The sequence below is a fragment of the Synchytrium microbalum genome (assembly GCF_006535985.1).
Source record: "Synchytrium microbalum strain JEL517 chromosome Unknown SmJEL517_scf0011, whole genome shotgun sequence".
Taxonomy (NCBI): domain Eukaryota; kingdom Fungi; phylum Chytridiomycota; class Chytridiomycetes; order Synchytriales; family Synchytriaceae; genus Synchytrium; species Synchytrium microbalum.
Window position 1 is genome coordinate 241987 of NW_022158360.1, and position 277971 is coordinate 519957.

The window sequence follows — 277971 nt, forward strand, 5'->3', positions numbered from 1 at the left end:
ACTATATATATATTGTGATCGTCTATTAGATTTTGATAGCTGCTATACCCTGTGCCTTCGCCTCAACCGAAAATCAACAATCGAGTTACAATTAGTTGCAAAGGACGCAAATAGCTTGTTGCGGACACCTGCATCAGTTCCTTTCAATTTCAACACAAATACTGTCGATTTAAACGCAAGGAATTGGTATTAATGCTATATATGAATAAGACCCATCGTTGTTTTCCAATGTCGGAGTATGAATCGTGGAGTGTCGGAAATTGGAATGCCCACTCTCATTTCAACCACCGCCAGTTTAGCATTTGAAGGAGATACACGGACATGTCTTGCAAGTTCATCGCTTTGACTATTGCGCTTGCTGTGTCTGTTGTTGTAGCAGACCCAATTGCATCGTGTACAAAGACGTACGTTTGACAGTTTTCTGCTCCATTATTGGATGAACCAGGTTTTTTTTGTGAGCGATGCTCCATAAAACACAAATTAAATTACATTGATAATTAGGTATACTGTGTCGATTGGTGACTCTTGTTATGCTGTCAGTATTCGTTAGATGAAACCTCCGCTTGTTGTTGCAGGATTCAGTGGGCAGGACTAGCACTAACAAATGATGATTTTGTTTTATAACAGATTGCTCAAAATGAAGGTCTTGCGGACTATCACGTACTGGAAGCACTTAACAATGCGGGTAATGCTTTGCATCCTTTGATTCCCAAATTTCCCAATGTGGACTCGCCTTTGAAACACCAACATGATGCGATGTGCCAATTTTTTAAACTCATCAATTCGATATTCAAACATTATTCTTTTTGTGTTAGGCACTGCATTGAACTGTGACGCCGACTATATCTACCCTGCACAAGTACTTTGCATTTCCACAACACCTCAATCTTCAACAACCAGTGTATCCATTGATGGTGCTTGTGGTGGGAATGTAGCTTGTCCTGCTGGTCTTTGTTGCTCTCAAGTAAGTTGCGAAGAACCTTCAACACGTTATGACTGTTTGCTGATTGATACTTGTTAACAATCCCTCTCTAACAACTCTAGTACGGATGGTGTGGAGCTTCAGCAGATTACTGTGGTGCCGGATGTCAATCCGGAGCATGTGGGTCTACAGGAAACGTACAAGCTGGTCGCTGTGGTGTTTCCGATGGTATTCAATTTGCGACCTCATGTGGTGATCCAACCTATCCTTGTTGTTCACAAGTAAGCAGTTGCTTTCGGTTACTTTTTAATACTTCCTACGTGAACTGACTATTACAAATGAAAACAGTATTCCTGGTGTGGATTTACTGACGCGTATGTTCTGTTTCTATCGCAAACCAGTTACATGCTACGATACCTTATTGACTCGTTCCGTTGTATGCTCTAGACATTGTGGTGTCGGATGCCAGACTGGGTTTGGGACATGTGGAACTACTGCTAATGCTCCTGCTGCCAGTGTCGCTCCTAGTGCTGCTCCCGCTGCCGTAAGTTCGAAACAAGCTTCAAAGTCCTTGACAGAAGTATTGACGTGTCAATTAACATGTCCTTCCATTAAATGAAGAGCAATATGGCATCTGCTACACCAACTACCACGACTCCACCTGCTGCTGCAACAACTGTTGCTGCAGTATCAGCACCTGGATTCGTAGATGCAAGTTTAAACCGTTGTTACACGGAAGGATATGGATGTAAGTATAGCTTGAACATCCGGCAACACACCGATTACATTCAAAAACACATTTTTTGATATCAAGGTCCACCGTCTCTATCCAATTACAGCCTGGTCCCAGCAAATTCAAGTTTCAATGAATCGACATCGACCATAACTTGCACATACAATGACGGCACTGTATGTCCAGCTGGCAACGGCTGTCCCAACTGGTATCGGATTTGTGTAGACGAAACGAATGGAGGCCAGCCATCCTGTTGTACTACCGTTGATTTGGGTGGAACTGCGCTCAATGTTACTGCGTCATTCGCATCCTCAGATTACACATTCACGACTTGCTATTATGGGGATAATTTGTGCTTGTACAGTTTGGATTCTCAGGGGTATGACTCGGCGAATAATTTGTGGCCTCTGCATAATGCTACTTTGAATCTGGCTTCTTGCCCTCATGGCATTTTTAATTGTAATTCGTAAAAGGATATTGAGGATGGCGGTGTAGAGACTGAGGATACATTTGGTCGAGGTTTAAACATGACTTACAAGCAGGTTAATGGTTGAAGAAATAATAATATTTGGGGGTGGAAACTTGAAAGATTTAATGGGCTTTGGAAGCAGAGCTGAAACTTTGATTTTACTTTGGGCGTAAAGAGAGACACCAATACTAATAAACGACTCTTGACCATCGACATGTCTTGCAAGATATTGAAATGATTTGCTTTTATATTGCTACACGGTCGTGCAGGATCGACGCTTGGTGGCCGGTTGATGAGGCTCGACGTTTTAGTCAACCTTAAGGCACGGATGCCGTTGACGGCTTGTACAGGAACAAGTCGTTCGTTTGTGATAGCAGCGAGGGAATGGTGTAATTAATTGGAAGATGTGACGTTGACTTCCTCCCAAACAAGAGGGAACAGAATTTCAGACATCCTGTCGTTCGTGAGAGCCAACGATACCAACTTGTTTGGGGTCTGATTGTAAGCCACGATATCCCTCCGTATATCTTGCAATCTTCAACACCAGCTCTACTGGTAGCCTTCCAACGATGTCTTTGCCATCAAAAACACAATCATCGAGCTAGATGCAGGGACGCAAATAGCGTGCTGCAGCCATATGGGTCGTTCCAAGCCAATTTAAGAGTAAAGAAGTGCTATAAATGCTGTTAATTAAAGAAAACATTCAGAACCCTGCTATAGAAATTTGTTGCTCAGCGAGACTCTCTGCTGAGAGCTTTTCTTCAACTATGAATATTTCGCGACATGTATGTGTACCTTGAGAAACGGGACAAAGCTTCACCACCGCGTACATACACGAAATCGTAGATTTCACTGCCTCTCTTCCATGACTCTTTTTGTTCGTTGAGCTTTCTGTCGCAGACTCGCACGTTTCGCTTCGAGCAATCTGATTGGTCAATCCATTCAAGCCTTCCAAAAAGGAAAAAATCTCCAAACTCTTACTACAAGCTAAATAGGAGCAGAGAAATAGTTCTCGATTGTTTTATCGTTCCTGAGTAAGAGTAATCAGCTCGTGGTTAAGTCAAAGAAGGCTTCGAAACAGCCGAACGTCCTCCGCATTGGAAAAACGCACTAGTAAGTCAAAGTTCCTGTCACCCAAGTTTTTTTTTCTTGTTTCGATTGAAGAATAGGCACTTTCATTGCCAAACTATATCGATTTTGAATATGAAAATCCGCTGCATGTTGTGTATGGTCTTATGATGTCTCGTCAAACTGCATCTCTTCTCTTTCCACACGTGTGAACTTGGTTGGTGTCTTGCTGATAGAAAATTTGATATCATAGGTCATTCAAGCTTCAGTTGGAGCTTCGACTTTTATCTAGCTAGTAGCTGATCGCTTAGGGTACACCGCTACTAACACCCAAACCAAAGGTGGTTTCACCACACTCTAGATGGCAGCAACCTCCCACCAATCAACTGGAATAGCTCAACAATCGCAACAAACGGACGTAAAGACTTCTATAAACGAGGTGGATTATGAGGTCGGGTTGACTGACGCTTCTGAAATCACTCCGCCGTCACCAAACGTAAACCACTCATCCTCTGCTTCTTCTGCTGGCTCTACTGTCTCTTCTTTATCTGACGATATAGCTCCTGCTACGCCACCTACCATGAAACCATACGCCAACGGTAAAGATGCTGTCACTCAACGACCGAGACCAACCGCAGGTGTTAGACAAGTCAGGCCAGCAGATGTATTCATATCGCCACCATCTAGACCAGTGCCCTCACAACAAATGTATAGTCCAACTTTCTTTGATCCATATGCTCAGCAGCAACAGCACCAAGGTCAACAACAGCCAACCATGTACTACGATGTCAACCAACAGCAACAGATTGTAGACAGTCCATATATCGGCCCCTTCTATTACTATATGCCAGAACTAGCCCAACACAGCTCGCAATCCTCAGTACAAACCATGCCATCACCCTCAACAAACTCAAACCTCAATATGTCACCATTCGCATTCTACTCACCCGAACGACCATACGTAGATTCAATACCGTCTCTCGTTATGCCTGCACCATCCTTCCCAACTCCAGCCAGACCAAATAATACTAGTAATAGACCAGTACTGATATCACCTCATATGTCACCAGTAATGTCACCTAATATGAGCCCTCACATGTCACCGATAATAGTGCCAAACAATATGAATCAGTTTCAGAATCAGCAGTCTCCGAGAATGAATCCTGGATTCATGATGAATCAGATGATGGGTCCTCCTAGATCACCATTGAGGAATATAGCTCCACATATGTCGCCACAGATGAATCAAATGGGACCAGCGGGATTGAATACTAATGTCTATGTCCGTGGTCTAGATCCTACCATGACTGATGACAAGTTTTATGAGATTGTCAAAGAGTAAGTCCTTTACGGTAGTCATCGCAAGCTTCTTCTGTTGTTGCCTCACACGCAAAATTGTCAACGGATTTTTCTAATGCTTCAAATCCAAATCAAACAGATTTGGTTCTATAGTAAGTGCAAAAGCTATCGTGCACCTGCAAACCGGTGAATGTAAAGGTTTTGGATTTGTCATGTATGAACGTGAATCAGAGGCTCGGGCTGCCATGAATGGATTGGAGGCAAATGGATATCAAGTGTCGTTTGCAAGAGTGGGACCAAGGTTGGATTCGGTATGTAAACTCGCTGGGGAATTTTTGTTTGTGATTGTGCAAAAATACGAGATCGTACTAAAAGTCGTGATGTTTCCGTAGGACAACTTCAATGTCAGGATGTCTGATTTACAAGATCCTGGATCAACAAATGTGTACATTTCAAACTTGCCAGTGGAATACACTGAAACAGTACGTACCAGCTTGTGTCTGAAAGACATGAACCAGCGTTTTGGATTCCAGTTTTTTGCCTTCATTTAATCAAAATTGGATATACATTAACCAAAACAGGAATACCTCTAGAACCTCATTGAACTCATAAAACCTCAAGTAGTCCTATCAGCTAAAGTCCTACGAGAAGCAAACGGAAAATCCCGTGGAGTTGGGTTTGCCAGGCTGGAATCTCGTGAAAGCGCAGTTAATGTCATAACACGATTCAACGACCAAACAATTCCTGGAACGGATATCGCATTACAGGTCCGATTCGCCGACAGTGAAGCTCAAAAGAGACTCAAGACTATACAGGCGAAGAATCGAAAAATTGTACGGAAGCCCCAGTAGTGGATTGAATTTTTTGCCTTGTCGTCTCACACCCTTCATATACGATAGGGACCAGGCATGCCGCTCCAAATGTCTCCAGTACCATACGGCAGTGTACCATATGGCGCCATATATGCTGGTAATCCCATGCCACACGGCATGATATTCCCATCTGGTGCTGGAAGTGTTGATTCTGCTTCGGACTTAGTGGATGATATGGGTCGACTGCAAGTGAATGAGGTTGAGGATGAGGAAGAAGTTCGGCTGGATGAATATCATGAGGAGGGTGATGGTGGTGCTGTTGAGCAGGAGCGGGTCGAGGCAAGCGAAGCAGATTTTTTTGGGGTTTACTTAACTGAGCCTAACACTCATTTTCATATAGCCATTACGTCCATCTGATTTACTCGCTGTTACATCAAATGAAGAGCAACAGCCAGAACCAAGCTCAACTTGAGGAATGGGAATGTGGGTGTTGAGATTTTTGGCAGTGAGTTTTGTTGTCTCTGTTTGTGAGTCTTGAATGGAAAATACCTCAAAAAGAAGCGGGGGGAATATAGAGAAGAGAAGAAGAAATTTGATGAAGGAAACCTGAAAATGTAATTGCTGCCTTTTTGTGTGTCCGACTGTAATGATATAAAATCAACGGCAGAGTCACCCCTCAATCTGTTGTGTGAATTCCGACTGTTTTTTGGCAAACCATGTTCTCACTATACGGCTCCCTACACGAACGCTACCTATCCAACCTGAATCGCGACGATAAAAAATGGATCAACCCTTCCGTGCACGGCGTCCTCTGCATCCAAGGCAATTCACCAACGCGCACATCTTTTGATTCATCAGACTCGATAAATGGCACACCAGAGGCAATCGATACGCCACAAGAAGAATCCCGAGCCATCCCATCCCTAGCTGGCCTCTCCCTGCAATCCTCATACGCTTCCAACATTGGCGAAGAGACACGCAACGATGTGCGTCAGTTAGACACGCAGATTCGAAATCTGGCGTCAGAGAGATATAATAACGGGCACGAGAGTACGAGACTTGCTTCTATGACGACGTATGATACGTTGAATAGGTATAGAAGGGAGTGATCGGTACGCAAACAATCGTATTATTGGACTTACACTTGTTTTTTTTTTGCAGAGACCATCTATTAACACACCGAGGAAACATCCCACATGTGCATGATCGTGAAATCAGATTCGGGATACGAAATGATAATTTCGGACATGCTAGGCTACCGAGAGATGCGACGTGGGCTGTACCGAGTGAGACTAATTTAGAAGAGTTACGGAGACAGGAGAAGAGGTTGCTGATTGAGTTGTGGGCGCAACAATGGGTATGAGAGTCTTTCTATCGAATGCGAAAAACATCCCTCAGAAATTGATGATATACGCTTTCTTTCTTTGGTAACAGGAAAGCTGTCGACCTCCTCAGACGAAATGGTATGAAATGGCTAGTTCGCAGTTCAGTGATGAGCTGAGGAGGAATCGGTCGATGCTTTGTGATCCTGGTAGGCTGGATTTGATCGATTGTCTCTGGCTATGGAATGTGCTAATAAATGTTTTTTGCGTGTGTATTAGTGTATCGCCAACGAGAATCTGAAACCAGATCCAAAATCTTGGACATGCATCGAACATTGCAAGCAGAGACAAATCTGTTTCCACAGTAGAATTAGTTATATTTACTTAGTTAGGAGTCACTATAGTCTACTTAGAGAAGAAAAGAATTGCTTCAGTTCGATCTTGTATGTTGTTAGTCCAATCTCTAGTCAATATCACAGTCTGAACCTTGGATCTACATGACTTCTCTAAACATACAACAGTATGGATCAGCAAGACCAGATCTACTATCTTGGATTTGCATCAAGCACTTCAAACGGCAGGGACTGCGTATCCATAGTGAAATTAGTTGTATTTAGTTCATGAGTAAATTAAAATAGTTAAAGTACTAGGGAGAAACTAAAACGATTAATGACAGCCGAACTATGCATGTTCCATCTTCGCAGTCTCACCCGCATCAGGGTCTGAATCTAAAATTTAACTTGTTGCTTCCAACATCTTTTGTCTTGTTCGAATACTCTTCTCGTTCGTCCTCAGACATGGAAGCCCATTTCTTCGCACGTCGATGATTCACCCATTGGTAGTGGTAGTGTTTGAAAAGTACCAGAAGGCTAGTGGGCAAAAAAGGGAAACATAAACCTTCTTAACAGTTTTCAGCACTATGTCAGCAACTTACTTACATGGCAAGTAATGTAGTCCCAACAAAGATCGAGTTCCCACGCTTGAATCTGGGTGCATCGTCATCTCTATACACTTGAGATGCAGCAACTTGTCCAAATGAGACAGCAGATATGAGCATACTCGTGGCGATGGATCGTCTAGTGGAGTCATGTGAAGCAATGAGGCAAAAAATCATGCATGCAGGGACATAGAATTACGGCACTGATGTTAAAACTCACTTGTTCATGGGATTCATGTTATTAGCCAGCCACGATACGTGTAACGGATGGAAGGACGGCCCTGCACAAAAACAGGGAAGTATTCTTCAGGTGACTTTCACAGCTGAATGAAACACTGCAAGACATACATGATAACGTGAAGATCAAAGCAGCATACAGTGGCCATTTAGAGTCAGGTAGCAGTACCAACAATACCAACCCAACAGCTTGCCATACAAGAGCAAACACTGAATGATACGCTCGTTCATTCAGTTTGTCCGATGATCTAGTCACTGTCACCATAGCGATAACGCCAAATATGCTAGCTGGGACTGTTAAGAGGTTGGCGTATACCTGATGAGGGGAAGAGCAAAAAAGTAGTAGGCAACCGTATCTTATGACTTTGAAGCTCAAGATCACGTACAGTATCAAACCCAAGCGACTTGATTACATATGATGAGAACAGTCCAATTTGTGGAGAAGGCATCTGAGAAAAGATGCCAATGAAGACGTGTATCCAGATATTCAAATCTGAGAGTGACTCTTCGATATCTTGTCGAGTAAACGAGTCTCGCGACTTAGCAGCCTTTGTTGGGTCATCTAGTATAACTCTCGTTACTGATATTTGCGCTTCCCGTTCGGTAAAGAGGGGGTTGCGGCGAAGAAAACTTGTTGTTTTGGTTGGGTTGGTTGGAATCACGAAACTGAAGACACGAAAACATTAGAATGCATAAAACGAAGGAAAATAGGGATGACGCAAGAGAAAGGAGGCACCCTCACAAGCAAACCAGCCCCAGAATGATGGTAGCAGCACCATCAATGATAAACATCCATGACCAGCCAGGAAGACCACCAATTCCCCTCATTCTCAGTATAGCAAATCCCAGGAATCCAGTGCAGATGTTGGCAATACCATAAACTGCATATAGCCATGATAGCCTCGTAGCGAATTCACCCTTCTTGTAGTATGTGTTCAGATACATGATTGCGGCTGGTAAGAAGACACATTCTGCGACGCCCAGGAGAGCTCTTGTTATCAGGTATTGCGTTCGGCTAAAAAACATTGAATGATCGAATTAAGGTCGAAGTGCAAACCGCTTTCTGCTCGACTAGCTACCCACTTGGATATAAAAGCCTGAGAAACCGTGACAATCCCCCAGCATATACACGAAACAGGTATCGTGATACTCGGACCAAATAGCCGCGTCAGCGAGTTCAGTGGCACTTGAGCGCAAGAGTATGCGAGAACAAACACTGCTGTTCCCAGATTGAAATCATTGACGCTCATGTTCGTGTCTCCTGTTATGTTGTCACTAAAGTCAAATGCGTGAGGCCCACGGATTTATTTTTTTGTCCAGCGAGAACTACCTCAAAGCAGAAGCAATATTCCCTCGATCCACTTGAAGAACAAAGAAGATGAACCCCATTAGAATTAGTATACTCCTATCCACTTTCTTGACGATCCTATAAAAGTGCAGCCAAAATATGTCAGGTTCAGCCAATGATCTCCCGTAATATGCTTCATCAAACACAGAGCTACACGATCCGGCCTCCCATTCTCTGAATTCTCTCAAAATGGATTCAAGATCCCTCTAATCCCTTTGTTCCAAAATCCTGTGATGCCCTCACTAGCAATTGACAAACTCATGGATTCAAATGCTACATACATCTTTTCTTCATCCTCACTCCAGACCAGATCTTTGCGAAAGCCAGGTACAGATCTACAATTACATCCGTTAGAAGAAGGTTCTTTGCAGTACACTGATATGAAAACGATCCAAACATACTCGTCGTCAACATTTTCCGTTCCAGTGATAATCGTGGCATCCTTCGTCACGACATCAATAGCGCGATCATCCTTGCTCGATGCTCGTGGCCTGAACAAGGTCTTAGCGAACCGCTTGACGTGAGAGTCCATCCTACGACCAACTTGATGTTTTGTAAAAAGCGCGACAACAGGAAAGCTGAGAAAACCTTGTATCGGTCGCCCCTCAAAGCGGTATGAGATATGGTTTTTGAGGGTATTTTGAATGGAATGTCTGGAAATTGTTTGAAGCAACACGCTTTGCACCGCTCAATTCTTCACACTTAAGTTTGTAGTGACGCTGATAAAGTGATCCTTGGATTTAGAACCTAACTTACTAGCATCGATTCTTATCGTAAAGCACTCAAGTTGCATATCGCAGGCCGCTGATCTATCTAGAGCTCTTTTGGTCTAGAAAGTAATCAACATCAACCATGGCAGCGATGTCCGTCATGAGGCCACTACTGGTCGCAGTAGCACTAGCTGGCTCACCACTGTTACTAAATATCCTATATTTTCATCTTTTATCCCCTTTAAAACATGTACCAACACCACTGACGGTGAAATTGCTTCCAGCATACCGTTTTCTCTTGACACTTTTTGGAGGCTCGATCGAACACACTACCACTACCTGGCATCAAAAGTACGGAGGTCTCATTGCTTTAGGAAGGGATACGATATCTGTTGCGTCGCCTGAGCTGATTAGGCAGTGTGGTAAAGTACTTAGTGTTGTAACGACTTTTTTTGTTACCATAAAATTCATATCCAATTTCTCTATATTTTAGGGGTAGCTCAAAACGAGCTCCCGAAATCCCACATCTACAAATTCTTTCACTTTGGGTTTGCACTAGGTGTCAAGTCAGCCATGTTTACAATCCTCGATAAGAATGAACATCGACGAGTTCGCCGTATCTTGTCGCATGGATTTAGTGTCAAGTATCTTGCCGGATTGGAGCCTACCATGCATGAGATTGCGAATCGTTTGTTCAGAAAGTATGCGGATGGATGTGCTGCTAGTAGTAGTGGCGTGCTGGAAACTAATATTTGGAGTGATTGTAATCTGGTTGCGCTGGATGTTGTTGGTAAGTTCTTTAGAATATGTGCATTAAGAAATGCCTTTATACGGAAAACATTTTTGTAATTTGTTTTCGCAATAGGAGCAACAACATTTGATGACTTTCACATGATTGAAAAGGGTCATAATCCTCTTGTAGATGATATTAAGGCTCTATCGAGAGTATGTTTGGATGTCACAGATCTGAACATCAGCTTAATCTAATGGACTTCCTTTTTGTATAGGTCGGAACATACCTCTCAGCATACCCTACCTTTTTGCATCCTTGGATTCCAGAGATTCAAAGAGGAACCGAAAGTGCAAAGAGCGTGTTCACTTTCATGCAAAATCTGATTGCCAAAAGGCGAAAGTCTGAAAAGAGGATCGACTTGTTGCAAGTCATGTTAGATGTTTCTGAAAGTGATGCTGGTAAACTTGAGGTACGGTTGATGCCAAAAGAAAAATACTTGGGTCTGACATTGAATCGGTTCTCGATCCAGGATGAAGAAGTTATCGCTAATGCCGTGGACCTATTACTGGCTGGGTCTGATACAACGTCGTCGGTATGCGATGATTGTCGTCAAAGCAAAACCTTTTCTGATTCACTTGTTGTTGTAGACTATGAGTTTCTTCATAATCAACATGATACGGCATCCCAAACACCTTCAACTCGTTCTAGCTGAGATCGATGCTGCACCACTTGGAGCCAACGGGCATATATCTGCAGATCACATTAGAAATCAGATGCCATATTTCAATGGTAAGTACCTTGCAAATCGAACTACTTTGAAAACCGCATGCATATGGTATCTCTTCCTCGTTGTTTTAGCTGCCCTATACGAAACAATGCGCCTCTTCCCAATATCAGAAAGCCTGCCTCGAGTATCGACCACCGAAATGGTTCTATCAGGCTACACAATCCCAGAGGGCACGACCATCATGCTCAACATGCACGCATCCCATTTGGATCCACATCGATGGGAAACACCACAGACATTCAACCCAGCACGATTCATGCCTGGTGGACCAGCAGGCACTATATCAGATACGCAGTTCGTCGATGGGTATTGGCCGTTTGGAGTTGGTTCTCGGAACTGTATCGCAAGGAACTTTAGTTTGCTGGAGTTACGGCTTGTGCTGGCGAATCTGTTTTTGAAGTTTAGGATTGAAGAGGTGAAGACTGGCGGGGTCGAGCAGAGTTTGGAAGTCAAGTATGAGGGGACGATTGCACTCGTTTCTGAATGTTTTAAGGTTGCAGTGTCGCCAAGGGTGTAACTGGTGCTGAAATTTCTGTATGATCAAATTAACTTGATGTGTATTTGAATGTAAATCTGGGGTTCGATTGATGTCGTGTGACTCCTAACTATAGCGATTACGAGATCAGCGCTCCTGCAACAGAAGTTTTGGTTGGCGGTAGATCTTTTACAGATCAGTGCTGTTTTCACAGCTCATTCTCATTAACAGAAGGATCTGACTGATTCCTTTCCTTTTCTTTCTCCATTTTCTCCAAGGTTGCATCAGATCGAAACTCAAAGCTCGATTTGTGTGTTTGACAGGTTAGATGACACCAGAAACAACCGAAGCGCAGGCTCTACCACTTTTAAAACGCGTCAATATCAAGCTCATGTATTCACATTGACGTGAATTTGTTCAAGAGGTCCCTGTTGCAACTGTCAGCACCTTCCCACCATCAGAGCACATTATGTCAAAAATATCACGTCGAGATGGAGCTGTCAAAGTTCAGTGCATGTCAAATTATATCCTCGCGAAGAAAAGCATTTTTCTCCACAGGCTGTAATCAGTGAAAAAAAGAAACTCCCAGTCTCACAACCATCCAAACTCCAAAAATTGCAAACTTTAACAACTCTGAATCTAACAGAACAAGGCCTCTAGTAAGCAACAAGGCAGCATACCAAGCCTATTATATTGAATCTAATACTAAATAAAGCTACTTTTTCCTTTAGACTTGATACCAAAACGATTCAAAAAGCAATCAAGAATGGCTAAAGACGCTCACAAAGATCCAATCGAAACCACGTAAGTTGCATTGCAGCAAGCAGCATATTATCTTGAATTCAAAACTAAGTTGCTCTTTAATGATCACTTAGGGTGGATGGAGCTCCCGTCCACAAGGCCTACCCACTTCCATCCACAGACGTCTATGAAAAGATTCCGCATGCTGGAATTCCACGTGCCAATCTCGCTCGTAAGTGCTCTCGATCCAATATCTTGTCCACGAGAACATTGAAGTCTACGACACTTTCGTTGAGTAGATCCAACATTTCACTCATATGATTTTTGCACATGTCAATTAAAGTTTAAGAACCAGTTTTTTTTACTGATTTGCATACAATATTACGATAGCTTCTGCTGAGCACCCGAATGGATCTTCAGACATACACCACAAGAACTACTCTGTACTTCAACAACACATTGCCTTCTTTGATCCGTAAGTGAGGTTTTTGATTTTGTTGGGTTTGTGCGGGATTGAGGTTATCGATCGCACACGTGCGGTGTAATCCAAATCAGTTTATACGATCGAGGGAATGCATCGTGGAACTTATCTCGATGTTGAACTCTTCGGACATGTCAGCATGTTGACATGTGTTAGTTTGTATGATAACCTTGTAGAAGAAAAAACATTCTCTACCGGATTTTTACAGTACTTCATATACTCTTACTCACTCCAACACCATTTCCATCCACTTTTTCATAAAGAGACAATGATGGAGTCGTATACCCTTGGAACACATACTCTGGATTTCGAAGAATGGGCTTCGTGATGTCATACTCCTTCTTGGCTATGCTCTTCATTCACTTGAATATGGCTTACCCTACTCAAAGTAAGCCACACCATCATCAATACCATGATCCGTTTTTTTGTCCGAGAACTAACATGTCAATACACGTCACCTAGCATCTTGGATTCCAAACCCAGCGCTACCTATCTTCATTGCCAATATTCACAAAGTGAAACATGGAAGTGACACTGACATTTACGGTATGCTAAAAAAGCACATCCATCAAATCATTTGATGCTTCAAGCCAGTCGGCCATCAAAAATTGCTTCTCACACACCACTCTCTTCTATCAAATTAGACTCTGAAGGCCGATTCCGACCAGACCAATTCGAAGAATTGTTCTCTCGATTTGGTAAAACTCGCAAAGATGCATTGACTGCTACTGAAGTTCGTATGATGTTGTCTCACCAACGTCGTCCTTGGGATATCTTTGGCTGGATTGCATGCTTCCTCGAGTACGTCAAAAATAGGTTGGAGGAAGTTGTGACCTGATGTCAAATTAACCGCCTAATCAATCGTTTTAGGTACTTCACCTTGTGGCTATTGTGTGGTGAAGGTTCTGGTTTTGGGTCTGACAGCTACGTAAGTGGAATTCCATGATACAAAGAAGTGTCGATGATTCGTATCATCATTTTGGTTATATTTTGGCTGCTTTGATTTTGCCCTTCCAAGTTTCACGCCATCGAACAAACCCAACTCCCGTCATCCGAAAATCTTTGAAATCTGACTTTACGATTTCTTTTCACCACAGATTACAAAGGAAAACATCCGACGACAATATGACGGCACCCTCTTCTTCCAAATGGAAGCCAAAGAAAACGCACGCAAGCAACAAAAGGTTGAACGTTCCGAAAAGGCCAAGAAAGCTACCACCAACAGTAAATGCCCTGCTATTCAAAATTGTTTTCGTTTTCGGTATAGCTTCAACAGCTGATTTATCCCATCTTTTCTTTAGCTGCCCATAAAAAAGTGGTCGAACCTGTTCAACATATGGTTGGCAAGGAAGAATAGCTCCATCAAACAGTTTGGATGGAACAAATCAAGAGGTATCAAAAGTCGTGTATTATGAATGCAAAGAATTTAAGGAGGGATGTATAAGAAAAGATGTATAACAACAAAGTATAGGGAAAGTGGGTTTTGCACAAATTTATATAAACTAGGAAGATGATGTTTCTTCTCTATTGCTCAAAAGAAATTGTGTTTGGACTAAGCGCAAGACCTATCGCTCAAGCCGAAGATGGCCTTTCTTTGCAACACCTTTCAGGTATTCTCAGAGCAGTCAGTCGATATGGTAAGTTCGGAGAGAAGTCCCGGTCGTCAGATCAATGCAAAGACGATCAATGCAAAGACGTCACATAAACGGTCTGGAATGTTGATCCAGCATACACGATTGTCGTAGGAATATGGTATACTTTCAGTCCATTCGTCAAGTAGCGAACTCCAGATCTTGTTTTGTAGTGATGCGTGATGATGCTGACCTACCAAAGAGTTGAAAGAAGGAGTAAGTAGTGAATTGGATGCGGAAAATTACAAATTAAATAACAATAATTGTACATTACTTTATGACCATGTTTGATCAATCGTTGTGATAAATGATACAGGTGAGCTTCGAGACCTCCAACGGAAGGGTAGAAAAAGTCTGAAACAAAGCAGCATTCGACCTTGATACCCGTGTAATTCCTTTTTTCATTCTCTTGTTGAAGTCTCTTAGACGTCCTAACATCGCCTACGACACTCGATCTGGAGAAACCAATGAAGACGGACCGCAGCTACTCAAGAGGCATCTCTGATGTTATTTTAAGTCGTCCGTATACGAATACAGCCCGTGCTTCCTGCTTTAAGACGCTGCTGGAAGACTTTCCAGTTTTTGTTTTTTATCACATGTTTTAGAATATATACGATACATCCATTTCAGGCTTCCTCATCAAGCCAAACGAAGTTCTAGCTGGATCATTTATCTTGTTTATTTGATTGTCACTGGACTTGCTTGCGAACGACATCAACCACCTCAGTTTTTTGCCGCTGTTTTGATTTACAACGAGAATTGGGACCTCTCACGGTCAGAGAGTATACTATTGCTGTACTTGATCTAAAATCCCAACTCAACCATGTCCAGTCGGCATGGTTACAATCAACACCATTCAGCTCATTCAGCACTCCAAACCATTCACCAACAAAGTTTCATGGGCCTACTAAATGGATGGTCGCTTGTATATTACAACAATGAAAATTTGCTGTCCAATGCATACCATACTGGCCCTTTGATGAGGCTCGACTAAATCAGGGTCCTCAACTTATTTTGGTAAACCAGAATTCGCGCAAGGAAAGGCAAACGGACCAGTCGACCTTGATATAAGATGTTACATTCATACGAGGCGATCCTCAAGCCAACGATCCTCAAACAGCCATTCTTACACGTGTCTTTTCATTTTGCGTCCAAAAAAGCCCTGATCACAATTCAAGAGGCTGAGTTAGTTTTACTTCACACGAAGAAGAAGTATTGGAGAATCTGTTTCAGCAGTTATGGACCGTGTAAGGGATATTCTGAGACCTCCTGTCTCCTATGCATCAAACATCTGGACAAACCATCATCGCGAAATCTCTCGTGCAGCAATCGCTGTTTCTGGAAGCCTGTTGGCATATTGGACATGGTAGCGCTACAAAGCTATCATTCTCATTCACTGAAATTTCTGACAATTTCCATTTTTTAGGTATCGAATTTTTCGTGCAAAATCTAATCCAACTGTGCCTTCAGATACGATCTATCCCATCATTGGCACGTTCTTTTGAATTACAGCCACTTACAACGAACATGAGCACGCATCATTTACAACATTCTTTGCAATCAGGAAACCTCCCGATGGTTGCTAAATACGCAGGACGAACGGATCTGTGCCACATCGATCAATACAAACGACACGGTCCATTATTCAAAATCGATTATGGATTTGGGTACCACATTGTTACCATCGCCGACCCAGATGTTTTTCGTGAAATGATCATGAATGAGGCAGTATTTCCAAAGTGGAGCACTCTGGCGGTGATGACTAAAGGCATTATGGATAAAGGAGTGTTGCCTCGTCTTGGTCAAGACCATAACCGTACTCGCAAGATTCTTCAGCCGGCATTCGGTCCAACTCATCTTCATCAGGTCAGTTCAACATCACTCATTTCAGTTAGAGTTGAGCTTAACCTTCTGCCACTCCCAAACATACAGGTTGTTGATGCTGTTATTGAGATCATGGATGAAATCACTGAACAATGGAAGGATGCTGCAAAATCAGACGAGTCTGTGGACGTCCAGGTTTACTTTAATCGTCTTGCTGGCGACGTCATGTAAGACTCCTTCTGTAGACTCGAAGAAGCCGCAATCTTAGACCTGCTTCTCACAACTCGCACTAGTGGCACAGTTGGATTCGGGCATCACTTGAGCATGGTCAAGAGTTTGAAGAAGGGAGCAGACATGACTAGTGAACAATCTGCAGTTCTGGAATCTTTGATCCAGTTCGCAGACTTTTTCGGGAAAGTGAGTTTGCCTATACATGTGATTGGAAATTTTGTTACGTTTTGCAGTATTTCTGACTATTTGACGTTGACCGTAGAGGATATTTACAAGCCCTCATATGTGGGACTCGATGGGTCTGTCGACTAAAGTTGGAGTCGAACTCACCGATCCTGTTTATGCTTATCTGGCAAAAGTCATCAAACACAAGGAAGACCTCGTTCGTAACTCAAAAGCTGGTGAAGTCTCGAAAGCTTTAGATACCATGACAGATCAGGAGAAATGGAATGCTACAATTCATTGGGACATTATTGACCGTCTTCTTGCTGCCAATGAGCACGCTCATGCTTCTGAAAGGTCGGATCGTTTTGTCTTTGATTGGATATACTCCAACCATCTCCAACCATTTATAGATTCACGCCTGAAGAGATAGCACATAACGTGTTCAACATGTTTTGGGGCGGTGTTGATACTTCAGCAAATCAACTGACAATCACCCTCAAACTCTTGGCTGAGAGTCCCGGCTGTATAAAGAAGCTGCAGGAAGAGGTGGACTCAGTATTGGGACGTACTGGATTACCAAACCGTGACAATCTTCCTCAAATGAAGTAAGACCCTGTATAATAAACAAACCGTGTCTTGAGGTTGAACATGCTGATTTTAAGTTTCACATTTGTCAGATATCTGGATGCTGTTATAAAGGAATCTCTCAGAATCATGCCGACCGCTGCAGGTATGGCCCGACAAACAACACAAGATATAGTAATACGTGGACACAAAATCTCTGCTGGAACGTTGATTCAAGCCAACCCGATCTGTCTGGCATTGGACGACAAGTATTATGAGCGTGCTACCGAGTTTTACCCAGAAAGATGGTTGAAACCTGGTTATCAACCTCCACCATATACCTTTCTCGTCTTTGGGGGAGGTCCTTCCAACTGTATCGGTCAAAAGCTGGCTGGTATCGAGATGAGAAGTGTTCTCGCACTAGTGGTTCAAAGGTATGATCTTGAAAATACCCATTAATTATTGTCATTGCTCATAAAAGAGCGTTGGTAGGTTTGAATTTACGCTTGATGCAGATTTCGAGCCTGTGTTTGTAACCGGTATTGCCAGTGGTTTCAAGGGTGGTCTCAAAGTTTTTGTAAAGCCCAGAAATTAGGGTTGTAGCTGGTCAAATCTCAAAATATGAGTGATCTATAGGAAACCTAAATTCACAGTCCATGCGAGGTTATAACCAGTATAAAAGACGCTTTGAGATTCGCGGGCTGTCGAGTGTTGATCCAAAACCGACACAACGCGAAAGAGCACAATTAGTTGCACAGGCAGATTTTGACCAACGAAGGTCTCTTTAACTAAAAACTTTATAACAATTTGCAGGATGTTTTGCAGACTATACAGACAAACTTAATCGGTACTAAACAAAATAACAACAGGTAGCAGTTTCTCTATATCAACATATTAAGCTTTGCCAAGGAGCTTATTGACGTCATCTTTACTCAACAGGCCACGAGTCAACGACCCCAAACTTCCCAGCTTATGGCGTCTTGCAGAGATATACCGTTTCAAGCTCCAGGACAAGACACAACAGTGCAATACGTGTTGTCAATTGCAGGACTACCAAAAGAATCTGTAAGTGGTGCTTTCTGATTCGGGTAGCGAAAGGCAATGAAGACTTTCTCAACGAGGTCCTCGAGGCCTACTTTACCAATCTGCGTAACAAAACACTGGACTGGGAATCGGACAGTCCATATGGCAGATTGGGAAGGATACAGACTTATACGACATTTACCTCAGCAAATGTCATAAATGCCTCGAACTTCAAATGGTGTGATCAACATCAGAAAGCAAGTGTATGCCCAGAAATGTCAAATGCCCAATAACGAGCGAGTGCGAAATGCACCGAGGCCAGTGTAACGAGTGTCATGTTACAGCAAGAAGAGTCAAGAGACAAAGGTAGGAATAGTATTGTAATTCATTGTAAACTCCAGGAAAATAAAGATCCAGCGTAATTCCGACCTTAGATCAAATTAGCGTATGCAGGATTTACGTTGAGCTGTGTTAAGCAACATGGTCCTACCAGATCCCTACATTTTAAATGCAATTCTATATACAGTCTGCCTTATGCATCTGGATATTGTTGGACATTTTACCTGTAATTCTTGTTTGACGACAGAAGAAACATATCGCAACGATGAGCGACACTGTAGTGCTCTGGATACAGCTCTTTCAGCGTAATTCTGACAGGGCAAAGGACCAATCTGCTGCACTTGAGGAGTTGGGACGTGCAGCCAAAGTCAAAGTGAACACGTTCACTGTGACTGACATCGATGACTCTGCATATATCTCATCAATCATGAAGACTTCAAGAAGTCATTGGATGGCATCGAAGCACATCAATTATATGTATATATGGATGCAGAATGCAAAACGCCACTTGGAGCCGACACATCACTGAATGCCATCACAACATCTGCCAAATCTCCATTGAGAGTGGTGAGGCCCGCTCTACCTGTTAGTAGGATATCTTTTACTACGGAAAGACCTGGTGAGCTCCTCTCTGACTAGTTCTGTCGATACTTGAATGTCACATGTTTGACTCAATATTCATCTTTCGTTCGTCATGCAATCAGCCTTCTCGCTTTCTGGTCTGAGACAGAGTGTTCTTACTCGATATACTGGGCCCTTGGAGACCGATAGCATTGTATCATTCCTGAAAAGCTCTCCCACCGAATCCATTCCTATTAGACAATGGTTGGGAGATTCAGCAGACCTGGAGCTACTGAACTATGTCAAGGTCGATAAGACTGCTCCAGAACCATGGCTGCATATATGGTCGAACGTTGTACGCCCATTGGACATGCCTGCTAATGGCAGCGAGGGCCTATGTACGTCGAGATTTGTCATGTTCTGCAGCGCTCATTAAAGCTTACAGACGTCCGTGTCATTAGACCATTCTCTCTGGGACTGTATTCTGTTGCGCCCTTTGTTGTACTTCTGTGAACTGTCGGAACTGGTAGTAGAGTATAATCGAGACACAGTTGGTGCGTCTTCAGCTGCTCTTGGCCTTAAACGGCCTGACGTCTGTGTATGGTTCAACGGTGGATTGGTTTACAAGAGTGAAGAAAAGAAAACTGGTCTCTTCGGGCTAGGCAATCCTAGTTATGAACTTCTTGAGACAGCTACGAACTGGTCGGTCGTAACTTGTGTAACTACCCATGTACTTGTGTACTGCTACAAAAGGAAAGCTTATGCAGTGAGTGTACGCTTCGATTTGGAGTGGCACCCTTGATAATCCCACTTTTCCATATTTCCAGGTTTTTCTCCTTGGATAAGACAAAGGCCCTCAAAGTTGTTAGTCCACTTCTCAATCTGCAGTCTCCTATCAGTCGCATCAGAGCAGCTGTATTCATGATGAATTATTCTCGAGTTCTTCAAGCCTACGAGAAGGACCAAGGCCCAGGATTACCACTAAGTATTTTCAAACCAGATGTGAAAGTTTTATCACAAGAAATGGGAATTGTAAGTTTTTACGGTTTGGTACAGAAGTCGTCAGTTTAACCACTATTCCTGCGGTCCTCAGATTCGCACGCTGATTCTCTATGATGATAAAATTGAAAAGAAGATTGAGAACTTTGCTGGTTACATTTACTCGGATTTCGAAGTAAGCCCACTACTTTAAGACTCCACTTTCATGAAGAATACTCATTGTCGTTTCACTAGACTTTAAAAGAGCTCTATGCTACAGCTGCACAGACACCATACATCATACACTCATGCGCTGGGCCCTCAATGCGATCCAATACCTATCGGGTCGTATTGAAGCCACTTGGATATCGTTCACCGCCGTCAAATGCTTTGGAGTTACAAAGCTGTTTGAGGTGTATCTTGGAAGGATTACGTATTTTACACCGGGCTGCTCTTGTGCACAGAGATTGTGAGTAATGATCAATATTTATTGCATTTAAAGGGTAGATTGATACTGACTGGGTCTCTGTGGGTTAGTGAGGTGGGAAAATGTGATCAGAACTCATGGAATGACATGGGTCATCATAGACCTGGAAAATGGTGGTCGAGCAGACACAATCCCACTGTTTGCTTTGCGTCATTGGAATGATCAGGCTGTTGGGAACGTGATGGACGAGCGTGGAAAATACTGTCCGAAACACGATATTCAATCGGTTGGATCCATGATTGACCAGTTACGGCAGTACATCCCAACAGCATATACATCCTTAATCACTGGGCTCTTAGAGGGTCAAACTGCTGAAACATTGCTAAGACATAAGTTTTTCATTGCAACTGTATAAATTGTATTTACTGCATAGTGTCAGCTATGAATCTTGCGTATTATTGTTTCCTATTGCCATAAAGTAAAACGATTTTGTCAGTGATAATGTCACTCGTGACATTGTCTTGGAGATTAAGCTATTTGCCACTATTCACATGCTGGAATGCATTGCAGTGATGGCTTAGTTGAAAGAGTTACCCAAGGCTCTCTCCAGTTTGCATGGGATCATTGCTGGGGCCAGGTAAGCTCCCTTGATAGCCATTACTACGTGTAAGCCTCAAGAATCTGTTTACATTAGCAACGTCTGGACCCTCTGGAGGTGGATTTGTTGAAAGATGCTCGTTCGCCTTAGTCAGGTCTATCATACTGCATGGAGACGAATGCTCAGCAAGCATATCTCGCTGCCCTTGCGGGTTGCCCACAAGAAAGCCGGCTATACAAGCATTACTACCATGATGTACAAAACGGGGTTTGAATGCCACGGTCATCGTGGAATGAAGTTAGACAACGGACCGTGCTTTTTAATTTTGGAGCATCGAGAGGCTGTGAACGCAGCTGCTTACTCGCCTGATGGGACGCTCATGGCAACGGCGAGTGGCAATTTAGATCAGTCACTTCCGTTGTATTTTCTCCTGATGGCACGACATCGCATCTGGATATGGTCACAAAACTGTGCGATTGTGGCGATGTCCAGCCAGGCCTAACTGGACATCCCACAGCCGAATCGAATGATCCGACGACGCCGTGGCCATGATCTTTCCCAGTATATCCAGCGTATCCGGGTGATACGCGACACAATTGACAGCGCCAGTATGCCCTTGCAAGACCATAAAGCAGGGACTCCAGTCCAAATCCATGCCTCGAATGAATTTCGGTAGACCCAAGACTTTGGAGACACTGTTGTAATACTGCCGATACATCAAACTTTCCTGGGGACGACCAGCCAGGGCCGATCGATACACATGCAAAGCCCATCGTTCAGTAGGAATTCTAAAATACTGAATCTATCAAGTCACTTCTCCCAAGATTTTGACGTGGAACTCTTGGTCGCCGGGAAGCCAACCAGCGAGTTGTTTCGGTGCCGTCAGTGCGACATTCAACTTGCCCACAAGTGACAGTACTTCCACCCAGCTCAGCAGTTTCAACTGGCAGAATTCTCCTACAGACTTCACTATCTCAGCACCACCTCCCGCGACGACAAGGGTCGCCATAACTTCGGCACTATATGCCCCTTCTCCAGGTACTTTCTCAGTCACCACCTTGGCAAACTCGGGAATGTCATTGTTCATCGCATTGACAGCACCCGGTACGCCCAACATATCGAAATGCAGTTTGTCCGAGGTCAATACCGCCAAACGTTTCGTAGCCAGTATTCCGTCCATGACCTTTGTGTCTACAGTCAAACCTGGTTAATTTCACATGGGCAGGAAAAGAGGAAAAGTGTGCATGCACACTTGTTTGGGAGAGGCACTGAACACCCCACCCCAAGGTTTGAGGAACTGGGTTTGTAAAAGATAGAAATAAAAGAGGATATCATGACTTTATTTATTTAATCAATGAGACCACCGCGAATCGTGCGTCAAATGTTTTGTATGTCACGATCTTTGTCTTGTCCCCTGAAGCGGATCCTGCCAGTGCATTGTATAAGTTTGCTGAAGATCAGCGCTTTTCAAAGAAACAATCAGCTGTGTCTCGTGGTCAAGGTCAAGGTCGTCGTGCTGAGGTTTTGATTCGGTAAGCTTTGCTGTTCATTTCACCTTCTGACTTTCTCCATGATCGTATTATTACTTCAAACTTTCGAAGGCTGGACAAGACGCTAATAGTCTTATGACTTTTGGTATTGATTTGGTGTATCTCTTGAGCTTTAACTACGATCTTGGTAGAGCAAACCAATGTGAGGAAAACAATTCAAACAGATAAGAAGATGCTGATGAAAAAAGTATATATGCAGCAGCCTGTACATTCACCAGAGGAAGTATCTGTCTTATAAAATTCATCTGAAGGTTAAAATATTCCCGCAAGACTTCGATCTAAAGAGTTTGGAGTAGTTGCGGCACTTGGAAAGTTATTATCTTTAGAGTCATTGAGCAAGGTATTTAAGCTATCTCATTCTCTGGATTTATGGTAATAAGGAGACGTAAACCAAAGGGAATTGCAGTCATAGGTGCAGGTCTCTCCCGGTATGTGTCTTCCTTTCCTTCACAGAATCATGTTTCTTTGAATTGACCATTATTGTTATAATTTGGCAAGAACTGGGACTCTCTCAATGAAGGAGGCTCTTAAACTTCAGGGGTTTGGCAAATTGTAAGTATGTTAGTATTTCTGCAGTTGTTGGATTGGTATTTGGATCATCAAATAGTCATCATCCATTCTACGACCTTTGTTGGAATGCACAGATATGACATATCGATAAGCTTAAATCTCCAAAAAATAATCACTTAAATGGATTGAGCTGACACGTCAAGCTCTGTAATCTCTCTCAGGAGGCTCTTCAACATCCTTCAGATGCAAAGTTTTTCTCAAAAGCATTTTGTGGGGAAAAGGAAGATTGGCACGACTTTTTCCAAGGACGCGGATATTATTCTACACTAGGCAAGACAGATTATCAATTTAAGCTAACATTCAAGTCGTTTTATGTAGTGTCAACGTATCGCTTTTTTTACCTATAGATTACCCCACGTCTCAATACTTTGAACAACTTATGGAAGGTATTCAATAGCAGTATTTCCAACTTCATGCTTTCAAGTCGCTCTTATTGCATTCTCAATTATAGCTTATCCTCAAGCCAAAGTGATACTTACTATCCAGTATTCAGAGTATTTTGTAGTGTTGACGATAGCATGAAGCTGAATACCTTCGAGAAATGGATTTTATATCGGATTACAATTACTAGTGTGTTTGCGCTCACCCAATCTTGTGTGTTTTATTTCTAGTTTGCTTTTAAAACTAGTAACTATGTACATATATGCATTTCAACCCTTCAAATACTGATACTTTTAAAGACTTCATGACTTAAGATAATCGAAGCGAGGGTGTTCTTGGAAACACGTGGGTCGTCAGGGCAATACTCTACCAAATTGATCATTTCCTGAATAATTCCCTGCATTTGTGGATCCGCTCCAACAAATTCCATAGTACGTAAGGTCTGCATCAACATCCATATATCACAGCCATAAGTGTAAGACATTTCGTGTTTGCCAAGCTTTACTTGTGGCACATGTATGCTTCTAAATCCTGGTGGTAGCGGCCCAGGCTTTCCGCAATGCTCCAAATCAATCAATATAAACCTGTTCTCCACCTGAATCATATTGTCCAAGCGAATATCTCGATGAACAATACCAGCAGAATGAAGAGCCTTTTGATGGTGCGTCTTAATTATCCATATTACTGAATTGAATTGAAACGAATTCCTACCTCCAAACCTTTCAAGATACAGTAGCAAAGCTTGCGACCAGTATGCGGTTCAGGAATATTCCTAATGTTGGTGCCAATTGGAGCCAGATGGAAACTGTATGAGACATAGGTAACAACCTCCTTGATGCACTTGATTAGATACGGAGAGTCGACTGAATGAGCGAGTCTTAAATCCTGTTGGAGCGAACTTAGGGTGGTCGTCGCTTAAAGTGAAGCAAGTGAGAATCTTACATCGATTGTAGCGTTCTCCCAAGGAATACGAATCGTTTTTATCATAAAAGCATTATGAAATAGTAAAGTAGTCTAAGCAATTTAAGGGTTGTTAGCACTCGTTACACAGGTTCTTTCTCTGATTCCTCACGTTCATGCCACGTTCGTATTCTTTAGCTAATGACCATTTCGGGCTAAATCCAACAGCTTGATTGAGTAACATCAAACCACGAATCAGGCGAAAAACATTGACTACAGAGCATAAAGCGTCCAAGCGACCGGTTGATGTTGTCAAATTGAATTCAGGTAATAAAATAGATCTGGCCCCATTTGCGTTGATACTATATAATCTTGAATGGGAAATGTCCTTAAGTAAAGAATCAAGCCAAAGAAGAGCGACCTTACAATCGAACCTCAATTTCCGAAAATCAGCTGCATAAGCGAAGCATGTTTTCACATTTCCATAAAAGATGGCACTGAGAGGTTCCTTCATCTTATTCAAGTCCAGTTCTGCCTTGGCAATATTGGTGTCTACCTTCTCTTCACCAAAGACCATAAGTAGATTGTCAAAGTATATTATAGAATCTGGTCTGAAGGAGCCAGTGCTTTGCAAAGGTTGGACATTGCGGCCAATCTCGACAGAAATATTGACGGTTTGTGCAAACAGTTGAAGTGGATTACATATTATAGAATCCCATAGTGAAATTCCTGTTGAAATGAAATATGAGGGGCAAAGTCTTTGTGTGCGATGAAGGCTCATACCTGACATCTCGCCAAGACCAAGTCGCTGTCCTCTCAAGACTAGCATTACGACAATTGCTACGTCTCTTAAAGCAACAGAAGAGTTTGTAGGAATTTGGACAAACTGATTCTTCAGACCAATCAAATCACCAGGCAGTAAGAGTTCGGTGATGGGAACGAGTATTGGTAGTGGAGCAGGAAGTTTGCTTTGCAGGTGTTGCTCAATAATTTGAGTAGGAAGATCACCAGAAAACAACTGTACAGGCTGAAGAAGTTTATCTAATAGTGATGTCCAAAAGCCAGAATCTAAAAATGAAATTGACGCTATTTCTGCGGGGGAGAATCAATTAACCTGTGTTTAAATACCTTGACTAAGAGTGGAAGGCTGCAATCCGGGGCCTACTCCAGTTCGTCTTGGTCTCACCACTCTCAATGGAGATTTGGCAGATGTTGTGATGGCATGCAGTGATGTGTCGGCCTCAAGTGGCATTTTGCATTCTGCATCCATATATACATATAATTGACTTGATTTAATACCATCCAACAGAGTATCGAAGTCTTCATGATTGATGAGATATTTGCAGAGTCCATCGATATCAGTCATAGTGAACGTGTTCACATTGACTTTGGCTGCACGTCCCAAGTCCTCAAGTGCAGCAGATTGCTCGCTTGCCCTGTCAGAATTACGCTGAAAGAGCTGTATCCAGAGCACTACAGTGTCGCTCATCGTTGCGATATGTTTCTTCTGTCGTCAAACAAGAATAACAGGTAAAATGTCCAACTATACATCATGTTAAATAGGCAGATGCGTAAGCCGACTGTATATAGAATTGCATTTAAAATGTAGGGATCTGGTAAGACCATGTTGCTTAACACAGCTCAACGTAAATGCTGCATATGCTAATCTGATCTAAGGTCGGAATTACGCTGGATCTTTATTTTCCTAGAGTTTACAATGGATTACTAAACTATACCTACTCTTGTCTCTTGACTCTTCTTGCTGTAATATGACACTCGTTACAATGGCCTGTCACATGACACTCGTTAAAATGGCATCGGTGCACTTCCCACTCGGTTGGTTTATGGCATTCGACAAGACAGGACAATAGGTAGTGCTCGTAACCTCAAATATGCCTGTTGTATCCTTGTCCTGTCGTACCAAGACCGAATCGCTATACGACAATCTGAAGAATTATGCTCTAGAGCCATTAGGAGCTACGATAATAGAACTAGTTTTTGTTGTTACTGCTGGTGTGGTAGCACGAATGGGGTACTTGGACTCTGTCAAACGTCATGAGTAGTTGCAAGAAAACTTCATCGCGGACGACGCCCCCCACTGTCTTCAGCATCAGAACAATACCACGAGAGACCAGATGCAAATCCTGTACTATATTTTCCTGTCAACGAACTTCGAAATCATTTATTACCAATAGTCTACAGTGAACCTCCCAGTAAAGGTGTAGAAGGACATACGAATTGGGCTTCAGCTGATGACGCATCTCGCGAACGTATAAGGTGGAAGTCAGTGAGCTTATATCTCGTATTGGGATGGTACTTATCAGTAAAGATGTATAAGGACTTACGCAATGGCGTTTAGATGATGACGTATCACGAGAACAACTATTGAAGGCAGTTACTAAAGTTGTAGCACATAATACCAATGTCCGAGAAACTATTATGGAAGTTGACGGTGAAATGCATTGTATATGGCAATGGATTGGAAATGTTTTCGGTTCACCACATCGATCATCTAGCATAGGAGATTTGGCGAATATGGTTGGTACAGCTAGTGGATTTGGTAGTGGATTTGGTGCTGGTGGAAGTGTTGGAGGAGCAAGTGGCAGCAGCGTTGGTCAAGACCAATTTGTCAAGGCAGGTCAAGAAGCTGGTTAAATCACACCGTAATTTGTATTCGTCGTTTGTTGACTTCTCTTTGTAAAGTCTTGAAAATATGAAACTTCTATCTTTTTATTAAAGCAAAATAGAGCACACGCACATCATCGACTTTTTCTTTTTTGAAGTGCTGACGAAGTGAAGTGCTGGTTAAACAGTTCTGATATAGTAAAGCACCATCCAATATCTCCAATAGCTTCAAAAGCATCCATTCCACTTCTCGCTTCATATCACCATTATAGAATTACAATGTTGACACCTTTATGGCTTCAATGACTTTTTAGGCAAACACTCGCAAGATTTCAGTCTCGTCTCTAGAAGGCAAAAAAGAAGATTTGACATTGAGTGACAGTCACTGCAGCCTTCACGATTCAAAACAACCTCAGATACTGTCTCCTGTGAAGATGTCAAGCTGTGTTTCTCAGGTAACCGTAGCATTAGTACGCCTTAGAGAATGTCGTTCCGCCAAGTCCATTGCGATTGTGAACGCCTCACTTGTACATTTTCAGAGCAGTCTGTCGATATATTGAATCTGAATCTTGTGGTCAGCCCCTAAGAAAAAAAAACAACACGAGTTATCGATAAATTGCGTACCTAAACTGAGAAAAGTTTCTAGCAAGTACACTTGAATGGCGTTCAACCAACCTTGACAACAGCAGACAAGTCTCCAATAACATGTACTAGATCGAGACCCTTTCCGGATTGATCTTGTCCAAATCTATGATAGAGTGACGGAGAAATTTAGAATCAGCACTCCTTGGGTATCTTTCGTTGAAACCAAGTTCGAAGCATCAACCAGCAACAACAAGCAAACTCACTGGCATACGCCTAACGCACGACACTCAATATCAAACATCCGCCTATAATCTTCTCAGTATACCTTGGCAGCGGCGCACCACTGTATGTACAACCGGTATCCTTGCTAACAACCCCAAAAGCAGCGTCTCACATCTCCTCCACAATCTCCGAAGAGCAGCTTGACCATCGGTGCTCATCGTGACGTTTTGTTTCGGCCACGATTGAATCTAGAGTTTTGGCCAAGGACCAAAGGGTCCAGAGGCAATCCAGCGCATAGAGCTTTGATGGTTATCAATTGAACCTTTTTGGGGTATTTCGCAGTAACCAATTTTGGAGAATTGTGATGAGCCAAAAATTGGTTGGCAATTTGGTTTGCAAGGTTTTTAACCACAATCACACCTTGTCTTCACGCCACTTGATAGTATTTGCGTCATATCATCCACTACGGCACGTATCACCATTCCAATTCCCATTCTATGGTATGGAAAAAGGAGTGCAATGAGCACCAAGATGATCAACACTAGCATCCCTTCAAGTCCAATCTCTTACTGAAATTTCTTTCAGCAAGCATCTTTGTCTGATGACTAAGCGGAAATCAATACGATGATCACCAGATACTTTCAGCTAACGATTGTTTGTCATTGAATCAGTCAACGTTGAATTGCGGTATTGCAAGTGCCTCCTTGTTTTGCACCACATACCTGCACCAGCATACCTCTCGACTTTCCCTCCACACCTCCTCCTCGCATATGCTAGCGCAGTGGACGTCTTTCCAGTTGCAGGAGGCCTACAAGGCGAGTCAATCCGTTCGGTAACAGTGGTAACACCATCATACAGTCCTCCGCAACGAGACAAAAAAACAACACATGGAAGTCTGGCAGAAGATCATGTGCTGTATAATGATCCGTTACACTCCAATATCAGTCCAGACAAGTATTCCAAGATGACCCAAAAAGCGATTTTCGTACAACCAGCCTAAGGCTTCAACACCAGACAACCACGGCTTACAAACCTTTGATACTACAACAAACACGGAATCCTTTCTATATCCTTCAGCACCGGTGCGTCAGTACACTGTTTCTACTGACTCTGTAACAAAGCTTCAGTAACATGCAAGCTTCAACCATCTATGATGATGGGACGATTTCAGCCACAATGACTTGTACGGTATCTTCGTTTTTTTTACCATAGAAAATGCTAGCAGATGTCTCTTCACTAAGGCACAAAAAACAACCGGAAAACAGGAGCATGGCGACAAATGCACCGAAACTTCGACATGCTGACATTAACAAAAGCCTCAAACATCTTTTTTACATAGTATTTCTCTTCTCCTACATACAAATCTCCCCCACTCTACAAACCACCTTTCTCTCAAAAGCAGCACTTTCTTATGTCACCATAGCATTAGCAGCCTTCACAGAATGTCGCTCCGCCAAGTCCATTGCAATCTTGAATGCACCAATAAGTCCACCCATTTGGATCTTTTCCGAGCAGCCTGTTGATATGTTGAATCTACAGAAGCAAACGGTGGTGGTCAGAGCAATCCCAAAAAACTGGCTGCGGCTCGTATGCATGCGCACTCAATCTCAGCAAACTTTTCCAGCAAGTACACACGACTAGGAGGTGGTAAGTCAATCTTGATGACAAGAGCAGACAAGTCTCCAATAATGTCTGCAAGAGCGAGTCCCTTTTCAAGTTTGATCCTGTCTAGATCTACGATAGTATGGAAAAAAATGTATTAGCTGCAGGCTTTTGATTCCTTCACCACCAAGCTCAACAAACACACTCACTCGCATAAACCTCGCTATACTCTGTATCAAACATCCACCCCATAATCCTCTCAATATCTTTCGGCAGCGGCGCACCAGTACACGTATACACCGTATCCTCACTGACAACCCCGAAAGCAGCATGTGTAGCCTGCAACACATTCAGCACTCGTCTCATATCTCCTTTACACAACCTGAGTAGAGCAGCTTTACCATCCGTCGTCATGGTAACGTTTTCTTTGGCCACAATTATTTCCAGACGGGGTTCAATTTGGTCGAGCACCAAGGGTCCGAAACGGAATCGGGTGCAACGAGATTGGATGGCTGGGATGATTTTCGAGACATAGTTGCAGATTAAGGCGAATCGGACGTTTTTTGTGTATTTTTCAATGACTACATAAGGAGAGTGTGTGTGTTGGTGATATGAGCAAAACAAAGGAGAAAATTAAAGAATCATCATACCTCGTCTTAACGCAGCTTGAGCCTGTTGCGTCATATTATCAGCTTCATCAAGTATCACCATCTTAACCCCCGTTCTATAGTAAAGCAAAAAGAAGTGAGTATTTTCCTTAAATCAGCATCTCTCTACCACAACCCCCCAATCTCTTACTTGAACATGGACATACTCTCCGCAAAAGTCTTTATCTGATCTCTCACCGCATCAATACCACGATCATCTGACGCATTCAGCTAAAATGAATAATCATGTATCAGTCAACACTGAATCTTATAGCGATGCGATCCGCTGTTTTTATGCTTCATATTACCTCCAAAACCATAGCCCTCCACTTGGCCCCATACATTCTCTTTGCACATGCAAGCACCGTAGACGTCTTTCCCGTTCCAGGGGGACCATATAGCAGTAGATGTGGCAGGCGATTCTCATCAATCAGTTTAGTGACTGTCGAAAGTAGACTTGTTAGCATTAACACCACAAGATGCAAAGCAGTAAATATTGTTTACTTGTAGAAATAATATCCTTATGCGATATCAACTCGTCCAATGTAGATGGCCGATACTTTTCAACCCTATTCATCAAATGTGTCAATGTTTTGCGCAGTTCTGGCAACATCCCAACATACACCAAACAACCACTCAATGTATATAGTCATTTACCAAGGCAGATTCTCTTCAGTAGCCTTCCCATTGCCAGCAGCAGCAGTACTATCGGCTGCTCTTCCCTTCCCCTTGAATTTAGCAGTCACTGGAGCAGGCTCGATTGATTCTTCGCGAGCTCCGTCCATGTCGGTGTCAACGTCCATCTCATCTGCCATTATGTATAATGCACGTAAGTGCTAGTGCCTGGAATTGGGTTGATCTAGGTCGAAAATGCACAAGTGTTGGTATGTTTGGATTTGGAAGTTTGATGGAGCTTAGAGACAAGATGGGGACGAATCACGTCGCGATGAGTATTTAGATCGTTTAGATCGATCATTACATGCAGTTTTAAATGAAGTACCGATTGAAAACGCGTAATGCGGCTCTATGCTTGTAATAACTCAACACCTCAATCCCAAACATTTCGCAGCTCACCAACATCACTTCAACTCAATAGACCAAGCCAAAGTCAACCCTTACACCATCACAAGCAATGGCATACCTCCTATCAGCTCCAATTGTACGTGCCCTGCCTCCCATTCTCGTCTCAACATTGCATACCAAACTCACATCTCTCACTTCCAACCAACAGGATTTCCAAGGCCAAAAAGATGTCGAAAAATACACTCACACCCTCCTCATATTCACCGGCGTAAGCCCCTTACACTCCCCTCCATATTCCACATCAAACACTCATGTCAAAGCACCTCATCATCTCACAACATACAGGTAACAGCCTTCCTCATCGGCTTCATAAACCAAAACCTGGCATTGACAATGGGTATCATGGGTGGCGGACTTGCTGTTGTCTTTTTGGTATGTATTATCGTGCAAAAAAAGTCACAATGTCTAAATGAATCATACATATTGAAATAGTTGGGATTACCACCATGGCCAATATACAAACAACATCCAGTCAAATGGTTACCCAAATCTACAGCTGCTGGCGAAGCGCAGCGTGAAAAGACAGTGTGGAAGCAAGTATTGGGGGTCATTGGTCTGTGAAATCGTTCTTAGTATTTCTCTCGTTTACAAACATTTTCCAAGCACCATATATCTCGCACATCTTGTGATCATGTTGTATACATAGAATTTTAATTTAAAAACAAAATGGTATTGTGTACAAGACGGAAACAATTACATTTGATACACTTCCGCTGGCACTTCATTCAAAGTCTGAATCAGACGATGAAGTCCCACTATCTTCTCGCACTACTCTCTTTGAGGTCTTGGTATTTGAGGCTTTCGTCGGTTTACTATTACCATCACTAGCATTGCTTCTCGCCGAGCTAGTCTTTGCAATAATTCCAGCCTTGGTCTGTGTCTTGCCACCTTTAACAGGACTTGATTTGCTACTACCACCACCCTTTCTTTTTGTCGTCGTACTACCGCCACCCTTCTTCTTCTTACTGCCATCACCACCAGCGCTTCCCCTCATCGAATCCAGCACCTTATTAATCCGACCCGACTTATGGGTAACAGTACTGGGATCTTTATCCTGCAACGGAAAGAATCGATGCAGCATGGTTTGGGCACCCTCAGTCCTAACTTTTTGTATCTGTTTAATGACTGGTACGAGGACGGAATCCGTCTTGTCCGATTCCCACGACACATGTTCTTTAAAGAATTTGCGGAGTCCTATATGGTCGATGATGCCAAAAACGAAGGGCGTATCGTCTTCGTGTACGGGTGGATGCAGGTATGCTTCACGGACGCGAGGTTCTGGGAAGGAGCCTGGGAGGTCGATCTTTTTACATTTTTTGGCCTGAGACAAAAACTTTGACGTGAGCAAAAAAGGTCTCGAATTGAGAAATGAATGCAGCTTAACTTACAAACTTGCGCTTAAACGGCGTAGGTTGATTCCTCCCACGATCATCAGTAGACACCACTTCAGCCCACCACTCTCTAAAATCCGCCAACCCATCCTCACCAGGAAACTCATTCAGAATCTCCATAGCAGTGACAGTCCCCACACCAGGTATCCCCTCCGTATAATCACTACCTAGCAAATACGCAATCTTGATCAAATCCTCCCTCGTAAGTCTCATACTCGTCTCAATATCATTGATCGAATACGTTTCGACATATTTCGTCTGATTAAACATATTCTTGTATATGTTCGATCCACCAAACAAGAATACATCCGAGTCTTCAGTCACTATCCCATCAACTAGCCCGCGGATATACAAATCAGCACATTGGGATTCAGCTTCTAGTGGAGCAACTATATATGGAATTCCAAATAGTCGTAACAGCTCTTGTGCATCTGAGGTCATCATCTCGTTGATTTCAGCAGCATCTCGTTCGGCTTTACGTTTAGCTTGGTTTAGTGTCGTTAATTCTTGTTCGAGTTCTTCTCGTACTTCGATTACGTCTCGTTGACCTATTGATGATACGAATTGAGCAAAGTCGTCTGTTTCGTGTTCGGTGGAGATGGGGACATCTAGACGACGCGCTGTGGCATTCTCGTCATCGTCTACTTCTTCCATGGCGTCTTCTTCCATATCTGACGTATCAGCTTCGTCAGGCTCATCATCTTCGTCTCGTATACGAAGGACTCCCGAAGGTGGATTCATAGGTATAGCTGAAGGTGATGGTGAATCATCTATTTCAGGTTGTGGTGGTATCTTGGCATCTCGAAAATCATCATGAGGTGTTACAGGCGATGATGGTGCAACAGAAGGTGCCTTATCTCGTGATATCATGACCACATCATCATCGTAGTCATTAAACTGAAGTCGTGGTCGTTTCACTTCTGGTTCATCGGCCATTTCTGGTTTATCATCGGGTATGCGAGCAGCTGTAAAGTTATCTTCAAACCATACATCTTCCGTGTCTTCATCGTCTTGCATATTATGATTTGGATACTCTTCCGTCATAGCTACTACATCTTCTTGTTTACCATAACTATCCGCATGCTGATCAACATCATCGACACGCATAAAGTCATCACCCATCATATCAATAGGTTCAACGTCTTCAACATCCTTGACTTGACTACTGTTTACACCATCATCCATATCCTCATCCTCATCTTCATCCACAAAAGCAAGTCCACTCTTTCTCTCAACTTTGCTCTTGATCACAGTCCCATTACTACTCTTAACACTGCTACCACTCCTATTCGAAACAGCAATACTACTACCACGTTCCAAGTATTGACTCATCACCAAATCCTCATCAGATTCCCTACGTCCTGTTGATGCAGGTACAACATCAGCCAAGAATTTCTTATTTAGAGCAATATCGAGCTCATCATCATCACTATCGCTCCATGTGTCTCCAAATACGGGACCACTTTCTACGAGAGGTTGAGCGACTAGTTTGCCTCCTTGTCCGAGAACTAGAATCTTACTGGGAGATGAGTCTGGTGATGATGTTTTACCAGTCTGGCTATTATTACTACTATTTGTTTTGTTGGTGGTAGTGCTTCTCAAGGACGGGAAGGATATTTTCTGTTGGGATGACTTGATGGAGGTGTGGTGGGATTTCAGATTTGACCTTTTCACTTGTTTTTGTGGTGTTTTGGGTGTCTGGGAGGAAGATTGTGATGGGATTGTTGGTTTTGCTGCATTAAAATATGGTGACGTTGAAGCAGGTACTTGTGATGCTGCTGCCGGCGTCACTGGAGCTTCACCAGTACTAGCTGCAGCATCACCAATAGTGTCAGCGGTGGCCTCTAAACGTAACGAGAGTGTTAGACGCAGTTTGGTACTGCTAGGGTGCTTCGTGAGCGATTTCTTCAAGTTTTTTCGCATGTTACCTTCGGCAGGATGCGCCAACTTCCACGCCCGAGCAACCTCCAGAAACTTCTGAAAGCCTCTCATTTCAACGTCCCGGGGACTTCCTTTAGAAGCCTCTGGCATCTTTTCCCTTCTTTTCACAACACTAGTCAATTCATCATCGACCTGCTCCAAATGCCATACCTCCAGCACCTCCTTCATCCTAGCAGGTGTGTATTCCGTAGTATCCGTATCTACTGGATTGGATTGCGAAAAGTTGAATAATAGTTCAGGAGCAGACATGAAGGCTAGCGTTGTCATTATGTCTTCTTGAGTTGCTGATGATGAGGCGGCCTTGTCATTCTTATTGCCACTATTATTATCAGTCTGATTCACAGCTTCGTCTTCTAAAGCTTGAAATCGAGACATGACTTCTGCTATACTCTGATCGTCACTGACATAATTGCCTGCATCGATACTTAGAGGGGAATCACTATCACGACTAGCAGGCTCGACTTCCATGCTATTCGACAGCGCAGCTTCAATATCCTTATCGTGTTTGTCGTCATCGTCTATAAGAGTAGAAGCCGCAGCGAGAGCTTCTTGGTCAATCTTGACTTCTTCAAACTCATCATCATCACTATCGTCAGTCTCGAATTCAGAGTCCTCGTCTATAACTATAACGGGAGCCTTTTTTGGTTTATCAGACTGTGTAGGCGATGAGGTGGGTACAATACGATTGTTGTCGACTACTTTTTGGGATTGAGCTGTTTTCAGGGTATATCCTCCACCATCAGCATCGTTATTCTTGACGAGGAAGAATTCTCGTTGCCGTTCAGAAGCTATACGTTGCGGTATTGCCTTACGACCTTTACGTTGACCATCTTTGGCCTCGCCTTGTTCTGCTGATCCAGGTTTACCACTTCCTTTCGTGAAATCATAATATCGTTGAGTCAACGTGTTTCGATTAACCAAATTACGTATTTGCATTTTAGAGAAATCCAGAGACGTCTTGGCATTCCTTTGCATCTCATCCAGACGAGCAGCAGAGGCCTGTCGAGACTTGGTTTTCAAGCCGACAATGATTTCGTGCTGTATTTCGAGAGGCAATGACTGGAATTGTATCGAATCTATATCCACGTCCTTTAAATCAACAGTTTTCTTGTGTTCGCTGATAAAGTCTCTCATTTCTGCTTCGGTAACTAGACGTGGATCGTGACTGGCAACAGTGACTGACTGCAAATCAGGCATTTCAGGTAGTTCGTACTCGTCACCTTGCCCTCCTCGTTTCCGTTTTTTATGATGTGGATGTTTGGCTCCGGCCAGCAAGTCTACTATTTCTCGTTGTACGTTTGTTCGTTCGTCATCGGATGCCTGCTCTGTATCGGAAGTGACGTGAGCTGCTTTCGGCGTAGGTTGCCTTTCTTCTTCTTCATCATCGTCAAGTTCCTCGGTATCTCCATAATATTTTACGTTGGATTGAAGTGCAGTAATGGCATCTGATGACACACTGTGTGGCATAGATATGTATTAGTCGGAGGCTTCTTTTGCGTTTGGTTTCTCATAAGATTCAAAGCAACTAGGATCAACAGCTTACTTGATATTTGAAGAGCCTGGACCACCATTCTTCTTGTTCTTCTTCTCCCTCTCAATCTCATTCAGTGCAGCAATCTTGACTTTGGCAGCAGCCAGCAAAGCAGCTGCCTTTTTAGCTGATACGTCTGAAGCGTTCTTCCTCTTTCGACGTCCTTGCTATAAAGGAAACATAGCATGAATTTCAATAAACAGATCTTGATTCAACTCGACGAAAAGATCAGCTCCAAACATTTCAGAAACTGACCAATGTGATCTTCTTCAATTCAGGAGCTCCACCATCAAAGACAAAGATGGGCTTGATACCAAAAAACAGCAATTTACATATTCGTCGAAAGAAGCCCAGTATATGCGATCCGTTTATAGCTTTGCCATCCTTGTCGCGCATCGACTTGATGAACTGATACAGCCATATGGAAGCATCAACTGCGACTCGTTTGCCACTTAGAGTCTCTAAGCGAACCGGTCTGGCACATGGCTCTACAAGCGTCCAGAGTCCTTTTACACCCATCCCTATAACATAGATGCTGGTTTTCTGAAATTTTCGATTTCAAGAATTGAGGTTACAGGAACAAGTTAAAACGATATTGACGACACGTCTATATGATTAAATGTACTAACCCGATATGTATTTAATGATAATAAACCACCGATCGAAAATGTAAAGCGTGTGATTTGCCAGAAATCGCGTCCAACGTCAACACAAAACCAGCAGCGCCAAACTGCGTTTAGGGTTACGAAATTACGACAGTATTTGTATTCCACTCTGTAAACATCTACCTGGTCTATCTCGGCGAATCGCTTCAATCGCTACGGTAATATCAAACTAATTGAACTCGTTTCTCACATTAGGAATATCAAACCAACCTCTATCTTCCTTTTCTTTCTCATGGACACTCGCCGTGAGTTCGACAACTACCTGCAGCATACTTCGTTTCGTCTAACCATCGACCATCAATACATCAGAATTTGCCCCATTCGCAATCTTGGAAAACCAAGGTTGGTTTAATTTTGCCAGAACAAGTCTTGACATACCAACTCTGCATACATCTAGTCAGACCCTTCCTATCAGAGCGCCTAAAAGAAATGAAGGCTAATGGCTTGCAGGAAGTACGAGTACGGGGTGTCATGGCTGAACCGGAACTGTATTTCGTGCTCACATCCAAAGATGTCTTATTGGATGAAATGAAATACAAGTTTTGGAGTGGGCTTATAGACAGTTTGACTCGAATGGGAGGATGGCCTGGCATGGGTGATGAAGCATCGTTTAGCAAATTCGCCAAGCGACCAAACTGGGAACCCTTACGACTCTGAATGGCAATGGTAAGAAGGTGTTCATTTAATACAACGAATATGATTTTTCAATTCTCTCATATAGCTTAAATTATCATTGATTTGGTCTTTCAATTGCGTCGAAAGAATCAGCATTGCCAGCGGATTATGGCAAAGTTGATATCTCACATCATGATATGCAACAACATAATTCGGCCATTCGTGCAGACCATCAGCGTACAAGACCGGTCCATGAAAGTCCCTCGATACATGCAGGTGTTTGACTAACTCTCCGAGGGCAATCATGTAAAAGCACATTCGATGTCTGCTTTCATCAATATCATACCAGTTGGGTAAATTAGGTGCTAGAACGAAGGGGATGTGTTTTAGACTCTAAAGTCTCCAAAGAAGATCTTATTTATCCGATGAGAATGGGTTCATGGGCTGTTTGCGACGGTACAAATCAGTGTGTATGTCAAAGAAAAATCAGCCTTAACATCATTTTCAGAACAACAGGTGGCTTCCCAGCAAGATTGCCAACTACGAAGATTGGTATGCGCAGAATCGACCGGCGATAATGAATCCGCCAAAGAAGGTCAGCAGTAGACAAGCCATGATGTTTAAATCAGAGCATGGTTGGTAGGGAGCTGCCAAGGACGTCTGCTTAATCTAGAAATGAGAATGGGTTGGTCAGTCGTTTAGAGTGTATCAAGTGTCATTCAAGTTGTACTCGTCAACAAGAAATAAATAGCAGTGTTTACATACCTGAATATCGAAACTGTGATTCTTTGCCTTCTCTTCCCAAAGTAAGCTCTAGTCCACACCCGAAAAAAACAGCGCCCACAACCAACCCACCATTCACAAACAGTATGAGTATATTATCAATGCACATTTGTACAAATACCAACAACCTGCTTTGACTCCCTTCAACCTCCAGAAGCAGCCGCAACAGCAGCTCTAATACTCTGCTCCCCAATATAATACGGACCCCATTTCTTTACAAGTCTCACAGATCTCGGAATGATGGCATACGTGTCCCCTGTCACTTTGTCTCCAGACTTCGCAATGTATTTCATTACTTTGCCGATTTTTGTGCTCTGAATTGTAGACGCGAATGAGTTGGGTTACGTCAACAATATACCAGAAGGGACAGAATCGTTTTTTTTTTACCTTGATGAGACCAGCAGCAGGCATGCGTCCATCATCGTAAAAGTTCTCAAGGGCTTTGAGAGCTGCGTCTGCTTTGCTAAAGTCTTTGTCGTCCAACTAGCATTAGGAAGGTATGATGAGAGCAGAAAAAAGACGATAATATGGAAGCATTCAAGATCAGAACAAATCATATACACACCCGCCATCCACGATCAATCTTTTCCCAAAACTTTTGAAGTTTGGAACGAAGCCTCATCATCCTCTCGTGTTCTTCTTCTTCTATTTTCAAAAGCGCGGCATGTTGATTCGAGAGACTCTTTTTGCAGTATTACAATACCGTACCTGTCTCTGGCATCTTAAGACTCTCTGCATCCTCCCCATCCCTTGAATACCGTCTCGTGCTCTTTGGAGTGTCCAAAAACGGATTCACGTCGTGCTCCTTCTCATTCATGACTGTTTCCTACAAAACATAAACGTATCTCAGCAAAAAAGAAGAACCTCGATGAGAATGCATTGGCTTACCACGACAGAGAGCGCATCGGCACCATGCATATCCCTCACTCTCGAATTCAAATCCACATTCATAGCAAACTGGAGCCGAATCAATGCACTGTCTAGTCGACGATCGAGTTCTGCGATTTCCTTTTGGCCTTGGCGAGCTGTTAGGAGGCCGAGGACGTATGTTCGTTTTGCCTATAGCAAATGTTCGTTGAGTTCTTGCAGTTTTTTTTTGCAGAGAATGAGACGATTGTACAAACCATACATTTTGTATATACACATCAATCTCTTCAAGAGCCCTATCATATAGTCATATAGAAACGTTAGCTACAACATAAACCAAACCATTCCAACAACATACCTCCTCAAACGCCCCACCAACCGCACGCTACCAGCCCTCTCCATCTCGACGCAGTTCGCATCCACCATCTCCACAACCTCGGCCGTTTTCTCAGCAAGATCATCAACCGACAGGATATTCACTTTGCGGAGGACAGCGTTAGCAGCAATGTTTTGACAGAGTAGCAACAGACCGGCGAGGATGAATCCGGTCAAGAATGATAGGTAGATAGGGTTGATCGTGAGTATTATGTCCGCGTATGGGGGGTATGCTGCTGTGAAGGATGGACGCATCTGGTTTTTGATGAGATTTTTGTCAGTCAGTCGGGTGGTAGTGGCGCAGGGTTAGGAAGCATTCGTAACGTTTATCTGAAGTGATGGCTGAAATTACAAAGAGACAAGTATGGCATTCAGCGTACCTTGATGTCAAACTGATTGTGGGGAAAGTCTTAATTATTCACGTGAAAGTGGCCAGCAAAGCTACATGACGAGAGGCCAATTAATCCAATGCGATGTTCCAGGCGCGAAGATGCAGGCAGTTGGTACTTACTCCCAACAAACAATTCGGTCTTTCCTTTTAGTGACGAAACTTTTTGCAATGTCAAGAGAAAGCTTTGCAACACAGTTTCTCCCCGAAAACCATACCGATCGCTGTTTTTTAAATTATCACGCTCTGAAAATGCTATACGTGTTGTATCTGACGCGCTTCTCAGCGGAAATTATTCCACGCACAACTCTGCTGCACGCCGAATAACGTTATATTATCTATCTCAGCATCTATACATACACCAACAGTTATTCTAACTAGCCACACCTTCACCTCCCTCTTCATCGTCATCCTCTTCTTCTTCCTCATGCCTCTCATGTTCATGAGCATCAGCTTCGTGTTTCTCCTTGTCGTCATCAGCATGTCCCTCGTAATTCTCAAGCACGAGATCATTCAACCCCAAGAATTCATTTTGCTCCCATGTTCGTTCATATGACTCAATAGTCATGTTGGGATCTGCATCTGGTGCGTATGGATTTTGCAGATACTAGTGAGGGAGAAAAAAGGGTGTCAGAATGTGTTCATATTGTGCAGCCAACAAGCTCAACCCATTATCACACAAAACACCAACTTACAGAATTCCCAAGCGGATCATCCAGCACCAACGTCCACTCCACCTCCATATTCAGCACCTTCTTAAGCTTGCCCAAAAACTTTTGGAAAGCCGACCGTCGCGTCTGGTCACCCGAATCCCCATGCAAGAACGGAGTACGACTTTCCAGTTCTTCGTATATCTGAGTCAAGAGCCCCTCAACGGTCGTGAAACGACCTCCAAGTGTTCCAGAGCGTAATTCCAGGTCTACTTCGGGTATCGAGAGACCACATGTCTCTGATTTCAGGATGTCGCGAGAGAGGTCGTCCACGTCCTGGACTTTGAGTGTTATTTTCTGGCCTAGGGGTGATATGCCAGAGCCGCCCTTTACTTCGTTAGATTTGTAGCCGCACGAGTCACAGTTTGTGGCCATTATAACTACTTCTTTGAAGTGGGGTATGTCTATGTCGGGTTTGGATTTGATTAAATGAGCGCAAAAAAGAAGTTTTCAGGCAGTCAAGAGCACTGAAGCTTACCGATAATCGACATATTGGTATCTGACGGTGCATGACATCTCGAACATACACCTTTGAAAACCATAACATCAGGTGCATCCGAATCACTATCATCATCTTCCCCATCTTTTTTCGTTTCAGCAGCTTGCGCCGATATTCCAAGCGCTTCATCCTGTTCAGGTGTCCGTGTATATCTCTCAATCTTTATCTTGGGATCTGGATCTGGTGCCGTGAGAGATTCAATATAGCTGTTTCCGGCTGGATCGTCGACAATGAATGTAAATGGCTTTTGGCCTGATGTATACGTTTTTAGCGTCGCGAGCACTGTTTCGATTTGGTTGTATAGGGTCTCGTCTATGAGCTACAAAGTAAGGCATTGGTATGAGAGATGGCGCAAAAATCGTGGATATATGCAGAAGTGATACTCACCTTTCGTTGTGGTTGATTCCCTTCCAATCCTTCAATAGCCTTGGCAACCATCCCCTCAATAGTAGTCAGGACACCACGTTGAGTACCAGCAGGTATTTCAAAGTCAGCCTCCTCAATTCGTACTGTAGCTGACTCTGATTTCACGACTTGTCGATTCATATCCTGTGTAAAAAAGCTCTTTGAGTCAAGCCCATCTCCACCACTTCGTAATAAATCTAAGACGTATCAACTGAATCTACCTCTTTCGAATCAATCCGACACGTCTGCTTCTCTCCCAGCTCCTGCGTAATCGTAGCAGACTGCACCTCACTATTTCGAAATCCGCAATGTGGACATTCAAATGCCATCAATACAATCTCGCGGAAATGAGGTATCCTTGTTAAAAGCAGTCTAGTAATGCCCTATGCAGAATGAATTGAAAATAAATTAGCTTAACTCGCATCTTGAATAGTAAGCGCCAGCTTTTTTTTCACACACATTTTTTTCGCAGTTCATGCAATAGCTTTCAATCTCCATAGGTGCCTCATGATTGTCCACACTGAGATCTAGGATGATGGGATCCGGGGCAGTAGGTGAATGCTCTGTCATGGTTGATGAATTGTTGTTTGAAATGAGTCTGCGTGAGCGATCGGTTTTTGGTGAAATGAGCGTCAAGCTTGGAAGCTTCGAGCTTTCTCGTTGGGCGAGTAGCAAAGAGACTGGATTTCGTATAAAATAACGTGTAAAACGTGTCCTGATGAGTCTTTTGGCAAGTCGAAGGTGTTTAGAGACTGAACGTGCATGATAAAAGTGACTATCGATTGTGATGACTCATGACGATCAGCGAGTGTTTGAAGCTTAGCACGTGCTTTGGCCTTTTGATATTTTGATCAGTTAAAGAACTGATCCTGACTTCACTTGATTCATTTCCGCTTAGATCCAAGGCTCTCAATTGATCGTGATGAAGAACGTGATGCGCAACTTCAAAATTGATTCAATGTGCATTAGAACGATCCACGACGCCAGACTATATACAAATGCCTCTCCACTCTCCACCCTCTCCAGCTACATTTAGGCATCCAGATCACCCCAGCACATGTTTGGAAACTGGACGATATATTCACCCGAACCAGAAAACAAGGTTCGTGCATGTGTGACGTATTTCTTTGTCGCATAAAATCATTGACGACAATAGAGAATTTTGCAGCTGGTGAAATCTGGAATTGTGCGGTATAAACCTCATCAACAGTATTGAAACAGGACATTCAAGCCATGTCCACAGAGAAACAGCAGATGGTCATTGATCAGCCCAAGGCAACCACTGACAAAAGTGGACGACGCTACTGCAAGATCTCAAAGATACCGCCGCATGTATGGCCTCTGGTGTTGATTTATATGTCTGTGCTGGTGGATTTTCGTAAGTGGAGAGTCGTGTAGAGCTGTGATGATCGTTTTTTGGAAATGTCCACCCTCTGTGTGGTTTGACTGATTTGATCATGAACTCCTTTTTAGTGGGTGGATCTATTGCAATGCCGTTACTACCTCAATTGGCATTGTCGTTGGACGCTGGTCCGACTGTACTTGGGCTTGTGTTTACCAGTTTCCAAGGTATGCATCACATCGCACACACACGAGATTGACGAAAGTCGAGTTCTTTCAAAAATCAAGTTCATTCGAGCGACGATTCACCTCAAACATGTTCAACACTACTAGTAACGGCACTACTCGCCACTCTGGTGCTCGGAACCGTCTCCGATTGCATTGGCAGGAAACCTGTGTTGATTTTCACGCTGATCTGTAACGCTGTGGGGTGTGTTGGTGCAGGTCTCGCACCAAACATTTGGGTATTGATTGCAATGCGGTTCTGTGCCGGTATTGGAGGAGGTTCTTTCTTGGCTGCTTCTGGGTATATTGCTGATACTGCGCCTGCCGCAGATCGACCACAGTATGTGTGCTGATTTGTTTGCTGGTTAATACAGTTTTACTAAATAACTTATTTTGTAGGTATCTGGCCTATCTCGCAGCCTGCACCTCAATATCATGGATTCTGGGCAACCTACTGGGATCCATCATTGCTCAAATAAACATCAACGCTCCCTTCCTATTCGCCGGTGGAGCATCCGCAATCGCAGCGATATTCACTCAAATATTCCTCAAAGAGTCGCTCGCAAAAGAGAATCGACGATCCCTACGTACTATCTTCTCTCGCACAAAACCAGACCCCATCTCTGCACCACCAGCCGATATAGAAAAGGACGTAAAAATACACCACGAAGACGAGGAAGAAGAAGACACATCATCAACCAAAACGCCACCAAACGAACTACTCTCCATACCCGAACCCCACGAACCACGTAGATCCTCCGTGTCCATCCAAACACCTGCTGAGCTGTTACTGCACGCAGGTGCCATCGACAACAAGCAATACGACGGACTACGCGCACCCGGCCGACGACGATCGTCCATATCAATGGCGCCTGGATCTATGCCAAGTGTACCCATGGTGGTCACAATCGACGAAGAAGAAGACACGATAAAGGATGGTGTGGTTACGCGACCGGTGCGTAAAGACACCGATTATATCAAAGTGTTTGTAGTGTGTCTGGCATTCCTATGTGCACAGACGGGATTCTCGGCGTTTTATACCGTGTGGAACTTGTCGGCTTATGATCATTGTGAGTGGTAGGATGTTTTGTTAGGTCAAAGCACAGGAAATTGATACTGCTTTTTTTCTGTAGATGGATTCTCCACGCAGGGTGTGGGTGTCGCATATGCTGTGCAAGCCATCTTTTTCGGATCCATGCAGTATGTGTTTCTCGTCCTTTCAAACCCAATCTCAATCCACATCATACTAACTCACATATCTCCTCCAGAGTATTCTTTGGCCGTGTCTCCAAACTAGCCTCATACCCAACCCTCATGATAATCGGCTCCATCCTTATCGCACTGGGCGTCGGTGTAATACCATCCACAGAACCACACGTACCGGCATTCGTACTATGTCTCTACATAATGACTTGTGGAATCGCAGTGTGCCAGCCGTCTTGCATGGCATTGTTAAGTACACTGGCAGATCCGAATTATAATATGGGGCAGATTCTGGGGTATAGTCAGACATCGGCTATGCTTGCTAACGCTCTGGGGTATGTTGTAATTGTGCAGGTGTGGTGTTTTTGGAATTGTTATATCTGAAACGTTGTTGGTTAGGCCACTGTTACTATCATCGCTCTACGGATCCTCGTTCTCTCTGCCGTTCTATGCGGCCTCGGGCATAGCATTTGCTACAGTCATCTGCATGGTGCTGTATCGATTCATACCTTCGATAGAGAAGAGGAAGGGGAAGAAGAACTGATTTGCTTCCAACAAATGCCTTCGGACACTTCTTTTACGAGGAGGTTTCGAAACTGTATCTAATCAAAAACTGATAATCGACTAATTCACATTGTTTAAACGATAATCCTGTTGTCAAACGTCTTGCTTGAATCAAAAATATCCAAAATGTAAATGGAATTGCTAAAGCCAGACATTCTTGTTACGCTCAATGTGTGCTCTATTTCTGTTTGCAAAACAATTCTTTTATCTTCCCACCGATCCCATAGTACCTCGTATTCTGGCTTATTCCAAACTTTCTCGTTCATGGCATCCCAAACTTCGAGTTGCGAGAATATGTCAATGCCTTCAGGCTTCAATACATACAGTTTACTAGGTGTATCACGTACCACCAATTTGTTGACTCTCACCGATAACGAGTTAGCAGAATACAAAGATAAAAACTGATTGTCAATACAATGCCGGTAATGAGATGGGATATCGAGCTTTTCTCTTATTGCAACTCAATACAAAATTACATTAACTAATGATACTTCTAAGACCTCATTCGATGGAAGGGAATGCAGTTGCGAATTCCACAACCTGTTTCTTCAAATCTGATATGGCACTGATGCTAGATCCGTCACCCACTGCTTCTTTAAAGTCTTTTAATTTCGTGCCTACAGCGAGAGAGAAAAAGTGAGCCAAACTTTAAACATCGCATGCCACGTTTCTTCAGAAACTTGACTTACTCGACAACCCCTTCGACACGTCCTTGGATATCTTGATGGCTTGATCAATGAATGTTGTGATTTTGGTAAAGTCGGATTCGACTAGTCCTCGTGTTGTCATTGCAGGTGAACCTTTGGAAAGGGTGTCAGAAAGAGAAAAAAAAAACATAATTATAACGCATCTTCGTTTTTATACCCATACGAAGTCCAAATGGTATCAAAGCACTCTTGTCACCAGGAACTGTATTCTTGTTGGCAGCGATATTAGCCAACTCTAAAATCCTTTCGACACGAGCACCATCTATTCCCTGTACAATACGAAAGTTGGTGAGAATTGACTTCGTTCTTCAAGAAGGAACAAAAGCGAACTCAAAGTGATGGACTACGTGTACACGTACTTGAGGTCTCAAATCCAGCAATAACAAATGCGTATCAGTTCCTCCTGAAACCATTTCATAGCCCAGCTTCTTGAAAGCTACTTCCATAGCTTTAGCATTCAATAGTGTTTGCTTTTGGTATTGCACAAAAGCAGGATCTTTGGTCATTTTCAATGCTACAGCCAATGCAGCGATAGTGTGATTGTGTGGACCACCTTGATGGCCAGGGAAAACGGATTGATTTATAGGGTTTTCCAAATCGTACATGATTTCTAATACGAAGGCAAAAAAAATCAGTCTAGAATAGACAAGAATGGCATTCTTGGACGGTTACCTTTGCCCTTCTTGTCAACACTTCGAACACCCTTCCTGTAAAATATCATGGCTCCTCGTGGTCCACGTAAGGACTTGTGTGTGGTTGTTGTAACGATATCGGCATCATTGAATGGAGATGGTACAACTCCTGCAGCAACCATACCTAACATATGGTATATGACATGTGAGAATTTGATGCTTCTTTTGAACAAGCCAAGTTTCATCAATGTAGCCTTACCACTCAAATGTGCAATATCAGCCATAAGGTAGGCACCAACACTTGAAGCGACCTACAAAGTCGTTTTTGAGTCAAAGACAAGTAAACCCACAGGAAATATCAAATAATACCTTCTTCATCTTTGGGTAATCCCAATTACGGGCATAAGCACTAGCGCCAGCGATAATGACTTTAGGCCTATAAATAGATGCGGTCTTTTGCAACATGTCGAAATCAATCGTGCCCGTCTTTTCATCTACACGGTACGGCATAGACTCAAAGTAGATGGACACCGCAGAAATCTTCTTGGTTTCAGTTTGGAAACCGTGGGATAAACTGGTATTGGTTGGGTGAAAGTAGTTCTTAGAAGCTTGCAAAAAAACTCTTACTAGGCATAGACGAATGAACTTACTGTCCACCATGAGGCAAATCAAGACCCATGAGTCTATCATGTGGTTTCATGATTGCGTTGTATACGTATAGGTTGGCAGGAGCACCTACGAGATCACGCTGTAAGATAAAAGATGTACGAGAGCTGGGCCTGTATAGCACTAAACCGTACCAGACAACGCTTGTACATTCACACCCCACTTTGCAGGATCTAGATTGTATGCCTCCAATGCCCTCTTTTGACATAATCGTTCAGCCATATCAATGTACTCGTTACCACCATAGTATCTACAGAGCAAACAAAAAAATGGAGTCAATGTCTATAAAGACATAACACAAAGTCAAGTTCCAACTCTAACCTTGCACCAGGATACCCCTCCGAGTACTTGTTTTGCATGACAGAGCCAAGTGCCTCCATAACAGCACGAGATGTAAAGTTCTATGTATCGTAAGCATTCAGATAGCTGTCCCCTTCAAACACTCAACAACATTCACTTACTTCCGATGGAATCAGCACGACACTTTCACGCTGTCTCTTCTTTTCCATTTCGATAATCTTGTAAATCTCTGGGTCGACTGTTTTCAAGTGGGCTTGAAGAATCTAACATTGTATGGTTGATGTCTTAGATTTGTGGGTTTGATGCCAAGTTTGGAATGCAGTAAAGAGGAGATCGCGTGTTATTAGTTACCGAGACATCGGTCGCCATGCATGCTCGCTGACAGACATTATGCTAAAAGTTGGAAAGAAAGTCAATGTCAGATATCAAATGTTTTGCAGACAAAAGCTTTTTTTCGACGCAGGCATAGGGAGGTTAAATGATGTATAGGAATGGACTCACCTGTTTGATATGAGTTCCTACGGCTTTGGTCACTCTACGGGCTGTTATCGAAAACATTTTTGGCTGCTCGTCGGAATTCCAAAGCGTTTGTGAACTGGTCTCGCGGAGCTAGGTAGAGTAACAAACCAAAAGAATCAAGAACTAAGACAAATTGTTCTCGACAATAGTGATGCAAAATGCCACGTAATGAGATCTACGCTGGAACTGCTCTGAAGTCGCAAACATGTGGAGCGACTGTGTGGTCAAAACCTACTTGTTAACGAGATCAATCATGGACTCCTTCTGAATGATTACAAAGACGTATTTCCAGGTATCGGCTCTGTCGTGAAGAGGTGCCAGAGGCAGCGAAAAAAAGAATGAACCCATTCTGAATATGTCAACCAGCCAGTAGCACCGTTTCAATTTGGTCAACTGCCTATTATCTAAAATCCTCATACATCAAGACACAGACAAATTATAGTCTTGGAGAATTGTCCACCTTCTTCCCAACAAACGTAGCTGGTTCAGGCCATGTATCGAAGCAGCTAACCACCGCCTCGTATTCAGCAGCAAGACGGAATATCGTCTCTTCTTCGAATTTACGCGTTACGAGCTGGATTCCACATGGAAGACCTGATTTTGTCAATCCTGTTCGAACCACGCATGCTACGTGAAGAATGCAAGTTAGATATAACAACATGAGCAAGCTGGAGGCGACCTGTTTTTGACATACATGGGTGTCCAGAGTAATTGAAAGTTGAAGTCATGTTGACCATTCCCATGATGTTGAAATCTGTATCGTCGACTTTTGCAGGCTATTGAAAAGGATTGAGACGTGTTAGAATGCCTGAACAAGGCATACACTTCCAAACAGGTTATTTTTTCCGGGGTACTAACCCAAGTTCCGTCGGCCTGTGGTGGATCTAGCACCATTCCGGGACAGATGAGAACATCGTATCCAGCATCGGCGCCAAATTCCTCACGGTCAGGGAAGAGCTAAAGGTAACCTCGATTACAAAACGCAAAGCAAAGCCTAGAGACACAGTGGATGCTTTAATGGACAAACCTGTTCAGCAATACTGGCATTCAGAGCAGAGATCTTCTCACAAGCTTCTCCAATCTCTTTCAATCCAACTGTTTTCCCAACATGCTGCAAGATGAATGCAAGTTGGGGTTCGAGCTGATCCCATTTGCCTTCCATGTCCTAAGAGATGGGGTTTGTAAGTAATACGCCACACATTAAGATACGTTCTGCAGTTTCATACTTTGTGGACCTTCGTGTACATATCAGCAAAGAATTGAGCAGGAGAACATCTACACGCCAAAAAGAAATTCAGAGATAAGTAATGGAATCTTTGCTACTTCGCAACTCACGTCCTAACATCCACAAGCTTAATCTCAGTAGCATCAACAACAGTATGTCCCAAAGACTTAAAAACTTCCAGTGACTTTAGCACGGATTCCAATATATCAGCTTGAAGGAAGTCAACAGTTCCGAGATCCTTGCTGAATGCAATCCGAAGTCTCTTGCCAGCTTTGGGGTCCTTCATGGCTGCACGAACGACTTCTTCATAGCTGATGGTAGGTTTGGGGACGCTGAGAGGGTCTTTCGGGTAATAGCCTGCTGTGACGTCCAGATAGATGGCGCCGTCTAGCACGCTTCGCGTTATTGGGCCAAAGTGTGATAGTTCCGTGAATGACCTATGAAAATGAATGTACGTATTTTGTTAGAATCAATGAGCATTGTAAAAACAAACGCAAAACCTTTACATGGGTTTCAAGACACCAGCTCCAGCCATAGGAACTCTTCCATACGTAGCCTTCATTCCGAAACAGCCAGTCCATAGAGCAGGACATCTTATACTTCCACCACCGTCTGATGCTGTACACATGGGAACCATCCTAGAAGCGACTGCTGAAGACGAGCCTCCTGATGATCCTCCTGCGAGTTGAAAAGTGTTTGTCAACAACGTATCCTGACTACGATATGATCAAACTGCACCACAGGTCCTACCTGGACTTCTCTCCACGTCCCAAGGGTTTCGAGTAATACCATACACACGATTGAAACTAGCAAACGTCCATCTGTATCAACACAAAAAATAACATCAGAATCGAAGACAATGCCAACCACGACCTGGGTACCAGAAACTTACCCATGAGCAGGTGTATTCGTCTTTCCAATACAGATAGCTCCAGCACGTTTGAGACGTGCGACTCCAGGCGAGTCACGCTTTGCAATGTTGTTCTTGTATACAGGGTTTCCCAAAGTCGTTGGCATTCCTATAAACAGCGTGAGTTCACAGGTACTCGCAAACCATTACCAACATGAAAAGAAGGTCAAAGAGAAATGCACAAATAGGTTGAAATGTCCAGCAAAAGAGCAATGAGATGCAGGTATTGCATTCTGAGCCCCAAAGTTCTTCTTGTACTCACCATACGCATCTTCAAGATCCTATGTCAACCAGCAAACACGTCAGATGGACGTTACGAATATTTCCTGTCATCATACATACCTTGACTCCAAATGGCACACCGGCAAACTTCCCAAGTGGTTCGCCTCTCTTTTGCTAAAATATGGTGCGATCATGGGTTTGTCTTTTAATGTCACCTCTGCATATAGCGATGCAGCCATACGAAGACGCAAATCTCACCATTTCAGTCAGCTCTCTCGCTCTCTTGAGAGCCCCTTCAGTGTCGACATAGACAAAGGCGTTCAGAGTTGGGTTTCGTTCTTTGATGCGTTGTAAAGCAGCTTGCACTGACTCCAAGGGAGTGATTTTGCCAGATTGTACCATTTCGGCGAGGACGTGGGCCTCGAGGTCCATTAGATGCAGTGTCATGGTTGGAGTTTCTTGTTTTGCGGGAGTGATGTTTGCTGTGAGTGACAAAATGCAGTTGTGCGAAGGAGGAGCTCGTTCGTTTTCTCGTAAACTGTGGAGAACGGAAGAGGATCAATTACATAGTACTATGTTATATTATTGGATTTCGCTCCGGTCACAGCGACCGGATAAGCTCAAAGCTGCTTTTCAAGGTACGATGTGTTTGGTCGATCATTGCGTAAAGCTACTAGAAACTGAAGAGCTTGCTGGGAGTTTGCACGTTTCAATTAATTTCCATTTGGAATTGATGGAATTGTGTAATTACAAGGAGGCAGCGCGCCATCCACGTAATCCAACAAGCTACGCTGCTGCGACGACATTCGTTTACTACTCTTTACTCGATCACGTACATGACATTGAAAGGAAGAATACATAGTCTATTCCATGGGAATATGTTGCCAAGTACTCCGACAGTTGTCCGACATGAGCTAATCAGCGCCACCTACAGATCAGATAGAAGCGGCCATCCTCACAGCCGAGACACATGTGAAATCAAAAATTTCTTTGTTACGTTGAAACAAGGTGCATCAAGACGCGACGTGAAAATTATAGGAGGTGGCCTTGAACGTTGGGATACCTGGGTTTCTCGTCTGGACGGATTTCCCAGTCAGTTTCTTAAAAAAGTTGTGTGTGTGCCCACACGCTCACGCAGATTGAGGCCATCAACTGTCGCAACCAGGTGCGGTCAACGACAAATTTTATCGTTAAATGTCAGGAGAGGAGCTCGAAAATGGAGTATACCACGACGAAGAAGTGGATATAGCTCTTGATGGTCCAGTTAGTCTTAATACCGGGAAACCCAAAATCACCATCCCTGCTACAAATTATAACGATGACGAGAACGAGACAGACAGTATAGCTCTAGGTACGCACCACTGCTCTCTCCCACTTCCTGTTTATGAGTCGCGGTTTCTCCTAGTCTTGACAAAATTGGGATTTTTCATTCACCGACAACATGGCTTGAAAACATCACACACTTCTAACCAATCCGTCTGCTTTTTCTGCTCACAGACGACCAGATAGATATCGGGGAAGGCTTTGTGTGGGCTCTGCATACTTTTGTGGCAAACTTGGAAGGTTTGAGACGATACGCTTCACACGTTTGGCGTTTGTGCCTGTGGCCCTAACAGCACATTTGATCTATCCACTAGGACAAGTATGTGTGCTGAAAGGCGACGCTCTGGAACTACTTGATGATTCAAATTCGTACTGGTGGTTGGTGAAATGTATGAAAACCGACGAGGTACAATAACAAACGATGCAAACAGACTCACGTTACGTGTATATCAGTCTCTGATCTTTCCCATTTTCGCATCACAGATTGGTTATATACCCGCCGAGAACATTGAGACTCCATTCGAGAGACTAGCCCGACTGAATCGGCAACGAAACGTTGCGCTGATTGCACCTGGAGATGCCGACATTGATGAAATAACGCAACAGGACGAATTCAAAGTGAAGCTGCACGTCAACTTTGCTGAATCTCATACCGTCATTATTGAAGAAATAGACGAGTATGAGGACGGCGATGAGGATTTATCAACTGGTGGTGATAGCAGTGAAGCACCGGAGCGAGACTCGGATGGAGAATCGCTGGGTGAATCTGTTTCGTCATTGGATAGTAAGAAGAAGACGAAGAAATTGGGATTCTTCTCGGTATGCATCTGCAAAAAAGTTCATTATGGGTTATTTCTCCACGGTTTTAAACCTTTATTATCTCTTAGCGATTACTGGGTCGAAGTACATCTTCCATGACATCGAGCTTCGCATCGCTGACCGGGTCGGGCCATTCATCGAAAGAAGCCCTCGTCAAGGCTAATGACATAACTGTCCGATCAGCTTCCAGGAATGACGAGACATCACCATCTCTAGACTCAGCTGTTGCTACTGAGTCGGTAAGCACATTTGCAGACGGTGTTAAAATCAATCAAACTACTTGGGCTCATGGTTCCTTTTTTGCAGCCAATAAACGTGCTACGGATATATGCTGGAAATGTAGATTTGAAGGCCAACTTCAAGACTGTAGCCATCAAGAAGGGCATGTCGGTTAGAGATTTGGTTGATGCAGCTTTGAAAAAGTTTAGGATATCAAATGCGAAAGATGGAGAGTATTATGTCGGTCTTCTATTCATGGACTCGCGTAAGTCGTTTCGTCTTCTGACCTCACTGCTTTTTTTTTGGATCGCTAATTTTCGCTAACCCATGATTTTTGTAGAGGAAAAGATATTAGAACCAGAAGACAGTTTCTATGATCACGTCGACAGTTTAAGGCATCGCCACTTACCAGGTGTAGCTGACTTCTCTAAATTGTCTCGCCATGTTTCGAAACGAGGACTCGTATCTTCAGTCCGCGTAAATGATGATACCATTCTGAAAGTGCTACTAAACAAAAGATACGGAGACAGAGATCAACGGCTTGTGCGTGTCTTTCTATATGATGAATCGGATCAAACTGGTAAAATCCGATACTACAAGACTATTGCCGTAACGGACACTACCACCGTTGCCGAGACCACTTCAGTCGCTTTACGAAAGTTTAATATAACAGATACGCTGACGACATATCGATACAGGCTACGTAGTGTGATAACAGGTGTTGAAGATATCCTGGATGATGATGCCATGACTGCTGATGTGTTGGTCAAGGCTGATGCAGAGGGAAAAGATGTCACATTTGTATTGACGAGAGAGCTGCTGGAAGGTGCGACACCGCTCCCATTAGGTGCTTTGGGAGCAGCTCCAGATATTGCGCCAGATGGATCACTGACGAAAGCAGATATGGAAACCATACTGAAAAGCCGGCCTGCCTTTCTCGAATCACCTACCAATTCGAACGACTCGACACCAAACATATCTGCATCGCCGTCTCTGGAAAGTTTATCGGCTGCTGCTACAGGAGATAGTAATAATATAAATAGGGTCCGAAATGTGCCTGCTAATTTACGAACAAGTACTGCTACACCAACAAACGATATTCCAGTAATTGCACCACCGAGTGTAGAGCCTCCGTCGATGGTCGTTGTACCAGGTGTCTTGCCATTTGATTCGTTGCTTCGACCTAAACTTGCACATACCACGGCACCATCACCATTAAGTATAGCGCACCTACCTGCCTTGCCAGCATCTGCAGCATCCACTGCACCATCATCTGTAAACGCAACACCATTATCACCACATGCACCAACACCACTAAACATAGATTCCAAATCCGCTCCATCGTCCCCTCTTGTTTCAAACGACACCACCAACAACACCAATAAATCGGCACCAACCACTCCAATGCAATCAAACCCAACATCACCACTGAATGCAATATCCTCGCCTACATCGACAATAGCAAACAAACCAGCATCCCTGCTGACAATAACAAATCCACAACAACCTGATGCATCATCCCGAAAAACGTCTTCTGCATCGGTGCAATCCATACCGCAATCAGCTACATCGACCACATCAAAGGAACTGAGGCGGACGGAATCCAACCATGGTTTGAAACCTAATGGTATAAATAGCGCTACACCGTCACTACGTGCTGTTGCTTTATCGCCTGTAGCAGCAGTAGCTCCGTCACTCACAGTAGAAACCACTGACGCCACACCACGATCATCAGTAGGATCCAGTGTCCCACGGTCGTCTGCCGCATCCAGTATACCCAGATCATCAACAGGCACCGCACCCACATACACACTAGACATGCCAGATTTCAGCACAATCAGTACAGTCTCAACACCACCGCTGCAACCTTCTATAAATGGTACCGCCTCATCCAGTCTAGACCGCAACAACCAGTCCAGCTTTGATATAATGGAACAATATCTCGACGAGATACTGAAAGAGTCGGCAGATACATCCAAACTGGAAGATTTAGAAGCGAAGCTGAAACAGAACCTAGATTCCAAATCGAGTATACCGACACCGCCCATGACGACCAAGAAACGCGATTCGTTGAGACAAGACGTGCTGAAACGGTTGTCGATATCAGGTGTATCGTCCATCGCACCAGGATCAAACATTACTAGCAGCACAACAACACAATCACTTCGAGACGTATACGCAGATTTCGAAGCATACCTAGACGGTGTCGAATCAGGTCCCGTAACACCCGTATCAAACACCAACGGAATGATACTCAAAAACCCGTTAAACGGTCTCGCATCCATTACTATACCGGGAACGCCCGTAACACCAATAACAGATTACGGAAGCTTGAATGGATCGGCGTTTAGTTCGATCATTGAAATGGATTCGGCGCCGGCTTCTGCTGGTATGCAGCAACCGGGGGCGATGTCACCTATGGAATATAGCACGACGAGTGCGAATGGGGTTATACCTAATGGGATACAGAGTGTGCCGCGTAGTCTCTCTGGGGATGGTGTGACTAATGGTAGTGCGCCGGCGTCTGGTGCCCTGTTGCCACCGCATCTTGCGTGGGATGAGAAGGCGGGTGCTAATATGGGGTCGTTGGGACGGGTGAGCTGTTGTGTCTGTGATTGTGAACAAAGTTATACTTGTTCCTTGATCAGGGTGGTTTTTTGCTCACACTTTATTGAAATAGGATTTGGAGAACTTGCTAACCAGCGCATTGATGCAATACGATGAAACGTCGTGAGAACTTGATTTATTTTTTGGGGACTTGTACTACTATGGTTTGGCTATAAATAATTATATATTCGCTTTTCGCTCATTGACAAGGGAGTTTTAGAGAAATTGAGCTGGCCAATCGAAGCGTATGCTATGTGAAAACACGTCCATACTCTTGCGGTTTGAGTTTTAGGCAATCTATTGATTGCGGATAAAACTGAATCTGCCACCTCACGTTTTCTTTTCTGCAACACGTAGAGACTACGTTGTACTCTTTACGAGTCTGATAAGGAGCTGACAAGCACGCCAAACAGGTACGCATGCCATGCGATTCTATAATATGTCGTCCTATCTCCAGTTCTGCGAACCACCACGGTCCACTAACCTCCAAACATTTTCCAAACTATATCACACTAGCACCAACATGTCTGCTCTAACAACCCTGCAAACCATGCCCCGCGACAAGCTCCTCCTCATCCTCGCATCAGCAGCCGGTCTCGTGTCCATCCTGTCTCTCATCCGATCCATGATGACAAAATTCGCAAATATTAAGAAATTGTCGACGCTCAAGACGCCTGAAAAGGAATCCTTCTTTTTCGGATCCCTCGGGAATCTGCTGGATACCAAGCTCGGTGTTGAGAGGAACTCTAGGCCGGATTTGTATGTCGCGTTAATTAACTTTTTGGGGATTTTAAGGTCTGAATTTGGGTTTTACTAGCAAAACCGGAGGCCCGATTGGGAATCTGGCGTATACGCTGGGCGGATCGTATGTGCTGTGGATGTGGGGCAAGATGATGCCGTTTGGAAGCAGTATGGTGGTTGCAAGTGACCCGCAGTTTATTGAAGAGTTGTTGAGTGCAAAAGTTATGGATGATATGGTTAAAGGGAGGAGTTATGATATTACTGCTGATCTTATTGGAAGTGAGTCTTGAAATCTGTACAAAAAGGGACTACATGAAGGAAGGAAAATGGGGTTTCGACCTCGCCGATGCTTGCAAACCTGAATCATTAACTTTTCACTGAATTCTTACAAGCTCTTACATTCTCTTTGGCTCATGACTTCATTCTCATTGCATTCTGACTTCATTCTTACAATCTCTTACATTCTAGAGGGTATCCTATCCAACACTGGCGAATCTTGGAAACACAACCGCCGTCTCGTCGAACTAGGCTTCCGTCTCGAGAACCTGCGTTTCAGTGCCAAACGCATCAACACAGTCCTCGACCGTCTCATCACACGCTGGAAATCCGACGCCACGACCTTCCAAAACCAAGAATTCGACCTCCGTTCCGAAATGCTACGAACCACAATGGACGTTATATGCCAAGTCGGTTTCGGACGCGACTACGAGTCTCCTGAAGAAGCGGCCAAGATCTCATCCCCCAATAATGAGTCCCTCTGGCTGGTTTTCCAGAATATACTTGATGACATAGCTCTTCGGGCACGTCAGAGGCTCATCCCTTGGTATCAAATCTGGCCAAACTTTGGATATGCGGCACGTATGAAGTGTCTTAATACAGCCGTGTCGGCCATGATTGATGATCGGTTGGCTGCAATACGGGATGGCAGCATCAAGAAGGATTTGGAGGCCAAGAATAACGGGACGCTGCTTAATGCTATTGTGGATTTGGATGAAAGCGGGAAGATGATTATGAGTAAGAAGCAGATGATGGATGAGATCAAGACCTTGTTGTTTGCTGGGTGAGTATGTCTGTATTAGTTTGCCAAAAGAAACGATCAGCCTAGCTCGTAACAGTTCTGAAACTCGTTCATTCTCATAACTTAGACATGATACTACCGGATCTGCTGGGTCATGGGCATTCCAAGTCATTGCGACAAACGCCGAAGTTCGTGGCAAACTGCTGGCGGAAATCAAGTCATATGTTGGTGAAAGGAGACCAAGTATGGAGGACGTTGATCGGATGCCATATCTTAACGCTTTTCTTAAAGAGGTAAGGACTTGCACCGTCCAAAGTTCTCTCTGTCGGTTTTGTTTAATCGTTCATTTTGTCACCATAGATTTTGAGAATGGTAAACTTGTGTTTATTCTTCCAATTTCATACCGGGTTTGTTGCTAAGCTTGCACACCCTTATAGTACCCTTCCGCCGGTTTCACACGCAAAGTAGTCCACGATGTAACCTTGAACGGTCACATAATTCCAGCCGGTGTGGAAATCATGGTCCTGCCCAACATTATTCAGAACGACCCCAAATATTTCGGCAGCGACGCCAATGTTTTCAGACCTGAACGCTTCCTTGATCTTGATGAGGTATGGTATTCCGTCTACGCCAAAAAAAACTGTGACTTGCCATGATTCACACAATTTCCATTGTAGGTTCCCCGCGGCTACCTCCCATTCTCACTGGGTCCCCGTAACTGTGTCGGTATGAAGCTCGCTCAACTCGAACTGCGTCTGGTCGTGGTTCGTCTTTTGCAAGAGTTTGAGTTTATCTATGGAGATAAGCCTGCACCGCCTGTCCTTTTAAGTAAGTTCAAGTTTGATTCGAGTAAAATGGCAGAATGCAGTATATGTTTCTGACGGTGGTTTTTTTTTTTAGCCATGACTCTATCTCCAAGTGAGATGCAAATGAGAGTCAAGCCCATCAGGGCGTAAATTCCATTTTTCTTCTAGGCGACGGTCCTTTTAAGAAACAGCATTCCAATTCTGGGGTGTTTTAATAAGTGCTTTTTTTGTCATTCATTTTTGACTTTTGAAGAATGATAAAAAAAGTCAAATTCCAACTTTGCTCTGAGCTCATTAAAGTTTTATTTTATCGGAGAAGTTTCTTCATTGGTTGTTGATGTTGATTGTCGAATCTCACGGGCTTCATGAGCTTCATAACATGATAACGACGCAAATCGCAAACTGGAACAGTTGATACTAGGAAAAGGAGCACAGCGCCACGTGCAGTATATTACATGAAAGCAAGATGCTACGCTCCTTCACCTTGTGCTTGTCACAAGATTTGGTTGGGAGTCGCAAATTGGTGATCGGTATTGCCTGCAAAAACAGCTCTACTTGCGCTGGAAGCATGATTCACACATCTGCCATTTAGGTTCCCCGCGGATACCTCCACTTCTCACTCGGCTCCCGTAACTGTGTCGGCATGAACCCCGCCCAACTTGAACTACGTCTGGTTGTGACGCGACTGTTGCTAGAGTTTGAGTTCAGCTATGGAGACAAGCCTGCACCGCTTATCCTTCTTAGTAAGCGACCTTGTCACGATTGAAAACTACGAGTATTTGGTATGAGTCTTGTAACTAACTTTCCGTCTGCCTAGCCATGACTCCATCTCCCAGCGAGATGAAGATGAAGGTCAAGCCCATAAAAGCCTAACCATAGTTGGTAGAGCTGAACTCTTACAACATGTCTGTGTGATTTCTTTTCTTAACACCCCAAATCTTGTAACTGGTATCAATGTAGTTTTTGACCAGAGAGTTTAAAATGTTCTTTTTCAAAAAAAAGAGCCGGTTTGTTCTATACAAAGATGCTTTTGTTTTTCAATTATTATGCGTCCAATGCGGCAGTTGCAGTTTCTGCCCGTTGCTTCTCTATGAGTTTCATTCTTCTCTGGTAGCTAATGGGAGCGTGAGGTGTCAGCTCTTGTCACAAGCTTTGACACAGCAGACCAACAACACTTTAACATCCTCCAAATCCCAGTCTCAACATGAATCAACAATAAGCAAATCCTCCCAAACACTCAACTCGTCATATTGGCATTTAGTCCATGCCACACGCTGCTTTTCGCAAGTCCAAGGCAGATAGTAATTGTCTTGCCGACATTGATTCAGCTCTGGTAGTAAATGAGCGCAATAGTCACGCCAGGCTACAGGAATTCGTGACTTGGCCATATCTTCTTGTGAAATGAGCATTTCTAGAGTGGTTTTTTGTTTTGTGAGTTTAGCTGCTATAGCGACGCTTGAGGAGGGTAAAGGGCAGGATGGCGGGTTTAGATGCATGGCTTACTTGGTGCTGCTGTGTCTGTCTCCTCGTGATGAGCTTCTGCGGATACCATTTTGACAAAGTGATGTTGGTTTGCGAAAGTTGGGTGCTGGGAGATGCATCACCTCTCGCGTTCACAAGGATAGTATTGATATGTGATACTGACGTTCTCCACACGTGCTTCAGCGTTGCTGCTATGCGCATAGGCGTATATTACACGATATTTTACAATTCAGACAATTCCGCACGTATCTCGTCTTCCACTTCAACTATATCCTCTCGATTTGACTTGAGCTCCTCTTCCAACCCTGCAACCACGCTTGCATACTCCCTTCCTGTAAGTACCGTCTCGGCCTATATCAAAAACGACCGTGAGATCGTCAGGCCCAACGCGACAGTGACCTCTCCGAAGCCACATTCTCGTCAACCCTTACATTAACGACCTGAAAATGCACAGTCAACTCGAGCTTCTTCCTCTCAAGTTCCTGCACTTGCGTAATCAAGGCAGCCAAATCCGATCGACTGCATTGCGTACAGCCGTCCCGTATCTGCTGTATTGATATCGAGACTTGATTGAATTTGGCTGATATGGCGGCCGTCGATGTAGCGTATTCGGAGTCTGTGAGGTCTTTCTTTAGGTATGATGAGTAGATTGTGGCAAGTTCCTTGTAAATGTCTCGGCGTTCAGATTGTTTCTTTTGGAAGGACTGGAGGAGTTTCAATGGTGTCTATAGATAGTGATTGACCTCGTTAGAATGGATCTGTTGACGAGATTCTTGGTTGCAAAAGGAGCTTGCAATGATATTTGTTGACACCAGTGACCGTCAGTAGTATTCAATCGACTTCAAAAGGCTAAACGACTCTTTCTGTAGACTTACTAGATCGCTCTCTACGGTATCTGGCACTGGCATGGCCAGCATTTAGTTCAAATCTCTACACTTTCAGCTGGGACTCTGATTTGGACAAGGATGCATGGAAGATCAGGTAGAAAGGTTGTATCGGCAAAGCACTTGTGCCTAATCAATGATAGTAGTGACACGTAACTGGACCTCGTTCACAGTCAGAAACCTCGTAATCTTGTGCAAACCGACAAAGCTGATCGACGCGTATTTTGGCCGCAAGCTCGTTTTCGTGATATAAGCTTCCTAGTACGACAACGTGCCAAATATAATTTTGGACTACAATGAACGACCAGCAAAGGAATTGGCGTCTCCTTCGCTATTCTACAAGATCGATGCAAGTCACGACTCCCACGTTTTGACAAAAACATAAACTACCAACCCGGAAAGGCAGTCCTTTCTTTTCTGAACCGCGATACAATACTGAAACATGAGCACCGGCAAGGTAAGAATCTGCTTCTCATCTACACGATTTCCTTGAATCATCCAAAAAACAACCAAACTGACACTCTCAAAATTATACCGCCTTTCCCATAGTGGACGAGACTCATTCGCTTTGTCGCTCAAGATGGCCAAACCTATTTTGGTCAGCCAACATCTGTCGATAGCAAAGGCTACCTCCCTTCTGGCATCAAGGTAAAGATTGCTGGAGTGTATACAAGTGTCGGCCAAACTCTCAACATTTCATGGTTTTTAGGCTCGAGTAATCACTGGAAACCCTCTTGGAAGTTACAAGATTACGGATCAGGTCGTGGAGGTTAAAACGCTGCTGGCTCCTCTGGTGAGTGAACACTTGTGTTACGTTTTGAGTGTTGACTTGAATCTCTGACGATGTCGTGCCTGTAGGAACGTGTACCCATGTAAATACCTTCTTTCATTGCGCCACCTCGTCATCCCTTGGCACTTTTGCTGTGTTGTCGAGATCTTGACATAAGCTTCACATACCCTACAGATTCATTTGCATCGGCCTAAACTACCGCAAACACGCCGCCGAAGCAGGCATGCCAACACCACCGCATCCAATTATATTCACCAAACCATCTATGGCTGCTGCTGGCCCTGACGAAGCTGTTCGTATCCCGAAAGTCGCGCAAGACAAGTCGGCAGACTTTGAAGCTGAGCTTGGTGTTGTTATTGGCAAGACTTGTCGAAATGTTTCGGAGCAGGATGCGTTGCAGTGTGAGTATAGTTGCTTTTTGGGGAGATTGTTGTATGTGGTTTTGCTGAAAAGTGGATTTGTGGTGTTAGATGTTGCTGGGTATACAGTCTGTAACGATATCTCTGCTCGCAAGTGGCAGCGATCGACGTCGCAGTGGACGTTTGGAAAATCGGTAGGTTCTTATGGACAGCTTGAATCATCGACTTCCATGTTCTCTAACACTCGTTTGTCTCCACAGTTCGACACATTCGGCCCATATGGCCCTCAGATCGTCTCAACATCAGAAATCGCGGACGCAGGCACACTCGACTTGAAACTGCGCCTAAACGGAAAAGAATTACAAAACTCAAACACCTCAGACTTGATATTCAATATTCGCCAAATCATTGCTCATTGCTCAAAAGGGACTACACTGGAGGCTGGAACTGTGATTATGACTGGTACTCCTGAGGTAAATGTTGAAGCACTTGAATGCTTGTTTCGGGATGGTTTGCTGACAATGGGTATGATTAGGGAGTTGGTATGGCTAGGAAGCCACCAGTTTATATGAAGGATGGTGATATTCTGGAAACCGAAATCGAAAAAATTGGGATTCTTCGCAACAAGATCCAGCATGAATAAGTCATCTTCCTTGTTGGTAAAATAGTCGTTGTACACGAATACTACTGTTTCCTTGAATTTTATGTTGATTGTGGAAAAGCTGCTGATCGAAATTCTGGAGAATGACGCCAGCGTCGAATGTGCTCATACTTTCTCGATATGAAAGAATGCCTATTAGTTTAATTTATGTGTGTGAGGCAAAGCTCAACTATGAAATGCCCACCCCTACATGATATTTGCTACTTCCTGTACACCATTTCCCTCCCAACATCCCAACATCATCGATATCACGCTTTTACCTATTATGGGTGCCAAACGTCAAACATGGTGGTAAGCAAAACCAACCCAAGAACCTATCTGGAATGCTATGCAGATCTGGCTCAACTACTCCAGCCACCAACCAGCATTTTGATTGATGGGTACCCTCCCTCACAAAGTCCAAATACGCTCTAGTCTCACTCAGAGACACACGCCGACGAATGCTGCTTTTGAACCACGAGGAATCGTGACTCTCCATGTAGGTATTGTTGAAAGTCAACTATTAGATTGGTTTGGATTTGAGATGTTTGTCAGAACTTTGGATGTCGCAATTCACAGGGAACGGGAGCTTACAGGATATTTCGAGTCATTAACATATCAAATCAGCCCTGTTTCATGAATGAGTTCATATTAGTAGCAACACTGGGAAGACTCTCATTCTACCACGTATCACAAATGATCATGATATCGATGGCCACGTAACGGAAAGTAGTCGATTATTGTATGGCAGAGTATGTGAATTAGTAGTGCATGATGAGCCCCGCACCATCTGTATCTCCAATCGACAGGACATCCTGCTGTTTTCACGACAGGAAGCTTGGAACCCTCATAACAAGGCAGTTTGGCAGCCCGAAGCAGTATTTTACTATGATTGCAATAGTGACTGCTCTGATAAGGACGAAGAATGAAGCAGAGAGTGCGACTAGTAAGGAGCAACGAAACATGTAGTAGAATTATGTGACCAAATGCGTAAATATACAGAAAATAGAACGTGACTCGGATATTTGTTCAGTTGAATAATTGCAAGCTCAATTCCGTTCCATCACTTCAACCTCGGCAGACAAGATGGCAGTCGGCGAAGGAGAGCTCATTAACGCCAATCCGACTGTATATGAAGTCAAGGACAGCAAAACTAGCAAGCGAGTTAGAACCGAAGACGAGCTTGACGATTCAACACATGACGAATTCGACGCTGAAGAAATCTTTGGTATGCTCAAAAGCTTTGTTGATGTTTGTTTGATAGCTTAGAGACTCATACTCCAATTTCAAACAGAGCTGATTCGACACATCAACGACCCAGAACATCCTGTAAGCTCCCCTTCTACTCGCTTAATCAACATTTAAAAGTTTACAAAGTCTCAACATCAAACACACCCCAATAGCTGACTTTAGAACAGCTCAACGTCACCCAACTGGACCATATATCCGTAGACAATGACCGAAACCTCGTCCATGTTCGCTTCACTCCCACAATCCCGCACTGCTCAATGGCAACGTTGATTGGCTTGTGTCTCCGAGTGAGACTTTTACGTAGTTTGCCGGATCGCTTCAAGGTCGATATATCTGTTAGGGAGGGGACGCATCAATCTGAGAAGGCTGGTATGTGGGTGTGAAAGAGCTGATTGTGGAGCTGCGGCTCACAAGATGGAGACGGGTTTTTTGCTGACGAGTTCTTTTGATACGTTTTTAGTCAACAAGCAGTTGAATGATAAGGAGAGAGTTGCAGCGGCTTTGGAGAACACGCATTTATTGGAGGTTGTCAATCAAGTAAGGGGTTTGTGTTGTATTACTCATGTGTGTGGTATTCGGCCTGATCGATTCTTCCTACTCTTTTCAACAGTGTCTGACCACAACAGTAGACAAGTAAACTGGTTTCCTTTTGTAGTTTTGTATGATATCAATTTTATTGTTTTCATGTTTCCAATGCTAGTGTAAATACAATTGAGCTATAAAGATACAAAGGAAGAAGTGCGCAACTATGTTATCGAGAACGTAATCGTTGAAACTTTGCTGTTGTCAACGGCACGTAGATCACATTCATGAGCTCGTGCTCTTCAATCTTCCCATCTTCCTTCTTGTCGAATTGAGTCAAGACTTGGTGCCCATTCATCGCTCCAACAGGTACAATCAATCTGCCTCCCACTTTCAATTGGTCAAAGAGCTAAAAACAACCATGTCACTGTGTAGTTCTATAGCCATTTCAAACGCAATACACTCACTGCTTGAGGCACACCATCAGCTGCAGCCCCCACGTGCATTGCATCATAAGGAGACTCATTCACATATCCTTGACGTCCATCACCAGCAACCAACACAATCCTTCCATCTTCCAAATACTCTGGATGATCACTCATTATGTTCCTTTGTGACATTTCCACCAATTCATCAATGTGATCGATTCCAACTACTTTGCCAGATGGACCGACCAGCTCTGCAAAGCATGATGTGAGGTATCCAGAGCCAGAGCCGACGTCCAAGACTTTGGACCCTGGAGTGAGCTTGTCGAGTAATAGTTCGAGTGCGTGGGCGTGCATGTGAGGAGCGCTTATGGTTGCACCGTAGCCAATCACTTGTGGTGAGTCTTCGTAGGGAAACGCGGGACAGTATTTGGCTCGATCAATCTAAGTGGGTGGAGTGGTGGTTTGTGAGTCCATGGGTTCATGGGTTCATGAGTTTACTTTAACAGTCTCATAGTTTCTGACGATCATGAAATCATGATGGAATACTTAACCTTTGTCATAGCATTGAAGACACGTTCTTGTTTGATCAATTCGTTGTCTCGCATGTTTGTGATGAGTTCCAAATTGCTCTTTCCAGAGCATCTCCACGCCATATCTGAATGCGTACGGAAGCTCTTTAAATATTCAACTCGTTAGTACAATACCTTTATATGACGAACTACGAAAATACAAGAACTGCAACACAAAGCTTCAACTTCAATAAACGCACATACCAAGACGGATTGCAGAGCAAGAGATGCGTTTAATGATCTCAGAGATAGCTTAAGCAGCCAGTTGTAAGCCACGTTGAGCCTTTATTAGAGGGTATGGACTGATACGCTGAAATCCAGTGACCTGTGAGCTTTTTCGAAATTTGGGTTTGGTAAGTCAAGGAAGTGAAGCAGGCAAGACACTTTTCAATAATGGATGATGGTACCGTTTCGCGCCATGAGTATATCTTATGCCATTGATAATGATTTTAGGCTCACAATTACCTCACTGGCCGAGAAATCCAAAGACATTTGAATTATCAAAATAAGCAACCGTGGCTATTGAACAGAACACCCATCGAGTAGAAAGTAACTCACATGCCAAAACCTCCCAAATAGCGTGAATTTAGAGCTTGTATTAGCTCCGCTTGCTTACACCAATCATCTTCCGCAGCACACTGCAAAACAGGGTCTGTCTCAAAACTGTGTTTTTGGGACCAACAAGTCAACAACCAAAGCTCAAAAGGCTTCTACCGCCCAAAAAAATGTCACAAATCATATCCCTATCTACGGGAGATTTGTTGAGTAACAGTCAAGATGCCTTCCCCGTTATGATGGGAATGAATCAAGGCGAGAACGTTGACGAGAAGGCTGAATTCCAACTATTGAAAACCGGAGTATCGTATCCGGCAAAGGTTTGAAATCGTAGTTGTGAATGTTTTAAGACGCGTAGTTTCTAGCAATATGTCGCTAAACTAGGTCACTGCTTTGTCGCAACCATTATTGCAAGGAAAAGAAGATGTGATTATAAGGCTGGATGTTGGCGGCATACATATTTCGACACCGGAATTGGAAGAGCTTTTAGACCTCGAACTTCAGCATGTGTTGCAGTACAGTTATAACCGGACCAAGCAGACCTTTACATTTTCACATCTGGATCGAGATGGACTGTTGAGTCAGTACAAGTTCGTATCGCCAAAGGTAAGCGGAGGTTCTTGTGCGTTTCCCGAGTCACGGAACTGACATACGCCTCAACTAGTATTTCGACATTTTCGATTTCCTCGGTCGAGCCATTGCCGCTGTAATCAAGCAAGCTACAGCAGCCGGTAGTCCAACAGCAGCAGCACGTGTCGCTGATTTCTCGAGAGAATCACCAACTGTCATGGAACTGCCGAAACTACCCTCCAAATTGAGTTCCAGACGGCCCTCTGCAAACCCAGCACCATCTTTGCTTTCGACATCCAATACTTCAGCGAGGAAGCCGCTAGCCGGGCTATTCGAAGTGGATTCTCCTACCAGCCCATCCTCCATGACGTTACATAAGGTCGCTATTGCAAAACATTTGATGGAAGAGAAATACGAGAATAAGAGTAGCAAGGAAATTGTTGAAGCTCTTAAAGTGAGTTTATGGCTGGTCCACCATTATCCGTCTTTTTTCCTCCAGAAATCCTGACGCATTTTTGCACTATTTAGTCACCTGTCGACCCCGTCGCACCACCATCACCAGTCGACTCAATACATCCCGAACTACCAATTGAAGTCAAACCCACCAAAGTTGAATTTATCACCCAACCCATACTTACAGAAGAAGCACAAGCATCCAAAAAGCAGCAAGGGAAGAAGTTTGGTACTCTGAGTCGGTTACTATCGAAACGAGTACGTCCAGACAAGGTCGCAACAACAGGGTCAGAACCAGCACTTAATCGATATGGAACAGTGCGGATGAGTCGAGAGAAGCTATCTACAGCAGCTGGAACCAAGACGATTGGATCAGCAGCAGGAGGTTCACAGAATCAACTGGACAATAAGTCTAATTCTGTAATGGCTCTGTTTCGTAATCCTACTACGAAATCACCAAAAGGAACTGTTCGCAAGACGGTCACGCGTAGTGAGGACGTGCTCAACAAGAAATCCAATGAGAAGTTATACTCCAGTCAGACTCTCGGCCATGGAAGAGCGGCATCTGGTGGGAAGTGGAAGGAGAAGCTGTCGGCGAGCACGTGAGTTTTGAATTTTGAGCCCAGACAAAATATGGCTGGCACATTATCTCATATGTTCAACTAGTGAATTTCTTGCATATGCAACAGTCAACAGACGAGCTTTTAGTGCTGCGAAAGCCAGTACTGCAGCCCCAACATCACCTATAGAGATGCTGAGAGGGAACGCTGTCATCACTGCCGGTAAGTCTTGATCCCAACAGTTTCGTATTAGTCGCGAAAGCAAAAAAATGATCTCACAGCTGGTTTATATCAGGTTCACCTGCTGTCCTCAAGATTCGTGATAACAACCAGCAAGAGATCCTCATCAAGAACTTGCGAGACGAAACAGCTTATGAGATTGTTGCCGGAACACCGGATGCGCTTGTTGATGCTCTTGTTGACGATCCAGGTTTGATGAACAAGAAACTCAGGTATTACTAGCAGAAACAATCCTAACGAATTAAGCTTTATCTCTTAGACCTGCTCTATCTGGAAGTCTTCCTACTCACATTCCGACACTTCATGACACCCATCGTCCTCCTAAACCACCTCCAAACCAAGTTCCTGAATTCATCAACTGAAATGCATAGTCCAGTTGATGCGACACAAGTAGTTGATGGAAATTTGCCTTCAATTGTGATGCACCGTATTGTCAGTATTGTTAAAAAATGGGTGAGTCAAGTTGATGGTACCATTTTTCTGTTACAGATTCGATCATTTTGCTTACATCTTCATTAGGTTGGAGAACATTCGTATGACTTTTTGCTGCCTGAAATGAGGAATGCTCTAGACGACTTCCTCCGAGTTGTAAGAACCACCGAGTATAAGCACTATGCGGACCAGATTCAGCAAATCGTATCGGTATGTTCTTGTTTTCGTCTGCTTTGGTTTCAAAGTTAGCCAAAGTAACGATTTGTCATAGCACGAGATGGTCAGCCTCGAAACCCTTCTACGTAAAAGGGGTACCCACTCATCTCTAGATCCACTCGCACCAGCCCCAATCCAAACAACCTCCGAACTAAAGGAATTACTAGTGGGATTCGAATTAATGAACCACAAGGCGAAGCACATTGCTCAACAGCTGACACTGGCTGATTCCAAAATGTTTAGAGCCATCAAACCAGAAGAGTTTGCTATATTTCTGTGGGGTGACAAGACGGCCAAGAGTGCGAGACAGCTTCAAGCTTATATTGATCGGTTTAACAAGATCGGGTATTGGGTTGGGACTATCGTTTGCTCATATGAGCAGTTGCAGAAACGGACTGAAGCCATTGAGAAGTTTATTAAAGTTGCTCGAAAGTAAGCGATCATATCGATCAACTATTTGCTTTTTTCGTTCTCGGAAACTTACATTTCTTCTGTTGTTGCAGGTGTCTAGAGTTACAAAACTTCAATTCAGCTATGGCCATCTTCAGTGGGTTGAATACAAATTCTGTGAGCAGAATGAAGAAGTCTTGGGCTGGAGTTTCAAGGTAGAAAAAAAAGTGGTGATCCTATATCAAATATGACATTGAACTTTCCTAACCTTGAACCATTATCATGCTTATTAGTCGAGTAATGGGATTTTATAAAGAACTTGAAGACACTCTAAGCTACAGAGGAAACTACAAGGCCTACCGAGAAATGGAGCATCTCGCCAAACCACCACTGATACCATTCTTTGGCCTAATGATCAAGGACTTGACATTCTTAAACGACGGCAACCAGAAAATCCTCTCGAACGGACTCATCAACTTCGAAAAAAACCGACTCATATTCAATGTCATTAACGCTATGCGACAATTCCAACGAGACAAGTACCCTATCGTGCCCGACGAGTCTCTCAAAATCTCATCAATATTGACGGGCGCAAGATCTATTTCATTGCATCAGTATTGTGCGTCTCCGCCATGTCTGAGAGAAGACCAGTTGATGAATCTGAGTCGGGCTGTTGAACCTCCGGAAGCCAAAGGTACTGGAGGTGATGCTAATCCCGCAACGACTCCAACCAGTGTGATAAGCACGAATACAGCTACGGGAACTATTCGTGGAATTATGTCGGCAATGAGTATGTCTTCTCCGTCGTTAGCAACATCGTCGAATAATAATCTAGCATCAACCAACGCTGCATCACAATCGGGAATTGGAGCAGCCACGATTCGAAAAGCAGGATTATCAACTGCATTACTACAAATGTTGGCAGCTGCTGAAGAATTAGAATCCATGCCACCACCACTACCAATCAAGGACAAGTCAGTTGTCTCACTGTCAGGTGCAACATCCAGTGGTTCATTACTAGGTATAGCAGGACGCGAACAAGAATCAACAGCACCTTCTATCATCAGTATAATATCACCGGCGGCCACGATAATCAATACGAAACAAGAAGGTCCATTATCACCTGCCGGAACTGTTGTTGCCGTCCCACCAAGTCCAGATGCCCTTGCATTGACTCCTGTAACTCCGTCGCCAATGTGGAGTGAGGTGACATCGCCGACAGGATTCGACTCACCAGTCTCGCAAATTCAGTCCGCTACTCCCGCAAGTGGACGCCGAGCATCACGAACACCAAACCTTATGACGAAACGTGCCAGCTTAATGAATATTGATCCATTTGAAGCAACAAAACAATCAGCACGTCCACCGTCTATAGTAACCAAAAGAAGTAGTATGATTTCACTGGGTGCTATCGATGCTTCATTATCGATTAATCTTATTGGGCCTACACCACAAGGGACCGTTAAATCACGACATGTGGAACCTACTACGCCCATCACGTTTGAGGATATATGGGGTAGCATACATATGGAGCAGGATGATGACTGCGACAAAGAGGAAAATGAAGTGGAGAGTAGAAATAATACGGATGATGTCGACGACGATCAAGACGACGATGATGTCGACGGTGTTTCACAAATCAATCCAATGGGTATAGTATCACCACCATCGAACGCTGAAATGGATCGAGCTACGCACTTACAACCACGTATGGATACAACGCCCAAAGCAGTTCGTAAAATGCTAAGAAGATTATCGTCTCAAGTGTTGCAACAACAGCTATCTGCGACGTCATCCAACTCATCCGTATCTGTGCTGCTGCCTCCTGTTGTTGGCGAAGAATATTATACCGCAAGCAAGTCGCCTGTAGTGAGTGTCCGACAGCAACAAGGGAGAGTGAGAAGTGACTCTGCAAGCACGGTAGTTAAATTTGAAATGGGTGAACCGTCAAGCCCACCAGTCGCAGTATCACCATCACCAGCACCTACACAAAACTTAAAACCCCAAATGCGAGGATTTGGAGGTGCAATAGACCGTGCCGCGACAGTCGTCAGGCCTCGCCACCAATCTCCATCTTCCGCATCTCCGCTATCTAAATCATCGTCTGACCTAGTAGATGCTCCAAGTAATCTGCCACCATGCTCGTCATTCGTATCTAATTATACCACCACGACAATGTCTACTATGCAGACCACCACCACACCGAGCCAGCATACGAACGAATGCAGTATGGACAGTATAAACGGATCTGAGAGTCTGGATTTGAAACGTGGAAGTGCTGATTACTCGACTGCAGGCACAATCGAACAGTCGAATGATAGCATCGCGGCTAGCAACGAAGGACTCGAAGCCTCTGGAGGAATCGTAAACTCACTCAGCAACAAGAGCTTCCGTACTACGCAATCGTCTGAATCAAGACAAGAATCACCAACATCAGGATCAGTAGCATCCATGGCGAAAGCATTTGAAAACAAGGGCAAGCAAGCACAGATATCTGCAAGCTCTGAAAGTGTCGGGAGAGCAATTGCGGAGATGTATCGTGAGAATGTGGGTGCTAGTAGTGAGACTATTGGGGATGCTATTTCGGGGCTTTTCGTTGATTCTCCGACGTCGCCTGCATCCCCACAACAAGATGCCACACCAAACCTGTACAAGACCAATCAGTAGTTATAGTTCAAGAGATTAAAAACCCATTATTGTAGATATTATTGCAAGACACCAATTCTAGTAACCAAAATGAAAAAAGAGTTGAAATCGAAATCGGAAATTGTTTGTTTGTTGGAATGTCTGTGTTGTCTTTCCGCATCCAACACCAATTGAATTGAAAAAACGTTGAGGTTTTGAACTTCAGCATCTGTTGCTGTACAGTTAGTACCGGCAATGAACCGTTTTCGTATTTCCGACCAACTGCAATATTGGACTGTCTCGAAAACAGGCCACTCAATCAAGTCACGTTATTTCACTCAACGTGAAACTTGGGCGCATCTGTCGATTGCCCAAATGTTTGGACATTTCTCGCATTCCTCTGTTGAGCAATTTCAGCTGTGATCAAAAACGCATCAATGGCAGTCAGCAGCTCCAACATCTGGGACTGTATGTCGCTGAGGTTTCGACGAATCGTCAAATGTAAAAACAATACTACCGAAACCATGCGACTTGAGCTCTTGAACCCCTCTGCGAATTCAACACCATTAGTGCTTTCGACATCCAGTGACAGAGAACTGAAGTTTGATCTCTCACCAGTTACTCCTCTGCCGGCAAGTACTGCTACGCCTCCAATATCGCATATCGTGATGCTGCGCGGAAACTTTGTAATCGCTGCAGGTATATCTTGATTCGCACCATTTCGTTTCACATATGCAAATCAAAAAACCGCAATAGTCGTTATATTATCGAGCTCTCCTGCTGTAATCGGCATTCGTGGCGACAATTAAAGAGTAATCAAATAACCCGAGAGACGGAACAGCTTGTGGATTGGTTATTGGTTGCTGCTGCAGAACTGGATGCCTTTGTTGGTACAATTAAGGATGGTCTAGGTAGGAGCACAAAAAACGCATATCTAAGGAATTTGCATTGCTCAATTCTCAAGCCCTTGTTTTTAGATTTGCTCTACCTTTCGTCCTCACATGCAGATTTTTCAGGGACCTTAAGACTTAAGACAGTGCCAGTCCAGTTTCAAGCCAAATTTCTGAATTCGGTAACTGAAACTCCTAGTCCATCATGGAATACTACACTGTACACCAGGTTACACTGACGTACTCCAGACCGTGACTACAAGCAACGAGACATTGCTTATTTCCAACAGTGAGAGATGGAATGGCTCGCGAAATCGTTGCTGGAACATCCTGAGGCACTTGGTGCGTGCTGCCGTGGATGATACAGGTTTGATTAGCCAAAAGAAGGATTAATGAGCAAAGATGCTCACAAATCAAACTTCATCTCTTAGGGCTGCGCTAGTTGGAAGTTTTCCTGCTCATAGTCCCATTTCGTTAGGTTCAATCAATGATGAACCCATTTGACAGACCGATTTCCTGACCGGACCTCGGCAACTCTGAAATGTATAATTTTGATGATGTAAACCAAGTCGCTTGGAGATCCGTCTTTGAATGTGATACACCGTGATGGTATCCTTACGAAGCAAATGAGTGAGTCGAGATGATGGCATCAACATGGTATCTTCCATTAGGATTCTTTTTTCCTCTGACAGTCTATTTATTTGGATGGGATAACATTCATTACAAATGAGGGAAAAATGTTTGGACATCACCTCCATCGCAGCAAGAGGCCACCAAGTGCAAGAAAACAAGTGTGTAGCATGATCCAACATTAATTGTAGATATCACAACACCCCCATTTCTAGTAACAAAAAACACACATAATCATCATATGTCATTTTTATTGTTGCTTTCCTTCATCCAACCGCTACGTATTCTTTATAAATCTATTCCCGTCACTTCCTTTGCTTCCCTTTAATCTCATAATAGCGAAGATTACATGGCAGAAGCACCGGTAATAATTTCAATCAATTCGTTGGTAATAGCAGCTTGACGACCTCTGTTGTAAGTCAATCTCAACTTGGCAGTCATTTCATCTACAGAGTTGGTTAGAGTGAGTGGGAGTAGAGATAAAAAGAGGGAGAATGGCATGGAGCAATGTAAATTTGCAGATTTGTAAATTTGTAAATTAACAATCTGGGAGAGAACTTCGTCCTCTTTGTTTTCCGCCAACCGATTCCGCCATCCACATCACCTCGATTTTCTCACAACAACGCATTCCCAAAACACACTGTGCCTTTTGTATATACGTACCGGCATTCTTGGTAGCATTCTCCATGGCAGTTCTCTTGGCAGCCATTTCAGAGGCATTTCCTTCAGATATAGTCCAGAACAAGGTGTTTGCGAATGTGAATTCTTCAAAGTTCTTCAAGACCGAGTCACCGATTTCGTATGCAGAGAGCTTGGCTATAAACGTGTGGATGTGAGATTTGCTTCGATTTTGCGGTGGTGGTGCAGACTCTGTCACGGGTAAAAAAATTCGGCAACATGGTACGTGTATGGAAATTCAACCTTCCAATTCCTCATTCAACATATCACTTCAATCCCTCATTCTCAAACTCCAACCCAGCCATTTCTCTCAAACAACTTACGTGAAGCCTCCAAAGCAGCAACCGTAAACACCGGCACAGCAGTAGTATCAAACGCAATGACCGATTTAAACTTGTTGTAAAACACCTTGACAGCATCGTATTCAATACCCGTTTGCAAGATTTCATCAGCAATCATGCACGATTCCGTCCATGTAGGGAAACCCTTTGCGACACCCGAGAAGCTGACCTGCATATTAGATCTAGCTTCACGAATGATTTGATTACGGGCTTTATCACCGAGTACAACGACTTGGGTTTCGGGGTTTGCGGCCACGTAGCGCTTGACTGCTTTTGCGATGGAGGAGTGGATACCGCCGCAGAGACCACGGTCGGATGAGACTGCTACGGCGAGGACTTTGCCGTTTTCGGGTTCGACTGTTTCGGTGTATTTGAAGACGGCTATGGAGTAAACGGAGTGAGTATTGGTCAAACCAGTTCGACGTCGTCCTATAATTTTTTCGCAACCAAATTTATTACCAGTTCCAGCAGTACCAAACACTCTAGCGACCTCCATGTTTCGTTGAGCTCGAGTGACTTTGGTTGAAGCAATCATCTTCATGGATTTTGTGATTTTTCCAATGTTTTGTACAGACTTGAGACGCATGGAAACTAGGAGTGATATATGTGAGATGGATAGAAGCCAAAAAAGGCGGGCGTTGGAATCTCCATGCTTATTCAGAAGCAAATAGTTCAGCATATCAGTCCCTGTATACCTTCTTTCAAAGTAGCCATGTTCCTTGCCTGTTGCAACAAGGTAATCGACGGCCTGTGTGAGAGATTGAGTGTTATTAGTCCATGCACTTGGATGGAGCAGCTGTAATCCTGTCTCTCGTCAAGTTGGGAGCCCCAACGCGACATTTTGCAATGTTCCTTCCACCAACACGAGATGTCATCCATCACGGTAAAGAGAGAGAATGTGATGCATTCACATGTCTCGACATTCTCTCATTGCTTTTTATATACAGGCTACCCTCCACTTCAACAACACACAATTCCTCAAACTTTTTCCTCGTCGCTTGCATCGCCAAGTAAGACTATAAAACACAGCTACAAGGTAAAGCAGACAATAGCAGACACTTACTGCCATTGGGAAGCAGCAGCAGCTGCTGGCCTTATTCCAAACATGGCTCAATATCAATTATTTGCACTTTTTGCAAACTAACAAAGTGTGTGATTTTATCAATTCAGAAAAAGACATTCAAACATTGACACGTTAAACGATTTATATAGAGCATATCCACTAGAGAGATTGGACTTGATTATTGCTGAGTAGACCGGTGCATGGGTACGTTATCTTACATTCATCGCATCGCATCGTTGACACTTTCATTCCAAAACGTATCAATTTTGTGGCATTCAACACCAATCTTTCTACACTAGCTACAATCAAGTTGGGAGCTCTTCTGGTGCGAACTATTGCCAAGCCGTTTGCAAATGCAATCAAAAACCAGGTACGACACATCCCACACGTTGTCATTGAATGCATCGAATCGCATTTGATCTGTTTCCATCGTTGGATCTAACACGCACCATGCCATTGTAGGCAAAGCAACATGAACGGTTCAAGGAAATGTGTATTGGTTGTACGTGAAACTCTCTTCTTGACCACACGTTCACAAACCCGTTTGACTTGACACTTGACATATAGTGGCTCAATGGACCCACAAGGTTGAAATGACGCTGAAAATGAACTTTTTCGGCTACAAGGTTGAAACTATACGGCCTCTCAATGATGCAAAGTATGTATGCGTGTTTCAGCAAAACAACCAGACATAAAGACGTGCTTTTAGTCTGACTTTGTCTGACAAACAGGGCCGTCGAGCTGGGAGCCAATTTCATTTCCGAGAGCATCATATTCAGTGTCGCTGCATTCACTGTAGGCAAGTATTGCAACACCCACCTTAAAAATGCTACTCATCACTCCGCGAGGATACCAACAAACCAACACCCACACTACCCAACTCTTAGGATTCGAAACATGGCGCCAACGGAAAAACACAAAGGCCAGATACGCGGACGTGGATGGCGAGCTAGAGAAACTAGAAACCGAGAGTACCAAAACTGGACAGAATCTAGAAGAGGTCAGAGTGAATGTCGACGCGCTCAGGAAACAGATTGAGGATTTGAGAACAGAGAATCAGAGGCTTTATGTGTCGCTGGATAAAGTCGCAGTGAGTACTGATGGTTTAGTGTTGTATGGGTTAAATGTCAACAGGGTACACATTGCCGTTAATATTGTACCCTTTTTTAGCAAGCCGTTCATGTACGGTTGGAAAGAGAAAGGGAGTGGAGTGAGAAAACATGGACTCAGAAGATTTGGTACCCGTTCTCTACCTCATCGTCAGCATCAACCAAGCAGGAAACAACAACATCACCTCAAGCACAATAGAAACACTGCCTTTTTTGTATAGTTCCCACATTATCGGGAAGCCAACCACACCTTTTATTAATATATTTCACATATTGGCATTCAACAAGCGCGAAAATGTGACGGCGGAAAAAACACGTATTCGAATGGAATTAGAATGTAGTGATTGCACTATTTGGATTCCATACTGACCAAGCAGTCAAGGTATCCAATTCCAAAGCACCTCTCACAGAAAGTTTAGTGTTGAACACATTTAGGCGGTTGACCCAAGTCATTGAAGAGCAGCGGCTAAAACCGCGCTGATCGTACTGGTACCAATTTGACGAGTGTTCGTTTTCTTTTCCCTCCCATCCTCATGTCCTCGCTGACACACGGCACTTACACACCAATCCGTAATAAATCACCATTCTATTCTAACACAGATAATAATAATGTGTTGAAAAAAAAACAGCCTCAGTCGAAAACTACACGAAGTGTGCTTACAACCACACTCAACCCATCACTCTGGCCTCCTATACACCAAGGTGGCAGCACCTTGCGCAGATGGGAAGACAGTCATATGTGCGAGTTGCACATGTGGGGGGCGAGAAGCTGCGAATACGATGCATTCGGCAATGTCGGTGCCTGTTAGTGGGTCGACGCCCTTGTATACAGCGTCTGCTTTCTATGAGTGGTAAGAAAGAGGCGTTAGTTGTAGTCGGTTGAAGTAACAATAAAGAACTGGTGTAGATTTGCTTTTTTTGGCAGCGAGGAGGTAAACTCAAGCAAACGCAAAAACTGGAAACAGAAAACCAGCGTACCGCCTTGTCACCAGCAAAACGAACGACTGAGAACTCTGTTTCGACCATTCTAGAAGAAAGGGTAGTGAGTGAGTGAGTGATGAGCGACAAGAAACAGTAGCAATGGGAGATTCAGTTGTGAATCACTGGACATCCTCAAAGACATCAAGAACTTACCCTGGATCAATGCCAGTCACATTGATGGGCGTTGATATAAGTTCCATTCGCAATGACCTGAATGCACGAAGGTACGGTATGAGACATCACGTTTCTTTCTTGCTTGAAGGATCTCAAAACGTTACCTTGTTATTGCGTCCACGGCATGCTTGGAAGCACAGTAGACTCCACCTGCATAACTGTGATTAGATGCCTTTGCATTTTGGTGTAAAGGAGCCTGATGCAAATATGTTACCTCCTGGATACGCTTCACGACCTGTTGAAAAGGACAAAAAAATTAAATAAGTCTGTTATAGCTATCCATCAGCTATGGCAAATCTCCAACCTGATCCTTACCAGCTATAGAACCAACATTTATAATGTTTCCAGCTCCACGTTCCTTCATCCCAGGCAATACAGCTAATATAAAAAGGAGCTCAGCAAAAACCCTCATTTGAAACTGCATGTATCGCGGCCATAACATCCAGTTTACCTTGCGTCACATATAACAATCCCTTGACATTAGTGTCAAGCATGACATCAATAGCCTCATCCGTAACCTTCTCCACATGGTCAAGTCCATTCACGAGTCCCGCATTGTTGACCAGCACGGCAATGTTTTGCCATTCTGCTGGAAGGGTACTAAATGCCTTGTTGACTGGCCACGCAAACATGAGGATTTTGAGCTCAATATGACACCACACATTTGCTTCTTTGCACAGTTAATTACCTGCAGCTCTAGACCTCACATCACACTCTACAGTCAGCACCTTTGATTTTGGGTAATTGGCTTTCACTTCATCGGCAAGAGCCTGTAATTTGTCCATTCGGCGAGCAGTGGCGATGACATTTGAGCCTTCTTTGGCGAACTCTAACGCCGTAAAGTACCCTATTCCGGCTGATGCGCCTGTCCTATTCGTGGTTTGATGTGTTCAAGCTTAGAACGAAATCAAAACACTACAAAAACGACGGGAATGAGGAACATACACTACTACAGTTTTGCCTTCCAATCGACCCATGGTTGATAGTCTCCTATGCGAAAAGGTTGCGATTTGTTTGAGTGGTCTTGTTGCTACTAGCATCGAATCTCGATTTGACGGGGGAAATCGTACTGACAGAGTTCAGAGTTCGTGATTTGAAAAATTTGAAAAGAGATTCACGGTCCGTTGACGCCTCTAGTAATTGGATTTTGGCATAATAGTCTTATGCTGACCGTGATTGAACAGTAGAGGCCAGCTAGCTTGTTTTTTTTTGGCTCATGCATTTTATTGGGCTCATCCAGTTTATTGGGACTGTAGTTCCGCAAATATACGACTATTGAAACACTTAAAACCCACTAAAGGTGCTAATTACACTCCATATGTTACTGGAATTGCATTTTACTGCGTTTTTGGTGTTTGCGAAGTGACCTCTTAGCGGCCTTCAGAGGAGAGATAATCCTTCATTAGATAGTGAGCCTTCGAAGTTTTCATGGTGTAGTGGTTATCACATTCGCCTCACACGCGAAAGGTCGCCAGTTCAAGCCTGGCTGGAAACAATAGTGTGCTCCTTTTTAAAATATTCCATGGCACTTTTGCCTATACAGTAGCCACTGGGCTCCTGCAACATCGTTCAAGCTTCTATAAACAACTCATTGTTTGATGTTGCAATGAAAAGATACAACATTTTACACAGCATCACCATATTTAACACGACAGTTCTTTATTTACGCTCTTCTACCTCCTGATATCCATTCGCAAGACTATGAAACAATATACTTTACAAGCATTCAAGTGCTCGTGCTCCTAGCTCTCTGGCCTCCAAATCTCCTCCCTTCTGAGATCCCAGCCTTCAGATTGTGAAAACAAGTCAAAGTGCATTGGCTCACGCAAAGTCAGTGTCCCACACCAGTCTCTTATACGACCTCTAACAGATACAAAGTTCAAGCCCTTGCTTCGTGATACGTTGCCAGGACTCCGTGGTATGATGAGGCGCTTTAAAGCGTCTACATTCACGTCCTTTGCAATGCTAATACGAAGATGTTCTAGTTGAGGGAGAGATGGGACACTCAGCACAGTCATCATTTCTGCATCTATACCGATATATGACATGACGAGATTTCTCAGTTGAGGACACGATGTCACAATGATTTTGAGGGTGGCAATATCAAAGGCCGTATCCATTTCTAGAGACGTCAATGCTGGCAGCCACGAGAGACACGAATCTAATACATCTTGCTTCCAAGCCCGAGCAGAGAGATGTTCTACCGTTGAATGTCTATGAAGGACGGCAGTTTGCGTGTCATCCCACTCAGCCAAGTCCAGGCGGACGGTCTTCATAGATGGATGCTGCAATATATAATATAAATTCGACAGTCCAATCTCTACTTGCTCCGTTTCGACAGTCTGAAGAACCGGGCATGCGTTCAGCAGTTGGTTTGCTGCCTCTTGATCTATATACAGGTTTTCCAGACGGAGCGTCTTCAGAGAATCCAGTTCACGAGTAATCTTCTGGCCGAAATCGAATCGCCAGGCTTCTGCAATCAAGACCTGTAGTTGTGGCAACGACGATGCCCATACATCCCATATTTCGTTCGTGAGAGCAAATCCAACGATGTGTAGATGCTTGAGGTGCTTGTATGTGACAAGACAATCACCAGATATGTTACGGTTCCAGTCTAGCTTTTCAAGACTTGGCATTGTGCCTAATTGTAAACCTGGTCTGGCAGTACTGTATTCATAAAGGAATTCACAGCTCCTGAGACGGTCCCACACTACTGGTTTAGACTCTGAAACGCACTCGTTGATTTTGTCGAATTCTGTATCGGCGACTTCCAAGTTGATGTCCTCCAGCCTACTACATATTCCACGGAACAGATTCGTCCACATCTGCTTTGGCAATGTCAAGCGTGAAATGTTCAAGACCTTTATGTTGACACACGATACTATAAAGCCAACGAGAGCTTCTCCGTTCAGTGCATCAACGTCCGTGACGTGAAGGATATGGATTCCGTTGAGACCATATGAAGGGATACACCGTTTGCTGATCAAGGAAGCGATTGAGCAGGGTAATCTATGATTAGAGGAGATGCTGACCTTCTGCCAAACGAGAGGCATCAGAATTGCAGCCATCCTCTTGTTAGTGAGAGCCAATGAGACCAGCCTGCTTGGGGTGGGGCAATGCATCTCAGAGTCGACTGTGCTTTTACTGATACGGCCTGCAATCTTGAGCACTATTTCTACGGGCAGACCTCCCAATGATGCCAATGGGATCTCTTCGCGGTGAGCTTCATTTGATGTCGCCATGGTCTTTGAGCCTAAGGTAGCTTAACAGTGTTAATAATGCGAGAAAAGTAATGTCTGAGTAGAGAAAAATTGTAAAGAAGGTGTATGCTTCTCTGAATTCACCTCAAAGTACTGAATGTTATTTGAACGTTGTGGATGCCTCGACTTTGGACGCGACTACGATACAGACAGATAAGCTGCAGGTAGTCCAAGTCGTTTGAATTGTGGCTCCGTATGATATTACGATCGCTACTTGGACTATAGCGTTGTCTCGATCGAAATCAACACGCCAGGGATGAATCTTGACGGACAAAAGACGCAAACGACTTGTTGTGTACATCCAAAGCTTCAGACTGTTCCATGACGCGTTTCCACAAAAGTGTATTCATGCCTAATATACGCAATCCAACCCGTCGTGGAGGTGTACCATCAAATCAGTTGGTAACATTATTCTTCTTCACTTAGTGGACGCATTATCGAGATCCAATTCAGGTTTGAGCCCAAAATTAATTACCTTTAGCCTATATTATAATCAGAAAACCCGATGTTGAGATTTTTTGGACCAGGTCGAGTCTAATTCGGCTACAAAACATCATGTCCAAGTAAGTTTTCGTTTTCTCGTTTTGACACGTTGGAGGTTGCTGATCGATTGCTGCAAATTGGGACCCAACATGTATCAACATAATTTATTAATATACACATTTTAACCTCTATAGGCTTGCTCACACAATGTCGTCGCGTGGCAGCAGAAATCGGCAAGCCAAATCTCACCACGAGGTAGGAGCGGAGAACGATTGCAGAGAATCGAACGTTTCAGCTTTCGCTGATGCCATATGATATGAAATTAAAAATACCAACCAATTCAGACTTGTCAGCCATGGAATCACCCAAACATAAACTCCAACTGGACGAAGAGCCTGCTTGACAGGGCTGGCTGTAGAGATAGTGCTCGAGATCGCAGACTAAATAGGTATAGCACCGAAGGCTTTGAGGTGTGCTGGCATGCTCCCAAGAAACCGCTTGAATTGGCTCTCACCAGCAAGAAGATGTCTGAAATCATGCTGCCTCTAATGTGGCAGAACATTTCCGTCTGCTCTTTACGTAATCCGAATAGTCTCCTTGTTATTATGATCGACGAAAGACGGCTTCCTCTATATGCCGCGAATGCCATCCGCGGGTTTCAGCTCGTTAGGTCAAAGAACTTTGTCAAGGAACTCGCTGCAGTCGACTTTATCGTGTCATGTATAAACATAAGGGCTCTTAATCTTCACAGGCTGACGTTGCCAAAAAGCTGTGGACTACCCTGTTGTCTGGATTGTGAGGTTCTGGATCTCGTGTATGACCCAAAGGAATTCAGCAAACTTTGATCTAGTGCATTGACTTGCGACCGTCTCGAGAACTGTAGGATTCTATTTATGGATAAAGGACTCCCTGTAAAGCAGCTAGGAATGGAACTGGGTACCTTGCCGAATCTCGAAACACTCCATTTAAACCGTAATGTACCCAGTGAGCGCCTCGCCACATATGGGAAAATCAAGACTTTACGCCTCCAGGGATTTACCGTCATGAGCGATGTGTGGGATGAATGGGCGTCGTGTTTGCCACAACTGGAAGTCTAGGTGCACGCGATTGGCGATTCGACTTCAGCCAGAGGATCACTCGTACCGTCAAAATCTATATGTCAGGCTGGTCTGATGGTCAAACTCTAGTAGCATATAAACCGTCTATAGTAGAACATCTGACTGCTCGGCATTGGAAGTGGGGTTATTATTAGATGTATGTCATCCCTGGTTACCTGCATTAACCTCGTTGGATCTGGACTGCGCATGTTTTGGGATTGAAGTTATATGGATTCTTGTGGGATCGTGTCCCTTATTGAAACGACTGGATGCAGGAGGTTTCCCCACGAGTTCTATAGGTGCAGAAATGATGAAGGTCTTGGTTCTCCCGTCTCTGCCTCGTCTAGAACACATTCAATTTAAAATCGAAAGAGATGTGAAATTGGAATTGATGAAGCACTTCTTCCTTCCACGTATTACTCAGGACGATGGTGCCGATAAAACAGAAACTATTGTAAATATAGATATCGAAAACCTTGTGGTAGGTCAAGGAGATCTACGTCATAGAGATCTACGTCAACTACAGTTGGTTAAACCAGAAGACTTTGCAATGATGTCGCAAACTGAAGCTTGGGATTCTGTAAATAATTGCAAGGTGTGACGTGTGTGCTACTTCTTCTAAGACATCCCAGATGCAAATGTATAACGAAATCCATAATATATAAGTAAAGTCTTACCAAAGTTGCAGGAAGAGAGTTTCTTCGATCAGAACTAAAACTAGGACGCAAATTGCAACCATGCCACGAGTATGTTTCCAACGATAGGTCTATACCGTAGAAAGGTTCCTTATGTGATAAATTCTGGTTAAGGGGATCCAATCTTATTGAAATGTTGTCATCGCCATCCAATTTTCAAGCCTCCGTCGGTTGTCCAACTTTCACCTCTGGAGATCAAGTGACATTGCTAGACAATCGTACCAGCTACACGACGTTTTGAATCTCAAGTCAAGGTTTAAATCTTCATGGATTAGCTCTATTCGCCTTAACATCGAAACCGCTCAGCATTTTGGATCATGCAATAAAAAAGGTTCGTCTGCTCGTTGTTGGTGATGCTTCGAGTAGAGTCGGGCACTGCCCTTCATTTCAAATGTACATTTTTCTCTTTAAATGATTCTCAATAGGCTAAACAACATACTGACTTCTCGTGACATCAGAAGAAATCATATATCAGAAGGAAACACTGCAGCCGGATTATCATCAGGTAATCGAGGAAAAGATTCGTGTTGGGATGAAAACTACTGAATTACATTTGCTCGAGACATTAATGTTTTAACCCTCACTTCAGACTCAAAGACCATGGAAACATCTCCCAACGACCAACTCCAGATGCAAGACGCATCATTGGGAGGACTTGCAAAAGAGATAGTATGGAAGATTGCCGACTATATAAGCGAAGAGATTCTGGACTGGAAGGATTTCGATCAACGCGGTCTAAACAAGCTGCTTCCTTTCGCTCTCACAAACAAGAAGCTGTCGGAAGTCCTGCTGCCTCTGACGTGGCAAAAAGTCAGTGTCTCATACTCTGAGAAACCGTATTCCTCCCTTGCTCTGCTTATCGACAAACGACGTATTCCTGCATATGGAGTCAATAGTATCCGAGCCCTGCAATTCAGGTACTGGACTAGTCTCGGAGTCAAGACGCCCGCCGCCTTGGATTTTATAATATCATGTACCAGTATCAGAACCCTGCATCTCTACTCGGTGAAGCTGTCTCTAAAGTTTTGGATCAGGCTCTTGGATGTATTATGTAGCAGGCTAGAGTCTATTAAACTGGATCTTTCCGATGAGGAACTCCAAAAGATGGAAGCTGTAGTTGGGGGCAGAGGAATAGTATGGAGCCGCCTGAAAGACTGTAGGGTTCGCCATTTCATCGTCGGGTCCTACGAGCTAGGCCTGGACTTGGGCTCTATGCCACTTATCGAAGACCTCCACTATAACTTTGAAACTCCTAGTGGACGGCTGCTCACTTTTAAAAGCCTCGAAAGATTGTCCCTCTCTGAATTTAACCTCACCGACGAGATTTGGGACACGTGGGCATCCTCGTTGCCACAGCTGAAAGTCTTGAGGGCAGAGAGCTGGCAATTCAGCATCAGTAAACCAATCATGCGTAAACTAGATAGCTTGCAGGAGCTTTGTATCGAAGGACGCTGTACTTTAGATGCGGCTGTACTCAAACAGCTTCTCGCCGCTTGCCCGTCTCTTCACACTTTCAAGATGGAAGATGTTCGAATTGGACTCGCCACTCTCTATAATATCATGCACCATCCATGTATTAAAACCGTAAATCTGGCGTTATCTGACTGGGATAATAGCCAAACTGTCGTTGAACATGAACCATCTGGAATGGAACACGTCACATGTCGGAGCTGGGACAAACAAGTGTTGGAGGCATGTCTTCCTTGGCTCCCTGCATTGGCGTCACTGGAATTGGAGTGGATGTCATTCGATATCAATGCTATCAAGTCAATAGTGGCCTTTTGTCCTCAATTGAGAAAACTTGACATGACCATGCAGCGCAATGAAGCAGATCCAGAAATAATGAAGGTGTTGTCTCTCCCGTCGCTACCTCTTCTAGAAAGTATTAGTATCAAAGTTGCCAAGGACGTCACGTTGGAAGATGTAAAGGATCTCATCTTACCACGTATTAATCGTGTGCATGCCGGTGACGAGCCAAGCAGTAAAGGACTCAAGTATGTTTACATAAAGGGATTTCAGATACGTTTCAGAACTGGATACTTGTTGTGGTCTAAACCGAATGATTTTAAAACCTTTTCACAACCTGAAGCCTGGGATCCAAAAAACGCAAGGCTTTGGAACGCAGTGGGTCCCGTGTCAATATAATAAGGAATTTAAGATGATGGTAATATCAATCATGTTGTAACGAGGAAGGAGCAACCATAAAATGTTTGTTTGGCGATATAAAGTGTACAGAAAAGAAGTTTGTTTGAATTCTGAATATTAAGTAGCCTTGAATATAACTGCTTTGGTTGCTGACATCTAGTGACGATGCACTTTGATCCAAACCAACTTTTATCGTCGATGGATAGCTAGACGCAATTCGAAAATATGGCCAGAAATTACTTCCTACCCTCTGTCTTGAATCTCGGAGCAGTATATGTTACGCACGCGCGCGTAAACCACGTGTAATTCCTCGTTCAGTTCTTCTAAAACGTCCACCAGTTTGATTTTTTCAAAATTGATTCGTGACCAGAACAGGGTTGAATAGTAGACATTGTGAAGTACGAGCCAGTAGTAACGATGAGCAACGAGCATTTCAAGCAGATCATTCGCGTAAGTGCTCGTGTACAAGCCTCATAGCAGTATCAATCATGCGTCACGCCTTTTCGAACTGACTTTTCAACACCTCATTAGGCCCAAACCAAACCAGAAAAGATCGATGAAGTTCTGGGCTATTTAAGCAAATTACAATCGGAGGTAGGTCTCGTCGAAACGTGATGCAAATGTCAGCAGCAAATCAAACTCTGAGAGGCACATGTTCGCTCATTTTGCGTCAAGTCTCGAAAGGAAGCCGGAGTGTTAGAGTACAACATGTTTCAAGACGCATCTGATCCAACTAAATTTGTGTTCGTGGAGGTATGACTCACTTAGATGCGTGTTGAAGGCTTCAAAGACGCTGACCGTCCCACGATTCTTGACAGACATACAAGAACAAGGCAGCACATCTAGAACATCGAGGGTCAACTCATTTCAAGGTAAGACTTAAATGTAAATGAATTAATGCAGATCGATATGCTAACACCCGTACGGCGAACTTAGACACTAGCACGAAAAATTGGTCCTTGTTTCATCAACAACAATGCTTCAGTTGTTCGTGCTTGTTTGTAGGTTATATACCGGCCAGTAATATTATTCAAATTTGAAATTTAAATGGTTGAAAACTTGAACGTGTTGGTGAATAAGCTGACGTTTACACCATTTCGAGTTTCCAGAACAAGCCTGTAGGCATTTTCACACCGAGGAAACAGTTTCAAAGCGCGACACGTTCGGATTGAGCACCTCGACGTTAGTGTTTGAGCTTAAAGTGTCCTCATCACACACCAACCTCACAACAGCAAACTTCCAAACTCATACAACCTCTTCCAGAGCACATATACAAAGATGAACAAGGCCGTAATCCGTCAAATCGTATACGTAAGTGAAATCTCGTAGCGGATTATATCTGTCCATTTACATCAAAGAGTATTGTATCACAGCGAAACTGACGCTCAATTCGTTTTCTTCTAGGCCAAAGCTAAACCTGAAAAGGTCGATGAGCTATTAAGCATCTGCCGAATCTTGGAAAAGGAGGTGGGTGCATGTGCCCTTGCTCTGTCTGAGTCGTGATGTGAAACACAACATCAACAACAATCGTCGTGGAACATTAGTTTCAAGTTTGCCCAACACATTGGGTTTTAACCGAGATGTTTACCTGTTACCTTTTCTTAACTGTCCTCAATCAAGATTCTGACCTGCTTTCTCTATAGTCCAACAAAGAAGCTGGCGTACTTGAGTATGTGATGCACCAGGACAAGGCTGACCCGACCACTTTTGTGTTTGTTGAAGCTTACACCAACGCTGCCGGTCTTAAATCGCACATGAATTCGCCTCACTTCAAGGTAAGAAGGGTTTCGCAACTCGACCGTCCACTACTTGGACGTGTTCGAGGTGGTGCGCCCTACTCTTATCAATGTCGTTTGTTAATACTATGGTCAAATACTATAGGCCAACGGTCCTAAACTCTTTGCAGCTTTGGCCGGGCCACCACAAGTAGTCAAAGTAACATCCGTTCACGCTCGTTTGTAAACCCCACAAAGCTTTTCTTAATCGAAGGGTCATGTGTGTTTTATTGTGAAGGATTTGAACTCAAAAATATAGTTCATAATTGAAAATTCTAAAGTTGCTTGCCTTGTCACACCTTCTTCCTCACTTCAACGCCAAATGTTCCCCCCATATTCCGTTATCTTGAACATGCTCGGATTTCAAGTCCTGGGATCAATGCTCCTTCTTCGCCCTTGGTGAGCGCTCGAATCTCAGGGAAGGATTATCGTAAGAGGTGAATAACAGTGTACAGGTGCTTGATAGTCTCGGCGATGAAGAAGCATTTTGGGATGGTAGAGCCAATGGAACGAGAGAAAAAAAACTGACGACGTTGACCGATAAGCAGAATGATTGCCAAGTACATACGATCACAATAGCATAGCTGGACGATATTCCTTCCATATCCTCGGTAAATGGGATCGTGAGTGAATCTCTACATGTGAACGATGGATTCAATCACTTCTGGCCTGTGCTAACGAGCTGTAGTATATTGTTCTCGAGTTCAGTTTCCACGTCTTGATGTAAGTGCGCCCAATATGAATATGCCGCCACTAAAGCATGCCTGATGGTATTTAAACGTGTTATCAGCTTTTTTCCCCGCCAGTTGGAGATGCGCTAAGATTGCTCCATACCGAATCTTCCATTGTGGATTCTGGATTTGAATGCAGTAGTATTGTACGTATTCGGCTTCAAATGTTTGGCCATTCACTGCTTTGACAAACATGGAGCTAAAGGTCTTGGATGAGAAGGTGTTTCGGTAACCGAAAAAGCCATATCGAATCACTCGAAATGTTCATACATACCTCAGCACTCTCATCATACCACGTCCTATGTGTTTCTTCGATACATGTTCTCTTTAGCAGCATACCTGATCCCACGCCCGGTACAACTCGTTACTAGGCGGTATCTACAGAATATACTCATAACGAGAGCCATCACCAGAATCTAGTCCATAATATGCCTATCCAGATAAAAAAACAAATTGCAGTCTCTGTGTTTCAGAATCCAAACCAAATCTTCTCACCCACAAACTTCCCTCAGCACAAGATGTCACACTCTCCTCCATCGACACCCACATAATTAAAAACAACCACCAACTCATTCCACACACACAGATAATTACATGTTAACTTGAATTTATTTACGTGAGGGATTTGAAAATGAAGAATAATATTAAGAAAAAAAGTCCCCAAGCAGAAACACCATCTCTACTCCACTGGCTCTTTCAATGACGATTTACGGTCACCATGTCCCTGCTTCATCATATTCCGTATATCATCTTCAACAATCGCAGACTTTTGTTTCTGCGACAAGCCAACCTTTTTCTTCTTCTTCTTCTTCCTCTTATCTGGCACTCCTACTTTCTCCTTGTTCTCAGACATTTCGACAATCTTCGTTTCCACAGCCTCGTTTTCAGGCACACCAACATTCGTCTTTACAACCACATCAGCACCAGAATCACGAGGCTCCAACCCTCCATACTCTTTCGTCTTGAATGGAATTGGACTCCATGTCTTGGGATTCGCTCTTCTTCCTCGCCCTCGTATGGAAATGGGGTGTGCTTCGGTGTTCAGGACATAGTCTTCGAGTGGAAGCGTATCGTCTGAGGTGAAGAGGAGGTACAAGTACTTGAGGGTTTCAGCGAGGAAGAAGGACTGTTGGAGATCGTCTTGGCTGCTGGGGTTGTTGACGTTTGTGAGGCCAGAGAAGCCAGCTTCGTTCTTGCAATGGGTGATTAGGGCCTGGGAAACGCGCAAAACAAAGTCGTGTTCAGTCTTTATAATGCAACGTGGTACTGAATAAACTCAGCGACAGCATACCTGGACGATGTTTCTTCCGTATTCTCGGTAAATAGGATCATGAGTGAACCTCCACATGTAAAAGATGGACTCAATCACTTCTGGCCTATGCGTAAAAAAGAAGAATTAGACACCGTCGGCATATCATCATCGACATGATTTCTTACCGAAGTATATAATACGCCGTCTCAGCCTGCAAATTATCTCCAGTAAAGCGCTCTGGACCCAATCCAGTCTTGCTCGTGTTATAGCTTCCGTAGCACGTCTTGGTTACTTGTTCTCCAATGTAAAGCTCTCGAGTCCAGTTTCCACGTCGTGATGTGAGTGCTCCCAATGAGAACATGCCGCCACTAAAGCAAGCCTAAAGGTAATAAATCGTCAGTTCGGTTTTTTGGCCTGTAGGAGATGCACTGACATTTTTACATACCAAATGTTCCATGGTGGGTTCGGGAACCGTGGCAGAGGAAGTATAGTACGTATTCGGTATCCATGTGTGGCCATTTGCTTCTTTTACAAACATGGAGCTGAAGGTCTGAAGAAGTGAAAATGTTCAGTAACGCCAAAAAAAAAAAAAAAAACAGATAGATGTTCTCCCATATTGGCTTTCTTAGCAGTACACACCTCAGCACTCTCATCATACCACGCCCTATACTTTTCTTCACCAGTCGATATCCACAGTTTCAACAGATACTCATAATGCGAGTCGGCGCCAGCACCTAATCCATACTTGTCTTTCGGGAAGGAAAGAAAAGTCAGGTGCGTTTGTACTCGAAAAATTCTGCAAACTCAAAAGCAGACAAAACTCACCACCAGCAAACGCAAACCCACCGCCCAAAATCCCAAACTGCGTCGCATACAACCCTTTCCCAGCCGTAATCGCCGCATGCATAGTCTCATAAATCTTTAACCCAGCTTTAGCATATTTATCATCCCCCGTAACATCGCTAAGATACTGAAACTCCAACTGCAGCGTCCCAATCTCTGCAATAACCCCACCCCTCCCATCCTGCGGCACGGCATTCTGCAGCTGCACCTGATTACCCGGTATTCCCAGCGTGCCATTAAAAGCCGGCATCACGCGATCAACGAGCTCGACACACTTCTTGATATAAGCGACGTCACCGTCGAGATCATATGCAGACAGGAGTCCACCGACTTGGCGAATAATAGTCTCGAATAAATTAATCGTGATTGGTTTATCGAATGACATGTCGAGCACCATTGCCTTTGCAGTTGTATACTCGTCATGGAGGCCCATAAGCCAGAAGGTGTCAAGCGAGTCAACGGGTGTTGCGAGGAGGGACTGGTCATTGTACCAGTTGTGGCCGCGACGGGAGATGGGACGCAGCTCGTCTGTGTTGTTTGCGTATGTCAGGTAGCCCTTCCATGCGTGTTTCATCATCTAGATTCAAGTAAATATGTGTTGGCATGTGCGCCAAACATCAAACGTCAAACAGGATTAACCAACACCAAAAGCAACAGCAACACATACATCTCTAACACCATCCATCATCTCCACATCTTCATATCCACGATCACCACCCAAGAAATTATCAAACCGTTTTAATAATAATGGAGTTGATGTTGGCTGTCCAACCACCTGTTCCTTGACTCGACTGGGCTTGAATACAGGCGCAACAGGCTGTTGCAATGGCCTAACATCGAGATCTATAACATGCTGCTGCTGTTCTGCGTCTAATCTGTCTCGCTTGGTTCGAGATGTCTCGATCAAGTTTGGAGGGGAATCTGAATGGAGTGCGAGAAAGAAGATGGTGGCTACTATAAGAACTGGGATTATCGGGTACTTGACTACTGCTGTTCGCAGACGGTTTAGGCGGGGCGAGTAGGGTGGCATTGTCGACTGTCGCAAAGTTGAGATCAAGTTTTTGGGTCACGACGAGCCAGCAAGATGAGGTGCGTGATGAATCACGAAACGCGATAGTTCTCAGCACAAGGACGTATAGATCTACGCGAAATGCACCTGATTTGTTCATGAACAATCACTTCATTTCATGCACTTCACAAAAGACTATTTTTGATGCAAGAAGCAAGATTACATGACTGGCTTTAATCGAACAATCTTGGCTGGTCCATCCAAGAAATCTCTCACTATCGAAACCACACGTCGAATTAGCATACATCACTCCAACAATGTTTGTCTACAACACAAAGCACATACTCTTGCGTCCCAACGTCTTGAAATGCTGACTCGTAGCATGAGCCTTCAATGCATCTTCATCCTTGAATGCTTCAATGAAGATGAATTCACATGCGTCAGAGGAGTTTTGGGTGAGGTCGTCTAAGTATTCGTGTGTTAGTAATTGTGCGTGTAGTGATTTGAGAGACGGAACCGTCGTAATGCAAATATTCATTGGGGACTAATATGATTGAGTTTAGCGCCTACATTGTAAGTTTCCGGCTTCAGTCCGTGTAGCTTTAGCCAACTCAGTTAACACGGCCTTGAGGTCGTTTTCATGGCCCTTCTTTGCTCGAACTAGTTATAAAAATGAAAAGATGTTAGTTGTACATCCAAGCTGGCTTCATTTCCGGTAACAGATGATTGCTTCTCCCTGCTCAAAGAGCTGCCCAGAAAATGGATTGTGTCGTCATTTTGCTTTCCACGAACAGAAACCACACACAAACGTAGCGGTCGCTCTAGTGGAGTGACTCGTGAATGCAGCTTACTAGTGGCGATGCTATGGAGAACCATTTTTGATTGAGTTTGCTTGCTTTGTCTTGTGGTGTCAGTTGGTTTTCAAAGTATGAAGTCGTGTTGCACGAACGGTTCTCGATGTTACAGTCAGCGCATTGGCAGGTCGCTGCTTTGTATGTGGGTGGAGCACGTGTTCTGGTAGTAATAGCAGTAGTGCTGAATGTACTGCCACGTTCTTTAGCTTCTTTGCCTTAATCCAATGAAAATTTGGCGCAAACTGACGATGAACCCAGGCATCAAATGAAATCACATACAGAGTACAGAGTTCTAAAGTTTAAAATTATATTTCCCTTTTTTTACGTGGATTTGTCTACATTCTTGACCTTGCTGCTAACTGACTTGTGTGTAATAATAATCTGAACATGGGAACATCCTACACGAAACATAACTTGTCATCATCATCGTTTCGCCTTTTTAAGATTCCCGCGTTCCAATTCTGCACTATTACTAGCACCAACAGCAGCATTAACCCTCTTCTTATTCCCGTTCAACACTCGCTCATCAACGTCCACTTCACCGCGATCTTCAGCGCCCCATCTCATAACCTAGTTTTAAAACGTTAGAAATTCATCTACAAAAAAGTAGACCCATTAAAATACCTGATACGTACCATACTCCGCGCAACCTCAACATGCCTACTCAAATCCCCCAACACACCCGCCCTCTCACCGCCCTTCCGTCTCGGCACATTCTTCATAAACCCCGTCAGCTTCCCAAAGCACCGCGCACCCTCTCTTACCCTATACGCCAACGTGTTCATCAAATGGTGCCTCAACTCATCCGGTAATGGCGCACTGGCATCCCGGTGATTCATAAACATGATTTTAGGCGTTGATGTCGATAGCGGTTCGGGAGTTGCGTTAGTATTAGCATACATGTGTGCATTCCCGGTTTGGCGACCACGTACGGCGGGTCGTTGATCTCGTACACGTTTAGTTTGGATGGGTGGTGTGGGTGCGCGTCGGTTGTGGCCGTCATCGTCGAGCTGGTTCATTTCGGGGAAAAGTTGGGCGAGGAGGTGGTTTACGGTTGGTTTTGTGCGTGCGTTGTTGGTGTTGTAAGTAGGTTTGGCTGTATATCTACTATTGGTCGTGGTGCTATAGTCGGCTTCTGGGGATGTTTGTTTCGGTGTTGCTCCTCGAGTCACAATTTGGGGTGTGGCTGCTCGTTTAGCTCGTACAGGTTGTTGCTGCTGTTGCTGTTGAGGTGGTTGTTGTATTTGAGTTGATGAGACACGTCGTTGGGGTCTACTAGTCGTAATGGTTTCTGGTTCAGGAGAATCGGTTGCGACAATTGTTCTGTATTTGCCAGACATGCCCCAGTTCTTCCATTTAAACATCTTTGGCACTTTGCCTGTGTTTAGAAAGTCCATTGCTCGACGGTATCCTATATTAAGACGGGAGTCGTGTTACAGAGACGTCGGAGCTCTCGTGAAAGGTATCAAAAGGTATCGTGAAACGACAAGGTATCAAAAGTTAGTAGGCCCTCCTTCTTTTGCGTCAATTACCTTTCGAGCTAGTAAAGGCCCTATTAGCCACCATCTTTTCATACAGACCAGTTCCGGGTACGAATGGCTTCAACTCATGCGGAAACATAGTTCCCTTCATAGAGAAAAAAGAATATCAGAGACAGTTTGTTCAAAGACGCCAAAAACAACGAAGATAAACTCGAATAACTTGAAAGTCCAAACAACAGTCAACAAAACTCACATATTTATAATCCTCCCAATACCTAACAACCACCATATCAACTCCAGCCACAGTAACCATACTCGAATCCATTTCTTCCCAAGGCACCTAAACAAACGAAAACACAACCGTTAAACCCCTTCAAAACACAGTTCTTGCACAAACCACTTACATGAAACGCCAACCAATACCGATCAGCGTCATCGCCACCCTTAATACCCGACGACACGAGACACACTTCTCCCTCCGCGACCTCCCCAGATCCATCATCTAGATCCTCATCAGTCTCCTCATCATCTACAACGTATATCTGCGAATCAGCCTGTTCGACTTGATTCGCCGATCCAGGAGGCGATACTTTCTTGTCTCTCGACAAGATCCGACGTAAATCAGCTTCTAGTTGCAGCTTGGTCTGTGCTCTGATTGTGTCTGCTTGGGATTCAGATGCTACAATGCTAATGATGTGGAATATGGATTAGAATGAGCAAGTTGACGGTTGCAAACGTGTATTCGGCCATTTGGGAAGTGTAAATAATGAATTGAGTGTTTTGCATACCTCATTTTGCACGTTCTGGTACACTTGCAGGGTATTTGCGATTCAAGTGTGTTTTGAAGGGATGTAGGAGAGGAATTACGGTCAAGATCTCTTTCTTGATGCTTGAAAAAGTATTTGGCACTGCCGTATCGTTGTTTTAACAGCGACCACGTAGCACTTCTTTTCGGGATTCCAAGTTTTGGAATGATGGAAGTGTAAAGGCACGGAAACGTGAAAATCGACATGTGAGAGTTCCAAAACAATTCATGACAGAGTATATGGAGACGTGCTGCGTACAAACTGCAGGTTAATGACGCGTATCGGACCGTCAAAATAGCTGAACATGCTGCTTTTGACTCTGGTGACGATCTACAGGTTTTCATGTGCACTGTACCAAAGTTAACGCACGCAGTACCAGTTCGCGTATCGTACATTCATCATTGGCCTCATGCCGTACCGTTATATTATCTTGTTCTTCTAACTACATGAGTAACGGCGAATCCAACACTGCAAACCCAGCTGCAACACCCCCTTCGTTAGAGTTGCTAGCTTTAGTTCGTAACAAGTGTCCGCCTGTTTCATTCATATGAACTATATCTCCTTCACTAGAAAACCAGCAAAGGTACGTTTTCTGCGTTAGTTTCTCAATGCAAAAAAAGACTCAGGCCCACAACTGCATACCTGATCCAGATCCCATAAATCCCAACCTCACTAACCACATCCCCAGGAATCACCTTGCCCAACCTCACCATAATGCTTTTACGTACGGGTGCTTTGATCAAGTCCATGAGAATGTATGCGTTTCGTTCAGCTGGCGATAGTTTTTGAAGTGTTGTTTTGATGTCGTCTCCATATATATTGTTTCCTAAGCGAAAAAAGAACCAAACATTACTAGAATTACGAAAGCATTTCAGAACAAGCACACCATACCTCCACCCTCCCTCTGCGGCTTCATAACAAACCTCTCGGGACTTTCCAGCGCATCCTGCATAGCCTTAATCCCCTCCGCACTTCCATCCAGTGGATACAGGCCCATAAAACACTTCCGTAATGCAGCAACCTGATCCGCATCATGAATAAACCGTTCGACCATTCCAGGCTGGTCGAGTATCTGCTGCACTTTCTTGGACCCGACGAGGTGGTAGGCAATGTTTGGGCATTTGATTGTGCTGGATGACTCGATTAGGAGTCGGGCGTCCCATTCGGCGTGCGTTGGGTAGTCGGTTGGGGAGTAGCCTGCGCGGAAGTATGTTACGGCTACTTCTTGGCCGTTGCTAGAAGAGTGAGGGTATTAGGATACAGTCAAGCAAAAAAAGGTCAGGGTAAAGGTGGCCTTACAGGATCAGAGGACCTCCAGGACTATGAATGGATGCCTGTTCGTGTATTTCGGCTAGTGACTTTCGTATCAGGGTGATACTGTACCTATTCCAAAGACAGAATGAGCCAAAAAAACGCCCATGAAAATTGCTGAATTCGAGCTTTGACAAATCCTTACTCGTTATACAATGTATACTCAATCCACCTCTGATCAAACGCATTCCTTTCACCAGGTTGAACTACAATGACCACCACAGCCCTATCATGCCAAAAACTCATTAAATATCTATGTCTTCCAGCAAGCCAAAGAAGTCTCAAAGATACACCAATACCCACTTTGGATTACCGTACAACTGCCACGCCTTAGCCAACCCCCTCGGTATAGTCTCAATACTCGTATTCTCTGGCATATACGAGTGCTCCGGCAACGTATACTGCGGTTGGGTACGCACCAGATACTGATGCAGTTTCGATACATGATGTGATAGCGACGAGAACGATGCTGCGATTGTATTTAGCTCGACCTGTTTGACGTGTAATGTTTCGGGCTCGCCCGGTTTGGAAGAGTTATGGAGCATGTAGTCTGATCTGTGTAATCCGAACGTGATTTTCTAGTATACGAATGTGTGAGTTATGATGAGGGTATGTTCAAATTAGAATGGTGTTTTCGGCAAACCTGAGCGGTTCCAAGCGCATGCACTTTCTTGTATATATCATACAGCTTTTCCACGAAATCGTCGACTTTTGATAAGCTAGTTCAAAACAAAACGTCAGCAAATCGCAACCCTCCATCATTCAAACCACACTTATCACCTTTCCATAGCCTCTGTGATAAACTCATGATCCCTCGCACAGCAATCGACCAGCTTGTTGAATATAGGCTGCAATTCGACTGCATTCTCATACGCAGATTTAGGAAACGGGGTTGGGAAAAGTGCGAATGGAGCATGAGTTACAATAGGTACGTCTTCTGATGTAGATACGGAAGCTGGTGCTCGAACTACGAGGCCACGTGACATGGCATAGTCGATGGCATTGTACGCGACTTCGTGGGCTAGCGGTGAGGTTGCGTCTATAGGCGGATACATTGATTTTGATTGTTGTTGGATTTCAAATGTTTGGATATTTGGGTGAGTGCGGGAAAGAGATGTATTGGGCGGACGTGTTAAAATTGAAAATCACGTGTATTTATATACGTTTATATAATGGAAGACTGAAGAACACGTACCGATCGTCAATGCCTTGACTCACCTTTCCCCTTCACAATTTTTTTTTGAAACTCAGAAACACATCCAAACAACACGATGTTTCCTACTATATGGAGGCGCACGGCGTTACATCTCCCATCCCGATACTTTGCCACGTCCTCAAAACCACCAGCAAACCTCGTCTCTCTCCTCCGCAAGCAAACCAACGCACCACTATCCAAAATAATAAAGGCTCTCTCCCACTCCAACAACTCCATCCCAGCCGCACTCGACTGGCTCTCCCACGACGCACTCGCATCAGGAACCGCCAAGGCTGCCAAACTCGATCGTGTCGCTGCTGAGGGTGTCATATACAGCATCACACCATCAACATTAATTAAAGGACGGGGCGTCAGAGGGATACTGGTTGAAGTAAACAGTGAAACGGATTTCGCGATACGTGGACCGCTGTTTCAGGCGTTTGTCAAGCGAGCTGCTGTGACGGGGGTGATGTTTGGTGAGAGTCTTGCTGGTGTTGTGGGGTTTGGAAGCACGACGTGTCTGCATGATGTGGATGCACGTAGATTATTAGATGCACCTGCATTCCCGCTGCCGGATTCTCCCGCCATAGAAGATAATACTCCCTTAAAGGACCTCCTCGCAACACTTATAGGCACCATCGGCGAACGCGTCACGCTCCGACGAGCATGCATCGCCCTCCCGCCGCCACGTATCGCAGCATCGGATCCGCTAACCATCGTATCCAGCTACATACACACGCTGCCGGGCAGCGATATGGGGAGGATGGGCGCTATGGTGGTACTAGCTGCGCGGGAAGCAGTACATAAAACAGGGAATGTGGATGGTGGTGTCGTGGATGAGATTGAGCGGTTTGGGAAGAGGCTTGCTCAGCATGTGACGGGTTTTAATCCGTTGACTGTGGACGGGTTGCTGGAGCAAGAGTTCTTGTTTGGCGGTGGCATGGTCAAGGATGTGGTTGCAGAGATGGAGGTAGCCAAGGGTGTGCGCGTTGAGGTGGTGGATTTTGTGAGGTATGAGTGTGGAGAGGGGATTGAGAAGGTGGAGAAGAATTTCGCGGAGGAGGTTCAGAAGCAGTTGGAGTAGGCAATATGGAGGCAAGATCCATCGTTAAAAAGAGTAAATAAGTTATAGAACAGAATAGAATAGAGCACGAATCGCATCAATAGAATTACATAGACAACATACACAAACGGTAGTAAACAGCAAAATCCATTTTTTATTTGAAACCAGTCCCAATTTTCTTGGTAAAAACTATTTCTTGTTTCCTTTCTGGTGGAGCCAATTTAAAGCTTGGGAGAAGATGACTTCTTAAGGACTGCAACACCGCCTCCAAGAGCGACTTTGCCGATTTCCTATTACCAATAATTGAAAAAGGTCAGTTTTCCGCAACACAGCGAAAAAAACGCGACGTTGCAAGCGTTAAAATATACCTTGATGGTAGATTGGAATGCAACGGTAATGGTCTCGGCATCTTCCTTGACTTTCCACAATTCAGTGGACAAGGTTTGGCCAGGGAGGACGGGGTGTGCTATTCAAAAAAGGAGGGTCAGACAACATCCCTTGATTTCTCGTGTCTTTTAACGACACTGGGAAATAAATCGAGAATGTCGTGGTCCAAGCACTCACTGAAACGAGTCCTGTACGATACAAGTCTACGTCCATCATTCTCTCCATAAGCCTGCAAGACTGCACGTACACCTTGAGCGTACGAGCACAAGCCGTGCAAGATGGGGACCTTGAAGCCTACTTTGCCAGAAAATACTGGGTCCTACAAAACGAAACCATTTCAATACAAAACACACCCAAAGTTGAATAACACAGACATACAATGTGGAGAGGGTTGTAGTCAGACGAGAGACGGTAGAGCTGAGCCTGCTCTACACGTGTTGGGGTTACAACCACCTTGTGGGCAGGTGTTTTTGGTGGGGTTGCTTCTGGTGGTGGTTTGGGCTGTAAAGAGAAGTGTAGTGTAGTGTGAGTGAAATATACGTACAGTCAGAGACATTATGAAAGCGCATACTGGTGCTGGACCACCGAATCCTCCAGCGTCACGGAAGAAGGCACGACCACTACATATGACAACATGTTAAACCCTTAGAAGTGGAAATTGGAGCAAAGACAAACGGCCCTTACATGATCTTGGCGTATTTCTTGCCACTTGCATCAGAAATGACGGTTTCGGATTCCATGATGCAGGCTACAACAAAAAAAGAATCATTTACTCCAACTATATCTAACTGACGACTCATAGCACCACCATTTTACCTTTGCCAATATCATAAACACCAGTAGTACGTCCCCTTGCAATCAACTCCCCCTTGGATTCAAGAGGCAGAGGGTTGTACAATTCAATCATACGTTCTCCATCCAACAATTTAGTCAAGTCGAGCTTGACGCCAGGGACGTTGAATCCGCCTCCAGCTCGTTTGCTGAAATCGGTAACGTCTTGTGAGTAGCCGCTAAAAATGGTAGGGTTGTGGAGGTGGGTTAGTTATGGGTGAGTACGAGCGACATGAAGATGTCGTGTTTTGATGAAGACACCACTTACCCCAAAACAACAGGGATTGAAGGGAAGGCTTGGAAGTCCTTGTTCAATTCATAAGTCTATAGCAACAAAAAGACATGTAAGCCATGTATTCTGAATGTGAGACTTAAATGCCCGTCCACGCAATTTGCCATGATTTGGTCTCAAGCACAAACAGAACGGACACATCAGCAACTACTCACGTATCTGAAATCTTCTTCACCGATTCCACAAGCGTAAATCAACAAATCACGCTTGTTATAGGTAATTCGTGACTCTGTGGTGGGGAGCTCGGATAAATCGACGGCTGGCATCTTGATTTCTAAATGAGACCAATAAGTTTCAATAGCAGAATCGGGTGTGTTGGGTTCAAGTTTGAGAACGACGGTGTGTGAAATCGTGGAGAAGTTGATGATTGATGCATGTGTTTGTGATGTTGTTTCACAGCACAGCTTCAACGGTTCAAAACGAGATAGTATGGCACGATGCACTTCAAATCAACATGTTTCTGCTGCTTACTGGCCCTTACCTATACCAGAGAGTAAAAACGACGTGAGAAAATGTAATCAAAAGGGAAAAACAGTTTGAATTGTGGCAAAATCAGAACAAAACCACTTTCTAAGGCGAGCCAGAAGCAAGAACTGCATCATCATGTACCAATCTAGGGGCTTACCTTGTACTTGGCTCTTTAAATTCCTAAGTTCAAGTTTCGTGAAACACAAGCTGACTTTTGAAAGACGCAAGTCAGTTTACGTCATCAACGACGGAACAACCGACCAGCGTACATCAAGGCAACGAGACGCCTAAGATCCGAGTGATATTCTCATTTATCTTTCATCCTGTATTGCAACCCTTTGTCGCACTATAATAGTGGATCTTGTAAAACACGCAACAGGTTCGCGACATTTGAACCAAGACCAAGACCTGGGACTAGGAGGAGGAAATCACGTACATGTTTTTAATTCAATTCAATTTCAATAGATTCAATCATCAATCAGCATTTGAAATCCTACAGAACCACAGAATCAACAATTGCGTGAAACGAACATGCTCCCTCTGTATTTCTCAACCAGGCTTGGGACTGGGCTATGGCCACATTGAGCACCGTTTCCATTCAGGTACCACTAGCTCTCTCTCCCCTCCAAATAGAGCACGAGCATCAATTAAACCAAGATTCACATACTAGCAGCCAACTCAATGCAAACAGCTTGTCCACCACCACCACGCACAAGTTCCATAACCCATCACATGATGAGCGAGCACACATACCAATTAAATTCAAGGCAAACCCACCAACTCTGGAACATCGTGGAAGAAACCGCATGTACATTGGGCTGGTGTATACTACGACACCGAATGTCGCCCACAGCACACATCCAGAGTCCGGCCTGCGAAAATGAAAAGCACATCATCCGCTATGACCAACTGCACCGAGGTCCCAGGTCGGCGCAAAACGTCTAACTTCGATGGATGTCAATGGTGTTGACCACTGGCCGGTGGCGTGATGGCCCGAGTGTATGCAAGACAGTCATGGGTATGGTGGTGAGACCAGAGGAGGCTCTTGATTCTTGTGAGTGACTCGCTTGAGACCTGATGGAGCGAAATGTGTCAGAGTTGTTAGTTGTTTTGATAGACACAACCATGCTATTGTGTGTTGCCCATAACAAACAATTAGAAACTTACTATTGCGTAATTAACTTATCATCTACGTCTTGTCCTCCTCCATAACAGCCACATTTTTGGCTTCCATTTTGAACTCTTCCTCCCTCTTCAACCGTTCCAATCGAGCTTTATCTTCATCATTTGATTCAACATTATTCTTCTCATCTACTGCTTTGGTAGCTTTGACTCGACACTATTCCAAGCGGCAATTTATGGGATGACTTTGTCCTGGGGCAGTACACAAAAATTGTCATGGGTTGGCAAAACAAGGATGATACCATTGCGGCGAGCCACCAATCCTGGGTCATCGTCTGGTTCCATACGGTGCTCACGACTCCTAAATCCTAAATATTTTACTATGTTTATATCGTTGTTTCGTTGTAGACTCTTAAACTCCAGTGCTTGTCTCCAATATCCGCGATTTTCGAGTGTCGCCCAGTCTTCTGGTATTGTTATGAAGGGCAAGTTGTTCAAATAGCTTCCAAAGGCAGCGAATGTTGAGATTGCGGCTTTCAACTGGGCCATTGTCAAACGGTGTTTTGCCTCACAGACTACCCAAGTTCCATCGGCTCGTCGGAGCAAGCCATCTAGCTGACAGTATGGGTTCAAATACTCATCTAATATTGTTCCTTTCTTGTATAGACGGATTGGTTTGGATGGTTGATGACGAAGTTTGAGAACATGCTTTTCATATTCCTCTACAGTAGTGGTAATTACGGTCTCCAGAGCCAAGTCTGCATGTCGCTGCCACCCAGTCAACTCCTTTACATCTGTCGTTAACTCTTCAATACTTCGTGCTAGACCCTCGATCTCTGGAAACTGTTCGTACAAGGGTCGGCGACGAATGGCGAGCTCGAATTGGGTTTCGATACTCACAGTCATTTCGTTTACCCTTGGGTTTTTCTGCTTGTCTATGCTATTGGTTACTATAAAACTCCGAATATCCCCGGCACAGCGTCTCATATTCACAACAGGTTCATCTTTGAAAACTTCTGCTCTCCACGTGATGAGTGAAGGATCTACATCATCAATATGAGTGTTTGGTAGATTCTTCTTCACTATTTCCACCAGCAGTTTTATGAGTTTTTCTTCGTCCATGCTAGGATCTATTCTACAGAGAGTAACGAGAGTAGCTTTAGCATGTAGTTTAAAGTAGGTTTGCTTTTACTACATATAAGATTTCAGCTCATTCCCGAGAAGCAAATCATTGCGTCCTCCAATCCTATTCTCGCCTATTACCTGCTGTTGATTTCTTTCTAATTGTTCGTTTTGATGTTTTGATGCTACGCTAGTCCAGTGTATTGTCCAGCCTATTATGGATGCGATGATCAGTGAAAGATGTCCGATTGAAGTCAGAATGCTACTATTTCCATGTCTCTAAAGCCCCAGAACGCTGAATAGACGACACTTACCAAACTACGATCTAATCGTAGATTGAAGTCGACAAGATTACTAGAGCTGAGGAATCGCAGGTCAAGACTTAATTCAAAAGGACCACACGGTTATTTCTACTGAGCTAATTGACTCAAAGCTCTCGTGAACGCGAGTCAATACTGGATGAGTTGCAAATCACATTTCATAACTTTCCAAACGGTTTCCAGCTGGGTTTCCAGGTAGACGAGTGTAGACGTGATCTACGCATTCAAACATGTATTCAACGCTATCATTAACATCATACATAGTTTCCTTTCCATAATGTTCACTGTGCTTCGAAACTTGGCCCTCCAAATATCAAAAGCAATAAACCACATGATGTATGTTGCGGATGTATCGAATGCTATTGCGTGTTGCCATAATATACAATTAGAAACTACTAACTATTATATAAATAAATTATCCTCTAGGTCTTGACCTCCATAACAGCCACCTTTTTCGCTTCCATTTTAATCTCTTCCTCCCTCTTCAACCGTTCCAATCTTGCTTTATCATCATCATTTGATTCAACACTATTCTTTTCATCCACTGGTTTGATAGACTCAGCTTCTTCTTTAGTGGCTTCTACTACTTCCACAGCAGCAGCGACTGCTTCGACAGGAGCACCACTAACCTGCTCTTCATCACCCTCTTCTTCTTCCACTACTACTGCTTCCACAACAGGAGCAGCAACATCTTCACGCGTCTTGACTTGCTCAGCAGCAGCAGCAGCGTCCACAACCCTCTTGGCCTCAACAGCGGCCCTCTCAGCAATAACAACCGCAGGCCGTGGATTAATCGCAAACCTCGGATTATCAACCCGATTGTCAACCCTCGATACCCCATTCTTACCACTCACAGTCGGACTACCATTTCCATCCCCACCAAACGGATTTCCACTTTGCCCAACCTGGGACTCAAGCCGTCGTCTCCGTTCCTCCTTTTCGAATTTACGGGCGTCCTTGTATTGCATCCACCATGGCTGTGGTGTGGACTCGGACGATGATGGAGATGATGATGGAGATGGGGATTGGACGGCGTGGCCGAATGGTTGTGGTTTTGAGGGTGGTTTGTATGTGCCTGTTCCGTAGAGGATGGCGAGACTGGATGTTTCGTTGGCGTATGGGATTGGGGTGGTAATGTCTTTGCGGCGGCCTTTGCCGCGGATGGAGAGAGGGTGTGCTTCGGTGTTCTGGTAAAAAGATGTGAGCTGAGGATATACCGTTTTTTACCACGACCACATGCTTTGAAAGTTAATTGCTTACAAAGACAAAGTCCGTCAACGAGATGGTATCATCTGACGTATAAGTCAAATACTAAACAAAGTGATTCAAAACGGGTCAAAAGCGGCCATCACAAACCTTGCAAAAACAGACAGTCAAAAACATATCGACATACCAAATATTTGAGTGTTTCAGCCAGGAAGAACGACTGCTGCAAATTATCATGCATCGGAGGCAGTATATCAACGTTGCTCAACCCAGAGAATCCAAACTCGACACGGCATGACTTGTTGAGGTTCTATGGAAAGAACCAAGTTGGTTGAGGACGTTTCAAACCAGAAAAAGGCCACATTGAGGAGCATCTACCTGAGCAATAACCCAGTTCCACTCCCGATACATGGGATCATGAGTCAACCTCCACATATAGAATATACTTTCAATTGTTTCTGGTCTAAAGAGATCCATCAAATCGTCGTTCAATAAACATCCTAACCAAAAAAGCCAATTCTGATCGAGAAATCACCTCAAGATGTAATACGGCGAAGACCCAGGTGCGAAAGTATGCGGATCCACAAACTCTGATCCAAGTCCAGTTTCAGACACCATATATGACAAGAAACATGATTCGGTGATTCCTCGACCAATATTGAGATGCGTTGTCCAGTTTCCGTGTGGTTTTGTTAGAGCTCCTATATATGTATTGATGAGATTGTCAGACAGTGAAAAATGTAAAGTCTTGGGATGTAGCTTCTATGTGTGTTTGTCAACTTGCCTAATGCAAACATTCCACCTGCAAAGCATGACTAGGCACGGATGGAATTGAGATTTGTAAATACACATTCTGGTTGGAAAAGAGAAAACAGTTTTTCTGTTACCAGATGTTCAAAGTGATAATCCGCCATTGTCGTTCCATCATTAGCAGCATTCGTGGTCGGCACATAGATATGTCCCTTTGAATTGGTTTTAGCCATTCTGGCAAAGCTCTAAGCGGGAGGTATTTGAGGTCAGCGAAAACAAAAAGCAGAGTACACGAAGGATTTGTGCAGTTAACACAATCTAACATAATAAACCTTAAATAGTAACTTAAAGCACACTCATCAAACAGACGAACCGCAAAAACTCACATTCGCAATCTCATCATACAACACCCTATACTTATCCACACCCGTAGCAAGCCACAACTTCAGCAGATACTCATAATAACTATCTGCTTCAGCACCAAGCCCATATCTCTGATCATGTCCATCAATTCTATCCCCCTTAACCTGTACAGTCAATCCGACAAGTCCCGGTATCTGCTTCGGCACGGCAATCAAGTGCTCGTATATCCGTAGTGCCTTTTCAGCATATGTGATGTTGCCTGTTATAGTATTGGAATTCAATTGTTTGCCGGATTGAACATGCTTAAAAACGAATATATTCATATGTCCTAGTCCCTTCTAAGCATATGTAACGTTACCTGTTATATCAGAAAGATACTGAAACTCTATTTGCATTGTTCCGATTTCAGCTAGTTTGACGGCCTTGTAGCCCAAGTGGTTGCTGCGCTCTTCCTGTTGGACTCCAAGGAGGATTTGGTTTGATGGGATTCCTGATGCTGTGTAAGGATGTGATGAGTTAGAATTGATTAAGTATCAATTTCGTTGGTGGGTGTTTTTTCTTGCTACTCACCATCGTTGAAGGCAGGTAATATCATATCGGCTAGAATGACTGCCTTTTCAATGAATCGTTTATCTCCTTCCAGATCATAGGCTGAGAGGAGACCGCCCAGAACACGGATGACGGTTTCGAACAGGTTTATACTGGTCGGCTAAGGGAAGACGAGTTGTGTTAGAAGAATAAGAGCAAGCAGAAAAGCATCAATGGGCTAAACAACAGGACACCTTTGTTCCCGTTGTTCTTTGAAAGAATCATTGCGCAAAAAAACATGACCTGTGCATGCAACATACAATATCAAAATTCATCTCCAGCACAAGCTCCTTTGCCTGCTGGTACTCAGTCTCCAGCCCCATTATATACAATGTGGATAACGCGTCCACGGGCGTATTCAGCATTGTGAATGTTCTATAAAAACGAGTTTTAACATCTGGGTGGGTCCAACACGTCATCATGTCAACAAACACTCAACTGGTACCAATTGTGGCATTCACCCGACACTGGTCTCACTTCATCGCATCCTTTGGCACGGGTATAGTAGCCAGACCATGCATGTACCATCATCTAAAGTGTGAAAATTGAAGGTTAAGGGTTGTGTTGGCGTGTGTGTCTGAGGTAGCAGGTTCACATGAAGCTGCCACAGTACGAGAGTAATCAAGCTATACGCCAAATAAACGTCATCACCAACGTGTCATCACTCCTTTTCCTCCCTTAAACCACCACCCTTGGGTTCAAACCATTACCTCTTTAATAGCATCAGCCTTATCGACATCACTGGCCACACTTCCCAGCACACCAACGAAATGGGTCGCCTGGTTCCCACCGACATAGTCTCTATCTCTCTGCATCGGTCCCATTGCAACCCGACTAGCGTTGACAATAACTCTAACAGGATCTTTGACATCCTCGAGCACATCCTGTTGGTGCTGTTTCGGCGGCCGTCTGCGTGCATTTGGCTGCTTCATTTGATGTGCGACGGATGGGTTATTAGGATCAGTGTCGTCTGAAGCGAGGTCATGATGATGGTTTGGTTCGTGATGTCTGTTGCGCGGAGGTGGGCCGGACCTGAAGAAGGAGATGAGGATTAGGAGTCCTATGGCTATGAGGATTATGATACGGATTGGGCGGGGCGACAGGACTATTCTCGCCATTTTTAGCATTTGTGCAAAAGTCCGACTTGAGCTTGGATTCAATGTGGAGAAGAGAAGATTAAATATTAAAGGATTAACAGCAAAAGAGCATATTCTTGTTCTTTACTGATATAAACACGTATAGAGCATGAGGTCCAGTTCGATTCCGATATAAACCACGCTACAATTCCAACTGATAACTTGAACACCTCATGAGCACGATCTGTGCATGTTTTTCGATTTGTATGATTATATTCAGTTAAATTGGTCCTAGATCTACCAGATAAAGAGCCAAAACGCGTCGTTTTGGTCCTGATCAGTTTTACATCAGTGGGGGTCATTTGTTCGTCGTTGCTCAGCAAAACAAAACAAAACTCACATACAACCACATACAACCCCCAAGACTAGTCCAAATAATCATAAAATGGTAGGTCCCACTCTTGATCTGCAGACACCGTATCACTACCTATGAATCCACCAGTCTTTTCCCGTGTAATCTCCACCACCAAACATGGCTGTTTTGCATGGCCATCAAACGATGAGGGAATGGTGACAAGACGAGATGCTTTTCACTTATAAAAAGTATCCAGTCGCCTACCCATCATACAAATCATCACATTCATCCATTCATATCATACCATTCCCATATCAGCATATCTCGCCATTCACCAACATTCGTGTTTTTGTTTTGTTGGCGTTTATACCATGTAATCTGACTGGTTTGATATATTTAGGAAGGAGGAAAAGCTGGATCATCAAAGAAGGACAAGGCTCCACCTCTCTCTCGTGCTGCCCGTGTATGTATCATATATACTTATATTGTTTATCGTTTAAATGTCGCAGTCACCATGTTTAGCATTTGGATCAAACACAACTACATCACTGATTATACCATAAAATTCATCTCAACACACCACTAACATACAATTCATTCATCCAAAAAGGCTGGTCTACAATTCCCAGTCGGTATGCCCACTATTCCCATCAACCATCAACAATGCATGACACTAATCAATACCCTCTACGTACCTGTCAGGTCGTATCCACCGTTACTTGAAGGCCCGTTCCCAAAACAACATTCGTGTTGGTGCCAAGGCCGCAGTCTACTCGGCTGCCATCTTGGAATACTTGACTGCCGAAGTCCTCGAATTGGCTGGTAACGCTTCAAAGGACTTGAAGGTCAAACGTATTACCCCCCGTCACTTGCAATTGGCAATCCGTGGTGACGAAGAGTTGGACTCCTTGGTTCGTGCTACTATTGCCGGTGGTGGTACGTGTCAATTGATTGCTTGTCATCCATTATCAAGTTGCTTGTTATCGCAATGTGTCGAGACGCTTGATGTACAATCATTACCAATCGCTATCCAACACATCCTCACCAACACCCACCACCCAACCCATATAGGTGTCATCCCTCACGTACACAAGTCTCTCCTCCCTGCTCCTGCTCCCAAGGGTCCTCCCGGAGCTCCACCAGCAAAGAAGCAAAAGGAATAAGCAATGTCTCGTATAAACTCCTTGTAAAAGTAAAAAGAAATGGGCGTGGGCATATTTTTTGTTGAATGGGATGAAGGAAATGAAATTAAGAGAGAGGGGTTGGGTGCAGAAGTTGTGTGTGTAGATATTTGCTTATTACAGAAAGACTGTTATTGAAAACACTCAATGGTGTTGAAACTAATGTTTTATTTGTGTAATTATGAGTATCTAAGCGTCTACTTCTCGTACAATGTATCAGATGTATCAGACCGGCTTTACAATCTCATCCGCCTCCTCACTCTCGCCATCCTCCTCCTCATCCACATCCCTATCAAAATGCCCTACCTCACCACCACTCCGAAAACTCTGATTCCATCTCAGCATCCCATTAATATCCCTCACCCAGTCCCTCGCAGCCGACGCATGCACCACATCTCCATCATCGTCCGTACACGGCGACGCATCCAGTCGATTCACACACGGTATCGGGTACTTTGACATGTCGATTTTTATGTATTCACCTTTTTGCAAGATGTGCAGGGCGCGTCCGTCGATGCTTACTTCGGCGTTGGAGCGCGTGTGTGGGGTTAGCTAGTATATAAGAAAAGTCCTGTGTGAGTTGAGGAGAAAAGGAAGAAGCTTTTTTGCGGAAACGTGCGTTTTTGTCACGTACAGAGACTTGGATGTTTGATGAGTGCGGCAGCAGGATTGATCTAAAAGAGAGCGAGCGTGGTGATACGGGGGTTAGGAGAATGCAATTTAGAGATGGGTGGACTATGGGGCCTCCTAAAATTGAGTGTATTACGTATGTCAGAGATGGTTTTATTTTGTTTGCTTGAGAACTTGAAAATGTGACGGCTTCAAGGTTTTACCAGCAGATAACGAGTACGCTGTACTCCCAGTGCCCGTCGCGAAAATCAGTCCATCTGCCTACCACCAAAAAAAACGCAGTAAGTCACGATAACGAATCAACTTCAACATCGATATGCAGCACACATACCACAACACTAGTCAGCATTTCGCTATTAACCTCGACTTTCAACTGAATCAGATGCGGCTGCCGTCCTCTCCCCAGATACACCTCATTCATAGCCGGCACGTCATTGCCAAACTTGTTAATCCGGGTGCCATCACTATTGTAAAACCCACAAGCGAGACGCATGCGTAAGAGCAGCGTGACGTCTCCGTCGATGACTTTGCGGAGCGCGACCTTGTAGTGCTGGAACTGGTAGGGGAGGAGGAAGCCCAGCGTGCCGAGCGAGAAGGAGATTATGGGTGGCACGGCGGTTGGGAAGAGGGATGTTAGGTGGAGGATTGTGCCGTCTCCTCCTAATATGATGCGTCGTGTGAGTATCAACAAGAAAAAAAATTAGGAATTAAGGTATATTGATTTACCAAGTGCAATAGCAAAATCCACCGTCCGATTATACTCTTCAAACGCCGACTCAGGCGGTGTGAGATGCACTACGGGCATATCGAATGGTGGGGATTGGAATAGTGGTGCTGTGCCTGGTTCTACTACGATGTTTAGATCTGCATATTCGGTCGAGAGGTAGGAGATGACGTTGTAGAATGCTTGGTCTGTTTTGGCATCGTTGGGTTTCTTGACGATGAGGCATGTGCGGGGACGTTGCAGCCAGCGGAGTTTGTGCTCGTGTCTGTGTGGAGGGGAGGTGGTTGGTGAGTGAGTGAAACACGTTGTGATGATGTAGGTTGAAGAGTTCACGAATTGATCCAGCAACAATGAAACGAGTTCATGAATGAAATGAATGACTAGATCAAGCTTGTAGGATCTCAAAGCACGTTTGTGATCACCAACCCATAAAGCGAAGCCTTTGGACGAATGAACCAACCAAGTCACATACATTGGCTCCGACGCAACAGTCTGCGTAATCTCCGATCTAGCGCCAATAGCAGATGCGTCCAAGTCTAACACCACCAGAATGTCAGCTCTCATGTTGCGACAAGACCAACACCAAATCATTTCCAAATTGTACCATCCCAAGATCCAATATCCTGTATCTTTAATCTGGCCTTGTTTGGTAGCGAGGTAGTCCATTTATGAGTAAATTTGCCTGTTATGTGGGCACTTCCTTGAGTTGAATAATGTTGCTTGAAATGTTGCGTCAAGCGCAGAATGTGAAGCTTTGTTGATGTGGGAGGGAGGTGAGGGCGTGGGAGGAGGCATAGCTTGCATGGATGGAATGGGGCGTATGGTGTGGTGAGCTTTATGTTTGGATGTTTCATTTGCTTTATTTGAATGGTGAGTTGTTGTTGATGTAAGGTGCTTGGATTTTTTGTTTGGTGTAGGTGGAAGGTTGGTAAAGCGCGTGTTTTAGATCATTGAATTACTTTTTAATTTATTGGTTTATATGTATTGGAATGCTTTTGATGCGGCTCTAACACGTACAATTAGCTATAAATAGGACATCAACATATTTCAAATTGTGACACGATACTTAGACTACTTAAGATGCTTGATGAAGAACTACTATTAGTAGTATTGCCTTATCTTTGCTTCACAGAAACTTGAAAGTCTTAGCCTCTTATTTGATATCCCAAAGTCTCGCTAAAAATCAGGTCATCCATGAAGATGGCCCGTTAAGAGATAGAATCTCCTTTGTTATGAAACTCGATGGCTCTCCTGTATACTCAGAAAGGTCTCACACTTTGGTTGAAGAGGAGTGGAGAGAGTTGTCACCGTGTCGGAATCCACCGATGTGAGTACATTGGTTTTTGTTGTTTGTGGAGATTGCAGCCACCAATATACTAATAGTCTCAGGAAGAATTGAAATAGGAGCTTGGAAGCGGGTCCACATCACGATCCTTTCCACCGGGACGAATGCCCCTGTCATAAACAACCTTCTGTCCGGACATTACTTCTGTATCCATCCATCGTTTGTACGTTGGTGGTCTTATCAAGTGGTGATATTTCATTTTGCCAAATGGAAAAAAGAATCAAATGTTTATCTGGAGGAGTACCTTACTGGAACGACTCTATGCTAGCCGTCACACCTTAAACAGTGAATCCAACTTGTACCTGTCCCGCCTCCACCCTCACTCCTGGACTGTGCTCCATACTCTCGTATTTGCCTAAACATCAGATGCAGTCAGCAACTCATCCCAAAGTACTCAATGGGTGTTGCGGATGATCATAAATTCTGCATGCATGGAAGCACTGTTGCCGCGAGATACCTACATATCCCGATTCAGATACAGACGTTTATGCCCGTGAGATGAGCGTCGAGAAAACACTAAATAGTAAATGTGAGATTTGTGAGTCGACAATGATTTGAAGAGAGATCCGGCTTTTTTGCTTACAATTCAAAAGTCCCCTGCGGTGAGACCAGCCATGTAAGGAGTCTTCCTGCTTCGGGGGTTCTCTGTCGGCAACGAGCATGTATCACGTTCGGCGACTTCACCTTGAGCACCAGATGACGGTGCAGTCAATGCTTCTTTCGACCAGGTACTCACAGAAGAACTTCACACATCGTCCTAAAGAGTAATGGAAGTTTGAGTGTGCTGTCTGAAACACTTAAGTAGCACTGTAACCAACTAACTTTTCGCCATAGAACCATCATGTAAAGGTCAAGCAGCCATTATTCACTATTAAAGGTACGGAAGGCGTTAGTAGTGTAGGCCCTCTGCATTTCTCCGGGCTTGGGACCGGCATTGGCAGCATTACCTATATGCATGATACAGACGTTGCGATATATAATAACTTAAGCATACTTGCCAGTGTTGAGGTACTTGTGTTTTTTGGCGCTACCATCAAATCATCTGTTTAGTACTGCGATATACATCCTAACAAAAAAAGGGTCAGTCGATTACGGTATGAGTTTTTTCGGTGTAGTTACATACTTGTGTTCAATAACATAATCACCAATCAAACGCGTTGCCAATGCACCAAAATCTAAACCAAATATAATAATGCCCATTCAATTGCAAGCAGTGTTCTCGTGATGTAAACAGTACAACCTAGAAGAGATATGGCGTGTCAGTACTCCGTGTGTCTTGAAGGTCAGAAGAGATAACGTCTTACGACACTGGTGGAACTAACAATCAAGTCATGTATATGAATGATTCTAATATTTTGGAGCAATAACAGCGAGGTTGCGGAACAAAATTGTTGATGACATTCGGCGACACGAACACCTACTATATGAAGTGTCACTCTCACGTATCTAAGGGTTAAAGAGTATAAATTATTTTATTCAACTCACTTGTAACGACAACCTTGAAGTTCAGACAAAATCAAGACACTCACCCGACATCCTCCCTTACATCCAATCCCACCCTCATTTCCAAGCGTAGTCCAACGAGAAGCACAGAAAAACTCAGAATCTTTATCACTGTTATTGCACTAAAAGCACCTCCAAACCTGCACCCACACACACAGAATTCAAGCATCAATATTACATGTATTAACTAAATAATAATAACCCCTCGCATTCCTTATGTAAATCCACCAACACTAGGCTCACGAAGCCTCAAACTACTCGCACTAGCAGCATTCTTGATATACCTCGTGCTCAAAAAGTCTGGTGTCTTGCGCAAATGCAGCATGTCCGCCATTTCAGGGACTCCAACAGGTGGGCGTGGTTGTGAGTTTATAATCAGTGCTTGTTTTGTTGCTGTACTTGCATTAGCAGGTTCATCAAGAGCTGGTGTTGATAAAGAGGATACTCCACTATTGGTGTTATTTTGACTTGTTGTTGCAGTTGAGGTTGATTTCTTTTGATATTTGAGGGATCGAGACCTAAAGACTTGGTTTACACCATTCATGCCGTTTCCATTTACATCTCCTGATTCGGATACAGATGCTAGTTGTCGTGAACTGCGTTTTGACGATACACTAAAAGAGTCAAATGTGGGTCAGCGTCATCTTGAAGCTCTGGGTTACGGATATTTGGCTTACGATTCAAATGTCCCTTGAAGAGAGCTCAACAACTGCCGAACCTCTCTTGCAGTTGCATCTTCTGTTTCTCCCATTGGCATCGAGCTTATATCCAGTTCAGCAAGCTCGCTTCGAGCACCAGATGACGGGGTGGCCAATGCTTCTTTAAGATCATCTACTCGGATAGGAGGACTACCGACATCGTCCTAAAAGGAAGAATACAATGAGTGTGAGCAATTTCTCTAGAATACCTTTAGAAAATGCTTGTTTTAGCCTTACCTCAGAAGAGTCATTCGTCGACGGCGCCTTGCGAGCACCTGCACCAACTACAGTAACAGTCGATCCGGACGTCCTACTAGAGATGCCCAACACAGATGCCCTATTCTTGGCATTCTTTCCAGCAACTGATTTGTCTGGTTCTAATATTTGAAACATATTAGGAAGTTGACATGCTAAAAAATGTGGGACAAAAATATGGAAGTAAGCGAGCTTTACCTAGACTATCCGAATCCTCAGGCACATACTCCACAGCCAGCTTCTCAACAACACCACCGACTTTCCGTATCTGATTATCTCTAATCAGTATACCATTCAGAGTGGATTCGGCGACCAGAAGCGTTAATGGCGACAAGTTTAATCCATTTTCGATATCCCTGAAACAAAAAACGTGTCAAGGCATGCGCCAAAAAAACATTCGCCAGAGCCGAGGTATGTCTTACTGGAATGACTTCCTGCTCCCCGTCACAGCAACCTCCAAGCCAGCATCCAATCCAACCTGTATCTGTCCAGCCTCCATCCTCTCACTCCTCAATTGCACCACATACTCGCGTATCTCCAGGTTACCCAGTATATCAGATGCAGTCAACAAGGCATCAATGAATATATTTCCCAACGAGCGTTGCGACGACGGTGATAAAATCTTGGATTCGTACGCGGTTGATTGGACCTTGTACAATACGGGGATGGCCTTTATGATATGTTCGGCACCGAATCGTTTAAACGAGCTACATGTTAGATTGCTGATGGCGATATAGTCGACGGGCAGGTTGTGTGATGAGAGGGAGTATTCGTAGATGGCCTTGTTGAAATCCGTCAAGAACTAAGAAAAAATAAAGTGGATGAGTGTCCGGGGAGAACGCGAAAAAAGCAAGCACGGAACGACCTTGGGACTATTGGTAGTCGACAACCCAATACTAGCCTCCACAGTCTCCAACCCAAACAAGCTACACAGAAACTCGGCCGCAAACAGCCTTATATCCACATCCCCGTCATTAACAAGCCTCAGCGTTGGCCGTATAAGCACATAGTCAACGGGATTACGCACAACATTAGGCACAAGTCGCCGTACCGATAGCTGTGACGACGCATCACCACCGCCACCATCTCTGGACACTGCCTGTACATGTGCAAACCTCACATGCACCACCATTTGTAAACACCGTAACAATATTTTGCGAGACGTTATCGTCTTGGAGTCTATCGTTAACGACTCTGCGGTCTGTCTATTCGACACAGGCGTGATTGGCACATCGCTGCTTCCGGCAGGAGAGGCGCCAGAAGCAGGCAATAAAGGAGTTGGCAGCTCGAGTTTCAGCCGATTGATTAAAAAGGCCAGTATCTCATTCACTTGATCTGGATACTGCACCTGAGTAGCCAAAGACCCTACAGATTCAATCAGAGCCTGCTCCAATGTTGCTTCTGCATCTGCTTTATGTGTCGAACTTGTCGAGTGACTTGTTCCAGTTGTAGATAGTAATTGACCAACGAGGACTTCTACAAGCTCCAAAATCGTCATGCCTATACTGCCACCACCGGCCGATATCAGATATGTTAAGGATCGTACTATGGAGGTCTGTATTTCTGGTGATGAGGTTGCAGATTGGTTTTGTAGTCGTTCTAGCATGTTTTGCATTGGAACGTATCGGTGCTGTGGCTGTACTGCGTTCGTTATAACATGTATGATATGGATTACGAATACTGATGACGGCCATTTCTCGTGTTCGTCCAAGTACCTAACACGCACAAAAAAAATCAATATCGCCAACTGTATGGATTGAACAACTTTGTCTTACTGAAACACTGGCGGCAACAGGAACTTGATACTAGCGACATTCGACTTTGCAAACAAATCCCTCAAAGTATCGTCAGCAATATGCTCCAATTCTGAATCTGTTATTAAATCGTCTGTTATCGAAGCTCGTTTGGCAGCGGGAGATGGGCCTCCTAAACCTGGAGATGGCGGTATTCTGTTCTCGCGAAAAAGTAAGCATTGGCATACCTAGCAAAAAAATCATAATAAGATTACATGATACTCACGTTCTACCAGGAGAATTCGGCGACACGGCCGACATTTCACCACTCTCAGTTGGATCATACACGTTTGACATGGCAGACGGTATAATCTTCTCTGCATACTGCTCTGCTCGACTTCCACTCAGAAACGTATCTGATGCTACCATGGAATGTATACCCTTTAAACCTGCCAAGTGCATCCTGACGTAAAAGTGTCATTAGCTCGAGTTGCTGCATTTTTTTGTTGTTGCTACGATTAATCCTTACTTGTGCTCAATAAGATGATCACTAGTCAAATATGTAGCCAGCGCACAAAATTTGTCCACCAAGTGCGAATAAATGTCATTCAATTCGATATCTGCTGAGGCAGTGTGATCGTGATATCTGCTAAACAGTACAAACTAATAAAAATACATGTTAGTATGCTAACGAGCACGTATTTGGTTTACAAGGGCTTACGACACTAGTGGAGCTAACAATCAAATCCGGATCTGGATTCCCCAGTATCTCGAGCACAATCCTCAGCACGCTTTTCGCAAACAGGTTTAGATGCTGATGACATTGATCAATCAATGCACTCAGGATCTGTAATGTCACTCTCACGTATCTAAGTTTCCCAAAACATATCAGTTAGACTTGAAACAACCTTAAAAATCCCACAGACGTGATGCAGTACTGTCACTCACCCAACACGATACCTCCTCAAATCCAGCCTCAATCTCTTTTCCAGATATGTGCCGATTTTAGCTAGCTTTTGAGGTTTGCTTGAAGCATAGAAAATCAATTTCGAGAGGTTGCTGGATTGTGGGCCTTCTTGACCTGGCTGGTTTGGATACACTGCGTTTACTATTACAACGTGGTTGAACCACGAGCCACACCACAGCGACGAGTCGAGACAGTCGCTGCTGTTCATCGTTTGAGTGTGCTTGTCGAGCTGAAAATGGGAAGATGAGGAAGAGAGCACGTGGGAGGAGGAGGAGCTCTAGAGAGCCAAGGATCTAGAGCTCTGAGAGAGCTTCTTTCTATGTGGCCTCTATATGGATCTTGGCTTCTGCTTGATGTTCAAGTGCTCACGGAGAATTGAAGTTTGACTGTGATGATTGGTGACGAGAGCTATGTGTACGAGGTCTCGTCTTGAACATGCCTTTCAGTCATTTTTGGCATTATTTTGGTTTTAGCAGCTGTCATTTACGCGTAAAAGCTAGTATTTTCGTACTTGACTTCAACTAAAAGTCAGTAACATTTGCGCGTTTCCACACGACCAATCTCATCAAAATACTCGTGATTTAACGTGTCTATTCGTTGCTAAACGCTAAACAGCATTTCAAGCTATCCCTAATCCCAAAATCACAACTTGGCTCCAGCCTTTTTAATGTAAGCGACACCACCTCCCATAGCTTGAACACCTCGTTCAACAATGGTAGCCTATATTGTTGTGTCGAAACGTAGTTAATACGTATTCAAGAACTCAAATATCTGCGTGATCTCTTACAGTGAACGAAACAATCTGACATCCACCCTCCTCACGAACCAACCACGAGTCAACCTTCAATGTCTCTCCTGGGAGCACTGGAGACGTGAACCTAGCACGGAAGCTCTTGAAACGGGACGCATCATTGTCGCCCCAGAGTCTCAGAATGGCTCGAGCAGCAGTGCCGTATGAGGCAAGACCGTGGAGGATTGGGGTTGGGAAACCGACTTTTTTGGCAAAGGCTGGGTCTGGAATTGCAGAGTATTAGTAACCCATAAGAAATCAAACATATATTACTACACGATATCTCACCAATGTGTAAAGGATTGTAGTCACCAGACAAGCGGTAGATAACAGCCTGTTGCTTCAGAGTTGGCAGAGAGATGCTCTTGTCTGCAGCGCGGGCTGGTGGAGTAGCGTCTGAGGATGGTTTGGGTGGCTTCTCACCTAGCGAAACAAATGCTTATTATAGCTGTTTGTCTCAAAACGCAGCAATGAGGCCATTACCACCGAATCCTCCAGCGTCTCTGTAGAAAGCGGACGATACGATCTTGACGTATTCCTTGCCGCTAGCGTCAATCATGGTTCCTTCACTAAAGAACACAGGCTTTTGAACACTGAAGTCCGACTGGGAACACTAACTATAAGCAACTCACGATTGGACAACAGCGGCTTTACCGACATCGTACACGCCTAAACTCAAAACAAACCATTAGTATACCCTATCACACTTACTAGCGTGACTTGCAAAACACTCACCAGTAATCTTGTTTCTGAACTGGAACTTTCCCTCAAGAGGAATAGGGTTGATAACTTCAAAGTATCGTTCACCGTCAAGAACTTTGCTCAAATCGAGTTTGACGCCTGGGATTCCAGCTCCTTTGGGACCCTTGGGGTTTAGGAAATCAATGACATCGTTGGAGAGTCCTATGTTTGGTATCCAGTGAGTGACGATGTACTAACAAGGGATCACGTCATGGTTTCGACAGCTGAAACGATAGTATGAGGGTGCTTGGTGGCATACCACGGAAGGGAAGCACGATTGGGTACGTTGGGAATGCAGCGAAATCCTTGTTCAACTCGTATGTGAATTTCAGGTCGTCTTCACCGATACCGCTGGTGAAAAGAAATAAAATGTTACTAAAGCTGCTTCTGCGGTCGTTCATCATTCAAGTCGTGCTTTAAGCATGTTTGTGATGAGTGAGCAAAATGCCGACTGTTCATGAATTGACAAGCTCGTACATGGCGTATAGGATCAAGTCACGCTTGTTGTAAGAGACATCCTGGTAGGTAACTGGTAGCTTGGAAATGTCGGGAGAAGGCATTGTCGTTTGCGTTTTCTGGAAAAATAGTTTGAATGGTAGTGTTTAGTTGGACTTTTGACGGTCAAATGCGAACTGGAAACAACAAATGTGGCATGCGACTAGCCTGGTGGTTTACCTTGTTATATAGCCTGTTAGTTGGATTGCTATTCAAGTTGCAAAACACAAGTCTAAAAGTACGCAACTGATTTTACGTCATCATTACGGAAGAACATAAAGTAGGCCAAGAACATGAAGGATGAGGCAGGTACGATCGCATCTGTATTCTTATTCAAGATTTGTTTCATTGTCACACTCGATAATAGAAGGCCTTCCGTTCCTCCCATCATTCTTAATCGCAATCCCAGTTGCTGCCGCATTCACATGTCTACACGGTACGCCTACCTCAAATCCGCACCAGCATCTACCACAATAACTCACATCTACTCTCCCCTTCAGCTGCCTTCGACTATGCCATCCACGTACAATTTGATCTTGTGGACACACTGGATTTGACATATTGTCTTGACACATACCCAAAACTGTTTCTTGCTGTACGAAATTTACCATCATATGTTGTACCTTACAACTAACACTTCCATTTGTCTAGTTAATGGTATTCAGCATCGCATCATCACTATTTAAACACTACACAATCACGCAGTTCATAATGTGTGCTGGAGCATGTGCGAGCTCGGTTGCTCTGCTGAGGTTGGGAGAGTACCCTACCTGGAACGACTATAAGAGGTCGCCTGGGTATGGTGTGCTTTGGATCTTTTTGTGTGGTGAGATGAAGTTGACGTTTATTCTGGCCTCTGCTGTTGCTCCATTGCTCTACTATCTCTTCATGTAAAACGAGACCTGATACGCTATAAATTATGCAAAATCATTTTGTCACTATATGTCTATATATATTATTGGTTTGATGCAATAAAAGAGGTCGTTATCGATAAATTATGAAATCCATAGTAGATTTTACTTTGTTAAAAGGTAGAGCGTCTCCTCAAAAAATATGGCAATGCCCATTATGACTGATGACGCAATCAACGTCTGCGACACGGAAAAGGACAACACTGCAGGTCCAGCCAATACCAGTGCAAAGCACAATCGCACAATTAACCGTGTTTGATCTACTCGTCCTAGCGACTTCCATCCTTTGGTAGAATCATACCATTGCGCAATGGTTGAAAACATCATGGCGAGAGCCAGTCCAATAGCAAATACTCCTTCTTGCTGCCATGTATCAGTGATTAGAGTGCTAGTGAGGAGACTACGGACTACTAGTGGAGCAGTCGTGGAGGTACCACCCGTAGATATAATAGCACGAGTCAATAATCGTCTCGTTAATGACGACGAGACAGCCAATGTTGGAGCACCTGGAGGGACTATTGGTGCAAAACTATATCCCAGACTGCTCGAGTAGAGTGTTTGCAGCATGTTGGTTTGTAGTCCCGTAGCCATTACCATTGCTGCGTGCGTTATGCAGTGGAGGAATATAGATACGTGGTGGAAGAGTGATGCGTATTTATGGGATGCCCATGCTGGTGTTAGACCCGGAGCAGACAAGGCGGATTGTTTACGAGTCATGACAAAGAGACCATATATGATGACTACTCCTGTTACCGCATAGCATAGATTACTGACATTGAGTTTAGTTTGTCCAACTCCATTGACTACACCCAGTCGCACTTCGATTAAATCCAGAATACATATGCATGGCAGTAGTAACGACATTCTCGCTAATCTATCTCGGGCTCTCTGCCATTCAAAGTGTGCCAATGGTGAGCCAAGACGGTAATCTACTAGCCCGAGTAGAGCCCATAAGACCAATTCGACGAGAATACCTAAACCCCATAACAACTCTCGTAGTGTAAAGCATCCTGCAATGTATAATAATGTCGATGGTAGCAAGAATGCTGCTCTAATCAGCAAAGCACTGGCACCTTCGTGGCTCAAAGCCGAGTAGTTGTTGCCCATAGCGACGACAAAGTAGATGGCAGTCACTCCTACACGTAATCCACAAGCCATACATATAAAAGCGGTAGCAGTTGGTTCTACAGAGTTGAATACAGAAGGTCCACACCAGGCGGCACCAAACGTAGCGAATATCCGTACGAGTCTCCATACAGTAGCCAGCAACGAGTCTTGCGGCAGCAGCACATCGACATCCAGCACACACAGGCTATAATTATACCACATCGGAATGAATATCAGCAGATACCGTGCGATCGTCTTGGGCTGCAGTGGTGGAGTATCCAACAGCACGGTGCTTCGATACAAGAAGAAGGCATATAGGACATCCTCGAGCAGCTCTCTCGTAAATATAGATACTGGATCATACTCATCGCCCGGCTTCACAGTGCCTACGAGTCGTGAAGTCCATTTTTTGGTGTTTGATGACGATGCTCGCCATGACTGCCGAGACTTTATAGGCGTTTCTAGGTATGAGGAGTGTGGGAGTAGTGGGTCTGGAGTGGATGCGACTGCTGTTTCTGGTGAGTTTGAATAGGCGGATTGATCTATCAAATGTCCATTCATTGTTGTTGTGTTGACCGGTATTGTCAGGGATGGGACATTTGGATGTGGATGATGGAATGCAGGAGCAAGCTTCCTGGGTCGATCTGGGTCTAGATTTCCCATCGTCGTTCCGGTTTCTGGGTTTCTAAGTATGAATGTTAATTTTTGTTGTGTTTTGGAGGGGTGCGAGTATCAGCGATACCGCGTCAAGATGCTTCGATACGAATAGTTCTGACTAACACAACGCGCCAGACCATGTATTCACGTCGTTTACGCTGGTACCTATAATTGATCCAGCTCTGTTCAACAAGGCCGTTTTCCCATTAAATTCAAATTTCGCATTTGATCATTTGGTTGAATACGTCATAGTAGCAGACAGCACGCATCATATCATGGTATTGAGGATCACGATACACGTCGTCTACGCTCTCTCAGAGCTTTGAACAGCTTCGTAACTGTGCAGAACATCGAAACATTTGAAAAATGTTCTAACCTAAGTATAAACCGCATGTCTTGCGGAGCTTCATTCCTTGTATTGACTTAAAGACATGAATCTTGGAATGACATGATTGTCTCCATCTCGACATAGACCCCAGATCAGAAATGGGATCAACAGCACTAGAGTATGATGAGCCAACGCCGTCCCTCCAGGACGGCTTCTCCCGTCTTGAACGATGTCTAGTGGGGGATGAGCAAGTGTGAATGAACTGAGAGAGCATTTTGTTGAAGCTTTCTTTCGTTTGTGTTAACTTACGGAGGAGTGCAAGGAACCGCTGCTAGTCATCAACAGAAGCAGAGAACCACCTAGCCAAGCAGAATCAGAGTGTTTACTCTAGAAAAGCAAAAGATGCCGGTGTGAGGCTACCTGGATCTCTCGCGCCCCACATTGTAGCGCTTTTGGGTACACCAGTCGGTGTTTTGCTTTGAGAATCTGGCTGACTGGAACCACATGAGAGCAGTGGCCTGGTAGCTCAAAATTCCATGCAGAATGTCTACAATAGGAATGATATTGCGTGGATGAACTAACGGTATTTGAATGAGATCTCTTGTTGAAGGGTTGGTAGCCCAAAAAACGAAGCAGAGACTGTCGAGACATTCTGAATCAATACAGGACAAAGACTTTGCAGTTGTAGACTATTTATGTATTAAGCATACAGTCTTACCAGATCCCTCTGTATATCGAAGCCAGGTATTCTGGCAGCCTGGAGCTTGGGATTCCACGAACGAGTTTGGGGAGTGAGGAGTGCGAAGTAGTAGTAGCACAGTAGTATAAGAATCATATAGGCGTCGGCGGAAGGGGAGAAAGAGGTTGATCTAGGTGTAGTCTACTAGTTTTGCATAGTTCAGCTTTATTTCTCAGCGTTGCCCGCACACATGAAGGAAATAAATAACAGATAGACATAGAGTACATAGAGTGAAGTTGTGACGCGATCGGTCCTTTAAGTTCAATTTTTCGCCGTGTTGTTCCTCGGTCCAAACGTTGAAGATTCACAAATCACAAGTTTACAAGAGCTACAAAACCAACGAAACAATGGGCGCATTTTCCAAGCTGTTTTCATTCGAAGATCAATTAGGCTTCTATGGAGCTTGTAAGCTAGACTCGTTCTTGTTCCTCAACGACATCAAAAACTAACACAAATTGCTTGTAGATCATGCCAATCCCATGTAACGAGCTATCACTTAAAATGAATCTCTCTTATTGTACCTGATTCGAAACTCGTTCTATCTTAGAAATGTCGGCATCCATATGGTCTTTGTTCCTACCATTTTCTGGACTGCATTGGTTTGGGTAGGCAACATGTGTCATCAACCTGATCAACACACCTTACAACAACGGCTAACGAGTATATATCTATATCCATTTCCAGGCTGCCAACACGCCAGCCGCATTCGAATACGCATACAGCCAATACCTCCCCGCAAACCTCTCGCTTTTCGCAACTGTCGGATACGCTTCATACTTTATTGCTTTGGAGCCTCTTGCTGGTGTAAATATCCCTCCATTCCTGCATAATCCGTCGCCTACATCTCAAATTCATGCTTTCATTATAGACTCTATACGCACCGATTCTCTTGGGAATGTGTCGAGCAGCCAATGTCTTTTTGCAGACAAACCCAAAGGCAAACTCTATTGCTGCATTGCTGCATGTGGCTAGTTGGGTAGCGCAGTTTGCTGGGCATTTCTTGGCCGAGGGACGAGCGCCGGCGTTGTTTGATAACTTGTTGCAATGTAAGATCCGTTGACACTGGGGAACTTTTTTTGTTGTGATATCACTGGTATACTAATATTTGTGTATTTTATTAGCTCTGGTGCTGGCTGTATTCTTTGTCTGGGTTGAACTGTTGTTCATGTTGGGGTATAGGCCAGATCTACGAAAGAGGCTCGAAGCTAAAATCAAGAAGGATATTGAAGCTTACAAGAAGGCTAAACAGGCTAAAGCTGATGGCAAATCTAACTGATATGATTTTGTGCTTGTCAGATATCAAAACACTGTTTCAATTTGATGTTTTTAATATAGTTTATATTTGGAGTGAAATCTATTATGTGTTCACAACGCTTGTTCTATACCCCGAACTTGATATCCACTATCCCTCAAGTGTTGTTTGACATCAGAGATGGGGACTTCCTTGCGATGGAAGATACCAGCTGCCAGAGCTGCTTCTACGTTGGTCCTGTCAAACACTTCGGAAAAGTGTTGTACTTTGCCGGCACCTGAGGATGCGATTATGGGTATACGCACAGCACTTCGGACGGCTGTTATCAGTTCCATGTCATAGCCAGAGTTGGTGCCGTCCTTGTCCATACAATTCTACAAGAAAGTTGGTCCTGTGAGTATCAATCACCACAAAAAACCAGTAGATGTTGTCGACATAACGTACCAGAAGCACCTCTCCAGCTCCTAACGCTTCACAAGCAATGACTAGTTGCCTGACATCGGTATCACGACCTTCCCGACCACCTTTCACTGTACATTGATACCAACAGTATTCTTCACCGTTGGGACCTGGAAATGCTGTTTTTATAACTTGATGTTTCGGTGCATCTTCCGGTTTTGATATATATACTCGCCGTGGATCAACTGATATCACCACAGCTTGATTTCCATACACTCGAGCTATTTGCTCGATGGCAGTTGTCCCGTCCTTCACACCGTTCATTTCCCAATATCGTTCAGCAGCATATACGGCATCGGACCCTATAGACACTTTATCTGCTCCAGACCTAAAGTATTCACCTGCGACATCTAGAGCGGGTATGACCGTTCCGTCTGGATCCGTCATGTCACGTATACCACCACCAATGGTCAGAGGTACGAATACGGTTTCGGATGTTTGCATTAATACTTTTAGCATTGGTGCGTCTCGTAATGGTATTGATCGGAAGGATGTTATATTGAGGAAGGTGACTTCGTCAGCACCTTCTTGGAAGTATCGTTTTGCTAAATCCACTGGTTTACCCAAGTTCCTGACATCACCTTTACCGGTCTCACTAGCTTCTCGTACATCATATTGATCTCCTTTGGTCACTACTAGATCACCTGCATCGTTGGCTCGTACATCTAGACATGCGACGACACGGCGAGTCAGACGGTCTGTATTACGATTACTGGTGTGGGATCCATTCGACATTGGGTGTGGTATAGCTTCACCAGCACCACCTCGTAAAAACGACCTAACTACTTTTAGTCCAGCATATCCCGACTTTTCAGGATGGAATTGTGTAGCAAACACGTTCCCCCTTCTCATGACACTAACAAACGTCTCATTCCCATATGTTGTTGTGCCCATTTCCCATTCCTTGGTAGCTGGTGTTGACATGACAGCAAACGAATGGACAAAGTAGTATCGTGTCGAGTCAGCACCATCGTGATTCAGCTCTGCATATACATCTGATTCCTTTATAGTAGGCTGCTGAGTGACATCTACAGCATTCCAGCCCATATGAGGTACGGATTTCGTCGTGTCGTTGAATCTAGTCACCATAGCAGGTATCAAACCCAGGCCAGGGACATCTGGGTCCTCTTCAGACCCCAGACATAGACATTGTAAGCCAACACATATGCCCATAAATGGCCTTCCAGATGCAATGTAAGCTTTCAATGGTTCGATGAAGCCCTTTTTCTCAAGTCTGTTCATGGCAGCTCCAAATGCTCCTACTCCAGGAAACAGGATTCTCTACAAGAGTAAGAGAGCTAAATTAGTGTTCCAGTACGCAAAACGGATATGATCACTGCTCTCCAAAGTTCAAACATACCTCTGCGTCGTCAAAGTCTGCAGCTGATTCAATGGTTTTGATGTCATAGCCCAGCAAGTGAACAGCATTAAGCAACGAGCGGACATTGCCAGCTCCATAGTCCAGTAGATACAATCCAGGCATCGATTCTAAATGAGTGTTCAACGGCTGGTTTGAATGCAATCTAGCTGAGACTGAAGAAAAATCGTGACTGTTTTGAATGAGTTTGAAGAACTAGTCATAGCAAACAGAATGAGGGTTTAGGACGTGATTTACGCGTTCATGCATGTTGAGAACAAATATATTTGTAATTGCGACCCTTCATACGAGCAGCAGATGCTAGTAACTTTTCTCATCATTCTCCTCCAAACATCCAAACATCCAAAAGACCAAGATGTCGTCCAATTGACATCTTGGTTTTTTCGTCCATCTCTGTCGACATAGAGGCCATTAGAGCTCTCCACTCTTAAAAACATATTGTGCAAGATGACTATGATAGCGTAACTGGCAAACTCTGTATTGGTGCCATCAACCCTACAGAGTCGGTCTGGAGAACATATTTGGTGTTGATTGATTCGCTTCGAAGAGCTACCTTACCTAGATGGAATATAATTATCCTGATGGTATATGGGGCGAAGGGCAATTGCAGACAGATGTACTACGAAAAATATTGGGGCTCACATCTTGTCGTCTGCAAGGTGACCACTCTGGATCATTCCTTTGATCACTTTCCTGCGCAAGATTGGTCACGCTTCGATATGATCAGTGCCCTGTCTTGGGAGTTGAAGCACGAAGAAGGATAGAGTTGTCTGCCTTTCGCCGAATATGTCGAAGATCATGGTTTCTTCGAGACAACGTTACGTATGAAGAGTACTTGGCTCCCATCAAAACGCTTCGCAGGTTTCGTTGTGAAGGTCGAGGTTACTATCTCAAGGTTGATGATATTTTGAACTAAGTTGTTGTTGTTTACATGATTGGTTATGCAACCTGATGATCGCAGTAGCAGCGTCACTGGCAGACTCTGCTATGACGCTATTGGCCTCCACCACAACCTTGGAAGGTCAATCTGGAACAAGGATTTAGTCTTGAAGGATTCCATTCGAATTGTTAGCTTCAGCTGGCTGACTTACAACTATCCTGATGGTATATACGGAGAAGGCCAATATTAAGCACGTGTACTCCATAAATCGTTGGGATTGAGAAACTCTCGCTTGGAAGATGATCATCTTGTTGGGACCCTGGAAACTCAATATTACATGTGGACTCCAGCTGACTGGTCTGGTTTCGATATGATCATTGCCATGTCATGGGAATTGACGCATGACGTGGGTTGGGCTCGTCGGCCATTGCCAAGTTCTTCAAAGATCACAGCCTCCTCCAAGACGGCTTGACATACGACGAGTACTTGGGCCCTATCAAAACTCTTCTCAAGTTCCGTTATGCACATCGTGATTACCACCTTCGAGTTATTGATGTCCTGTCTGATTAATACTACAGCTCATAGAACAAATGGTCTCCTTTACAAGATGCATCTTTTAGAAGGGACACATCAATTACAATGCAAACGTTGGTAAATCTTCCTGGTGAACCACTCTTTGCGGGTAGAGATGTGTCGACGTGGACGTCCAGTTGGTTGAACACTGACTAAGATCAGTCATTCCCACCAATGCCATGAAGGCTATAACGCTCGATGCTGTGAAAGATCATGAATGTAAAGAGTAACCTTGGTATCTTATTCAAGGCAAGTCACAGACACTTCCCTCCCATATGGCACAACGTCCAACTCATATTTATCGAATGTAGATAGAAAGATAAAGAAACTTAGGAGAATGAAACTCAAATTGTACAAAAAGTAGGCATTTTAGTATATAGATACCACATCTCATTCAACAGCAAACACAACCGAACGAAGACAGACTCCAATGATTGATAAGCCTTTCGGCACGACGATCAACACATTGTGTTTTGCTTGTTGTTCCTTGATATGTTCTTGTGCAGGAATGCGGCATCTCGTGGTTTGCATCGTCTGGAAAACGTCACTGGGGAGAGGGCCAATGCAAGTTCTAGAAGCATAGCGCAATTGTTAAAATAATAGCCGTTCCCTCTGGCAGAATATTGCCCGATATCCAGCTGCTGTCATCTTCAAAATTTGAAAAAACGGAATGGGGACTGTTCTAGTGTCGACCACCCGGTGTTCTGACGGACCACATGCTGACTATAAACCATCTGCGATTCACGTTTCGGCAATGAACAAGCCAGATCAAATGCAAACACTTGACTATGAATCTATTACATAAGCGTCATAAGCTGTACTACCTACCGCCTAAACCACTTTCCTCACCAACACCTTTTCTCAGCAAATCGCATAGTCCGTCAATCTCAAGATGTCTTCCTACGATGAAGTAGTTCTAGGCCGCCGCTCCATTCGTGGGTTCCTGAAGAAGCCAGTCCCCAAGCAGCTCGTCAAGGAGGTCATCGAGCTCGCCCTCAGAGCACCCTCGTCACTCAATACACAACCCTGTAACTTTTTTATCGTATCTGGCAAACCTCTAGATGCCATCCGCGCTGAGAACACTCGCAGGAATCTCGCCGGCGTGCCTGCATCTCGGGAACCGAGAGGGCATGGAGAATATGCAGGTGCACATCGGGAACGCCAAATTGAGGTCGCAAAACAGCTGTTTGCTGCGATGGATATTCCACGGGACGACCAGAAGAAGCGTCTGGATTGGGTACTGCGAGGGTTTAGACAGTTTGATGCTCCAGTTTCCGTGAGTTCTGCGTTCGACTCCCTCCTTCTGTTCCTGCTGACACCTTCTTGATCCCTTAGATCGTTGTAACTTACGATCGCTCGATCTGGGGAGGTGATATTGGACCCTTTGATACTGGTGCCATCGTCAACGCCTTGGTAAACGCTGCTTGGTCTCGTGGACTTGGCTGTGTCATCAACTCGCAGGTATGTTCGTATGAATTGCCCTTTTGGACGTGATTGAAGCTTAAATGACTTGACTTTGAACGCGCAGGGCATTATGCAAAGTCCTGTTGTTCGAGAGTTCGCCAAAATTCCGGACGACCAAGTCATTATGATTTGTGTGGCTATGGGATTCCCTGACGATACGTTCCCTGCGAACGCTGTAGTCTCGAAGCGGAAGAAGGTGACCGAGTGCACGACTTTTGTTGGGTTTGAGGAGCAGGAGGAGAGTGCTACTTCAAAACTGTGAAGGCGTTGGACCTGACGGTCGGAGAAGTAAGAGATGGAAGGCCAAGTGAACATCGCAAAAGGAATTGAGGTTCGATAAATGGGAGAGGCGGCAGTAGAGTTTGATAGTTTTGCTGGTTCAATATAAAGTTAGTTATATCTCAATCCATGCTCGAATGAAAAGTATGAATGTGTCGTGCACAATTGATGCATTTCACAGACATTTTCTTCAAAGCAGTCCAGCTCCTCAGCTGAGAATTTGACGTAGCTGTAGATGTAGCCACGAGTGTGATATATCGTATACTGATGAGCAAACTTCATAGTGAGATAATACGCTCCCACATTGCTTTGGGAAGCACCAGGTGAAATCGGGGCCGGGCCGATGAAGGTACCAGTCAGATACTGATTTTTCCATACTGGATTTTCTTTCACTTGCTGAAGAATGTCGTTTTCGGTCCCCTTGTTGGAAGTGCCTAGAAGTCGAGAAATTGAAAATGTCAGCATACGATTGATGTAAGCGTATAACAGGCGTTCGAAATTCTTTCAAAGCAAGAAGATATTTACCACAGAGAATGAACCAAGACTTTCCAGCCCCAGGCATCCACTCTGGATACTGAAGAAGCACAGCAAAAACAAACTTTGAGCAGGTCTGACAATCCGGTCCAACTACCAAGGTTGGGTCTGAGCTGATATATGTAACGAACGACCACGCCAAAGTTTCCAGAGACGGCTCCTTTTCAATGCAAGGCGGCCAAGGAGAGATACTGTCGTTTTTTGTGGTAGCGAGGACTACTTTCTGGTACACGTTGAGGCACCTCCATAGAACGAGCGCGGTGCAGTTCTTATGCTGTCATGGCACTTTTACTGTCATTCTCGCTACTAGTCGTGATGTGTTGAGAAGAAAATTGTTTCGTGAAAGTTTGAAGGCGAAAAGTCGGAATTTGAAAATCCGTCGCACAGCCCGCCTTCAAAGCTATCAGCAGACCTGCTCGAAAACTGGACAAGTTTCAGATGAAAACTTGGTCAATACCGCCTATTTATTTATTTATATATTTATTTTTCAAACAAATTTCATAGACTCACTGTTCGATGGCAAACTATAACCACGAGGTCGCTCTTACTTGCCAGTTTACCTACACTAGACGCCTGGCAGGCCTTCCCGCAGGTCAAAAATGTGGGAAACCAGTCATTCCTGGAACTCCAGGTTGCAGCAGAGACCATATCCGCAAAATGGAGGATTCCAACTATGCCAACCTGCTGTGATTGTGCTCCTTCAGATCTAGCAACCCTCTCTCGAGAATTCAAAGACATTGTTCGTTCTGAACCTGCAATCTTTCAGGCATTGGATTATGAGCCTACTTATGATTCGCTGATGAATGGTTTCGATACGGGAAAGGTAGCTTTGTCTTTGAACGTCTACTTTCGGCAATTTCTCTCATCGTTGACCTTTCGAATAGGACTTTGTGTATGCAATACTCGTAAAGTGGGAAGCGAATCCAAGATTTTGGTTGATATACTGCGGTAAGACTGCTTGTGAACGTCACTGTTGGCTCAATACTAACAAGACCTATAGGAATCACGAATGATGTGAACCAACGTCTGAATTTCCACTTAAAAGACTCAAAATGGGAAGGAAATCCCAGCATCCAGTTGATTGGTAAGGCCAAGGCTCTGAGCTGGACTTCTGAGCTCGCAGCAACTGCTAAACTGTATATTCGTTATGGATTCTACCATGTGCGCGGATATGTTTACTCTACCACACTGATACCCGAGAAGACGGTTGACCGTTACATCCTGAATGTGGCTACCTTGTACGATTTGTGTATGGACTGTGGGGAGACTGGAAAGAGCTCTGGTGCACATTTTTGCCAAACGTAAATCTCAACAATTTTCAACCCTACTGAAGTTGTATCATCTGCTGACCTTCATCTTTAGGAATCGTTGCATCTTTTGTAGAGAATGCTTGGATTTGAAGACCTGTCAGCGAAAGAAGGACATCAGAGGCAGCAAGAAACAACTGAGAATCGTACACGGGTGAACTTCATGCAGAGTCCTAATCGAACATGGAATAATCCAATGTAAGCACCTTACAAGGATGTTTTGAAGTCATTATATAATAAAACTCGTCTTGTCCCCCAACACTTAACTCTTGAGAAGCCACGAAACGACAGACATCACAGGCAATTGTTTTAATGCCATCAGTGATGCGTTCGTTCTTCACGATGCCACGTTGCCGAGCATTATCAGACTGTTCTTGGAGGAGTGCAGCGATGTCTTGATGTTTTTTTGGATCGGTTGTATAAGTGACAGAAGGGCGGTAAGACGTGATTCGCGCGCCTATCCACGTATCTCGAATCTCATGTCAACGTCGATTGTGGTTGATGCTTTGCCGTCTGCCACAGGGTTGGAAATCGTCCTCAAAGTTCCAAATGCTTTCCGTATCCTTCGAAATTGAGGCCATTAGAGCTCTCCACTCTGGAGAAGTGGTTAGCCAATCTGATGATAATGATAGCGTCACTGGCACACTCTGTGCTGGTGCTATTGGGTTCTACGGCCAGCTTGCAAAATCCGTTTGGGCGACAGCTTAGTTGATTGATGCTCTTCGAACAGCTAGCTTTAGAAATATGACTCTCTTGATGGTATATACGGAGAAGGTTCATCTCAAGCATTGGAGCTACACTGCGATTTGAGATTGAGTCCCGTTGGTGAACATCTTGTTGGAACTTTGGATGTCTATTCCTACGGAGGTAAACCAGACAATTTGGTGCAGACTCGATATGATGATAGCCATGTCATGGGAATTGTAGCATGAAGTAGGATGGAGTCGCTTGCCTTTCGCCAAATACTTCAACGATAATGGCTTCCTTCACGACGGCTTGACATATGAAGAGTACTTGGTCCCTATCAAGACTCTTCGCAAATTCCACTATGAAGGTCGAGGCTACCAACTCCAAATTGAAGACATTTTGACTGTATGTTGATATACCCTGTTTGCTCTGGATTCTAGAGTATTGCACCGCAGCTCGTAGAACAACTGGATCTATTCTTCGAGATGCATCGTGTATAAGGCACACACGATTGTATCCAGAAAGCATTGGTAGAACTTCCTGGCGAAATTTAGCAAAATGTTGTCAAAGTAGGCCAAGCCTATGAAGAAAGAGGTTGGCTGAACACCGATTGAGATCATATTTTCACACCAATCCTAAAGAGCGATGAAAAATCGATGATTTGAGCCACTACGAAAGCAAAGACTCGGTTTAATTTGTTACTCGAGGTATGGCTCCTGACACCAGAAACAAGTAGCAAAGCTCATCAAACTGATAAGTGTAGTATAGATAAGATAAAGGCGATCAAGATGGTGAAGCCCAGACTGCTTAAAGTAGGGATTTTTCGTGTATTGCTTCAGAATAAACCAATCCTTGGTCCATCAAATCAGATTGTGTCAAACTTAAAATGAGTATAGTTCGCGTTGAATTGTAGCAGTTCCAACGCAAAAATCAAGTTGTATTCCGTCTAGCATTGGACTTTTGACCCAAGCGTCTTGTATGAGAGAGAATCAAGGTCTCTAGTAGTCCGATTTTGCTGATTTTGGATTTTCTGTTCTGCTGGCCACTGTCGTCCTGTTTTCGCGTCCTTTTTAGATCTTCTATAGCTTCTGAACTGATTGGACCTATATCTATACTATCTGATTGCTGTGCATCGCGGCCAGGAACAACAAACACGTTCTCAATTGAGATTCCGACAGAGTTTTCAAACCATTGAACCTCTTCCTTGTAAAGCAGAGAGGGAAAGAGAGAACACGCATCAGATTGATTTTCAGTCAGAAGAGATATTAGGACTGTACATCACCCTTGATAGCAAGTGGATCTACAGGCAAGTATCAGTTATTACCGTCAAACTTGAATCGGGGAGAAGACAATGACGAACGAGATACAAGTGGCGTACGAAGAACGAGACTAATATATTTATTTCTACATCTTACTAGTGGTGTAGCTGATTGCTTTTCATATCAAGATACTAGAAAATGGCAACAGCAAACACAACATCAACTGCCGAGTCGCTACTTGGGCGCGTAAAAAATCTGGTGAACGATCCGTTCTTACAAGCACAATGGGCAGAGAAGAAATGGGTATGGGTCACCGATAAAGATGAAGGATATCTGTCTGGTTGGATTGTCACTGAAGAAGGTGACAATGCTGTGATTCAATTGAGCAATGATACGGTATGTTTGTAATGCTGTGACTTATTGCGCAAGAGCGAGTGAAGAGAGACTTTGAACATCATTTGAGGGGCCCTAGAAGGATAGCAAGCACATCTTTCTCATTTTCCGCTCTGTTCCCATCTAGAAACGAAACGTCAACATCAATGACTGTGAAAAGATGAACCCTCCCAAGTTCGACAAGGTTGAAGATATGGCTGACTTGACATATCTCAATGAAGCCTCTGTCGTTCACAATCTCCGACTACGATACTTTTCCAATCTTGTATACGTAAGTACAATGCTCTTCACATGCCTGCAACATTTTCCAAACAATTTGTCTGCTTCGGCTGACTTGCCCTTACGTTCACAGACCTATTCTGGACTCTTCTTGGTCGCAGTCAATCCATACAAGAAGCTTCCTATATACACGGACGATGTCGTCAAAATGTACCGTGGCAAGAAGCGTGCTGAAATGGCTCCTCACATATACGCCATCTCAGATGCCGCCTACTTTGACATGTTACAAGACAAGGAGAATCAGTCCATTCTGATCACGTAAGACCCCAAATCGTCAGTAATACGCACGAAATCCGAAGCTTACATATACCTAAACGTAGTGGAGAATCTGGTGCTGGTAAAACCGAAAACACCAAAAAAGTCATTCAATACTTTGCTTCAGTAGCTGGTGGAACCAGTGCCAAGAACGCTGGTACACTTGAAGCTCAAATCTTACAAGCCAATCCTATTCTCGAGTCTTTTGGTAACGCCCAAACAATCCGAAACAACAACTCATCGCGTTTCGTAAGTACGCTCACTTTCTTGGGATTCGATCGAAGCTAATGATCAGCATTGCGTTTAGGGTAAATTTATCCGGCTGGAATTCTCACCTACTGGTCATATTGTCGGTGCCAACATTGAGAGATACTTGTTGGAAAAGTCTCGTGTTACACATCAGACTGCTAAAGAAAGGAATTATCACGTCTTCTACCAGTTGATTCGTGGTGCTTCCAAAGAGATGCGAGGTATTTAGTAACATCCTCGGCTCTCCTTGAATTTTTTTGGCCTGACTCTTCTCGCACTGTAGAAAAATTCCTATTGACTGATAACTTGAATGATTATCGGTTCTTGAAGAGCTCCAACAAGAATATTGAAGGAGTTGATGATGCTACTGACTTCAAGTCTTTGAGTGTATGTTGAATTTCAATCACGCTGGCTTTTTGGTCAATCAAGACTTACCTAACAGATGAATAAAATCTAGGATTCGATGAACATTATGCAAATCAGTGCTGATGAGCAAACCGCCTACTTCCGAGTCATTGCTGCCATCCTTCATTTGGGTGGTATTCAAGTCTCTGCTGACAAGGAAGACCAAGCCAACTTGGTAGACTCGTCCAACCGTATCGTTGAACAAGTCTGTCATGTTCTAGGTATCCCAGTAGCCGAATTCATAAAGGCCTTATTACGTCCCAAGATCAAAGCTGGTCGTGACTGGGTTGTATCTGCTCGTAACTGTGAGCAAGTCTTGTACTCTGTGGAATCATTGGCTCGTTCCATCTACGAACGCATGTTTGGAAGTTTGGTCGACCGAATCAACCAAGCTATCTACACTCCCTCATCCAAGTCATCATTTATTGGAGTGTTAGATATTGCTGGTTTTGAAATCTTTGAGGTTTGTTCGCTTATTACGAAGATTATCGCATTCCAACTGAGAGACATCGTCCTTACATTCTTACTACGTTTACAGCAAAACTCGTTCGAACAACTGTTGATCAATTACACGAACGAAAAGCTCCAACAGTTCTTCAATCACCACATGTTCATTCTTGAACAAGAAGAATATCGTCGTGAAGGAATTGAATGGAAGTTCATTGACTTTGGTCTTGACTTGCAGCCTACTATAGATCTTATTGAAAAGACTTCGGTAAGACAATAGCAAAACAAAGAGGCTGGTTCATCGTGGTATACTTACACTCACATATCAACTTCTAGCCGATCGGTATCTTGTCTTGCCTGGACGAAGAGTGTGTCATGCCTAAGGCCACCGATAAGACGTTCCAGGAAAAGCTCAACCAATTCTGCAAGGGCAAATCTACCAAATATGAAGTGCCTCGATTCAACATGGGCTTCATCTTGCATCACTATGCTGGCAAGGTCGAATATTCTAGCTCCAACTGGTTGGACAAGAACAAAGATCCTCTCAATGAGAACATCACTCGTCTATTGGCCAAGTCTACAGAGAAGTACATTGGCGAGCTATTTGTCGACTATTTGGGTGATCCAGATGAGCCATTAGCTGCCGGTAAACAAGGAATGGTTGCCATCACCAAGAAGGGTGCCTTCCGAACGGTACGTTGTGGTTTGAGGGCATTCGAGGCCACTTCAGTTTTGTCTATTTTTGTTCGAACTCTTAATGTCCTTCAATCTAACATTAACAATACATAGGTTGCTCAAAGACATAAGGAACAACTTAGCTCGCTCATGAGCCAACTCTACACCACTGAACCTCACTTTGTCCGTTGTATACTTCCCAACGAGGACAAGAAGCCTGGTAAACTCAACACCAACTTGGTCCTCGACCAGTTGCGCTGTAACGGTGTACTTGAGGGTATCCGTATTTGCCGTGCTGGTTTCCCCAACAGGCTCTTGTTTGCAGACTTCCGTCAACGATACGAAGTATTATGCCCTGGTGTTATTCCCAATGGCTTCATGGATGGTCGTAAAGCTAGTCAAGCTCTTCTTGAAACTCTCAACTTGGACAAGAACCAGTATCGTATTGGTAGCTCAAAGGTCTTTTTCCGTGCTGGAGTGGTAAGTGTTGGTTCTCGTTGGGCAATGTATCACAACTCTATTTGAAATTGACTTGATCTTCACCCCTAGCTTGCCGAGTTGGAAGAACGACGTGACGAACGATTAGCCAAGCTCGTAACTAAGATTCAAGCGTTGATTCGAGGTTGCTTGGCTCGTCGTGGTTATACTAAGAAGAACCGTCAACTTGCCGCCATCAAGATCATCCAAAAGAATGCTCGTATATATGTCACTCTCCGTGAATGGTCTTGGTGGAGACTATTCTGTAAAGTAAAGCCTCTACTCAACGTTGCTCGTACTGATGAAGAATTACGTAAACGTGAAGATGCTGCTCGAGCTTGGGAAGAAAAGGCTATAAAAGAAGCAGAAGAAAGAGCCAAGGCCGATGCTCTTCGATCACAACTAGAATCGCAGAAACGTCAAATCGAAGAAGCACTCTTACAAGAGAAGAATGCTGCTTCCGACCAAGCCGAAATCCTGGCACGTACTCAAGAACGTGAAGTAGAACTGTCTGAACGTCTGAAAGAGTTGGCATTACAACTCGAAGACCGTGAGACACAAAACGAGCAACTATTAGCGTCCAAGAAGAAGCTCGAAACTGAAATCCGTGAAGCTCGTGACTTGCTGAGTGATGGTGGAGCCAACTTGGCTCGTCTCGAAAAGATTCGAGAGCAAATAGAAGGTCGTGTAAAAACTCTAGAATCAGAACTCTCCGCCTCTGCTGCTGAATGCCAGAAACTCGAAGGTGATAGGTCGTCTCTCCAAAACCAATTGTCTGAGCTCCAGAAGCTCCTTAAAGAAGCTGGTGATAGAGAAGCTGAACTTCGTCACCAAAACACCAAGCTTAAATCCCAGATCGCCGAACTCGAAGCTAAATTAGAATCCGAAGAAGACCAACGTAAACAGCTAGAACAACGTCGTAGTCTCTTGGAAGGTGACTTGAAGAACACTCGAGATGGTGCTTCAGACTTGGCACGTATACGAAGTGAACTCGAAACCGTAATCAAACGTAAAGAAACTGAAATCCTGGAACTCAACGAAGCCTTGAAACGTGAATCTTCTGAGAAGGATTCCGTTGATCGTCAACGACGTGATATTCAAGGCAAATTGAACGCTACTGAAGGCGATCTTGAAAACGAACGTGCTGAACGTGACAAGATCACCAAGCTCAAGATAAAGGTTGAGAAAGAACTTGAGCAAGTACACCAACTTATGGCCGAAAAGGGTAATGAAGCTGGCAAAGCTGATGAATTACGTCGTATTCGTGAATCTGAATTGTCGGATCTAAAGAACTTGTTGAGTGGCACTCAAGCTGAAGCTGAAGAATCACGTCGTAAAACCACTCAAATGGTTGAGTCGCTCCGAGCTGAACTCGATGCTGCTCAACAGGATGGTAGTACCGCGGCCAAGGCTCGTGTAGCTGCTGAACGTCAAATCGCAGACTTACGAACAGAACTAGAAGCAGCTGAAGATCAAAAAGGTCGTTTGGACAAGTCTCGTCGTCAACTCGAATCTGACTTGCAAGCTGCCCGTGCTCGATTTGATGAATCGGATTCTTCTGTATTAGAGCTAAAAAATGCTAAAGAAACTCTAGAAAAGCAATTGGCTATCTTGTCTGCTAAGGCAGAAGAAGCTGAAGGCAACTTCCAACGTGCTGACCGAGAACGTCAATCCTTACAAAAGCAAGCCGAGTCTCTAAGAGAGGAGGTTGAAGAGGAAGTCAACAAACGTAATGTACTAGATGGCCAAAAGAAGAAGTTGGCTGCCGAAATCCAAGAATTGATGAACCGATTGGAAGAAGAAGATGAGTCTAGGCAAGAGCTCAATAAAAAGTTGACTGCAAAGAGCTCAGAGTTGGAAGTCCTCAAGGAGAGCTACAACCGTGACGCCAAACAACGTGGAGCTGAACTCGAAGAGTCATTCCGTAAAGCTACACGAGAACTCACCGAGTTACAGGCCCGTTTTGCTGAATTAGAACGTGGCTCATCTGGTTTGGAAAAGGTCAAGGCTCGCTTGTCTGGTGAAATAGAAGACCTGAAGGTTGAAATAGATAGGGAACACAATGCAGCACGGTTAGCTGAAAAGACAGCCAAGGATGCTCGTAGCGAGTTGGCTGCCGCAAACCAAACTTTGGAAGCTGAACGTCGACAACGTGAAGTAGCAGAGTCTAATCAACGTAAACTCCAATCTCAAATCGAAACCTTAAATCTCGAACTGGACAACCGCAGTCACCAGATAGCTCAAGTCCAAAAGTCAAAGAATGAGCTCGAAACTGAATTGAAGGCTCTTATAGACGAGATTGGTGATGGTGGCAAGAATGTACATGAGCTTGAAAAGGCTAAACGTCGTCTGGAGTCTCGAGTTGAAGAGCTACAGACTCAGCTTGACGAAGAAGAAGGCTTACGAATTAAAGCTGCTGATGCCAAACGTACCATCGAGCTCGACTTGGCTGACATTCGAAAGAAGGCTGAAGCTGACTTGGCTGCTAAAGATGCTCTCATGGAGGAAACTCGTCGTATGCTCATGAAAGAAGTCAACTCTATTGGAGAGCAACTCGATGAAGCTCTTTCACAAAAGGGTGAAATCCTCAAAGCCAAGAAACGCCTAGAAGAGCAAGTCGAAGAACTGACTTCTCGAGCTGACTCCACCTCCCGTAATAAAGATGACCAGGAGAAGGCTCGTAAAAAGGCAGAAGCTAGTGCTCGTGAATCTGCCCAACGTCTCGAAGATGAAGAAAGAGCTCGTCGTAACTTTGAAGAATTGGCTCAACGTCACGAAAAGAAGGCCAACTCTCTACAAGCCGAAATCGAACGTCTTGATGGTCAAGTAGAACTTCTAGACCGTACACGTAAACAGCTCGAGAAGAAGGTTGATGAATTGACCAACGACTTGGAAGGTGGTGGTGAAGACTCTCGAAGATCACTGCTAGAAGCTAAAAAACGATACGAAAAAGAAATCCAAGCCTTACGAGAAGCTTTGGAGGAAGAGCAAGATGCTCGATCCCAAATGGCTGCTCGTCCAGGTGTAAACCCGAATGAAATAGAAAAGCTTCGATCTGAAGCTCGAGCTGATCTTGAAGGAAAGATTGAAAAGATGGAAGAGTCTCGAAGAGCTTTATTGGCTGCTCAACGTATTGCGGCTCAAGAGGTTGAAGATAAAGTAAAGGAAATCAGCAACCTCGATAAACAAAAGAAGCTCCTACAAGATGAGATTAGCTCTTTGAAGTCTCGTCTGGAAGCTGAAGTCGTCGCCCGTGGCGATGAAGCTGCCAAGAACCGTAAATTAGCCACCGATATAAAGGAAATGCAATTACGTATCGATGCCGAGTCATCCAAGAGTCGAGACGCCTCTGATCTCATTGAAGGCTACAAGTCTAAAGCCGATGCATCCTTTGCCAAACTCGAATCTGCTGAATTGGCACGTATAAAAGCAGAAAAGAACCAATCTGCTCTCTTGTTGCAAATGAAGGAACTCGAAGACTCGTTGGCCGAGTCATTAAAGGATCGCAGAGCTGCTGAAGACCGAGTCAAGTCTTTGGAAGAGCAGCTCATTGACTTGCAGGAGCAACAGGAAGATAATGCTCTTGAGATTGCCGATCATGCTCTCATCAAACGTAAACTCCAAGACGAAATCGATAAAGCTCACGAACGTCATAAGGCAGACCTGGAGGAACGTGAAGCCTTGGTAGATGATTCTAGACGTAAATATCAAAAGGAGATCAAACAGCTAATGGCGGAACTTGAGATTGAAAAGAATAATGGTCTCACTCTCAAGGAAACCAATAAAGAGCTTGAACATGAATGTGAAGAAGTCTCGGCCAAGTTGGAATCAGAGCTTCGCTCTGCCACTACTTGGAAGAAGGAGAAGGAACGTCTCGAATCTCGTGTAGAGGAATTAACACGATTATATATGGATGGTCAAAATGGCCAAGACGAACTACAAAACCAAATCAACACTCTTCTTACACAAGTACGAGATCTACGAGCTAGCCAAGAAGATGGTGATGCTACTCGATCAGCTCTCGAAAAGGCCAAACGATCATTAGAGCAACGTCTAGAAGAGCTCGGTGAACAGATGCATGCATCAGATCGTGCTCGTGGTGATTTAAGCCGTACACTACATACCTTGGAAACGAGTACCAATGAATTACGTGAACAAGTGGAAGAGCTTACAGAAGAAGCGCGTGTGGCTTCTGATAAACAACGTCGTGCTGAACAAACAGCCAACGATGCTCTATCTGATCTCAACAAGGAACGAACTACTACCATGGATTTGGAAAAGACCAAGGTGAGATATTTAGGTGCTTTTGGTTGTAATTGTGTTGAATGCAATTTGTTGCATCATTCAGTCTTGATTTTGTGTTTGTTGCTCTCCCTTTCTCATTTAACTTGCCCTCGAACTTAGGTATCGTTGGAGAAACAAGTCAAAGAATTGGGTGCTCGTATCTTGGATATGGAGGCTGCAGTACTTCAAGATCGCGGTGGTGGAACTCGACGTTTAGAAGGTCGTCTGGACGAATTGGCAACGCAGCTTGACAATGCCACTCGAGAAAAAAACGAGTTGGGCAAGGAAGCACGCAAGAATGATCGTACAGTAAAAGACTTGCAATTCCAATTGACTGAACGTGACAAAGCCAAGACTCGATTTGCGGAAGAGATTGACAAGTTGACTGACAAGTGTAGACAGCAAAAGGCTCAAATTGAAGAGTTAGAGAGTGCTGAAGCCAACCTACAATTGGCCAAACGTCGTGCAGAACGTGAATATGCTGAACAGAAAGAACGCTCTTTGAGGTAGGCACAATCTCTCTGTCCTTGCTTGTTTTTTGCTATACTTGTTGGTGTGAAGTCGTTTGCTAACTTGCCTTCTTCTCAAACTTAGACTCGAAAAGGAAGTAGAAAATCTCAAACGACGCTTCGAGACCTTGTCACCAAATAAATGATCAAATGGACTTTTGTAAACGGCAGCCATGTATTGTGAGTGTGTGTCCTCCACCGTTGTGACATAGTGTCAAATTCGTACATATCAATGATACCAAAGCAAGAAAATCAAACGTAAATAGTTCAAACTCTTTTCCCAATATAATTATTTCTCCCGAAACAAAATCAACTGTGTGTGATGATTGTTATGTATTGTGTATCAGAGGAGGGAGTGGGCAAAACATGCAATATTTGAATGTTCTAATTTATATTCGAGACGACCTTGGGTTTGGAGTATATGCGAGGTGCACCAAAAACAAGACACTAATGACGCAAGACCATTTCTCAAACTAGGAAGACTTTCCAGCCAGTTTCTCTTGCTGAAGATTCCTTGTAGCGGAAGGTATTCGGACCGTCATTCCGTCCAATTCACGACTCATTTTGATCTGACATCCCAGTCGAGAACTAGGAGGTTTAGAAAGTGTGACAAAAAAGAAGCGCTGATAGTGGTCCACTATGTGTAAGTCACTTACGTGTCAGTAAGCGCAAAGGCCAAATCCAGCATATCGTTTTCCTCATCTGAGGGTTCTTCTAGCTTGTCATAGTACTTTTGGTCGACAATTACGTGGCCTAAAAGAGAAAAGAGAGTTCAATTACATTACAGTGGTTTTTTGCCATCGATATTTTTTTGGCACAACGAGGCCTTACATGTTGAGCAAGCTAGTGAGCATTCACAAGCACCTAGAAACAGTATAAACTGAGCATTCCTTGAAAATTCTTTGGTGGAAGAAAAGAGTATCACCATACCTTCCAAATCAATATTATTGGCATGAGCGAGATCAAGCAGATTCTGTCCAGCTTTAGATTCGACAGTGATGTGCTCGTTCTCTGGTGTGATGTACGTGACTTTGAATCTATGAAAGCGTAACAGTGTTGATCAACCTTCCATAAAGGAGCTTTCGACACACTTGATGTTGTTGATGATGATTACCCTTCACCAGGTTTTGGCTTCTCTAGCCCGCCATGCCTCAATGCTATGATATACAGGTGTTAGCACATGAGAAATATGTATAGAGCCACAGCGGGATGCTTGCCTGCTGTGGTATGTAATGGTCGTGTTTTGCCAGAAAATGATGATGCACATTGCAAACAGAGCGAGGGTTGATGAGGTTTGGGCCATATGGATATTGATGAGAATAGACGGGATGCGTGGATGTGGCGGTATGCTCTTGTTGCTGGGAACATTGTTGTGGGAGCTAGGTGTGTTTGGAGTTTTGCTTGTTTCTTGTGACGATGAATTACGAAGGATCGGGTGAAGAGTTGACGCTTCGGTGAGAGTGATGTTATAGTTTGGCTACGTGTCTGGATGATTGATATGCGTCGATTTGGTACAGATCAGTCGCAATAGCTTTGGATCAAGGCAAAACCAAAAAGATTGTTCAAGTGTATGATAGAATGTTATAAATTTAGAGTTTTAAAGATACTAGTACAATATGGTTTGAGGGTCGCAATGTCACATATCCAAGATGTCGTGGTTGCATTGGTGTCCTTCTTTTTGATCGTTTTTGTTGATACAAGTTTGTTGGGCATTGTTTGCTGCGTCGTTTACTTCTTGTGATTGGAGACTTGTCGTAGAGCCTTGATTTTGGTGGCAATGAAGGTAAACACCATCAATGTGAAGAATTCAAACTCGTCTTTGGACAAGAAGAGTAGAGCTTGTTGTAATACCGCCTTATAGATCTGGGCGCCCATTCCTCTGTACCAGCCCGTGATTCCATCACTTTCCAGTACCTACGTTCAGAGTGTTAGCGCCGGACTCCAGCCGAATCATTCAATCCTTGCGTGCAACACACCTTTTTCAGAACATCAAATGTGCTCTTGTAAGTAACACCAGCTTGAGCCCCTTCAACGGGCTTTGGCCGCCATTGTAGCCTGATTTTAGCCAATATATACGGATAAGACACGATGGTAGCCAGAGTTTTAGCTATTGCGCCTATAACAAACGTCTCACTCCCCGACAAGCGAGCATCAGCCTCGCGACCAGCCCGCTGGTTTACGGCAGTCTTCATTCGAGAATGGAGACCATACGTGATGGCGGGATTCACGCACAATATTAGAGCTGGGCCCAACCCACGCCATAATCCCTCGATTCCCTCTTCTTTTACAACTTGCACCCATGTGCCGATAAAATCCTTCCTTTCGTCCTTTGATGAAGTCAATTGGCGCGTATTTACAACTGCGATGGGGAGGGTGATGATTTGGGAGAGTGCACCAGCAACGGCACCTAAAGCTAGTTCCATGGCAATGCCGATCTCGCCTGGGAAGCGTTTGAGGTATTTAGACCTGACAAACTACGTGAAGGTGAGAGTAATGATTGAGTGCTATTGTTGCAAGTTGAAATGCAAACCCCAACTAAGAAAAAAACGCCACTCCATACCCCATATGTGTAAAAGTAGCTGAAGTTTGACAAGACCGTGTACAACAGCCCACCACCAAGTCCATTATAAAGCGCCAGTGGGCCTTCCTTTTGTATTATCTTGATCAGCGCATCCAGAGTGCTCTTGTAGTGTTGCTCAGGATCGACATTGTGTTTGCTTTGAACTTGGATTCTAGTTTTGATCCTAGGTAAAACGAAAGATGTAGTCAGTGATTGTATTCTTGCAACATGGTGGTGAGTGGTGAGTCAAGTTGTCGACCACGTTTTTTTCTGAAAAGGGGCGACACGTAGATGTTGTGGCACGGTTTTGATGCCAATGTCTTCAAGGAGATCGTAGACGACATTTCATGGTACATGATTCAAAAGGAGTAAATGTCCGCCATGGAATCGCCATGGATCAACGGGTACTCACAAGTCCAAAGGATATATCGAAATTAATGCGTAACATGCGGCTAGACTTCCTGATACAGCGACCCCAAAAGGACTAAGGACCTGTGCCATGCAATTTGCAAAAGCTTATTCCTTAGAAGGTGCTTCTCTCTCTCTCCTCTCTCCTACTTGGGTTCTGGATCTTTCGTTCGTTGGTGCTGGTGTTGGTTACGCAAAACGGAATCGTCGCCACTATTGCACCACATGGAAGACATTATAACCTTTTGATCATATTATTTCATCCAGTCAGGCGTCTACAATTACTTAAGACACGTGCATGAGGTCTGAGGGTGTCCAGCTACCAAGGTTGGTTTGGTTTGCTACGTTTGTCTTTTTCTGTCAAGTTTACGCGATTCAACAGAGCCAATAGCCTTTCAATATAGATTACACGTCAGAAATTACCAAACAATTAGCATCCGTGCCCTTGGGGATGTATAGATCTTGTTGTTTGCAAAAACTCCAAAAATTCCTAGTGACATCATTTGCAAGGACAACAAGGCATAACTCTTTGTACCAAGTAGGAAGAGTAGCCTACCCAGCAAGTAATCGGATCCCTCATCTAAAATGTCGAAGCCAGTCAAGCTATCTCCCTTTGGCGATGCCTGTGCAGGTAACTAGCTCACCAAAACCAATCCAAGGTTTTAAAGCTGACAAAATGCAATAATAATATAGGCAGTGCCGGAGCTTCTGCAGCTCTTATGATAGTGTTTCCATTAGATATGTAAGCTTTGCTCTCCTTTTGCACTTTGATTGTGCATTCTTGTTGCATGTCGGCATCAGAAATTTGGAGGGTTGAGTTTTACTATTGGAGAGGATATGGACCAAAATCACCGCAACAGTGAGGGGAATCGTATGAGGACGTGCATCAAATTGATTATATCTAGTGATTGAATTCGCAATTCCAGCGGGAGTCTCTGGACTGTGTTGTCATGGGTTAATCGTTTTTGTACTCACGATTATGTGGATGAAACGGGAGAGCGTATTGCTGCTATGCACCAGCTAAACAAAATGAACGAGGATATCAATGAACGAATCGCCTCATTACGAAATCAAACTAAATTTGTCCCCTATCAACTTTCTGTGTAGAATCAAAACCAGACTACAAATCCAATCTAAGCACCTGGCTCAAGTGCAAGATGAAAAACATACCTACCACAACGCTCTAGATGCATTCGTGAAAATCCTGAGACATGAAGGTCTACTAGGCTTCTACTCGGGTCTAATCAGTGGATTGTTTGGTACCGTTGCGCAAAATTTCACATACTTTTACTTTTACTCGTAAGTTTGGAATTCCTGTATAGGATTGATTGCAAGCTTAGACTACCAAGTCATTCAAATAATGATTGCATTAATATAGGCTGATTCGAGGGGAGTATCAGAAACGAGTCAAGGGAGAACTCAGTACCGTCATGGAATTAGTCCTAGGTGCACTTGCCGGTGCTCTGAGTCAAGTTTTTACTCTACCCATCGCTGTAGTCAATACCAGGTATAATTGATTGCAATTTGAGATCATGCGTGCTGGCAGGGTAGACTCAATGGTACTTTCACATAGACAACAAACTGCCATTGCGGAAGAAAAGACAACCTTCTTTAAGACCTGGATGAACATTGTTAGAGATGAAGGAATAACTGGTTTGTGGAGAGGAATGGCCCCATCTCTGATTCTCTGTGTCAACCCGTACGTTCAACCAGTCAAATTTGAGAAAGTATTGCTTTGTACCAACTTTCCTCTTTTTTGCGCTTCTTGACGTCTACAGTGCCATCACATATGGAAGTTTCGAACGATTAAAAGCCGCAGTCAACCACCGTGCTAATCGTGAAGTAGGCGCTCGATTAACCTCTGGTGAAACATTCATAGTTGGAGCAATAGCAAAGACATTGGCTACTGTAGTAACGTGAGCACCGACAACATGACTGCTGGTTTTAAACATTTCAGCTGACGCATTTTGGTTGATATGTAGGTATCCATACATTATGGCCAAAGTCAAGCTGCAATGGAAGGCACCAAAGTCTGCTACTGACAAGTTGACTGCCGCCGAGAAGGATCGTTTACATTACAAGAACTCTATTGATGTATTGCAAAAGGTGTTGGAAAGTGATGGTATTAGAGGATGGTACAAGGGCATGAATGGTATGTGCAACTTGCCCTGATTTTTTTTGTCTTGTAGTTTCATCGTTATCTAACTGTATTTCCATCTCATAGCTCAAATTTACAAGGCTGTATTGAGTCAAGCGTTTTTGTTTGTCTTCCGTGATCAAGTAAGTTGTATTTGCATCACCAAGAAACCCAGTAACCTAACCAGTATTTCATCACCTAGTTCACATTATGGACATTCATGCTCTTCCAATATCTCGCCAAGTTGAGAGAGAAGAAGGTTCTTACTGCCGCTTAAAGATTCAAAAGCCTATAGAAATCACCACCCAACACCCATTCTCGCATTGACTATTTCTCTACCGCCCTTTACCACCTTTACAAGACTAAAATTTTAGTGAACTTAGAAGAAAGCACGGATCACCATATAGACTACAGCACGAGGGCGAAAAGTGTAAATTCACAACAGTAGTTTTAAAACATCAATTTTTTTCTGGAATGTCTTCTTCTTGTTGCTTGTGCTTGATAAAAATCCAAAATATACAAAGTTTGATAATAATAATGATGGCTCACGTATCAGGTTTCATCTAAGAATCTTCAAACCACTACTACTTAGGGCTGCACATCCATCTCAGCCCCACCAACAGGCAAATCGAACATAACAGGTGGATTATCAGCCTGATATTTAAGCGTACACGTCGACGCATTAATAAACGTCTTGCCATTCACCTCACACGTTCCAAACGATTCGTGAATATGTCCAAACACATTCACTTTGGCATTCGTATTCATGACTCGTTGAGTCAGTAATTCACATCCGACGTGCTCTTGCGTGAATGCTGCAATGTCGAGTCGTCCGATTCCGTGTGGTGGGCCATGCGACATGATTATGTCGACGTCGGTTGGGATTTGGTTTACTTTGGCTATGGTTTGATGGGATGGGTGGTTTGGTGAGATGTCCGACTGTCTCCTTGGGTGAGTTTCCTTTTGGGAGCGTACCTTCTAGTTCAGGACTATTTCGAGGCATCATGAACGCGAATTGATGGAAATCTGGCATCCATGGACATCCATAGACTTTGATGCCAGTGCCAGGTATAGTCACCATCTCATCTTCCAAGTAACTAACCAAAACAACAAAAAAAAAAGGGTCAGATCCTTCTAGGGACTACCAAGCGGGCAACAGTTTAAACACCTACAAGACATTCTGTTCCCTCTTAGACAACACAATAGCCTTACACCGTTCCCCAATCTGTGAATTCTCATCAAATAACTTGAACCCCAACGTCTCGAAATGTTGTTGGAATCGTGACTCGAGTGGATTCAAGGTCTCGGCTTTCCGAGAATGGAATCTGGCGGCGTTTTGTTGGTAGAATGGGAGGTCGAGTGTAAGTTCGTGGTTTCCTGGTATCATGAGTTTGTATCTAGATAAGAGAAGGAAGGGAGTGAATATGATGACTCGTCACAAGTGCACATATTAGTTTGTAGGTATCAAATATTTCTTTAGCGTTAAAACAACGAGGGCAATGAATTTGATGACTCGAGACATGTAGTCCAGATATCAACATAGTAGTTTCAATTTTTTTGGGTCAAACTTACTGATAAGGCGTTGACGCAATCCAGTTCATAAAGTCCTGGATTTCGTGCTCGACGCCGCTGAATGTAAAGTCTCCTATTATCAATCACTAGTGTCGATGGGATAATGTTCCTTACACAGTACAGAATCGATAAAACACATACCCGTATGGAGCAAAACGTCCGCTGGAGGCATAGCGATTCGACGATGCCTCGTATGCGTGTCTGATATGCAGACGAATCTGACGTGTCCTGGAGGCTTTTGAGCTGGAAAGTTGAGATCCAAGCTTGTGATCACCATTGTGTGTGTGATGTTGGGATTTTGGGAAGGAGGATGGGGAGTACTGACGTTCTGTGGGTCTAAATTGATGCGAAAATGATGATAAAGTCAATAAATGCTGTTTTCGTAACATGCTCGAGTATTTAGCGTGGAAAGCAATCCACGAAACAAAATGTTGGAAATTTCAAGCCCAGCTTCGTGAAGCTAAAAGGCGTGCGTTCCAACGAGTCGGGACTCTCAATACACGTACCGATTGGAGGGCGGGCGCACTTGATAACCTCGCCAACGTGGTAAAGCCAAATCGCAAAGTTCTGAAAATCAGTCTAACTGGAGGCCAAACGTCCAACAACCGTACTCTGAATTCTGAAGATGCACTCAGATGCACTTTATTGATTATTGATTGTATAGACTATGACCCGAAATATTTAAGTTGCTATACATGGTGGTCCACGCACGGAACAACAAGGTCGCGTTCATAAAATCTGACGATGTCGGCAAAGCACATGCGCTTACCATTAGGTTGGATCTGATTCTGGCCTGGTGCTTTCACGGCGAGCGAGTCTAGTCCATGTCGCAAACAATGTCGAGATATCGTAAGTCATTGCAACTTTCAAACCCAGCTTAACACCATGAACAGACTAGCGCGACACACGCTCTTCAATCGCCAAGCATACACCCTTAGACCATTCATAAATCCACGCTTCACTCGCCCAAACACTCAACAAGCTTCGTCGTCTGCGCAACAAGCTCGAGGATGGCGAAAATACGTTGATGCGTTTCGAGATAAACCTGCCTCCCATGTAAGATTATACATCCATATCCTATTGAATTCATCATATTCAAAGTTGTGCTTACTCTCAACCAACTTGTCTCGACCTCAGGTAATAGCATTCGCGATCTTGCACGAAGTAACAGCACTCCTGCCACTCCCACTGGTATACTACACGCTCTCATACACAGACATTCATATCCCGATTCCAGATTACTTGATTGTGGAAGCAAACAAACGTGCGTCGTATTTGCTAAAGATGTTTGGAATGGGTGCTGTGAAGGATGATTCAAAGGCATTGCTGGATATGGCTACTAGCTATGCGCTTGTTAAGGCTGCAATGCCGTTGAGATTGGGTGCTTCGTTCTTGTTGACGCCGTGGTTTGCCAGGTATGTGAAACTCCCCCCTGCGACTGCTCAGCTATCATTCACGCTGACTATCTTCCCATAGAACGTTGATTGCACCTATAACGAAACGCTTGGGAATCAAAGTCTGATGCAAATCTAAACGTATATTGTAAAGGTCCTTTTATGTATGCTATATCAGTGGCTAATAAGACAGTCTCTTTAATTTAAATATGTATCATCATTTTCGTGAGGCTACGACGTGTGTGTGTGTGTCAGACTTCTAACTTCACTCCAATCACAACTCAGAAACTATACAACACTCACCGTTGATTGAGAAGGGATCATTCGATGTCGCCGGTTTCTTAAACTTTTCTAAAACGGACTGAAAAATAGCATGTCCAGCACCTGATGACCTTTTTACCGGAATTGGTTTCACATCCCCCTTCTTAGAAGGAGGAGGGAATGCTGCTGGAGGTGTCGAGACAGGCTTTTTGAATATAAATGGCCTCTTAATTTCATTGGCTACACGTATTGGTGTTGGATGTACAGACGATGATGGAATCGGTGCAGCGACAGGAGTGGCACGACCACCGGCAGTGTCACTTCGACTCCACATGAATGGCCGTGAGAATATGTCTCTCTCGTTACCACCACCAGCAGCATCATCCTTCTTGTCGTTCGATGATACGTGATCTCCTGCTGAGTTCTTCTCTTCAAGGTCACTACCCATGTATGGCCCGTTCAGTGGCATATTTACATCAAAGAAGGGGAAGTGACGACTCCATGTCTCCTTGCCGTTCACGGTTGTCGAAGCAGGTACAACTCGTCGAGAGTCTAGTATCAGCAATTTACGTGGTTTCTCATTGAGCGGATCGGCGACAAGTGTCCTCTTCTTGGAAGAATCAACTGGATCCGATATCCGATCTCCTGGTTGCGAAGACAGTATTGTAACTGGCTCCTCTGTTTGAGAGAATGCATGTATTAGACTCAGAGAAAGCATGACATAAACATGCACCCGCTCTCTGACCTTTGTTCTCCTTCCCAGAATTGGCAGGATGGCTGGGTTTACGAATCATTGAAGAATTACGAGGTACCAAAGGTTGAGTGACAATTTCAAGTCCAGATTCAAAGTATCTCCTGGATATCGGATCCACTTCAGCGTCAGCAATAGCTCTAGCTATCTCCACAGTCATATTCCTAAATGCGTTGAGTATTGTAAGATACCAGGAAAAAAGTGGAACGCCAAGTTTCATAAATTGCATATCTACACTCTAACCACTTACGGGCCAATAAAGTCGGCATCTACTAGATGCTCTTCCAGATCGGCAGGGAATGGATTAAGAGGAACCAGACCACGAGATTCTGGATCAAATACACGTTGATACAGGAAGGTATAGTCGGCCCTCCTAAATGACTCTTCATAGTCCTTGGGTATCGTCATTTTCGACAAGACGGGACCTAGATTTCTGGTGTTTTTCATAAACTAGGACGTGTAATGTGATTGTTAGTTGCAACAACGACGGGCAAAAAAGGTACTACAGCCCACGAAGCACGCCAACCTGGTATGCCGTCTCAAACTTGGACATCTTCTTGAGGGCTAAGGAAAAGTTTGTCAAAACAAAGTTGTCTCAACGAGTACTACAACGTGGCCAACTCTAACCTGTCTTGAGACCCATTCCAGGTAAAGAATCAATATAATCACAGCCAGAAAGAATACACTAAAGTAATAGAAAGCGCCTGAGCAGCTATTCAATTATAGCCGAAAGAAAGCTCTTTTTGGCGAATCTTACCATGTGTCGAATTTTTTCTTGGCTCCAGAAACGCGGAAAGACTTCATTCAAACGAGAATTGCGTATCTGTATACCAGATCCTGTAGCATCAAGCTTGAGAACAACCTGGGAGGGGGTACTACAGTGTTGGCTGCATTCTTGGTTGAGTATTGCAGTTCTTTTTGCTCACCCTTTCACAACCAAACACCACAAGATCAGAATCCTCAGTTATAATGGCTGCTACATGTTTAGTCCTCGATAAGAAGGCCAACTGAGCATCTGCTTCGTATGGCGCTACAATGTATTCCACATTAGCTTTTTTCAGCTCCTATAGCATGTGCAAAAAGAGCTTAGTTTGTTGCAACGACGTTCATCATCTTCAACTAAGAACATACCTTGATGACCTCCCATGCCATCCGTGGGGTGACATCAACACAAGTCTGGAAGCAGCTCTCTGCTTCGGACTTTTTACCAGCCTTCAGCAGCGCGATGGCTTTCTCTCTAGTTTCATGTCGTCGTTTACGCCTTTGTTCTTCTGTTCCAGCCTTTATTGGCAGTGGACCTGCGTGAAGAGATTGTATTAGCATGCAGCGAAGACCAAAAAACCACACAGTAGCATTTGCGCAAACACAATCAGTTTTATTACCTCCATCAAACACCATAACAGGATGAATTCCATGTTGACGTAGCAACTCTACTTTCCTCATGACAAATCCGACATATCTAGTAGATCGATACAAGTCCGTGAGCCAAAAAAATCCAAGTTGATACTGAACGAATAGTTGCCTACTTTGTAGTAGGATTTCCCAGCACAAGATCCTGTGCACATCCAAATGCACCACGATGTAGCCATACATATGTATCTACAGCTACAGCCAATCCTTTTAGGTCGGCAAGATGAATGGGCTAAAGTAACAACAAAATGTGTCAGCAAACGATGCAAATGTTGAGCAAGAACGAAGGGAGAACTACCTCGTAGATCTTGGAGAGCATAGGCAATAGTCCCTAGAAGGTGAATAGAATATAGATCTGTATTGTATCGTCTTTATCGAAGCGCTAAAATTGAAAAGGTCAAATGCTCTGTACCTGAATTCCCATATTCGAAAAACGATGACGAGAAGCACTATGGCTGCCAAATAAGATGGCTGCAGTAGCTTACTGAATGTACTTGAATTGATGATTAGGACTAGCTCTCTTCAATAGCGACTGGGACTTATGCTTACTGCGATTTTGCGGAAATTGTGAGAATAGCGAAGATTTTGGCGTTATTAACCGTTTCAAACCACTCAACGCGTTTTCCCATGGCGTTGCATCTCCTTTTGCCTTCTGGCGTATACATTGAAATTCGAAATAAACGAATCTTTGTTTATTAATATTACAATTCCTATCTCATTCTACTTACAAGTAACTCCATCCAATAGCAAAGACTTGGGGCCAGTTTATCCTTCCTTGTAGCTACCTTTGTCAATATGACGTATGCGAGGTATGATGAGCATCTTCAAGTCGTCTTTTGTTACTTCCTCATCTACGATCTACGATAAAGCCTAGGTTTACCAAATTGGGAAGGTTTGGGAGACATGGTACTGGTATCATGTCACGATTTACGGGGTACGGGTCAGGACAGTAATCGTAACTCCTCAGATACAAGGTATGTAAGTGGAGGCAGCAAATAACCAATCAATTGTGAAGGGCGTCGTGTCCATTATAAGAGATTCAATACAGAGAGCCATGGTAAGCATCCGTCTAATACATATTCTTGCCAGAGCCGTGACTTTCAGCCTATCTGTGATGGAGTACTTGTTTCTCTCGTCAATCGGGTGACTGTGAGTAGTGAGCTTTTCAGGAAGTTAATCCTGGCAACAGCAACACTGAAAGGACTTTCAACTTCATGGCTTGCTGCAAAGACCTGCATTCACAGCATTTATCACGCATTTCACGCGTTGGTGAGTGAAGTTTCAGGCGATGCTAACAGCAGTTGCTAACACTTAAAGTCCCAACAAAGCGTGTCTTCGATTGACTAACGTATCTATCGTAATTGCTCATTTTATCATCAATTGCTCTTTCCAAGTGGTAGTCCAACATTGCTGTGTATTGTGTATGCTGGCGTAAGAATTCATTGTGGTGTATACAGAGTCCTAAGCTTGAGGCTCACAGACAATACTCAAATGTATCTCTTCAAGCTTTGACTGATCCTCTGGCCGCGTTTGTGCCGTCAATAATTTACTTTCGGGGTGTCTTGAAATAGCAACGTCACGAGAACTCACAAGTCAGGAAGTACAGTAAGCGATCAGCGCGACATTAAAACAAATATAATAACTATGAATATGATGCACGTCACAGTCACTTTGTACCTAGTGGTATCTCTCGGTGGCAGAGTATTTTGTTGTTGCGTCATTTGTTCGGTATGAGTCAGTTTTCCAGAATACAAAACAGCAAAGCAGGGAAGTAATCACAGAGTCGCGAAAATCAAGACGCCCAGGACGATCCACTTCCGCTTGACCCTTTATGTTAGGTATCGCTTCAAACGCGGACCCGCAGGATTGAGGATTTTTGGCAATACCCCTCAGGCACTTGGACCAACAACCTTTGCGAAATCCAGTATTTGTTAAATCGACCTAGATCTTCTGGCAGTCACTCTGAAAGGGGCCATCAATCAGAAAACACGCCCCTACGAAATCGTTCTAATGCTAAAGTTCACAAAAAACCAATGGGGTTCACTGATGGTCAACTATTGTCGCTTAACGTATCAGTGCAAGTGACTGCCATCCTCTCCATAATTGGAGCATTGACAGTTCTTGGCCATATATGGTATGATGTAAAAAGAAGACAGCAAAATCGGATAACCGCCTTCTTAGCTCGTAAGTTGCTTTGCGAGCTTGAAGAATTTTGATGAGGCTTTTATATCCTGAATTTGAAAATTCCAAATCTTTCTAGTGTCTGATCTGCTGACAGCGTTGTCGACTGTCTTTGCTCAATATCCTATCAGTGGCTTCCTGTCTAGTGGTTATCCCACAGTCTCAAGCACTGCATGTGTGGCTCAAGCCTTTGGGATTCAGACATTCTTTATTGCTTCGGCATGCTGGCAAGTCGTGGCATTATACTTATTTGTATTGCAGCAAACTGGGTTTTAACATGAAAATCTAGGAACTCTGCCATGGCATTAAACGTTTTGCTGGTGCTTGCATTCAACGTCCGAATCGACCAACTCCCAAAACTCGACAAGTACTACGGGATGGTCATTTTCCCATCGACAATTATATCAGCTGCTGTAGCAGCTCACGCAGGAGTCTACGGGAATTCGACGCTGTGGTGCTGGATTATGCCCGCTTACGGCGATCTACGTCTCCTGCTCTTCTACGGGCCTCTCTGGATTATGTTTGCATTCAATCTCGCAGTCTACCTATGGATTGGATGGACCTTATACAAGTCGCAGAACTCATTGAGACTTAGCCTTGCAAAGCCTGATGTAGGGATCAATTCGTATTTTACTGCTACTGTAAATGGTCGGAACTCGGTTGACTCTACTATGATGGGGCAAGGACATACTGCAATTAATATGCCTCGACGAGGGTCGGCTATTGATAGAGTACGAGAGTCATCATTTTCAAAAACGGGTTCTATTCGACGTCCCAGTGTTGATACTCGTAGCAGACGGCGTAGCAGTGTAGCTGAGGCTCAAAATAACGACTCACGAGATCGGATAAGGAGGTATACGTCCAAGGTGGCTCTTTTTATAGTAAGTGTATTGAGAAACATTTTTTTTTGGTCAAAAGTTTGGTTAATAACCACTAAACCCTAATTTCAGGTTGGATTCTTCATCACATTTGCTCCAGCAAGCTTGAACCGTATTTTAAACCTCTTGGGGATTAGTCAGTATGGATTTTTCCTTGCCCAGGCTCTAACTGAACCATTGTCTGGACTGACCACCACAATCATATACTTCAATCGAGTATGGACGAGGAAGAGTCAGCCAGGATCATTCTTAAAACCTCCTTCAAAAGAAAAATCTGTAAATGCCAGAGTGACACCACCTGTTATTCTACTTGCAACAGCTGAGTGTTCGGAGGCATGAAAGAAGCGTGTAAATACTGGAATAAATGAAGCCATAAATAGTAAATGTTGCAAGCAATTGACAGAATTGAGCTGAGTTCGGCGTTCTTCGGTATGATGTTCGTATATGAAACAGGGGGTCGGAATGTCTCTGCAAAATTGATGAGCGACAAACGTTGAAGAGTACGCGATGACGACTGCGAGGATCATAGAACCGTGTAAAATACATAAACGAATTATCACGTCAAATGCTCGAAGTGTTCGGACCTCGGACACAGTACCAAAGTTATGATTTCGAAAGGGATCCCCTGTATCAATCGCATTCGAGTCATGACAAGGTCTTTCAGCTGTCAGGTCCTGAACTATTGTAGATACCGGAGGTCCAAAATCATTGCATCCCACAAGTCTTCCGTTTCCATTCCAATCACACACGTTTCGGTCAAACAAAGGGGTGTTTGATTTTTCGGATGGGTTGACGCAACTCGACTTTGCAAACACCTTTCAGTGTCGAAAGTTGGATATATAAAATGGGCTTCTCGGACCCACAACTAATGTCTTTGCATGTCACAGTGCAGGTACGTCCATGCAGTAGCTACTCTAGCAGAAACCGAAATACATTCCTTCAGTTTTGTTTTCTCTACAAGAGAAGCAGAGAGACAGAGAAGGGCCGGCTTCTGAATTCACATGTCTTATTCTCTAGATAACGTCTCTGTTGTCTCTCATTGCATCGTCCGTTGTCATCTATCACATTCTCTTCAAAAACCCAAGAAAGGACCATAATCGAATAACGTTACTGTTGGCAGGTACGTCCACTCAGTGAAAAGCAGGTTATTTCATACGGTTTATGGAAGGTCGATAGTGTCAATAGCTGGACAACTATCGGCCTATGTTTCGCAGACCCAACATCAGTCAACCCCACTTTCTTGCCTTAGTTTCCGACTTTTTCACATCACTGGCAACGGTTTTCGCCCAATATCCAGGTTTCAAACCACTCGCTTTAATGCATGGTTACTCTCATAAACCATATATATACTAACTCGTATTCACACAGTCAACGGCGCCCTAAGCAACACAGACGGCACCGCATCGTCAATTTGCATAGCTCAAGGATGGGCAATCCAGACATTTTACATCGCATCCGCTTTATGGAATAGTGCTATGGCAGTCAACGTCCTCCTCGTGCTCTCATTCCGATATTCAATTGACGATTTACCGAAACTGGATTTAATGTACTCGGCAATCATTTTCAGTGTCACTCTAATTACGTCTTCTGTGCTGGCTGCAGTGGGTGCCTATGGTGATGCTACACTATGGTGCTGGTATGACACGGATTCTGGAATTTTTTGTGTTTAGGTTTTCAAACTTTTGTTCATGAAGGATTGTACCGTCTCGCTCCGATCTTCGTATCGGTGTCTTCTACATCCCCCTCATAATCATGTTTCTCTTTGACTTGGCAATCTACATCCAAATTGGGGTTACGCTCTGGAATTCTCAACGCAAGATCAGAAACTCTGTTGGGATTGTTCCGTCTCCTTTATCGACGAGAGTGGGAAGAACATCCACCAACGGAAGTGATGATATCAGAGATCCAGTGGCTAGATTCGTGTCAAAGGTTGCCTTGTTCATTGTGAGTGACGGGATATAAGTCTTTCATTTCATAGCGGTTTTTTAACGTCGCTGGCGAACTCACTATTTTGTCTCCCAACTTCTCATAGTGTGGCTTCTTTGTGATTCTGGCTCCAGCATGTAAGCCTCGCCTCCTTTGGAATTGTCGCAGCGTTGGAGCACCAAAACTGACCTTCAATATCTCTGCAAATGAACTTGTTAGCTCTCAACCGCATCCTAAACCTAGCCGGCATAACATCCTTCGGTTTCTTCTACGCCCAAGCGCTGACTCAACCACTATCCGGAGTTGTCACGTTTGCAGTCTACTTTTCTCGTCGTGGTGGAGGTGCACCTGCAAATTCGGGCTCATCAGATACCATGAGTCATCGACAAACAGGGGAAATAAAACGAGCGAACTCGAATTACGAGCTACATCGCTCGACAAGTACTTTTTATGCTCCTGAACGTATGGGGAGTGTTGCTTTGAATGGGTCGCATCAGAGTCTGGTAGCTTGATTCTAAAAAGACTTCTGTACAGTATCCTCGTTTTCGCTCCTTATTGATGATTTGTGAATATTTGATATTTTCTCTTGCTTCAAGCAACTAATTATACTTAGTCTATTTCAATTTTGAAGTACTTTTGTCAAGTTCAAGTATCAAGCTTCAAGAAGTAGCCCTGCTTATTACGTGTACAGCACTGTGTGCTCGTTGCTTCAATACTTAAACAAGACGCTGACTCTCAATTACTAATTGGTAAACGGCTCCCGAGTCGCTTGCGTAGCTCATGGATCGACATTCCAAACACCCTGTCGCTTCAGCTCTCTGTAATAGTGTAATGAGAGCCAAAGTCTATCCCTTCTTGTCGATCTGATCTGGGATCTGATACTCAATTGATACTCAATTGATGATTTCCAAGGCTGGATTGATTGTATACAGCTGTATCGACAGATCATGTTCAGTTTCTCTCGAGGGACCTCTTTGGCCATCAAAACTTATCTCAATTTGAATTTCAATACAATCCACTACCATCCACTACAATCCCCTACAAAAGAGGCGACATTTATATCGTTTTAATCTAACGGTTGTCTAGCCTTTTTGTCAGGCGCACGAGCTCGAATCGCAGTCCTTTCGTAACTTTTCGTGCACATTTCAGCAGCCAACACCAAAACGCCTGCCTATCATGAACATCGCGCCAACCATATTCTTCTACTTCCTCGGTGCATAACGTGTGATTTCTGGAGTTGCTTTGACCCGACGACATGATCGTGTTTTTCGTGATTTGCCTGCAATTTACCGCTCTCTTTGAAGTGGCAATCTACATTCAGATTGGGTTAGACTCTGGAATTCTCAACGCAAGATTTGGAACTCTGTTGGGATTTTTCCGTCTCCGTTATCGACTAGAGCGGGAAGAACACCCAACAACGGAAGTAATGAGATCAGAGATCCAGTGGCTAGACTTGTGTCGAATGTTGCCTTCTTTATTGTGAGTGACAGGATATACATCTTTGATTTCAATTTGGTTTCTTTTGGCGCCTTTATGAAACTTGATTTCTCGTCTCCCAGCTCACATAGTATGGCTTCTTTGTGAACCTGGCTCCGGCATGTAAGTCACGCTTCCTTTGGCATTGTCTCAGCGTTGGAGCACCAAAAACTGACGTGTAAAATCTCCTCAAATGGCCTTGTTAGCTCTCAACCGTATCCTAAACCTAGCCGGCATAACATACTTTGGTTTTTTCTACGCTCAAGCATTGACTCGAGCACCATCCGTAGTAGTCAAAGTTGCAGTCTACTTTTCTCGTCGTGGTGGAGGAACACAAATAAATTCCGGTTCATCAGATGCCATGAGTCTTCGACAAACGAGGAAACTCTAATTACGAGTTGCGTCGTTCCACAAGTACTTTAGATGCTGCTGAATGTATGGGGAGTGTTGCTTTGAATGGGTCGCTTCGGAGTCTGGTAGCTTGATTGTATCGCACTGTCTCGTCACAACAAAGCAGCAGAAAAACTGACAGTGTTTACTTCGTGCTTCGTTGACACTAGGCTACAGCCCAAACATATCCGACGTAACGAATGCGAATTGTCGTTATGCAAAACACTATCGGGAGTTGTCACAATCCTCTCGTTATCGTGCTGTGATGATGATGAGGTATGAGGTAGCTCTGCAGACAGGAGAAGCTAGTGCTCGGAAACTCGAATTCCGAGCTACATGGGATCCTAAAGTTTCTTTGTAAGTACCTGAAGTATGGAGAGTGCTCGACTTAATACATCAAATCAAAGTCTCGTAGCTTGATAATTGGACGAAATAGAAACTTTACTAGTCGCAATCAAGCATATCTCTCTTGTTCTGACGATGGCAGAGTATGAGGCAAGTCATTCACATCAAAAGCTTCAACTCGTCAAGAAACAGCAGATCCTAATTCTCGTCATTTAGAATTCCGAGTTACACCGTTCTACAAGTAATTTATGTGATCATGAATGTATGGGGAGTGCTGTGGTTGATGGGTCGAATCAAAGTCTAGTATCCTGATATATTTGTGCTCTTTAGTTTCATTACGATGCTCATCTAACAGTGTGCCAAAAACGGCATATACTACACGCAGCAAATCATGATCAGTGCTACCATCATCAAGGCTTGATATGTGGTCCTTGTGGTGTTGGTGAGAACCCATTCGGTAGCAAGATCGTTGATTTTTTTGCTATCGTTTCTATAATAGTTTTCGTGAACAAAGGAGTCTCGCTCAGACTTTCATGTCTTGGCTTCTACATCCCACAGACAGTAATCTTTTCTACGACTGGGCATCATTCGATCGTCTGAAATATAGTTTTTTTGCGCGAATGGTTGGCTAACTTGGCAAAACCCCATCTCTCATAGTGTGATTGCAATCATGATATTGGCTGCCCGAACGTAAGTCTCGTTGTGTTCTTTCCGTAGTCGTGTCGTCACAAAGATTGCAAAGCAGCAAAACAAAGAATTCACGTTGGTAAGTTCTCAACAATGCCTTTCAACAGCATCCTTAACCTATCCAGCATAACCCCCAATTCGGATTCCCTTGAAGTAAACCACGATCTGGAATAGTCACACATTTGCAGTACATTTCCTTGTGGTGGTGGTGGGGTCCGCCACTTCTCATGACAGGTCACCGACAACCACGAGACCAGAAACGAACTGCAAATTGACGTGTTGAGATCTTTCTCGACGTATTTTTCATCTATGGGGAGTGGTAGTTGGATACTGGGTTGGATCTGAGTCTTGGTAGCATGACATTCTTCGTATTGTTATCTCCTTTTTTTCGAACCTTTTTGGGAAGTTTTTAGACTCGTGATGCCATAATCTTTCGAATAACATTGTCAGTGTAATGTTCTCTGTCAACTTTGAATCATTAACATTTTTCACGTTGATGTACTCTGATGTTGAATCCGACGTTTACCTCGTTGTGTAAGTTCAAGCATTGAAGAGCGTACAGCAGAACATCAACCAAAACAAGGATAACAATTAAATAAGATGCGTTGCGGCAAACATATAATTTGAGCTCTCTTTTAAAATTGTACAAGAAAAAAAAACACTATCAAGCAAATTTCTCTCGCCTCCATCTCCCCTCCTCTTCGTTCGTCTCTTCATAAGTTTGTGTATGTGTGTGTGTTAGTAAAAAAAGCGAGGTGCGACAACTATAATATCTTTTTTTAGTGTTTTTTGTTTACTTTTTCATTTAGGATATTGAGGCAGCACTCTTTGCAGAGTCCCCTTCTTCATAATCAGCAGCATGGCCATTAGCAATAGTTGGAGTAGGGGCGGCTGTCGATGTTGTTGGATCAGATCCATCATCAGCAGCTGGAGCTGGAGCTGCATCGGCAGCAGGAGCAACAGCTTCTGCTTCTTTGCCCTTATCGTCATTCGACAATGCAGGCTTATCACCAGGAGCTTTGGTATCTGCTTTGTCGTTATCACCGGTATAAAAGGTAGCCCACTTTTCCATGAGTTTCACAGATCGTGGGATAACTTCATACTTGTCGCCTGTAACCTTGTCTCCGGATTTAGATAGATATTTGATGACTTTGCCAATCTTGGTGTTCTGGAACAAGGTAATATTCATGAGTTGGATGACCTCGACTAATTCTGGGGTTTATCCCAGTTTTTTTGCTACCTTAATGAGATTAACAGCCGGCATACGACCATCATCGTGAAAATTTTCAACAGCTTTGAGGGCTGAATCTGCTTTACTATAATCCTTGTCATCCAGCTAAACAAAAAGTAGATGATATGTGAGTGGAGACAAAAAGATCGCCTGATCAAGGCAGAGTAAGTCCTCGCAATCCAAGACACACGCTTACCGGCTCTGAGCGATCAAGCTTTTGCCAAAACTTCTGGAGTTTAGCACGGAGCTTCATCATACGCTCGTGTTGTTCCTCCTCTGTTTGAAACATTTGAATGTTAGACAAGAATCACTCTCGGACTATTGTATATCATTTACGTGCCTGTCTCTGGACCTCCGGCAGTCTCAGCAGGTTCGGGCTAAGAAAGGCAGACATGGAGTACGTATGGTTAGAACGACCAGCTAGAAGAGTATGACTTTCTTGACCAATAAAGCAAAATACATCCATACTTCATCCTTCTTGGCCTTCTCTGCAATCTTCTTCTTCTTCTTGGGTGGCTGTTTAGGAAGGAAGAGGAAAGAAGTCAGATCTGAAGTATCGATGCATGAGGCACTACCAAAACAACCACTATCATACCTCTGCTGGTTCATCTTCAACCTCTTCAGCTCTCTTCCTGCTCTTCCTTGGTTGCTTTACAGGTTCGGAATGTCTCCTATTGTTACCAGACTCGTCTTCGTCTTCTTCCATGACACTGGTAGTAGCACGTCGATCCTGTTTAGGTTTCTTTGGTTTCTTTTCGGACGGAGGTTTGATGGTTATCTTCAAGTTGCTTGCGGGTACAATATCCCATCGTTTGTCGAATAGAGTCAAAGCATCAGGCCGTTCTGATTGAGCGAATGCTTCAGTCCATAGTTTTAATTTGGGTTTCTTTGCCAGGACTTGAGGTTTATAGTCTTCATAGTCTCGCATGTCGTTTGCTTTGTACCAGTTCCTGTTATGGTATGGTTGCGTGTTGTTAGATTGGGTTATAATTGGGAAGGGGGTGAAAGAACAAGGCACAAAACGAGTGGAGGTTAGAATACTTACACATCACCGGCTTCTCCAAAGTGATAGCAGCTAGTGACATCTTTTCCACGCTTCTGTTTGCGAATGTGTAATGGTAGAGCACCTTCCAAAGCAGCATCCATAACCTATGTGGATGATTTGAGTGTGATTCAAGATGTGTGTTGGAAGGATGCAGCGAGTAGGAACGATTATCAAAGCGAATGAATGCTATAAACATACAAGACTTGGCCACCACGGGAATCCCTGTTGAATGATATGTGTGTTAGTTGATTTGTACGAAAGCAGAGTAAGATGTTGGGTTTTGATGTTGATGGCATACGAGCGCAAGAAGTAGCAAAAGAGCAGGAAGGAACGAGAACACAGACGTGTATGATGAGTACCTTCATGCGAGTCCATACGAGTTTCCGTTTAACATCAGGGCCAGGCAGAGGAGGCAACATGTCTACCTGGTCGTTGAATTCAATAGGGGCCTCTGGAGCTTCGCCAGTGTCCATGGCAGATTCATCAAAAGTACCACTCTCCTCATCGTGGTCGGCCATTATTATTTGATATTCTCTTTTCCCTTTGAGCTAGAGTCAGCAGTTTATATCGAAAGAGAATGTTTTTCGAACTTGACAGGTATAATGGATGGAACATGTTTCGTATCATGTATATATACTCGATCGCGTTACGCGTTTTGTTTGCTTTTTTAATCGATACAAACTCGTAAAAGTCGAGAAATTTGAGACTTGTTTGTCCACTTCGCTGCTCTATTCGCTTTTTTTTGTTGGTTTGGAAGCTCACTGAAGGAAGCTAAAGATCGTAAACTGCAGCAAAGTGTGACTCGGTCATGGTCTTACAGGTGTGTGGAAACTGCAATTTGTATTGCTTTCTTCCTTGTTTACATTAAACAAACAACCAACATCGCAATCGATCATTAGGTCTCATCGCCCAACAATGTCAAGGTATACGGCATCACAAGCACCACAAGATCCGCCATTCCTGACTGGCTAGCCGCCAAAAAGAAGGACGAACTCAAACGAGATCCAGGTACCATCCTTGATCATCAACATGTTTGGGCATGTGCAAAAAAAAACCACATTTGACGCGGAGGCTATGCTAACGCAACACGCTCTCTCATCAAAGAATGGAGGAATCGTGTCGAATTGATTCAGGATTTCGAATTCCCTGAAGCTTCTACTCGTGTCAAGATCACTCCTGATGGAAAACACATTCTGGCTACAGGTAAACCTTGCAAGCCAAAAAAGGAACAAGTATGAATTTTAAAGGTGCACCTCACACTCTCTCTGTCATCGGCTCATAGGTGTATACAAGCCCATGCTCAGAGTATATGAACTAGCTGATCTGGCCATGAAGTTTGAACGACATTCAGACGCTGAGAATGTTCAATTCATCGTATGTTGTATCTGTTGTTGGTCGACAGTTAAGCGATTACATCGTGCTAACGCCAACGTGTCATAGGTCCTATCTGAAGATTGGACAAAGTCGGTACTACTACAGTCTGACAGGTCACTCGAGTTCCATACTCAGTTTGGAATCCATTACAAGACTCGTGTGCCAAAGGTAAGTTAATAAGAGCAAAACGAAAGGTAAACTCCTTACTTATACGGCTCGCTTTTAACCCACCTTTCTCCATAGTTTGGACGTGATTTAGCCTTCCATTACCCATCCTCAGAACTCATTGTCGGTGGTGCATGCCCAGACCTATGGCGTCTAAACCTCGAGCAAGGACGCTTCCTCAACCCCATAATAACATCATGCCCAAACATAAACACAGTCTCTGTCTCTCCAGCCCATTCCCTAACAGCAGCTGGTGGCGACGACGGACGCATCGAATTCTGGGCTTCCCACAATACAAAATCCCGTGTTGCAGAACTGGACGTGGCCAAAGTATTGAACTCAATGAGTGCTTCGTCGAATGTAATATTGGAATCCTTTCCTGAAATCAGTCAAGTGACGTTTCATGAAAATGGATTGTTGATGGGTGTTGGAACCAGTTCTGGACATGTGTTGCTGTATGATTTGAGGAATCGGATGCCGGTTGCTTGGAAGGATCATCAGTACGGGTTTCCCATTAAGAATGTGTCGTTTCATTCTTCGGGGAATGTGGTGTCGTCTGATACAAAGACGCTCAAGATATGGAATCAGTATGATGTAAGTGTCTAGTCAGTGAGCACCTTCAAAACGTAGTCCAGGGATAGTCTTGGCTTTTTTTCAGCGTCCTTCGTTGACTAATTTTCTTGCTTCGTCTGCTGCTATCTAGACAAAACTATACACATCCATCGAACCAACTCACGACATCAATGACGTTTGTGTCATTGATAACTCTGGACTGATATTGGTTGCAAATGAAGGTGTTCAAATCTTGAGCTACTATATACCTTCGTTGGGTCCTGCACCAAGATGGTGTCCATTCCTCGAAAACCTCACTGTGAGTCTAGCAGCTCATTTGCGGCAGCATCTATTGGAAATGTATTGTTGCTGAATGCTTTCTGGTTGTCTTTTGCAGGAGGAATTAGAAGAAAATCCCAACCAAACCCTATACGACGACTACAAATTCATCACCCGTAAAGAACTCAACCGTCTCGGTCTCGACCACCTTATCGGCACCAACGTCCTACGAGCATACATGCACGGCTTCTTTGTCGATCTCCGTCTATACGAAAAAGCCCGTGCAATCGCAAATCCCTTTGAATTGGACATTTACCGCAAAAATAAAGTACAGGCTCGTATCGACAAGGACCGAGAGACTAGGATTCGTGATATTAAGAAACTGCCTAAAGTCAACAAAGAGTTGGCGAAGCAGCTGTTGGCTGATACTAAAGCTGCTACTAGTACAAGTAATAGTGATGTTACGATGAATGGCAGAGCCAAGAAGAAGGCTGCCAAGAATAATGAGGTTTCGGCTACACCATTGTCTGATGATCGATTCAAGGCCATGTTTGAGGATGAAGATTATGAGGTTGATCAGACGGCTCTGGAGTACAAGTTGTTGCATCCGACTGTATGTATTGTATTGGAAGGATTGAATTTGCTTCTCGCAGAGGTTTTTAATTAGCTTTTTTCTTGCACTTCATTTAGACGAAGAAACGTCACCAACGGGAAGAAGAGCAGGAGGACGAAGACGACGATGCTGCTCTTGAAGGTGGGAATGCTGATTTAGAAGAGGAAGAAGAACGTGAAGGTCATGGAAGTGATGTCTCGTCAGATGATGACGATGAAGACGGTGAAGATTCTGAAGGAGGTGAGACAAAAATAGAGTTTCCTGAGGCCCTATGACTTCTGAAAATCTAACGAATCGCCTTTTCTCACAGAATATGATAATCGTCGATACAACAATCAACGTACCAAACCACCACCCACTCAAACAATCACTCCGTCAACAACACCATTCCAGAAACCAAACTACAAGGATCGGAACAACAATAATAATACCAATAGCCATAATGATGGTGGCAACCAAAGATACAACAACAACTCAGCACCATATCAACAACCAACCCTTCGTGATATGGTACATACCAAGGCCCGACACAGCAACAACTACATCCGAGACAACACAACATCCTCATTCTCAACTGGCTCCAAATCAATAACGTTTGATATGCCAGCTAAACCAAGACGTGGTGATAAACGCGGTGGTGGTAGAGACTTTGACGATTTTGATAATAATGATGGTGGAAGAGGCGGACGAAGCGGCGCTAGAGGTGGAAGAGGCAGAGGTGCTAGTAGAGGTGGATATAATAGTAAATTTGGAGATTCTATGAGTGGCGGGCGTGATATGCCTGGTGGAGATGGCGAGGGAGGTGAGGAGAGAAAGAAACAGAGAAGAGGTGTGAGAGAGTTGCAGTTCAAGTCGTTACCTGCTCGTGGTGGTGGGGGTAGGATACATCGTCGTTGATGTGCTGGCTGGCTGTGGGGTTCCCTTTTTTTGGTGGGTTGATGCTTTGGCTGGAAAGAGACGTGTTTGGAAGTACTGACTTCTACTCTTTTCAAATAAATAGAAACCTTTGTTTATTCTAAAAACTCTTGTATTATATGCAAACTGGAGCAACAAGATATACTACTCATATTTTTGGATGGATCAGGGTTTGGTTGGGATGGTCAATGGATTGTGTATAGTTTTTTGGTTTCTGCCCAGACATCGCCAGCAAACTGTCTAACAAAGGCCGAAAACAAGAGACAAAGGTTCTTTTGTATAACGGTCTCCTATTTCTGCCGGTTCCATCATCTTCTAAATTGGAAGATCTTTGTTTCTTTATAGTCGCATTTCGTGGTGAGAGATCTGGTGGCTGCCTTGACACTCGCTACTTCTACTCCTGCTTGCCGAGAATCTGACTGTGCTTACGTTTTGGAATACGACATGGCATTGCTGGAGTCTTGTCATCTATAGAAACTATTTTCAGATCGATGGTTTCGCTATCATGAATCCTGATCGCATTCATTCATCTGATGCCAAAAAACCTGCTAAAAGGTGGCAATTTAACAGTCGTTCGACTGACTTTGCCATCTAATATTAGCACCGTCTCCGTCTCTCTAGCTTATTCTTCAACCGCTGGTGGTGATGACGGAGAAAATGGCCTTTGAGCATACAAAAGCACAAGGATTCGTGTCACAGGACGTGATGTTGCCAAAGTATTGATCGATACGGAGTCTTGGTTATTTGCTCCTAAAATCAGTCAAGTGACGGTTGGAGTATTGACGGGTGCTGGGCCGTGGTCTGGAGCTTGTGTATGGTCGGAGAAATCGAATAACGGTTGCTTGCAATAATTGTCGGTATGGGATTCCGATGAATTGTTCGTTTCATTCGTCTGGGAATGTCGTGTGTTTTGATACAGAGACACTCAAGACATGTGAGATACACGATGTGAGGGGTTTTGTTTTGCTTTTGCTCATGTTTAACACTATTTGCATCTACTTTGGCATCATGACATTGGCATCTTGGCCTTTTCACCGCGACAATCTTTCAAACATTCAGAAAGGCTCAAGTATGATTATCGCTTCCTCCTTGTCAATTGGAGGCCTTTCACAGTATGTTAGAACGGCCGAAAACGAACGACTACTGGACGGACTGACAGGTTGATGGCACTTCAACCAAAAGAGCAATAGCTAGACAGTAGTCTACTCAATCAACTTCTCAACGATTGCTCCAACCCGCAACCTTTGACTGTCAATGAATGCTGGGGATTTCCTATAACCTGCCTTTCATCCCCCATCTATAAAACACTTGGCCATACGCGTATAGCTCATAATCCTCCCATCTGAAATATTGTGATGATGAAATGTCTCCGGTTTGTCACATATAAATAGATTACAGAAAATCAGTCTGGAAAATCGATCACGCACAACTGGCGCATAAGTGTTTTTGCGATGTGTCTAAATTATTTAAATATTAAGACGCGTCTATCTCTGCCTTTAGTCTTGATTCCTGAAAACATTTTCACGTTCTTCGTTTTCACATTTTGCATGTGCTCACATTTTGAAAGTTGAATTTGTGAGGTATACGGCCATTGCGAGACAATGGAAGCCTTTGACAAGTTCCTGGCGAGGTAAAGCTTGCAGTGCATACATGAGCTTGCAATCGAACAACTAGTTCGATCTAACAAACTTTTCCCGCATGGACTGAATAGCCAGAAATATCATGATGTGTTGAGCATTGTCAAGGGTTTCCGAAATGGTGCTGTATATGGCGCGAAGATACGATTTCCACATGCCCTGGTCATGTCCTTTCTGTTTAGAAATGGAAGGTAATGGCCCAAAAGAAATGAAATCATCTCAGCTCTTTTCGCCCAGAGATTTTTTTTCGGGTTGCCATATTGGCGAGTGATGAAACCGATTAGGTGTTGAGTGGATTTGAAGGAGGAAATGGATTATATGCTCACGAATTGAGCTCTCCGTTGCTTGAAACTCAACGATTCGTCTCTCTTTAAACGTGATCTCGCAAAAAAACTCAACGGCCCCATGATTTTTTCCTTTGACATTATAGTGTGAAGGATAAGCTGAGATTTGCAATGAAGGCAACATATACCCACTCGAAAAACCTCGCTCTATTTGTGACGATATACAAGAGTGTTTTGCTCGTGCTCAAAAAGCTGAGAGGGGTGGAGAATCAAGGTGACGCTTTTGTTGCTGGCATAGTAGGAGGTTATATAATTTTCGGTGAAGATACAGCTGTTAATCAACAGGTACCAATAGCATTGTTTGGATTTTGAGTTCTTTGAATTGAACTTAACACAAGCCTCGTACAAATTTAGATCAGCTTGTATGTGTTTGCAAGAATTATGATTGGATTGGCTTCTTTAGCTGTAAAGAAGAATGTTATAGCTCAACCCCCACATGCATACCCTGTATTCGCTGCTGTCGTATGGGGTGAGTTCGTCGGAAGCGTATTTGTTCCTTATCTGAAATGCTCTTAACTGGTCCAAACGTGGATTGTAGGTATTGTTATGTACCTCTTTAGACATGATAGAGACGTCCTGCAACCCTCATTACAAGCATCTATGCAATATCTGTACAATGACTCGGACAAGTTTGACAAGTTCATGGTATGTTGAATATACTGTCGGTCCAGCTCGCTTTTTTTTGCTAACACCCATAACCACTCCCGGAACAGAACTTCATCTGGTACAACAAGGCTTGAATAAAGCTTCATATCTGTTTCCGCATTAGTTTCGGTTAAGATTATTATACTGGGCCAGCACTTTGTTTGACTATACATAGACTTCCTCTTGTTTTCTTAATTGAATGGTGAATGAGACCTGTTCTGATTTGAATAGCGATGAAGCTATTAGAAAGAGCACACATATTGAATCTTGACAGCGCCGCTCGATGTCGTTCTAGGAGATCAAAAGTCCTCAACAAAACAACCGACGAGAATGCAACCATCCAAGACACATCCAACTGCCAGAGGTACATCATCGAGCTGCAGAAGCTAATGAAAATGACAGTCCGGAAGTAGAAACAACATCCAGGTGTCTTGTTTCATCCTGAAGGCCATATGCGTCCAGGTAAAAAGAATTGCTTGGTCTACACTGGCAGAATGTAATTGGAAGAAGGAGACGCAAGCAGGTTACATCCCGTAACGAGACTGGCTGTTGATATCGAAAATTACATTTGGGAAGCATACTACCTCTTACAACAAATGTCGGGTGCTGAAATATTGCGGAGTTTGAATGAATTCAAAACAGCCAGCCCAATTCTTACGAACCACTAATTTTCGCTTCCTTTAGGTACAAGAAGGCTCTAATAGGCTGTTAAATTACTCTTCGTGTCGCTTCTTTACTTGATTCTCAAGATGAGAAAGACATTGACGTGTTTGTTGCTTCTTGTCATAACGTGGAGCTCAATAGCTTACGCGCAATTATGTGGACCTGGAATTGGAGGATGCAGTAACAATAATTGCTGCTCAGAATTTGGGTGGTGTGGTTCGGATACAGAGTACGCATCTCCTGCAACGTTTTTGAATGTGCTTTACACGTAAATTGGCATTGAGCATGTTGTCTGACATGAAGTATTTCGTTCATTTAGATACTGTTTGGCTGGATGTCAAGCTGCATATGGAGCATGCGGAGCAAGTGCTGTAGTGACCAACAATGCGAATCGCTGTGGTGTTCTTTTCAACAATCAGACATGTGCACAAGGAAGCTGTTGTTCTCAATACGGGTAATCTGCGGTTCCATGATCTGGAGCTGTATCGCAACTATCACATCTTATTTTATATAAGGAACATCGTCACTCACACAAATCATCTTTCAATTCAAACAGATACTGTGGTTCTGCAAACGCTTATTGTACAACTGGATGTCAATCGGCTTTCGGGTTATGTGGGACTGCAACTGCCACGACGGTCGGCATCCTCTCTACCACCGCTGCAGCTGCTTCTCCAACTGCTTCAAGGTACCGCTGAACTTTTGTCGTGATGTTATAACGTGGAACATGATCTCACGAATACATGCCTTGTTTGGATTTACAGTTTCTCAAATGGTTCTGATTCAAGTACAAGCGCTTCGTCTGCATCTTCGGGAATCACTTCGAGGTAAAGCACACTTCGTATTTCGATGAAATTTGACGAATGGATCACATACCCACTATTTTCTGAAACTAGTTCTCTCATCCTCCCTGCACTGATTCTCGCTTGTATCGCTGCTGCTGGTTTTCTTTTAACTGGTACTGCTCGATTGCCATGTTTCAAAATCGTCGTGGAGTTCATCATAGCCCCCTTTTCAAGCCTTCATCTGCTGTATCCGCTGCATGCGGCCCAAACCTGATGATGCCGAAAGTGGTCGTAGGGGTCCTCCTGGTACGACCTCGTTTCAATTCCCGGATGCAAGCTGTATATTGGCTGCTTGAAACGTTTACAAACTTATTGGACCCATTTCTTGTGAAATAGGTATTAAGGGCGAGTCTATCGTCGGGCCAGCCGGCCCTCAAGGTATATTTCCGGCTTTGATGTGAATTGAATTAGACTCAAGACTGAACGTGCCCACGCCTCCACTTACAATAGGACCTCCTGGTATGATTTTCCTCTGTGAATCTTTGAAATCTAGTTAGTCTCAATCCTTCTATATAGGAGTTGGTGTCGCTGGACCAGTTGGACCAGAAGGACTCACCGGACCAGTTGGACCAATTGGACCTATTGGACCTCAAGGTATGAGATTTTCTTCCGATTTTGCTGGTTTATTAGTATCAGCTCGATTGCAAAAAGTCTGAAACCAGCAATTCTTATTGTAGGTCCCAAGGGTGACAAAGGCAAGCAAGAAGTAGGAAGATTCGATTCCTTATGGGCTTCAATACTAACTCGTTGATATGATGCGATTGAAGGTGATCCGGGGGAAGCTTCTCTTCTTTTGGGCCCAGTTGGACCTCAAGGTTTGTCTTTTGTTTCCCACGTCTTTGCTGAAGTTGAATCTGACTTTGAAGCTCCAATTCGTTAATCGCACCAGGACCTGAAGGTGAGTGCTTCGTGGATTTCACGGACAAAGCTGCTTCCAGATGTCAATCTCTTTTGAACTTTGTAGGACCCCAAGGACCACAAGGTTCGCAATGTCTGCCCCTTCTTCATTAACAAAACGCACTGACTTGAAATCTCCACTTGCTACATACCTCATTAGGACCAGAAGGTTTGTTTGGATTTAGTTGGGTGAAACAAGAAGGCTGACATCAAAATCTGAACCGTTGCGTTATAGGGCCTCGAGGTCTGTAGCAATAAGACTCCAACTAGATCACACACAAGTCTCATATCTGATGATTCTCGTATAGGAAAAGACGGGGAGGATGGAAAGAATGTGTTTATTGACACACGACGTGAGGATTTCTGTTGTTTGTCTGGTCTCTTTCTTCTTCATCACACCCCACCTCACGTTGACATATTGATGATTGCTTAAACTTGAACATTGACCCAAAAACTTCCTCAAATTCCAGTAGACCCGCCCCCAGAGGTCCATGAGAAGCCACCAGCTGATTTTGCAGGTCCGTTGAGCGAGGGCACCCGTGTTCGAGCTATTGGCGGAGCTGTTCATTCAGGGGAAGAGGGCACAATTCTATCAATTACTCCTCAATCTTACTGGATAAACTACGATGGATTTGGCAGGGCAATTACAAGGCAATGGAATGTAGTGCCCATCAAATAGGCACGGGAACTTTCGCAACATCTGTGACCTTGACGTTTGGAGGGGTTATATCTATCTCGATGCAAGGTGAGAGATGCTCAAAAATCTCACAATAATTGGGTCTGGGAGGTCATAATGGGAAGTAAAAGAGCATTTTTAAATAATATGGACTTGTTGAAAGCAATTTTGTGCATTTTCACTTTGCGTCATATGGTCAAGAATTCTCCTGCCGAAACGCCTGTCATCTACGCCTGAATTATTTGACTTTGTCTGCATTCATCATAAGTTTCGTTTCCACCTTTCTCATAGTTTGACCCTGAAGTCGGTCCAAACTCACAAAAGCATTGAGTTTGAGCCATCTCTGAATCTCTTGAATGGGGTGTGGTCACATGAAGTCACGGAACCTGACTTCTCTCCATTGGCAATCCCTGTTCCATGTTCACAAGAACTGTATATTATAATACCGAAACAGAGTAAGTTCTATTTAACATGTCAAAGCCAGTGCAAACTGTCCTCCCAAAGCGACTTGCGTAATCGAATCACTGAAATGAAGAGGCTTGTCTATACCAAGACCCAATGAATACATCGTCCTATCACTCACAACAGCGGCGTGGTGCGTTGCAGCATATATCCGTGTCGTATCAGTGATTTGCATAGTAGTTGGTGCTGGCACCAGTAAGCAATCAGCACCCACACCTAGTCCTTCATTGAACGTCGATAACCCACACAATGACAGCTGATTTTGCTTGGTGGTTATGAGTGTGAATGTACCGCCAGATGCGATTTCACGTGGAGTCGATATGGTCCTGCATTCTTCGGGACTCAGAACCTCAGAGCGAAAAAAGAGTGAATGATTGGACAATACGATGAATTGCGTTCCTTGTAGCTGCTTACACGATCAATCTTACGGCCATGCATCTGTTGGGCATACTCTGAATTGCCCCATGTGTAAATTGACGAGTCGTTCCATGCAAAGTTCGTGTCCGTTGAAGTCGAGATGTGTTGTGCGGATGGTAGGTTTTCAATACGAGTTAGACTGGTAGCGTCCGCCGATGATCCAGCTCCTACTTGGCCATCAGCTCCAAATCCGGCTGTGTATACATGTCCACTTTCTATTATTTTGGTTGTTGTGAGTGTTAAACCAATGGGGCAAGAAATATACCAGAAACAGAAACGTCTTCATTACCCGTCAGCACGACAGTATGATCCAGTCCACACTGCACATCTATGATCCTTTCGCCAGACCATGGTATTTGAGTTGGATAACGTATAGGAAGAGAAGAATGACCAAGACCAAGTTGTCCAAAGTGGTTGTGGCCAAAGGCGAAAAGCACGTCTGGGGATCATCAACATCAGGTCCATAAGCAAAAACTGCCATAGAAAAGTGACTAATGGCCCAACAAACCTTTCTTCTCCCCGTGTCCTACAATGATGGTATGCAGTCGTCCACATGCCATATGCTTAACGGCTGTCTTCTTGGATATTGGAATGGCACCATATGAGAGTGACGTGTTTGAGAGTCCAATGCCTAAGAGAATGTCAAAACAGTTGACTGTGAACAAGCTAGAAAAAGGAGAGTTGCAATTCTATAATACCTAGTTGGCCCATGTCAGAGGCACCCATAGTAACGAGCACCTCCCCGCCACCATCATGTAGTTGACATAAAGCCAAGCAATGAGAGTAACCAGCAGCGATCTTCACGATATGATGTGGTTGTTGTAGTAAGGGTGAGAGGCCTAATTGGATAGCTCTGCCGTGTGCGTGTTTTGAAGAGTAGCATGACTCTGGTTGAACTATAGGCAGAGAATGCTGTGATGACACGTAGTATAATTTCTTTTCTGTCGTTGCCTTTGTCGAATAGTTTTTTTGGTGTCTTGCTGCTGCCAATGATCGTGTTGATGTTGTCAATGTACGTGTCAAACACGCCATATTTGGAGCTTTGATGAGGTTTAACGCGACGTCATGCATAGAAACTATCAAGAACGAAGAATTTGAGTCAACATTTTGTATGTTTTATGTCTACCAACAATAAAGAAAACATGAGTATCCAAACATCACACCACCAAGGAAGAAAAGTTTAGAGCGGCTCAATTGTAGATCATAACTCGAACAGGCTACCTCTCTGGCATATATAGCATACACACTCGCACATATGACGATGCACGCAAATGGCTCCTTCTCAGCAGAAGAAGAGTATTTCAACACAACCGAAGCACCTGCCGGTGTCGAGGAGTACGCTGCAAAGACTCATGATTTTGTAGTATTCCATCAAAAGGCTGGAAGGAGAATCGTACTAGTCACCGTATGTAGTTGACTATTTATCATCACCTCCCATCAAAATTCAACATGACGACATTTTCAAATTTTGTTGGCTTTTGATCTTTGATCTTTACGTTCAAGATTCATGCCCTCAGATATTTATTTCTAATGCTCTTTCCATGTATAGAGTGGAGGCACTACAGTCCCACTGGAGAATCAAACCGTGCGGTTTATAGACAACTTTAGTGCTGGAACTAGAGGTGCTACTTCTGCCGAATACTTTATGGAAAAGGGCTATGCCGTCATATTCATGCATAGGCAGTTCAGTCTCCAACCATATAGTCGCCATTACTCGCACTCAAAGAACTGCTTTCTCGACTTTTTGCAAGTCGACGAGACTGGTGGCATTGCTGGTATGTATTGCCTGAAATTACTTGCAGCGTGATGCAACATGCTCAAGAGCTCGGTAATCAACTCAATAGTTACGCCAGAGTATGTGCCAAAGATGAAGAATGTCTTACTCAAATACCAAGAGGTGAGCTCAAAAAAGAAATGGCGTAAGAAACGATTGCTCACAGGCGTAAGTCACAACTCTAGGTCCGAAAGAACAACCTGCTCCTCAATATTGAATTCATCACCGTACGGGACTACTTGTTCCTACTCAGAAGGATTACGCAGATAGTAGCATTGGCTCGTGAGAATGCCATGTATTATTTGGCTGCTGCTGTCAGTGACTTCTACATTCCTGCCTCGAAAATGGTAATATTATTGGTGGACTACAAAGGCGTTTTTTGCTCTTGGTGTCAGCAACTACTCGTTAACCAAAACTACTACACAGGTCGAACACAAGATACAGTCAGGAGATGGTGCACTGTCACTGCAACTGGAACAAGTGCCAAAGATCATCAAACCACTCGTTAAAGAGTGGGCGACTCGAGGGTTGATCATCTCCTTCAAGGTATGCCCGCATTTTGCAGTTCTAGTGTTGTCGTCATCGACTCGCACATAGACTCACACGCTCCCAACTGTTCTTAACCTCTAGCTGGAAACAGATCCAGACATCCTAGAAGAGAAAGCTCGTCGAGCACTTATACGATATGGACATCAAATCGTCATTGGAAACATCCTGGCCACGAGAAAGAACATCGTCCATTTGATAACCAAGGACGATCGAGTGGATATACGCCTGTCTCCTGAAGAGGCCAAACAGGATGTTGAGATTGAGAGTAAGATTATACCAGAATTGGTGGAAAGGCATACCAGATGGATTGAGTCCTTGAAGGACGACAGTAATGGGCATTTGATGCCTTGAGTGGAAGAATAAGGCGGGAGACCTTTAATATATGTATATAATAGAGTGTGATTAGAGACCTCAAGATCCTCTTGTTTGCATCATGCAAATTGCATGACAGGCTAAACGAAGCAGAGTTTTTCACGAGCACGTTGGTTTAGATCCTATGGAGTACAATATTGAATATTTGGATTTACACGCGATTCTCTACCATTCCTGCATAATGAATTTTCTTGACCGACTAGGTTCGGCTTGCTTTCTCCACAATCGAAACAATCACATTTCCTCAGCCGCAGCAGAAGTTACTAAAGTTGTCTAATCAGCAAACAAGCAAAGAGCTCTTGCAGATAGTTGAACAAATGAAAATAGAAGTTGCTCAAGAGAGGTACGTCCTCTTTCCATTATTTTGATTTAAAAAGATATTTCTTAAAGAAACGTCAACGACGATTGACTATACACGTTTAAACAAATAGAAATGCACGTATCAATGCAGAGCAGAAGCTTCGTATTACTATGACGGAGCGAGTGGCCCGTTCTCCTCTTATGTAGCCGCCTAACATCAACACATTCAACGGAATCAAAACAGCTGCTTTGGCAAAAAAACTACTACGAGAATTCCAATGTCACAGTGACTATGAAGGAACTGTGAAGCGGATATTCGACGCTCTTAAAGAAGGGTCTTCAGATAGCCTGGTCCAATTTGGCCTCCATCGCTACAAGATGAGACACAGTTATGTGGACTGTTTTGCAGCCTTCATTAATCTAGAAACACTGACTTCATGTTGGCCCGATCTTGACATACCCGATCAGCTCATCACAATCAAGTTGGCCCCACAGGTGAAGCTCAGCTATCTGGAAATAAACCAAACCGCCCTCCCAACTGTCACGAATGGATTTGGGTCCGATACAAAAGCAGTCAACATCATCTCTAAAGTGTCTCATTGTAGAGGGATTTCATCATTGGAATAATGAACCACAGCTTTTCCAATGTGAGGAGGTTCTTGAGTTAAAGAGTCTTCGTAAACTAGTGGTACAATCCAAATTTACACAGCAGCATCCATGGCTCGCTCCAACAGGAAAATCTGTACATTGAATGTCCGAGAATGTCAATGTACCAGCTTTGGCAAAGGTGGAAGTTTCTGGTCTTGATATACCTGAAGACGAAAAGCAGAGAACCACTATGCTTGAATCCGTCTTCAACGAATTCTCAAAGGCACTTGTACTCTCCTCTGGTTCTGTTCATTATACTCTAAAAGAAGTGAATGCAAAGAACCCTATCTGGCCTGTATACACTGGACCTAGTCACTTTCTCTTTGGAAGAAGTTTGAAGTACGTTTTACAATAGTTGAATATATCGCACATACTTTGCTGATGAGATTTGAATCCCATGTTCCATAAAGAACGGACGAGAGTACGTCCTTGAAACGTATATGTCCCATGATACATCCCATATAAATCAAAATAAACACAATAGAGCATAAATGATGTCAATGTGTCCTGGAAATATAGAATAAACGAGAATTGTGAAAAATGATCTACTTGGCCGTTTGGTGCTGCATGTCGTAGAGCCCGTGTGGTAAGACTAGTGGTGTCATAATCACGAAAGTGTGGAGAATTTTGTCGCGGAAGAAAATGCAGATTAACGAAGAAGATCTTAAGAATACTGTTATGCTAGAATCAACAAATAAACACGCTCTGAACGCGTAATAATTATGCATTCAAAGACCGTGGTCCTATGGCCTTTTTGTTGCAGAGTTAGTGCGCAGGGTGGCAATGTTGTGAAACATCAAACCTTAACATTCTCAACAATCAAAACTTCCGACACAAGCAAATAAACAACAGCCAAACGTGATAAGGACTTCCAAGAGCTATTTCCCAACAGTACAACTGGTATGTATTCCTGCATTGCATCGCTCTACACAACTTGTTATCGTTGGCAAGTTGCTTTTTCATGTTAAACCACACACCCACGGGTTTTTGGTTAGTATCTGCATGCAGAATGCATTCTCACCTTCCTTTACATCACGTATGTTAGACTCATATCTGCTAAGTCACACGGTCTGAAAATCTCTGCTATCCTATCCAATCGTCAACAGATCAACAACACGCAAAATGTCCCACTACCATGAACATCACAGATTCAATCAAATCCTCCTCATTCTGGCTGTACTTGCAGGTCTAGCCGTCATCGGTGGCACTATCGGGCTTTGGGCTATAATCAACTCTTGGGTAAGTAACTCCACTCTCCCCAGAAAAAAAATGTTGCAAATCAACATTTTGTGCAAAAAGATATACCGCTTTATGCAGTAGTTTTTAACTCAATCTTTTATTCTTGAAATATAGCCCATCCCTCTTATTGTTACTATTGTAGTTGGAGGCTTTTCTGTCCTGATTGCTGGTTGGACATTGTTTGGAATGAGAAATGGTGAACCTCACGGTGCAGGCAGACGTGCATTGTTTGGTATCTTCATGATGATTGTCTGGGCTGCCACCTTTGCATACTTTGAATACCGTAACATCCAGGTACGTTGTTGTCAGCAAGCGACATTTTGGTCCTTTTAATGTCTCGTAACATTTGGAACGTGTTTCTAATGCAATTTTTAACGCCATTCTCATAGAACTTCTGCACTGGAGACTGTCCCCCATACAGCACCTCTGTCGACTGTGTCCTCGCCGGAGCTGGTGTTAGTGTTGCTGCCTATCTCTTCTATGGAATTTTGCCAATGTGCGGGAGCAAATCTGAGCACGAGTAATCCCGCTGGTATCATTCACCATGTTCCCATGCACGCATATGGATATGGCTCCTTTCGTTAAACAGTTTTCTATAATCTTTTACCTTCATACTTTTTGCCTTTAATAATATCCAGCAATTTTTGTAGTACTGCTACTAGATACCTCACATCTAACAGAAAAGCCTGATCAAAAACCAATTTTACTTCGCGTCTCGTGGCTTTGATTACAGAGTTTGATGTTCCTTGATTGTGAATGAGCAGCGCGTCCTCATTGATGGACGCAACGAGCAAAAGACGAGTCGCTGCTATACAAAAGGCAAAAGGAAAGATAACAGCGCACCACTGAGGACCTCAGAAAGCAGTGCAGATTTTGTGAGGTGCAGACTAGTGATGTCGTCTGGAACTAGTCCAATTCGTAACGTTGAACTCCCAAAGTGAGGTTTTTGTTTCGAATTTCGAAATGGAGCGATGGGCTTCAAACTTAAAGCTCTAAATATAGCCCAGGATATAATACTGGGATGTTCGACCGTCCGGTGTCCGTTGATGCCTTCTCGATCTGCCAACCTCAAAACCAAATTGTGATGAGAGGAGTGGGAATGTACTGAATTCGTGACGCGCTATGCTGCATCTGACGCTTTTCCGCGTCCTGAAATCGGATTCGAGAACGATCGTAGTAAGTCAAGACACTTCTTTGGGTCGTCACGTCGAAATCGCTACATTAAGCGGAAAAGTTCAATTCTCTGTCAGGTATGTTAAAGTAACAGTCGCAAGGGCTTTAACTAGTCAATGTAGTATTGTGACAACTAAAATTGTGCCTGTGTTTCTTCAACTTTTCATAGTCTCGTGTAGTCACAACATGTCGACGTCAAACGATGACCAACTATCATCGCTAGAAACTCTACCAGTGGAATTGGTTCTAAAGATTCTTCGAATACATCACACTTCTTGAATTAGAAGACCTCCAATACAAGAATCTTCGCAGCCTGCTTCCCCTCTCTCGAGCTAGTAAGCGACTGTCTGAAATAGTGCTCGCAGTCATATGGAGGGAGGTCTGGATAATTTCTTATAGACCTGACAGCTTATACTTGATGATGGCTGCTAGAGGCATCGCACAATATGGTGTCGACGCCATTGGTGTCCTGAGAATTAGTGGGATGGACCATGTAACCGCCTTATAGCAAATTTGATAGGAACGTGTGTCAATATCACCACTCTTGACCTTAACGGCATAGTTTTTTTAGTGTGGGCGAATGGCTTGATCTATGCAAATATCGCTTACAAGACACGCTAGTGAGTTTGAAGCGTGACTTAAACATAAGACAGCTTCCAATCATACGAGCTGCCATGATTGTAACTGATGCAAGGGTCTGGCAAACTTTGGGGAGCTTCGACATGAGGGTTAATAACTGGTTGGGCGGAAAACGACTATATGTAAATACTCCACATCTATTATCCATGGTATCTGAACCTGACGCATGGAACGTAGCAAATAGTAAAATGTGGCGTATAGACCAATTCGAAGACGGCACTTCTGATAATGAAGTCGATGAGGATGGGGAACGATGACATGTTGATGATGTATGACTGAATTGTCATATTATGAATAAGTATAAATGATGGTGAGAATGAAAGAAACGATACAGCGAAGGTCAATAGACGATCGCAAATGTACTCCACATAGCGCGATTTTGAGGTTACCTCAGATGTTAACTGCTGGTGCAAAGTTTACAAACCAAGTGAGTGATGTTCTTCTTGACGTACGAATAACTTCGATAGTACTGCATGGTAAATATTTAAAAGATGACGACTCGTTCGTGTTGGAAAACCTCAAACATTCCATGTTTCCTCACTCTCTTCAAGATAAAAACTTGAATTACTCAAGACAACAAGATGACTCTAGAAAACTTCAAGGTCAAATACATCGAGAGATGCCATGCTCAAGAGATAGATCCAGTACAATCTATCTTGGCCGCTCTTGATACATGTACAGATCATATTTTGGATTTAACATCCCAAACACTTTCGACCAAGGTACGTGTCTTGAGACTGTTTGATGGAGACTCCGATATGTACATCACATTGGTTAGCTTTGAAATTAACTTTTCTTCCGTTATACAGGTTTGCGCTTCGTTGGCATTTGCACTCGCCGACGACAAGGAATTCACGAAATTGATCTTTCGTGATGCATACGTTGGAGATGAGGGTCAGTTTGGAAGGCTGGAACGTGCCGCCTATCAGTGTCAAATGTTGAACATCTCCATACTATAGGATGCGCACTTATTGCCAATGCGCTCAAGACGAACCTCACATGCGCCCATTTAGACTTGCGAGGCAACAACATTCGTAGTGATGGAGCCACCGCATTGGCGCAATTACTACGTGTGAATTCATGTATTACGGTGCTGCTGCTTGAATGGAATTCGATTGGTGTTTGGGAGAAGGGTGTGCTGGATCTTGCGGATGCGTTAGGACATAATGGCAGTCTGATTGAACTGGTACAGTTATAAAAATTGCCTTGATATCAAGTCCTTAAACTAATGCTTATGGTATTCCGTCAATCCTAGGATCTAAGGAACAACAAGATCAGCTCCATCGCCGGACAACACCTCGCCATATCCCTCAAACACAACACGAGTCTCGAGAAGCTGGATCTTCGATGGAATCACTTGGGTCTTATCGGTGGCCGAGCATTCGAAGATCTGTTTAAATGGAATCATGTAATCACGTCTCTAGATCTAGCAGGAAACGAAGTGCCGGAAGACCAACTCGGAGCAATGACAATAGCACTCGAACGAAATCTGCAGCAACGTCAACATGCAGTCCAAGAGCATTCGCACGCCTTGCATTTATCAAGCACCATTGACGCTATTGCTAAAGCCCATGAGGTCGCACTGCACCAGTTGACTGATAAACTCAATAACGTGGAAACGAAGTCACGTACTCTTAGTGAGGAGCTAGATCGTAAGGTATCGCAGCATCAGAGTACCGAAACGACGGTATCGAAACTGCAGGAAGAGATTGCATTACTGCATTCCAACCGGAAAGCAATGGAGGAAACACAGTTTAGAGAGAGGAAAGAGTACAAGGCACATGCTGAAGGTCTTGAGAGACATATATCAGGGTTGCAGAGTGAATTGGCGGGTGTCAAGCAAGACCGAATTAGGATGCATAGTGATTTGACTGGTAAAATATTGTCCTTGGAAGCTCTGGTAAAGTCTTTAGAAGTCAGCCAAGAGAATGGAAGGAGAGAAAAGATGGCGTTGCTGGAGGGTGTTGCCGCCGCGGAAGAGCGTGAGCAGAGGGCACATGCTAAAATGGATGGTATGACTTCCATGCCTCAGATTTTTTTTTTGCACTTTGGTTTTCCATAGTTGGCTCTGGCTCTTTCATCTACGATACTCATCCATTAACGACTCTTAATCAACCTCTTTAGAGAAAATACGAAAGCTAGAAGAGTCACAGACCCGAAAGATACGGCAGCTAGAACAAGTCATTGGTGAGGAGCAAGCCAAGTCTCAGCAGTTGCGAGCTGCTCAAGAAGCCGAACGATCTCAATATGAACAGGTTTGATGACTGTCAATTGCAACGAAACCTATCCATAGGATTTAACTTTCCGTTTTTTTTCCAGGACTTGGAAGTCTCAAGATCCAAATTAGTCGACCAAAAACGAACCTTCGAAGAACATTTCTCAAACACCGAATCCAGAATCCGAGCTACCGAAGCATCCCGTCGTGATGCTCTCGAACGAGACATTGAAGCCCTCCGCAATCAAGTCACAGCATTACAAGACGCATCGACCAACATCAAACACAAGCTCTCTGAACGAGACGCAGAACTATCAACATCCCAGCATTCACTCAAGCTCGTAGCAAGTGATTTGAGTATCACGAAAAGCAGTCTGGCGAGATCAGAGACTGAGGTTGAGGATTTGAGGGCCAAGTTGAGTGGGGCAGAGTCCAAGATGTCTGATTTGCAAGGGGTTGCTAAAGCTGCGGTGGAGAAGGCAAGACATGATGAAGAGGTGGCTAGACATGCTGAAGCCAGGTATCATGATATCAAGATTGTGTTGGACAAGAAGGAAGCGCTGCTTAAAGAGATTGAGCAGGATGAAAAGACGAGATGGGAGACTTTAACACGGGTGTTCAAGCCCCATCATTATACTACTGCTGCCTAGAGTAGTCCCATTTAGTTGATATTGTAGCTGGCAAAACATGTGACTATTCGTTGCCATTATAAATGTATTTTTGGTTGTGTGCGAATTTGAGATTATAATTACAAACGTATAGCTTTTATGGTTTTTGTTGAGTGCTTGCTTTACAAGAGAACCTTCCTTTGAAAATGAAAAACAAAACGACAGAGAAGAATTTACATCACGGGAGACCAAGCATTATCTACAAAGGTGAGTGATCGTGTATCGTGGTAATATGCATTGCTATTTTATGAGAAGAGGGATGTGTTCAAAATGGCATTTATCGTGGCACAGATTGTGTAAATGGGCTTGCAGGTATCTCTTTAGGCCTACTCTTCCCAAATACATTCCAGAATCTCAAAGTCTCGTCACCAGCACCTGTTACTATATTCTGGCCGTCCGGCGATGTGGCCAAATACAAGACTCGATATGTGTGTCCAGTTAATGTTGCTACAGGTGTCATCGTTGGATACTTCCATATGACGACTTGATGCTGTGAGTAGCCATGTGTTGAGACGATTTCGTTCGAGTTTTTCGACCAAGCCAGGTTACAAACTTGGGAGCCAGTATCGATTGAATTGAGCGATGTGAAGTTGAGTGTGCTCTGGAAGCGTATTTTTCGATCTGCTGTTCCACCGCCTGATGCAAGTAGTCCGTGCTATAGAGAGAAGAAGGGTGGATAAGACATTTGTATCGCACAAAGCATACGCAAAATGGGGATTCCTCAATGCTACAACCCCTTCTCTTCAGAAACTGTTGAATGTACTTACTTGATGAGGAGACCACGCAATAGCCTTGACAGCAGCGATATGTTCCGAGAATTTATGTAATGGCGTAGTAGATCGACAATCCCAGATCATGAGCTTATTGTCGTTTCCACCACTAGCCAGCTGTGTATCTTCGTAATTCCATTTCAGGCCACAGACTTCCTGTTTATGAGCATTCATGGTGGTGGCAGTTCTGGCTGTATCTCGAGTATCGAAATGGTATATACAGCGATCACGACCACCGGATGTGAGACTAGCACCTCTCCAAGCCATTGTTCCCACTCGATTGTGATGACGCGTCGATTCGTGGATTTTTTTGCATCGAGAAGCATCCCATAGTTGGACTAGGCCTCTATTCGTACCAACAGCTATAGATGTACCTTTGGGAGACCATGCTACAGATGTGACTGTATCAGATGGTCCCAAGTCACATAGTTTGGTGACTTTGGATGTTGATGAATTCCACAGATACACGCAAGTGCCGAGTCCTACACCTAGTATGTTGGTGGATGACCAGTCCACCAGGTTCAAATAAAAGTCGTCTTGCAGTTCGGGAGCATCTAGTACTTTATACGGTGTCTTTGCTACTAGTCGTGGTGGTTTACGTGGAGTTGTCAATATCCGTTGTACTTCCATAGACATTGACGGGGTGGCAGTATATTTGTCTGATATAGTTGAATCAGGTAGTAGTGGTATATTGGAGTATAGACCGTTGTTCCGTGGTGATGAAAACCGTAATAGTGTGGTTGGTGTTGAGCGAGTTGGAGTCGTCGATCCAGGAAACAGGGAAGCCCTCAGCAAGTTGTCGTATACATCTTCTGGCGAGTCTAAATATGTGGTTTTAAAGGAAAAGGGGGGGTGAGCTGGCAATTGTCAAACCCCAAAAAGAGGAATGCGAGTGACTGTCGCCCAACAAGTCAGTATAGCCAACAGTACCTTCTGGTTTCCTCTTGCTTCCACGACTAGGAGTGGATGGTGCCTTGTACAGTTCATACTTGGCGCCCAAATCCTCACCAAAAGCTCTATCAGGTATAAACCTAAATGTGCGTTGATGTTGGGTCAGTTCGTGTCCAAGCTACTAGAAAAATGCGGATCCAAAGAGCGATATAAATTAGTACCTGTCATCTGGCGTTCCCTCGTAGCGAATTCTCTTCTTCCTGGGCGTCGCAGGTGACGAGAAGTCCTCATGCTGATTTGTTCAAAACGTTGGATTTTTGTGAGTGGAATGCTGAGAGGGAAACAGAAAGATGGGATGCGAAGAAGCTGGAAATCGGAATAGGACTTACTCTCTTTGGATGCTCAGTATGCTCCATATCCTGGCCTCTTTCACGCTCTTCCAATGAGGTCTACAAAATATTACTAGAGAATATGGCAATTGTGACATTTGATGTATTTGATCTAGATCGCATTTACATTTTTTATAACATGGATCTATACTACAATTACTCAAGAGGATGGATTGTACATCATCCAAGTGCAGATCTATTGCCGGTGACATGTTGATGTGGTTTTTGGCAACAGAGTGCATTTCCTGGGCGTTTTTGGCTGTTCAAACGAGAGATCAAGGACATCAATATTACCAGAATAACTCTTTTGATTTAATAGGATTTCAAAATTTATAAGCTAGTTGGTGAGGTGTGTTTATGTGCCGTCCGCCTTCGCACTTCGATTGGAACGTTTTACGTACAAGTACCGACCGCATCTTCACTGCCAGGATAATTGTGGAACATTGAATCAGATGAAGTTTGAATTCTGCTTGGGACGGACGAATAACCACTCACACACATACCGAAAGGAGAACCCTCCACAAGAGAAGAGAACTCACCACCCGGCGAGCGAGTATCCAGTCATTCAGAATAAAGTTGCGGAGCAACAACGTTGGATTTAGCGTTATACATGCTTGGGCACCGGATGGAACCACATTAGACACCGGAATCCAAACACACCAAAGTGTCCTTGCCACATAATTTCTGCAGACTTTCAACGGTGCCGGGATAGCATCTTGCTTTCTTGCGGATTGTCTAATTGCCAAATATAAAATTAGATGAACGTGAATGCTAATGTGAAAGATGACTATTAAGGCTATTCACATACCGACAGGAGAGGCTAGCAAAAAGTTCCACAAAAGAGATGCCTCACGATGAGGTGAGCGCGAACTCAGTCATTCAGAATCGAAATGCAATGGCAAAGACATTGGATGGGTAGCCCGCAGCCGGACTCATGCACATTGGACACTGGACTAGAAACCCACCAATCTGGTCTTTGCCATGTGATACTGGCTGACATTGGATCTTGTTCGCACGGCTTTTAAATTGACATGTTCTTGCTAAACATCCTCGTTTAGTCATGGACGCTGATGATCAGCTGAGCGACGAAAACAAGTGTGTACTTTACGTCGGAATCCAAGTGACCACCGGCATATGTTGGAACTAGCGGAAACGCTACATCTGGTAAGTGGACCCGATTAGCGCGAAGGGTTCCATCAAACAAAAAGGACCATTCGTCGTGGAAAGGCTCATACGCGGGTCTTAAGTACTCAATCATCTTTTCATAAAGACCCACGTCCAGAATTCCAATAACCTCGGGGTCCGACATGCCGCAAACCTGCCAATGTGCATGGTCTATGAGGTAGCAACGATACAGCAGCCGAATCAGGTGCTTTCGCGGACAGGCGAACTGTCAGAGAGCATATTGTTTCCTTCTAGCCATTGAAGCACATCACTACGACTCCCGTATTTCAGTACCGGCATTGGATTATGGCTATACATAGCAATGTGAGCCATCAGCTCGACAGGAAGCGTCATTTCTGAAACAGAAACCAGAAATATAGAGGGCGTTTGCCGGAATGAAATATGCTTGACTCTTCAGAGGCGACATACCAGGAACGGCACTGTGAGGACATTGAATGAAAGACCCACTGATATCCAATGGGGCTTTTCTTAGCAAGTGCAACGCGACCTTTATGTTTTGACAGAGTTCCACAATTGTTCTCAATGAGTCCAATTAAGAAAATAAATCCAGGGGTGCGTTTACAAAGCGTGCAAATGAATAGTATGATGGCCACTAACGCACTGGGTTGGGCATCAAATCAATGGATGCTTGGTGTTGTTGCCATTAGTGTGAAAACATTGACAAGAGATAGGAGAGGGGTCGCAATGATTGATTTCAAGTACTCCTTCCACAACAGCTCACTCCTGCGATAGCATTGAGTACTGGTGTTACACCTTCCACGAAGTCATTCTAGTCACTCTTTCCGCAACAGCTCCTCTCACAAAAAGTTGCCATTTTCCAATGATACGATTTGTTTACATCCCAAACTTGCGCTCGGTGAATGTATTAGTATTACTTTGACGATTGCCGCCTTGGTATAAAAGGTGTAAACAGATACGTGACCATTCGTCCAGTGAGGAATCGTAAAAAGCAGAGCACGATCCAACATAATCCGTTTGAGCGTTGAGAATACAGGGAGATAAAGCAAAGAATTGTAGTGAATAGAATTACTTACGACGTGTAAAATACCAAGGTTCGTAGTTGAACTGACATCCTGCGTCGAGTTGCGTCTTTGATATGAATTGACCTTTATAAGTCTTTCGCCCATATCGTTCCCTTGCATCCCAAGTCATAACACAACGAGGATGCCTTTATAACAAAGATACCCACGAGACTGACGATACAGGCATCTTCCTCCTCGAATTCGACTTGTAATCGTGTCGGCACTGGTCGGTGATATTAAAACCCTTTAATCTGTCAGGTAGGGAGAACATAGTTGATGCGACTGTTGAAAGAATCATAAATGTACGGAATTACATAGATATTGACCATTCCCGCCTATATCACTTATGGATGATGATTGTTTTGGCTGTTTGGAGTTTTGCAGGATTAAATTAGCTCAAGTACATGGCATGATATGGATGGCTTTCAATAAGCAAATAGGCGTATCGCATAATCAGTTGACGTGTACATGCTTGAATACTTGCATCACCGTCATACTTGACTCTCTCATCAAAAGTATTCGCCTTCCTCCAACCTCGTGCGAATTTAGTTATTTTTATCGAAACAAGAGTCACAGGGTAAGTGAGTTACGCTCTTCCACAGCTTCCGTTGAGTCGCCATTGTGTCGAAAATCAAGAAAACATCAAAGGCTGTTGTGCGCCTTTCGGACTTAAGTCGACATCGTTCGCACAAATTCGAGTTCCAACCCCTTATATAAGAATCGGCTGCACCAGAAAGATAATTTACTCAAACATCTCTACTTTCTCCTCTACTTTATACAGAATATCCGTGCCCAAGCTATGAAAAAAAAATATGTGCTACGATATACATCTACTCTAAAATTCACACCCCTCACTCATCCTCATCAGACGACACCAAATCAATCACCAACGCAGCTTTCGCTGCTTTTCCAACCAGCGATTTAGGCGGCTGTTGACTAGTTTGCAATGGACTTGTTTGCGAATGAGCAGCATCCTGTTGTGCAGCTCGTTGTTGCGGTTGTATGATAGGTCCATTACTGCTACTGCCACTACCCCCATTCACAGGAGCCTGCATCCTACTACTACCACGGAAAGGAGAATCAGCACTCCCGCCACCACCTACATCAGGACCAGGTCCTGCTATCCTCGGTCCAGGTATAACAACAATCCCTCCCATCCGTCCATTCACACCAGGTTGAGGCATGACCGGATTGGATGACGAAGCCAATGACGAGAGGAAACTGAATCGTGATTCTGGCGATGTGATCATTACTCCATCTGGTTGTGTCGGTGTTATTGTTGTGTTGACACCCGTACTACCTGTGTTCCTAAGACCATGATTATACACTGCGGTTGCAGGTTCGATACGTCGTAGTGATGATGCTGGTGGTTGTGGCGTTCGTATACTAGATGGCTGCTGACTTATTTTGGGCGGTGGTTGCGATGGTCGTCTAGCAGGTTGATTTAAAATTGTCATAGAGGGCTGACTACCATTATTTACAACTGCGAAATGCGGTGCTGTTGGATGATTAACAATCATCGTAGTTGGGGGTTTGACTGCTGTAGGTGGTGGTGCATGTGTTTGGTTTCTGTCAGTCATCGTAACTGGTGGATTGACAGCCGTAGGTGGTGGCGCAACCGTACCACTACTGGCAGCATTACTACTAACACCAGGACTTGCAGTCCTACGATAATTTGGGTCCACAGGCCCATTCACACCGGGTATATTTTGCAACGACCGAACCGGAGCAGCAACAGGTGGATAAGCCCATCCAACAGGCATAGGAGCAACCAATGGACTAGTTTGCAGTGAATTTATGTGGGAGTTACTCCCACTTGGAATACTGGCGATATTTGTATTGAGCCGTCCCGGAACTATATTTGGACTTGCATGATTTGGGGGTATAGATGGTGCTGCTGGTGACGGTGGCAGAGAAGATGATGAAGAGAAAGCCTGTAACTCAGCAACTCTAACCTGATATAAAAACCAATGTGAGATGTGACTATCAAGACAACACTGGCTAACAAAAAAGATTCAGACGAAATTAATTACCTTCATCAATTTCTTAAGTTCAGCAGCAGTCAGCGTCCCATTCGTCATCTGTGCATGGTAATCGGCCAGCTCTTCTCGTGATAAAGATTGAAGCATCGTGGCAAGTTCTATGCAAAACAAACGAAACAAACAAGGTGAGATTTCATCAGCAACCAGCAAAACACCACTGAACACACATAATAGTTTGTATATTCAGACACAAATTCATATTCATATTTCACAACTTTCTTAACATACCTGGTGCTACAGTAGGTGGAGACGAGTGTCCGTTCGGCTTTCCATTTCGTTTAAGTTGCTCTACTTTATTATTCTGAGGAGCCTTGCCCTTTTTAGTAGCAGCAGAGGGTCCAGGCTGTGCTTGCATTTGCTGTAATACTGGAGACGGATATGCTCTGGTTGGTGGAGGAGCCATAGTACTAGCTCTACCTAGGTCAGTCTGTCTAGCATTATTCATAAAGTCTGCCTGATATTGCCTTCCAGCTGCATCATTCCAACGTGATGGTAATGGTAGAGTTGCTCTTCCAGATGCTGCTACTACTGGCAGTGGCATATTCTGAAGTGGTGTAGCTTTCGGTTTCTTTATAGTGGCCTTACGTTCTACTGGTGGTACTGCTACACCTCTTAAGCCTGCTTGACTAGCATTATCTACATACATATTTACACGCGGCAGTGCTTCTGGAGCAGTTATCTCATCAGAGAATATGATGTATTGCCCCCGATCATATTGCTGCTGTTCATTTTGCTGTTGTCTAGCCAATTCCTGTTTTACCAGTTTCGACTTTTTCTTGTTCTTCTTCAAACTATGTTCGAAATCGTCCTCGTCGTCTTCATCATGATGATCAAACTCTGCTGCAGCATCAGACTGGGGACTTGCAACTCCAGCAAAATCCTCATCATCAGCAGCCGTACGACCAAACCCAGCCTTTCGTTTACGACCAGCAGCAGGTGACGAGTCGAGTTCGTTCGATTCAGTATACGATATGGGTTTTACAGCTACACGACGTTTCAATCGACGACTTCGTTTGCTAGCACCACCCGATCCATCATCCATATCATCATCGGGTACATAATCCATCTCGTTTGGATCAGTACTGTCGTTTTTGTACTCTAAATCTACGACTTCTGACGAGTTGCGTCCCGTTTCATCACGCTGGCCCTGCAAGACACGATCCCAAAATGCCGGATCGGGATTCGTATCAATTATTTCACCATTAGGTGCAGCAGCAGCTAAATCTTCATCTACAATGGGATCTAATGTCCATACTTTGGCGAACGAGAAGGCATTATTTTGGTTGAGTTCCTTTTCTGGATCTTCTTTACGATTGCGTAATTCTTCGAGAAAGAATTCCCGATGGAGAAGCTTGTCGACAGCAGCATCATCGTATATGGCAGTGTTTTCGTTGACGTTTTCATTCTCACTAAACAAGGCTTCAGCGCCAAATCTGATGATGCCTGATATTGCGTCCTTGCTTAGTTTCTCCTTTTCCATTGACTCGACAATGACTTCGTCCAGGACCATTTTACGTTTACAGACTTGTACGATTCGTTCTATGAGAAAGGAGAAGACTGAGGTTAAGAGCATTCTCGAACTCGTCTTATACGATGACGCCCGAATGGGCTCTTTGCTCACCTTCCACACATCCAGCTGTAAACAGCTTGTAAACAAATACAGGCTTGGTTTGTCCAATACGATGAGATCGTGCCATGGCTTGCAGATCACAATGTGGATTCCAATCAGCTAATAAAAAGGAGATGAACATGTTCAAATGAGCATCCTTGACTAAGACAATGCAATTTTTTGTTTTGGTTATGTTTTGGTTACCATCGTAAAGAATGACTGTATCAGCACCAGTCAAATTCACACCGACACCTCCAGCACGAGTAGTAAGCAAGAATGCAAACTGATCAGACTGAGGATCATTGAAATCATCAATGAGTCTCTGGCGTGAAGATACTACAGTTGTACCATCCTAGTTCAAAAAAAGTTAACACGTGAGAAAACCCTCCTGTTGACTGAGGCACACTCTTCTCAAGTGTCTTCACGTACCATACGCCCATACAGATACCCCTCCCCAATCAGAAAAGTCTCAATCTCATCCAACGCCATTCGAAATTGACTAAAGATCAACACTCGATGACCTTCCTTTCTCAACACTCGCAACACTTTTTGCAAGAGGACGAGTTTACCAGATGCCATTACGTGTCGCCTATGAGCTTCGGCAGGATTCGTATCTCTGAGATCGTTTTCATCGGGTGGTGCATTGAGGAGGTATGGATGAGCTACTACTTTACGTAGTTGCATCAGGATGTTTTGCAAGGATCCAGCCTTTAGTTTGGACTCCATGCCACGTAAACTTCCGTAGCTGTTGGTGAGGACGGCCTTGTATAAGACTTTTTGCTCACGGCTCATACCAACAGGTACAAACATTTCAATCTGACAAGGGAAAAAAATATACAGATGGTCCCGAAGACACAAGCAACGTGATGTTCAATACCTTTGGTGGCAAATCCTTTAATACAACATCCTTGGTTCGTCTCAAAAAGTATGGCTTCAAATCCTAAAGTACCGAAAAAAGTATAAGTGTGTCGTTCAGTGTTCCATTAACCTATCGTTCCCTGATACTCACATCATGTAATTGAGTAACAACATCAGGAGTCAGATCCAAATACTCCTTTTCCCATATAGTATCTGCTCTTTCACCAACTGGAAACTTGATTGGGTCAAGGAAACTCATAAGAGTATACAGTTCCTTTAAATTGTTTTGAAGCGGTGTACCAGTCATCAATATACGATGCTTTGACTGAATACTATCAGTCAATCGGGAAAATCCCTTACTTTCGTCGTTCTTGATTCGATGACCTTCGTCAGCGACAACTACTTCCCATTTGATTGAAGCGAATTTGTTGGCATCTCGTAAGATGGATTCGTAGCTGGTGAGGACTACATGACAGCAGATGTTCTTAGCTTTCAGTGAACCACCGAATATTTCGTATTGGGCTATTAGTTTGCGGGTTGGTTCGTCTCCTGCATACATGGTCACGTCAAGGCGTGGGGCCCATTCTTTAAGCTCACGTTGCCAATGACCCAGAGTTGAGGATGGGACCACAATCAAGAATGGAAACTTTTTGAATTCGTTCTCCAAGATGCTCAAGCATGTCACTAAGTTAGAGGAGCAGGAACGTGAGGTTGCTTCGGTTTGAGCAAAAAGAATGTCGGTTGGTCAAATGACAGTATGCAATCTCGAAACGAAGACTAAGAAGCTACTCACAGACTTGAACTGTCTTTCCCAATCCCATCTCATCAGCAATAATACTCGATCTGTTGTGCCACCAGTTATACAAAAGCCAACTGGGAAGAAAATGTGGTTAAACCTTTCCTATCTCTCCGGATTCCTTCCACATAACATCTTACTTGACACCCTCAATCTGATAATCCTTCAAAGGGTTTCCAATGTACTCAGGAGTCGCTTCGATTGGATGGAAGCTCTGTCTGGGCAATAGACGTTGTTTCGCAAGATAGTGCAGTGCTTCACCAGGTATCTTCTGTCGACGAATCCAACTATCCGAGTGTAAAAAGGACACAAATAGTTGTAAAGCTTGCCAATGCAAACCAAATCACCAAAGTATCTTACTTCCTGTATGCATCCCTGAGATTCCTGTTTAGTTTTGGATCCGTCGTCTTCAGATCAGTCCAGTAATTCTCTACAGAGGTATTTATATCTGAATACGCCCGAAGACCAGAGGCACCTGACCAAACCACCTTCATAGATTCTACATATGGCAGTGCGTTCGCGGCTTGACCAGTTGGCAGAGCCAGTGCCTGATGAACACTATACCCTTTTGCGAATGTCACATCTACGACTCTATCTATAAACAACCATTCTTGTGGTATGGGAATATCACCTGGTATTGGATGTTTTTGGATTTGGTGCCTCGGCAGATTTGACTTTGAGGCTGCAGATTCAGCTTCTTGTATGGCGATTTGACGATGGAAGGCGAGTAATTTTCTATCCGCTACCTTCTTGATCCATTTTTCAGGGAGCCATGTGGCAAATCGCCACGGAAATCCTTCAAACTTACAATAATATTCACGGGTTGATTGTGGAGTATTCAAAGTGGCCTTTGATTGTAGAGCATCTACAGTAGCTTTCTTTGAGGATGATGCGGTAGCAGAGGCTGAGTTCTGATCAACAATCGTCACATCATCGTCTCCTACGATACCAGCCTTTCCATCCTCCTTTACAACCTCATCTTCTTCATCACTTATGTCGTCGACCTTGACTGGTGAGGTTACTACGTCTCGGTAAGTATATACAGTTTCGATGACAACGTCGTATTCCAGGCACTCGTGACATTTATGACCACGTTTCATCTTGCCAAGTGTCTTTACAGCACGTTCATCGTTCGGCCATATTGCTTGTAATAGACACGATGAGTGGAAGGTAGATACACATCGTTCACAGCGAAGGAATAAGGTATCGGAATCGTTTGGTAGTTCGCTACCTAGCAATTTTACGGCTTTTGATGGAGGGTCTACTCGATCACATAGTTCACAGAGTACTATACCCTTTTTGGTACATTGTTGACAAGTATAATTTGGAGGTTTGGTTGATTTGCTTCGCTTAGACTTTGTGATGCAGTTTTCGTGCATAGATGCTGTACACGTGTTGCAAGGCCAGAGTGGTCCAGGATCTGCTTCTAGATCAGCATCACGTTTACTTGGACGATAGGTATAGTCTGGACCTATAGGTAAAGATGTTTTAGAGGTTTTGGATTGAGGCAAAGGGGAGCGTTTTTCACTAGTGCATACCACACTTTGAGCAAAACTTGTAATGTAGCTTTGGATCTAGCATGGCACGTGTCCTGACATCGACATCGTCCATTTCAATGTCAGATGAGCCTTCGAGTATGGGCGAAGCTCGATCATCGTCATTGTCACTATAGTTGGAACCGTCATCGGATTGTTGGTATGATTCCGAAGAGGGGTTTTCGTGGTCCATTTTTGCCGTCAGCATACTCGGATTGAGATGGACACTTTAAATGGATGGACGTTCATAGAAGATAAACACGACCAGTCCTCCAAGGGGTAAGAAAAAAGTGGCGATCAAATGTTGGTCGAGGGAAGGACTGGAACCGGAAGAAGGATGGTAAATCTAGATTAGAATGGCTGATCTAGGTAGAAATAGAATGGGCAACTGTGTCCATTCCAAGTTCACGTTTACATTCGACATAGAGGAATCAACCAAACATATGTTGACATCTAGACCAGTTCAGTTTCGACTGACTCACCTGATAGACTATAATAGGATGAGTATGGTGAGCTTGTAGCGAGTTGAATCAGCTAATGCACACTATATCACGGGCTCTCGTCGTGGCAGAGCATCGTTTGAACTTCGCATTCTTGGGTGACTTGGTGATTGAAGGCAAAGAAAGCAGTCTTGACAGGCAGGCCTTTAGTGCCAAAACACAACATTTAAGATGAGGAAACGCGTTATATTGACTCAAATACGCGTAAAATATGACTACAGCCATCCAGTTGATGTATTCTCTGCTACAAAGGGAATCAAACTTTCAAAAAAACGGCTGATCTGACGAAATCAGAGCCCAAATGCTTTCGTGGTGGCGAAAGAGGAAGGCAAGTACATGCTGTTGTGCTTATTGTCCTAGGTCCTTATTAACCATCATACCTTACCCTTCTTAGGATGATTACGAGGAGAGGTTGGTGGAATACGATGAATCGATTCGCAGATGCGAGATAGGTCTATCTGCCATGAGACTACGCGAACGACAGACACTATACTCATGGTAATCTATACATAGTCATACTCTCAATGATCACGTTTGTTTGTCTCATGATTCTGAAATCCAAACTCTACATACTAGGCTCTACTATTCTCTTCCCTCCTACCTGGTCGTCTTGTTGGTCTACTTCAAATTCATGCATCCGGAACAAGATCCTTGGGAAACTTGGCTCCTCAAGTCGGCCCCTGTCTTGGTTGGTCCACTCGTGTATGTGTTGTAGACTGTTGATTGATATATTGTCGACTTACACCTACACCATTACAGGATCTACTTTGTGAGGAAGCTGATTTCATTCTCATTCTCTCGTTATCGTGGATATGAAGGTACATCTTGTAGTTCGCTTCGCAAAAAACGAGGCTAACATCGCAACATAGAAATGCGACTCGAGAATCTCAAGACACGACAGAAAGCTACGGTAAGAGCTACAGCGCATAACCTTCAAGTTTGCATATGTCTAAATATTTTCAAAATAGGTCGAGGAATTGTAAGCACCTGCAAGGATACTACAAGCCTTGGATGTTTGAACGGTAACATCATTGAATTGCATACAACAGGAAGAAGAAGACCAAGTTCTATGCCACAAAGGAGCTGATAGAGAGGTAGAAACAAATTTATATTCGTGTTACCAATGAGTCATACATCGATGATTCTAATAGTTGGGGTTTCTGCTTTTAGATACGAGACACCAGTAAAGTCAAAAGACCAGGCCGTATGTGTGCTTCAAATGTGTTTCTTACCTGGCCATTCTCTCATTCGGCACTATCAATCAAATAGCAGATGAAGAACGGAGGTCAAGCTCGCCCAGCTGGTAACCAACCACCTCCTTCGTAAATTTGAATTGGCTTTTTTTGCTCACACCAACTTCTGCATTACAGGACCTATGCCTCTCAACGCACCAGGAAATCCTTCTTCTCTTCCCAATAATCCAGCTGGATTGACGAAAAAGAATCCATATACTCGCGACACAACGCATGTCGATGGTTCTCGACCACCACAACCATCAGCAGCAACACCTTTTTCACGACCACCACAACCACCACCATCAATATCACAAATAGAAGCATCTTCAATGCCAGGATCTTCTCCTTTGATGCCACAAACCTCAATACAATCGGTTCAGCAAGGTAAGTGACAACCAATCTCGAAGGGGTTTGCCAGTACTCATTTTTTGGCTGACCTCTTTTAGAGCCATTCGTTTATCAAACAATGCCAATAATACCGCAACAACCCATGCAACGAAACTGGTATGACAAGATTGTCGATGCGATTGTTGGTGACATGGACAGTCCAAACAGTCGATATGCTCTGATATGTCGGTACTGCTTTACGCATAATGGGCTGGTATTGCCTGAGGAGTACTCTAACATCAGTATGTGTGCATGTGTGCAAGAACAAATTGAAATTGCGTTTCGTGACCATCCATGAATCGACATTAAGACTTTTTTTCGCTTTTGAACCTTCTGATAGAATTCAAGTGTATGAGTTGTGGAGGCTTGAATCAACACGTACCCACCACCACATCAACTGCAAGCAATCCAAACGAATCAAGAACACCACCACTACCATCCCTTCATTCTACATTGTCCTCAGAGGATTTATCCAGGTCTGCAGAGAGTTTACAATTACCGATAGTTGAATCTCATCCAGGTGCAGTCGCCTCTACAGAAGGAGAAGAAGCTGTCAAGAAAAAGGCCAAGAAGAAGAAAAAGAAGGGGCATGATGAGGACGTTGCTCTGTCTGGTGATGAAGCATCTGTAGCTGAATGAAAACAAGGAAATGGGGTTTTGCGTTGTTTAAACTATGTCTGTACTTTTGCATTTTCATATACACTCTGTTATTTGCAAAGACAATGCGATCGCGTTACATCAAGTTGCTTCGATTCGTTTGTATTCTGACAATGTTGATTCGAGCACACGGATCGAGTTCACTCCATACTGTGGAATACGCCTTTGACTTACCATAGAAGCGAGCGAGTTGGGTGAACTCTTATAGGAGGAGACAGTGACTTCCTGCAATCCACGAGGTAGGAGGATTTCAGCCATCGCCTTGTTGGTGACTGCCAACGAGACCAAATTATTTGGCGTCGTCCTGTAGATGCCAAAGACGTTGGTCTGCTTGTATATATAATCAGCAATCTTGAGGGTTATTTCTACTGGTAGACCTGTCAATAAGGCGTCATGCATCAGTTGAAGTTCAGTTGATGTTGCCATGATCTTGTAGCCTAGATTAGTTTGGCAATGTTAATTACATATAAATACGATGAAATGCATTTAAAAGCGAAGACGTATGCGAGGAGTTGATGCCTTCTCCTCTTGGACTCACCTCAAGCTGCTTGCACGTAATGGATCCTGTTGATGTCTGGATTTGCGAATACTATACAAGCAGATAAGCAATTAATCGCCCAAACTATTTATAGTGCCACCCGCTATGATAATATGGTTGCTGGACGGCCTGTACGATTATCGTGACGAAGCTACAAGCACGATGAGTTTATCAGGACCAGAACTTGCCTACAAGAAACCAGTTCAAATGGAAATCCATTCCATTTCATTAACTGCTATCTCTTTGTAAGGCTAAACTATAGAAAATTCCAAACCTATTCAAGTCGAATCATTTGCTTCAACAACGTGTTGTGATTCCTCATAACCGTTTTTCCAACGATAGTTCAACTCAATAGTTATAAATCTTCTTCATCCAGATCTAGTCTCTCCCCCAAACCACCTCGTTCTTCGTATCCCAAGCTTCTGATTGAGAGAAGATTTCGAGATCTTCACGAGTCATGATATATAAGTGACGAGGGAACTCATCTATGATAAGATCCTCGATTCTGACCAACTTCATTCTATTCCTTTTCGGTACTTGACCATCAGTATTAGACTCTCGACCTAGACGTGGAAGAATGAGGTCCTTCACATCTTCCAACGTCACATCATCGTCAACTGTTATTTCAAGTTCTTCTAGTTTGGAAAGAGATGGGAGACACATTGCTTTCATCATTTCTGCGTCTACGGCATTCCACCACATTGCAAGCCTTTTCAATTGAGGATACGATTCCACAATCAATCGGAGAGTGCTATTAGGGAAGAGCGTGGTCGATTCCAGGCACGTCAGTGCAGGCAGCCCCGGGAGGCAAGTTTCTAGCACATCAGGCCTCCAACGTCGAGCAAAGAGCCTGTCGATTATGGAGGGGTTGATACTTTGGCCGGCAGTCTGGCTACCGTCCCATTGATCTAAGTCAAGGTCGACGGCTTTTAGTGTTGGATGCTGCACTATTTTATGTAGAGTGGCTAGTCCCATACGAACTAATTCTATCTTGAACGTTTGAAGGGACGGGCAGCCGTTTAGCAACAGCTCTACTATATCCTCGTTTAAATAACCCCCCTTTTCCAGGCAAAGCTCCTTCAGCCTATCTAGTTTACGGGTAATGGTCTTGGAGAATGTGAATCGCCATCTCTCTGCCCTCAAGACTTCCAGCTGTGGAAACGAGGTTGCCCATGTGTCCCACATCTCGTTCGTAAGAGTGAATCCAAACAGAGATAAATCCCTGAGCTTATGGTATGACAAGAGGTGGTTGCTATCTATATAACGATTTACATGGAGCCTTTCAATGTTCGGCAAACTACCCAGTTTTAGCATTCGATTCAGATGGTCGCCGAGCCTATGCGTTTTATACTCGATTGTGCAGTCTTTTAGGCAATTCCAGACTAGCCCGGTAGTCTTTACCAATGCCTCTTCAATTCGGTCGAATTCCATGACTTCGAGGTTGAGATGGACACACTCTAACCTAGTATTTACTGCAGACAAGAGATCCATCCACATCCTTTCAGACAGCGTCACGGAAAGGAGATGGAGGGTCCTTATATTGATACAAGACACCATAAAGTCGACGGCGGCGCTTTCTTCGATGTATCTAAATCCATCGTCAATCCGAAGGACACGAATGGCGTTTACACGGTATGGAGGAATACGCCGTGCGTTTATCATCGAAGCGAGTGACTTGGGCTTCACTCCGTTATTATACGTGGTGAGGCAAGTGACTTCCTGCCAGACGAGAGGAAGTAACACTTTCGCAAACCGCCTGCAGGTGCGAGATAATGGGACCAACATTTTTGGTGCTCGATCCAGACTACCAAAGCGGGCCGTACTCTTGCCTATATAATCAGCAATACGCAACACTATCTCTACTGGCAGCCCCGTCAATGATGCGTCCAGCATCAGTTGAAGTTCATCGGCGATTGATATCGACATGTTTTTTGAGCTTAGATTGCGTTTTCAATATTAATATGGCCACAACGAGGATGCGACGATGAATACAAATGTAGAGATCTTCTGCATGCCCCTCCAGAATTACCTCAAACTTTCTGCAAGCTGTGAATAGGGTTAAACGTCTCGACTTGCTACGTGAATACGATAGAAGCCAGATGAGCGACGAGTAGTGGAAGGTATATATATACAGTGACCTCCTATGATAATTTGATAGATGCCTGGCCTTGGCAGTTGTCTCAATGGGAAGCAACACGGGGTGATTTGAACATTTCGCGAAGTAAAGCCGGAATTGTTGTAATCACGTTTTATTATTGCTTGAATTTAAGTTTATATGTTATATGTTATTAGGTATGCATCCTCCAGACCCACATCCCCCGGGACATCCCAAACTTCTATTCATCGTACCATGATCCAGGCCGTCTCCATAACTTATCATTTGTGATGACTATTCCATCCTTCAGGTTGAAGCAAGATTTCAAACAGTTCTGGCTTCTTCACGGATAGTTGGCGAGTTATACGATTTACGGTTACCCCATCCACACGTAAAGATTTGAGACAGGCCACACTCTCGTTATGATTGTCATTATCAATACGGAATATGCGAGGTAAGATGAGCTTTCCAATTTTGCTCTCGTATCTACGATAAGGTCCAGCTCTACCAAGTTGGGAAGGTTTGAGAGACAGAGGACTGCTATCATATCATTGTTTATGAAGTAGTCATATTCTGTCAAGTGCAACGTGTTCAAGAGGGGGCAAGATGCAACCAGCAATTTCAGAGTATTGACTGAAAAGGGCTGTCGTGCCCATTTTCAATGATGTCAATGCAGAGAGCCATGGCAAGCATCCTTCTAAATATGTTATTTTAGAACCATGACCCGAAGCCAACCTGTGATAGATTTGACACCCTTATACTTTGCAGCTTTCGTTCCTCCCAATATAGTACTTCAATGAATACCTTCATCAGAGTTGGATGGTGGAAGCAAGTAAAAACGAAGCTAGTCCAATTTTGTCCTAACCATATGGAAGGAGCCAAAGTTCGTTTACACAGAACACCATGTGTATTCGGGATTGGCCCAGAGATTATACGGTGGTGCTGCAACGGGATATTGTACTGTAAAGCTGGATGTTAATAATGTTTCAGAACCAATGGAGCTGTAAATTTCGACACGATTGGATTTGCTCTACTCTGCTCTAGCTGCTTCTCAAGCCGTTTCGAATTCAAGAACACACCCAAATGGTGATCACTTGAAGGAGTGGTGGATCACGAAGTACTAGTGTCGATTTGTAGTATACTGGGTAATCTCGGTCAAGTTTTTGTGATATGTATTTCTGCCTATTGGACGACGGAAGCTCGTCCCTTGCACGTCGTGTTCATGCCCTACATACGTGTAAAAGGAATCGTCACGTCTTGGCTTCTAATGGGAGTGAGAAGCTTTGGAGATTCAAATTGGCGCTGAGGGGTAAGCATTAGCACAAATGCGGTGTTTTTTTGCTCATTTGTACATAATCAGGTTAACAATCACTTCCAACACGTCGAAAACACCCATCCTTCACTACCTCTTTCGCGATACCCAAAAAAGTTAAGACTATAAGGGATTCACCACGTCGCACACTAAATTATCCAAACAAGATGCACTATTTCTCATATAGACATTGAATTGCGTGCGAAAGTATGCTATTAATGTATTGGGTGTGTTATGAATACCTTGGGTGAAGGCCCTCCCAAGAGGCAGTTACAATGGGACGAGACTATGTAATAAAGCATCCATTCCAACCAGCCAATGGATTTCAAGTCGAGTGCTGTTGATGTGGAGCACTTAGCGGTGCAGCCGCCACACTTGGAGGATTCATCATCAAGTGCTTTAAGGCCTCATACTATACAAGAGGCAAACAAAAAGGGGTTAGTCAACCAATCGGTAATCCAAAACAGCCTCGGAGAGCATCGTTTAGGTCTCGTCTCGACGTTTCCTTCATATCAACATCATTCCGACACCCCTCCCAATAATATGCATCAATATTCAGTACGTTCATGAGTCGAAAACGACAGGTCAACAGCACGTCCGAGATAAACTTGTAATCGATTTTTCGTTTTTTTGCTCGAGCATCACGACAACGATATATTCCTTCACAACCCATTCTTCACCTCTGATTTGCATCGATTTGCTTCCCAACAGTGACAAGAAACCAGTCTCAATCACATGCAAGACCATACTGCTGAATCCAAATCCACCATCTTTCCTTCACCACCTCTCATCTTTTGCGTTGATCTTGCATGATCATCTTGAGACAATATTCATGCATCATATCCATCATTCCCAAAAGCGTCTAGTATCAATAACTTCTACAGACCCACTTTGGATCGACATGGTTTTCTTGTCCCTTTCCACCTCCATCGTGATATCGACAGTATGAGCAAATGTCTTCTTCGATACTTCTTCGATTCTTGATTCATCCAGACCTTCATCGTCAACTTTTTTTGCTACCCATACTGGGCCAAAATCGACGATGAACTGGCAAATCGAGTTCATCGTCGTGTCATTCGCCACCGTTATAACCAAAACAGGATTCTTCTTCACCACATCGATTCCTCGTCCACTCCCCAACACCACCACCAAGAAGACTTGACCATCCCAAAAACGCAACCACATTTTTGAAACACATCAAGCGATGATACGTACTGTAGTCCAGCATATGGCGGTGGACGGCATATGAGATAGAATCCTCGGCCTGATACCACGCATAAATCCCTTCCACCCTTCACTAGCATATATAATCCTAGCAGCGTCCTTCAACCCACTAGCATGCCTTATAGCTACATCCCCAGACATGCCTCTTGTCTGCAATAAAGTCCTGCACACATCTAAAGGCGTTGTGGCAGCCGCTGCTATGGCACCTGCAAGTCCACCCGACAACATATGCGTCTTGGGATCATATATACCACTCGGATTTAGTGTTTTACGGAAGTACTCGTACGTGGCGAAATGAATTGACTGGTACGGTATGGTCATCGATAAGGCTGTTGGGTATGATATATAAAAGGCTGAGAAGCCTTCGGTTTTTAGGATTTGGGATGCGCAAGAAAACATGCTTCTGTGTATTGTTCCTTGCATCTGCATCCTTTGTTTTATTACTAGATGGAGAGAGGCGTTGTTAGCATGCTGATGCTTCTGGCGGTGCTTTGATGGTTGAGAAGGGATGTGCACAAAGGACAAATGTTTCTAATAATGTTCTTCCCCATAACCTTTCACATCCCTTCACATCCACCACCACCGCCATATCCATAATCTCGTCCAATATTACCATCAAATGGATTCATGAGACCATCAGCAGCTATAGTAGCACAAGCACCAGCGGCACCGACTCGTATTGGGTGATGACCATCACCATCAGCCCCAAACATTACTTTACATTTCTCGTATGTTGCAAAATATAACGCGTGAGCCGGGCCAGCTCCTACAATTACTGATGAAACCCCTCTCCATAGAGAGAAGAGGCCTTCAGTAGTTGATATGCGAGATATAGCGTTCGTAACAGTGGTATATACAACGTTCGAATGCAGCACTTGCATACGAGTCTATGGATGTGTGGAGGAGAGTGTTAGATTGACTGGTTATGCGCGTCTTTGAGGTGCAGTTGTATAGGAGTGCACATTTTTTTTTGCGATCGACCACTTCAACACCCTTTCAGGCCAAACCGCCAAGTCTCCTCCATACACTCCTAATACACTGCATCCTACAGCTGTAATTACCTTTATAGAGTCCATAGGATACATGACAGAATGCTCTGTTATGCCTGCAAGAGCACCAGCCATAAGATTTACAGCGAGTGATGAAGTTGGCAAAGCTTCATAATCTATTTCGTCTTCTCCCAAGCTCATGGCCGGATGTCTATGTATATCGGATTCCTAATAAACTATTATATGACGAAAGGACCCTGCGTCCGTGTATTGGGTATCGGTTGTTGAGATGTTGACTGATGATGTAAATGGTTTATGTGGACGCTGTGAGAGGAAAGTGACTATGAGAATGATGTGGCTCGTTAGGTGATAGGTTTGCGAATCGGGTAATCTGCTTCTTTGGGCTTACTTTACTGCTTTTGACTAGCGCTTGAACTGGCCAACTTTTTTTTCTGCAGAAGGGAGGTAGCTCCTGCTAAAATTTGTAGCAGCACGATGATTGGCTGGCGACACCGTTTGCGTGTATCTACGATCGAGACAAGTGTAAGCTAACAGAGAATATAGAGAATATTAACTAAATGTGGATAATCTATAATATATGCATCGTTCAACCGTTTGGCGTTTGTTTGAAACTTTTGAGATGCAATTAGACAAACCTGTTGTAGCGTGCAGGTAGACACTGCATCCCATAGTACAGGTCAATCTTCGACTGGTGAAGCAGTTTTCTTACACCGATCGATTAGAGCTGGATGTCGTAAACTTGTGATGTTGTGTTTGTTGGTGCGTTAGTGCTGATTGCACGATAGGTTCCCGGTTGATCCGAATACTAAACGATACAAGAGGCAATCAGACATGCAAATGACACGTAAATATGACAGTTTCGTTATTCGACAATTCCATATTGCTATCTTTGCTCCTGGCTTTCCTCCTCACAACACACAATCCAACAGTTCAGGATACCTTCCTCTCGTCTTCTCAGCTGATGCATACCTTAGAGTCTGCTGCCGACAAGCAGACCTTTCTTGACGGAGTCGACACGTTCTTACTAGACTGTGACGGTATGTTGAAGTCCAAAGTTTAAAGCTTCTTGACCAACACGAAGGTTGAGATAAACAGACGATATGAAGGCTAACATCAACATTTTCAACCGACCAGGCGTTATCTGGTCAGGAAACGACGTATTTCCGAACGTCCATTATGTGCTGGACACATTACGATCCATGGTAATTTGGAGTGACATCAACTAAATTTGACATGTTGAGGGCAGCACCATCAGGAACACCTACTGACTTCTTTTTTTGCTTCATCATATCATTATAGGGTAAACGACTATTGTTCGTCACCAACAATAGCACCAAATCTCGGGCTGCTTATCGGAAAAAGTTTACTTCTTTGAATCTCACGGCTGATGTGGTAATGTCCAATACTATGCTTAAACCTCGCGATCTCATGTACTCATACAACACACATCTATAACAGGACGAAATATTCGGATCCTCGTATGCAGCTGCATACTACCTAAAACACATTCTCAACTTTCCCGATGACAAGAATGTGTATATATGTGGCATGGAGGGTATACAGGAGGAATTAAAGGCTGAGGAGATTTCATATATCGGCTCGTCTGTACGCACAGTGTTACGTTTTTTTGGCTCGTCGTCGCAGAACTCAAGAAACAATCCTCTGACACCCTTTCAAACTATACAACAGGCCGACGACGAGAATCTGAAGTCCATGGACGACATGGCCACCATTCTCCCGGACCCAAGTGTCGGAGCCGTTCTTTTCGGGTTTGACCTAAACATCAACTACAAAAAGCTTGCAAAAGCCTTCACATATCTACATGACAATCCGAGTGTCCATTTCGTGGCTACGAATTCGGATTTGACGTATCCGGCTGGTGGTCGTGTGTATCCTGGTATGTATCGCTGATTGATGTGGGTTGGTTTGTGCAGACGAAGTGAACTGAGTGAAACGTGTCTTTGTAGGTACCGGTGCTTTATTGTCTGCTCTCAGTGCTTCGGTGGGTCGTAAACCCATCATTTGTGGAAAGCCTGAACAGACTATGTTGGATGTTATCATCAACAAGTAATTGAATACCTTGGACTTGAGACTCAGTTTTTTTTGCTCCGAACTGGTTTGCTAATACTCGCATAATCACTCTTAGGTATCATCTGAACGTGGAGAGGACGTGTATGGTGGGAGATAGGTGAGTTTAGATGTTGCAGCCAACAAAATCCAGAATGATTGGAATCAAAAATGGCAGTTGGACGAGTTGCTTCGCCTTTGTGATTCTCATCACACATATATTTTCTATAGACTGGATACAGATATAGAATTCGGTAAATTGGGAGGTCTAAAGACATTGCTGGTTATGACTGGTAAGTATAATCAGTAGCTAATGCACTTGAAGAAAGTGCAGCAATTAACAAACCTCAATTTCATAGGTGTTACGTCAAAGCAGGAACTTTCGACGACCCATATAATACCAGACTATGTAATGAAGGGTCTGGGAGAGCTGCTTCCCCCTCCTTCTAATTAATAGATGTGGTTTGTTGTAGGACTGATACGTATAGTAGAGCATGTTGAGACCATTGTGGACATTTTGGGATTATTTATGTACGCGTAAATAGCTTGTGAGAGACACGTAAAAACAAACTGCGAGCTCTTCTTGTCTTTGCAATCTTCGCCTCCCTCAAATCTCAGACTCAACTACATACAAGAGCACACCTAGAAGTAGCAGAAGGAAGCAACCATGAATACAGAAGCGGTAAGTTTCATCATGTAAATCAGATGCATATCACACAATACTAACACTCTCTTCCTTGCTCTCAATATCAATAAATTCCTGAAATCTCGAATCATTCAACGTTCGCAATTTTCAATCCACTTCCAACCTATCCCACTTGTTCCCTCCCAATAATTATATGAAAATGCAAAGCTGTTATTCCTATTCGCAGTCATCATGGCAGCTGTACTGCTATTCGCGATGGTGTTTTTCGTATGTGGATTCAAAAGCACCATTATCTACTCGTGTGTCTCGAATAACATTATACAATGGATTTATGTCTAGATCATCATGTTCTCGGACCTGGAATGCGATTACATTAATCCTATTGATTTGTGTAATAAGCTCAATCAGGTATGTACGTTAGCTGAAACCTTGGGATGGTTGAAACAAGAGCTATATGGAATTGTTATTGCATTGCAACGATGATGGCCTAACGGAATTCACATTCTTACGCTTTATCCGTTAATCAGGTATGTATGAGCAGAGGAAACTCCATCAAAAGGAGGCGACGATCGTAATAGGACTGCAATCAAAGACAATTCCAATCTCCACACTTTTGACCCTCCCAGTCGATCCACACACTAACACCACATCGACCTTACCAACGCCTTTTCACTCTCTCAAACAGGTACGTACCAACTAAATCCTCAACCAAATGCAAAGAAAAATCTATATTACAGAGCATCATTCATCGACGACTCCTCCAATTCAACACGCTGCCTCCCATACGTTGCTACTCCCTCACATTCAAACTCTAACACTGCTCCACTCGCGCACTCGCAATAGTTCGTACTGCCAGAAAACTTTGCCCACACATTCCTGTGGCTCATGTTTCTGGTGAATGGATCTTGGATAGCTCTAATAGTCAATACTCCATTGGTGGCCTGGCACGTAAACAAGTGCGTATTTCATCTTTACAAGTATTTTTTTTTTTTTGGTTGGAGTTTTTGAGGAGGAGTGCTTCGAGAGTGTTTGGAAGAGTGGTCTGAGGATTTGGTGCGGAAGTATTGTAACGAGAGGCAATGCAAGAGCACCGAAGAGCAGATTTGTGGTTTTGAGTGAGAATGCTTGTGTTGCTGTTGTTGGGTTGAGTTTTGTTGGATGTGTGTTTTGAGAAAATTTAGGTTGTCCTTTTTGCATTTCAGACGAGACGAAGACGAGAGACTCGTCAGAGGAGCTTAAAGAGGGATTTAAGTCTTGCGAAGGGTGCTGTGGTTGCTTTTGAGGACTGCTTGAGGTTGTTAGTCCTCTTCTTAGACGATCTGAAGGAGTTTCAGTCTCTTTTTATATTGGCCCTTCAGAGGGCAAAAAATTCATATTGTTCCCATACGAACATCAGAGTTTCAAGGAGCTTTCGAGTCGGTGGAAGGATCTTGAGAAGGGGCTTTGACTCCATCCGATCCTCAGCTCGAAAAAAGCTCATATTTAACAAATCCAATTCCCACTCTTCTGTATAGGATTGTGAGTAACAGGCACATGTACGATGCCACCGAAATCTTTCGGACGTTACCACAACACAAGAAGGAGTGCTTTATCAAACTGGGGTTTTACCTCCTTTGCTTCTTCTACTGTAAGTGTTGAGGTTGGAAACTGTTGGTTTTTGAGTGTTTGAGTGCTCAACGAGCTTGGAGTGCCGTTTTCGTCGTGGTTGTTTTGGTGTGTGGGTGCCAGATATCTAAAACGTTTCTGATGTATCTTTATAGATCTGTATAGGATGATTCTGTATGTAGTGGCATGAACATGAAATTGCCTTTGGTGTATGCAAGTTGCAATGCTAATCGGTTTTTGTGATAGTGCGCTTCTCAATGAGAAGTGATCTTGGTCCTCATTTCGTGGAACAGGGATTATTTTTTGCTGAAGATGGCAAAGCAGCACATATAGTATCAACCAGTCTTATAGATCATTATGAAAGTGTGGAAAAAAGTGGTAAATTGTTTTACTAGTGCACCTTTTTCATATAAATAAACCGAAACCGTGGCATTTTAAAACGACTTGTGTGTGTGGTTCGTTTTTGGATGGTTGTGTGTATTTAGATATTAGCGAACAAATGATTATTACAATCGCAAATGGCCGTGTAAATCTATTTCACGGTCTAGTCGAAGACCCTTTCAGTCTTTCTGCAAGCCACGAATCCTATTAAAAACAGTCTTGTCAGAAACAAGCCCAAAAAAAAACAGTCGCATGAGAAGATCATACCGTCAACTCCTCAGCCTCATTCAAATCATATATCTTACCAGAGATATCCGCTTTCTGGAAGACATATGATTTGGCGGATGCGTATAGCATGCGACTTTGGTCGCTTGAGCCTATGTATAGCATTTTCATTCATGTCAGCGAGAAAGAACCTTGCAAACGTAAAGGAGGATGATGCTTGATTTACCATCAGGGCAATAGAAGAGTCCAACAAGAGGATACGATACACGTCCATCATCGTGTTTGTTCTCGTATGATAGGACTATGTAGCGTGGGGACGTGTCTGGGAGTCTGGAGGTGATGAAGGTGGTGGTACGTGTTAGGATGTTTGGAGACTGCAGTTCGTTTTCGTTTTTGAGGTGCGTTGTGGGCTTACTCTGATGCCAGATCGTCTATGGGTGTAAACAAAGTTAGCATATAGTCCACAGAAGCGTATTAGAAAACTTGGTTCATTGTTTGGTTGCAACTGAAGTCACAAAAAAAACCGAGCGATACTGCATATGTAACGACGCGAGCACTTACCAATTGTGACATTCTCATGTGTCTCGTCCTCCACAATCATTAGCTGTTTTGGGTCGATTTTTAGGACTAGGTGAAGAAGAGAGATGATGTGTGAGTAAAAAATGAGAATGAGTTATGTGCAGCAAGCATTTGGGGGTTTTCTTTTTGTGAGACAAAGAGAAGAGTGCCAGCTCAACCAGGGACAACATAGTCTTTCATTTAATCGACAGCTGTAATAGATCCTCATTCTTCCACCGACCTCTTAATTCTTTCCTTGTTTGGAAGATTGTGTTGCAGAGTTTGCTTTTGGGTTCACCAGCGCGATAATCTTAACCCAAGCACATACATCATAATCTCCGTTTAGATCTGCAGCTCAAAAAAACATCCTTCTTTATCCACCATCATCAATCAATCACCAGAAGTCATATGCTTGATAGTGTCGTTGATTCCTTTCAAATGCCAACCCAACACAGCTACACTCAAATCACCCATTTAAAGATACATCTGAAATACATCCTCCATTATTCTGCACCACTCCAAAATCCAACCAAGAATCAAAACACCCAAAGGATTCAATGCCACCCAGATGCTCTGCCAATGTTGATACCCACCTAAAGCGGCATTTGATTTAGCCTTTCTAAATCTGAATTTCTTGAAGGATTCTAAGACACCATTGTCGATGTCGCATGTGTTGTTCTATGTTGAAGTTGCAAGATATGAGTTGATTGCGTTTGGAATTCGTACAAGAATACCACAAGGGCAGACTGAAGAGATAGGCAAGTTGCAGGGATGCGATTACACGTACCGCCATGGCTCTGAAATTATTTCTTGCCCCTGAACTACTAATGTCCTCCTTGACTGAAACGATTTCGTTAAGAATTGAAGAGAACAAAGAAGGGAGCAATTACAGTTACCAGACACGTTTAGTGTGATTTGACGTGTTTTCAATCAGCATTATTGATATCTAAGGACTAATTGTATGATGCAAGATACCATGTTATTCTCAACCTAGACTTGAGAAGCCTCTGCAGAACCTGGCGCAGAGTCTTTGAAAATCAATATTGGAATGATCATCCAACTGCAAACTTGTCCGTAGGCGTATCTCTAGATCAAATGTCAAGGATGTACGACAAATTGAACAACCACTCTTGGATAACATTGCCAGGCTGGTGATCAAGCAACCTATATACACTATCTAGAGGGCATCTACGATGGGGCGGACTACCAAAATCCTGCAAGAAACCATTGTGACAAATCGTATGATATTATTGGCCACTTCCCATCGACCGTTCACCAAGCTGGATTTCCATCCTCGTGTGTATTGTACAAACGGCTTCCAGCAGTTTGCTGCCAAGTCCCCGGTCATCAAGAAAATAGATATCACATTATCAGAAGGAGACGAACGGTTTACGATGAACGAAAAGCCAGGTCTAGCTGCCTTTATGCAAGCGCCGGCTCTTGAATCTCCCAATTGGTGTGGGCGATTTACCGGTAGTGCTAGTTACTGTGCACTCGACGACGTGATTAAGGCTCTTGTAACAAAAAGCGGTGGCAGTTTACGTACACTGGTTCTGAATCGTCTTAATATAAGGAAGCTCCGTCACATTCGCTTGTTGTAGAATTTACCAGTTTTGAACGATACTCACCATAAAGATTTTAATTGTCTGTGTCTAGCTGTCTGGTACCTGGTGTGAGAGAAAAGACGGTGATGTTGGCTATAATAGAGTCGTCACAAGCAACTTGTTTTGTGGACCCTGCTAGGAAGTCATCCATTCATAAGTGGGCTCGAGCAAGGATGTTACGTGACACTGTGTATCAAAACTGTGTCCCTGCTGGTTTGCAACTTGCCGAGACCAAAACAAGGATACGACTCAGGAACATTCGAAATTCTTGCCGACTGAGACGTCCTCTTGTTTCTCATCTTCAACATTCGTTACTTGATTGGATTATTATGGAGATATAGGTGAAGAAGAGAAGTTGTGGGCGGGCGGAACGAGAGCAAGCTCACGTTATCCCAAGGGAGCATGATTTTTTTTGTCCTTTGGTCAATCCACAGACAGCTTAACGTCTCAATCAAACCCAATGACCCCTCAATTGAATCTCTGCAGCTGTTAACATTCCTCCTTCATCCATCATAGTCTTGAAATATCTTGAGAGACTCCTTATAAATCGTTTGGGTTTATGGCAAACGAGTTGAATCAAACCATCAAACCCAGACGCATGCGCGTAATCTTCAATTGAATATGCCCCTTCAGTCTTGTCCATCGTCCCTCGTCACAACAAGTGGAAGGGTGTTGAACGGACGAGTTAACAGACTGCAGGCATGACATTGCTTTGTAATATGTACCAACGAATCATTTCATGCAGCAAATTCGGCCTGCTGACTCTAAAAAATTCGATAAATCAAAGTTTCAGAATGCGAAACGAGTATCAACAAGGACTTATAGTGACCCTTTTTCCTTATTTTAAAAAGCTCCAATCAGTACTAATACCCGGAAGTCTTTATAATTCCTCGGTTGACGTGCAGCAACATCCAGTTGGAACAACAGTATACTTTTCGACGCAATTCGCTTTTAAAGCTCGAGTCTGACGATAACAGAAAAGAAGTCGCTCCGATATTTCTCCTGATACTACAAATAAGAATTTCCTGCTGGCCTCAATCAGAGTTTTTGCGAGTTTCTCAGCGCATCCATCCTTTAAAACTGAAGTCTCGCTGTTACACCAAATGGCAAACACATTCAGAAAGACCCACTTAATCAGAAAAGTAACGATGTATTTAGTCCACTTACTTATACAATACAACACATACAAGTCAAACTATAAACAATCAAACCAAATTTACTTTCTACACCACCAACAAACTGATTTCTCCCATTTAATCAAGAATCTGGGTTACAAAGTCAACCAATCTAGATGCATAGCGCTGAGGTTCCTCAACACTATGCTCTATTCCCTCCCAAACCGTTGAATGATTAGTAGGTGAAACAGCTTGTAATGTTGGCGACTTTGGGCTATTCAGACCTTCATCGCTCTCTGAACCACGCCATTGTTCTGTGAGAAATGAGGCCTGTCGTTTAAGACCTCGTTCCACCCATTTCGAAAAGTTAAATCTCTGCAGAATATCGATGATGCCAATGTAGTAGATCTAAGTTTCGGAAATTGGCATCGGTCAAAGATATAAAACACAAAAATGTGAGCCTTACTTCATATTCAACGTCAGATGCCATCATTCCAACACTTTTGAGCCCTCCATGATATTGTTTATGGAATGGAGTGGCTTCATCGTCAGCAGCGTCCTCTACACTACTTTGGCCAGATTCAGAGGCACTGCCATTCACCAACCACATAAAGAAGGTGGCTGCCTGAGTTGGGATGTTACTACGGATGGAGCGAATGGAAGAGTACACTGAGGCATGACGTGGCCATGTGTCTGGCACTCGACTGCTACGATGCTGACGAAACGATGGATTGCTTGAGGATGTAGCAAATGATGGTTGTACTCGTTCACGGCGATGGATTCCAATTAGCAAGCTATAGCGAAAAATTCAGCGTGAGCGAGAGTTCAACCCCAACTTTGCTGCTAGAATTCGCTAACCTGTAATCCATAAACGCATGACTCTTCAACAATGCGACATCTTTCTCCAGTTGACGAATCAACCGACCCTTGTTTTCTTTTCCAACGTGCAGAAGACCTGTATGGCCAATGGCCAGAAGTTGCCAAAAGTCAAGTTCTTTCAAGGTGACTTCCGAGTCTTGAAAGACATCATCGTCACCGTCGCCATCATCCACAGATGATTTCAGAGTGGCAGACGACAATGACGATGTCCTGGAAACGTATCCTAGTAAATTTTGAATGGCCTGACGACCAACGTTGGAGCCTTTAAAATCGAATCTGTGTAGCGAACATGAGTTAGGGCAGTGCTATACAAAAAAAGGCGATTATAGAGAAGACAAACCTCTGATGAATTGACAGGTCAGTGTCATATACACATGTCATAGCAATCAAGGTAAACCTGGACCCCAACACTGATTCCAAACTACCAAAGAATCCATTTCCACTGAGGACTCGTTCGCCTGGCAATTTCTCAAACGTGTAGCATCCAAAGTAGCGTGGCAAGAATGTATGCGGATTCGAAGAGACAAAATCTAGATATGCAGGCAAGAAGGCTTTTAAGCTTTCATGCTCTGACCCACGTAACGTCTTGAAGAGGTAACGTCTATCAGTGGTCTTCAAGAAGAAGGAACCTGATTGACCAGGAGATTGTTGAATAATGAATGGTCTTGAAAGCGAATCATATAACTCTTGATGCGTCAGGTTTAGTGATTTGCGTAGGTGTATGAATACTAGCGGTGCATGTTCAGTCAACTTCATCCGTCCTAGCTCTGGCAAGGACATCTAAGATCACAGTCCGAATATATGTGTAAGCAAGTAGAACAAGGGCAAGACAATGACGAAGATGATCACCTCGAATGAAGAATCTTCCAGGAAAGAAGCTCTCGACAGACCAGTTGGTAAAGCAAAAGAACGCTGATCTGCCAGGTCATCATCACTAATGTACAAAGTCTTGCCCTTTCGAGCACCGTCCGTAACAGCTACGTTTAAAATTTGATATAAGGAGAATTGTTGCTGCAAAACTTAACATGCATGCACGTTACGAAAACTCACGAGTTGGAGTATTGCATCTGTTTGGAATTCTTGACCTTCCACCATCAGAACTCCTTCTCAGCAGTGGATCAAAGAGGTGTTGCAGCGATGGTCTTGGTGAGTCTTCGTTTATCCTTGATGAGCGAGCGTCCGTAGCTGGTGATGTACTTTGTCTACGTCGTTTTCTCGAGTGTGGTATGGGCGAGGTTGTCTGAGACCTAGTAGCAGCGATTGTCGAAGCAGCCATCAGGGATATTCGGATACCGTGTCGTAGCAGTTGTACAGTTGGAGGTTCTAGCAATCGACGAGGAGGTCGTTGAAAAGACGGTCGTCGAGCAGACAGTAGAGGGTCTGCGAAGATGGTGAGTGTTTGATCAGCAGAAGAGCAGCCAATAACGATTTACTGCAGAAATGATAATAAGAGTGATGATACCGACCATATATTCCAGCCTCATCGTCATCTTGCAACCTTGATGTACAACAAGAAGATTAGATGTGTTGGTGTATCAGACTGGCGTTCACAGTAAAGAGGCTTACGTGACATATGCAGAGCTTCGTTTGCAGCATATAAAGCATGCTACTGACAGTAGCAGAGTAGCAATGCCTATCGACGCGACCAGCAAGCTGCTCGATTCCATCACTAGAAGGACCAGCCAGCAAGCACAAGAAGGAGAACTACCGATATATAGATTGGATCAGTGCTCTATCCGTACGATCTACAGAATCAGCTATGAATGCCTGGGTGGCCCTGGTCGACCTTCTCACTGCAAGACTAGAGAAACGACAAAAGTTGGCAGAGCCTGTTTCATGGTATGCATTCGTTTCATCTCCCTCAAGTCGCCATAATTTACGCGTTCATCTTTCATGTAATCATGACGTAACCCCTCGCCATCGTCCTTCTTCATGCAGGAATTGGGTCTTTGCCAAAGTCATCACAATCTTGACTTGTTATCCTTCAGGAGTCACTAAAGCCATTCTCATGAGCGAACTGGAATTGGCACTAAAGGAATCTAGACGTGCTACATCTTCAACCAAGTTTCAATCGCTGGACTCTATTGGCGAAACGCCAGACTTTACAAAGCTGGTCGAAGCCAAAATCACCAATGTCAACCACCTCCCTGGCTCTCAAACTGTCATGATCACATTGTCGACCGAGTCCAAGACTCTCGATATGTTTCTGCATCATCGCTTCTCACCACTGGCTGTCCAAGGCATTCTTCAACAGGTTGGACCGACGCCATCCCATAATGATATCCAACTTCCTGACCAAACGTTGCTTACTAACTCAAACTTATGGATTCTTTGTATCGATAGAAACTTATTCGCATGGCAGGACTACGTCTTAGCTCAGGCTTCCAGAAACCACGGAGGCTGCTTCCTACAGACTGTGCCGTGATTGTCCTCGATCAAACCCAAGACTCTGGATTCCTATCAACCAGTTTTCCAAATCATTTGCAGGATGTGGACGCAGCGATACTGCTTGCAGGTCGCCAGTATGCCTTTCTCCTGGAAGTGAGTTGTACTTTCCATCGTCAACAATCGAACTGGACTAACACTTCCTATAAAACTACAGGTTGTTGAGATATCTGCGCCGCTTGCAGCTGAACGAAAAGGACACGTCAAGAAGGTCCTCGTTAGATTACAAGATAAAACACATGGCTGGGCTACTATGACATTTTGCGATGATTTGATTGGGATTACTAGACTGTTCAAGCAGGTACTATTAGATGATCCATGTAACACTACCATCTTCTTTCTCGTTCATCGTCTTTCTAGTTGTCGCTGACGCATTTTTCAAACAGGGTGATATCCTTGGAGTGAGCCAACCATACATTCATCCTGATTTCCACCATAATGAGATGTACTTTGAGTATGGATCATTGACAACATTGTGCTGCATTCCAACAGAACAAAAGGTCTGGTTACCTGTCTTGAAAGCAACTGAAAGACAGTCTCAGCGATTCTTTCTCAAATAGCCTCGGGCAAGCATGTCGAATGTATCCCCGACTCATCATCCAGTGCAACGAAACGAAAGTGGAGAATTGGACTACTCTGCCTTCGCAGGTCGCGTACTTCTCAAGGGCCTATCTACTCATATGACACATTTCTCATTGTTGGGAACAGTTGTCTTGATGGTAACATCTGTTGGATGTCCCCTTCAGTTTCCGATGTCAATTTAATTCTTCTTTTTGTACAAAGGCGTCAGATGCCTCGAGAGATCAAGACATGGTTGGTATTCGATTGCAAGATGAGACGGGTACGTGCCCTATCGTGTTTGAATAAATCGCAAATCTGACAAGTATCACACTGTTGGATAGGAGTATGTGATATAACGATTTGGAATAGTTTCGCCGTACACGGACTCAAGATCCGACCAGGAAATCTCGTCTTTATTCAAGACCTGTCAACAGATGCAGACCCTCGAATGGCAAATGGGAGATTACCAAAGAGTCGTATCGTAGTGTGTAGGCGTTGCACTTCCGATTCGTTCTACATGTAGTTTTCCTAATGTGCATTCGTCCTTAAAAAACAGTATCTGGGATTAGCGGAATCATGACCTCCCCTGATCTATACAAGACATCTACCTTGCGAGACTCTTCCTCATCACGCTTTGGTTGCTATGTCCAAGGGCTGATTTCTGGCCTTCGAGCACAGTCTAATGGTTTGGCTCGTCTCATACGTGAGCATCGTTATTTAATACCATTAGCTCCTCGCAAATGTCTTTAACAATCTCATCTTGACACAAACATAGATTCGAGATGCTTGGATGGTCTAACGATAGTCGAAGAAGGATACGAATGTCGCAGTTGTGGTGTTGCTGTAAAGAGGAATGAAGCCCAACTGGCTTATACCCTGCAAGTGGACATTACCGACGATACATCTCTTATACGAGCAGATTTACATCCACGAGCAGCACTAGATCTCGTTGGACTACCAGCATATGACTTTATGGATTTGCGAGATGATGAGAGGGTACTTTTGTTGAGTGGTTGCTTGTGCAAGGAGTTTGTGTTTAGTGTTTCGAATCTTCCCGACGTAAGTTTTGAATTTGATGGTGTTGGGAGATTTGAAAGCTGAAGACGAAGTCTTTTGTGTAGGGACATCACCGAATCGAAGCTTTAGTCCCGGTTGCATCACCAATACACGAGCTTCGTAATGTTGTGGATTCTTTGGAGGAGTTTCTATGATTTATAGAGATCTCGTTTGCAAGGTTATTCACATTTAAAGGGTTGTATTAATTTTTATGTGCATTGTTTAAAGGAATTTCAATGACATGCATACATAGATCTCGTTTGCAAGGTCATTCACATTCACAGGGTTGTCTTTGTTTGTGTATTTGATTCTTTGTATTTGAAGTAGTTTAATACAAAATCCTTCTGTGCAGAACCACAAAGCATTAATGTAGAGATGTGGAGTCAAAGGCATTGGTGGAGCCCAGACTACTAGGGTCTCTGACAAGTGTGTTGCAACTATGTGTAGTAGAGTCCGGACACAAGCATGGACTAGTGGTATTGGTATAGTGTCCTTGTTTGGCTTGCAGATCGTTCATAAAAAACCATAATAATACTTTTTCATGTTCTTTATTATACTCCGAAGCTCTCTTTTATGTTTTACATTTACAACACGTGTGCTAGCTCCATAATCAGAACAAATTGAACCACGCCAACGTGTACTCATCGTTTACGTTTCAACCGTTCCATGGCTCCCACGACTTCCTCCTCTTTTTCATTAGAGGCAGAAGCAGCCAACAAATTCCCAAACAGGGCTTCAGGCACATGAGCCTTCGTAATCCCTTCAATCTCCTCGTTTTCTCCACCTTCATCCCCATCTCCTCCTCCTTCCTCATCATCGTCATCGTCCTCAATAGCAATCTCCTCTTCATTTACAACAGCTCCATTATTATTATTGGTCGTATTACTACCGGCCAGACCAGACGTCTTTTTGGCAGACACAAATCCAAGAACTCGCAGATTCGATCCTCCTGGTTTGGCTGATTCAGCAGCTATGGCTTCTGCTTCTTCTTCTAATTCTTGCATGGCCGATACATTGCCATTTTTGATGGCTGCTACAGTCTCATCGTCTGGATTGGCTGCCTTTTTTGCTGCCAAGAGTTGCGCAGAGATGAAGGATATATCTGTATTGTATTTAGCCTGTACGGATCTCTTAATCCTATTTGGACGTGAAGATGTGTTTGAGTTAGAAATGCAATGTGACCTAAAAGACCAAAACCAAGGAATGGGACATGAAGTTGTATTTTCGCGAGCCTCCAAAACAATCAACACCTCCACGCTCCCCTTACCTGAGCATTTCCTTAAACGTATCCTCATTCCCATGCTTGACTTCAAAGTCATGCCAGCGCTTCCAGAACTCAGCATCCATTCTTGGATCACAGAATTGACTAGCAAAAGCCAATACAGCTCTACCTCGATCAATCTCACCCAGCTTAACTTCTAAATCACAGAATCGTAACGCCATATCTCGGGCTTCTTTATCGGGAAGCACTTCAATGGCTTTTTCATAGATTTCTCGAGTCGAAGTCAATCCAAAGTAGCTCGTGGCTTTGGCTATATATAGTTCAAACATGGATTTACGATCTGTATCGGATACGGCGGATGTGGCTCGGCTGTAGATCCGCATGGCATGGCGTGCTAGTCCATAATCTTCTTCTAGCTTGGCGTATGCTATATAGAGTGCCTTGGCGAGGTTTGCTGGTACGTGGGCGACTGCTTGTTCAAACAAGTCTCGAGCTCGTTCTAGCTTTGTACCAGCATATCGTTTTATAAACTTGTCCAAGTATAAATTCCAGATTTCGAAGGCTATAGGATAATTAAAGAGGGCTATACCTCGTTCATACACACGATATGATTCCTCGAAAAAGTTGTGTTCTTCGAGAAAGACGGCATAGTTGATTATGGTCTGTGGCGTAGCAATCTTGAGCTCGATCATGCGGTCATATACTGCTCTAGTCGATTCCTGCGTACCTAGAGCTTCTTCCAAATCTACAAAGTGCTCCCACAGTTTCAGACTCTTAAAGAGTCGCTGTTGTGGCGGCAGATTATCATCACTATATCGTATACTAGCTTGGTGCGAAGCTGATGTTTTGGCTGGTGGCGATGTGGCTCGACCAAGGACTTCCAGAGCAGCTTCTGGATGACCTGTTTCTAACTCCCAATCAGACCATGCTACCCATACATCAGCTAGCTCTTCTACTCGTTTATATGGGACTTTGGTCGATTTAGTAAATATCGCTCTAGCAGCATCAGCATCTTCTACTAGTGCTTCGTCTCCATCGCCGTCGACGGTGGTGTGACGAGCATACCATAGAGCAAAATCAATCCATAGCTGTGATAGTTTACCACTGGCTTTTTTTGGGCTGATGGCATCGAATGCATTCGTATATGTTTCTACTACCTTGTTGTCATTATTTAAATCAATGCATAGTTTTACTCGATTCTTCCACTCGTTGACGTTATGTGGATTTTGACGTAGGAGCACATCGTTTACAAGGAAGGGCCGACGTCTAACGAGCCGTTCGAGGCGAGCTAGTCGTATTTCAGCTTCCAAATCATCGGCTTCTTCTATGTCGTTTGATACTAGGTATTCTTCGAATTCGGCATAAGCTTGATAAATCATGGAAAAGTCCGCGACAGTCATGATTTTAGACAGGGCTTCTTCATAGACATCTCTAGCCTTTTCGATTTCACCCTTTAATATCCACCATCGAGCTAGCGCATTCCAAAGTTTACCGACTTGATCCGTAAATCTCGAGATGCCACTACGTAGAATCTTGTCTATATCGAGCTTTGTCACGGTTCCAGATATAAATGCGCCCAATCGTTTCGGCAATGGATTATCGGCAGTAGCAACTTCCATGGCTTCAGCGTGATCACACACCAATTCACAGAGTTGAACCCAGAATTGGTATTGCGATCTCCCATTCTTTGATTTGTATTTAGGGTCTTCTACTAGCGAAGCCAGCACTCGAGCAGCTTCAGCATATCGAGGTGGTTGGACAACATCCAGTAGTACATCAATGTAATCTTCAGCTTCACCAGGCTCTAGTTTTAAGTACCGTCTCCATATACGGATTGCAGCTTCGCCCTGTACTATGGAAGCGTGTTTGAGATATAGCGGCCATATGCGATCGTGCTGGGTTATCGGGAGTGCTCGTAGTGCACGATCGAATACGTGGCGAGTGTGTGTTGGTCGTGGTTGGTGCATCAATACATAGCAGTGTAAAATCCATATTACAGGGTACTTGTGACATAGTACCAGACATCGTTCAAAGCAGCTGTTTATAGATGCCCATTCGGGATCTGTGTACGGTATTTTTGGCGTTGTGAGGTTTAAGGATGATGGTTTTATGGGAGCTTCCAATACAAGCGATAGTCGTAAATCCAGGTATAATTTCCATAGCTTGTACGAGCCTGGAGCTTCATTCACCGCCCTGTTATGAAGAAGATTGATATTTTTTAGATGAGTTTGGGAATGGACTGCGTTTGATGAGTTTCATCCAGGAGCATACCTTTCGTATATGAATATTTTGTTTTTGACACTGCTGTCACCCTTGAACTCGAGATACCTTAACCATGCCTTAATATTCAGGGGATTCCTCAAGCACTCTTCTTCAAATGGAATGTCGTCTGGAGCAATCATCAGCAACTAGTTTGGGGTAGGTAGAAAGAATCAGAATTATTGAATGATTACTAAGACCTCGATTATGACTTGACTATGTACCATATCTTCACGTTCACGGTCTGATGCTTCAGAGTGTTGACCATTCTCTTCCTCAGACTCTTTTACTGGATGAGCTTCCGTAGCATCCTCCATGACTGCATCGTCGGTCGGCTGCTGCTCGGGCTGAGACTCTTGAGCAGTCTTGCGCTTCTTGGTCGCTTTGGCCATCCTGGTCGTCGAGTTTGCTGAAATCTGCGTGTTTTGGGAGTTGAGGTCGTTGAATGTTCAAGCTCGACGTGATAATCATTAGTACAGAACATCAGTAACCTTGTAAATTCTTACAACGATAAAATCGCAAAATCACTGTAATGTAAAATGCGATGCTTTGACACCGACACTAGCCAACATTCAAATTCCAAATTTCTTAGCAACTAAGTAGTCGAGGATGGCCGTTGAGATTTCATCGGAAGAGCAGCTCCAGAGCATAATCAAGGCAGCTCAGAGCAAGCCCACCATATTCAACTTTTATGCTACTTGGGCTCAACCATGCAAGGACATGAACGATGTGTGCATCTTGGCTCTTTTTGACAGTTTGCGATCATAGTGAATGAGGACTAATAGCTAACCATGTTCTCGCGTAGGTCTTTGATGAACTGGCCGCCAAGTACCCTGCATTGTCCTTTGTCAAGGTACTAGAATCATTGCGACATCAACTATTTGATGACACATACAACAGCTCAATTCAATCTCATGCTACTACCTAGCTCGAAGCAGAAAACTATCCCGACTTTTCAGAAGAGCAAGAGATTGCTGCTGTACCTACCTTCATTCTCTTCAAGGTACGGATACCTTCTGATCGTCGAGCTGGAATGGATTTCTAATCATGGACTTCAACAACAGGATGGAAAGCCAATGGATAGGGTAGAAGGTGCCAATGCTCCCATGCTCAAATCAACCGTCGAAAAGTATGGAAAGGCTTCGGCAAATGCTACAAAGTTTATACCTCCACAACTAGCTGCAGTTGATGGTGTCGCTCCCTTGACGGGTGAAGCTCTCGAAAAGAGATTGAATGAGCTCGTCAACTCTCATCCTGTTATGCTGTAAGTAAAGGAGAAACAATCGAGCTTGTAAAGCTAGCTGTGTCAAGTGTCGATGGCATTAGTCGAAAGGTCGTTGCGTTTCATGTGCATCCGCTTGTCCTCTGCTTTTGATTGATCTGACCACACACTCTATTCACAGATTCATGAAGGGAACACCACAACAACCACGCTGCGGATTCAGTCGCCAACTAGTAGAACTCCTAAACTCTCTCGAAACTCCATACGGCTCATTCAACATTCTCGCTGACGAAAACATCCGAAACGGTCTCAAAGAATTCTCGAAATGGCCTACATTTCCACAGCTATACGTAAACGGCGAATTCATTGGTGGTCTAGACGTCGTAAAAGAAATGGTGGATGCAAACGAACTCCAAGCTATGCTGCCCAAAGAAGAGCCACTAAACGACAGACTAAAAAAACTTATCAACAAGGCTAAAGTCATGCTATTCATGAAGGGTGATCCTAGCCAGCCTAAATGTGGGTTTAGTAGACAGATTGTAGGGATTTTAAATGAACAGGATGTGGCATTCGAGTCGTTTGATATCTTGACGGATGATGAAGTGAGGGCTGGGTTGAAGGAATACAGTAATTGGCCCACATATCCGCAGTTATATGTCAAGGGCGAACTCATGGGTGGGTTGGATATCGTCAAGGAGATGGTGGCTGGTAATGAATTCAAGTCTGCTGTTGCTTGATTTCTATTCTTGTACTTTTGATTTTGGTCTTGTTGAATATATACAAACTCGCTCATATTTGAATTTACATCTTTGGATGGGTTTGGGTTTTTGAGGTTTAGTTGTGGACTTGAGGCTAGTTGTGATCAATGACTCGAAGGTTAGTGTCACTGAAAAAGGTCACCGGTTTGGAGCCAATAATAACTGACTTGGCTTCAGCTTGGCATTTGACTCTACAGTCGACATATCTTCCCCGTCTTGCCACATGATACCTAAAGGACGGGAACGAGTCCAAAGGCATTGAAACATGCATCGGCTGCAGGACTCTTATTTATTTGGTCCACTCGCTGCAACTCCAAATTCGCCAATTGTAGAAACATCACTCTCATACAGAAGATACGTTTGGACTGAAGTACTCTCTACCGTGGTCAGCATTCCAACCCTTCCCGAGCAAACTGTCATTCTGTTTTCACAGTCACGAATCATCTTCATTGTGAGAGGAACACGACCACTGGTGTTCGTCAAACTGTATGTGAGGTCTGGAACCAAGTTGCTGTGTGACCCGGGTGTGGTGTGAGCGCTACCCTGTTGCTTGTACACCAGTTGGGAATTGTTGCTATCAAGATGGTCAACAATGTAAAAGGTTTGAAAATATCCCTCACATATTCAAATCTGATGATGATCCTTCTTTTTTGCAGACACGAGTGAGATCAATCACATCCTATTTTTCCTCATACTAGCTTGATTCCAATACTGGTCCTGAATTGGCTGATCCGTCGTCACTGGGATGGTCCAGAAGAGCGGATGGCACACGAATCGGCACTACTCGAACATACATCCCATGTGGATTCGATTCGATTGACATCTGCATAAATTCTGAAAAGGAGGGCAACAACCATCGGCACGCTACTATCGGTTAGATCAAGCCACGCTGATTTATCAAACTCTATACGTGCTAGTCGAAGAGAGCATAAATTGACACACGACATTATCACATCCATCATCTTGCCGTTCGTCATTATCGAGTTCCAAGACACGTATAGCGTTGACACCATATTCTGGAAGAGTATTCTCCAGAAAGAAATCCATCAGTTTCTTATCCCTCCATACGGTACTCATCCCGACCTTCCTCCAAATTATGGGTAACAGGGTCGTGTTTCCTAGTTCGAGATAGTGGTAGCAAATCGCTAGTAGGCACCATGCATCAGTATCAAAATACTCGACGACATTCAATAGCAATTCGAGTGGGAGGCTGGATAATGAGGGTTCAATGTCAGTAACGGGATTGTCATTTTATGTCGACATCGTTGGGACTATTGAAATGTGCAAATGAAGGGTCAGTATCAAGTTTAAGTACATTTTTACTATAAAAGTCAGCTTGAAGTGGGCATCTGATGTGCTTTGCGTGACAGTGAATCCAGCTCAATGCATGAATTTAATGTCAGAGATTACGACACGATTACAAGTCCAATACGAGACGAAGAAGGTGACAATACCCTATATATCGTGACTCTTTACGATATAAACGTGGCCTCCTTGCGTTTTATGACTTTGGGACAAGAGAATGCCCAGTTGACTCTGTGATATTGTCAGTGATGTAGATCGAACAAGCCACCTACGAATTCCGAACAATTTACGTGAGTTTTACGTGTTATATAAAAAATTACACCGCCATTACACTTCTAGTCACGTTGGTCGTCTTTAAATATGTGCATGGTCACCAGGCGTGGTTCTTGTCTGTATTTTCATGATCTTCATCAGCAAGTTCTGCTTCAAATATAGTACCAAGCGCCAGATTCGCGCCACATACCACCACCACTTACACCCCATGCTTCAGGTTCCGCCATCAGAGCAAAATGCTATGGTCTATCGAGATACAGTCGTTTCACTGTATTTCCGACCGTGACTCCGTCGATAGATAAGAATTGAAGGCCTGAGGTGCATGAAACGTTACCATTATCAATAAGCTGAGGAGAGCAGCGTGGTATAACTAGCAACTTCAATTCATTGAGAGATACGTCCCTATCTACCTTACAGTCGAGCTTTACGAGATTAGGGAAGTTTGGTAGACACAATAATTGTATCTCTTCGGCATTCAAAGGTTGGTAGCTCTCCTTCATTTCGTCATAGCTGTCTATCTCCAAGCTCCTCAACTCAGGACACGACACTGGAATTAGTCCAAGTAGTTGGATTCCTATCTGAGTACCTTCGATGCGCAATGAAATTAAGGCGGGCAGCCATGGTAGACAAGTGTCGAAGAGCAACGGGCTCCAGTTTACGGCCTTGAGTTTATCAATATAGGCGGGTTGGACGTTGACGGCCTGAGCATCATGCCAGTCACTAGGGTGGTCCGAGAAATCATTAATGGTTTTAACTAATACTTCGGTTAACGGTGGATGGTGCAGACAGGTCGAGAGCTCGTGAAGGGCTAGACCTATCCCTTCATATTCCAAGACGGTGATATTTGGGCAAGCAGCGAGGACTTCTGCAAAGCGAAAGGTGGTTACGCTGCCAAATCCTAATATCCTGAGTACTTTTAGGCTTTCTAATCTACTGGTAAAGCTATCAGACACTTCAAAACTACAATAATGTAGCTGCAATTCCTCCAGCTGTAAGAAGGAAAACGTCCAAGCATCCCAGATCGACTCTGTAAAGTCTACAGTGGATACATGGAGGCTCTTTAGACGTTTTGAGACTACTATAGAGTTGCCAGCGATGGGATAATTTACATCCAAGACCTCAAGGGTTGGCATTGGTGGCAGTTCCAGTGGTGGAGGAGCATCCCTGGAATACGGCCTCTCGAAGATCAGTTTACAATTCCTTAGACTCCCCCAAATGGGAGCACCTGTAGCAACCACTATGGAGTTCAGTACCGAGGGACCACATATCAACACCAAATCGACAATCTTGTCAGATAAGTGGTTGTTGAATAGATTACTCCAAGTGGTTTCGGTAGAGGATACAGAGGAGAGAGTGAGAGAAGTTAAGTTGACGCAGACTTTTAGCAAGTGTCCGAGTGCGTCGTCATGTATTACATTGTTGCGATTTTCCACTATAAGCTCACGGATAGCATTGCTACCATAATCGGGAGGGCCTTTGCCATTGATCATCCCCACAAGAGTTTCGACATATTCACTGACAAAGACTTTACGCCAAATGAGAGGCATCACAATTTCACACAAATGCTTATTAGCACGACCCATGTGCATCAAATTGGCAAGGCTAAGCGGCGATGGCTCTGGCAGATCAATATAATTGGCAACCTTTAGCACCAATTCTACTGGCAGAGATCCTAAGGAAGGTGGTTCGTCGCTTGATGACATCTCTGTAAGGCGATCTATGCGAGACCAATAAAGACGAGGAAGTAAGTTATGGCGACATGTAAAATCGACTTTCAGACGAGAAATATGTAGTTCAAAAGTTCAAATTTGGTCTCGATCGACCTTAAAGACTAAAAAGCCATGAAGTTTTGATGTTTACGATACACGTACCGGAGTAAACTGAGTTCAGAATAGCAGATTAGATTATATATCACGCCTTTGGAGCAAATCCCCTAATCTGGAATTCTGATATAAAGTTGATCAAACAGATTTGGCCTAAAACGGTTTTGTAAAAAGTTTGGGCAAGCTGATTCATGGATTGAGTGGTACCCTTGGCGGTTTTTTGGACTGTCAATATGATGCTAAATTTATATTACGCGTAATTTATCCTTCTCTAGCTCTCCATACCTGCTCCTCGCAAAGCTCTGCAGCTTGGCAAACTCACAAAATCCAAGCTTTCAAATTGGCGAGACCGTAATGGAGATTTCGATTATAGGAGGGTTCGAGGCGCAAGGTCGACGGTATGCTAGAGCACATCCTATAGCTGGTCGTCACTTTACGGCTCCATCTACCGCAAAGGACACGCCAAAGACAGCAGGAGCTTCATCAGCGATTGTTGATGAAGAGGAATGGTACCATATCACGCCTCATAAAGACCCGGAACATGGAGATGAGGAACTGTATATAGTGGGATCTACTGTCTTCTGGATGAGAAGTGCCTCGCTCGTCATGTCTGTCGACATGCAAGCCAAATTTGGAACTCAAACAAGAGTCACGCATGCGCTCTTTGCTCGCTTTAATCGGCCTGCGAATGAGAATAATCGATCGAAATCTATGACCAAAAAGCCATTTATGAATGCTACTGATGATGTTGCTGGTTTGAGGTGGCAAGACGTGTCGCCTCCTCCCAAGCCAACACATCCTATGAAACCAACACCAACTACCGTCCGGGCTCTCATTGTAGTCATGCCTGAAACTCTATGCATATACTTTGAATCTGGTCGTGACTATCTGATACATACGCCCTTCCAAATGGAATGGGTGTATCCTCTCGATTTGGGCGTCTTGATTGCTCCAAGTCCTATTATAGGTACAGAGCCTACTCTATATACATTACATCATGTAGAAGATGATGTTAGAGCTGTCGCAGTCACTACGGAAGATTCCATGTTTACCGACGAACGACAACTCTTTGTAAACAGGACGGAACGAGTAGTCACCACAATCGAAACTACAACGTCACATGGATCACTGGTGTTGACGCATGATAATACAACGTACCAGGTTACCTTATACTCGTGTCAGAAATTAGACTTGGTGAAGGAGGAGTACTACCCTGTTGAAGGTAGTGCTGACTCGGAATCACGACGAGAATCCATAATATACTCCCGTAGAAGTACCTTATCACGACGAACTTCCATGAACCCCATGAGACGTGAATCTAGCATAGATTTGGATGCTTTACAGGAACGAACGGATTTACGTAGAACCACTATGGACATCGCACCCATAAAACGTAAAAAGACGGGTGAAGATTCTTTAATCGATGCATATGAAGACGAAGATGACGAGGAAATCTTGTCGAAACTAGTATTGAGAAGTCGTAAACGTATACCGACAATCTCACTGACCAAAATATGGAGTGGCAGCTTTGATAAGAGTAAGACCGTCTCTGAGGTCTTTCTAGCTCATGACATTCAGGGTCGAGAGCAACTATTCATATGTCAGCCAGATACCAAAATGGTGTCTGTTTTGTCGTTGACAGAGTTGAAGATCATCACTAGTATGCCAGCTCTTTCTGCTCAACCCATCTTGTCAACACGAGTAGGACAAACGGATGTATTGATACTTCAAGCCGAACGGATGGTATTATGGACTGGCCGTCAACTGATTCAGTGCAGTCTGCCTATAAACTTTCAAGCTCTACTCCCAGAGACAGAAGGTAGCTCATCGTCGAAACGTCGTCGATCATCCGCAGTTGATATGAGCTACCAAACCAACAATAACAGCAATTATAGTAATACGAGTAAAGCTAGTAGTAGTGGTAGCTCTAGTAAAGACAAGAGATCGACCTTACGATCACCAGCACGAGCATCTCGAGTGGTCGGATTGGCAGACTCTGCAGGATACCATGTAAATATGGTGTTATCGAACGATCAGATATTCCGAACCTCTCTAAACTTTACTCCCAACGCCGAGCTCGTCATGGATGCTTTAACGGCTATGTCATTTGCTCTACCATCCACCATATTTGATACCTTTCGATCTCGATTCTTGACGTATCGATTCCGACCCAATAGAAAAAGAGCACTGGATCAACAAGCTCAAGAATGGCAAGACTTTGTAGTAGTCTTGTTTTCATTCTGCCATTCCAAACCTCATCTCACTAAGCAGGTGCCATCTCCCAAAGTAACGTCACCATGGGAAGCAGTGCTGGCATCATCAGCACATCAGCAATGGTCTAGTGATCCCATATTTAAAAGAGCACCTCCAATAATAGCTATAGATGATTCTAAAGCATCCAGTCAAATGTCACAACTCTATAATGCTTCGAAAGAGTTGTACCTGTCACATCATACAGAACGTAGCATTATAGAGCACATGAGCCAGGTGCTGAATGCTCTGCATGTTGTCTATGAAGATTTGAAATTGAGTGTGCTGGAGCTAGATAGTATGTGTCGCATGGGAAGTCTGTTGATCCAGCTTGCTAGTTATCTAGGAGCTGATGATTACGTGGACCATTACATACGTGATGGTATTCCCGCCCAAGAAACCTGCGTGTTCACAGGTAAAAACATTGATCAAGTATCAATGAACGGCAAACAAGAAAAGTGTGCTAACGGAAAATTATAGTGACATCAGGAAAATCACCTCAGCTATCACAGCATCAGCCGAAGACTCCACCATCGATATATCACTGGCTCATGTCGCGGATGAAGAATAAATCGGAAGAGTTCCCAGTCCTGAAAACTGGTGCTGGTCTACTCAACCTTCATCATACACCATGGCACCAAAAACCATGTCATCGTACTGAGAGTATATGTCATGTATATAATGCTCTCTTCACAACACCCCCATCGCCGCCAAATACGACATCCGATGAAGCCATGGTGTCGGCAATGGTGGAGAAATCCATGTCCTTAGCCCATCTAGATATACTACCCTTTGGAATCGCACTCCCAATCCGTGAAGCCTTGAAACGATGTCGTGCACATCCACCTGGATTATGGAATGCTCAAGCGCTTATACTCGTTGGACGTGAAGATGTCGCTGAACAGATTTGTGGGGTCACTGTACCATCGCTTCATGTACAGCCTCCGAGACCTGATGCTGAACCTGTGAGTCATTGTCCAAACTGGGTTTTTTGTTGCTTGGGCCAACGATGGTAAGAGTAAAACTGACGAATCGACAAATTCCTTAGGTCAAGGATGTTCGAACTATAACTGAAACTGTGACACCGTTTCGAAGACCAGAAGATGATGATGGGACCAAGATCGGCAACCATCCAGTAATCCAGCTTCTATTCTCAAAAGATGGTAGACTTGAAGTAGCTGGAAGTCTGTTGAGTTCGTTCAAGCCTGTTGTGATTTCTGAAGATGAATTCCCGTAAGGTCATTTCAATGTTTTTTTTTTTTTTTTTCATTTCGCCAACGCTCGTTTTCGTTTAAACAAATAGATTGACGCAAGTTGATCGTGCTGCAGCAGCACAAAAATTCATGTCTGAAGATCTATCTCGAAATGTATGCTCACGTCCCGTCGGTCGAGCTATATATGCTTTTGCAACCTCGCAACCTCAACTCCAAGAATCTTATCCCATACCACCACTACGTATTACAGCCATCTTCGCACATAGTGCCAATCCCGAAACCTTTGAAGAGGTACAGCCACATCAAGTGACGGATTGGCCACTATTCCACAATGGAGTAGCGGCAGCTTTACGTATCTCACCTCAAGCCGAAGGCATTGATGGACATTGGATTGTCTACAACAAGTCTATATATAATTTAGATTCGTCTCATGCTGGATTCTTGCTTGGAATGGGATTGACTGGTCATTTACGTAAATTGGATGCTACTCAGGCATACAATTATATGAAAGCCAAACATGAAGCTAGTTCCATCGGACTCTTGTTGGGATTATGTGCTTCATATGCAGGGACTGGTGAAAGTGTTGCTAAACGATTGGTAGAATTACATGTACCTGGTCTCTTGCCATCACAATCTAGCTTAACTGGATTGAATTTCTCATCACCAGTCATCACCACGGCCATTCTAGCTCTTGGATATCTGCACTCAGGAACCATGACGAGACAATATGCTGAAATCTTCTTGCATGAAATTGGACGTACAGATATCTCAGGTGATCAACCACCTGCTGTTGCAGGTGGTGAAGGATATGCGTTAGCTTCTGGAGCTGCATTAGGTTTATTAGCCCTAGGTAAAGGAAATGCAGCTGTAGGATTGAGTGACATGTACATCCTCGAAACGCTACAACGATATGTCTTTGGTCGCGGTGCTGGTAAACCAGACTCACGTCGACTATACGGTGTATCAATGGCATCTGCACCACCTCCTGTATTTGATCCTAGTCATACCAATATGGATGTATTCGATACAGTCATGACTCCACCAGCTAATACAGATATGACGGCACCAGGAGCGCTAATAGCCATGACCTTCATGTATTTGAAAACCAATGATATATCCGTCGTGAACCGTATCATACTACCATCCACACACCACATGCTTGACTTCGTAAGACCCGATCATCTCGTATTACGTGTATTAGGTCGAGCAATGATTATGTGGGATGCCGTTCAGCCGACTCGAGAATGGATTGATTCTCAAATTCCTGATATACTGCTACGTCCAGTGACACAACAAGCTATGGATATAGACAAGCTGATTAATGATGGCGGTAGTGTTGAGGATGAATTCATGATGGGACAAGCACAAGATGCAAATACAGTTCGTCAAGCGTACTTTTGTACATTGACTGGAGCTTGTTTAAGCTTGGGGATAAGGTTTGCTGGATCTGCTAATCAGCAAGCTTTTGAGCTGCTTCAAGAGAAGTTTGATTTCTTTTATACGTTTCTGCTGAAGCCAGGTAAGAACACTATGGTCTGGTGAAGCCGTTGATGAGTTCAAGAAGCAAAAAACTGAAAGCTACCAATGATTACTGTCATCTAACACTTTGCATTTCGCTAGTCACTGGATTTACAGACAAATTAGATCGAGCTGTATGCAGAGCATGTCTAGACACCGTTGCAGTATCCATGTCACTAGTAATGGCTGGAACAGGAGACGCTAGATGTCTGCAGCAACTAAAGAGACTGACGAGTCGATACTCAACCGATACATATGGTGATCATATGGCTACCAATATGGCATTGGGATTCTTGTTCATGGGTGGTGGGACCATGACGCTTGGCACCACGAACTCCGCTATAGCATCCTTGATCTTGTCTGTTTATCCACGCTGGCCAATGTCGAAGGATGATAATAGGTGTCATTTGCAGGCTTTTCGTCATTTATGGTGAGTTGAAAGGCGAGATCGTTCGTCTGCCTTTGCCTTGCCGTGTTTTTTGCTCTGTCATCCTCAATTCACAAGCTCACACTATATCGCACATGTAGGGTCTTGGCCGCTGAACCACGATGTATAGTACCTATTGACGTGGATTCGAAAATACCAGTCTACGTCCCACTCACAATAACCATCAAAGATCCAGCCATAAACCACGGCAACGTGACAACCATCAGCCCCATAGCACCATGCCTTTTACCAGACTTTGCACATATCCAAACCATCACAGTCGATTCTCCTCGATACCTTAAGATGACCTTAAATCTAGCAGACAATCCCGGCCACATGGCGTCCGTAAAATTACGTCGTACCTTGGTAGTAAAACGTAAAACAGGTCATTTATCATACCAAGAAGATCCACATGGATACCGTAGTATACTAGCACGTCCATTCCCGAAAATGACTTCCCAGCCATCTGACCGAGACATGTTGGCACGACAAGATGTTGTGACTTCATTATCGTCAGATCCACAACTTGTCGCATTCCTAAATACCTTTTGCCGTGTATCGCAACCGCAGCATCCGGAATCAGTACAATTTGCATCGTTTTGTACTGATGTCTTGTATGAATGCTTGACACAGGATAAACCAGAAGCGTTGACTGTGTATATGAATATCTTTAATACGCTCAATCAGCTGGGGAGTCTTGTATCTTCAGATCGAGGGCTTGTACGTGCCATGAATGAATTCTGGAACTTGAAATTGGTGGTATGGTACTATCAGGCTATTGATAAAAGTAGAAGTGACGACCGGCAGGATGATGGTTCTGCTAATGATGACGATGGTCGGATGATTAAATCATCATTTATGGATCAAGTGACATTCCACCTCTCAAAACACTTTGACTTTGATCATAGAGCCAATACCTCTGCACCAGCCCCAACATCATCACTCATCTTGTCTCAATCAACCAATTTGAAGCAACAAAATTATAAAGACGCAACCCAAATATTTGACGACTATGTACGTGATGGACGTGTTGGACGAGGTTTGGCATGGCAGACGGTACTTTCTTATCTCGTGTATGCTGACGTGATGGCGCCTAGTGATATCAAGACCTTGGTATCTGAGGTGCGTGGTGGTGCAGCAGGAAGGAACAATACGGATTTGATGTCTGTGTTGCTACCGTTACTGGTTAAATATCCCTCATGTAAATATGATGTCATGAGACGTATTGTACAGGCTTTGCAATAGGTTTCGCAAAGTAGAGAGCCTGTTTATATGTGTAGATTGTCAAATAAATTGATTGCCGTTTGAACCTTGGTGTTTTCGCGAAGACTTCAGAGTCCACTTGTTCTAACTTGATGCTAAAGCACATGGAATCTACATCTTTTCGTACTGAAGTGTTGGTAGATTGTAACCTATACATAATGAAGGACAGACAAACTATCTCAGTCCCTAGACCACCGCAGTCTGTACATGCAACCATGAATGGTAATCCGAATATTGCCAAGAACTAGAAGAGCCGCAACAGCCTCGCTTCCTTTCAATGTGGCATTTTGGCAAATTATATTGCAAAGTACATGGTTATTTGGCAACAAGGCAAACATGATTCAAGTAGAGCCTCTCCCTACGGCTTGCTGGTCCTTCGACTCCTTTGAGAATCGTCCTGCCCTGACCTCTTGATTCCTTTGAATTCCTTCTGCAAATTTTTGAAGCATGTTCACAAACGTCATTTGCATCGAATTGATTTCTGTAAAGACCGACAGATTCTCCAAATACCCAGACTTTAGCCCACTAAAATCAAACTCGCGAGCTCTGGCCATTTGCTGTCAAAGAATACGAACAGGTCGCGTGAGGAGAATGGTTAGCACAATACTAATCAAGGCTCCAAAAATTCCCACAACACTTGCTGTTATCCCTGCATTGCGATTATCTACAACTCCAACTCCCCATATATCAGACCGAGGGATGACGGTAACAACCAGCCAATGTAGATTTGTTCGGTTTGCCCATTGGACATCAACGAGGAGACTTTCTGACGTGGTGGTGACTGTCAGTGATACTCCTGCGGGTGGTATGCCATACAGCGATCCATTCTGAGAAATCAGTGACAGAGTCATTTCCTGAATGTATAGATTTGGCGAATTGGAAGCATTGTAGCTCGTTGGTCTGTAATTTATTTGGGAACATTCAATACGGATGCGCTGACCATATTCCCCGAAGGGTGAACAATGTGTACTACTCCATCCGTCGTGACGGGAAATGATGCAAGGATGCTCCTATCGAGAAGCCCACAAACGAAACGCTTGTCATCAAAACGAGAATGAGAATCCCAACTACATATTAAGCACAAACCGCGTACATACCTTGATGAGAGCTCTAAACGAGCGTGGATGACTTGTCTCGTGACTCTTTATATGATATGGATGCTTAAATTTGAGAATGTTGCAGTAAAAACTACACGCGTCTTCAAAGGTTGTGAGGTTTTGATGTTTTGAATTTAGTGATCCCATTTTGTGCACATATGTAGGAGTTCTAACTGCTAAGCGTTCTTACTATGTAGCAACTGTTTTTATTGAAGCTTAAATTAAACTAGACTAAGATCCTAATGCGACTCCCTTCAACAGCCCAACAACCGACTGCCAAACCAATATATGCAAATTCCAAACCAAAAACCACAATATTATATCAGTGCATCTTCATTCCTGAGGTATTCACCAACATCAGCTTGATGAAACACAATAATCCCAGTAGGTTCCAACTTTCTAGCATCCTGAGTAGATCGCGCCGTGACTCCAAACCCTAATGGCGCATCCGACATGGAGTAGATTACAACACCCTGATGTTCGGGTGTGTCTTCTGTTATACGACCCAAATGGGCCTTTAGGACGTGGTTGCCGTATAGGAAGGGCATTTCACCGTTTGGTTTTACCCAGACTTTGTACTGTAGAGAGTGAGAGTTGGTATCAATGAAGTATTGAGCGATGTGATCTGGTTGTTGAGCTACAAAAAAAGAACAAGTGATAACATGTCGTACTTTGGCATAAGGGGCCAAGTACTCGAGCGCCGTGATATGGAGAGTGAATTTCCCACTCTTTGTGAATTTGCCAAAACATATTCCGAGAGATAGTAGCTGATCTCGTGCAATTGAGGTTGCTTTTCTCATTATTGATTCACTAAAAGGAAGCAAAAAAAAAGGATCAATTGGGATTTATTGACGATCTTTTCATGATCCAAACGCCATACCTAACATAGAATACACGATCCTTGTGCATACGGAAACAATACGCTTCATCTTGTCTATCAATCAGTTGAGTAATGTTTCGACCAATACTATTGGGTAAAAAAGATCTGTAAGCTTTTCTTGTTTGACGGTGGGAGACAGTTTCAGTGCAGGACGTACTATTTGGAGAGCTTCTCAAAGAATACTTTGGTCTCTTCGTCTGTTAAGGGCCTCATTGTTTTCTTAGAGCGATTGCCTCGATTTCCAATTTGTATGTGTGTGTTTTGAAAGGAGTGTGATTTGAGAAAAGCAGAGTCGCAAGTTGAGACAAGCATCTTTCGTTGATTCCATCCAATAAAAGAACATGGTAAGTGAGGCGAGAGGAAGAGAGAATCGTGATTAATGTAGATGCATCGGATCGGGAATCGCTGAATCCGTGTCTTGGGTTATAATGAAACCACTTGGAATTTGAAGAATGTCGAAACATCTGCACTTTGTCGAGGAAGTGGAGATTTAAGACAAGTGTTGAAAGGAATACCGCCAATATGGAACGAAATGCTGATTTAGAGATGAAATTGCTTCCTTGCTACTCTGCATGACCCTTCCAACACAACGAAGCTAACATCAGCATTCGTCCTTAGCCTACCAGGTTATCAAAGAACCGAAAGAAGAGAGGAAGTAAGTGAACACCATAAGCCATTTTTACCCTCATTGTCACCTGAATATTAACCAGTACTCTTCTCATAGACGTGTCTGCAGGTCACGGTCGTGTCGGTATGCAGAAACAAAGAAAACAGCTGAACTTTGCCAACAAACTTGTTACCAACACATATAAATTCCTCTAGGCAAACATCGTAAGCATCCTGGTGGTCGTGGTAAAGCCGGTGGTATGCACCACCACAGAATCAACATGGACAAGTACCATCCTGGATTTTTCGGAAAAGTCGGTATGCGACGATTCCACTTGACAAGAAACGCAGACTACAGACCTGTCGTCAATGTCGAAAAACTATGGACTCTGATTCCAGAAGATGCTAGAGCAAAGGCTCCAGCTGGTCAAGTTGTTATTATTGATACCTTGGCTGCTGTAAGTGTGAAGCGCACAATTGCGTTGAGTTTTGGTGCCTTTTTTTCTTGATGTGTGAAGCGCACATTGTGTTGAGTGTCGGTGCCTTTTTTTCTTGATGTTAAACTTTATCATATTTTCCAGGGATATGGCAAAGTATTGGGCAAAGGTGTTTTACCACAAACACCATGTATTGTACGAGCCAAGTTTGTATCAAGGAAGGCTGAAATCAAGATCGTGGAAGCCGGTGGTCGTGTCGAGCTAATTGCTTAAATCAGATTATATAGCATTTGTCAGACCCACACACCACAACTCTTTGTCAATATAGTAAACCTTTTGCAATCTACATTATTGTTTGTGGTTTGTAATTCAGTGTAGTCTTAAAACGCTTGAATCTTGATCACACTTGCAGATTAGGGAAAGCAGCAATTTTTCTTCTTTAATAACTTCTTTGGAAACAATTTCTACATGTATACACTGGATTCCTTTATATCACATTATGCCACTACTTCAGCCGGTGCTTCTACTTGTGGTGCTACTTCTTCGCTAGCAGCAACGGGTGTTGCTTCAACCACTGGAGCTTCTTCAACAGCAGGAGCAGCAGCAATAGCATATGTGGATGCCTTTGTCGAAACAGGAACAACGGCAGGTGTAGCAGTAACAACAGTCTTGGCTTGTTGTGCAGGTTTCTTAGCAGCGACTGGTTTGGTGGTTTCCTTTGCCTTTGGTGGTGATGATACCTTTGTCGTCGTGACGGTGGGTTTCTTGGGTTGTTCAGATGTCTTTGTTGTTGTGGGAGTAATAGTCTTAGATTTGACTTTTCGTTCGGCTTCAATCTTCATCATTTCTTGATACTTTTGTGGGTATGCTGAAATGTTCTGTTGTCGCAAACAAGTGATAAGTAAACGTGTAGTGCTGTGGAAGTTGAATTGAGACATACTTGGAGATAGACTAGATTGTTGAGACGTTCTTCTTGCCATTGCTTGTGGTCGTAGTGAGCACCCATTGATTCCAATCTTCGTAGGATTTTCTATGTAATGCGAAAAAACCAGTCAGGTTTGCGTCTTTGCCAAGCTGCCACATGATAGCACAATTACATACCTGATTCTCCATGTTAAGTTTCTCCAACTCCCTCATTCTTCGATAATAGTGTCGATCATGGGCAAACCCAGCTCTAGCTTCATAAATATTTTCATTCCTTGAAATCCCCGTCGACACCTTCATAATATGGCTCATTTTTTCCAGGAGTTGACGATTTGAGCGCTCGATTTCAGCCAGTCGGTCTACATCACAAAGTATATTCAGGTTATTTGACGCGTCAAAAAACATGGTAAAACAAGAAAACGACGCAAACACCAAAAGGAAGGTCCACATCCCACATAACACCATCATACCATTATAAATTTGCAATTTCTTGCCAGTCTTGACTTCTAAATGCCCCCATTTCCTTGGTGGCTGGTTATCTATAGCTGGAGCCATCGTAGCTAATTTATCGAGATGGCGTTTTCGACGAGCACCGTCCCATTTTGAAGCTAGCAATCGATTACAAGTTGGGTATAGAGAATGGTAGTGTCGATATGCTAGTGGATCAGCTGGTTCTTCGTGTTTTATAGGTTCTGCTTTCGCTGGTTGGACATCTTCGTGATCTAGTTCAGATGGTTGCTTGTCGAGGTCAATTGGACGTGTTGGGACAGGTTCCTCCATTGTTTTGTATACAATTTAGAATGCTATTTCGTTTGGAATTTCAGAACTCAAAGATGTGCGCGGAAAATAACATTTGAGGGTTGGGTGTGATTCACACTTTTACATCGTTTTTTTTTTGCGTTTCGGGAGCTGGACTTGAAGACCTCCATTTTTGAGAAGGAGGAGAGAGGAGCCTGATGACAACAGACGAACATATGCAACCTAATGAAAAATCTCAAGTGCAAGTAGCCGAAGAGGCCCACAACAAACAGCAGAAACAAGAACAATGTGAAGCTTCTTCTCTCCCACAAGAAGTTGTCTTGCTGCTAACTGCCAGCCTACCAAAAGTAGATCTGCAATCGTTTACAAGACTATAAATCAATTGTTAACTTGTTCTTTACTAGTTTGGACTGTCATTAACCGCCACCGATCAATTCTTGGACGAAAAAGACACCAGCAATGACTCTAGCACATCAACAAAGCAGTTTTTCGAGCAATTACAGAAACTGGGACGCCAGTTAGGATACCTGGAATCTAGCTCGAGTGGATTTAGAGGACTTGTTGGTAGTGGCAACGGTGGTGTCAAGAGGAAGAGAAGGGACGGGGAGTCAGTGCTGCAGCACTATGATATGGAGAAGCCGGCAGTGAGTTTTATATTGCTTAATATGCTGAGAAACATGTTCGTTGACTCGATCTCGGTATTTTAGATGGTATCTCGCATTGAAAGCTTCATACAAGCCAAACGAAGTAAAATCGATTCGAGCAATCAGGCTGAATTTACACGTGTTGATCAAGCAGGTATTCTATATTGCCTCATTAATGCTTTATCAGCTTTGTCTGACTCATCATTGGTTTAGACTCCTGCGCACGAAGTGACACTGTCGAACTAAATCGATCAGTGCAAATGAAGATTGCTGTCGCCCACAACAAGGATGACCCGCTCGCTAGATCGTGGAGACATACAACAGATGCTAGCAGTAGTGGTAATACAAAACCAACACCGAACAATGCAGCTACAGTCCCGAAAACACATCTCGTATCTGAACGACTATCAAACATTGAATCGTATCTGGATGTGCCGTATCAGCCTGCTCCTAAACGTGCTTCCAATAATACCAATAATAGTATCAGTAATGGAGGCACAAGTACTACCGGAGCAAACGGCAAAAACGAGGCCCAAGTTATCAAGGAGGTGCTATCCCGAATAAAAATCGTTGAAGACCGAATCGTGACTTTGGAAAGGGAGTATCCGGCCTGGTCGACCAACAATCTAAATCAGAATGCCAGGAATGGGAATCCGCAAATTAGTAATAATAATACCTTGCTGGGTAATAGGGATGGTGGTAATAGTCTAAGTAGTGGTGTGGCTATGAGTATGGGAGCTAGAGGGTTGGGATCGTTTGCCATTGCTGCTGTCAATGGGAAGTCAACAGATAAACCGTCACAGCAACAAACAGCAACAAACGTACAACAACAACAGCCTAAACCCATATCGGCGACACAATCCACACCACCAAGCCAAACCCGAACACTCGTCACTAGTGTATCGAATGTACTGCCGCAAGCTAGCGCTGTTGACAGTGACGAAGAAGACAGCGACGAAGGTGATTTGAGTGCGATTGAATTGAAGATCAAGGCACTTAAGGAGTCCTTGCTGGCTCGTAAATTGTAGATTGTTATGTTTTATCTATGAGAAGGTTTAGAGATGGTAGCAAGAAGCAAATATAAAATATTTTTTTGCATCATAAAGGTTGTGGTAATTGTAGACGTGTTAGCGGTCAAGCGCTTGTCGTTACGTGTCGCTACTCATAGCAAATTATGAATCAGCCGTATTAGCTTGATTTGATTGAAATACTTGGGGCCTGCCCAAATATTCAAGTCTTTGAGTATGCAGGACAAGCTCGCGGGATAGAGGCCTTGTCTGCTTGCTTGCTGCATCACCCGACGTTGAAGAAACTATCCTTCGATGTGACCCCCCCCCCTTGGCTCATGGCCCGAGTTTAAATTCTTAATCCCAAGGTCCAACACCTCCATTATCGAAGAACTATCAGCACGACGCTGGCCCCAAAAATGTTGGAAATGTGTCTGCCATGGTTGCAAGCATTGACCTCCTTGAATACAAATAGTCTCCGTGTAGAAATAAACACGCTCCAAGTCATCGTACAGTCTTGCTCAGGGTTGAAGGGTTGAAGGCGTTGTCTATGCGTGGTGATGATTACGGGAATCTCGGCCGACGTCTAAAAACCGAGTCACTCCGAATGCTGCGTCTGCCAAACCTTCTGAGCCTAGAAAGGCTTGATCTTGTGGTCCTGGAAGATGTAGCACTCGACGAAGTAAAGCTTGTTGTAATACTACGCTGCTGTAAACAACATAGTCGAGGGCATGAAGCAGGGACCGAAGGGCTTCGATTCTTATCAATTGACGCGGTTAAGGTGAAGGGAGATACTAGCAGCAAACCATCGCACTTTGCGAAAGTATTCGATGTCGGTGCGTGGGATGGATGTAAGTGTAGATTGTCAAAGCAACCAGGTGAATGATTCTTTGACGAGAGTAATCAGGACTTTATGAGATATCTGTACATTTACGAGTAATGGTAATGCTGGGAGGCGGGATGGTCACGGTGGGAAGTGTACTAGCAGGCATAAAATGTAGTATGCTTCTTTAAAGACTCGAGCGTCTCATAAGTACACTGACTTTTTTTAGATCAGAATTGCATGTAAAAGTAATAATTGGATATAGTGAACAGACGAAGTGATTCAGTTCGCCGGAACCTCGATCGAGTACTTGACTCGTGATTTTCCAAAACAAGGCCGCAAACACCAAACACACGAACGGAGAGACATTTCATAAAAGAAAAATGGTGCTTTTGGATCAAATTACAAGTTTGCAAGGCATTAATGTCCATTCTGCAAGTTTCTTAAAACTTTTCTTGAAATGCTTGTTTCGCCGAACCACGAAAACGAATCAAACAACTCTGCCAAGGAACAAGATCCAGCTCGTTCATTTTGTAGCTGAGAGGCCAAGAAGATCTTTGGCACAGTTTTGCCATGCCTCTCTTTAAACTCGTGATGGTTCTTTATGGTTGTCTTCTTCCCTTTCCACAACGAAACCTTAATCGCCAGTTTCTCCCCCTTTTGAGTATATTGCATCTGACTCGTCCCACTCACTTCCTAACTTCACAAAAACATCTCCACTAGCAGATTGCCACCTGACAGCAAGTAAGCTGGGCACTATTTGCTCGGACCATTGTGTGCTTCTGCATTCTCGAGCTGCTTTCGCAGCAGTGCCATTTTGTTTTTTGTTGTTTTTGAAGATCTCAACGGTGGAAAGTGGACATTCTCTAACAGCCTGTTTCCTTGAATAGACACTCAAGTCCACTCTCTACTTCTACTACAAGAACATCAAAATGGTTAAGTGGTATCAAAACAACAATGTCGGACAGCCAAATACCTACCAACAGGCCAACAGCCAATACTACTACCCCCATCAACACACTTTCAATCTCGTCTTGCTCTTCATTGCTGTACTTGCAGGAGTAAGTATAGCCGCTAGTTTCTGACGGTTTGAATGTGAATTCCGAAGCTTAACACATGACCCTTTGTTTTAGCTTGTCGTTGTCGGTGGCTCGATCGGAATCTGGGCAGCAATCAGTTCATGGGTACGTTGAGGAGCTGGCTCTTCTCTGCCGTGCTTTTATGAACATTTCACTGCCCATGTGATGTCGTACTAATTCGTTGTCTTCACAATAGCCTGCACCACTCATTGTCGCAATCGTCATTGGAGGCTTCTCAGCTTTAATGGCTGCTTGGAGATTAATGGCAGTCCGAAGAGGTGAACCTCATCGCTACCACGCTCTTGGATTCGGTCTCGGTGAGTTTTTGAGTGCATACATATTTCCCAGCCATTGGAAAACAGGCTCTAATGCTATGCATCTTTCGTAGGAATGGTCATTATCTGGGCTATTGCATTCGGTTACTTCCAAGCCAGAAACGTCGAGGTACCAGCTCGAAAGAAACACCTTAATCTTAAAATATTACTAACGGGTTCATATCCTCCTAGAACTTGTGTGCTAGAGATGCCAACGCCGGTAACAGTTACGGAACTTGTGAATACCAATCTGCTGGTAAAGCTGTCATCGTTGGATCAATAGTCAGTCTCGTGTCCTATCTGATCTACGCTTTCGCGTCATGTTGTCAACGACCTTAGTAAGTTCTTGAAGATGCTGTTACAATGCTCTTTATCAGCTTTCTAATCATTTCTTTGTTGTGTGTAGATCAGGACTTATGATCCAACCCACTAAATTTAAATTCATATTTGTCTCGTTTTCCACATGTCATGTAGTCTACAACACGTATTTGCCTTGCCTATGATGTATCGAATAAAAAATCTGCTTCAAAAAATTGAGCTTGTCTTGTGTTGGAAAGTGTTTGAAACTTCATTCTCGTTCTGTTGCCGCAAAATGTGAAGGGAAGTTTTCCATGCATATGGCCGAGGGAGTGGAAAGCGTAAATTCCATTTTGAGTTAATGAGAGGGTCTGACTAAGCTTCATTTACAATAATGCTGTATGAATCAAAAATCGGTGACATGTGTTGACAAAGAGTTACTCCCCAGACGACAACGATATGGTCAAGCTATCAATGGCTTTCAACGTCCTTCATAGTTCTGGCATATCTCTTCTGGAATTTCGTCAATAGCTTAAAGCTCAGTTTCCCCACAAATCCCGAGCATAAAGATGCTTTTGCTCCACACAAACTCTTAACTTCACAAAAACATCTCCAAACGCAAATCGCAACAGAACAACAAGTAAGTCGCTTACTATTTCATCGGATCAATGTTACATCCTGCATGCATTCAAGCTTTACCAGCAGTGCCTCTCTCGATACTTTTTGGAAGATCTACACCATGCGAAGTGGGCATTCTAACTTACAGTTTTCTTGAATAGACAACTCAAACCAGTCTCTACCACCTACAAGAACATCAGGAATGTCTACTAAATGGTTTTCAAACAACAACGTTGGCCAGCCCAACTCGTACCAACAGGCTAACAGCCAGTACTACTACCCTCATCAACATACTTTCAATCTGGTCTTGATTGGTATTGCTGTAATTGCCGGTGTAAGCACATGTTTCTAGACTCTTGCTGATCTGTACATTCCCATATGATACGCCGAACATCAAAACCTAACACTTCCATCCAATGTTTTCTTAGATCATCGTCATCGGTGGCTCGATCGGACTCGCTTACGCTATCGGCTACTGGGTGAGCATAGATTCTACTTGGTTTCGTCTACAGTGTCTCTCAACCATTTCGTGTGGATGTTGTACTCAAACTTTCTCATCTTTAGCCTGCACCAGTAATTCTCGCAATCGTAGTCGGGTGTTTCTCAGCTGCGATGGCTGCTTGGAGGTTATACGCCGTCCGTGGCGGTGAACCTCATCGTTACCATGCGCTTGGGTTCGGTCTGGGTGAGTTTATTTCGAATGAATGTAGCGTTTAGCTATCCAAAACAATCTCTTATTGTTTTTTTGGTGAGTAGGAATGGTCATCATCTGGACTATTGCTTTCGGATACTTTGAAGCCAAGAACGTTCAGGTACTGAGTCATCTCAAGCCATTCAACTTGCGACAAACAGCTAAATATAACACTTATTCTTCTTTACCACTTAGAACTTGTGCTCACGAGATGCTGGCGGTAACGGAGGAGTCTGTGAATACCACACTTCTGGAGAAGCCATCATCGCCGGTTCAGTAATCTCTCTCATTGTCTACCTTATTTACGCCTTTGCCTCATGTTGTCAACGACCTTAGTAAGTTACATTATATAGTATCGTCGCATGTATTTTCGTATTCTAATTATTTTTGGTCACTAATAGATCGGGATTGATTCCTTTTCGTTGAAAACATCTGTCCTTTTTGCTTTACTCACTGTTTTGTACTTTTACAACACTTCATTGTATTGATTGCCTTTGTCTATGACGCCTCGAATAAGAAAATTTGACTCCAATTATAAGCAGCTTGTTGGTCGGTCTTCTTTCATTGGTTGTAGCGAGAATCGTTCTCGTTGCATTGCCGCAAACAGTGATAACTACGTCGGTACTAGACACACTGCCTTTGTATTACGTTCAAGTCACCTCTGTACTGATATTGAATATACATATATCTTCCAACTGCACTATCCAAGCGTCACAAAGTGCGCCAAGTTGACACTTCACAAATTGATAAGACTTTGACGACTGAACACGAGCTAATTGATGTTGTTCAGGTCCTCAAAGTGAAAACGATCTTCAAACAGTCGAGAATCCCGTATAAACCAAAATATATCCCATGGTTGTTCTCTTCACAAAGCGTCAATCCTTTCAAATAAAATCATCACTCCTTGAAAAGTAAACCAAACTGCCTAAGCCAACGACATAGACCAGCTTTATTGCATAAAGAGTCATCGGATGCATTGTATTCTCAGCTTGTCCTGAATTGGTCTCTCTTACTCTGCAGTTGCCGTGGTAAAATGTGGTTTGTGAAAACCCATTCAATTGGGCGATGCAGTGAGTTTTCGTGGCGAGAGCGAAAAGAAATGATTTCAAACTTGAGTGGACTGGGATATCACATTCAACTATGTCAACTTTCGCTATCGAGCTCTTGACAGTCTTCAAGCAGGATAGCATTGCCAACTATTAAACGACCAACATTAGATAAATCAAGTTTTCTCAGAGTTAATTCATTACGATACGAATACGGATCCAATCTTGTATCAAGTATCAAGAAATATGGGTTTCCTTTCTCTTTTTCAAGTGCTGGGATTGGTTGGATGTTTCTTCCGTTTGACATGTTCTACTCTAAAACTGAACCGCAGCTCCCCACACTAAAAAGTTATCTTATTTCATATTGTGAATGGTATTATGGATCGCATGTGTCTACACTGGGCTCAGATGTAGTGGAAGGCAAGGACTCCTTTCGTGGAATGGCAAGCCTGTTGGTAAGTGCTGTTGGTTTTTGATCGAGCTAGTCTTTCTCGGAGGAGACCGAGTATGTTATCGTCGCTGTTTCTACTTGCGGACTGTTGGTCAACAAGAGCCAACAACCCTGAGTCCAGCGTTATGGAGTTTTGTCTCTGCATGAAATGGCCCCTGGCTCGTGCAACAGCTTCTGTGTGTGGCAATTTCCCCGGCCCATTGCTGACGTTCTGTGGAGTATCACTGGGTAACCGGCGTGAGTGTCAATTTCTGCTTGATGATTTCATTATCTTCAAAAAGTTTGGCATGGCAAGCAATACAACCATCGTCTTGTGACCTATACTTAACAGGGATGTACGAGCGTATTGTGACGAGCCGATTTTTGGATCATGTTGCTGATGAGGAAGACCAAGCTCTCGACCTCAACGCTTACTTTCTGGAGATATCCCTCTAACCAGAAACCTGCCCAACTTTCAAACCCTACTACTTTGTGAGGGAGTTGGAATGAAGTGGCTGCCTCCAAACCATTGCCTTTATTCAACTTTTAATCTTGACATCTTGCAACAGCTCTGCGTGCCAAACCTTCCGAAAGTCTCAAAGCTTGACATTAAAGTAAACATCCACGTATCAATCGATGAATGGAAGCAGCTGGTAAATACTACGCTATCACACCATGATGATGGTCACAAATCTCGATGTGACGAGCCTGGAGTCCTCTGTACTGGCGAGGTATGATATAAAGGCTGATGATATGACTATAGATGTAACCACCCAAGACGCTATGTAGTGATTTGAAGCTTTGGGACTTGAGCAATAAGCCACTATGGCCTAAGCTGGATCTGCGTAACTTTGGGCTGACGATGTGCTGATTTGAAGGAACTCAAGGAGGTTGAGGTGGATTGTGGGCACAATTTGTTTTATTAATGAACATTTGCTTTATTGAAGTGTATTTCTGAATAGACATCAGAACCAAAACATTGTTTTAAACTGCTATTACATTAATTCACTGTTGTTGTTCCGGCATTTTCGCGATGTTCGCAGTGTGCAAACATTTAAACAAACCCAATGGCTGAGAGAGCAATACTGCAAGGAGCTGAATTTTTGCAGAATTCATTGCCTCTTCTTTCGAAACATCTCACTGACTGTGCATCTCTTGATTCAAAACTGCGCCAGAATTTCTCAACCATTCAAACTTTGGAAGATCGGGACAAATGAGAGCTAGTTTACCGTGTTTGGTCTCGAATGAATCCACAACGGATATCGAGTAATGATGATAAAGAGCTGATACTCTTTTCATTGCTAAGGAATCTTAAGCAATACTGGAGTGCCATACTCAGAACCATTTTGAAGGAATTTCATGCTTTTGCTATGTAGTAACGAATTATGAAGAGGATTGTAGTGGTAGTGTGATGGTAGTACATATTGGAGACATTGCATGTATTCAGATCCAGTTGTAAAATAATCCCACACTCGTAAAATAAAAAGTAACTCATCCAAGCGTTATAGTCTTCCAAAGCGTGATTGGACTCTCGATTCGTGATAATCTGAACATATCTCAAGTCCAACGTTAACAAATACAGCCTGAAAATAAACCTTCAACCATCTTTCACCGAGTCATGCTCCCTTTTTTGGCCATAGAAGACATTAACCGTCAATATTGCTTGACTTCATCAACCTCCTTTTCCTTAATCGTATCTCCGAAAGAGGACTGTTCAAATCGCTCAATCGTCAAAACATCCATTCAGGACCCAATCTGATAGGCCATATAAGTAATATTATGTGTTAAACTTCTCTATATAAACAAAATGTTACTTCGGTGTTGCATCTGGTATGGGTGGTAGCCTCGGTTTAGCTTCTCTCCCAGATGTTGGCCGACTCTTATGTCCAGCAGCATGGTATATCAAGTCTGTCACATCGTGAATCATTTTGTCTGCGTATACGACCCCTAATGAGAGTAAAAGGGAATTAGTACTACTATACGCTTCTTTTCTATGTTCCACCATTATTTCCAACAAGCTAAAAAATACAACTATCCCCAAGAGAATTTACCTTCATAAGTAAGGGCCTCCTTCAGCTGACTCTTCAAAGTCTTTGCAGCAGCCAAAACGCCTTCCTCCATACTAGCAAGCTCGCCCAACAATTCCTCTCTCCTGCTAGCCTCAGCCATCCGTATCTCACTAGACACATCATGACCATGTCCAAACAATCGTTCAGGATTCGACGCTTCCTTCTCAAACTGACACAGTTTAGACAGTACTGCTTCTCGTTCCAGCACCCGTTTACCAGCCTCCTTCCATATCAGCACGGTAGCTTCCAGCTTTGACGAGTATCGATGTGATCCATATATAGCAGCCATACGACACTGTTCACCAAACGTCATTTTCAGGTCATTCCATATCTTGCGGAGGTCTTCTTGGGCACGGTGGATGTTGATCATGGATGGGAACGGTCGTAGATTTGTTGGTTCGGCTGTATTGCGTGATGAGGTCGATGCGTTGGAAAAGTTGCTGCCTGTCACACTATTAGTTGACTTTTTATTACCCAGATTTGACGAGTTGCTGCGATTACGTGGAGGTTCTTTTGTTGCCGACGTATTGGTACTACTTCCGACATCCGGTTTGGAATGCTTTGTTATAGATTTCGATCGTTGGAAGGTACCAGCGCTCTTATTTACACTGCCACCACTACCCTGAAGATTCTCTTTGGGTGATACTACGTCAGACTCCAATTCAGGTGGTACCTCATTATTCTTCAACTCTTCAAAGTATTCCATAATCAACGGATTCCAGTTACCATCACTATACGACGTCATTTGACGACGTCTCTCATATCGAGCTGCATGTGCCTTTTGTTGTTTGACAACTTGCTCCTGCTCACGTTCCTCTTTCCGTAATTTATCTTGCTCTTCAACAAAGCGTCGATACGCTTCTTCATCTTCATCAGCATCAACCATAATTTCAAGTATAAAATCGCACGCTCGAGTCTTCAAGTAATCGATATAGTCTACAATGCTGACTTGATTTGCATCATCTGAAGGATGCCGTAACTCGTCAGCTACATCTGCAGGTACATAACCACCAAAATTGAATTTGGTATGTGTGGCGGCACGACTAGACGGTGTCTTTGCCATGGCAGATTTACGATTACGGAGATACTCGGATGGCGTTACTGATGGTCCGGTTGCTAACATTGTTCGAAGTCGTATTTCTGGACCTCCTGAATGAGGTCTTCCAGATTGTGGTGATGATGGTGCATCTGCTGTTGTTGCTGAAGTACCATTGGCTGCGGCTGCTGCTGCCATTATTTGCCTTTTCGGTATTGCTAGGCCTTGGAATGCATAGCTCATTGGCATTCCAGGTTCGAACGGTGCAGCAGGACAACTTCCAGAGTCTTCTTCCTTTGCTGTTATTTAATTTCGTGTCAAAAATGCTTTCTGCGAAGGAGCAAAAAACTCTTTGCAAGCCTTAATTTCATGATTGCAGCATAACGCTCACCAACATCCGTTTGCCAATTCCGACCAGTCAAAGTCTTCATAACTTCATCATATAGTTCTTCAACTTCTTTGTAACGAGCCAGCCGTCCATCTATACAGCAAAAAGACGACGGGTCAACAGAGAGCTAAACGTATTTGAATATGCTGAACACCAATTTCTCACCCAAGGCCTCAAGAGCAGCTTGATCAATCATTCCACTAAATTCACTCACGACCAGTGGAGGTGAAGGATCAATAGATACTGATCCTTTAGGAGTTCGCTTTGAGACACGAAATGGAGATGCTCTCAGCACTGTCTAAATTAAAGGAAACGACGACGTGAGCAAAAGAGGAGGCTTTGATACTAACCCATCTTTTCCAATCTTTATCAAACTTACACCATCAGGCGCCATTACTGGAATGTAATCTGGAATTGGAGGAGCCGGGGGTATAGCTGAGACCGGCTGCACAAAAAGTGACATGTCAGTAATACATAGAAAGGAGTCCGTTCTCGTTACATCACAGCTCACAATCTCATCAATAATGCTATAATCATACGAGGTCATCAGATCCGGTTTGAAATTGCTAGATGGTAAATATCTCTTCCGTGGAGGACGAGGCTAAACGTTTAGAGTTTGTCAGATCTTGTCGACATCAACAACAAACCTTCACGAAGTTTCAAGAATTGAAGATCATACCTTACTATCATCATGCTTCCTCCTATTGAACGTGGTAGTAGTAGCATGAGCCTCCAATATCGGATCGTTCCTCATAAGCAATGAGAATTCATTCATGGTCGACAAATGAAGTTCTGCGTCATCCATATCTTCATCACTAGCACCGGTCAATGTCCTATCATCTGCGTGATCTCTGCCCGTATTACCATCACGTAGAGTCCGTCTCGCACGTTCATGATCTTGAGACATTATCTTTTGCGGTTGTGAATTCAACAGGCCTCCTAAATCAGACAAAATCGTTCCGTATTTCTTCATAATTTCTTCTCGTTCTGCCTGTCCGAGATGACGATGGAGGGTTTCTAATGGTTGTAGGAGTCGTTCTTTACGGTATTTTTCGTGGAGGAGTTTAATGTCTTCTGGATCTTCTGGGAGGTCGACATGTTGGTTTGCAGGTAGTCGATCTTGGAGGTCTGATAGTTGGGAGATGAAGAGCTGTTGCCAGTCTGGATCTACGTCGAGTATGGCAATGCCGTGGGTGATATCGTTCATTACGGATGCGAGTAGGTTCCGTAAGACAATCCTGCGGGGAAAAAAATCAGTACTGGGACAATTTGAATAACACTACTGGCCGTTATAACCTTACCTCCTACTAAGCTCCAGACGATACAAGGCACAAACCCTCCCCCTGTTAGCTTCAGCTCCCAACACACCCAATGAGTCCATCTCTAAAATGATCAATCTCTATTCAGATGTCTCCGACCGGGCGAAAAAGGGAGAAAGATTCTAAGGAATGCCTTACGTTTTCGACGTTGCCTGCACCGCTCCAATGCCAACTCTGACTGATCTGACACTTTCTCCAGAATCAATGACATGAGCATATTAATTTGTGGAGACGAGAACTCGTTTTGCTGAACTAGAGATTCCCGAAGCTCCTGGTACCGGCGAATGACTTCAGACATGAATATTTTAGCCAGGTCGTCTTGCTCAGCCTGGGCAATCCATGAGAGAGAGTTGATGTGGGTTGCCGTTCGTTTCAGGATTGGTAGGATCATGTCTGTTGGATCCACATGGCTTGTCGAAGAGAACGGTGTTGGTTTGATTTCTGTGTTGTATAGATCCATACTTGTTAGTACGTTTTTTGGTAGTCAAACCCTTTGTAAACTAACTTACCAGGTTGATCATCATCCTCCGACTGGATCAACGGCGGTGGATCGGCCAGTTCAGGAATAGCATTGAAATCAGGCTATCAGAAGCAAAATTAGAAGGATCAGACGCAAGTTTGTTATGTGCAGCAAAAAATGCCCAGTTGGAGGCGGAAATGTCTGAACGAATCCTAACCAAACTACCTTCTTGATGTCTACAATTCCCAATGGATGTACAGGCAGAAGATTAAAGCTCACACCAGGAGCACCCAACAATTTGTTTCTGAACGTCCATTCAGCTTTACGAACATCAGCCGTCGTGATCCGTTTACGATGAGACTGGTTCTTTGAGGGTGAATAAGTCGAATAGTCCGTTGGTAGTGACGGTTTGAGGTGTTGATCTTGGTTGAGTGCATCTAGATCGTGTGGTTGAGTGTCGATTGATGTTGCGATTATTGGCGAAGTGGGTATTGCAACCGGTGGAGCGAGGAGGATATCCAGTAGTTCGGTTGATATGTCGACCGTATTTGAGTCGTGATCCGTCCCGTTATGTATCATTGAGAGCCGTTATGCCTTCTTTATGTTGTAAAATATCGGTGTCAGTCCTTTCAAAGATATGAATAAAGGAGCAAGTTAGAATACAAATGTGAACGTGAATTGACGCGTACTATAGTAGAGTTCGTACCTTCATGTCGTATATATACAACCTCTCTCACTCTATAGATCACATTCGCACATTTTGTAAAAACCACAGATATCTAGCATTTGGGAAGAAGATGATGATGATACAAGGAGAGACCAGCATCGAAGCTGTATCAGTGGGGAGACAGTTAAGTAAACTGTCACTATTCAAACCAATCTTGCATGGTAAGCTCAAAAAGACAATGTGTCAATCAATCGAGATTGTAGTTTCAGCTTGATCCAACATTGATGCACATCATTCAATCGCATTTTATTCTTTATTTTACTCACATACATTATTATACAATCTACTTATAGTCGAAGCATGTCTCCATTCCAATTCAACTGCTCGGCATTCCGAAGTTCAAGCTGTAGTCATCAGCTTCCTGAATTCTCAAGCTTCGCCAACCTTAATGATCAATACGAGGATACAGCTATCTGATGTCATCATCATGGACGATCAAGCCGCTACGGCCTTCTTGCAAAGGAATCTGCTGAGCTTGGTGATTGCTGAAGCTAGTGGTGCGTATTGATGCTGTGGATTATTGTGGTTTGATGATAATACCGGTGTATCATTCGGTGGATAGTCGTAATGATTGTGTTGGGGATGATCCATGTTTCAATCCGAGATATTACCGATCTTTGGGTCCTTTTGTCAGCTCACTCATGATCTGCCAATGTTAGGTGCCAAGCTACACATATACACACCAGACCAAGTCATATTAAATGTTCATGTCTTTCAACTGAGTGACGACGAAGGCTGGAATGAAAGAACTGACGACGAAGAGAATGTCGTCGCTGCAAACATTTGTGTATGTTTTGGTACACTTTACAAGGGAACAGCATATTGATTGCCCTCTAACACCTATGATCCACATCAGGACCTGCCTGCTAGACATTTAGATGGTGTTTGGGAAAAGTAAGAATTTCATTCAGTATCGTACTCTCCTTGTATTTTGTCCTTCTTACTACCCTCTCATCCCATTCAAAAAGTTTGATATTTGATGAGGACTTGCAGACACGGCTTCTGGAATACATTACCACATCCACACTTTTTTCTGGTATGTGTCTTTGTGTTTTGTCGACACACATAAGGCCTTTGATAAACAGGTAAATGTATTGACTAAATGTCTATATATAGACAAGATGGTGGACTCCAACATTGTATCTTGGAACAAGATTGTACTTTTGCATGGTATGCTACGTTGATTTGATTCGTCTAGTTTAGTACAAAAACCCGTATAACCAGAGTTCCGTATAGGTCCACCAGGCATGTCAATCTCATCGAAATTGTCTTGGCTGTCGGTTTATCGAATCATGCCCATATTCTATCCTCTTTCTAGGAACTGGAAAGACATCATTATGTCGAGCACTAGCCCAAAAACTCTCAATACGGCTATCAACGCGCTACCCATCGCTAAAATTGGTAGAAATTAACAGCCATTCCTTGTTTTCGAAATACTTTTCGGAATCTGGGAAATTGGTTTTGAACATGTTTTCAAAGATACATGAGCTAGCTGAAGATGGAGAGAGCTTTATCGTTATCCTTATAGGCAAGCGTTCCACGTAGCTTTTTTTGCCCGTACGATTTGTAATCAGACGCACTAATCTATCCTCCCGTTTGTAGATGAGGTTGAATCATTGACTGCCGCGCGTAAAGCCTCTAGCAATGAACCAGGAGATGCTATAAGGGTGGTCAATGCTCTGCTGTAAGTCTCACAGCCAAAAAGATGGTGATGTCGCACTCGGATTGAATCCTACACCATTCCTTATTTTCGACCTGTCATACTCTACTCTACATAGGACACAAATAGACAAGATTAAAAAGTATCGTAACGTCCTGATCATGACAACATCCAACATCACCGATGCCATTGATGATGCTTTTCTGGATCGAGCTGATTTACGACAATACATCGGAAACCCATCACAACGAGCCACATATGCTATGTTGAGTGGATGTGTTGAGGAATTGCTGAGATGTGAGATCATTGTTGCTCCTAGTGATGGTATGACGACAAGTGTTTCACTTGTAAATTGGAGAGAGATTGAATTCTCGAGTGATGAGATGTCTAGAAGGCTTTTTGATATTGCTGGATTGTGTCAAAAGCAGGTATGCGACTTTGGTAGCCATGGGGATGTTGACAATTTTCCGTTTTGTGATGCGTGTTATATGATGAGATCCCCTAGGCATCCTCTAGGATCCCTAGATCCCTCCAGCATGTTTTCGTCGCTAAAGCCTGCTGTGATTTTGTAGGGAATGAGTGGTCGTGGGATACGGAAGCTGCCAATGATTGCGCATGCTCTTTTCGTTCAGGTATTGTGTACAAACGAAAAAGGATGCATATACGCCCTTTCATAATACTGACTTGAATCCTTTGTAGGCGCCTCAAACAACCCTAGACGTATTTTGTCATGCTCTAGTTAGTGCAATTGACTACATGGGACGAAACAAACAGGGTTGAGGGATTGTTGCAAATAAAACATTGTTTAATTTATTTAAATAGATGGGGTACGACGACAAAGCCAACGTCTGATGCTGTTAATGGTACTTCCCCGGATAGGGCTGATTTACGACACGATGTTGGAGATCACAACAAGCTCATTTGCACTGCTGAGTGGAATTATTGGGATTCCAAACAGGACGAGTAGGACGACGAAACTGAACTTTTCATTGGGAAAAAGGTTGAAGTCTCGAGTGATGAATTGTCATGAGGGTTATTGATGCCACTGGATTTTGTCAATTGCAGGTATATTTGAGGTGAAGCATGTACTGACCGAAAGGTCCAAACTTTTTTTTGGAGGCTACAAGAGCAACAAAAACATTGGAGTATCCAGATAAGGTCGACGTGGGCTGTGCTCGTCTCTCAATGGAGAGATGATGAAGCTTAGAATGAAAGAGTTGAAGTTGAAGAGACTGTCGTCGCTACAGCCTTGTCATTCCTACTGTTTCTTTCTGACAATCTTCATTCACATCAGTATGCGTATGGTACAAATCTAGATGGTGCGTGAGAAAGTAACAATCTCATTGGGAGAAATAGGGTCTTCTTTTTTCTCCATCTCAAACACATCCCGTCTCTTAAAACGTCTGACCTATCATAACGACTTGCAGACCTGGATTCTTGGATACAATACTTCCAGTCCAACTGTTTGTGCCATACTGGTGAGTCGATGTGTTGAAGCGTTGCTGAGACGCGAAATCGTTGCTGCTCTCAGTGATAGTATGACGACAACTTTTAATTTATGGATGCAAATATGTGTACAGATTTTAAAAACCATCTCCACTATACAATAAACACCCCTATTGTAGACATACACCTGTTCAAGAGCACGCAAGCACCCTAGTCTCTAAGCGGCGTCTGTCCCGACACAACACTAGTCTGCTTCACATCATCCAAATCCGCTCTCGCCCTCTTAACCTCAATAGCAAGCTGATCATACAAGCTCGCCTTCAGCACCCCGACATCCGCATCCCACAAATCCTGAAACTCCCATTGTCCAGCACCCCTTTCCACATCCGACAATATAATCCCTGCACCACCATCATTCTTCCACCATTCACCATCGACATACGGATCAGGGAACTCTGGACGCACCCAAGACTCTTCCCTCGCTCTCTTGTGACGATCGCGATCTTCTTCGATTTTACGTTGTATTTCAGCGTATTCTCGTTTCGTTTCTTCGCGTGGTTGGCGAAAGAGGTTTGCTATGAGGCCTGAGATGTCTTCTGAGGGGATTAGGTGGGAGGATTTTAGTTCGGTTTCTTTGAGGTAGCGTTCGGCGGTTTCAAAGTTTTGTTTGTGGGGTTCGTAGTCAGGGCCGAGGACCTTCCTCCATCCTGAGAGGACCTGTGTAAGCGTGAGTGATGGTGTGTGTGTGTGAGTGAGTGAGCGAACAAAGTGCAGTGCCAGACAATGATGGGTCAACCAGACACTTTCTCTACACGTATCAGGATATACATTACCTTACGAACAGTAACAGTAATAGCATCAGGATCCGGTACAAGAGCATGGACCAGCTTCACAATGTCTGCAGCAAACCGTTCAACATAGACAGCACAATCCACTGCAAAGCCCCGAGGTTCTTTTGATTTACGATCATGAGCTTGCTTAACTAGTCTATCCACTACGCATAACAGCAGTAATCTCTTTGGTGCGTCTCCCTACCATGATTGTATGGTGTGAGCTATTGCAATGCTCAAAACACACATATTTGATGTTGTGATGTCTTGAACAACACCAACACAATGCAATATTGGTTTACATACCGAATGAGCATATAGTGTCTTCCACAGCACTTCACTCAAGTCAGTAGCAAAGTGTGCATTCGTCATTGCGAATTTGACTAGAGCAGCTACATCATTAGTCCTTTTGGTTTTATGAGTGTCGAGGGATTCTAGGAGATCGGTAAAGTGCGTGGTTGCCATGAAATCATCTTGATAGATGTCATCGCTCATGGCTTAACTATGTTCAATAGCTGCGAGCTGTTTTGTTCGGATGTTTGGATTTTGAACGTGCCATAAGAGCTAGTATTGGAAGAGAAGCTGATGGGAGAATCGCGGGTAGATGCTATTTGATAATTTGGATACAAATTCGAGATTGGAAAGCTGTGCGTGAGATGATCTCGATCGCAGCTTCCTGCCTCAAAGCAACCTTCACAGCAGGAACGAAAGATATGAGACAACCAAAGAGTCTTTGAATAAAGCAAATTAGTTTCCATTCATTTCATCAGCCAGCACGTTGTAATTCGGTCAATACACTCTGATCAATGGTTTCCAAAGCTCCTCTCCAAATGTTGGATGTCAAAATATGTATTGTGGGTATAAAAGCCGTCAGTATCGAACTAGGTCATGTACCAAACGTGCTCAAAACTAATATGAAATCTACATTGTCATCAATAACCACCCAACTCCTCCTCTACTAGCCCCTCACATTCAGCAAAAAAGAGAACTGAATTCTAACACGCGATCGCTCACGTCTTGCACCAGATTTCATATCAAATGACTATATCTCATGCGAGATACCTCCTCTCCACGTCCTGAAAACATCTCTGAGTCTCCTTTGCCTATCTCTTTACATCCATTACGAACTTTTATAAACGCACGAATCCATCTGTATTGACTAGGAAAGTTACAAAAGGGAGACCGTGGCGTACGTTCCTGCCACTCATCATTGACACGGACGCCTTCGTATACTGATGTACTTCGAGTAGATCAGCTCAAAAGCTCAAATTGTCACTATTCGTACTTGTCAAGCGTTCAAATCTGTGGATACTGCATTCTTGAATACATTCGCATAGTTTAGCGCAAGATTCTTGGACGGAACGCCTTGAAATATCTTGTATCGGCTTCTCTCCCTTCTGCTCCGCAAGTTTTGGATTAGATAGCTCGTCACTGGATTTCGACATTTTGCAACATGGACATCATGGGCAAGTTTTCACACAACCTTCAACTGAATACAGCACAAGCTAATCTTTTCATTACACAGATATGATAAACGAGGACGAACTCGTGGTCTGCCCTCTATGCATGGACCTAATCCCATCCTCTGACCTCGAAACTCACTACATGTCTGAAGTCGAATCATTCAACTTTATGGATACAAATCCGCATTCTTCCTTTAATGGAACAATATCGGTGCCTGCATTCGAGTTGTGTGATGCTCCTTTGCTCAAGCTGTAAGTGTGTTATATGTCACCCACAATCCATTGCAGGTGTCTTAGTAGTTCTTTTTTTGGCTAGGGACGAACCAATACCCAGTAGCACGTCAAGCAGCACTACTACGATATCCTCAACATCAGATACACCAGAAACAACCCGCAAATCACGTCGCGGTGCAGCCGTAACCGCACGCCAAAACATAAAAGCAGCAGTTAAAGGCAAACGAGCTCCTCCACCCCCAACAGCCGTCCCAGACACCACACGCACACGACGATCCAAATCCCCTAAAAAACCAACCACCACCACAACCTCAGCATCAAAACAGCCAACCCCACCAACATCCTCTTCTTCCACACCCCGCCGCTCCCCATCCTCAGACTATGAGACCTACACATGGGCAGGCGTAACCCGCGTGCGTGCAACCACCCTCCTCGAATCCAACAACTATGCCGCGAACGGATGGGCCGTAAACAAGAAAACCGATGTGGATGTCGACGATGATATCGATGTGGATGGGAATGAGGTCAGTATGGGGGGTGTGCAGTACACGGAGAAGGATTTGAAGCGGTTTTATCTTGCCGATGATGATGTGAATGGTGGTGGGGGAGAAGGGGGAGAGTATGAGCATGCGCCTGCGCCGGTGGTGCCGGTAGATGAGAAGGTGGTTAGGGAGATGCGTGTTGATATTGAGGGGGATGAGATTGATGAAGGTAACGTTCCTATTATTGAATGATTACTTTACGTTTCTTGCGCCATTAACCAGTTTTTTAAAATAGCTGAAATAGAACATGCAATCGCAACAGCTCCACCAGACTATAAGCTCGTGCTGGAAGCACTCAAGACACGTTTACGACATCTGGTGCGTTTCTCACCACCATGCTGCCTTATCCTCTTTTTTTTCTCACTCACTCACCATTTTATTTCATAGGAGGACTCCCAAGCAACAAAACAATCCTCAAAATGCCTCATCTGTCTAGACGCATACACAAACCCATGTGTGTCGATCGTGTGTTGGCATGTGCATTGTGAATCGTACGTCAAACATCCACCTATCCTCGAGTCACTAATCTTTTTTTCTTTATCTCACACTTTTCTATATTAGATGCTGGCTGCAAACAATAGCAGCGAAACGGCTATGTCCGCAATGCCAGAAAATCACCGGACCAGTTGACTTGCGTCGTATCTACATGTAGAAAAGCAACATTTATTATTTTGTATATGATGTAACCATAGCCAATGAACATAATTCCACACAGACAAATAGTTCAAGATGTGAAACCTTTTATTTCCAATAGATAAGGGGTATAAAGATATTGGCACAGAAATGCTTTTGAGATATGATAAATACGACATTGCATTCTTAGCTTTCTACCTTATTGAATTACATACTCTTTTTTAGTATACATAAACACACACGTCGTTCTATAAATACAAGGCACCCCCCAAAGAGACTTCCCAGGTCTCTCTTCACTTCTTCTACAGTTACAAATACACGCAACACCACACCCTCCATTCTATGACCGGTACGTCCCACTCCCGCTCCCACCACCAAACCCAGACTCTGCACCCGGCTGCATTGTCGAATACGTCAGGATATTATCCTGTTGCTGCATACTATTCGGCGGGATGGCTATACCACTGTTACTCCCATACGGTGTTGCACTTGCAGTTGGTGCGTAATCCAACATACTACTATACATTCTCTGCTGCTGAGATGTATGCATCATCTCGTCCTGCTGTTGCGATACAGGCGGCGCAGTGGTAGCATACATGGGATTCAAGGGCATACGCTGCAACCCCTGTTGCGCGTTCCGTAACTGTTGCTGCTGCTGATATAGTTGTTGTGATGTATCCGTTCCGAATCCGATGAAATCACGTACATTTACAGCTGGCTGCATTCCTCCTACTTGTCGAGCATCCACCTGCTGCAATTGCTGTTGAGACTGCTGTTGCTGTTGGATCTGCTGCTGCTGAAACTGCTGTTGTTGCAACTGCTGTGTTTGGAAGAGCCGTTGGTTTAATGAATCCAGGAGTGTTGTGCTTGATGGATGAGGGAGTGTGATTCCGCCTCCAGCAGCACCACCACCACTGCCCATGTTTACCATGTTTACTGGTGGTAGTGGGTTACCAACAACCATATTACTATTGTTTGGCTGGTTACTACTGCTCATTCCAGCATTATCAGGATACATCATACTACTAGACGGCGGATGCAACCCATACGATGTCATACTTCCAGGAGCTGTATGGTACCTCCCGTGAGACGGAAATGGGATTGCACTTGGTCTCGTAACTACAAATGGCGGTAGTGATGGCAGCAAGGCGATATTATTACTGTTATACCGTGGTTCGTTCGGCATGGCTAACGGATTGGTTGGCATCGGGAGACCACTGCTACTACTATTAATACTGGTGCTACTACTATTGCTACTTGCACCACTATTGGTATTTGAACCAAAGAATCCCATCCTGTTATCATTAGGTTTACCCGTCCGAAGTTGGATTCCTCCGGAATCACCCATCTCAGACCTCATCAAATCCACACTGCTTCGTATACTACCACCACCATACCCCTGCTGCTGCTGTTGTTGCTGTTGCTGTTGAGATTGCGACAACAGACTAAAGCTAGGATGCGGATCAATATCCAATTTGGTATCTGCCCTCGGCAAATACCGATTTGGAATCGCTGGAACTGGTGGCAGGTCAAACAGACTCCGTGGACTTCCTGATGACTCGTATGACATGTACGTGTCTCGGAGTGCTGGTAGAGACTTTGTACGTGGTGGGCCTGTTCGTGGTTCAGTAGCATATCGGGGATGGTCTAGTGTCATGGTCGGTGCATTCCGTAGTGGGCTGCTGCTGGTTGGAGATGTTGATAGCACACCTCGCATGGGTGATCCAGGTTGCTGTTGTAGTTGACTTGATGATGGTGATGAGGTATACAAAGGTTTTGGTTGTCCTACTACAACAGACTGGTGTAGCTGTTGTTGTTGCTGCTGCTGCTGAAACATGATATCAAAGGCATCGTTTGATGAGCCATACATTCCTGCTAGCTGTTGTTGTTGCTGCTGGATACTGTTTTTAGGTGACTGAGTGTCGAGTTGTTGAAGTTTGAGTGCAGAGCGTCGAGAGTTACTATATTGTTCAGGCTAATTGAGAGCAAGAGTTAGTATGCATCGTATCAATGATGGTTTTTCTTGCATGTGCGAAAACCACTTCCACAAACTTACTATCGGCGGAAGAGGAGGCGGTGGAGCATACGAATCCCACGACTGCTGCTGATAGTACGGATTACCCGGATTAATCACCAATTCAGGCAGCGATCTCTGTTTCCTTATACCCGTAACCGAGTGATAAGCTGTCCGACCAGGTCCCCCACCAGAGTTAAACCCATCATTATAATACCCGTCTCTATTCAAATCGTTGATATCTACAGCCGAATCCAGTCCAACATCAATAGAATTACCAGTAATCTGCAATTTACCAGCCGCAACATTCATTGAAGCGACACCAGAAGAATATCCGACATCCGTGAAAACACTGCTTGTGCTAGTCCGTATGCTTCCGGTCGTATTGGCACCGGTACTAGATCCCCGCTGATATGGCGATAGTATGATGGCAGGCGATTCAGGCGAGTTCCGTTCAGATGATGGTGGACTGTTTCCTCCTCCAGTGCCGCCAGTCATGATCGGTCCTGTAATCCCAGTATTGGTACTGCTCCCATCCTCAAGAAAGACACCAGCCCGCCCAACACTCTTGATCTGATTTTTTATCTTTGCTCTCCGATTCTGAAACCATACTTGGACAACCCGTCCAGGCATGCCCAGCATTGCAGCCAATCTCTCCCTGGCGGTCGCATCAGGCGATGGGTTTTTCTGGAAATGGTCCTGTAGAGCAGCTAATTGCTCAGGCGTAGCTCTTACTCGCTTCTGTTTTGGTTTTGATTCAGTTGATTTCAGTTGCTGTTTAAACGACTCAAGCGTGCTGTTTACAAAAGCGAGTGTGGGAGATGTTGATTGTGAGGGAGAGGACGAGGACGATTGAGCTACAGAGGTGGGATTTCTTGAGCTGGATTTAGGAGTATTCGGTCTTGGGAGTGGCGGATCTTGTTCGTCATCGTTCTCCAGTCCGATATTGGGATTCGACATGGGCACGGCTGGTTTGTTACGTCAACCACAAGATATGTACCCGGAAGTGCCCCCCAACAAGCTGTACACCACAAAAGTATCTATGTATTACACCATCCACACCGGGTCTTCTCAATCTTGCTCGACAAAACACCGAAAACCCTTTTGTTGGTCAAGAAAGAGATTTCAGTTTTACGGCGTGTTTTAAACTGCTCTAGTCGGGGAACTGGACTGTGCACCCACTTACTTCGCAGCGCCACCCTATAATAGCTAAATTCCTGGCCACCTTATTATACTCACTTGTCCTCTATCCTGTTCATCGTCTACAGTTTTGTGGTTGCAAAGTGAGACAAGTTAATCCCAACGAGCCTCAGGAAAGAGAAAGAAATACAATCTTGCTTGGTACCTTGCGAGGTGCTGATACCACTGTTGGACGCGTACAATTCCACCCGTAGATATTCTTTGGGTCCGCTGTAGATGTTTAAACCAAGTGTGGACGTTTTTGGACGGCGTGTCGGAGCTTGATAGTCGTGGACCTAGGCAGCTTCCCGGAGAAACAAAATTCTAATCGAACGTTGTACGCTGTCTCAGACACGAACTTCTCCACGGTTTGGATTCAGACTCTTGTGCTCAAGTCGCGTCCTCGATTCGAGTCCCCTTCACACTCACTCTCTCCTCGACCCTCGAGCTCTGCTTGATGCAATCTAATGTAATACGACATCAGCACGTGTAAATCGTAATCAGTGTATCGTCGTCATTGTAATGGTAATCGCAGCTCCAATGTCGGGCTTTTAAGGAAATCTAATCTTCATTCGATTTCGTTATATACAAGCATGGTCTGCTCCAAATCCTCTCGTATCTCCATCATGTCCTCCATACTACTTCCACTCGTAATGCGCTCTAAAGGCATGGCCACTCGTTTAGGAAGTGTCTTTAATTGTTGGATTACTTCTTGTAATGTTTCCTTGATTCGAGCTGGTGTTCGGATACGCACTAGCATCGATTCTTGTTTCGCTACAAAACAGAAGATATTCACAATATATATGAGCCAAAAAAATCGACTGTAAGACGAGAAGATTGGTTGAAAGCTTCGTACCTATATGATCACTTCCAAATAGTTGTGGGAAGGCATCTGATATCGGTAGTCCTTCATTCACCACAATGCTAAATAGTTCAAGTATCAATTTGCTTCTACAATGTACCAAAGCTTTCTCCAATAAGGCGAACTCACCTTCGTGACTGACCGGCAAATGTAGGAAACGAAGCTGCGAAATCATTTAATGCTTCTTGTTGGTGTAGCATACTTGGTATCCTATTTGAATGCTTTTGAGATTAGACACCACTAAGCAAAGAACAGGCTACCTCAGAACGAACACTCACTTGCTACGAGCTTGCCCTTGCAAATCACACCCAACACCCCGCAAAACAGTATACGATCCATTCTCATGCTCGACTTGTTCATATCCAACACGTAACGTCACATCTCTAAACCAATTAAACTTGAATCCTGGCATGGGATTATATGACAAAAGTTTTCGAAGTGTAGCATCATCGTGGATTTGACGAAGTGGTAGAGAACCACAAATGGCAGCGATCTTGGTTGATTGGTTTGAAGACACCATTGGTGCGGCCTCATAGATGTATAATGGATTCGTAAATGTCCTATAGAGGAAATGGCTTCAGTGTTGGCGGCCAAAAAAGACAAATATACCTCGCACGAATCACATACCGGAATGGAAGTGTTGCAGTCTCAATGAGAGATGCCAGGTATGCACTTGAATGATATCGTAGATTGAACTAGGATCGAGAATAATCAGCCAGCTTTTTTGGCTTTCAACGGACACATAGACATACCTTAGGATTCAAGTACCTTGACCATCCATTCGGATCCAATTCAGATTGCAATGGTGACGAAACAGGTATATAAATAGATGAGGTATCTTTCAAGTACCGTAAACATTGTATCTGATTCACATTCTCAAACATCCGTTTTTGCTAAAAGACAAGAAAAACTCAGCATTCTCATTAGAACAACGATGTGATCAAAGCACACCACGTACATAATCCTGCAGATTTCCAACAACAGGATCCTTTGTCTCTGAAACTCCAAAAGTCATGAATGTCGTTTTTGGCATATCATCCAGTAACGCTTCCATAATACTCGTAGTCAGTCCTCCAAATGCATTATTTACATCAGTCAAGACTTGGAAGCCTTGCAATGAATCGCAGTCTTCCAAGAAGGATCTGATTCGATCATCAATGACTTCGTCTCTCTAAGCAAAGGTTGAATGATGAGAAAACAAAGGCAAAAGAAACAAACGGAATGCGTCCTTGGATTCTTACGAATTCAACATCACTCAACACATCTCTTCCAGCTCCATATAGCGCAAAAGGAGTAGTTGGATTCTCATGTGTATAGTTGGGCACTTGAACGATTGATTTTGGATGATAGGATAGTTTCGAATAGTCCGACCATACACGGACTGATGATTCTAGAATGTCTGAGAATGATGGTGGCGGTATTGGGTGCTGTGGCTGCTGCTGTTGTTTGCCTTGTGATGGTGAGCTGGATGATGAAGAGGCCACACTTGTAGCATAGTCGTTTTGGAATTTGATGAATGCGTTGTGTGGATGTTCTTCTTGTTTGAAAGTTTCGACGTTTCCAGTCCTATTACGTGGAGATTATGAACAAAACGACTTGAAATTTTGTATATAAATGAGAAGAGACAGAGATCAAATGGCTTCTCGTACCATGTATCAGCAAGATTGTGAGCTTCACCAATTTCACCACCCTTTTTCAGCGCCCCAAAGCTTCCTGAAAATACGATTCCCATCAGATCTAACGAACTAAAACAACTGCTCTCAATAGTAGATCTCACAGACCTTGCAAGTCAAAGATCACGACTCTAGGTTCATAAGATTCTCCATGACGTGTTTCTAGAGTTCGAAACATGACATTGTGATCTATTTCAGATGAAGCACCTCCATCTTCGGTGGCAGAAAAGTATGCTTCCTACAATTGACTGTTGGTTTGAGTGTTCGAGTTGATAAATGTGATGAATGTGATGTCCAATGTTTACCTGAGTATTCCATAGATGCGTTCCAATATAATTCGAATAGTGGCCCAACTGGAGGGTGATGATCTCCTTGCTGGTAGTCATCCTGTATTAAACTAATAAAGCTCTCTGATCGAACCTGAAATAATCAGCATTTTGCGGCTACTTAAAGCTTTACGAACAAACAAGGAACGAGATGCGAGGAACATTCCTGATACGTGCCTGCAATGGATGCGCTGCGAGGAGGCTAATACTTCCACGGCTTATTAACAGACAAGTGCTTCGACATGTATCATCAAACAACACAAAAGAGCCCATCTCGCCATTAACCAAACATTTGATCGACACTATCAAAGTACATCCATTTTCTTATTTATAACGCGTAATCACGTACTGACTCTATTCTTTATACTAAGATATCTGGACCAATGTCTGTAGCTCAATACATGAGACAGGCATTAACCCATCCAAGTGGTGGTTACTACATGCGAGGCGACGTATTTGGAACCGACGGCGACTTCACTACGTCGCCAGAGATATCTCAAATGTTTGGAGAGGTGAGAGCAATAGACGTGTTGCATTAGAGAGCTTCAACTACATTTTTTGCACTGATCATTGACAGGTACACATTTCTCAAACAGATCATGGCTATCTGGTTTATAACGCAATACCAAAGTCATAACTCTCCCACAAGCTTCCAAGTCATTGAACTGGGTCCTGGTCGTGGTACTCTGATGGCTGATCTGATACGGGTATGTGCCAGAACACGAGTACTGACTCATCTTTATTCACTTTATACTCATGTAGACATTCACGCAATTCCCATCACTACGAACATCCTTGAAATCCGTGCACCTTGTGGAAGCAAGTCCAGCACTTCGAAAACATCAGGCCAAAATATTATCTCTGAATTCATCTAAACCTACATGTGATGATAATGGAACGCCCGTGTCTATGCAACGTGGTGATGGTGTACATGTTGTGTGGCATGATAGTCTTGATGAGGTTCCAAGAGGTAAGTTGATAAATGAGTGTGGTGAACTTTGGAAGCGCAATAAAGTGACTGTTACCCATTCACTATTAGATGCGTGGTCTATGCTCGTCGCACATGAATTTCTAGATGCTATGCCTATCTACAAGTTTGAGGTAGCTTCAAGTTGCTAGTGACATATTTGTTCAAGCAGCAGATGCAAACACCATTTTCAACTAGTTGACTCAAAATGGATGGAGGGAGATTCTAGTAGATCTAGATGATGCACCATCAAGGTCTGAGGTTATCGTTGTGCTCTGCTTTTTTGCCCCATCATTAAAATATCCATTTGTCAATTCAACAGCCCATACCACTTCCGATTCATAACAGCTCCAACACAAACCAAGGCATCCGTAACGATGCTTTCACATCCTCAATTCCAACCGGCTCATAATCCATATACCACCACCAAAACAACATCCACATCCACAGATGCAGAAACAAAGGACGAAGCAACATATACTTACAAGCTCGGCGACCGAGTAGAAATCGCTCCTGATGGATGGGGTGTTGCACGTTCCATCAGTCAGTTTATATCAGGAACAGACGCAACATCATCGCCAGCATCAGAGGCTGCTGTGAAAAAGTATCCAGGTGGTGTAGGTTTGATTTGTGATTATGGGAATGATTGGACTGAGGGTGATTCGTTGCGGGTGAGCGCCAATTGCTGGGAGTTATGTTGGCTTTTTTTTGTGTAAGTTGACTTTTAGAAAAACCGTTTTCAGGCAATCAAAAAGCATAAACATGTACATGTGCTGTCCACTCCTGGTGAATGTGATTTAAGTGCTAATGTGGATTTCAGTCTTGTTAAAAGTGCTGTTGATGAACTTGGTAAGTAACAGCAGCCATCTTTGCTTCGCTTTTTTCACGACTTTTTTTGCAAAGTCGAAATTGAAACACGAATTTATCTCTGTAGCATCTGCACACGGCCCCATATCCCAAGCAACATTCTTACGACTCCTCGGTATAACAACTCGACTACAGAAACTCCTGACTGTAGCAACAAGTCAAGAGAAACGCAAGGAATTAGCACAGGATTATGATCGGCTCGTGTCGAAAGTTGGTATGGGTAGTGTGTACAAGATGTTGGCTGTGACTCCTAAGGGACTTGCGCCCCCGTTTCCGTTTATTCCTATGGCGGAAGCTAAACCGGTGCAGACATCGGAGAAGTCTTCAGAGGCATAAAGAGTTTTAAATGCAAAGTACGATGCATTTTTGCTTGGTAGATTTTTGTGAACTCTTGGACTACCTTGTCTTCCCTCCCATTCTCAATATCAATAACCATTTGCATAGTAAACATATTTAGATCTTTTCCAAAAACTACACTTCCTTTGCAGAAATAATTCGAGCGTCAAAAATCTGGAAGCAAAAGAAGCCGGCCTGTTAGTCTCAGCATCCATGTTCTAAGTATTAGGTTGGTAGAAAAATAGATTTTGCGCTTGGCCATCATCAGTTCTCAATGTCACGTAGAGAGAGGTCATGAAGAAATTGATTTTGACAATGACGCAAAGTGCGATTTAGTGCTCCACTTCATGTCTGCACTCTGCCCCTGAGCAACTATCACCACCTGCGTCCAAGGGGGTTAAAAGTTGCATTGAAGTCTGGCCATAGTCATAAGACCATATCAGCACTGATCGAGCCGGGAAGCTTCAAAAGATACGATATCAGTACCAACTGCTTGTTTCGATATGATATGCTGCTCAAATGAACTGTAGCAGACTTTGAAACAAAGTTGGGTTTCCAGAATTTCTAACATATGGACTAAGTGGGCCCTAACGAACTTGCTGCCGGTGCTGCTTGCTTGCTTAGATCTGATCGCTGCTCAAATGGACTGGACAATTCAAACGTGGTTTGGGTTCGAGATTTCTGAGCGCGGAATTAGAGGGTGTCGCTGTAGCACTGCAGGGCAGCGGTCCATTGTCAATTGCGACAGATTCAATCATTAATGTCCATTGAAAACTGGATGCTACCTGCTTCAAGCTCCAGGAAGGTCTTGTTCGTTCTCTATCAACCCCACTGGAAAACCACAGGCGTCTCTGCAGCGTTATAAAGCAAACCTCCATACAAACTTGCGGAAGATTCAGCTGAAAATATGAATTTCATAAGAGACACAATTTTCTTTCAGCCGCAGAAACGTCTTATTGAAGGTCTTGACAGTACCAGGCGAAATCAACTGGTATGTTTCTGGTCCCGTTGGGCAACTACGCGCACACTAATATAGTAGATTAAGCTATATATATCAACAATCCAGCGAGGTTAGCTTGCTTCAACCTCCAAGCCCTTCTTTTGGTGGTCTTAGAGCTACCAAGCGACTTTGTCTGTTATGTTTCTTGTCACTCTGGGGTCAATGCTCAAGTAAAGCAGATCCAGCTCTAACGAACAAGAACAACCTAGCGAATTCCCATTGTATCAACGTCCAGAAGCGCTTTCTTCATCACAAAACCAGGTGATTCTTATAAGCTACAAAATATATTGCTAGTTTTAATGCTGTACAAATCATTTCTTCATGTTATCCTTATTCCGCATGTTGCTATTCCTTCCTACTACTATACTCTGCTTAAGACGTAAACGAAGTAAGGCCTCCAGTGGTGTGCCAGAGGGATTCTCCAATCGCAAATTCTTCTTCAACCTGTTGAGCCCCATCAAAACCGACAAAGGCACTGTTTGCATTCCCAAAAGACCCGATAATCGAAGTCCAGATATCTTCCTGCGACTCTGATCCGACACTATTTCCATACGACGACGACGTTGCTGATGATACATGGTGACCCGCTTCGATACTATGGGAGAGGTCGGACAAGTTTGCAAACATGTTGCTAAACAAGGCGTCAACCTCAGGGAGTTTCGGAGACTGATGGTCGGGGTTATCATACTGCTGTTGTAGTTGTTGTGTGGTGGTAGTGTTGAGTGGACTAGAGGAGGTCTGATTACGGATGATGGTATTATTGGTGTCTGTATTGAGGATGTTTGCAATGTCGACATCGATATTGAAGGTTGCTGTTGTTGGTTGTCGTTGAGATTTATCGTTTCCGTTGATTTCTCCGATAGCTTTGAGCAGCTCCGCGGCAGGGAAACAACACTACTATTGCTACATGAATTATCAGTAGTGTTGCGACCGACACTGACCACTGCTGGGGGTGTCGGATGCTGCTCTTGGCTGTTTGGAGGAGTCAACGGGACGAGTGATGGAGAGCGAGATATAGTAGACGAGGACGGTGACGGTGACAATGATAATGGATGATTAGATATAGGAGTCTATAAAGAGTGATTGTTGGATGAGTTCGAGTTCACGAAGGATAGAGAACAGCAAATATAGGGTATGCACCATCATATTATCACCACACTTACGTTGATATGTTGTGCAGATGAAGACCCGAGTATGGCAGCGACCTGAGAGGCCAGAGCACTCAGACGTGCTTCCAAAGAAGAGTTCTGGGCTTCCAGTTCCTTGACCCGTTGAATCAGACGTTCATTTTCGACGGCCAAGTTGCCGTTTGACTTTTCCAACTGTTCAGCTTGCTTTCTCTTCTTGGCTCTGGAAGCATTGGCTGCAGCTCTATTACGCATGATTCTATAGTGTGGAGGGAAAGTGGAAGTGAGTTTGATAGAAGGTTGAGTGTGTTTGCATAGAGAGTGCAAAAATGTGTGGCGGACATTGAAACTATGAGGCTGAAAGATTGAAGACTAGGAAGGAAAACATACCTGGCCTGAGTCCGTTCTTCACGAGTCTCGACAGGATACCTTCCGCCGCCCTATTGTCAGAAAGTCTTGGGTTAGCTGTTGGCCTTGATACCCAACACACAACACGTTTAGAATGTCATCGAAATGTTGGCCGTACCTTGTTCTTCTTTGTAGGAGGAGCTCCTTCATACTCTGGTGAGGATTGTGGGACATATAATAGAGAAGGATCGACGTTCATATCGTCTTCAGAATAGTAGTTGTCTTGCCCTCCAGCTTCCATTGTCGAATGAGGTGATTGATGTTGATGTAAGGATGTCTTAATAAAGATATATAAGAGTAAGTGGTCGACTAGATATGGTATGAAGCTGGAGGCGTTAGTGATATGAGGTAGAATGGATCAGGTGGCGTCTTTTGTAGTGTTTGTTGATTCCACGTTGGAGGTGTGCGTTGGAAGTGAGGGCTTGATTTGAAAAAAGCATAAAACAGTGAAAGATTTTAGCAAAAACGAACACACGGGGAGCTCAGGAGGAATAAGTACACGTAAAGAGTCGAATATCAAGGTCGAAAGGCCGCTGTGGCTCATTGGGAGGCAAGCTTTTCGATTCTTAAAATTCAAGCTGTTTTCGAAGAGGGCGATATTACGATAGGAGGCGCTATAAGCATTCTAACACTTTCCCTGCACAACTAGTGCCTATACCCTTTGGCTCACTCTCTGCCACTGTAACGGTCGGTTTTGTGGCTTCAGTTGGGTGGGGTTTTTTTGTCTTTGCTTCTGACTAGCCTTGAGCCCTGTATGATACGTCCCGTAATTTGAAAAAATATGCAACCGACGCGAGATACGCTATTTACATGTTTACATTTCGTATGCTCGTAAATTACAAAATTTCGAGAAAACACAACCGTTCAAATATGCAGGAGATCTTGGTGATACAAACCAGTTTGCTGGAAGCGATGTCATTGAAATAATATCACTCTGCCGTCTGTAGTAACGATTTCCTTAGGCAAATGCAAATGCACTCTAAGCATCCAATGGCAAATTAGTCTGTTTCAATGAAGCATGCGTCCTCCAGGGAAACTTGTCGATGGTCGATGGATGTTGATTTCAGGCAAACAGGCCAATGTGGAGCCTAGTGACGTCAATATGAGTTTGAAACAATGCATCAGGTGAAATCAAAGACATGGCTTCCGTTGGGAAAAAAGCGACCGCTAGTACAAAGTGCTGTTCCTTCTTCAAAAGCAAAGAAAATTGTTTTGAAAGAGATTCTCCTGACGAAAGGATCAAGTCACCCTGGTAAGTCACAAATCCTCAAGAAAATACCTCAAAATGCAGGCAGGTGCCAAGGCCTTTGACGTACGACCAGTTGCGAACGTGTTGATTGATGCGAGATTTTGTTTGCCTTTTTAAACGTGATGCGCGATACCCTCATTACGCTATAAATGAGGGTGTTTGCCAGAGTCGAGCACTTTTTAAGAGAACGGAAGTATGTTAAAGTCAAGGGTCTGTTTGTTTTTTTACTGCGTCGAAACGACTCGAGTTCAACATATCTATTTAGACCCTGATGGATTTGATTCGAGTGCGGTGGTGTCGTCAACGGAACATTAGTGTAAGATTGGAAACTCTGCATCAACCTCCGAATGATTGGCGGACCCCCATCTTTCACGTCTTGACAACCTCGACCGGAGACTATTTGACAATGGAGAAAGGATGCTTAATCTCCATTAGAACGCCAAATAATCTTTTGACAAACGATTTCGCTACGTGACGAGAATGACTGGGGAAGATTCGAAGGCTCCATCACAGCGGTGGTCCATCCCGTTGTGGGTCTTGCTACTTTGTGAGTAGTCTACAGTGGTAGCTTCACTGGTTTCTCGAAGCCATTCTCTCTACTTGCATTCCCTCTGATAATCCTCCATACGTCGTCCTAGCTTCTATGCTTCTCATAGGACTGACTCTTTCGCTGGTAATTGGTTTGGTCTCGTCATGGGCTACCGACACCTCCCTAAATAATCTCGGTAACTCCCTCGAGACCACTTCCATGGATAGAATCACTGACGCGGGTATGTTATCGCGTTTTCTATTTCCTAATCGATAAGGCACACTGTCGGCTGGAGCTTACGAATCCACACACTATGGTTTTTCTAGTTACAGCGATGTTATTGGAAATCGAGAATGCCTTCTACACGATGACGACCAATAGCCTTTTCGGGACTCTCCGAGATCTAGATCCAACGGTGAAAACCACAGGAGTGACCACGGCCCACCTTACACAACAAGCTTCAGTCCTGGCGCTCCTGTATTCTACCTGCACTAAAATCGTTTCCTGCCAAGGCGCTGGTGGGTCTCGTTGGTGGTTTATAGGGTGATTGTTGCTGACGATTCTGATTTTCGTAGGATTCTAGTGAGTAGTAGTTGTTGTTGTTATACAGTGACCAAACTCATTTTTCATCCTTGCCTTGCCAAGCTATGGAGACAATGGTGTAGCGGGCTATATAGCTCCGTCTACATTCGCCATATCTGATTCCTACACGTTCAACTCGTCTCAAACATTTCAACTCTATTCGACCGTCCTAGATTCCAACTATGCTGCAGTTATCGTAAGTCCATCCGCGCTTGATACTGGTTTGGGTGATTTTAATTGTTTTCGTTTCATTAGAACGGGTCGACGTTTATTTCCAATCTCGCGTTTCCGCTGAACGGGACTCAGGTCTTGTCCAGTATGGGATCCAGTTCGCACCCAACTGTAACAGGATTGTCGTGTTCATCCTGCTTCTTTTCCTGAACTCCACTTGTCCCTCTCTTTAGGACGTCTTTTGGGGTGGATCGGCCTTCTATGGTGGAGGAAGCGGCAATATTACCTATATATTCTACATTCCTCTCTATCAAGTTGGCTATTACGGGCTTCCGTGGGGTCAAATGGCGTCTGGAGAACATTGGCAGATTGCGCCGTACTTGAGCTTATCCGGTAGCTCGTTGGAGCCCTTTTTGGGTAAGTGCGAAGCCTTGGTCCCCAGTTGGTTCCTTTTTCGATGTCGTGACATCTCTCGTCGTTGTCTTGGTCCCCTGTTGGTTCCTTTTTCGGTGTCGTAGCATCTCTAATCGTAGTGAAACTGTAGGTTCCATGCAGATAACTGCAAACTCCATCATTTACATTGTCGAAGCTGGATCTGGATTGATGAGTAAGTACGGGTTATTTCCTTCCTGACATTATGCACCGTGAAGGACTGTTGATACGTGGTGGACACACAATTAGTATCCAGTTCCGTGAAGAATATAACTCAGGTGAATTACATGACGTCCCGATACAACGCTACGGACACACCAAACTCGATTGTTAGCGTGAGTGGCATTGTCCAGTATTGACCTAAATGCACTATTGACCAGAACATCTATCACAAAGAACACTGCAAAATGGCTCGTGGCACAATATGGCAGCTTTCTCGCCATCCCTCTTGTTCCTACGACCTCCTCAGTGAAAATTGCGGATGGTGCCTTCCAGGTTACGACTCAAAACCTTCAAAGAACAAATCTCAAGTACGGTGATAACGGTGTGTTGGTTAGCAGTTTGGTTCGCCCTATCACTAACATCGTCTTTCTTCGCCCCTTCAGCTGGTATGTCGTGCTGGTCATTCCGCGATCCGATATGTGGGCCACCGTAGACTATTCGAAACAAGTCTTGGCCATCGCCGCTACTGTAATAGCCGTAGTTGGTGTTGTTGCTGCATTGTTTATTTCTGTTCTTGTAAGCTTAATGTCACCCTAGTGCTTTTGAAGCCTTGTATCTCGACTACTCCGCTAGACTAATTGAAACCATTTAGATTGTTCGACCTATCGCCCTCCTAGAGAAATTGATGGTGGAAGCCAGGGAATTTAATTTTGATGGTCTTAAAGCAGGATACCTGGAGAAGAAATCACGTTTTACGGAGGTACGTCCCTGTAAACTGTTTCGTTGTTGTATCCCGCCGTGCTAATCTATCGAATCAACAACTAGATTCAATCCATGCAAAGTAAAGTCCCTCCCCATTGGTTGTTTCGGAAACAACACTGAACGTTTTACTCATCCACGTCTATCACCTATAGCAACATTTGAGCTCATGTTAAAAAAGTTTGCAGCTGGAATCAGGCAAAACCGTAGTTTGATGACAGGCAGACCGTCCCATATTGGCAGTACCGTGACTGGGATTCCAGAGGAGGATCGTCGTGCATCTGCCACCTCGGCTGGTGCTAGTGGAATGTCCGCCTAAATTGCAAACCAAAACTTGCCTCGTCTTATTGTGTGTTTTTCTCTGTCTGATGTGATAATTACAATTTGGTAGTTAGCTTGGCTTGGTATATTTGTGGAAACTATTAAACTCTGTGTTCGCTCACTGATTGTCTAGTTTCAAAGGGTTTCGTTTGGAAGCCAAAGTCATGTAGCAACATTGCCACTCCCTTTTGCACCAAGTTAGGGATGCTGCCCTTCTTTTTCCGCGCATAGCAAGATCAGTGGTGATACAGGTTTTGCTGCTGCTGGACGAAGAACGCTAATATGATGTTGCACGGTTTTATTACACGCTGCCCTAACATGCACTAGGTCTTCAAAAATAGTTTTTTGGGAAGAGTAGTCTTTTGCGTCTTTACGAGGAGTTCCTGCCTGTCTGGTGATGTGTTGAAAATCTCGATCTGACTGCCAACACTAACTAACTGGTATTGAAGTTGAGGAACGTTGCAGGAAAAGATGTACCTCGCGTAATTTTAGCGCAGGTCTTCTCGAAAATCCCCCTCTTGTCATCGGCTACGAACCAACACCAGAGCGGAACACTATTGATGCTTCCCACGACTTGATGGTTCTCTGTTTGCTCAGGATCCAATGTCCCAAAACTGAAGATTCTCACTTTTGCCTTTCGGACGTGTCAAGAGCTAGAATCACGTCCTTGAAACATCGTCCATTGTCCATTATACGAGAACTACAACAGTGAATACAAATCACCTCTTCTGTCACGTAGATCTATTCTATTGTCAGCTCTATTCGTAATTCTTGTCTTTAAACAAAAAACGCACACACATTCAAGCGCCTTGATACAACTTACTTGTACGAGTAAACGCCAAACATGAACGCAGAAGACTCCATGCTCTTTGGCAATGCCGCAGAGGAAATGCTTGCTGGTCCAAAGAAAGTGCCCAAACTACGAAAGAAAAGAATCGTTTTGAATGAGACAAAGTATGTTCGTGGTGATCAACGAATCTGCTATTATCTTGATCTACTGCTATGATGATTATCCTGTATTATCGTACTTGGATCTAAGTGCTTTCACTCATCGTAGGCTTCTTTCAGCAGAGGGCTTCCCTAAATTACTACGCATGTCAAAGAGAGTCAAGTTTGCTGGAAAGGGGCATGAGGTACATTATCAATAATTCGATTTTGTGATTCAACTTTTGATCGTCATGATTCCTATGTGTTTGGTCACTCCTTTGCAAACCTCGCAACCACGAATGCTCATACCATTGCTATTTCCACCAATGCTATTTCTAGACCCAAGATCTGAATACTTTGATGACATTCTATCAATTATGGGCTCATCAACTGTTTCCTAATATCGACTTTAAAAGTTTTATTGACAAGGCTGAAAAGGTTTGCCACACGAGACCAATGAGGGTATGCGAGAAGTAAACGCGATTTTGTTAGTTCTTCGGTGCCAGATGACGAATAACATTGCTGTTTCGTTCATACGCACTAACAACGAACTTTCAACTCCCGGACAATAGAACTATTATGATGGAATACAGTCTACTTTCGATATGCAGAAAGATCGTCATGCAGAATACGATGTGATGACCTTCCTGGAAGATGACTCTAAAATGGATCCAAACCTTGCTGATGATAATCAAAGCAAGGAACAGAATACGGAACAGAATGAACTCAATCGTAAGAGCCGTGTTGTTGTGTCTGACTAAACCCAAGAAAAAAGGAACAAAAGAAGCCTAACTTTATCGAACAAATGAATTCTAGAATTCCAAATTTCTGAACCAATACAACGAGAACTGACAGCTGAAGAGCTCGAACGTATACGTCAGAAACGAGAAGAAGCCATGGCCAAACTGTTTGCCAGACAAGCTGAACGAGCTGCTATTGCTGCGTACAAACCAAAGACTTGGGATGACATTGTAGATGACGACATTATGAACTTTGATGATGACACAAATAACAGAGAACAAATCAACAGCAATAATAATGATGGTGATAGGGTTGGTGGAGATGATGACGAAGAAATTCGTCAACCTAGTCAGAGGAAGAGTGTAAAACGAGGGAAGAAACAACGACAGTTTGATTCCTTATTCGATAACGATGAAGATGATTCGTTAGATGCCAATTCTAGTCAGAATCGTGATGATAGTGATGCTGCAGGTGGTGGTAATAGCGGTCGTGATGGCAGTGCTAGTCCTAAAGATCGTGAATTTGGTGGTCTCGTTGGCATTAGGCAGTCAACAACTACCACTACCACTACTCAACACCCCATAATAGCTAGACCATCTTATAAACCATCTCGACCAGTCACGTCTGAACGTAAAAGAACTTCGAAATCTAGCACGCCCAGACTTTCAAAACAGTCCACTCGTAGACACGATGATGACGCCGACGATGAAGAAGAGGAACAAGATCAATATCGTCGTCGTAAACTTAAATATGCTAGTGATGAAGATGTATTCAACCCTTCATTGAGTGCCAAAGCAACTCCCAAGACTATAGTAGCTGAGAAACCCGCCATCAAATTGATCAAGCCGAATAGATTGACTCAAGGTACACAGGAGGATGATGGGAATGATGACGAGGATATGGATTTGGCTGCTATGATGTTTGGAGATTGAGAAGGAGGTTTGTGGGGTGGGAGGTTGATCTCGAAGCAATGGACGGATTGAAGGATTGATAAGTAAATGTCATAGCAAGAGTGTATGTAACATACAAACATTAACACACGGGCTTCATCAAAGTCATAAGTCTATTTGTCGACAAGCCCATATGCAGGGGAATTTTCGGAGGCGCTGACGTCAAGCATTTTAACTGACATTTTCGTCCTGTCTAGTATCAATACTAGTGCAAAACGAACATGCACAATCCCCATATGGGTCCTGCTCGTGGCCGAAACACTAATCGTATCCACAGCATTAAACCTTGTGGTTAGTTTGCTCATTACGAATGCTGCGACATCTCTGGACACATTTGGAAGAAGTTTAAGGACCTCGTTGATTAATCGTGTTGTAGGAAATGGTGCGAAAATACCGTCTTTTATGAAACTACTTAGCAACCCATGATTGCTGACTTTTCCCCATTTTTCATTTCAGTAACTGCTGAACTAGCCGGGATTCAGAGAGCTTTACTTGCAATCACCGGAAACAGTCCCAGGAGAGCGTTTTCGAACTCGGAACCAGCAATTGCGACCAATGGGGGGGGGGGGGGGGGGGGTTTCCATTCATGAATATTTCTGCCAAACCGGTGGCACTGTCTCTGTTGCCACCGACAAGTTTCTCTGTGCTCTGAGATTCCAGCGTGTGGAGCCACTGGATTTGCGAGTGGTGAGAATCTCTGAGGGGCCTTCGTGAGGCCAGCACTGTGTAAGATTCTTACTAATGCGGACATTATACAAGATGCTACCACTGGTAGTGGTACCTCGCAAATCAGATGTATGTCGCGATGCAAGACATGGCTTTCAATGCCTCAACGACATATGTCGGCCCGTTAAATTTCACTTGTAACTCAACTGTTGTGGTCGTTGTGGGAGCGCCGGTCCTGTCCGGGCTACCGGCGAAACCATTATGGTCTGACCATATACGAGAAACTCAGCCCACTCCAATACCCCATACTTTACCAGTTTCGTACGTGCGGGGTTGGTAATTGATTTGGATGATTCTGAACCTTGGCCGATTTTTGACTCTGTTCTTGAATAGTCGGAATTCGCAGGCTCTCGTATCTGAACACGCCGCCAGACACTCGTCGTGGGTCAGCTCTTCACAAGGTACATATTCAGTGTTATTTGCTTGCCGTGTTGGTGATTGAACGCCATTCTTTCGTTAGCCTTGCTTTCGTGAGCTTCTCCATTGGTGTCCTGGAGAGCGTCCTTGCTTCACTTCCTGTGACGACAAATGGACTTGTGTACATTGTTCACCCATCAGTCAATATGGTCAGCTCATCAGTCTTGAATGTGAGCCAGATCAATTACAAACGCCTACCTACAATGTGACCAACAATCCGAACTAATACATTCAAGCAACAACTCTGTCGCTCACTTCCCAGTACCGGTCTTTATACTACGTACCAACCACAGGCGTAGCATTGACAGTCCCCACCAACTCAGAAAGTCTCCCTAGTTGATGTTTAATGGCTGAATCGAGCAGATCTGAATTGGCTGGTCATTACAGTCATCCGTCGATCAGACAAATGGGGAGTTGTAGCCGTCCAATAATCGAAACGCTGGAATATCTGCAGCTGTTGTGGGTTGCTTTGGAGCCTTGCTTATTATTGTGCTCGCCTTACTCCTCATCCGAACTTTTCGTATCCTTCGAGAACAAATGGCTAAAGCTCGCGAATTTGATTTCAGTGGACTCAAATCTGGATGCTTGGACAGCCGATCGCTCTTTGCGGAAATCAATTCCAAGCACCTGACGTTTGTAAATATGCTGCAGAAATTTGGAAAAGGAATCAAACAAAACAAGGATCTCATGCTTTCGGTTGCTCGTCGCCCATCGTCGGTCAAAGGCGTTTCAGGTGGTCGAATTACAAGCAGCGAGGAAGGCCGCAATTCTGTAGATACTGGATCTAGCGTTCATGAAGAAGATTGAAAATGGCAATATCCTCCCTGCTTTCATAATATCTAATGTTGGTGCAGCTTTACATCCACCAGTGGAACTTGATTTTGCTTTTCAAGGGCTCTGTCACTGTGTGTCTTAAAGACAACTTTGTTGGCTATTGCCATTACAAATTGAGATATCTGTGTTTCATCCTGTTAGTCTTTTAACTTCTCTACTGTTCGCCGTAAAATGTGGAGATGTTTGACAACGGTGTATCTTGCCGACAAGCCAATTCCATGCAAAGCACGTTTCATTCCAACACTGCTACCCGAGTAGGTAGACAGACGCCCTGAGGGCCCTGAGCAAGAGACTCAGGGAAGAGTTCATAAGACTGCACGTGAGACCCATGAGGCGTCCTTGTGTACAAATACTGGACGCAACGTCGGAGAAAGAGGCCTGGGTTTGTCTCTTTGGTATAATGATAGCAATTGTCTCCATATTAACGGTTTGCGCTAATACATAGGTATCAACATTGGTCAGGGTAGTGGTTTAGGCGATTTTCTCAAATCGACGGTAAGATCTCAGACTCGCTTGCGATGCTACTGTGCAACTGCTAAATGTTAAGGATCTCAATGTTAAGGAACTACGGAGGACTGACAGTTGAGGACACTTGGATCTTACCATCATGACGCGCTTGATGGGATTGTGTTAATCGTAGCTCTTTGTTATCGTAAAGTTAGAAAAGAACATTTTATATCTCCTGACTACATGTGTTTGCTTCTTTGCATCGTTGAGCTTCCCACGTTCCTCGCTACAGCGGACTCGTACCTTTGCAACATTCACAAAGTGGCATTGTTATGCACCTTTGAGGTTCTAGTCGAATTAGTAGCAGTAATCGGAGCATCGTATCTTTGAAACTAAGTGGTTGACTTTAATTATTGGCAAGTCTAGTCACCTTGTCTTCAAAACGCATCGGCCTTTTTTCTTTCTTTGTAAGTTTCACCCTTCGAGTGGTTCGCGTGCTTGCAAGTAATTATTGTAGTGGATACACTACAAACAGACATTATCCACTCATTCAATCACTTCTACCAGGCTTAGTATATAGTTTCTTCACGTGCCATCAGAAATCACAAACCCATCAACATCCATCTGGTAAGAGCAGATCTTGTTGCTTGTAATGGAGTATGGATTTTGAATTTAACAATATCAAACGAGTGCAGGTTCCAGGACTATGAATCCATCAACGCCAGATGATCCGTTGTGGAAGGAAACTCCGACGTTGACCGGTCTACCAGTAGAGATATTACAAAAAATTGCTGACTGGATAGTCATCAATTTTGTGAGCATTGATGTGTGGTGTAGTCCTTCGCCAAACAAGTTGCGCCCATTGGCTCTTACATGTAAAAAGATAGCTCTAGTCGTCTTGCCTTGGCGTTGGCGAGATATTTCTATTGGGCTTTATAGCAGATTCACGGACAACTACGGCCTGCTTGCTTCCATGACCGAGAGACCGGTTCCTTCGTATGGAGCCAATGCCATCCGTGAACTCGCCATCTACGACCAAGAAAGACTGTTGAACCGAACTGCAGTAGTCAAATTATTAATGGCTGCTGTAAATATACAATATTTAGATCTTGAAGAGGTCATTTGGCCTAACGAGATTTGGCAGAGGGTGTTGCCTTTTCTATGCAATCAATTGCATCGGGTGAAGCTCAGCCTCGAGCGCTCGGAATTAGCAAAGATTGAAGCCGCTATTACAGGATCCAGACTAGTCTGGAACAACGTAATAGACTGCAGAATCGATGGGGCCAATCAAAGTGATAGATTTAGGGACGGACGACAACCTGTGAACTTGGGGCCCATGCCTAACATCGAGATCTTGCGCTCTGGCTACAATGCCAGCACTGAATGGCTCTCGACCTGTACGAAACTGAAAACTCTATATCTTTACAACATGAAGCTTACCAACGCAACATGGGATGGTTTGGTCTCGTCTGTACAGAATCTCGAAGTCTTGGAAACAGAAAATTGGTCCATCGCTCTTCGTAGAGACCAAGACCTTGATCGTAAATTTGATAGGTTACAGGTACTGCATGTACTCATGCCATCAAAGGAAGATGTAGTGTGCCAACTGCTCAACGCTTGCCCAAGTCTCCATTCTCTCAAATGCACTGGTGTCAATCTGGAACTCTCGACACTATCTACCGTCTTTTATCATCCGACTTTGAAAACGGTCACCCTGGAAACGTTCGTAGATTTGTTCGGTGGTGCTGATAATAATCAACCTATCAATCAACCTGGCCTCCGAAATAGAACCTCCGTAACAGAAAGTCTCTCTACATTGAACTGGAAACAGAAGGATTTAAGAATATGTCTTCCATGGTTAGGAGCATTGACCTCTTTGAAAATATTAAAACAGATCTCAATGTCGGTACTGTGAGAGTGATTGTTGAGTCATGCACCCGCCTTACACTTCTCTGGGTCGGTGGCTATACTGACTTTGATGTGGAAATGATAAAGCTATTGTGCCTTCCATCTTTGCCAAACCTGAAGGATATTAGTCTGCATGTAGACGAGGGTGTGACAGTCGAAGACTTGAAGGAGTTGGTATTACCCCGTATAAAGGAGGATAATAGTAAAGGCCCAGTAGCAGGAAGTGAGAGATTGAAAGCAGTAAGAATCGGCGGGTTTGAAATAGCCTACAGACCTCATCACCTCTATATATTGACGCCAAAAGACTTGAAGGTCTTCTCTCAAGTCGAAGCTTGGGATCCCGCAAACGCAGACGTGTGGAACACACAGATTCACCGGGACTACTAGCATGAGGAGAGGTGAGCATAAATCTCAAATCTAAAAGCGGCGCTCAATCTTTTGTTCGGCAGAAGAGCTGACCGATTGTCAAACACGTAGTCAGACAGATACCTTGAGCAAGAGACTCAGGGTAGACTTCATGAGACTACATTCGAGACCCATGAGGCGTCCTTGTGTACGAAATGTGGAGTTGTCGCTGAGATACAAAGGGACCGTCTTTGACTCTCCCTGCTAGAGCCTAACGTAGCTTATGTCTCAGAATCCACAGTTTGACTCGATGAAGAGCTCATGAATATTTCTATGATTAGCAGCATCCTCCAAGGCCTGCAAGTAAGAAAACTCGGACACTTTGCCGCTTAATCAACCCGTGTTAAACGTGTTTCTATAAATTTGTATTCATCATACAATTATACAATCTTGTAAATCGTCGTGATATAAAGGTGGTTATCCTAAAACGCCAAAAACGGGTATATCAAGAATCTTGAATCCGTGTTTCCACCCTACATAAATCTGCAGATCTACAAACTTGGCTCAAATATTGAATGAATTGAACAGCAGCTCGCTTCCAACTTCGTGTTGCATCTCTCACGCACTCTTGAACGCCTCCAATACTAGCCAAGCAACTTTCGAAAACAGGCAGTATGGACCCATTACAAGTACTGCCATCTGAGCTAGTGCTGCAGTGTCTGGAGCATTGCCAGCATGACTTTCCAGCTCTCTCCAGAGGTAAGAATGGCCAAATATACAGCAGTTTAAGTGTTTGATTAAAATCTGACATTTTCACATTAAATGAAGTATCTCGCGACTGGCATGAATTACTGGAGACACCTTCCTTATGGTGGTCGTGGCTGAATCGTATCGAGGACCAAGTCAAACTACGGCTTCCAAAAGAATACACCGTCCCAGCCTCGGTCACCAACTCCCCATCACGGCAAACACCAAATCCTAACGAACCAGACTCCAAAGCTGGCAGCAGCACCAGCTTTCCTACTACTCCTACCACGCCAGCATCCGTAGTAGCCGCCCGACACGCCCTAAAGATTAAAACACCTGAGATATTCGATCATCCCAAAAAATGCTTTCGGGAACTCCTCGACCTCTCATCTAGACTCCAACAAGAACCAATTTCCTTACTCATGACGGGTATAGAAGCGTCTACTGAAGACGGTGGAGGAGCAAATACTTGGAGTCAGGATATATCACAAACGTTGAATGAATCACGACATACTTTTTGGTCGTCAAAGGGGGCGCAGGATCCATTGTCGAGCGAGTATTTGGTGTATCAGATGATACAGCCTGCTTGCATCGTAACTGGGGTTAGGATTATTCCGTTTAGAGCTGCTTTTCAGAGAAGGTATGAATGAGTCTTCACGCAGAGAGTAAGCCGCTCGCTTTTTTGTCGCCAACAAAATTCTTGTCTTCTTAGGTTGCCAACATATGCTCCTCGATATTTGACTATACGTATTGGATATCATCGAGATTCGGAATGCATGGCTTTTGTTAGCAAGGAGTTCAAAGTTCGAAATGTTAATGGTAGGTTGCAAGGGAGGAATCGCAAAAACCCCAGTAGACTGCTACTCATGCCATCTTTATTTTGCCAGAATGGCAGTATTTTCCTGTAGGACCATTTGTAGTATCTGGCGGATACATTCGCCTTGAAATGAGAGGACGATATGAAACTCAACCTAGTGATGACCTCTACTACACCGTACTACAACAGGTTGAGGCTGTTGGATATCCAATAGGTAAAGAGAAAGTTTGAATTCTATGTTCTTCTTGTCTTCTGAACTGCCTGCTTTTTTGTTGTTGTGAACTTAGGTGCTCTACAAGGCCAACCAAACATTCAAGCTGCCCTCTTCAAACTAGCCACCTTTCATCGCACCAACTGGCTCGAATGGGACTCGATCTTCCACCGTCGTCATTCGTCAACAAGCATCCTCAAACTCCTCGAACGAGCTGCAGCTCCCCTCCTACAATCACAACGTAAACAATCACTCATGAGAGCAAACGTTGAACAACTCATTATCGATGGAGATTGGGAATGGGCGTGTGATCTAGTGCTTACTGAAGAAGACGGTGTAGCGTTACGAACCGATGCGTTTTTGAAACGGTTTAAAGGATTATGTGAATCTCGAGCACGAGTGCTTGAATTCTCAGATGCTGAAATGATTTGGAATCATTATTTGGGTGTTGCTGTTGCGAAGGCTATCTTTTTGGTTAACTTTGAAGCTATGGAGTTGGGTATGTGATTGAATGGTTTGTTGGGCTATGCATACACTCTACTGACTCTTCGTTTTATGCACAGCTCGAAAAGCACTCAAGAGAAACTCGTTTACGCAATTCTGGAATCTGATTGTGTCTAGACGAGCAGAGTGTAATGAAGAGTTAGGAGACTTGTTCTTCCCTGTCGAACCTCAATTCGCGGCTTCAATCTACTTGCGAGGCCATGTCTTTGACAAGGTATCTAATTTAGTGTTTCGGTTTCTTTTTTGGGCGCAACAGTTTACTTACTCCTTGACTCTCCTCCATTCAGGTCTTGGATTGCTTGATTGTAACGAAACGATATACAGATATTATACAACATATACAGTGAGCGGCCTTTTGATTTGATCTCTAGCAAAAAAAAGCCTCCTAAATCGAAGCAAATTGCTGCTTTTTCTCGCTAACGCTACGTTTCTTCATTTAGAACATACGTCGGCACACCCTCAGAAGTAACAACATCAGAAGTCATCGCCAAAATGATTACCGTGCATTCTCACTTGGAAGCTGTATCATTTTCATGCATCCTCCTAAAAGAGGTGCCCGCATTCTGGAACCAAGTGTTACGGGCTCTTGATGTTCGTCTACTAGTTGCTAATCAGAAAGTGACTGCCGGAGACACGACTTCATTGCTAGAAGTGTTGACGCCATGGGCTCAAGCCAAAGATTTGGCGAGCAAGGAGCAAGCAGAAGAAGCACCATCATTGTCATTGTCTGCATCTGTTGAATCCCTCTCTTTATCATAAACCATAGAAAACATATATTCGTAGTTGGGTAGCTTAAATAAACAACCAAACGCCAGAAAAGAATAATTATCTCAATCAATGCCAATCCGCGATATCTTCTAAATGACGGGAACCACAGGAGCATTGCCTAGTTCGGTCAAGCCTATTGTGAGTTGGGGTAGGTGGTTGATCGTTGTAAAGGATGGAAATTTGAACCGCTTTGATTTCCAACAAATGGAGCTGACTTTCCACTTTTTGCTTGTATGGCCAACGTAAACTATCAAGACGCACCTCTGTTCTTGTAACTACATCTCAGACTTGAAATTGAACATCCAGTGAGATATCCTTGAGCCTCTGACGAGGAATCCAAATGTCACGAAACTGCGTTTTTCGGCTTCACCACGAACGCTCCAACCCCATCTGTTCTTCCATAT

General features: G+C 43.8%; 72 protein-coding genes across 72 annotated transcripts; 36 read left to right on the forward strand and 36 right to left on the reverse strand.

The window, feature by feature from the left end:
• Positions 1–3553: 3553 nt before the first annotated feature.
• SmJEL517_g02578 (uncharacterized protein) lies at positions 3554–5775 on the forward strand (the record flags this gene model as incomplete). Its single annotated transcript, XM_031168506.1, has 6 exons — positions 3554–4530; positions 4631–4802; positions 4884–4973; positions 5085–5324; positions 5391–5636; positions 5704–5775. 6 exons carry the CDS (start codon positions 3554–3556, stop codon positions 5773–5775), a joined length of 1797 nt encoding a protein of 598 aa, XP_031025477.1.
• Positions 5776–6019: 244 nt separating this feature from the next.
• On the forward strand, positions 6020–6993 carry SmJEL517_g02579 (uncharacterized protein; the record flags this gene model as incomplete). The annotated part of the gene is made up of 4 exons (XM_031168507.1): positions 6020–6396; positions 6465–6660; positions 6738–6834; positions 6905–6993. The coding sequence occupies 4 exons, from the start codon at positions 6020–6022 to the stop codon at positions 6991–6993; spliced, it is 759 nt and encodes a 252-aa protein (XP_031025476.1).
• Positions 6994–7340: 347 nt separating this feature from the next.
• On the reverse strand, positions 7341–9679 carry SmJEL517_g02580 (uncharacterized protein; the record flags this gene model as incomplete). The annotated part of the gene is made up of 10 exons (XM_031168508.1): positions 7341–7494; positions 7564–7701; positions 7783–7843; positions 7911–8115; positions 8186–8465; positions 8542–8814; positions 8883–9074; positions 9130–9225; positions 9429–9482; positions 9549–9679. The coding sequence occupies 10 exons, from the start codon at positions 9677–9679 to the stop codon at positions 7341–7343; spliced, it is 1584 nt and encodes a 527-aa protein (XP_031025493.1).
• Positions 9680–12618: 2939 nt separating this feature from the next.
• SmJEL517_g02581 (plant seed peroxygenase) lies at positions 12619–14431 on the forward strand (the record flags this gene model as incomplete). Its single annotated transcript, XM_031168509.1, has 9 exons — positions 12619–12656; positions 12728–12825; positions 12984–13068; positions 13338–13462; positions 13537–13620; positions 13719–13875; positions 13945–14002; positions 14172–14298; positions 14376–14431. 9 exons carry the CDS (start codon positions 12619–12621, stop codon positions 14429–14431), a joined length of 828 nt encoding a protein of 275 aa, XP_031025494.1.
• Positions 14432–29657: 15226 nt separating this feature from the next.
• On the reverse strand, positions 29658–31312 carry SmJEL517_g02582 (uncharacterized protein; the record flags this gene model as incomplete). The annotated part of the gene is made up of 8 exons (XM_031168510.1): positions 29658–29781; positions 29850–29982; positions 30060–30431; positions 30501–30574; positions 30649–30728; positions 30806–30939; positions 31002–31066; positions 31155–31312. 8 exons carry the CDS (start codon positions 31310–31312, stop codon positions 29658–29660), a joined length of 1140 nt encoding a protein of 379 aa, XP_031025495.1.
• A 317-nt stretch (positions 31313–31629) lies between these two features.
• SmJEL517_g02583 (uncharacterized protein) lies at positions 31630–32141 on the forward strand (the record flags this gene model as incomplete). Its single annotated transcript, XM_031168511.1, has 4 exons — positions 31630–31656; positions 31729–31788; positions 31866–31952; positions 32013–32141. 4 exons carry the CDS (start codon positions 31630–31632, stop codon positions 32139–32141), a joined length of 303 nt encoding a protein of 100 aa, XP_031025496.1.
• Positions 32142–32301: 160 nt separating this feature from the next.
• Positions 32302–36962, reverse strand: SmJEL517_g02584 (uncharacterized protein; the record flags this gene model as incomplete). The annotated part of the gene is made up of 5 exons (XM_031168512.1): positions 32302–32901; positions 32969–34815; positions 34900–36368; positions 36456–36610; positions 36699–36962. 5 exons carry the CDS (start codon positions 36960–36962, stop codon positions 32302–32304), a joined length of 4335 nt encoding a protein of 1444 aa, XP_031025489.1.
• A 3547-nt stretch (positions 36963–40509) lies between these two features.
• Positions 40510–42320, reverse strand: SmJEL517_g02585 (uncharacterized protein; the record flags this gene model as incomplete). The annotated part of the gene is made up of 6 exons (XM_031168513.1): positions 40510–40743; positions 40832–41250; positions 41325–41664; positions 41733–41894; positions 41972–42133; positions 42210–42320. 6 exons carry the CDS (start codon positions 42318–42320, stop codon positions 40510–40512), a joined length of 1428 nt encoding a protein of 475 aa, XP_031025490.1.
• Positions 42321–45584: 3264 nt separating this feature from the next.
• SmJEL517_g02586 (glycine hydroxymethyltransferase) lies at positions 45585–47946 on the reverse strand (the record flags this gene model as incomplete). The annotated part of the gene is made up of 13 exons (XM_031168514.1): positions 45585–45700; positions 45773–45883; positions 45948–46059; positions 46150–46400; positions 46463–46606; positions 46682–46733; positions 46792–46996; positions 47073–47157; positions 47223–47338; positions 47410–47489; positions 47550–47651; positions 47740–47781; positions 47890–47946. The coding sequence occupies 13 exons, from the start codon at positions 47944–47946 to the stop codon at positions 45585–45587; spliced, it is 1473 nt and encodes a 490-aa protein (XP_031025491.1).
• A 3512-nt stretch (positions 47947–51458) lies between these two features.
• On the forward strand, positions 51459–55359 carry SmJEL517_g02587 (uncharacterized protein; the record flags this gene model as incomplete). The annotated part of the gene is made up of 8 exons (XM_031168515.1): positions 51459–51615; positions 51762–51827; positions 51902–51993; positions 52071–52406; positions 52475–52645; positions 52713–52890; positions 52966–55220; positions 55306–55359. 8 exons carry the CDS (start codon positions 51459–51461, stop codon positions 55357–55359), a joined length of 3309 nt encoding a protein of 1102 aa, XP_031025492.1.
• A 396-nt stretch (positions 55360–55755) lies between these two features.
• On the forward strand, positions 55756–57947 carry SmJEL517_g02588 (uncharacterized protein; the record flags this gene model as incomplete). Its single annotated transcript, XM_031168516.1, has 8 exons — positions 55756–55991; positions 56050–56252; positions 56442–57033; positions 57119–57284; positions 57352–57363; positions 57429–57602; positions 57669–57819; positions 57892–57947. 8 exons carry the CDS (start codon positions 55756–55758, stop codon positions 57945–57947), a joined length of 1590 nt encoding a protein of 529 aa, XP_031025487.1.
• An 894-nt stretch (positions 57948–58841) lies between these two features.
• SmJEL517_g02589 (uncharacterized protein) lies at positions 58842–59206 on the reverse strand (the record flags this gene model as incomplete). Its single annotated transcript, XM_031168517.1, has 2 exons — positions 58842–58911; positions 59040–59206. The coding sequence occupies 2 exons, from the start codon at positions 59204–59206 to the stop codon at positions 58842–58844; spliced, it is 237 nt and encodes a 78-aa protein (XP_031025488.1).
• A 1399-nt stretch (positions 59207–60605) lies between these two features.
• On the forward strand, positions 60606–61955 carry SmJEL517_g02590 (uncharacterized protein; the record flags this gene model as incomplete). The annotated part of the gene is made up of 8 exons (XM_031168518.1): positions 60606–60620; positions 60713–60811; positions 60873–60956; positions 61022–61035; positions 61128–61354; positions 61424–61506; positions 61573–61785; positions 61848–61955. 8 exons carry the CDS (start codon positions 60606–60608, stop codon positions 61953–61955), a joined length of 843 nt encoding a protein of 280 aa, XP_031025564.1.
• Positions 61956–63038: 1083 nt separating this feature from the next.
• SmJEL517_g02591 (uncharacterized protein) lies at positions 63039–63840 on the forward strand (the record flags this gene model as incomplete). Its single annotated transcript, XM_031168519.1, has 5 exons — positions 63039–63180; positions 63247–63281; positions 63356–63572; positions 63664–63740; positions 63814–63840. The coding sequence occupies 5 exons, from the start codon at positions 63039–63041 to the stop codon at positions 63838–63840; spliced, it is 498 nt and encodes a 165-aa protein (XP_031025563.1).
• Positions 63841–63954: 114 nt separating this feature from the next.
• SmJEL517_g02592 (uncharacterized protein) lies at positions 63955–64806 on the reverse strand (the record flags this gene model as incomplete). The annotated part of the gene is made up of 3 exons (XM_031168520.1): positions 63955–64134; positions 64193–64594; positions 64705–64806. 3 exons carry the CDS (start codon positions 64804–64806, stop codon positions 63955–63957), a joined length of 684 nt encoding a protein of 227 aa, XP_031025562.1.
• A 641-nt stretch (positions 64807–65447) lies between these two features.
• Positions 65448–70805, forward strand: SmJEL517_g02593 (uncharacterized protein; the record flags this gene model as incomplete). The annotated part of the gene is made up of 11 exons (XM_031168521.1): positions 65448–65597; positions 65662–65883; positions 65942–66301; positions 66376–66902; positions 66967–67082; positions 67156–67290; positions 67360–67553; positions 67620–67742; positions 67804–68180; positions 68252–68353; positions 68432–70805. 11 exons carry the CDS (start codon positions 65448–65450, stop codon positions 70803–70805), a joined length of 4680 nt encoding a protein of 1559 aa, XP_031025561.1.
• A 1823-nt stretch (positions 70806–72628) lies between these two features.
• On the reverse strand, positions 72629–74016 carry SmJEL517_g02594 (uncharacterized protein; the record flags this gene model as incomplete). Its single annotated transcript, XM_031168522.1, has 5 exons — positions 72629–72729; positions 72947–73153; positions 73285–73683; positions 73762–73893; positions 73998–74016. 5 exons carry the CDS (start codon positions 74014–74016, stop codon positions 72629–72631), a joined length of 858 nt encoding a protein of 285 aa, XP_031025560.1.
• A 63-nt stretch (positions 74017–74079) lies between these two features.
• Positions 74080–75673, forward strand: SmJEL517_g02595 (uncharacterized protein; the record flags this gene model as incomplete). Its single annotated transcript, XM_031168523.1, has 7 exons — positions 74080–74185; positions 74665–74735; positions 74828–74867; positions 74933–75023; positions 75097–75143; positions 75253–75455; positions 75536–75673. The coding sequence occupies 7 exons, from the start codon at positions 74080–74082 to the stop codon at positions 75671–75673; spliced, it is 696 nt and encodes a 231-aa protein (XP_031025559.1).
• A 478-nt stretch (positions 75674–76151) lies between these two features.
• SmJEL517_g02596 (uncharacterized protein) lies at positions 76152–77606 on the reverse strand (the record flags this gene model as incomplete). Its single annotated transcript, XM_031168524.1, has 9 exons — positions 76152–76316; positions 76453–76501; positions 76609–76665; positions 76734–76779; positions 76844–76864; positions 76945–77007; positions 77081–77245; positions 77318–77499; positions 77575–77606. 9 exons carry the CDS (start codon positions 77604–77606, stop codon positions 76152–76154), a joined length of 780 nt encoding a protein of 259 aa, XP_031025558.1.
• Positions 77607–85587: 7981 nt separating this feature from the next.
• Positions 85588–86271, forward strand: SmJEL517_g02597 (uncharacterized protein; the record flags this gene model as incomplete). The annotated part of the gene is made up of 4 exons (XM_031168525.1): positions 85588–85620; positions 85714–85776; positions 85953–86084; positions 86191–86271. 4 exons carry the CDS (start codon positions 85588–85590, stop codon positions 86269–86271), a joined length of 309 nt encoding a protein of 102 aa, XP_031025557.1.
• Positions 86272–87494: 1223 nt separating this feature from the next.
• SmJEL517_g02598 (uncharacterized protein) lies at positions 87495–89940 on the reverse strand (the record flags this gene model as incomplete). Its single annotated transcript, XM_031168526.1, has 7 exons — positions 87495–88028; positions 88107–88191; positions 88253–88446; positions 88513–88617; positions 88707–88816; positions 88893–89487; positions 89578–89940. 7 exons carry the CDS (start codon positions 89938–89940, stop codon positions 87495–87497), a joined length of 1986 nt encoding a protein of 661 aa, XP_031025556.1.
• Positions 89941–91196: 1256 nt separating this feature from the next.
• On the reverse strand, positions 91197–95426 carry GSH2 (glutathione synthase; the record flags this gene model as incomplete). The annotated part of the gene is made up of 14 exons (XM_031168527.1): positions 91197–91343; positions 91409–91489; positions 91538–92184; positions 92306–92399; positions 92508–92594; positions 92659–92941; positions 93507–93626; positions 93703–93886; positions 93952–94295; positions 94360–94443; positions 94517–94597; positions 94675–94949; positions 95015–95090; positions 95152–95426. 14 exons carry the CDS (start codon positions 95424–95426, stop codon positions 91197–91199), a joined length of 2778 nt encoding a protein of 925 aa, XP_031025555.1.
• A 216-nt stretch (positions 95427–95642) lies between these two features.
• Positions 95643–96650, forward strand: SmJEL517_g02600 (uncharacterized protein; the record flags this gene model as incomplete). Its single annotated transcript, XM_031168528.1, has 1 exon — positions 95643–96650. The coding sequence occupies one exon, from the start codon at positions 95643–95645 to the stop codon at positions 96648–96650; it is 1008 nt and encodes a 335-aa protein (XP_031025519.1).
• A 200-nt stretch (positions 96651–96850) lies between these two features.
• Positions 96851–98405, reverse strand: SmJEL517_g02601 (uncharacterized protein; the record flags this gene model as incomplete). The annotated part of the gene is made up of 9 exons (XM_031168529.1): positions 96851–96919; positions 96998–97095; positions 97194–97335; positions 97395–97517; positions 97588–97636; positions 97701–97764; positions 97833–98026; positions 98116–98171; positions 98295–98405. The coding sequence occupies 9 exons, from the start codon at positions 98403–98405 to the stop codon at positions 96851–96853; spliced, it is 906 nt and encodes a 301-aa protein (XP_031025518.1).
• A 3188-nt stretch (positions 98406–101593) lies between these two features.
• On the reverse strand, positions 101594–105196 carry SmJEL517_g02602 (uncharacterized protein; the record flags this gene model as incomplete). The annotated part of the gene is made up of 13 exons (XM_031168530.1): positions 101594–102358; positions 102432–102482; positions 102565–102687; positions 102756–102840; positions 102913–103078; positions 103180–103192; positions 103265–103372; positions 103514–103749; positions 103849–103986; positions 104061–104199; positions 104339–104453; positions 104518–104609; positions 104789–105196. The coding sequence occupies 13 exons, from the start codon at positions 105194–105196 to the stop codon at positions 101594–101596; spliced, it is 2439 nt and encodes an 812-aa protein (XP_031025554.1).
• A 541-nt stretch (positions 105197–105737) lies between these two features.
• SmJEL517_g02603 (uncharacterized protein) lies at positions 105738–106672 on the forward strand (the record flags this gene model as incomplete). Its single annotated transcript, XM_031168531.1, has 5 exons — positions 105738–105854; positions 105910–105972; positions 106120–106141; positions 106212–106445; positions 106581–106672. 5 exons carry the CDS (start codon positions 105738–105740, stop codon positions 106670–106672), a joined length of 528 nt encoding a protein of 175 aa, XP_031025553.1.
• Positions 106673–106915: 243 nt separating this feature from the next.
• UTR1 (NAD+ kinase) lies at positions 106916–108608 on the reverse strand (the record flags this gene model as incomplete). The annotated part of the gene is made up of 6 exons (XM_031168532.1): positions 106916–107242; positions 107325–107437; positions 107524–107581; positions 107652–107980; positions 108047–108309; positions 108517–108608. The coding sequence occupies 6 exons, from the start codon at positions 108606–108608 to the stop codon at positions 106916–106918; spliced, it is 1182 nt and encodes a 393-aa protein (XP_031025517.1).
• Positions 108609–111106: 2498 nt separating this feature from the next.
• SmJEL517_g02605 (uncharacterized protein) lies at positions 111107–114753 on the reverse strand (the record flags this gene model as incomplete). The annotated part of the gene is made up of 11 exons (XM_031168533.1): positions 111107–111506; positions 111570–111754; positions 111828–111967; positions 112044–112201; positions 112268–112647; positions 112711–113560; positions 113621–113794; positions 113865–114041; positions 114108–114241; positions 114300–114447; positions 114527–114753. The coding sequence occupies 11 exons, from the start codon at positions 114751–114753 to the stop codon at positions 111107–111109; spliced, it is 2973 nt and encodes a 990-aa protein (XP_031025552.1).
• Positions 114754–115187: 434 nt separating this feature from the next.
• Positions 115188–116636, reverse strand: SmJEL517_g02606 (uncharacterized protein; the record flags this gene model as incomplete). Its single annotated transcript, XM_031168534.1, has 8 exons — positions 115188–115265; positions 115333–115559; positions 115624–115758; positions 115819–115904; positions 115968–116004; positions 116071–116238; positions 116336–116427; positions 116554–116636. The coding sequence occupies 8 exons, from the start codon at positions 116634–116636 to the stop codon at positions 115188–115190; spliced, it is 906 nt and encodes a 301-aa protein (XP_031025551.1).
• A 951-nt stretch (positions 116637–117587) lies between these two features.
• Positions 117588–119252, reverse strand: SmJEL517_g02607 (uncharacterized protein; the record flags this gene model as incomplete). The annotated part of the gene is made up of 1 exon (XM_031168535.1): positions 117588–119252. One exon carries the CDS (start codon positions 119250–119252, stop codon positions 117588–117590), a length of 1665 nt encoding a protein of 554 aa, XP_031025550.1.
• Positions 119253–120660: 1408 nt separating this feature from the next.
• SmJEL517_g02608 (uncharacterized protein) lies at positions 120661–121589 on the forward strand (the record flags this gene model as incomplete). The annotated part of the gene is made up of 6 exons (XM_031168536.1): positions 120661–120718; positions 120779–120794; positions 120861–120918; positions 120998–121117; positions 121182–121359; positions 121435–121589. The coding sequence occupies 6 exons, from the start codon at positions 120661–120663 to the stop codon at positions 121587–121589; spliced, it is 585 nt and encodes a 194-aa protein (XP_031025549.1).
• An 89-nt stretch (positions 121590–121678) lies between these two features.
• Positions 121679–123507, reverse strand: SmJEL517_g02609 (uncharacterized protein; the record flags this gene model as incomplete). Its single annotated transcript, XM_031168537.1, has 3 exons — positions 121679–121939; positions 122010–123305; positions 123385–123507. 3 exons carry the CDS (start codon positions 123505–123507, stop codon positions 121679–121681), a joined length of 1680 nt encoding a protein of 559 aa, XP_031025548.1.
• Positions 123508–125747: 2240 nt separating this feature from the next.
• Positions 125748–126581, forward strand: SmJEL517_g02610 (uncharacterized protein; the record flags this gene model as incomplete). The annotated part of the gene is made up of 3 exons (XM_031168538.1): positions 125748–126131; positions 126191–126316; positions 126384–126581. The coding sequence occupies 3 exons, from the start codon at positions 125748–125750 to the stop codon at positions 126579–126581; spliced, it is 708 nt and encodes a 235-aa protein (XP_031025544.1).
• Positions 126582–130583: 4002 nt separating this feature from the next.
• Positions 130584–138504, forward strand: SmJEL517_g02611 (uncharacterized protein; the record flags this gene model as incomplete). Its single annotated transcript, XM_031168539.1, has 13 exons — positions 130584–130781; positions 130906–131049; positions 131131–131315; positions 131378–131561; positions 131620–131782; positions 131845–131948; positions 132019–132429; positions 132505–132681; positions 132750–133106; positions 133203–133568; positions 133638–137852; positions 137970–138355; positions 138444–138504. 13 exons carry the CDS (start codon positions 130584–130586, stop codon positions 138502–138504), a joined length of 6951 nt encoding a protein of 2316 aa, XP_031025484.1.
• Positions 138505–138831: 327 nt separating this feature from the next.
• Positions 138832–139726, reverse strand: SmJEL517_g02612 (uncharacterized protein; the record flags this gene model as incomplete). The annotated part of the gene is made up of 6 exons (XM_031168540.1): positions 138832–138946; positions 139015–139111; positions 139190–139222; positions 139289–139395; positions 139473–139515; positions 139633–139726. The coding sequence occupies 6 exons, from the start codon at positions 139724–139726 to the stop codon at positions 138832–138834; spliced, it is 489 nt and encodes a 162-aa protein (XP_031025485.1).
• A 360-nt stretch (positions 139727–140086) lies between these two features.
• On the reverse strand, positions 140087–141419 carry SmJEL517_g02613 (uncharacterized protein; the record flags this gene model as incomplete). Its single annotated transcript, XM_031168541.1, has 4 exons — positions 140087–140272; positions 140335–140832; positions 140919–141102; positions 141331–141419. 4 exons carry the CDS (start codon positions 141417–141419, stop codon positions 140087–140089), a joined length of 957 nt encoding a protein of 318 aa, XP_031025486.1.
• A 492-nt stretch (positions 141420–141911) lies between these two features.
• Positions 141912–143740, forward strand: SmJEL517_g02614 (uncharacterized protein; the record flags this gene model as incomplete). Its single annotated transcript, XM_031168542.1, has 9 exons — positions 141912–141957; positions 142020–142068; positions 142434–142625; positions 142705–142833; positions 142900–143025; positions 143105–143242; positions 143309–143478; positions 143551–143606; positions 143666–143740. 9 exons carry the CDS (start codon positions 141912–141914, stop codon positions 143738–143740), a joined length of 981 nt encoding a protein of 326 aa, XP_031025480.1.
• Positions 143741–144051: 311 nt separating this feature from the next.
• On the reverse strand, positions 144052–145312 carry SmJEL517_g02615 (uncharacterized protein; the record flags this gene model as incomplete). The annotated part of the gene is made up of 5 exons (XM_031168543.1): positions 144052–144362; positions 144439–144560; positions 144636–144860; positions 145036–145108; positions 145177–145312. 5 exons carry the CDS (start codon positions 145310–145312, stop codon positions 144052–144054), a joined length of 867 nt encoding a protein of 288 aa, XP_031025481.1.
• A 608-nt stretch (positions 145313–145920) lies between these two features.
• On the forward strand, positions 145921–146557 carry SmJEL517_g02616 (uncharacterized protein; the record flags this gene model as incomplete). Its single annotated transcript, XM_031168544.1, has 3 exons — positions 145921–146091; positions 146173–146450; positions 146512–146557. 3 exons carry the CDS (start codon positions 145921–145923, stop codon positions 146555–146557), a joined length of 495 nt encoding a protein of 164 aa, XP_031025482.1.
• Positions 146558–146680: 123 nt separating this feature from the next.
• On the reverse strand, positions 146681–149275 carry SmJEL517_g02617 (uncharacterized protein; the record flags this gene model as incomplete). Its single annotated transcript, XM_031168545.1, has 13 exons — positions 146681–146685; positions 146733–147368; positions 147436–147605; positions 147692–147891; positions 147968–148005; positions 148069–148126; positions 148199–148303; positions 148368–148505; positions 148573–148739; positions 148824–148900; positions 148968–149083; positions 149150–149182; positions 149264–149275. The coding sequence occupies 13 exons, from the start codon at positions 149273–149275 to the stop codon at positions 146681–146683; spliced, it is 1755 nt and encodes a 584-aa protein (XP_031025483.1).
• Positions 149276–150884: 1609 nt separating this feature from the next.
• On the forward strand, positions 150885–151308 carry SmJEL517_g02618 (uncharacterized protein; the record flags this gene model as incomplete). The annotated part of the gene is made up of 2 exons (XM_031168546.1): positions 150885–151035; positions 151112–151308. 2 exons carry the CDS (start codon positions 150885–150887, stop codon positions 151306–151308), a joined length of 348 nt encoding a protein of 115 aa, XP_031025478.1.
• A 23-nt stretch (positions 151309–151331) lies between these two features.
• SmJEL517_g02619 (uncharacterized protein) lies at positions 151332–152249 on the forward strand (the record flags this gene model as incomplete). The annotated part of the gene is made up of 2 exons (XM_031168547.1): positions 151332–151913; positions 151983–152249. The coding sequence occupies 2 exons, from the start codon at positions 151332–151334 to the stop codon at positions 152247–152249; spliced, it is 849 nt and encodes a 282-aa protein (XP_031025479.1).
• Positions 152250–152754: 505 nt separating this feature from the next.
• On the forward strand, positions 152755–154348 carry SmJEL517_g02620 (uncharacterized protein; the record flags this gene model as incomplete). Its single annotated transcript, XM_031168548.1, has 7 exons — positions 152755–152802; positions 152928–153030; positions 153160–153207; positions 153279–153546; positions 153605–153854; positions 153943–153973; positions 154056–154348. 7 exons carry the CDS (start codon positions 152755–152757, stop codon positions 154346–154348), a joined length of 1041 nt encoding a protein of 346 aa, XP_031025567.1.
• Positions 154349–157539: 3191 nt separating this feature from the next.
• On the reverse strand, positions 157540–159528 carry SmJEL517_g02621 (uncharacterized protein; the record flags this gene model as incomplete). Its single annotated transcript, XM_031168549.1, has 9 exons — positions 157540–157902; positions 157975–158070; positions 158162–158241; positions 158318–158342; positions 158434–158481; positions 158561–158915; positions 159011–159114; positions 159209–159232; positions 159370–159528. 9 exons carry the CDS (start codon positions 159526–159528, stop codon positions 157540–157542), a joined length of 1254 nt encoding a protein of 417 aa, XP_031025566.1.
• Positions 159529–159818: 290 nt separating this feature from the next.
• Positions 159819–162890, forward strand: SmJEL517_g02622 (uncharacterized protein; the record flags this gene model as incomplete). The annotated part of the gene is made up of 10 exons (XM_031168550.1): positions 159819–159830; positions 159910–160018; positions 160115–160213; positions 160293–160384; positions 160451–160552; positions 160628–161143; positions 161253–161420; positions 161499–161993; positions 162071–162233; positions 162304–162890. 10 exons carry the CDS (start codon positions 159819–159821, stop codon positions 162888–162890), a joined length of 2343 nt encoding a protein of 780 aa, XP_031025547.1.
• Positions 162891–164509: 1619 nt separating this feature from the next.
• Positions 164510–165629, forward strand: SmJEL517_g02623 (uncharacterized protein; the record flags this gene model as incomplete). Its single annotated transcript, XM_031168551.1, has 6 exons — positions 164510–164538; positions 164620–164736; positions 164976–165174; positions 165244–165358; positions 165428–165534; positions 165603–165629. 6 exons carry the CDS (start codon positions 164510–164512, stop codon positions 165627–165629), a joined length of 594 nt encoding a protein of 197 aa, XP_031025546.1.
• Positions 165630–169081: 3452 nt separating this feature from the next.
• On the reverse strand, positions 169082–170526 carry SmJEL517_g02624 (uncharacterized protein; the record flags this gene model as incomplete). Its single annotated transcript, XM_031168552.1, has 5 exons — positions 169082–169426; positions 169492–169709; positions 169784–169933; positions 170003–170125; positions 170193–170526. The coding sequence occupies 5 exons, from the start codon at positions 170524–170526 to the stop codon at positions 169082–169084; spliced, it is 1170 nt and encodes a 389-aa protein (XP_031025569.1).
• Positions 170527–170749: 223 nt separating this feature from the next.
• SmJEL517_g02625 (phosphopantothenate---cysteine ligase (CTP)) lies at positions 170750–172168 on the forward strand (the record flags this gene model as incomplete). Its single annotated transcript, XM_031168553.1, has 6 exons — positions 170750–170899; positions 171044–171269; positions 171339–171391; positions 171454–171615; positions 171695–171814; positions 171899–172168. 6 exons carry the CDS (start codon positions 170750–170752, stop codon positions 172166–172168), a joined length of 981 nt encoding a protein of 326 aa, XP_031025568.1.
• A 4601-nt stretch (positions 172169–176769) lies between these two features.
• SmJEL517_g02626 (uncharacterized protein) lies at positions 176770–179053 on the forward strand (the record flags this gene model as incomplete). Its single annotated transcript, XM_031168554.1, has 6 exons — positions 176770–176910; positions 176998–177082; positions 177148–177374; positions 177444–178200; positions 178313–178443; positions 178508–179053. 6 exons carry the CDS (start codon positions 176770–176772, stop codon positions 179051–179053), a joined length of 1887 nt encoding a protein of 628 aa, XP_031025571.1.
• Positions 179054–179348: 295 nt separating this feature from the next.
• Positions 179349–181148, reverse strand: SmJEL517_g02627 (uncharacterized protein; the record flags this gene model as incomplete). Its single annotated transcript, XM_031168555.1, has 5 exons — positions 179349–179726; positions 179839–180662; positions 180772–180872; positions 180954–181024; positions 181122–181148. The coding sequence occupies 5 exons, from the start codon at positions 181146–181148 to the stop codon at positions 179349–179351; spliced, it is 1401 nt and encodes a 466-aa protein (XP_031025570.1).
• Positions 181149–184179: 3031 nt separating this feature from the next.
• Positions 184180–190361, reverse strand: SmJEL517_g02628 (uncharacterized protein; the record flags this gene model as incomplete). Its single annotated transcript, XM_031168556.1, has 12 exons — positions 184180–185283; positions 185362–185468; positions 185599–186909; positions 186992–187099; positions 187184–187331; positions 187409–187795; positions 187857–187919; positions 187989–188521; positions 188631–188710; positions 188774–188920; positions 188994–190104; positions 190172–190361. The coding sequence occupies 12 exons, from the start codon at positions 190359–190361 to the stop codon at positions 184180–184182; spliced, it is 5289 nt and encodes a 1762-aa protein (XP_031025565.1).
• Positions 190362–191131: 770 nt separating this feature from the next.
• SmJEL517_g02629 (uncharacterized protein) lies at positions 191132–192929 on the forward strand (the record flags this gene model as incomplete). Its single annotated transcript, XM_031168557.1, has 11 exons — positions 191132–191166; positions 191245–191370; positions 191428–191486; positions 191538–191578; positions 191637–191647; positions 191718–191762; positions 191839–191872; positions 191938–191971; positions 192039–192287; positions 192350–192532; positions 192631–192929. The coding sequence occupies 11 exons, from the start codon at positions 191132–191134 to the stop codon at positions 192927–192929; spliced, it is 1116 nt and encodes a 371-aa protein (XP_031025545.1).
• A 5160-nt stretch (positions 192930–198089) lies between these two features.
• On the reverse strand, positions 198090–199306 carry SmJEL517_g02630 (uncharacterized protein; the record flags this gene model as incomplete). Its single annotated transcript, XM_031168558.1, has 3 exons — positions 198090–198559; positions 198688–199003; positions 199178–199306. The coding sequence occupies 3 exons, from the start codon at positions 199304–199306 to the stop codon at positions 198090–198092; spliced, it is 915 nt and encodes a 304-aa protein (XP_031025503.1).
• A 670-nt stretch (positions 199307–199976) lies between these two features.
• Positions 199977–201647, forward strand: SmJEL517_g02631 (uncharacterized protein; the record flags this gene model as incomplete). Its single annotated transcript, XM_031168559.1, has 9 exons — positions 199977–200163; positions 200261–200328; positions 200426–200518; positions 200585–200731; positions 200816–201023; positions 201094–201193; positions 201273–201314; positions 201425–201486; positions 201553–201647. 9 exons carry the CDS (start codon positions 199977–199979, stop codon positions 201645–201647), a joined length of 1002 nt encoding a protein of 333 aa, XP_031025504.1.
• Positions 201648–202070: 423 nt separating this feature from the next.
• On the forward strand, positions 202071–203634 carry SmJEL517_g02632 (uncharacterized protein; the record flags this gene model as incomplete). Its single annotated transcript, XM_031168560.1, has 5 exons — positions 202071–202106; positions 202179–202247; positions 202683–202795; positions 203354–203466; positions 203600–203634. The coding sequence occupies 5 exons, from the start codon at positions 202071–202073 to the stop codon at positions 203632–203634; spliced, it is 366 nt and encodes a 121-aa protein (XP_031025501.1).
• A 347-nt stretch (positions 203635–203981) lies between these two features.
• On the reverse strand, positions 203982–205401 carry SmJEL517_g02633 (uncharacterized protein; the record flags this gene model as incomplete). The annotated part of the gene is made up of 7 exons (XM_031168561.1): positions 203982–204029; positions 204093–204202; positions 204277–204380; positions 204466–204481; positions 204612–204677; positions 205202–205286; positions 205396–205401. The coding sequence occupies 7 exons, from the start codon at positions 205399–205401 to the stop codon at positions 203982–203984; spliced, it is 435 nt and encodes a 144-aa protein (XP_031025502.1).
• Positions 205402–207465: 2064 nt separating this feature from the next.
• Positions 207466–209873, reverse strand: SmJEL517_g02634 (uncharacterized protein; the record flags this gene model as incomplete). The annotated part of the gene is made up of 8 exons (XM_031168562.1): positions 207466–207735; positions 207794–208121; positions 208186–208482; positions 208547–208986; positions 209056–209183; positions 209257–209586; positions 209673–209704; positions 209773–209873. The coding sequence occupies 8 exons, from the start codon at positions 209871–209873 to the stop codon at positions 207466–207468; spliced, it is 1926 nt and encodes a 641-aa protein (XP_031025499.1).
• Positions 209874–212909: 3036 nt separating this feature from the next.
• On the reverse strand, positions 212910–216141 carry SmJEL517_g02635 (uncharacterized protein; the record flags this gene model as incomplete). Its single annotated transcript, XM_031168563.1, has 4 exons — positions 212910–213405; positions 213536–215683; positions 215762–215898; positions 215974–216141. The coding sequence occupies 4 exons, from the start codon at positions 216139–216141 to the stop codon at positions 212910–212912; spliced, it is 2949 nt and encodes a 982-aa protein (XP_031025500.1).
• Positions 216142–216358: 217 nt separating this feature from the next.
• SmJEL517_g02636 (uncharacterized protein) lies at positions 216359–217708 on the forward strand (the record flags this gene model as incomplete). Its single annotated transcript, XM_031168564.1, has 5 exons — positions 216359–216478; positions 216555–216602; positions 216678–216752; positions 216814–217013; positions 217153–217708. 5 exons carry the CDS (start codon positions 216359–216361, stop codon positions 217706–217708), a joined length of 999 nt encoding a protein of 332 aa, XP_031025497.1.
• Positions 217709–221484: 3776 nt separating this feature from the next.
• On the forward strand, positions 221485–227784 carry SmJEL517_g02637 (uncharacterized protein; the record flags this gene model as incomplete). Its single annotated transcript, XM_031168565.1, has 6 exons — positions 221485–223795; positions 223861–224345; positions 224429–224613; positions 224684–226113; positions 226215–226542; positions 226641–227784. The coding sequence occupies 6 exons, from the start codon at positions 221485–221487 to the stop codon at positions 227782–227784; spliced, it is 5883 nt and encodes a 1960-aa protein (XP_031025498.1).
• Positions 227785–229216: 1432 nt separating this feature from the next.
• SmJEL517_g02638 (uncharacterized protein) lies at positions 229217–229992 on the reverse strand (the record flags this gene model as incomplete). The annotated part of the gene is made up of 4 exons (XM_031168566.1): positions 229217–229477; positions 229571–229709; positions 229780–229866; positions 229937–229992. 4 exons carry the CDS (start codon positions 229990–229992, stop codon positions 229217–229219), a joined length of 543 nt encoding a protein of 180 aa, XP_031025505.1.
• A 239-nt stretch (positions 229993–230231) lies between these two features.
• On the forward strand, positions 230232–231095 carry SmJEL517_g02639 (uncharacterized protein; the record flags this gene model as incomplete). The annotated part of the gene is made up of 5 exons (XM_031168567.1): positions 230232–230261; positions 230398–230434; positions 230504–230530; positions 230602–230843; positions 230967–231095. 5 exons carry the CDS (start codon positions 230232–230234, stop codon positions 231093–231095), a joined length of 465 nt encoding a protein of 154 aa, XP_031025506.1.
• Positions 231096–231319: 224 nt separating this feature from the next.
• SmJEL517_g02640 (uncharacterized protein) lies at positions 231320–232526 on the reverse strand (the record flags this gene model as incomplete). Its single annotated transcript, XM_031168568.1, has 4 exons — positions 231320–231700; positions 231763–231852; positions 231924–232105; positions 232217–232526. The coding sequence occupies 4 exons, from the start codon at positions 232524–232526 to the stop codon at positions 231320–231322; spliced, it is 963 nt and encodes a 320-aa protein (XP_031025441.1).
• Positions 232527–232702: 176 nt separating this feature from the next.
• On the forward strand, positions 232703–234177 carry SmJEL517_g02641 (uncharacterized protein; the record flags this gene model as incomplete). The annotated part of the gene is made up of 4 exons (XM_031168569.1): positions 232703–232852; positions 232910–233149; positions 233213–233303; positions 233363–234177. 4 exons carry the CDS (start codon positions 232703–232705, stop codon positions 234175–234177), a joined length of 1296 nt encoding a protein of 431 aa, XP_031025440.1.
• A 7087-nt stretch (positions 234178–241264) lies between these two features.
• SmJEL517_g02642 (uncharacterized protein) lies at positions 241265–245305 on the reverse strand (the record flags this gene model as incomplete). Its single annotated transcript, XM_031168570.1, has 11 exons — positions 241265–241401; positions 241506–242858; positions 242951–243040; positions 243113–243245; positions 243327–243392; positions 243459–243548; positions 243627–244185; positions 244249–244330; positions 244405–244707; positions 244776–244848; positions 244952–245305. The coding sequence occupies 11 exons, from the start codon at positions 245303–245305 to the stop codon at positions 241265–241267; spliced, it is 3240 nt and encodes a 1079-aa protein (XP_031025439.1).
• Positions 245306–245523: 218 nt separating this feature from the next.
• Positions 245524–247893, forward strand: SmJEL517_g02643 (uncharacterized protein; the record flags this gene model as incomplete). The annotated part of the gene is made up of 11 exons (XM_031168571.1): positions 245524–245614; positions 245747–245950; positions 246113–246240; positions 246310–246347; positions 246422–246489; positions 246570–246623; positions 246772–246987; positions 247056–247137; positions 247232–247541; positions 247686–247745; positions 247813–247893. The coding sequence occupies 11 exons, from the start codon at positions 245524–245526 to the stop codon at positions 247891–247893; spliced, it is 1332 nt and encodes a 443-aa protein (XP_031025438.1).
• An 876-nt stretch (positions 247894–248769) lies between these two features.
• SmJEL517_g02644 (uncharacterized protein) lies at positions 248770–249884 on the reverse strand (the record flags this gene model as incomplete). The annotated part of the gene is made up of 3 exons (XM_031168572.1): positions 248770–249276; positions 249393–249590; positions 249696–249884. 3 exons carry the CDS (start codon positions 249882–249884, stop codon positions 248770–248772), a joined length of 894 nt encoding a protein of 297 aa, XP_031025445.1.
• A 1032-nt stretch (positions 249885–250916) lies between these two features.
• SmJEL517_g02645 (uncharacterized protein) lies at positions 250917–252280 on the forward strand (the record flags this gene model as incomplete). Its single annotated transcript, XM_031168573.1, has 5 exons — positions 250917–251104; positions 251169–251797; positions 251864–251946; positions 252016–252119; positions 252190–252280. 5 exons carry the CDS (start codon positions 250917–250919, stop codon positions 252278–252280), a joined length of 1095 nt encoding a protein of 364 aa, XP_031025444.1.
• Positions 252281–252601: 321 nt separating this feature from the next.
• On the reverse strand, positions 252602–255235 carry SmJEL517_g02646 (uncharacterized protein; the record flags this gene model as incomplete). The annotated part of the gene is made up of 2 exons (XM_031168574.1): positions 252602–254236; positions 254318–255235. The coding sequence occupies 2 exons, from the start codon at positions 255233–255235 to the stop codon at positions 252602–252604; spliced, it is 2553 nt and encodes an 850-aa protein (XP_031025443.1).
• A 787-nt stretch (positions 255236–256022) lies between these two features.
• SmJEL517_g02647 (uncharacterized protein) lies at positions 256023–258375 on the reverse strand (the record flags this gene model as incomplete). Its single annotated transcript, XM_031168575.1, has 11 exons — positions 256023–256228; positions 256311–256378; positions 256446–256526; positions 256595–256876; positions 256944–257011; positions 257069–257209; positions 257275–257487; positions 257558–257882; positions 257966–258029; positions 258098–258227; positions 258295–258375. 11 exons carry the CDS (start codon positions 258373–258375, stop codon positions 256023–256025), a joined length of 1659 nt encoding a protein of 552 aa, XP_031025442.1.
• Positions 258376–258466: 91 nt separating this feature from the next.
• Positions 258467–260485, forward strand: SmJEL517_g02648 (uncharacterized protein; the record flags this gene model as incomplete). The annotated part of the gene is made up of 9 exons (XM_031168576.1): positions 258467–258625; positions 258687–258827; positions 258912–259022; positions 259078–259285; positions 259355–259416; positions 259481–259536; positions 259605–259953; positions 260026–260131; positions 260217–260485. 9 exons carry the CDS (start codon positions 258467–258469, stop codon positions 260483–260485), a joined length of 1461 nt encoding a protein of 486 aa, XP_031025447.1.
• Positions 260486–275194: 14709 nt separating this feature from the next.
• On the forward strand, positions 275195–277558 carry SmJEL517_g02649 (uncharacterized protein; the record flags this gene model as incomplete). The annotated part of the gene is made up of 8 exons (XM_031168577.1): positions 275195–275279; positions 275349–275907; positions 275980–276086; positions 276155–276298; positions 276372–276794; positions 276859–277013; positions 277087–277142; positions 277240–277558. 8 exons carry the CDS (start codon positions 275195–275197, stop codon positions 277556–277558), a joined length of 1848 nt encoding a protein of 615 aa, XP_031025446.1.
• Between the last annotated feature and the right edge of the window lie 413 nt (positions 277559–277971).